At 47.0% G+C, this 288358-nt stretch overlaps 1 protein-coding gene across 2 annotated transcripts; it reads left to right on the top strand.

Annotated features, from left to right (window-relative positions):
- Positions 1–96505: 96505 nt before the first annotated feature.
- On the top strand, positions 96506–281925 carry RPE (ribulose-5-phosphate-3-epimerase). Of its 2 annotated transcripts, XM_085648597.1 has the most exons (7): positions 96506–96729; positions 96851–97085; positions 147568–147647; positions 169424–169563; positions 188862–188996; positions 213088–213174; positions 281451–281925. In XM_085648597.1, the coding sequence occupies exons 2-7, from the start codon at positions 96964–96966 to the stop codon at positions 281571–281573; spliced, it is 687 nt and encodes a 228-aa protein (XP_085504723.1). In that variant the 5' UTR covers positions 96506–96729; positions 96851–96963; the 3' UTR covers positions 281574–281925. The 2 variants fall into 2 exon arrangements, with proteins under 2 accessions (XP_085504723.1, XP_085504722.1); XM_085648596.1 differs by having other exon boundaries at positions 96527–97085.
- Positions 281926–288358: the final 6433 nt, after the last annotated feature.

Here is a 288358-nt window from a genome sequence, read left to right as displayed (position 1 = left end):
CCGACACGTCCCCGGACAGTTTTACGTACGAGTCGGGAAACTGAAGTCCGAGCGCGCAAGTATGATCTGTCCTGTCCGTCCTCCGAATGCACAACCGTATGGAAAAAACACCGTACGGTGCGAACTCCCATAGCAACCATGGAGACGTCCAAACATGTGCCGGCATACGCGCCGTACCCCAGCCCACCCCCGTAGGTACACGCAGTACCCCCAGCCCACCCCCCCATGTACGCGCCGTACCCCCAGCCCACCCCCGTAGGTACACGCCATACCTCCAGCCCACCCCCGTAGGTACGCGCCGTACCCCCAGCCCACCGTAGCGCTGGGGGTCCGCACCGTACCTACGGGGGTGGGGGTCCGCACTGTACCTACGGGGGTGGGGGTCCGCACCGTACCTATGGGGGTGGGGTCCGCACCGTACCTATGTGGGTGGGGGTCCGCACCGTACCTACGGGGGTGGGGGTCCGCACCGTACCTACGGGGGTGGGGGTCCGCACCGTACTTACGGGGTAGGGGGTCCGCACCGTACCTACGGGGGTGGGGTCCGCACCGTACCTATGGGGGTGGGGGTCCGCACTGTACCTACGGGGGTGGGGGTCCGCATCGTACCTATGGGGGTGGGCTGGGGGTACGGCGCGTACATGGGGGGTGGGCTGGGGGTTTGGCGTGTACCTACGGGGGTGGGCTGGGGGTACTCTCCAGACGTACGGGGGGCTGGGGGTACGGTGCGGACGTGTAGGGATGGGGGTACGGTGCATACCGGGCCCCCTTTTCGTCGTGCATCGCGGCGTACTTAGCTTTTCCGGCACTTTTTGGGTCCCGTAAAAATGTTGCCGTGCTGTGGGTACGAATCGTACTTGCTGATCCGTAAAACGCTGCCTGACTCCGTGCGAATGTCGCGTACGCGGTGTCCTGGATCCGATTGGTATGTATTTTTTTGCCGGTCGGTGTTTTTTACAATTCGTACAGAAATGGTGTTTCCGTACGAATCGTACTTGCATGTTTGTAAGGTATTTTTCCCGGGTACGAGTCGGACGGAGAAAACGCTCCGTCTGACGATTCGTACCCGGTTTTTCCAAGATCGCAATCGGCCCCTTTCTGTTCACCTTCAGCCAAATGATTCAACAAGGCAATCGAATCAGTAACACAGTCATCGCTTGTTTTAGATGCGACTAGTAAGTCGTCAATATACTGCCCCAGGACTGACTCCCTAGGCAGCACTAAAGTTTCAAGAAAGTTTTTCAAAATTTGATTAAAAATTGAAGGACTTTCAGTATATCCTTGAGGAACACGATTCCAAACGAAAATACGATCCTCAAATTTAAAGGAAAACAAATATTGGCTATCAGGATGCAATGGAATAGAAAAGAAAGCGTGACATAAATCAATTACAGTAAACCATCCTGTCTTCCATGGTATCTGGTACAGAATTACTGCTGGGTTAGGTACTACAGGGCAGCACGGTACAACAATCTTGTTGATTTTGTGTAAATCCTGAACCACCCTATATTTCCCATTGGGTTTCTTAATGCCAATCATAGGTGAATTGCATGGACTGCTCATTATTTCTTTCGATCAATTTCTGATGCTGCACCAGCTTTAACTTCGGGACTCATTTTTATATTGTAAAGTGTTAGGCTAGACTGCACCTTCCTTCACGGTTACTTTTACATTTGCCAAAATTCCTACGTCTTTTCCTGTAAAATCCCATACATCTGGATTTTTCTGTCAATTTGACTTCATCTTATGTCATCAAGGAATACATCTCGTCAACCCCTGTGCCTTGTTTAGCTAGCATAATTTTATAGACTCTGGTGCCGATCACGATCCGGCAAAAAATTCCCCCGTGCGACTCGTATCGGGTCTTTTTACCGTACGAATCGTACAAATGCCGTACGAACTGGCAATCACGATTCGCATGGTAAAAAGTCCATACGACCCGCACCGGGAATCATTCCCCACACGTCCTCGGGTCGGAAAATGTGTCCGACACGTCCTCGGACGATTTACCTTACAAACGTAAAAATCCAAGTCCGACCGAGGAATCACGATCCATCCCGTGCGTCCGAGCCTACAACCGTATGGAAAAAACACTGTCCGCACCGAACACCAATAGCAACCATGGAGACATGTGCCCGCATACGCGCCCAACACTCCCCCCAGCCCCCGTACGTCCGACACGTACCCCCCGTATATGTATACCCCCACCCGTCTATGTACACCCCAGTACGTTCCAGTCGTACCCCCACCCCAGTACGTGTCGTACCACCGTCAATGTAAACCCCCCCACCCCTGTACGTGTCGTACCACCGTCTATGTACACCCCAGTACGTTCCAGTTGCACCCCCACCCCAGTACGTGTCGTACCCCCCGTGTACCTACACCCCAGTACGTTCGAGCCACACCCCCACCCCAGTACGTGTCACAGCCCCGTCTACCTACACCCCAGTACGTTCCAGTCGTACCCCCACCCCAGTACGTGTCGTACCACCGTCAATGTAAACCCCCCCACCCCTGTACGTGTCGTACCACCGTCTATGTACACCCCAGTACGTTCCAGTTGCACCCCCACCCCAGTACGTGTCGTACCCCCCGTGTACCTACACCCCAGTACGTTCGAGCCACACCCCCACCCCAGTACGTGTCACAGCCCCGTCTACCTACACCCCAGTACGTTCCAGTCGTACCCCCACCCCAGTACGTGTCGTACCACCGTCAATGTAAACCCCCCCACCCCTGTACGTGTCGTACCACCGTCTATGTACACCCCAGTACGTTCCAGTTGCACCCCCACCCCAGTACGTGTCGTACCACCGTCAATGTACACCCCCCCACCCCTGTACGTGTCGTACCACCGTCAATGTACACCCCCCCACCCCTGTACGTGTCGTACCACCGTCCATGTACACCCCAGTACGTTCCAGTCGTACCCCCACCCCAGTACGTGTCGTACCACCGTCAATGTACACCCCCCACCCCTGTACGTGTCGTACCACCGTCCATGTAAACCCCCCCACCCCTGTACGTGTCGTACCACCGTCAATGTAAACCCCCCCACCCCTGTACATGTCGTACCACCGTCAATGTACACCCCCCCACCCCTGTACGTGTCGTACCACCGTCAATGTACACCCCCCCACCCCTGTACGTGTCGTACCACCGTCAATGTACACCCCCCCACCCCTGTACGTGTCGTACCACCGTCCATGGACACCCCAGTACGTTCCAGTCGTACCCCCACCCCAGTACGTGTCGTACCACCGTCAATGTACACCCCCCCACCCCTGTACGTGTCGTACCACCGTCAATGTACACCCCCCCACCCCTGTACGTGTCGTACCACCGTCAATGTACACCCCCCCACCCCTGTACGTGTCGTACCACCGTCAATGTAAACCCCCCCACCCCTGTACGTGTCGTACCACCGTCTATGTAAACCCCCCCACCCCTGTATGTGTCGTACCACCGTCAATGTACACCCCCCCACCCCTGTACGTGTCGTACCACCGTCAATGTACACCCCCCACCCCTGTACGTGTCGTACCACCGTCAATGTACACCCCCCCACCCCTGTACGTGTCGTACCACCGTCAATGTACACCCCCCCACCCCTGTACGTGTCGTACCACCGTCCATGTACACCCCAGTACGTTCCAGTCGTACCCCCACCCCAGTACGTGCCGTACCACCGTCAATGTACACCCCCCCACCCCTGTACGTGTCGTACCACCGTCAATGTACACCCCCCCACCCCTGTACGTGTCGTACCACCGTCAATGTACACCCCCCCACCCCTGTACGTGTCGTACCACCGTCCATGTACACCCCAGTACGTTCCAGTCGTACCCCCACCCCAGTACGTGTCGTACCACCGTCAATGTACACCCCCCCACCCCTGTACGTGTCGTACCACCGTCAATGTACACCCCCCACCCCTGTACGTGTCGTACCACCGTCCATGTAAACCCCCCCACCCCTGTACGTGTCGTACCACCGTCAATGTAAACCCCCCCACCCCTGTACATGTCGTACCACCGTCAATGTACACCCCCCCACCCCTGTACGTGTCGTACCACCGTCAATGTACACCCCCCCACCCCTGTACGTGTCGTACCACCGTCCATGTACACCCCAGTACGTTCCAGTCGTACCCCCACCCCAGTACGTGTCGTACCACCGTCAATGTACACCCCCCCACCCCTGTACGTGTCGTACCACCGTCAATGTACACCCCCCACCCCTGTACGTGTCGTACCACCGTCCATGTAAACCCCCCCACCCCTGTACGTGTCGTACCACCGTCAATGTAAACCCCCCCACCCCTGTACATGTCGTACCACCGTCAATGTACACCCCCCCACCCCTGTACGTGTCGTACCACCGTCAATGTACACCCCCCCACCCCTGTACGTGTCGTACCACCGTCAATGTACACCCCCCCACCCCTGTACGTGTCGTACCACCGTCAATGTAAACCCCCCCACCCCTGTACGTGTCGTACCACCGTCTATGTAAACCCCCCCACCCCTGTATGTGTCGTAGCACCGTCAATGTACACCCCCCCACCCCTGTACGTGTCGTACCACCGTCAATGTACACCCCCCCACCCCTGTACGTGTCGTACCACCGTCCATGTACACCCCAGTACGTTCCAGTCGTACCCCCACCCCAGTACGTGTCGTACCACCGTCAATGTACACCCCCCACCCCTGTACGTGTCGTACCACCGTCTATGTACACCCCCCCACCCCTGTACGTGTCGTACCACCGTCCATGTACACCCCAGTACGTTCCAGTCGTACCCCCACCCCAGTACGTTCCTGGCGCACCCCCAACACAACCTCCTAAGTACGGAGCGCACCCCATGCCCCAACATCACAACCGCATGTACGAGTCGTGCAAAGCCACACACAAGGACCAAATCGTACAACCAAATGGCCCATGTACACACCGTACACACGCTCAAAACGCACGTACACAACAAGGACAAAACAAAACAACTCAACAATACACCATTCGAAAGGCACACAGCCACTAAACATGGCCAACAACCACTAAAATAACACAATCACTGACCTGCAACTGTCAAAAACAAACAGAGGCCCAATACACCACCACTCCTTATAACACACCCACCCAAAATTCAAACACTGCCACACCCACCCATGGACCAATAAAAAGGGCCCACACACACAAACCATGAGCCTTTGCAACAGACCCACTGCTGCCAGACACCACAGAACCAGACTACAAGCGACACCACATCTTACACTTGCACACCTTCACACGACCACCCTCACAAACACCCTCTCATCACATTCACACACACACACAACCATCCACACCCCCCCCCAACATCCACACACCCCCACACCCACACCATCCCCACCCACACCCCTCACCATGCCCACTACCAAGAATCCAAAGTTCAGTCACCGAGAGTTGGAGGTCCTTGTTGATCAAATCCTCAGAGTCGAGCCACAGATCTTTGGAACATTGGTCAGAAGCACCAGCCAGGCAGCCAAAACAGCCATGTGGCAGACCATCGTCGATGCTGTGAATGCTGTTGCGGACACCAGGAGGACCAAGCAGGATTGCCAGAACAGGTGGTACGATCTGCGGAGGAGGGTCAGAGCCAAGAGACAGGAGGAACACGACCAGGCCAACGCCACCGGAGGAGGGCCCTCCCGCAGACCCGTACAGTACCATCCCTGGGAGGAGAGGGTGATGGCCATACTGCCGGTGGAGGCAGTTGAAGGAGTAGAAGGACTCCGAGACCCGGGTGAGTACACAAACAACGCACCTCACATGTGGGGAACTGCAACCACAAACAAAATTACTAACAGGCACGCAACCACCACAAGCCATCGCATTACTCAACCACACTCCATGAGCAGGCACATGCCACTGCTGCCACCATGCCCCATGCACCCAGCTGGACAATGTCAAGTCACAGGCCACAGAAGACAACAACACATGACACGGTAACCCGGATGGCGGGAGTGTGGGCACCAAGAATCACATAGTGCGACTCCAAAGCAGACAACAATGCCCTCTGCCCATATGGCCTAGGTCACAGCCAGACAAACACTGTGTCCCAACACAGGAATGACTTGCCAGCAAATGGCGGATGCCTTGCATCAACACATGGGGGTGAAGGCACTGTTTTGCACATGCCAGCAGCTAATGAACAGCCAACAGTGTGAAAGAGTGGCAGCACACACCACCACAGCAGCAGCGCACAGACACACAGCAGACAAAATGGGTGCCTGGAGATCAGAAACAAACTCACATCAACAGGCCAAGGGCCACTCAAAGATCTGCTAACAGTGTGTGCCCAGGAAGCTGGGCCAAGGTGACAGAGGGTGACACACGGAGGGAGGGAGAGGGGGACACAGAGGGAGGGAGAGGGGGACTGAGAGGGAGGGAGACACAGGAAGATGGACAGAGGGAGGAGGCTGACACACAGAGGGAGGGAGAGGGGGACACAGAGGGAGGGAGAGGGGGACTGAGAGGGAGGGAGACACAGGAAGATGGACAGAGGGAGGAGGCTGACACACAGAGGGAGGGAGAGGGGGACACAGAGGGAGGGAGACACAGGAAGATGGACAGAGGGAGGAGGCTGACACACAGAGGGAGGGAGAGGGGGACACAGAGGGAGGGAGACACAGGAAGATGGACAGAGGGAGGAGGCTGACACACAGAGGGAGGGAGAGGGGGACACAGAGGGAGGGAGAGGGGGACACAGAGGGAGGGAGAGGGGGACACAGAGGGAGGGAGAGGGGGACAGAGAGGGAGGGAGAGGGGGACAGAGAAGGAGGGAGACACAGGGAGAGCAAATCAGTCCTTTGGTGTGTGGGAATGTCTGCTCGTCAGCAGGTGGACTGCGTGCATGTAGACAAGGGTGCCCAGTGCCAGAACCCCCCCTCTTCATCATGGCAAAACGCAGGGCCATGTTACAACCTGTACACGAGCACAAGGACAGCCACCTGCATCATATGAGTGTGTGGATCCACTCCATGTGCACATGTACAGTGCTACAAGGAAGGCGCAAACGCATAGCTCGGCACACATGCACACTCCACTGCTGACTGCAGTCACACTTGACGCAGCAAGTAAGACTGTGCCACACATAGTTAAAGGGGCCAAATTGGTGCCCAAGGGACACACACATGCACAAGTGCACTGTGAGTGGAATGCAAGACAGATCCTAATTCCAAGAGGAAATGTGCCAACTTTGTAACGGATGCAACATGGATGTTGCATGGATCAAAAGTAACATTGTCTCTCTCACACACAGGTCAACGTCGTGCTGCACCCCCCAACACTGGGGGGGAACACTCACAGGACCCGGATCTGCAGGAGACCGATCCCACCGGCAGCGACCACTCTCACCACTCTGCGGACGACCCCGACCGACCTGGCCCCTCTGGTGTCCAACCACCTGCAGCACCTGCGTCAGGTACAACCGTGCCAACCACCACCCCCACTCCTGCCACATCCCAGGAGACACCCAGGATCCCTGCCCCAACACCACAATGCAGCCAGGCTCGCCAGGAGGGACACGGTGTCCCGGGCACCCAGGAGGAGGCAGGCGACAACGCCAATGCCACCCCTCAGGGGTCCCGGAGACCCCATGTGCCCACAAGTGCAGGCCAGACGCAAGTGGGCAGGGGTGGTGGGAGTGGAGAGCGGCGGAGGCGCGAGCCTGACCAGTTGGCTGGGGATCCGGTATTTTCCCATGTCCGTAACATCCTGGACTCATACCGGCAGGACACCACGGGCATGGCCCAGGTTGTGTCCGTCCTCGAGGGGATCAAGGTCCAGCAGGCCCAGCAACATGCGGAGCTAATAGCCTGTCTACAGCTACACCAACGGAGGATGGAGGACAGACAGGCTGAGCAAGTGACGGCGTCCCAGGGGATTCACGCTGAACTCCGTCGGATGGCCGACACCATGGCCGACCCTCCCTGTGCCAGAAGGCGGAGAACATCACCACCCACAGGGAGGGATCATGAGGAGGAGGAGGAAACATCCGACGGAGCATCCCAGACGTCGTCACGGCCTGCTGCTGAGGTTCCCCGCAGGAAGCCGGGTCGTCCACGGAAAGGACCGTGAGGGTGGCTGCCACATCACCATCTCCCAGGACACCTGGCCTGGCACCTGGCCCACTGGAGCAACAGCATCACAGCATCAAGAGACATTCTCTGCCACATGGCCCTGCTGGTCACTGGCTGACCAATGTTGACAAAGACTGTGGCATGGACTCTGAGGATTTCCAATGGCAAGGACACCAACTCCCCTACTGAACTTTGGATTCCCTAATCCCGGAAAGGCCCTCACTTGGCCCCCCCCCCCCAATAATAAATCACACTATTAAGAGTAGATGCCTGCTGGTAGCATTATTACCTAACATGTGTCTTGTACAGTCTAAACATGCCTGAGTCATCTGTTCACTTCAACCATCCACACCCTGGGGCCTGAGTCTGGCACAGGACACATGGGTCACAGTTTTCTAGGCAAGACAGACATGGAGCACCATACACACCCGTGATGGTCAGAACCAGCTGAGGGGGTGGCCGAACAACCGTGCTGACAGACACATTGAGTACAGCAACAGTCATGCGCAGAGGTCAGGGATCCTGGCCCGTGTCCTGGGGGGCACCCAGGTACGTGTAGACAGGTGGCAGAACCATGTCCTGCAAGCTTGAGTCCGGTGGATGCAGAGAATGGGGTCATGGACAACGTTGGATGCATGGGGATGGCACATGTCACAATACCCACACAGTCATGGACATCATGCCCATTACACAGTCTCAGCACACACACACAGCTTGCATCTTGCCACTCGACACATTGACACATAGCCACAATCAGGGAATACCATGCCAGACATGCAGGATGCACCGTGCCAACACACCAGCATTGACTGAGAAGAGGCAGCTTGGAGGCATAGGGACACCTTTAATAGTCATGTGTTTAGGATTGCAGAGGCAACTTGAAGTACACATGAACACATCATGTGGAGTAACATGTGGCTCCAACACTGGCACCCCCCTTCTGCAGCACAAATGCGTGATAGCCATGGAACTGGCACACAAGTGTCGGATAATAGCTAAATACCCACAGCTGCTCACGGAGAGCCTGCCATACACCATACATCCGCTGATGTGGAAGTCCCACGCCATGTCAAGACAATGTTAACCGTATGTGTCCGAGGGCAGTGTCACACACATTGATGCCTTCATCACAATCCACCATCCCATCACTGATGACTGACAACCAGGCAGGCCATCTATTCAGGTGTACCCAGCTGCATGTCGTGTCCCATGGGGATGCCACATGTCTGCAGAGGACCCAAACCCCGACCGGGGCAGTGTGCACACATCGTGAACAACTGCCACACCCAATACACCCCAGATGCATCCCTTACCCCATGGAGACTTCCAAACGTGTCCGTGCCTGTAACGCTGAGTCAGCCCACGATGCCATGTCCATGAGGAATAGCAGTGCCACAACAATGCAACCAGCAAACGGCATGCGCAGGTACCTGGGGAAGAGAGACACACAAGAAGTCAGCCACAAGAAGCACAGCCACTTGCATGTGCATGTACTCGACACATGTATGTATGACAACATGCTAGGTCACAATTATGTCTGGGGAAATACTACCATCACTGCCACCATCACTCCAGTGACACACCCACACACACCTCTGACCCACGTGCCATACATGCAGGTGGAGACACACATCACAACGCATGCCACACGGGGACCAATGCGTGCACACTCAGACCCTGGTACTCACCACTAAGCAAAGAAGTCGCGTATGAGCCGAGTCCGGATGTCCTCTTGCGGCTCCACATCCTCCACATCACTAGCCCCATTGCCAAGCCCTTCGTCCTCCACGGGTGGATGGTCCTCGTCATCTTGATCCAGGATGAGGGGCACAGCTCTTTCAACTGCCATGTTGTGCAGCATGCAGCAGACCATGAAGATCTTGCAGACCTTCGCCGGGGCATATGGGAGTGCGCCGCCGGTCTTGTGGAGGCACCGGAATCGGCTCTTCAGCATGCCAAACGTCCTCTCTATCACTCGCCTTGTCCGGCCATGGGCGGTGTTGTAGCGGAGCTGGGCCGGCGTGATGGGGTTGCGGAGAGGTGTCAGCAGCCAAGGCATGTTGGGATAGCCAGCGTCCCCTAAATGGAAAGCACATGGATATCGTTAGAACAGGCGAAGCGGTAGTGCTGCTCGGCCAAACAGAATACAGGACAGACAGACTGTACCCACCAACAACACATGCACGTTCGTTGCGCAGCTGCATCATCATATCAGGCATCCCGCTACGCCTCATGATGTAGGCATCGTGTGCTGATCCTGGAAAACGAGCACAGACATGTGAAATCACCATGTTGGACAGACACACCACAAGGGCATTGATGGAGTGGTAGTGCTTCCGATTGCGGTACGCCACCTCCCGTGCGTGTGGTGGTACCAAACCTACATGTGTCCCATCTATGGACCCAATGACATGGGGCATCCCTCCCAGGGCATAGAATCCACGCTTGACCTCAGTCATCTGTTCAGGGGTTGGGAACTTGATGAAGTCATCCAGGTGAATCAACATGGCCTCCAAGAAATCATGCAGCACACCGCTGAACATGCTCTGGGACATGCCACCAACATGAGCTATGGTATATTGGAAGGTACCCGTGGCAAGGAAATGTAGGGCAGCCATTACCTTCAGCTGGGGTGTCAGTGCCGTAGGATACCTGTGCTGCGGTTGCAGGTGTGGTGCCAGTCTCGCCGTCAGCTCCAGAATCAACGGTTGGGTGAAGCGGTAGAGCCGGATCCTGTCATTCTCCTGCATGGTGGCCAAGTCTGGAATTCTTCGGGCAACAGGAGGCGCTCTGCAGTAATTTGGAAGTGACAAGGAAGAGTGAGTGCACTACGAGAACAACGCATGTCTACTGAGCACATGTAAATCTGCCAATACACACATGCCACATAGGGAGTCAGGCATGTGCTACATGCCCAGGACACGTATGGATGCAAGGTGACACTCCTTCCAAGACCCAGCCACACACGGTGATTGAGAACCTCCCCATGCCACGCCATGGGAATAGCTGTGTCCCAGTGCAAGTGAACAGCCCGACGCAAGACAGAAGTGACATACACCCACACATCAGCAGAAGTAGGATGCCGATTGTAGAGACTGGTAGCGGAACACCGGAGCCACAGGTCACATGACATTACACTAGGCCTGCCCACACACCTTGCCATGAAGGTGCACATGTCATGACTCACCACACATTCCTTGTGAGGATGCTGACATGGCCTTGTCACGCTACTCCGTGTCCCATGCATACATGTGCACCTCACATCAGATACCACATGTGGCATGGTGTGCGGAACAGTGTGCAATGATAATCTACACACAGACACATGTTGGTTGCTGCAACGGCTGCAGCTTTTGAGGGTGCTACAACATCAACCTGATGTAAATCCCGGACACATAAATGACATAGTCACATTGTGCACTGTGGGTAGTGACAAGTCAGGTTTCATGACCCCTGTACCGGCCATCATGGGACACTTCCGTGTGTTGGTGTCCGTGCCATGCCAGTGACGCTCACCCCAAGTGCGCAGTAAGACATGCACAGATGTCAAAGGAGTCAAGGGCATGCCTGGCACACATTGCACCCTCACACAGTACACCTGTACACATCTCATCATACATCTGGTGCCTTCTCCACTCAGGAGGCATGTTCCACATCACAGCCTGTCACACCTGTGCCCCACACATGTAGTAATGCACAGACGATGCCTTGATGTCCATTCCTGGACAAGTATGTCCATCCATGGACAAGTATGTCCGCCCTATTCCTACCTGTGTGTCGACTATCACCACAGTGATGTGTACAAACCGGCGTACTGCTGCTAAGAGGGCCTGTGTATGTTCCCCAATCACTGTGGGAGTGCTGCCGTATGTGTACCCATCGTGATGGCGAGTGTACAGGCATTTGTACGGTCCGTACCACAACGAGTACGCATACGCGTGCAGACCCATAGTGATAGTGAGCGTACATGCGAGTGTACGGCCCTCTCACTATGGGTCTGCACGCGTATGCGTACTCGTTGTGGTACGGACCGTACAAATGCCTGTACGCTCACTATCACTATGGGTCTGCACGCGTATGCGTACACGTAGTGGTACGGACCGTACACTCGCATGTACGCTCACTATCACTACGGGTACACAGACCCATAGTGATAGTGAGTGTACAGGCATTTGTACGGTCCGTACCACAACGAGTACGCATACGCGTGCAGAACCATAGTGATAGTGAGCGTACATGCGAGTGTACGGCCCTCTCACTATGGGTCTGCACGCGTATGCGTACTCGTTGTGGTACGGACCGTACACTCGCATCTACGCTCACTATCACTATGGTTCTGCACGCGTATGCGTACACGTAGTGGTACGGACCGTACACTCGCATCTACGCTCACTATCACTATGGGTCTGCACGCGTATGCGTACACGTAGTGGTACGGACCGTACACTCGCATGTACGCTCACTATCACTACGGGTACACAGACCCATAGTGATAGTGAGCGTACATGCGTGTGTACGGTCCGTACCACTACGTGTACGCATACGCGTGCAGACCCATAGTGATTTTGAACGTAGGCATGCATGTACGGGCCGTTGCCATGCTTTTGGGGTGCCCTAGGGCCCGGAAACGCACCGTACCTGTGTGTGATTCTCCTAATTACATAGGGGACAAGTATTAAGGCCTACATGCATGCTGGTTGTCATGGCGACCAGGTTCAAATTTCGATTTTGTTCTGGAAGGTGCACAGCAGAAGTCAGTTGGAATTCTTCTACTTTGTTGCAATGTGTTTGTGGGGCTGACATCATGCAGGAGAATGAAACCGATAGAGAACCCACAGACTGCTAGGTTTGAAGGGATTGGTGGAAACATAGGATGCAAATGTGAGTGACCAATCACTCTGTACTCCTGTGCATGAGACTGGGCAGAAGGCCACATATAAGGCAGCCAGGTCCCATGAGGGATTACTTGCCTGCACATCTTTGCATTTGTCGACCAAGCTGCTGCTACTGATTCCCTGGAAACATGTCAAGGGCTGTGGAGAGGACACAGCCATTCACCCTGGAGGAGAACATGGCTCTGCTGGATGTGATCCTCCCACAGTACCCCATGCTGTATGGGCGACCAGGGTATCAGGTGAGTGCATAGGCCACTGCCACAGACTGTCCCTATGTTGTGACTGTGTCTTCAGGCATTGTGACCCGGTGTGACACACATGCCATGTACTGTCGGGGGGGTACCAGGGGGGGGGTGCCTGATGTCTCCCAGCAGTGCCCTGAGACAGGAGGGGTGTGTGCAGAGTCCTCCCAGCAGTGCCCTGAGAAAGGAGGTGTGTGTGCAGAGTCCACCCAGCAGTGCCCTGAGACAGGAGGGGTGGGGGCCTATGACTCACAGCAGTGCCCTGAGACAGGAGGGGTGGGTGTGATGCACAGTGTGAGCCTTGATCATTGATTGTGACATTGCCATCATTCCACCTGAGTACCCACTATGGCACGTACTGCCTTTTCCCTCACCAGAGGATGATGTCCCTATGACAGAGGTGCAATGCGTTGGCTGCATTACATGCCATGTAGTAACCAGCTATTATGTTCACATATGTCTCTCTGTGACATGTGGCTGGTGTATTGATGTGGTGTCACTTGTACTTCCTCACAGGTAGGCGCCTCTGCCAAGGAGCAGATCTGGCTGACCGCCGTCAGTGCCGTGAGGCGTGTGGATGGTCGGAGGCGGAGCCTGTCCCAGGTGAGGAAACGCTGGCAGGATATCCGGTGCTGGACGCGGAGGATTGCACGGCTCCTGCTGGGGGACTCACCTGAGAGCCACAAGAACCGCGGCCGCCGCCGTCTGACCCACCTCCACAGGCATGTGCTGCCGGTGGTCTTTCCAGACCTGGAGAGGCGCTTACAGGCGATGCAGCAGGCGGAAGGGGGTAGGTACATGTGCGTTTGTTGTGTGTCACCGGCATTTGTAAGGGCACAGTGGCATTAATTCACTGGCAGGGTTTAAAGGTGCTGTGCCCATCCAGTTTGCCCAAGTGTAGCGCTGCGCCCCTGCCACCCTTCCCCTCCTTGCAATGTGTTCCCTGGTCTGTGTGTAGTCACTCCTTCACAAGGTAATGTAGGCTGGCGCTTTGTCCACGAGAACAATGACTGTAGCATCATGGGTGGTAGTGGTGGGTAACAGGTTGTGGGACCTTGCCTGTGAACTGTCAAGTTCACTGCATGTGGGTTCCATGTCAGTTGGCACTGATGCTGGCTCCAGACATGGGAGTTGGTCTCTCATGTGTCATGCCTTACAGCGCGCATGTCCTATGTAGTGGCCTGTGACATGATGTGCATGAGTGTGCGCTACGCATAGTGCAGGGATGGTGACGTGTGTAGCAGTCATTCCCATTCAGCCATTCAGTAGCATGTAGTTGCGTGCCCAATACTGTCCCCTGGGGCACCTTATCCTCAGTGTTGTTTGTGTCATCATCAACGTGGACACTCTCACTGTCTACAGCGTAGGTTGTGCTCTGTGCCATTGTCCCCTGTCACCATGTATATAGACGTGCTATTATGTACAGGTGTCCACTGTGCAGCCTGACCTGATTGTCCCTCTTCATACTCACAGTTGCCAGTGCCTGTGTGTCTTGTTATACTCATCTGAGGATGGGCACTGGTACCTCATTATTTGTACAGGCGCACCTTTGCTGATTTGCGTCCAATCTTGCCTTTTGCCTGCCACTGTGTTTATCACCCAGACTATGAGATGTTGGTGCCACCTGGGTCTCAGCAATTAGCATCGTGTGGGGGTTGCTTGGGGCGGGCAATGCCTATGTGTCAAATCCTGATTCCTAATTGCTGGGTCTGGACAGTGTGTGATGTTACTGGACACACACGCAAGGTGCAGTGACCGAGTTATGTTGGGCATGTTTGCAGCATTACCTATGCAGCATGTGTCTCAAGTTCATGGATATTGTCCCTGGTCATAGGTATTTTCACAAACGCTGTGTGGTGCAGAGGCAGTGCAGGATTGTCCCCAGGGCCTGGGTGCTATGTCAGACTCCGTTTCCTGTCATCAGCTATTGTCTCATGCTCTCCATGGTATTTCAGTGGCATGGTGGCTCAACCAACTGTGTTTCATGCCCTACATCGGTACCTTGTTTTGCAGATGTTAGGGATCTGCCTCTTCAGGCTATGCAATGTTGACTATGTAGATTGGACTCATGTGACAGATGTGTACAGGTGTCTGATTAATTTCTGTCTCTCCACCCTGCCCACAGCATCGTCGGGGGACACAGAGGGAGACATGGACACGGACCAGGCGGAGGGACCGAGCACCAGTGGCAGCCGTGACATCGGGGCTGGCACATCGAGTGGGACAGAGGCGGAGGATAGTGTGGCCGAGGACCTGTCGACTGGCACATCAGACTACGAAGCTGACAGGTCCGAGGAGGATGTCTCAGGGTTGGCGGAGGCTGCACCAGCAGCTGACAGTGGAACAACACCTGCCACCGCCCCCTCAGTTCCCACCAACCGCCTCCCACTTGCTCGTGTCCCTTCCCAGCGTGCCCGGTCACCGCATGTCTCCTTCCTGCCAGGCACCGCACCCCCTGCCCCTGTCTCCACTGCTGCCGCCAATGCTGAGTCTATGGACATCCAGCGGCAAATGCAGGTTGGTCAGGCTGCGATCCTGAATGTCCTCCATTCCCACGGGAAAACCCTCACCAACATCGAGGCATTCTTGGAGGGCATTCATTCTTTGCAGGCTGACCAACGCAACTTGCTGAGGTCCCTAGACTCCACACTGACTGCAGCAGTGGGTCTCCTGCAGCGCGACCTCCCCCCACCTACCCCTGCCCCATCCACACTTCCCACTTCCATGCCTGTCCCACGTACACCCAGACGTCGGCATGCACCCACCACAACAGACACAGGCACCACACCAGCAGGGAAGGTCCACCGCACTCCTCCTGACACGCACACACAGGGTGAGATAGGCACACCCACTGGGTCGGGGGGCAAACGTGTGACACGCAGCCAGAGTGGGAGTCCGCATTCCACACAATCCACTCCCTCCAAATCCCCTCCCCTCAGCTCTCCTGGCCACATCTCCCCCAAGGACTCCTTCATGGCCGCTCTGTCCCTGAGCCCCACAGTTACGCCACCACGCAAGCGGTCAAGGAAGTCCTCGGTCAGGGTGGTTGAGTCTCCCCCCCTGTCTCCACCCTCCCCCGGTGGCGCTGCAACCCATCCCTCTGAACCCCCCCCCTCCTTGGGGCCTGAGGTCACTTCGGGTGCAGGGGACTCCCTGGAGGACCTTGCTAAGGTGTGTAGTGCCATCCTGGCCTCCGCCTTTGGCCATGACACACCCCCTGTGGTTGAGTCCTCCATCCCTGCACCCACAACGCCGCCCCTTTGCCCTGATGTCCCTGCGGTGCCTGTTGCTTCCCCCCCCCCTGATGCCCTCACCAGTATGGAAGACGATGGCATTTGACTGTGCAGGCAAGGTAGGGGACACACATCCCACTGTGTCCCCCATGCAGCTGGGAATAATTGACTGCCCTATGGCCTTTGTTGACTTTGAACTGCCGTTGATCCACGGACATTGTGCTCATGCTGATTAAAGCTTTATTTTTTTTTTCATTATCACACTCCTGCTATGGTGGTATTGGTGTTGGTGGGGCTGCTACATTGTTTTGGGTGGTGTTTAAGGCTTTGGGTGTGTGGGATTTGTAGTAGTGTTCTGCTCTTTGGGGCCACCCTAGGATCTGTGTGCCATCACAAGGTGTTGGCTAACTTCCTTAGGTCATGTCAGCAGTTACTGCATGGTTCAATTGTCCCAGGGTGTATTCCTTCCTCTGTGTACCCAGTTTCTTCCCTGCAGGGTGTTCCCAATGTTTAGCGCAGAGCTGTGTGTACATGAGCTGTGTGTGTGACGGAGCCCTTCTACTTTGGCCATGCATGCATGGCCATGTCTCCACCTGCAACAATCGTGGCATCCTTGGTGATCACTGTACTTGTGTGTGGAGTCAGTTGACATGAGTTCATGGGGACATGTTCCCTTGTAGGCAGTATGGATGTGGGTAATTGTGGCATCACACACATGTGTTACACCCCTCCTGGGTGTGGACACTGCTGGGAGGACTCTGCACCCACCCCTCCTGGGTCTGGACACTGCTGGGAGGACTCTGCACCCACCCCTCCTGTGTCAGGGCACTGCTGGGAGGACTCTGCACCCACCCCTCCTGTCTCAGGGCACTGCTGGGAGGACTCCACACCCACCCCTCCTGTCTCAGGGCACTGCTGGGAGGACTCTGCACACACCCCTCCTGTCTCTGGGCACTGCTGGGAGTGATGGGCACCCACCCCTCCTGTCTCAGGGCACTGCTGGGTGGAGTCTGCACACACACCTCCGATTTCTGGATATGTGCGCTTGGCACATACACGGTGGGGTTACGCACACTGCATTAGAGGTGAGGGTACGAGTCTACTGACACTGGTGTGGTGGGGGTACGCTCCGTACGTCCGCGGGTGGGGGTACGGGTCGTACTTACACTGTTGGGCTGGGGGTACGCTCCGTGCGTCCGCGGGTGGGGGTACGGGTCGTACTTACACTGTTGGGCTGGGGGTACGCTCCGTACGTCCGCGGGTGGGGGTACGGGTCGTACTTACACTGTTGGGCTGGGGGTACGCTCCGTGCGTCCGCGGGTGGGGGTACGGGTCGTACTTACACTGTTGGGCTGGGGGTACGCTCCGTGCGTCCGCGGGTGGGGGTACGGGTCGTACTTACACTGTTGGGCTGGGGGTACGCTCCGTACGTCCGCGGGTGGGGGTACGGGTCGTACTTACACTGTTGGGCTGGGGGTACGGGTCGTACTTACACTGTTGGGCTGGGGGTACGCTCCGTGCGTCCGCGGGTGGGGGTACGGGTCGTACTTACACTGTTGGGCTGGGGGTACGCTCCGTGCGTCCGCGGGTGGGGGTACGGGTCGTACTTACACTGTTGGGCTGGGGGTACGCTCCGTGCGTCCGCGGGTGGGGGTACGGGTCGTACTTACACTGTTGGGCTGGGGGTACGCTCCGTACGTCCGCGGGTGGGGGTACGGGTCGTACTTACACTGTTGGGCTGGGGGTACGCTCCGTGCGTCCGCGGGTGGGGGTACGGGTCGTACTTACACTGTTGGGCTGGGGGTACGCTCCGTGCGTCCGCGGGTGGGGGTACGGGTCGTACTTACACTGTTGGGCTGGGGGTACGCTCCGTACGTCCGCGGGTGGGGGTACGGGTCGTACTTACACTGTTGGGCTGGGGGTACGCTCCGTGCGTCCGCGGGTGGGGGTACGGGTCGTACTTACACTGTTGGGCTGGGGGTACGCTCCGTGCGTCCGCGGGTGGGGGTACGGGTCGTACTTGCACTGTTGGGCTGGGGGGTACGCTCCTTGCATACGGGGTGGGGGTAGGGTCCGTACATATCCGTCCCCATGCTATGTGATGTTTGTGCGGCCCGTACCCAGGCCTTTGCCACGTGGGTGCGATCCGTCCCGCCATTGTTGGGGTGACGTGTGTGGGCGTGGTCCGACTCGTACCCACGCTCTTCAGGCGTGGGTACGGGACGTACCTGTCTGGTTGTGTTGCCGGTTCGCGTGGTGACGGACTTCCGTTGTGGCGGTCGCTGGCTTATCAGGACACGCCCCCACCCCCTCGTGGTGACCAGGGCATGGGAGTCAGGTATGTCCAGGCCATGTGTAGTGTGTCACTCATGTGGTTGTTTTGTGGCCTGCCCTGGTCGTGCCACCCCCACCCCACCCCACTTTCCCCCCTCCCTTAGTTATTCTGACCTTCTGCGGCGTCTGCGTCGTAACCTGTAGAGGAGGTGTACTGCTATGAGGGCAGGGATGACTCGTAGGTTCGGGTCCATGTCTGTCCGTCGCGTACTGGTACTCCTTGCTCGCGTCGTCCTGTCGCGTACGGGTCCTCCTTGATCGCGTCGTCCTGTCGCGTACGGGTCCTCCTTGGTGGCGTCGTCCTGTGTGTCCGTCACGTACTGGTCCTCCTTGTTCGCGTCGCCGTCTGTCCGTCGCGTACTGGTGGTCCTTGTTCGCGTCGTCCTGATTTCCCGGCAGTTTTTGGCTGCCGCAAAATATTCACCGTGCGGGGTGACGTCGGTGCGAATCGTGATTCCTGGGTCGTGAATGGCTGGCTGCGTGCGTCCCGACGTCAGGTCGGCGCTTTCCCGGATCGCATTGGTAGGTGTTTTTTGTTCGGTCGGTCTTTTTTACGATTCGTACGGTAATGGTGTACCCGTGCGAATCGTAATTCCATGTTTGTATATTTTGACGTCCAGGTACGCGTCGGACGGAGAATATGCTCCGTCCGACGGTTCGTACCCGGTTTTTGCCGGATCGTGATCGGCACCTCTGTCTTCATCTGGGGTTTGAATTGCAACACCGTCCGGGGTGCAAAATATTGCGCAATTCATCTTGCATAGTAGATCTCTTCCTAATAAATTTACAGTACTGGAGTCGCACACTACAAATGTGTGCATTTCCTTAAAATTGCCAATGCGTACCTCCATGGGTTCTGTAATAGGGGTTCCAATCTGCTTATTGGAAACACCCACTACTTGGATTGAATCTCCCGAGAGGGGTAGGTTTGGAATGTCTGCTGTTCTCACAGTAGAACGGGTAGCACCAGTGTCCAACAAAAAGGTAATATCTTTTCCTCCTACTTTACTATCAATATATGGACCTGACTGATCTACCGGTAAGGATGCGGCAAGTACGCACTCCTCTTCCTCTCCCCTCAGGCACCGTCATTGATCGCCATCACTGAAATAATTATCCTTTAAAAGAAATAGTGATGTTACAGAATTTTTCTTACTACTTCCTCCTTGAAATCCGGTGTCTGCACTGTACTTGGCTTGGTTCACAAAATTTGGCATAGGGGCAGGTGGCAACTGATTAACAACCTGCTGCGGTTGTCTCATTATCACCTCATTTTGCATCTGTGGATTTAAATTTAGATTTGGGCCATTATTATTCTGTATGCTTTTACACTTGTTTTTCCAATGCCCCATATTTCCGCACCCGTGACAGGGAAACTTTTTCTTAGCCTCCTCTCTACTCATTCTTGGCTTTATTTTCCCCCCGTTATTTTCACCTTGACCTTGCCCTTTTCCTTGATTTCCTGTCTATTTAATCCGAGTTCCTGCTGTTCTGCTAGTTTTACTTGGGCCCACATCACTTTTTCTTCGAACTTTTTCAGTTTATTGTCAATTTAATCTCTGCAGTACTTTGCGTACTTGAGTATATCATCTATTGGCCTTGATTGCCAACACAACATGTGTTGGAGAATCATGTCTCCAATTTCTGGGTTTAATCCTGTCACAAATCAGTATACAAAATGTCCCATATGTTCATCTCCGATATTCTCAAATCCGCTATATTGCTTAAACACTTGCAGCAGTCGTTCATAATAAGTATGTACCTGCTCATTTCTATCCTGGGTTGTTCTGTCTGTTTTTACCCAATCTGTTTCTTTCGGAGGAATTTTCCCTTTCAAGAAAGTGATCACCTGGTGATATTTCTTCATTACCTCTTCTGAAGGAGCTCCTGTTCTCTCATCTCTAGGGTATTCATCACTAGGCCAATCAACGGCAATTTTACATTCTGTCCATAAATCTGCAGGTACTACTATATCAAACAGACCATCCAAATCTTGTAGCAAAACCTTTGAAACCTTCACCATTCTCTCAACTTGCCTGTACCATTCAACTGGTTTTTCTCTTAGCTTCGGGAAATCATTAGTGAGTGACAAAATATCCTGTCTTGTCCATGGAACATGTACATATCCTCCTCCTGGTACCTCTCTCATGGGACATAGTCTTTCAACCTTTCCCGTTTCTTTCAACAGATAGTCAGAGGTAGTTCTATTTGCCTGTGCTTCTTCCTGTTTCCTCATCCATCTAGCTTTCCACTTGTCTAGATCACCCCACTTTTGAAGAATGTTAATTAATTCTTTAACCTGTAATTTTCTTCCGGACACATTAATATTTTCTAAGTCTTTATCACTGAATTCTGCTCTGTATGGTTTCTGTAATACCTTGGATTACCCTATTTCAATTCCCATTTCATGGGCTAAATCTGTTAACTTCTCATGGAATACTTTTGTATTTCTGGTGATACTCCTACAAATAAACAGTAATTCTTTGTCACTGTAAGTATTTAGTCTGTCTAGTCCCACATTTCCAGCTATCATTTCTTTCAATTCTACTTTTAATTTGTAAATATCTTAAATTTTCAGTGGCGGTTTTGGCTTGTCTATTCCCTGTGCCCACATTTCTATTTCTTCTGATGATACTATTGTGGCATTTTTGACTCCTGTGGAAGTCTCTATCTGTACTTCCCTTGAACTACTAGGTGTAATTCTTCTTAGAGTTTCATTTATCTGTCCTCTTATTGGTAAATCCATTAATGATATCACTGACTCACATTCACTGCCTTGGTCATCAACTATTACTTTCTCCTTTCTTTGTTCAATTACAGGTGTGGACATTACTGGAGGTTTGGGGCCGATGATTTTATCTCCACACAGTGGAACACAGGACCTATAGTCACTGGTATGGTTAATGCTTCGGGATGGGTATTCATTTGGCTCATTTTCTGTATTAATTCTTCTCTGTTCTTATTCATTGCCTCACATTCTTTTTCCTGAAGTGCCTTTCCATTCGTTGGATCATGTATAACTTGTGGAACCAATGGTATTCCCAAACCGGGGGCACTAGGAATAGTTCTACTGGTTTCATCATAATATGGTGGAGGGTTTTTCATTAAAATATCCTCCATAAAATCATCTTCTGATTCTCCACTACCTGTCATCATTAGATGTTTTGTTTTCTCTGTGCACTTGCCTCCTGACTGTTCCTCTGCCATCAGTACAGGATATAATCCTTCAGCTACCATCGTTGTCTCCATTGTTTCATCTGACTATCTCGAGTTTCACGCTTTAGTCTTGGATAAAATCCACTAAGGTTTCTGCTACTTCTAGATCTATCGCGCTCAAATGCTTCAGTTTCCCATTCTTCTAATGCCTCATACTGGGTTAATCTAGATCTGGACTCTAATTCATTCATTCTCAATCTTAGATTATGTAAAATTCGTCCATTAAACGTGCCATGTTCTGGGAAAGCTAACACTCCATCACTTTTTGTATATTCTATCCAATTTTCTAACTATACACAGGTATGATAGCCTCTTTCCATCATCATGTATGATGCAGGCGTTTTTGGGGGAGGAATAAGAATTTCCTCTCTAGTCTTAAGGGGTTTATCCTTTTTAAAATAATTTTTAATTTTCTGCATAAATGTCATCTTCCTCTTTTCTGCGTACATTTTTGTCAGCGATCCTTTTATATATTGGTCTCTAGCAAATCCTAAATACCTTCTGTCTAGGCGATTCCCTAATAAAGTTGGATAGTGTTTCTACATGCAAAACCCACTATCAATTATTATTATGGCTTATTTTTTCAAACTAATCAAATGTTCACTTTTACTCTAATAATTGACCAATACCAGCACAGCTTCTATTCTTTTGACCAATCAAATTCTGTCTCACGCTATGTGTTTAGCCAATGCTAGCGCATCTTTTCTGTGACGTCAGTATCACTTCTTACTACTGGCCCCTCCTTTAGAAATTTCGCGTCAGTCACACGCCCGCTGTTCCAACCAATCCCAGCGCGGCCCTCTGCGACGTCAGTGCAGCACTCGAAAATGACCCCTCCTTTACAAGGCAACACGAATGACTTCTTTTCTTATAATTTTCATGCAAAATTCATTAAATTACAACATAAAAAGGGTGCACAGTCTAAATATCGAGTTTAAATATCGACCTACAATTATATCGAGTCAACAATATCGTAGGGACAGAATATCGAAGTTAAGAATATCGTTGACCAGAATATCGACCTTACGGTACGTAATATCGTTTATTAAAATATTGAAGTTAGTAATATCGAAGTAAGTAATATCGTAAGCAAAACATTTGTTGTTAATAAATTCGATATTTATATTAGTGTTATGTATTTTAGTATGTATTTTATATGTATGTTTGACATTTTTTGCAATATATTTTAATTATTTCTAAATATATGTAGTAAATGTTTAGATATTCGTAATTTTTTTAAAGTAAATTTTGCGTTTTAGTATCACAGCGGGTTGTGGGTTTATAGGGGAATAGGGTGGGAAGTAATTTAATTCTAAGTAATTAATTAATTAATATTTTTTGTGTTTTAGTATCAGAGCGGGTTGTGGGTTTATAGGGGAATAGGGTTAATTATTTCTTAATTGGTCATTAAATTTAATTAATTGATTAATTGATCATTATAATAATTATAAATAATTTATTGTTTAATATAGTTGTTAATTTATTTATTGTTAATTAATAATTGCTAATTCATTTTTATTAATTGATTAATTGATAATTACATTATTTATGTTAATTGTTATGTGTTGCGGTTTGTGGGTTTATAGGGGAATACAGTGGGAAGTTCAAATAATTATAAATTAATTAATATTTGATAGTTTATTGTCATTGATAAATAATTTATTGTTAATAATTGGTAGGTAATTTTTATTAATTGAACAATTTATATATATTAATTATAATTAATGTATTTATTATTTGTTTTAATTGTTAATTAATTTATTATTTATTGTTAATTAATTTTTATTAATAGATTAATGGCAAATTAAATTAATTGTGTTATTTTTTATATGTAGTGGGATGTGTGTTTATGGGGGAATAGGGTGGGAAGTATTTGAATTTTATTTAAGTAATTATTAATTTTATTTTATTGGTATATATTATTAATTTATTAGGTAATTAATTTTAATGTGTGATTTATTCTACAAAAAGAATTTAATAAGTATGTTAATTTAACCCCTACGCTAGCCAACACTTTTTCTACTGTTGCACTCACTGGAGTGGTAATAGTAATTTTTACCCCTCCGCTATCTAACACTTTCCCTATTGTTGCACTCTCTGGAGTGGGAATAGTAATTGTAACCCCTACGCTATTCAACACTTTCCCTACTGTTGCACTCACTGGAGTGGGAATAGTAAATGTTACCCCTACGCTATGCAACACTTTCCCTACTGTTGCACTCTGGGGAATGGGAATAGTAATTTTAACCCCTACGCTATCCAACACTTTCCCTACTGTTGCACTCACTGGAGTGGGAATAGTAATTTTTACCCCTATGTTATCCAACACTTTCCCTACTGTTGCACTCTCTGGAGTGGGAATAGTAATTTGAACCCCTACGCTATCCAGCACTTTCCCTACTGTTGCACACACTGGAGTGGGAATAGTAATTATTAATCCTATGTTATCCAACACTTTCCCTACTGTTGCACTCTCTGGAGTGGGAATAGTAAATTGTACCCCAACGCTATGCAACACATTCCCTACTGTTGCACTCACTGGAGTGGGAATAGTAATTTTTACCCCTATGCTAACCAACACTTTCCCTACTGTTGCACTCTCCGGAGTGGGAATAGTAAATTTTACCCCTACGCTATGCAACACTTTCCCTACTGTTGCACTCTGGGGAATGGGAATAGTAATTTTAACCCCTACGCTATCCAACACTTTCCCTACTGTTGCACTCACTGGAGTGGGAATAGTAATTTTTACCCCTATGTTATCCAACACTTTCCCTACTGTTGCACTCTCTGGAGTGGGAATATTAATTTTAACCCCTACGCTATCCAACACTTTCCCTAATGTTGCACTAGCTGGGCTGGGAATAGAAATGTTTATCTATATGCTATCCAACATTTTCCTTAGTGTTGCACTGTTTTTAGATGGAATGGTAATTTTATTACCTCTGCTATCCAATAGTTTTTATATTATTTTGTTAATGTAGTATATAATTAATATTAAAAAGAGTCATTTTTGTATTTTTTCCAATTTGTTATATATTTATTTAATTTCTATTTATATTATTGTTTATTGTGTAGATGTTTTTGATATATATATTTAAAAAAAATGTATGTAATTAAAATAATTATTAAAAATTATTAGTAAGTATATATTATAAATTATATGTATATGTTTAATTTAATTTTACATTATATATATATCGTTTAGAACTTTTAAACATTTTTTAACTGTTTATTTTAACTATATGTATTATTTACTTTATTTTACATTATTTTTTACTTAAACAACAAACGATATTTTTAACAACGATATTTTTGACATCGATATTTTTTTTCTATATTTTTGTACTTACCATAATGTAGCTAGGATGTCGATATTCTGGATCTCGATATTTCGCCTCTGATATTTTTGACGTCGATATTGTTGTAGTCGATATTCTGTCAGTGATTCCATAAAAACATTCGCTATTCTCTTTGCTTCTGCTAAAAATCAGAAAATCGGTTTACATTTACTACAAGGAAACTTTTTAGCTTACTCTTCACACACTATGAGTAAAACCTTCCGCTTACTCTTCACTCAGGCATCGATGAACCTGCTACTCCTTCGGAATTACCCTTTCTAGGTGATATAAGACCAAAGTTTCATCAGCGAACTCTTTGCTGTCAATCACTCTCACTTTTATACAAATTAATCCCTAACTCAACACTGTCAGCCCAGCATAGCTTTTCAGTGATACCTTAAGCAAACGAGTAACCTCACTGCAGTGTGGCTTCCAGTTACCACCCGCTATTCACTATTCCCGGGAATTTCCAGACAACACATAACAAGATACAAAAATGGGTGAGTTGATACATTATATTCAAATCTCAATACATACACCTAACTTAACTAAAACTAACCATCCTCTGCTACCAGAAAAACTGATGGAGCGGAACGGTTACCAGCAAGAGACACACACAATCCACATACTCACCTGGGCCCATAAACATTCATACAATGCTAGTAAGCTTCGCTCAGATCAATTTAGTGTGATGATACCTGCGAGGTATATTTACCTCCCAAATTCCTACCAACCCTTAGTCCGTATATAATTTCTTCTGATCAATGGATCTAGTTGTAAGAAGTATAGGTGTAATACCATCCAAATATATACTTTAAATGACCACTGACTCAAGAGAGTTTTAAATGTTTATAGTAAATTTCATGTGAACCAAAGAATGTAAAGTACAGTTTGAACACCGTTTTCTCAAGGAAGGAAAATCAATTTAAGTTAGAGATTTCAGACTAAATTATAATAATGACAGTACCTGGAAAGGGAGAAAAACAGAGAAAGCAGTACAATTACATACTACAACATAATTATATTTACCTAGAATGGTGTGGAAACCAACCCCTTGACCAAGGAATTGGAAATGGTCCCATGGGACAGATCAGGTGACAAAGGCTCAGGACAGGATTCAGGACAAGATAGATGACTTCTTCTAGATACGACGCCTGTGTCGCACCCCTCTCCGACACTATTTTCCTCCTCGATTCTTCCGCGATGTTCTTCTATTATGCGCCTCCTCGATTCTTCTGTGATGTTCTTCTAATTAATTGGCTCAAAAGTTCTAAGTCTAAAATTGGATCTTCTTCAGTATTTTCTTAATTCTCGGACAGCATCTCTGTCTCTCAGCATTCTCCATGTGTTAACTAATCTAACTAAAACTACCTCTATTATACCTTTATAATGACATGTACCACCCCTAAATGTTTCAAATTTATGAAACTCCTAACTCTGATTGGACAGGGAAAGGGAAGATGATCATCACACCATGCTAAGTTTAATACTTTCTTTAAGCTCATTGTTCTATGTTCCCGCCCCTTAATTTACTTTCCCATGCTTTATTTCCCACCTGTATTCACAAATTAACCAATACAATGTATGCGATTTTATATAAAATCCTTTCCGTTCACAGGACATCATGCTGGTTCCCAGGGTATGTTGCTGTTTTCTTTTGGATGGCATTTAAGGCTTTGCATCGTGGTTCCTGGTTTGTCTCTACTGCGCATGTGAACTAGTCACATGATACACGAGCTTCAGTCCCTCTTGGAGGCCCAAATACGAACTAATAGAGAGGTCAAATAAAAGAATTTAAAAATAAAAAATGAATGATTTCACTGTATACCACCTATCTCTACTCTACTCCCATTTACCTATAAATCTTTCGCATCAGCATTTTAGTAAACTTACATAGTTTAGTTTTAGCAATGCATGTGCATTATCATGTGGGTTTCAAGCGGCCATTTTAAGAGCAACTGTGCATCTGCAAAGATTTCCCTCCAAGCGATAGTACATCATACTACGTTGATGCAGTAGACGCATGCGCATGCGCAATGCAGAATCCTACGTTTAGCAGCCATTTTAGAGACACACGGGTTACTAGTTAGTAATACACATAGGCAAGCTTCCCCTAGATTCAAATGTACAAATTCTGGTGCAGATTAGTACTTACAAACACATTTATTTAGTTATGAGTCATTTGAGGGAATTAATTCCGAGCAAGTCTCCTCTTATATGAGTCCTTGCTCCATCACCTCTGACCTGCAAAAATAAAGATAAGGGTGTGGACGGGATTGGAGGAAGGACTGGTCACCTCTATGCCCTCCACACGAGCAGAAGCAGAGTACGAGGGGGAGCAGCACAAGCGTCAACATAGCGGAAAAGTGCCCCCCCGTCACAGAGAGGAATCCATAGGGCTGAACAGCATCCTCAGGGTGCCACCGTGAGGGAATAGGAAATAGGAGGTAGCAGAGATCCGATCCAGAATCCAAAAGAGAGAAACAAGGGCAAGACCAGCCCGCAACCAAAGTAGGGACCTGCTCCGTAAGAAAGAAGAAAAAAGCTAGGGATAGGGGGTGGACTAAAGGAGCGAGGCTTCCCATAAATACATAGGAAAGTGGTACGAAAAAGTCCCCATACTCGGCCCTCACCCTTAGCAAGATCGCTCCTACTGCATTGCGATTCCACTGTGCGGAGGAGCCGTAGCCCGTGACCAGGAGGGCAAGAAAATAGAGGTGTCTACTGCCTGTACTGGTAGTGGGATGGGCAGAACAGACGGCAAGCAGTCTAAGCTCTCCTTCGAATCCTGCAAACTGGCACAATCCCACTCCAGGGACACGGAGGGGGGATGTTGGAGAGGCCACCAGTCACATCAAACAATGCGGAGGAGGACATGAAGACCCTTCTCTTAACAATGAAACAGAGCCTGACGTCCATCGAAACTAAGATGGACTCAGTATGTACGCAGGTTGAGCTCCTAGCACAAACGCTCCAGAAACATGATAATAGGATACGGGAGGAAGAATATAGAATATCGGAACTGAAGGACACATCTGACAGGAGGAACGAACAATTGTGGCAAATGGAGCGACTCCTCAAGGTTATTGCAGCTAAAAACAAGGAATGCTGACAACCCTGTTTGGCGCCGCAGCTGTTTCCACGCGGTTGGTGGTCGAAGGGGTGCACCGCACACTGGGACCCCGCCCTCCCGGGTGACCCACCAAGGCCGATTGTGGCCCGTATTTTGAACTACCGGGATGTGGCCCTATGTCTATCCAGAGAAATGCAACAACTTAACTTCAAAGGGAACTACCCTGATTTTACAATAGCGGTGCAGAAGGTTAGAAAAAAGTTCTTGCCCTGCGTGCCTCTGGATCACTCACCAAAGGAAGCAACTTTTCTGCACTAACCCGTAGCAAGCGGAGGACTTCCTGAAACTATCTAGTCAAGCAGCAAAAGAGACTGAAGCTAGATGATCTCAGAGACGCTCCCGATTGGTCGGAGAAGGACTAGGACCCCGTCCCATGGTGGTACACTGGAACAAATCCTGGAATCCGGGCATAGTGTATAGGGGGAAAGAATGTGAAAAAAGTATCCCCTTACATGCTCCACTCTGGGCTGGTTCCTGCGGAAGCGGAATGAAACACGCAAAGCCTACTCACACCATAGACTGATGTGATCTCCCGCTCACTCTGGCCCCCCTTTCTTTCCACCTTAAACCATTGGGTTGAAATGGGACAGAATAGTGGCATCACTCGGGCACCCCCCCTTCCAGCAATGCAGAAGGTGGATGGCTGGGATGCCCCCTGGAGACAGCTACCCCGGAAGGAGACCCCTACTGGATTGGTCTGAACATTTCTCTTTATTTTCACTTTTTCACTGTCTTTTGGGAGGTATTCTCATGGACTCAAGCATGTTAGCACTAGAACAACTAGTTTCTGGGGAGGGTGGGTATCTTTTCTCCGACAAGTTAGGGAAGTCGTTGTGGATGGGGAAGGGAAGGGGGTTCCATTCTTCTTACTGCCATTCAGTGGCACTAGTTTGTGGAGGGGAAGTCTGTTATCCGACCAGTTGGGGACGTTGGTGAGGGCAGGGGGAGGAGGTGATAGTACATCTTTAACCTTGTACAGTACGAGACACTGGATGGAGACACACACAAAGCGGCTCAGCGGTAGCCCCTGGGGAAGGCACCCATTGCAAGGCAACAGGGATAGTCAAATACACTACCTAGCAGGGAATGAAGGGCGTCAACCTATTAACGTGGAACATCAGAGGGCTGGGGAACCTGCAAAAACAAAGACAAATCCTTGCTTATTTATAGAGGCACAACACCCACATCGCTATGCTACAAGAGACAGATTTTGGAGCGGGAGATGGGATGAGGTAGGCCTCTCAATGGGCGGAACATAGATGCCGTTGTGGCAAGACACAAGGTGACGATACAGCATTATGTGGGGGAGGCTGGCCATGTACTCGTCCCTTTGGTGTGCTGCTTCGGCCCAAATGTGGACGACCCCTGTTTTATCAATATCCTATGAGGTAAGGTGCTTGACATAGGCTCCACATATATAATCTGGGGGGAGACTTCAATACTACACTGGATTCTCGTAAGGATAGATCCTACCCTCAACCTCACCACAATACAGCTACACAGCGACAGCTGCACAATGTAGTCAATGACCACAAGCTGATAGATGCATGGAGGCATATACATCCCCGGTCAGAGGAAGATACTTATTTGTCCGCAATACATTCATCGTGGGCCCGGCTGGACTATTGGTTGGTCTCTAGAGGGATGGGCCCGTGGTTGGTACAGGCCCAACACCTAAAACGCACCTTTTCAGATCACTCCCTGGTGCGCATAACACTTGTTCCGCTTGTAGACTGCATGCCATGGGCTGCTTTGCGACTCCACCGAACAATGTTACTAGACACTCCCTTTAGAGAGGAGGTTGGGCAAGAAATTCTGGATTCTTTCCATAGAAATACCCGGTCGGTCCCCCGCATGACAACAGTATGGGAGGCCTTCAAGGTCACCATACATAGCACATGCATGGTGAAGGGAGGAGTGTGTTGAGGGAAATACAGAAAGCCCTCACCCATCTAGAGACAGCTAAAACTACTAGAGGAAGAACTCTCACACTTCCCGTCTGGAGAGACCAAAAAGAATATCAGGGATAAATTGACTGAATAGGGAGAGACGGCAGAGAGAGAATCCCGGTTTTGCAGGAAGTACTTCAGGGCCCATAGATACGGAGAAGGAGAGAGGCCAGGAAAGGCACTAGCGGAGGAGATCCTACAGCCCCGCTTCTCTAACTATGTACTGGAGGTACAAGAGGCAAGGGACACCATTGATAAGGACACCAAAGACATCTTACATGTGTTTACCACATACTATATCGACGTCTACACAACCAAAGACACACAACCCATCCTGTTAGAAACATATCTGGAAGAGGTAGCGCTGGGATGGCTTGGGGACGCACAGAGGGAGTTTCTCTTCGTCAATCTCGGAGGATGAAATTAGAGCTGCGGTGATGCAGCTATGCTCTGGCAAAGCACCCAGGTCAGACCGCCTCCCTGCCGACTTTTATAAGACCTACGTAGACATCTTGACCCCGATACACAAACTGGTGTATGAAGAAGCTAAGGAAGAGTTTATCCTCCCTGTTATGATGAGAGAGGTGACAATCGTATCACTATTTAAACCAGGGAAGCCCGGGAATAAATGCGAGTCATACAGACTACTCCCCATGATTAATTGCGATATTAAAATATTAGCTAAGGTGCTTGCTAACAGGCTGACCCTGTTGATGAATGTTTTGGTGCTTCCTGATCAGGCAGGGTTAATTCCCGGGAGATCAACTTCTCGCAACCTGAGAGCTCTCTTCTCGCTGATGCAGGATGTGGACCCAGAGTTGGAGGCGGTAGTGTTTTTTTTAGTCGCCACTAAGGCATTCAACTCGGTGAAATGGGGGCACCTTTTGAGAGTATTAGAGCGCATGGGATTGCTGCCCAGTTTTCTCTTGTGGGTAAGGTTGCTGTACCAATGGCCCAAGCGAAGGTTCTGATCAACGGGATATGCTCGGACCCTTTTACGGTGTCGCGAGGAACAAGACAGGGGTGTCCGCTTTCACCCCAGCTATTCGCATTAGCAGTGGAACCAGTGGCCGCTAAGCTGAGCCAGCTTCATCGGGACCATACAATACGATACACCAGCAGACATATTCTAGTATCCCTAAATGCAAACAATATAACTCTCTATGTGCGTGACCCACATACCAGTTTAAACCCCATATTGCGCAAAAACACTGCGTTTGGAGGAATCTCAGGTATCAAGATTAATTGGGGCAAAACGCAGATATTCCCCCTAACGGAGGCGACTCAGGAATATACCCTGGATTACCCCATCATTTGGTGCCAGGAAGAGGTCAAATATTTGGGGATAATGGGCCCCAGAGACAGGATGGAGCTACTGCAGGCCAATTATGGGAAAGTCTTAACTTCCCTCACGGACATGATAACAAGATGGATTGCCATGCCCCTCTCGATGGCAGGTAGGATTTCATAAATAAAAATGGTGATACTTCTTAAACGTCTATATTTATTCCTTAACATACCGTATAATCCAGGCCGACACTTCTTTAAAACGCTCCAAATGCAATTGATCAGACTGTCATGGGGAGGGAAATCACCCAGACTTAATTGGGAAACCCTGGTGCAGCCCTTCTTCCAGGGAGGATTTGAAGCCCCGGACATGAAACTGTACTACTTGTGCACACAGGCACACTACACCATATATTGGTTCCACTCCCCCTGCATGCCGCACCTAGCTATTGAGCTGGGATACATGGATTCCATCCCATTAACGGGCTTTATAGCACACAAGCCCAAAGATAGGGACCCAGATCCCACTACAGTGAACTGCACCAAGGCGGCCTAGAGGGGAATCGCTCATAGAATAGGGATGCCTATGCTCCATTCACCTAGGCTACCTCTCTCACAATATCCAGACCTCAAGGTAACACAAGAGCTAGGATGCCGCAGAATGTTGAAGAGGGTAAAAGTACACACCTGGGGAGATCTTTATGATAATGGGACTTTCAAAAGTAGGGTGCCATTCTTCCATGGGGGCGGACCCACGACACTGGAACTCTTCCTATTCGTGAGGCTTTGTCAGAGTGTTCAACATAACACACCCACATTCCCCCAGGAACCGCTCACGCTCACCCCGCTACACGCCACATTACAGAGTACCCGGCTCACCGAGTATCTCTTCTATACCACCTTGTGGAAATGTGCACACCGGTGCAGGGGTCACCCTTCTCTGTCCACGGGTCCATAGACCAACAAAATAGAGATTGGCACTGGAGCTGGAATTCAAATAACAAGTTTATTAATCACTCATGAGTGGGACCACGTCCACACAGCACTCTCAAGTGCTGCCTGAGGTAGTACATTGAAGTCACCGAACACAGGTCTTATACACAGAGTTTGTTGCAGAGTAAGCATGTAGTTACAAATAGAAGGTACAGGCCTACACAGGAATAGTTACCGACAAACATGGGCAGATGGGAAATCACTTAGTTAGCAAAGTGGGAGGGGGAACAGAACTGCTTACAGTTGCAAGACACAGTTGAAAGTTATGTCTTTAGTCAGGTGCATTCTATCAGCTACAGGCCTTTTCTCAGCACATATACATTACCTGAGCTTAGAATAGAAGGAGTTAACTAAAGCTGATGACTCAAGCAGAATAGAAAAGCAAGCAACAGTGAAGACGGAAGAGTCACAAGGCTAACAAAATGGATGCTGTAAACAACATGGCTTCAGCTCATGCTAACAGCAATTATTTTCGATTCCCACAGACGACCTTTTTAGCATTGGCTGAAGACATCTCTACGACATAGAAGGGGCACAGAAGATATCCTGTACATCTATTCTCATGAGTTCATTAATTTCCTGGTCCATTGCTAGGCGGGCATTTACATTCTTGACATTTTGTTTAGCTGGTATGCATGAGGTACAGGTAGAAATACAAAGGGAACAGAGCATCGGGCCACATTGGATACATAGGCAACAGGTGAAAAGAATCGCAAAAAATATACATAGGGCTGACAATATTTTGATGCCCCATACAGTAAACATAGTCCATAGCCATCCAGTCAAAGTCCATATCCCTGAATTCTGATGGATTTCAGCGGCTATTTTGTGCATTTTAGAAATTCTTTAAAAAACTGAAGCGGCGTGGTCAGGGATGTACACACAACAGCTGCTCCCAATGATGCGGCATGCTTCACCACGGTCGGCTAGGATCACATCGAGCCCCGTCCTATTTTGGAGCGCCACAATTCTCGCAATTTGTAGTTCTTCTGTGATATTTCCAAGCACCATTGCTGTCTGATTGGTTACAGCCTCTACAACACGTGTTAAGCGCCTCATCTTTCTGCTGTTTAATGCCGCACCAACAAAGAAGAACAGTCTCAAATTAAAGTCAATATACTGCTGTAGTGCAGTATCAGTTTGATCCTCCTCATCATAATTTATTGTACGCTTGAATCGGCTCTTAGAAATGTCATTATACAGCTTATAGTCTTTATGGTAGGATGCAGGTGCCAAAAACACAAGTGGAAGCAAAAAGGACACAAAGCAGCTTCCAGACCACCCAATAGGTAGGTGGTAATAACCTTTATTTCCGCAAATGAAATAGGTGTTATGTGAGGACAAAAAACTGCTATTGTTCATTCCAGTAATGTTCAACACTAAGGTACATATTACCAATATGAGAAGCCCACAATAGTGCAAATCAGGCTCTGCAGGAGCCATTATGTGAAAACGGCAACGGAATAAAAGGCGTTCCTCCCTTTTTCTGATGAGCTAGCATCATTCCACAGACCCAACAGTTGGTAATGTTCGTAGCATTGTGGATGTGATGCATCATTTGAATGAACGTATTGTAGAGATAGGACATTCTGTGCTTCCGCTCATGATAAGGAAGAGAAAAATAGTGGTGTTCAATGGGGACAGGAGTAGTAGCAGTCAGTAGATTTCGAGCAGGAGCTACTCCCTCTACAACCCATGTTACTGTAACAACAATCGAAGTGAGTCCAATAATGAGCATACTCTTTCGATCACAAACTCTTGCAGCAGCTTGCTTCTTTTCCTTAGGCATGTTCATCTCGTCATTGAAAAACATATGGTGCCCTAAGGTCCTGGGCAGACATTGGTTTCTTCATTGAGATTGAGACGAGTAGTCACTAAAAGGTTACCCCCCTTTGTAACTCAGGCTTTCACTACGCAGGACAGTGGCTCAAACAGTCTTTTTCAGCAACGAAGTGCCTTTCTTCTTGGGTCGCAGCTGATATTGAGATGTACCAGGGATCGTGTGGTCCGTGAAGACTTCCTCCGGTCCTTCAGGTGTCGTAGATTGTCCTTTCTCGGTATCCAGGATATCGCGGTGATCTGCCAACGCAGCTCTGCTCACTAGGTCTTGCAACACTTTCCGGCAATGTGTCGCATGAACCCAGTTCTTCCAGTTGGTCACTCGAACTGCAGTCCTGGTAGCCAAAAGCACCTGCTCAGGGCCACGCCAACAAGGCTAAGAGGAGCTGGTCCGCTGAAAGGACTTCTTCAGAACGAAGTCACCAGGCCGTAGATCATGGCCCTCACCCTGCGACCTGTCTGGAAGAGTCTCCCGAAGCTGTTGATAAATAGAAGACAAACTGTCAGTCAACTGAAACAAATAGTCACTCATCAATACACACGGTACATCATGTATAGGGTGTGGCTTAGGAATCCCCCAAATATTCATTGGCCTTCCAAAAACCACCTCATAAGGTGTGAAGCTAGATCGTGTATGTGGTATTGATCTAATAGATAGCAATGCTAAGGGTAGTGCATCAGGCCATTTCAAAGATGTGGAAGCCTGTATTTTGGCCAATTTTAATTTTAGGGTGGAGTTGTAACGTTCCACTAGCCCTGCTGATTCTGGGTGAAAAGCAGCATGAAACTTCTGCTTAGTTCCCAACCCTTTCATGAGGTAATCAACAACTTGCCCAATAAAATGAGGTCCATTGTCACTCCACAAAACTTGGCAAATGCCGAAACGGGGAAAAAACTAAAGGAGCACCTTTGCTGTAGTAAAAAAGCTGTTTTATCTTTCGTAGAGTATGCCCCCACCCATTTACTAAAGGCACAAACCACTACCAAGATATATTATAGGTTGTTACAGCGCTCAAGCTGGATGTAATCCATTTGCAGGACCTCAAAAGGTGCAGTAGGTAATGCAAACCCCCCTGTTGGAGTTCCTGTTCCTTTTCCAGGATTATACTGGATACAGATCAGACAGGACTGGACTAATCTCTGGATGATCCCAAACTTGCATAAGTTGCTTTGCTATTGAGGATGCTCCAACATTTGCCGGCCCGTGTGCCACGTGAATCATAGGATGTAAATAGGCTGTGGGTAACTTTCATTTTGTCATTTCTTTATTCCTCCAACAGCCCTCATCATCCAATGCTCCCTCCTTAGACCATTGGTCTAATTCTTCAACAGAAGCAGATTGTTGTATGTCCAGCACTTCTTGCCTGGCATCATGCCAACGTTCAGCCTGTGATTTGACTACATACATAGATGTGGTACTTCGCTGCATTGCGGTCTCTCGAGCTGTGTGATCCGCAAAGGCATTGCCTGCCCCTATTTTATCGGTCACTTCTTGTGTGCGCTACATTAAACAATTGCTACTTTCTTAGAATAGGTCAAGGCAGTAAGGAGAATATGTACTAATTCCCCATGCACTATTTGTGTCCCATGTGAAGTGACAAAGCCTCTTTCTTTCCAGATTTGCCCGAAGTTATGAGCCACGCCAAAGGCATATTGGTTATCACTGTAAATATCTGGAAGTCCGGCAGTCGGCTCCGCGCCGCTCAAGTTCTGGGTCCCGTGGGAGGTCGAGGGACCGGTTGCGGAGCCGTCATCATCATTCTTCTGGATCTAAGTCTTCGCACTCAGGGTCAGGTAAGTCGAAGCATTCCAAAAAGAAGTCGAAGCGTCGTCGCTCCTCGACCTCCCCACAAATGGTGCGCGACGCGGCTGAGGGTGCGGGTGGCGCCACCCCTGCGGCCCCGGCAGAGCCTGCGACGTCGCCGCCAGTCTACCCGCCCTTCCCGGGTCCGTCGGCGACGTCTGCCCAGGTGCAAGAGTTTCTTACTGCCATGGCCCGACTCTTTGGGCCAACTGTCACCGTGGGTGCGCCTACGGGCCCCGCGGGCCCAACTGGGGGTCCTGTACTTCCATCGCTGGTGGCTCCGGCCCCGGCATCGCCGGTGGCTCTGGCACCGCAGGACCCCCTGGGATCCGGCATCAGACCCCGGTCGACCTTGTAATGCCTTCACCGACATCGACCCCACCTGCACCACCTCCGACGTCGCCCACTCCTCGGGACGTCGTCGTCCCCAGTTGCAGCCCTGAACAGGACACGGTGCCGGATCGGCGCAGCTCGGCGCCGATTCCGACGCCGATGGGGCCATTTTTTCCCTATGTCCATCCTCTGTATTTTCAACCTTTTCTACAGACTTCTGAGGAAGGGGAGTACTGGGAGGGGTCTGAGGACCCTCTTGCACAAGACTGTGCTTATGACCCGGACTGGGCAGAGGATTTGGGGGATGCCAGTGGTCTTGACACCTCACTTGACCTTGGCATGCTGTCTCCTCCTACTGTGGCCACGGAGGAGGGAGCCAGTTACGCAGTGGTGTTGTGTAGGGCGGCCGAGGCCCTCCACCTCGAACTCCCTACAGTGGCCATCAGGACTAACCTCCTGAAAGAAGTTCTCCAGCCGGCGGCGACCTCTTCGAAGCCCTTGCTGCCCTTTAATGAAGCACTGTCTGACGTTCTTATGGGCACCTGGTCCAGGCCCAACACGGGTTACTGTGGACAGGAACGTGGCCCGACGCCATCGCCCGACTCCGGGCGACCCCCTCTTCCTCTCCCAACACTTAACTCCCGAGAGCTTGGTTGTTCAAGCCTCTGCGTCCCAGAGTGCGTTCCCTTCCGCACCTCCCGATAGGGAATTCAAGAAGCTGGAGCAGCTTGGCAAGAAGCTGTTTTCATCTGCCAGCTTAGGGCTGCGGTCCGTGAACACCGCATGCCTCTTGGGCCGTAATTCCCACTCTGTGTGGGACACGGATGCGCGGGTGCTGCCTAGCTGTCCGGAGGAGGCCCAGACAGTACTCGCTCAAACTATTGCTGCTGGGAGAGACGCAGCTAAGTTCACCATCCGTTTTGGGCTTGACACTGCTGACTCGCTGGGCAGGGCGATTTCCACGACGGTGGTGCTTAGGCACCACGCCTGGCTGAGAACAACTGGCTTCTCGGGGGATGTCAAGAACACTCTGATGGACATGCCCTTTGATGGCATTCGCCTTTTTGGCAATAAGGCACATAGTGCGTTGGAGCGCTTTAAGGACTCACGGGCTACGGCCAAGTCCTCTGCCTTCTGCCTTTCTCTCCTTTTGTGGCCACGGAAGGGGTGCCCCACTGCGTTCGCAGGGCCACAGGCCGGCGCAGCAACATTCTCAGCGCGGCCACGGATGTGGGAACGTCGAGGCGGTTCAGGGGGCCAGCGGGCGGGTCAGTCCACCTCCACCCCGCAGCATCCACTACAAAGCCTTCCTAGTCGACCTTTCAGGCCCATCAAACGCCAGTGGGTAGCAGAATCCGCCATCATTTCCCCCACTGGCGCAACATCACTTCAGACAAGTGGCTGCTGCAAATTTTCTGAAGGGGCTACTCCCTCCCCTTCAAGACTTTCCCTCCAGCCATGCCACCTCAATACCACCGCATGTCGGGGGACCATCTTGCGCTTCTTCAGCAGGAAGTCATGGCCCTCTTCACCAAGGGGACCATCGAGCGCGTTCCTGGGCCAGAAGTAGGTCGTGGTTGTTATTCCCACTACTTTCTGGTCCCCAAGGACAAGGGTCTGCATCCTATCTTAGACCTTCGGAACATCAATCGCTTCCTCCGGAAGGAGAAGTTCAAGATGCTAACACTTGCTCAGGTCTTGTCTGCCCTCGACCCGCAAGATTGGATGATAGCGTTGGACTTGCAGGACGCTTACTTCCATATTCCCGTCCTGCGGGCCCACTGGCGTTACCTGAGGTTCACGATAGGCCACGAGCAGTTTCAATTCACCGTGCTCTCTTTTGACCATACCAGCGCCCCTTGGGTGTTCACGAAAGTGATGGCGGTGGTCGCAGCTCATCTGCGCAGATCAGGGGTCTCAGTCTTCCCCTATCTCGACGACTGGTTGTTGAAGGAGGCTCGCCCCAGGCAGTCGTCTCCCACTTCCAGACTACGGACGACCTCCTGTATTTGCTGGGGTTCCCCATCAACGTGCCGAAGTCGCACCTGATTTTCTCTCAGAAGCTCTTCATCAGAGTGGTTCTGGTTTATCCTCTCGAGCAGCGAGTCCGGGATATTCAGGCTATGATTCCGATCTTTCAGCCTTCATCCCGGTTTTCGGTCAGGATGACCCTCCGGCTACTGGACCTGAAGTTCCAGTGGGCACAACATCAGGGCAACCTGTCCGATCATGTCCAGATCTCGGGGGGCACTGCACAACAATTGCAGTGGTGGCTCACAAATCGCGATTGGGTCAATGGCAGATCCCTCTCCCTTTCCCAACCGTAACACACAGTGGTGATGGACGCGTCCCTTCTGGAATAGGGCGGCCACATGGGAGAGGCGGAGATCAGAGGACTCTGGTCTCCGGCGGAGTCCCGGCTCCATATCAACCGTCTGGAGCTTCGGGCGATCTGGCTTGCACTGAAAGCAGTCCTTCCTTCTGTCAAGGGGAGAGTAGTGCAGGTGTTCACGGACAACACCACCGCCATGTGGTACTGCAACAAACAGGGCGGGTGGGGTCGTGGACCCTATGTCAGGAGGCTTTGCGTCTCTGGACATGGTTGGAACATCAGGGCATTTTCCTGGTGGTTCAACACCTGGCAGGTTCTCTGAACACCAGGGCAGACAAACTCAGCCGTCGGTGCATGATGGATCACAAATTGCGTCTGCACTCGGACGTGGCGCAAGGTCTCTTTCAGCAGTGGGGAGAGCCTTGGTTAGATCTATTCGCCACCGAAGAGAACGCGCAATGTCATCATTTCTGCGCGTTGGAATTTCCAAGGCGGCACTAGCTAGGCAACGCTTTTCGTCACGAGTGGAGTTGCGGTCTACTATATGCCTTTCCGCCTGTACCACTTCTACCCAGAGTGCTGAAGAAGATCAAGCGCAACCGGGCCCAAGTCATTCTTGTGGCTCCGGACTGGGCTCGAAGAGTATGGTATCCCGAGCTACTCAGCATGGCTATCGATCCCCCAATCCGACTGCCTCTTTGGGAGGATCTTCTGTCGCAGCAACAGGGGACGGTCTTCCACCCGAACCTGTCCAGCCTCCACCTCCTTGCGTGGAGATAGAGCGGCAGCAGTTGACGTCTTTTGACGTGCCTCCCGAAGTTTGTGAGGTAATCTTGGCAGCCAGGCATCCCTCCACTAAGATGGTATACGCCTATAGGTGGAATAAGTTTGTGGCATGGTGCACAGCAAAGGCTGTGGATCCCCTTTCTGCCCCTCTTTCAGAGGTCGTTGAACAAGTTACTTACCTTCGGTAACGATGTATCTGTAAGAAACATTAGTTAGTCCGTCGTCGGCGTCGTGCGCCGGAATGACGTCGTCGGAGTACTTAGACGCCGCCCTCGCGCGCTGACGTCAGTTCTTGTACATAGCCTTCCGCGCCAGGAACGCAGAACCATGCAAGATACCGACACTGGTGCCAAAAAATTCTAGGGCCCTGAAAGGGATAGCCTTAACCCTAGATGTCAGTTCGCAGAACGGGGAGGATGGGTGGGTCGGTGAGGAATCTAACTAACTAATGTTTCTTACAGATACATCGTTACCGAAGGTAAGTAACTGGTTCATCTGAAAGAAACACGTTAGTTAGATTCCTCACCTTAGAATAGATACCCAAGCAATACCATCCACGGTGGTGGGTTTGCGAACCAAGATCACACCAGAAAGTCCTGGAGGACAGAACGGCCAAAGAAGCCATCCCTCCGGACTTGGCTGTCTAGGCAATAATGCCTGGCAAACGTGTGTAGCGAAGCCCACGTAGCCGCCTGACAGATGTCCTGCAACGGGACTCCCCGTCCCAAAGCAGTAGTAGCCGCTGTAGCCCGAGTGGAATGGGCGCGCAGCCCAACAGGAGGGTCCTTTTTCGCCAAGGAGTAACAGATTTTGATGCACAAAACGACCCACCGGGAGATGGTCCGTTTGTGCACAGCTTTTCCCTTCTTAGCACCCACGTATCCAACGAAAAGTTGGTTGTCCACCCGGAACTGTTTTGTGCGGTCCAAATAAAAAGAGAGCGCACGCTTTGGGTCCAGACGGTGGAGCCTCTCTTCCTCTTTGGAAGGATGCGGAGGCGGAAAGAAGGTGGGCAAGGTGACAGACTGCCCATGATGAAAGGGAGTCACCACTTTCGGTAGAAAAGAAGGACGAGGCCGAAGGACAACCTTGTCCGGATGAACAGAGAGAAAAGGAGGCTTGGACGATAGAGCCTGGAGCTCACTCACCCGTCTAGCCGAGGTGATGGCTACCAGGAAAGCAGTCTTAAGCGTCAGAAGACGAAGAGGACAATTGTGAAGAGGCTCAAAGGGAGCGCACATCAGAAATGTGAGAACAAGATTCAAGTCCCACTGAGGCATTACGAAAGGAACAGGAGGGAACGTATGAGTAATGCCTTTAAGAAAGCGTTGAACCACAGGGGACTTGAAAAGAGAAGGCTGATCAGGAAGCCGTAAGAAGGCAGAGAGGGCAGCAAGATAACCTTTCAAGGTGCCCAGGGCAGAGCCCTGCCGGGCCAAAGAAAGAAGAAAGAGGAGAACCTCAGAAAGAGGGGCAGAAAGGGGATCCACAGCCTTTGCTGTGCACCATGCCACAAATCTGTTCCACCGGCAGGCGTATACCGTCTTTGTGGGGGGACGCCTGGCTGCCAGAATTATATCACAGACTTCAGGAGGCAAGTCAAATGGCATCAACTGCCGCCGCTCAATCTCCACGCATGGAGGTGGAGGCTGGACAGGTTCGGGTGGAGGACCGTCCCCTGCTGCTGCGACAGAAGATCCTCCCGAAGGGGCAGACGTATCGGAGGATCGGTCAACATACTGAGTAGCTCGGGATACCAGTACCTTCGTGCCCAATCCGGAGCCACCAAGATGACTTGGGCCCGGTCGTGCCTGATCTTCTTCAGCACTCTGGGCAGAAGTGGTATAGGCGGAAAGGCGTACAACAGACCGCAACTCCACTCGTGACGAAAAGCGTCGCCGAGCGAGTGCCGCCTTGGAAATTCCAACGCGCAGAACTGCTGACATTGCGCATTCTCTTCGGTGGCGAATAGATCTAACCAAGGCTCTCCCCACAGCTGAAAGAGACCTTGCGCCACTTCGGAGTTCAGACGCCATTCGTGATCCATCATGCACCGGCGGCTGAGTTCGTCTGCTCTGGCGTTCAGAGAGCCCGCCAGATGTTGAACCACTAGGGTGACGCCCTGGTGTTCCAGCCACGTCCAGAGGTGCAGAGCCTCCTGACAAAGGGTCCACGACCCCACCCCGCCCTGTTTGTTGCAATACCACATGGCGGTGGTGTTGTCCGTGAACACCTGCACGACACTTCCCCTGACAGAGGGAAGGAAGGCTTTCAGTGCAAGTCGGATCGCTCTCAACTCCAACAGGTTGATGTGGAGGCGAGACTCCGCCGGAGACCAGAGGCCTCTGATCTCCGCCTCTCCCATATGGCCACCCCATCCCAGGAGGGACGCATCCGTCACTACGACATGCTCCGGTTGGGGAAGGGAGAGGCTCGTGACCCAATCGCGGTCCGTGAGCCACCACTGCAACTGCTGTGCGGTGCCCTCCGAGATCAAGACATGGTCGGACAGGTTGCCGTGAGGCTGGGCCCACTGAAACTTCAGATCCCAATGCAGAGCCCGCATGCGCCGCCTGGCGTGATGCACTAGTAGGATGCAGGAGGCCATCAGCCCCAGAAGCCGCAACACTAGCCTGACCGAAACCCAGGATAGAGGCCGAAAGATGGGAATCAGGGCCTGAATATCCCAGACCCGCTGTTCCGGCGGATAGACCCGGAACTGCGCCGAATTGAGAACCGCTCCGATGAAGAGGAGCTTCTGAGAGGGACTCAGGTGTGACTTCGGCACGTTGATGGAAAACCCCAGCAAATGCAGGAGATCCGCCGTAGTCTGGTGGTGGGAGACGACTGCCTGGGGCGAGCCCGCCATCAACAACCAGTCGTCGAGATAGGGGAAGACTGGAACCCCTCATCTGCGCAGATGAGCTGCGACCACCGCCATCACTTTCGTGAACACCCGAGGGGCACTGGTGAGGCCGAAGGGGAGCACGGTGAACTGAAAATGCTCCTGGCCCACCGTGAACCGCAGGTAACGCCGGTGGGCCGGCAGGACGGGGATGTGGAAATATGCGTCCTGCAAGTCCAACGCTACCATCCAGTCTCCAGGGTCGAGGGCAGCTAGAACCTGAGCCAAAGTCAACATTTTGAACCGTTCCTGAGGTCCAAGATAGGGCGTAGGCCCCCTTTGCTCTTCTTGGGAACCAGAAAGTAGTGGGAATAACAACCACGACCTACTTCTGGGCTCGGAACGCGCTCGACGGCCTCTTTGGCCAAGAGGGCCGAAACTTCCTCTCGCAGAAGATTCAAATGATCCTCCGAGATACGGTGGTGCTGCGGTGGCATGGCTGGAGGGGTTGTCTCGAAGGGGAGGGAGTAGCCCCTTCGGACGATTTGCAGCACCCACCTGTCCGAAGTGATGGTACGCCAGTGGAGCAGGTGATGGCGAACTCTGCCGCCCACTGGCGAGAAATGGGCCGGAAAGCTCGGACTAGGAAGGCTTGGAGGCGGATGCTACCGGGGTAGATGTGGGCTGACCGCGTCGTCCTCCAGAACCGCCTCGGCGGAAACCACGTCCGCGACCGCGCGCAGGTTGGTTCTGCGGCTGGTGGCTAGGCGGACGTGAGGAGGCACCCCTTCCTTGGCCACGAAAGGCGGAAGTTTGCGACCGCGGGGCCGAGAGGCCCAAGGACTTGGCCGTAGCCCGGGAGTCCTTAAAGCGATTCAACGCACTGTCCGCTTTCTCACCAAAAAGGCGAGTGCCATCAAAGGGCATGTCCATGAGAGTGCTCTGGATATCCCCCGAAAAGGACGTGGACTGCAGCCAGGCGTGACGTCTAAGCGCCACCGTGGTAGAAATCGCCCTACCCAGCGAGTCCGTAGTGTCAAGCCCACATCGGATTGCATGTCGTGCTGCATCCCTCCCATCGGCCAGAGCCTGGGTAAGTCGTGTCTGGGCCTCCTCCGGGCACAGGGGCAGCACGTCCTCCACCGTATCCCACAGAGAGTGGGAATAACGGTCCAAAAGACAGGCGGTGTTCAAGGACCGCAGACCCAAACTAAGGGAGGAGAACAGCTTTTTGCCAAACTGTTCCAGTCTCTTGGAATCCCGGTCCGGCGGAGCGGTCGGGAAGGAGGATTGGGAGGTAGAAGCCTGGATAACCAGGCTCTCGGGGGTGGGGTGTTGGGACAGAAAACTGGGGTCGCCCGGAGCAGGGCGGTGGCGCCTGGCGACGTTCCTGTCCACAGGAGGAACTGTGGAGGGCTTGGACCAGGTGCCCTGCAGAACGTCAATGAGGGCCTCATTGAATTGCAGCAGAGGCTCAGTGGAGCTTGCTGCAGACTGAAGCACCTCAGTGAGGACGTTAGTCCTCACAGCCACGGCAGGCAGCTCGAGCCCAAGGGCTGCAGCCGCCTTGCGCAGCACCACAGAGAAAGCAGCACCCTCCTCCGAAGCCACAGTCGGAGGAGAGATGAATCTAGTGTCTGGCGAGGTATCCAGACCACTGGCCTCCCCCAGTTCATCTGCCCAGTCCTGTGACAGCTGAGCCTGAACGGCCATAGGATCCTCGGACCCCTCCCAGTCGCCCCCGTCATCCGATTCCTGGTAAACAGGAGGAAGGATCGGAGCCGGACGATAGACATAATGTGTCTCCAACGGCGCAATACGCGGCGTCCATCGACGCCGTAACGGCGCCGGATCCGGAGCGGGGCTGAACTGGGGCTCGACGCCGAGCGGAGCCGGCGTCGGAGTTGGAACCTGTGTCGACGCCGGCGGAGGAGGCGTGACGAGGTCAACCGGCGTCGGCGGGGACTCGGGGACGAGTCCCTCGGGAACCTGCGGCGTCGGGGCCAGAGCCGGCGACGGCGCCGGGGCCGGAGCCGCCGGCATGCAAGGTTGCCCAGTCGGGTCCGCGGGGCCCGAAGGCGCGCCAGCGGGCGTCGACGGCGGAGCCAGGCTCCTCATGGCCGAGAGGAAGGCACTGACTTCCGCCGGCGTCGCGTCAGTCCCAGGGACCGGCGGGTATGGGGACTTGCGCGGCGTCTGCGGCTCCGCCGGAGCCACGTGGGTGGAACCACCCTGACCCTTGGCCGAGTCGCGCGACCGGCGAGGGGAGTCCGAAGAGCGGTGTCGCCTCTTAGACTTCTTGGAGTGCTTCGACTTACCCGAAGACTTGGAGCCAGACGAGCGATGATGACGTCGGCTGCGGCTCCGCGACCGATCCTTGGACCTCCTCCTGGACCGGGATCGAGAGGGGCGCGGAGCCGAGTGGCGAAGCTCGAGGAGCTTACGGGACCGCTCCCGTCTAGCCTTCGAGGTCAGGGCCTTGCAGTTCGAACACGACTCCGTGTCGTGGTCGAGGCCCAAACAGTAAAGGCACCGGCGGTCATGATCCGTAACCGACATCAAGCGGTTGCAGTCAGCACAGGCTTTGAAACCAGGCATCCTACCGGCACCGGAGTCGAGACAAGATCTAAAAGGATCAAAAAACTTAGTCAAAAAAGACTAAAAGGGGTAGCTCTCCCAGATCTGCGCTTACTGGCGCGGAAAAAAGAAGAACTGACGTCAGCGCGCGAGGGCGGCGTCTAAGTACTCCGACGACGTCATTCCGGCGCACGACGCCGACGACGGACGCGGAGCAGTAGACGACGCCTAGCGACGCGCAAGGGGTATTGCTGACGAAAAATCTTCCGGATCCAGTCTGACGCCTAGGGATATTCTAAGGTGAGGAATCTAACTAACGTGTTTCTTTCAGATCTACTCCTTCTTTCTTTGGCCCAGCAGGGCTCTGCTCTAGGCACTATCAAGGGCTATCTGGCAGCAATTTCAGCCTTTTTACGGCTTCCAGATCAGCCTTCCATTTTCAAGTCCCCTGTAGTAAATAGATTCTTAAAAGGCATTACTCATTTTTTTTTTTTTTTTTTGAGAAAACTACAAAAAAAACTGGTGGTCACAAGAATTAGTGCAAGGGAGAAAAAGAACCTAAATCTTGACGTCCAAAGATAACTACCTTTATTGTAACATACACTTAGAGACTGAGAAAAAGACAAATGATAGGATTTCCATCAACTGCCAAGAGAGGCCAGTGTCATCACTTGGTCATCCTTTAATCTTGCTACTACTCCTCTGAGCCTAGAGGTGAACCAAGTAGCAAAGATTACAACTGGACAATAGGGATAGAACCAGAAGAAAAAGCATTCAGAGAAGATATCTGACCTACATGGTCCTATTTAATAAATCAACTCTTGTGCAGTGGAAATTCTAGTGCAGTGCATATAAGTGAAGATTAAAAAAGGAGTTGGAAGAGAGAGAAAACACTTTAATATACATCTCTCTAGCAATCCTGTTAAAAACATGCAAAGACAACTTTCAGCAAATAGGTTGCCTTACAGATTGGTCGACTAGTTTCAGCCTGAAGGGATTATGCTCCCGGCTTTCTTCAGGACCCACAGATTGAATAGCTACTGCAAAACGTGTGTAAAATATAAAGTGAGAAATAAGAAAAAAGTGCTTTCAAAGTTGTCGAACAGTACAACCTGATATGGTGAGATCTCTAAACAAGCAGGGTACTCTTCACTCCTGTAAGAGATCAAAATACAAACAGGTATATTCTTGGTATATAGGCTACATCAAGGTTCTGTCATTCTCTGCATATTACTTGTCTCTAATTATCACGTTAGGATGTAACATGGCAATATCAAGTAATGAGGATTAGATGAACTCACCTGTCTTGTGTGAGATTCAAACCTCACCTCACCTGGTAAAAAACTCAGGTATTGGAAACTCCGCCCTACAAACAAACTGATTAATTGTAGTGGATCAAATGAGAGAAGTAAGAATCCTCCTGTATTTCTTACATCTAACTCTAACATCTATGTCTTCTAATTGAAGACAAACACTTTAAAAATAGACAATACAAAGACACCTTTTTGGTTGGGAAACGATAAAATAAGGAGTTAACATTGCTTGTTAATGGCTGGGTGGAAAAGAGAACTATCAAAGTGCTCTGCTCTCTAAAGACCAAATTAAAAAGATAACAAAGTCCTGGTGCAGATGTATTCGTCCAGAGAACCCATACTCAAATTTTGGAGTTCTAAATTAAGTCTGTTCAGGCAGAATTAGAATAAGCCTATAGACATACAGAACCTTGATTGCTTATATTGAGAGCAAAACCAAATGCGTTCATGTATATGGTTAGGTTCGAATAACATCTATTGTTCAAATCCATTCTTATTTTTGAAAATTGTTATCAAGTGTATAACCCCAACTTAGAATATATCTAGTGTGGTATGTGGATGTTTACCAAGATGCTATAAACTGTAGCGTGCAAGTCAAAGCCGCTCACCCTGTAGGAGTGAATGGAGCGGAACTGGCCCGTATATTAGAGTAACGTCCTAAAGAGGGATATCGACCTATAAGAGCAGCAGGTAAATTTCTGGCTAGCAGTAAGTTGTATTACAACGCCAAACAGAATCAAAACGGAAAGGAAAAGGCATCCATGCCGCCGCCGCTTACCTATCCGTCGGTGCCTCGGTCTCTCCTAAGTTTATGGGAGGTGCTGTGGCTTCGACTCTCATTGGTTTTAAAACTTGTAGACGTGCTCTAGAGGCGCCATCACGTGTGGTCACGTAGAACTACAAAAAGACGTCATCAATATAGGAAGCGGTAGTTTTTATGTACATTCGCTACCTACATTTAAAAAAACTTTATTCGCACTTCTAAGCTGTAATGGACGGACAGTAGTGCCACACTAGATTGGTAACAAGGTAAAAGAATTCACCAAGACCGTACACTGCAAGAGTTGTCACATAGGGGAAATGGTCACTAGAATTGGAGAAAGTCAGGATGGCATCTTATTATATTAGAGTCGATACTGTCAAGATATAGAATACCTATTTAATAAGCATTCATAATGTCCAGATATCATCCACTCATCGTGGACTACTCAGTTTTTTAGCAAACCCTTCCTCTTGGTTTAGGTAATGGTGAAGATTCAGTCTGGGGAAGGGGATACTCGCTAGTATTATCATGTATGATCTGACAGAACTCATAAACAAGTGCTCTAGTAGAGTTTGTTATAAGGGCGACCAGGGAATCGAATCATTTAAGCCCTTCCTGTCACTCTGCAGTTTAAAGACCCATCGTTGCTCTTTATTAAATAAAAATCTCGCTTTGTCACTGATGTGGGTAGGTATAAATGGTCTCTCTAGAACTGTCCAAGTGAAGTCATCTGCTTGTTGGTTCTTTTCAGCAAAATATCTTGTTAGTCTAATGTTCGTTTTTTTCACATCTGAAAGTACTCTTGTGTTCGAGCATTCTCAATTTGACTTTCCGGGTTGTCATGCCTACATATTGATATTGGCACGGGCATTGGAGTAAATAGATCAAGTTATCACTATTGCAATTTGAAAAGGTCTTCTGGATCCATGGTCTATTCATGCCTAGATCGATTGTTTTAGATTGTTTTGTTTGTGGGCAAATAGCACATGTCCCACAGGGGAAATGTCCTTGTACACGCGGTAGATCCCACTGAGTGCCTAATTTCTTTGGTTCTTGCTCTCTTGTACGTGTATGAACCAATTTGTCTCGCAAATTAGGACCTTGTTTGAGGGCAAAGAGAGGCATTGGGATCTTTTGGTTGCAAGTGTTCAGAATCCGCCAATTTTTTCGAATGCATTTCTGAATGCCATTCGTGAGTGTGCTGAAGGTATTAACAAAGGTCAAGCTCCCCACAGGTATTTTCTCTCTTTTCTTTTCTAATAGCGCATCCCTATGATTGTTACTAGCACGTTTGCATGCATTCTTGATAATTTTCTTGGGATATAATTTCGCTGTAAGTTGGTTAGATAGATCACTGGCATGACGTTTTTATAGATCCAAGGTAGAGCAGTTTTGTCTCAAACGCAAAAATTGACCAAACGGCAGATTGTCACGTAAGGCCTTCGGATGTTGACTGTCATACCTGAGCAAAGAGTTGCTGGCCATCGGTATACGGTAAAGTTCACTAGCTAGCCCTGCATCTGTTACGAAAATAGAAAGGTCTAAGAAGGCTATCTTCGTTTTGTGTGCCTCCAGGGTGAACATCAAAAAATTGTTGCGCGTGTTCAGACAACTCTGGAATAGAACAACCGATTCTAAGTCACCTCGCCAGATCACTAAGATATCGTCAATGTATCTCTTCCATAGTCTAATTGACTCATGGAAGGGGTTCTGTTCATGAAGGATGTGTTCTTGTTCAAATCTATGGACATAAAGATTAGCCAGACTCGGCGCAAAAACACTTCCCATGCTCGTATCTGAGATTTGCAAATAGATCTTGTCTTCATATCTAAAGAAATTTTCCTTCATAGCCAATTGTGCTAGAGTCATAATGAAATGAACTCATTTTTTCCCTCCTGTTCCTTTCATAATGCCTTGGGACTTGAACCTGGTTCTGACATATCTGATGTGTGCTCCCTTTGAGCCACTTCACAACTGTCCTCTTTGTCTTCTCACTTTAAATACAGCTTTCCTGGTGGCCATCACCTCTTCCAGAAGAGTGAGTGAGCTCCAGGCTCTTTCTTCTAAACCTCCTTTTCTCGCTGTCCATCCGGACAAAGTGGTTCTAAGGACCCGTCCATCTTTTCTGCTGAAGGTTGTCACTGCCTTTCACATCGGGCAGACCATCACTTTGCCTACCTTCTTTCCACCTCCGCATCCCTTGAAAGAGGAAGAGAGGCTCCACCGTCTGGACCCAAAACGTGCACTCTCATTCTACCTAAACCACACACAACAGTTCCGGGTGGATGACCAGCTCTTTGTTGGCTACGTGGGCGCCAAGAAAGGTCGGGCCGTGCACAAGCAGACCATCTCTCGGTGGGTCGTTCTGTGCATAAAGGCTTGTTATTCTTTGGCTAAAAAAGGGCCTCCGGTGGGGCTGCGTGCCCATTCTACCAGGGTGACAGTAGCCACTACTGCTTTGGGACGGGGAGTTCCCTTGCATGACATCTGTCAGGCAGCTACGTGGACCTCGCTGCACACGTTTACCAAGCACTAGTGCCTGGCCAGCCAAGTCCAGAGAGATGGCTTCTTTGGCCGTTCTGTTCTCCAGGACTTTCTGGTGTGATCTTGGTTTGCAGACCCACCACCGGGGTTGGTATTGCTGGAGTATCTATTCTAAGGTAAGGAATCTATCACTACATGTTTTTTTCAGATGCACAAGTTACTTACCTTCGGTAACGATATATCTGTAAGAAACATTAGTAGTGATAGTACCCTTACCGCCCCACCCACCCTCCCCGTTCTGCTAACTGATTTCTAGGGTTAAGGTCATCCCTTTCAGGGCCCTAGTTTCATGGCACCAGTGGTCAGTTTCTTGCAAGGCTCTGCATTCCTGGCGCTGAAAGTCGTGTACAGAACTAACGTCAGCTCGCGTGGGCGCATCTAAGTAGCTCCAGCGATGTCATCCCGGCGCCAACAATGCACGTGGAGCCGCACGAACCAAATGCGTTCATGACGCCTACCGACGCGCAGGGGTACTGCTGATGAAAACTTTCCGGATCCAGTCTGACACCTGGAGGTAATTATAAGGTAAGGAATCTATCACTACTAATGTTTCTTACAGATATATCGTTACCGAAGGTAAGTAACTTGTGCATTAACAAGCAACTCTGTACTAAGCTCACATGCTCTTGTCAGTGCTATGAACTCAGCTGCTTGAGCTGACTTCTGTGGGATATGAGCTGTCTCAACTACTGTCTGAAGTGTTGTAATTGCATAAGCAGCGGATGTAGTGCCATCAGGCAATTTCAGGCAGGATCCATCAACCCAAAATTCCCCATCAACACTAGAAAGAGGTGTATCTTGTAGGTCAACACAACCCTTTGTGTGTTCTTCTGCAAGGGATATACAGTCATGTAGCTCCTGTGGGTGAGACTGGGTAGCTGGAAGTGGCAATAATGTAGCACGATTCAGAGTCAACCATCTTTTCAACGTGATATGAGGGGCCAAAAATTTCAATTCATATCCTGTCAAGCAAGCACTAGTCAGATGCTGTGTCTTTGTTTAATTTAGCAAAGCATTGACTGAATGAGGTACTAACACAAAAAATCTATGTGACAAGACTATTCCCTCACTCTGATGTATGGACACAGCCGCTGCTGCTACCGCTCGGAAACAACCAGGCAGCGCGCAAGCAACTGGATCAAGGACAGCTGAGAAATATGCACAAGGATGTTGTTTATCGCCATGTGTCTGTGTTAAAACCGAGAGGGCACAAACTTCCCTCTTGTGTACATAGAGTGCGAAAGTCTTAGTGTAGTCTGGAGTTCCTAATACTGGTGCAGAATAAAGAGCTTGACGTAGCTGTTGGAAGCCATTCTGGCATTCAGTAGTTCATGGGAGAGGCATCAAAGTGCCTTTAGTCAAAAGGGCCAACAAGGGTTTAATAATGAATGAAAAGCTAGGGATCCACTGGCTACAGAAAGAAGTAAGGCCAATCAATGCACGGACGTCCTTCTGAGTACGGGGCACAGGTGTGTCTAAAATGGTCTGAATGCGTTCTGGTGTGAGTGCACGTCCCTCCTTAGACAGGAGGTGACCTAAATAGGTAACCTGCTGTCTACAAAATTGCAATTTCTTCCGGGAGACTTTGTGATGATGAGAGGCAAGGATTGAGAATAGTGACAGTGTTCTTTCTTTACACTGTTCAGGGGTATCGGCAGCCAACAAGATGTCATCAACAAATTGAATAAGAGCCACCCCTTTCGGTATAGGAAAATAATCAAGCTGCCTTTTCAATGCCTGACTATAAATGCTAGGACTCTCTGTATAACCTTTTGGAGCTCTATAGAATCTGTTTGATCTATTATTCAAAGTGAAGCCGAACAAATAACGGCTATCAGGGTGAATAGGTATTGAAAAAAATGCATTCTTTAAATCAATGACACTAAGGGGCCGATTCCGATCCTGTATTTTTTTTTCCCGTCCGACTCGTATCGGTAAATTTTTCCATACAAATCGTACACGTCCCGTCCGACCCGTGAAGTACGATTCGTACGGGAAAAATACAACTTTTCCCGATCCGATTTGTGTGGATCGGCCCGATCCTTACAAATCGGATCGGGAAAAGTTGTACCAGACGGACCCGGACCCTTTTCCGTACAAATTGTAAAAATGCAGTCCAACCGTACTAGTACGATCTGGACCGGCTTTCCGATTTACGATTTGTACGGAAAACGTCCCGTACACGGGGAATGCCATTACCCGCTACGAAGCGAACCTTGTACGACTCGTATCCCGAGAAAAGTTGTTCCCGGGGTGCGAGTCGTACAGGTGTACGAGTCGTACAGGCATTCACCCACGTGCGTTGTGTATGTACGGTGCGTACCCCAACATCACGTATGTACTGTGCGTACCCCCAACATCACGTACCCCAACATCGCGTACCCCAACATCGCGTACCCCACCATCGCATACTCCAACATCGCGTACCCCAATATCGCGTATGTACGGTGCGTACATACGCGATGTTGGGGTATGCGATGTTGGGGTACGCGATGTTGGGGTACGCGATGTTGGGGGTACACACAGTACATACATGATGTTAGGGGTACGCACAGTACATACGCGATGTTGGGGTAGGCACAGTACATACGCGATGATGGGGTACGCACCGTACATACACAACGCACGGGGGTGTATGCCTGTACGACTCGTACCCCTGGGGACTCTGCTTTTACAGCTGTGTTTGGCTCCCGTAAGAAAAGAGCCGTACGGAGTGCCGTAGGGACGAATCAGACTTGCTGGGCTGGAAACCGCTGCTTAAATACATACAGACGTCACGTGCAAGCTGTTCCGGATCAGAATCGTTGGTTTATTTTAGCTGTATGGTCTTTTGTACGATTTGTATGGAAATAGGCTTTCTGTACGAATCGTACTTCCTAGGTTGTAAGAAAAGTTTACCGGGTACGAGTTGTACGGGAAAAACGCTCCATACAACGATTTGTACAGCCTTTTTCCAGGATTGGAATCGGCCCCTAAATGTAGTGGCAGTAGGAGGAACCATAGTAAGTAGTGTTGTGATGTCAGAGACTACCGGGTATTGGGGCAGCACAATTTTTTAACCTCTCGTAAATCAATAATGAATCTGTAAATTTTAGTGTCAGTGAATCTTTTCAAAATAGGAAGGATGGGGCTATTACAAATGTTATAAGGGACTTCTTAACCCCCACTTTAATCAAATCCTGAACAATGTGCGTCAATGCTTCTTCGCCTTCCCAAGATATTTTATATTGGGGCAATGAAGCACCTTCCTTCACTTGAATATGCACTGGTGGAATAACCATTTGTCCCACATCGGTATCTGATGTAGCCCATAAAGTACTAAGTAAAGATGCCAGGGCAATTTCTTCTTTAATGAGACAAGACCTCTCAACCATTGGATAGTTATCATTTAAGATAACATGCACACCTTCTGGGGAACAACGTATTGCAGCATGAAAATGTTTGAGCATATCGATACCCACAATGTTACCCGGCGTGGTAGGGGAAAGCAAAAATGGACATGCTGCAGTGAATTTATCATGACTAAATGCAAGTGGCTGTGACAGTAGGCTAGATGTAAGTGTCCCATCAAATCCTATTGATCATTGCGCCAAACAGGGGAGCCCTAGGAACCAATTTTTTAGACAGAGCACTACGAGTAGCTCCTGTATCAACCAGAAACCGATCAGTAGAGCCCAAAATATTTGCATCAACAGAAGGACCTTTCTGATCTACTGGGACCTCAACCGGTTCCTTACCCCATCCTAGGCATTCCTATGCATAATCAGAATCCCTAAGTCCATCAGCCGAATAATCTGACATTTGATATTGATTTTGTCTATCAAAAGTATTAGAATAATTTGGCCCATTTTCAACTGCCTCAAACCTGGGACGAGTTCCTATTCCTCCCATATGTCCTGAAATCCCTGGGCGTCCTCTCATACTTCCTCGACCCCGTTGAAACTGCTGACCTCGCAAAAGGGGGCACTCAGAACGCCAATGTCCAATCTCTGTACAATAAGCACACTGATCAGAAGACAAAGTTGATCGAGAGAAAGGGGGTACACCAGGGGTATATACCTCACGTCCACCTCTACCACCACCTCTGAATGGTGGACCATATACTTGAGCCAACATAACTTTAGTTTTTAACTCCTTTACCCTCTTATCCTCTTTGCCTTTTGCTTCCAATTCCTGACGCTCATAATACTGGGCCAGAGTCAAAAGGGAAACTGGGGAAGACATAGTCCACGAAATCTCACTGGCCTTAAGGCGACTAGCTATTACTGGCAACATGTTAGCGACAAATTTGTCTGAAAACAGATGCTTACCCGTGTCATCTGTCAATGACTGCCCACTAAAGTCATGGAATGTCTCTTCAAATCGTGTAAAGAAATCAGAAACGGACTCATCCACTTTCTGTTTACAAGATGCTTATGTTGTCCAATCTATTTTCTTAGGGGGTATAAGAGTTTTCAACTTAGTCACAATAGTTTTGGGAAGATCTGATATCTCCTGTTGTGGTTTCTGCGCAGGCTCTCTAGCCGCAACTATTTCTTCTAAATGCACCCAAATATCACCATATGCTGCATTATCATCTATTTTGCGAATTGTTCTCCACATATCATGGGTCAAAATAAGTCCAAAAAACATATCAATATCTGGCAAGGTCATAGTGCAGGAGCTAATGGCTCCTTCCACTTCCTCATAGAAAGCAACCAGATTTTTTCACGAGTCAGGCAAAGCAGCCTTAAGAGCCATAACATCTGCTCTACTCCAAGGAGTATAGACCCAATTATAAACAAAATATCCCTTTGCATCATCTGAAGTTTTATTGTCATTTGTTCCCGCACCCTTCGGAGGAACATACAAAGGCCCAGCTTCACGGATTGGTTTCCCAGTAACCACAGTATCACAAGGGTCATTATCTGTCCCTGTTCTTCTTTTTGCACTGGGGTCTGAACTGTTTGTGCAGTTTTTACTTTACTAGCTGATTTTTGCTCAGCTTTTAAACATAGTGTATCATGTCTTAATTTAACTACTCGCCTAATTGGATCAGGTATATTTGACAAAAGGAAAGTTACATCACTTAGGTGCCGATTCCGATCTGGGTCGGGAAGCACTCAGACCAAGCCGGATCCGGAGTGTTTTCCGACCGAACCGGAGGCATGTAGTCCGACTGAGCGAGTACGACGCGGCCGTATGCTGCCGGACTCGGTTTGGTCGGACTCCCATAGGAGTCAATGGGAGCCGGTCGTACGACGCGTACATGGGCTCCCATTGACTGAATGGGTGCATTGCGGACAAGTGCGCCTCCTACAGTGGGTACGCGTTGGTGCCATCCGCACCGTACATGCCTGTGTTGGGGAGACCCATGGGTCTCCCCCTGTGTCCGAGTCGTAGGGCTGCGGATGTCAGGGGGTCTGACGCAGACCCCCAAAGGCAACCACCCGGACGTTTTGCGAGCCGGACACTCCGGCTCGCACAGGCTGTCCGACGCGTGCATCGTACTGGCTCGGTCATAAATCGCATCCATTGCACACCACGGTTAGCTTACGACCGAGACGTAAGGAGCGGTCCGGACCCAGAAACGACTCGGTCGGTGAATTTCACGTAGTTCGTATCGTACTTGCTCGCTCGTACAGCTGTATGAGTCGGCCGGAAAATACGAGTACGGCTTGTAGTTTTTCCGGCCGGATCGCGTTTGTTGCTCTTCCGACCCGGATCGGAATCGGCCCCTTAATTGTTTATATTCAGAATTGATATCAGTGGGCTTTAAGTTTTTAGAAACGTTTCTAAAACCATGTATTACCTCCCAGGTAAACTTCTCTGCAGAATATAATTGCTCTAAATGCTTCCACTGCTGAACCAGCGCTACAAGGTCTGGAGCAGAAGTAGTCCGAGGAGCTTCTTTGCGAGCAGTGGATCTGATAGTGGCTTTTTCATCAACAAAGTAGAGCGAGTCTTCCGCCCATCTTGCTTATCTAAGTCTTTATAGTCTGAGGAAAAATGTCTTCTTCAGAAAGATCATTCTCAGGGGCAGAGGGAAATTTATACGGGGGTGGAGGTCGATCTAACAAGATGGAATCATCCTGAGGTTTATTAAGTATGGGATAAATGGGGCGCGTAAAAGGGTACTGGCCAGTTACCTCTAAATGACACTCCCTGCCTTCTTTTTCTTTTCTTACCTTCATCTCCTTATTTTTTCATTCTAACGTTTTTTGATATATCGTTTTTCCCTGTTCTTTTTCTGCTATAGCTTCTTCTTTCCTCACTCTCTCTTGCACTTCTTTCTCCCACATTCGTACACAATCAAACGTATCTTGTAGACTTTTTCTCTTGAATAAACACTGCTCTACATATTGAATATTTTTAAAGTCAATTGACCCATTTACAGGCCATCATAAATCAGGATCCTTTTTCGTATATTTGTTCCACAGTGTACTATACATTATGGAAGAAATACAATTTTCAACATACATATGTCTATTAGGTGTCCCCTCTGGGGGTGCCGGCTGACTTCTTTCTAAATCCGTATTGGTACCACCATGACAGCAACACAACCTATGGAGTGTGCTGGAAACAGGCATGCTACCAAGTTTTTGTAAAATATTACTTTTCCAAAATATTAAAAAGTAGAGAAAAATCTCCACATTACCTGCCTTTATTTTTTGCTAATAATAAATCAAACAAACAAAACCAGAATCTTGGCCAAGCAAACAAGAGTGCCACTTCAGCGACCTTACCAAACAAGAGTCTCCAACTTCCAACTGCCAATCTCTTGATCGATCTAATAGTCACTGCAAAAATAACGCCAAAGGATACCTCAGTCGTGACCGGCCAACACCTGGAGAGTCAAATCGAGAAAACCGGAAAAATCACTTTGGCTGCAAAGACAAGGGTCTCCTCATGCAGGACGTCTCCTCAGCAATATTCCACTCTTCCGTCAAGACCACTCTTTTGGATGGCCGCGTCTCCGATGAGGACCCACGGGTCGGGCGCCAACGGTGGAAATGTGCTTTTTAATGAGCACACCGGTGCAGGGGTCACCCTTCTCTGTCCACGGGTCCATAGCCCAACAAAATAGAGATTGACACTGAAGCTGGAATTCAAATAACAAATGTATTAATCACTCATGAGTGGGACCACGTCCACACAGCACTCTCAAGTGCTGCCTGAGGTAGTACATTGAAGTCACAGAACACAGGCCTTATATACAGAGTTTGTTGCAGAGTAAGCATGTAGTTACAAATAGAAGGTACAGGCCTACACAGGAATAGTTACCGACAAACATGGGCAGATGGGAAATCACTTAGTTAGCAAAGTGGGAGGCGGAACAGAACTGCTTACAGTTGCAAGACACAGGTGACAGTTATGTCTTTAGTCAGGTGCATTCTAGCAGCTACAGGCCTTTTCTCAGCACATATACATTGTTTGAGCTTAGAATTGAAGGAGTTAACTAAAGCTGATGATTCAAGCAGAATAGAAAAGCAAGCAACAGTGAAGACGGAAGAGTCACAAGGCTAACAAAATGGATGCTGCAAACAAGATGGCTTCAGCTCATGCTAACAGCAATTATTTTTGATTCCCACAACCTGAAACAGAACTCCTTGACAGAGGTTCCCACTAATACACTACAAAGATGGGAGACAGATTTGGGCACACCCCTCACAGACTACCAATGGAGGTACTGCTGTGACCAGACAGGGAATATATTGGCCAATAGCCGCCTTCGCATTATACACTATAAATTCCTCCACCGCATATATTATATACCGGCTAAACTGCAAAGATTCAACTTACGAGAAGATAGGGCATGTGATAGATGAGAACAGACAGATGCAGATTTCTTACCCCTAGCTTGGGACTGTGAATCAGTAAAGTCATACTGGCAATAGGTTATGGGGACATTGGGAGAAATGATAGGAACTCCCATTCCAGCATCACCGGCCAGAGCACTGCTAGGCAACACCTCGCAAATTAAAGCGGCCTATAAGAAATTCATAGCACTGGGACTTTTGCTAGCTAAAAGAAGGGTTGCCCGTAGATGCGGACGAGGCGGAGCACTTACATTTAAGGTCTGGCTACAAGACCTAATAATATGGCAGGAGCAAACCGTGGCATATGCAGAACTTCTCCGTCCTACCTCTAGACCTAAGGATATATGGGACCCCTGGAAAGCATATTTGTTAATGCACCCACCGTGGCCCCACTGCTGGGAGGACATAAGGTTCAACGTCGGAGAGAGCAGGAAAGGCCCTAGAGGGACACCAAGAACACATATGTACAGGAAGGTATGAGTTGAGGACAGGGGAGGAGCTTTAATACTGATTGTGACATATATAGATGAACGGGAGACGACGTGAGGGAGGGTCAAATCCGATGGAGGAACCGAGGGGGCAACTCCGCCCAGATTGAAGACTATGTACTGTATAACAATGGAGAAATGCAAGATGCTAAAGATGTACCTTTTTTGTGTTGCATTGTACTACAAAAACCCAATAAATAAATTTAAAGAAAAACAAAAATGGTGGACAAGTTCATTGAGGATCTCCTGCCCAGAGCAGTGTCTGACGAGACGCGCCGGCAGTTGGAGCTCCCCCTCTCGGAGGAGGAACTGGGTAAGGCCCTGGGTGAGCTCAATTCTGGGAAGGCACCGGGACCCAACAGGTTCCCCAGCGAGTTCCATCGTCGATATAATCTACAACTAGCGTCTTATTATCGGGCGGCGGTGGAAGAGGCCAGGGAGGTCGGTTGGCTCCCACCGGACAGGCGGCACGCAGAAGTGGTGGTGTTCTATAAGCCTGGTCGGCCCCCAGAACAGCATGCTTCATACCGCCCTATCTCCCTCCTCAATGTTGAGGCCAAGGTTCTGGCCAAGGCCCTGGCTAATCGCCTCCTGCCTCACATTTCGGCATTGGTTCACCCGGACCAGGCCGGGTTCATGCCTCAGTGGGCGACGTGGCACAACATACGGCGGGCACACGTGGCACTGGCTGCCAGTCCAGCAGATGGGGGAGCCAGCTGCGCTCCTACTGGCGGACATGGACAAGGCATTTGATTCCCTGAGCTGGGTTTATCTGTTCTCCTCCTTCGTCGGCTTAACCTCGGTCCTCGGTTCCTGTCGTATGTGATGCTCTTGTATACCGATTTGACAGCTTCGGTCCGCGTGGCGGGCGCGGTCTCGTCCAGCTTTCCTATTCGACGTGGTACCTGACAGGGTTGCCCCCTGTTGCCCTATCTCTTCGCCCTCGCCATGGAGCCGTTGGAGGCCTGGGTGCGTATAGATGAACAGCTGAGGGGATTTGAGTGGGCCCCGGGCCTTTCGGACAGGATCGCATTATATGCGGATGATGTCCTATTCTTCTTAACGGCATTGGACAGGTCAGGGCCACGCATACTGGAGATAATGCAGATTTTTGGGGAAACATTCGGGCTGTATATGAACCCCCGCAAGTCCACACTGTGGGTCTTGGGACCTCGGGTGAAAGTGGGCACGTGGGCGTCGGCACTACAGGTGGCAGAGGGAGGACTTAAGTATCTGAGAGTCTTCCTATCGGAGGTGCCGATGCTATCATGGGAGCGGAACTTGGTACCGGTGTGGGAGCGCGTACGTGCAGATCTTACGACTTGGTCCCGTATGCCGCTGACTATCTATGGTAGATCGGCGATCTTTAAGATGGCTGCGCTCCCCCGCTTGCTCTATCAATTACAGAATCACCCGTACCCGATCGCGCCTCGCTGTTTCCGACTGGTGAATTCGGCGCTGAGCCGGTTCCTGTGGGGGCAGGGGGCCATGCGTGTGGCGTTGCGCACATGCTTTCTCTCCACTTACTGTGGAGGCCTGGCGGCCTCAGATATCCTTTCATACTATCAGGCCTCACACCTGTTAGTCCTCAATGAGTGGTGGTATGGGGACAGGGGGACCCGGTTTATGCGCTGGAGCGGCACCTCATGGGGCGGTATACTCTACACACAATCCTTTATTCGGCGAAGTTGCGGGGTGCGCTGCCGCCGGTGACAGGGGTAGTCTTCCAGGTCTGGCGGCAATCTCTAAGAAGAATGGGGTGGTGGAATACACTAACGGGGGAAACTCCTCTGTGGCAAAATGGACGCCTGCCTGACCTGGCGGCCCTGCAAGGTTTTAGCGGATGGGATGCTATCGGCATTTCCACCCTGGGTGATGTAGTGCGGAATGGGTCCGTTAAATCGTTCCGGGATCTGCAGGAAGAATTTTGTATGCCTCGGACACAGTTTTACCGGTACCTCCAGCTGCGACAAGCGCTTTCCCCCAGTCTGGAGGGCCTCGCTTCCATCCCCGAGTTTGGCCCGTTGGAGTCGAAGGTTTTCATGGGTGACCTTGCAAACAAAAAATATTGCGGATATATCAGTCCCTGGTCACCCGCAGTGTGCCTTCCTTGGATAAGCTGCGGAAGGTGTGGGAGGAGGACATGGGTACACTGGAGTAAGAAGATTGGAGGGAGGCCCTGGCCTCCCCTCGGGGAGCGGCTTAGCGATGCGCCTCCGCCTTATCCAATTCAAGTACCTCCACCGGGTTTATTATACTCGGGTTCGGCTGTATCGGGCGGGCCTGGTTGCCTCCCCGGAATGTCTCTGGTGTGGTGGGATGGAGGGCACATTCCTGCATACGGTCTGGCAATGCTCATCGCTGGATCGTTTCTGGAAGGGAGTCTTTTCTTGTCTGTTTGAGGTCCTGGGGTGGATGCTCCCACGCACGCCATAGCTAGCTCTGCTACATGTAATGGATGGTATCGGGGGCAATATTTATAAACGGCATCTTATGCAGCTGGGCCTCACTTTGGCGAAACGTGATATTGCTAAACTGTGGAAGGATACGTGGGCTCCCTCGGTGGCTGCCTGGAAAAACGGCCTGGACTTCTGCATGGGGCTGGAGCAGCCCATCTTTGTGGCTCGGGGCTGTCCGCGTAAGCATTATAAAATATGGAAGCGGTGGGCGGACTATAGAGGCCTGTGGCTGGAGCCTCCGACTGCAACAGAGGATGTCCCAGTGGAATGAGGGTAGAGATGGGGTGTCTGGGTCTGATGCCTGGGGGGAGGGGGGTGCCTGGGGGGTGTGTGCTAGACTGGAATGGTCTTTCCTCGGAGCGGGTAGTATGTCTGTTTCTTTCCTCTTTGGTCCTCGGTTATGCGGGTGGGCAGTCATCAGTGAAAATTGAGCAACTCGGGGGGGGGGGGGGAGTTGGGGTGTTTGAAGTGGGTATCCGGAATGGCATTTTACATCCAAGATTGTGTTTGTTTTTCTTATATTAAAAAAAAACAGTCATTTGCGGTCATGCCACTGTATAACTTGATGCTGCAGCGGCCTCTGGGGTGCAGAGCCCTGCGCTTATTGTGCAACTGACAATAAAAATCTGTTTAAAAAAAAAGGTTTTGGGTTCATCATTAAATGAGGACTGGACACAGTCAATTCAGGGGCCCGGATGATGGGCACCTCTATTTCCATTTGAAGACATGGCTAGCTCTGGACATCAAGCTTTTCAGAACGGTTATTTGAAGGAGCACCTCTTTCTGGTGATAAAGCTGATTCTGCATTGGAGTGTTTTAAGATCAGTAGAGCTACTGCTTTCTCCCAGCCTGGGAGGCCATTACTTCGGACCATTGGGTCCTCCAAATTGTGGAAAGGGGTTACACAATTCTCTTCCTTCAGGGTCCAGCCCCTATCCCTGCCCCGCCTTGGTTACCCCTTCAGACTACATTGCCATACTGTAACAGAAGGTGGCAGCATGCCTTCGGAAAGGAGCAGTGGAGTTAGTGTCAGAGCAGGAAAAGGGCCAAGGATGTTACACACGTTAATTTCTGGGGCCTAAGAAGGATGCGGTTTACAACTGATCCTGGATCTCTGGAAACTTAATTTCTTCCTCAAAAAGCAAAAGGTCACAATGCTGACCGCTGCTCAAATACTACTGGCGTTGGAACATGGCGATTGGATGTCAGTCGACCTGCAGGATGCGCACTTCCACATCCCTATCCTGCAGTCACATAGGAAGTACTTGTACACCTTGCAGTACACTCGCAGTAAAACCCTTTGGCTTGACATTGGTGCCTCGGGTCACCACAAAGGGGATGGCCACTGAAAGGGTGCGGTGACAGGCATCACAGGGTTTAAAACCTATCTTCCTCAATGACATCCTCGATACAACAGTAGGAAACCTCATAAAAAACAACAAAACATCTAAAAAATCCCATAAAAAATGGACAGAGGGGCAGCTATGCTCAGATCAGTGCTGGCTGGCATGGAGAGAAAAGAACGGATGTTGGTGCAGCAAGGTGGTGCCTATAAAGGTAACAAAAGCAAAAGGAACAAATGATGGCTGGAATGCTGAACAATGCAAACATTCACCCCAGTCACAAAGATCTGGGTCTAATCCATCATTCATTTGCTCACCCCGCCACCCCAGTTTGGACCCAGCCATATGCAAAACAGTCTTGACCCTGCCCCTCATGGAAATAGTCCAGCCCGAACTGCGTAGGCAGGTCCTTCCTGGACAGGAAACAAGCATCTCATCAGCTAGCTTGAATCCAGTGGCGCAGTGAGCACGGGACACACGTCTGGGCATCATCTGCTTGTGTTTGGTTTGTTCGCCCTAAGTTGGCAGGGTATGCCCAAACGTGGGGCCCTTGTTCACTTTGCCACTGGATTCAAGCTAGCCTGGTTGATGAGGGGTGTTACCCCGAAAGAGGTCCCAGGATGCTTGTTTCCGGTCCAGGGAAGACCTGCCTTGGCAGTTCGGGCTGGGCTGTTCCCATGATGCACAGGGTCAAGAATGATTTACATATGACTTGGTCTGATTAACTGGGGTGGTGAAGTGAGCTAAAGAACGATGATTGATTCAACCCAGATCTAGTAGTGACTGGGGGGTATCTAAAAGGTTTCAGTGCTCCGTCCATCATCTGCTTGTGTCTACTTTATAAAGGTGACACGGATATCACTTCTGGCATGGATGGAGCCATGTGGAGCCGACGACGCCACCACCCAGCGCACAATATCCAGACCTACTACTCTCAAAAACAATTCTGGATCAAGCCTGATGCCTGGGGAATTTCAAAGGTAAGGAATCTGCAGCTAGATATTGTCTCTACCAGATAAGGCGTTACCGAAGGAAAGTAACTTTTTCATCTGATAGAGACTTCCAGCTGCAGATTCCTGGCCTTAGAATTATCCCCAGGTGTCAGACTGGATCTGGAATTTTTGGGGGAGCAATACCCTTGCATGCCAGTAGGTGGCATCATTTTGCTACGCATGTCATCCCAAAGTGAAATACGAGGTGCCTATAGAGGTGCCACCACAGCGCCCCAATGTCAGTTCTTTTCTTACCTTGCCAGTGGGTGCAGATCTAGAGAGAGCTACCCTTAGTCATTTTATGACTGACCTTTTTTTACTTTTTGTCGAAGATCTTTTAGATTTTTCTCCTGGTGTGGCAGGAATGTCCATTAGAAAGGCTGGGTTCATGCCCTGCAGCACCTGTCACCAACATATCAGTGACGGACCTGCACCTTATCTGCCTGTGGTGTCCTGAGCGCAGCCACAACACGAAGACCTGTGTCGACTGCCACACTATACATACCAAGGCCTTTGAGGGAGTGGTCCCTCAATATCCTTGCTGCACGACAAGTGACACTGTAATGCTCTTGATCCTGGTTGAGAGGGAGGTCCCAGGATTTGTCGCAGAGCCATCGATCTTCGTCGCATTCAAAGTCATCCGGGCAACTCCCACAAAAGGAAGAAGAGTAAGAATGTCGAAGAGGTCTTTGACTTCACCCCATTCTACTAAGTCATCCGAAGAGATGAGGGCGCATCATCCTTCAAGTCCTGGCTCTGCATTTGAAGTTGCACCTGAGCCATCTCCGCATGGAGCGGGAGCAACCACTACCCTCTTCCACAAATTCTGAGCCCATGCATCTCATATTTGGGTGGCCCTTCTTTTCTGACGTACCTTAAAACCCCACTGGTTTGGGAGGCCCCCACTGGTTCCACGCAGACAAGTCCTCTCTCAGCTCCAGTCGGGCCCCTTGGATCCACAAATGGATTCAGTCTGGTGATGGTGGTACCACCTCAACCTTCTCCGACACCGATCCTGATGTCAATGCTATGGCGCCATCACCCATTCTCATCCCCGACTTTGACACGGACCAAAGGGACATACCCGACGCCGACTCCGGTGCCGACTGTAGTCATACCCTCTAGAGCAGAGCCTGAGCCCTATTCCTATGGGTTAGGACTTGGGGTGAATTTGGAGGGGCCACTTCACCCTGAAGAATAACAACACCTAGACGGTGACATGGACTGGTGTGAGGAATTAAGGGATTACAGTGGAATGAACACCTCTCCAGATACTGGCTTGGTCTCTCCTCTTACTGTGGCCAAAGAGGAATGTGCAATATTCAGCTGTTTTTGGTGGCTGTGAAGAAGGTGCTTCTGGTGGGAGTCACCCCTTCGGAACTGCTTCTCCCATTTAACAAAGCCCTCTTGGATGTCGTGTTTGGGACCAGGCTTAAGCCCAGCACAAGGGCTCCTGTGAACAGGACAATTGACTGCCGCCACCACCCTGCCCCAGGGGACCCCTCTTTCATCACCCACCACATAATTCAAGAGAGCTTCGTGGTCCAAACCTCCACCTCCCGAGTAAATCCTGGTGCATTCCCTACCACTCCACTAGATAGGGAATCCAAGAGGCTTGACACCATATGCAACAAAATGTATTTTTCTGCCAGCCTGCCATTGCGGTCTGTGAACACTGCATGCCTTTTGGGCAGTTACTTCCATTCCCTGTGGGATTCGGCTGCGCAGGTGCTCGGAGGAGGCTCTGGCCATACTCTCGCAAGCTATGGTTGATAGGAGAGAAGCAGCTAAGTTCACAATCAGATGTGAATTGGACATGACTGACTGGCTATGCAGATCAGTTTCTTCGTCGGTGGCCCTAAAGCACCACGCCTGGCTGAGGACAACTGGCTTTTCAGGGGATGTCCAAGCTTTGCTTATGGACATACCCTTTGATGACTTCCGTCTCTTCAAAGACAAGGCGGGCTTTGCGCTGGAGTGCTTTAAGGACATCAGGACTTTCCATGGGCCCAATCAACCTCAGTCTGCCTTCCACTCCTTTTGTGGCCACAAAAGGGGCCTCCAGCCGCTCCCCTACCCGCCGAGCCACCACAGCCCACAAGCTTCCCAGCCTCTGCACAGCCAAGGGTGCAACACTCACATACCTCGTGGGACATGCAGCCAGATGTCGGCCCAGTCCACCACTCCCCCTGGCAGCCACAGCCTCCAAACCCCTTTAGTTACTTCAGACCCTCATGGGCAACCACTGGGTGGCAAAATAGCCATCATCTGCTCAACTGGAGGTCAACTCAAGTTTATTGGATCAGCTTTACAAGAAACCCATACAATGAAAACGTACAATATTAAATGCAAATAAAAAAACCCTTGGATTTGTTAAGTCACTTTAGTTCATTCCCCGATAATATAGAGAGCTGTAAGTAAGAAACACTGCCAGGCACAAACATAAAAATAATGAAAAATCAATACTATTATATGCTTTCATAAACCAGATAAATGGTATAAAATCTAAATAAGGTCCTAGATACAATTGCCAAAGGACAACTAGAACTATTAGTCTAACAAACTTGGGAATACAGTACCCTCAAGATGTAGCTAGCAGGGGCAGAGTGTTTTAAACATCTTTTGAAGCCAGATAAATTGCTGTGTGCTGGGGGTCTTCAAACTGTTCTGACGGGCTACTCCGTCCCTCTTCATGACTGACCTTCAACCCATGCCACACTCTTACAATAGGCTGATTTTTTTTTGTATTTATTGATGGAGGACCATCTCTCCTTTCTCTGCCAGGAAGTAGCAGCTGTCATGGCCAAGGAAGCCATAGATAGGGTGTCAGCATCAGAAGACGATCATGGTTGCTATTCCTGCTAATTTCTGGTACCCAAGAAGGATGGAGGCCTTTGTCCTATTCTAGGATTGCGCCCTCTCAATTTCTTCCTGAAAAATACTCACACTTGCTAAAGTCCTGTTTGTCCTGGACCTGGGAGACTGGATGGTAGCATTGACCTTGCAGGATGCATGCTTCTACATCCCCATCCTGCCAGACCACAGATGTTACCTGTGGTTCACGGTGGACCAAGAGCCCTTTCCGTTCACCATGCTTCCCATTGCTCTTACCAGCACCCCTCGGGTGTTCCCCAAGGTGATAGCAGTAGTTGCAGGTCATCTGCGTAGATAAAGGTGCCAGTTCTCCTCTAGCTTGATGACTAGCTGTTGGAGGCAGGCTCGTCCCAGGCAGTCGCCTCCCACCTCCAGACTCTGGCAAACCTCCTGAATTTGCTGGGGTTTACCATTAATGTGCCTGACCCTTTCTTAAACGTTCCCTTTCATCCTAGCTGTTCTGGACACAATGCACTTTCGGGCTTATCCTCCTGAATGGCAAGTCCAGGATATGCAGGCTATGATACTGATGTTTCAGCCTCTATCCTGGGTTTTGGTGAGACTGACTCTGAAGCTGCTGGGACTCATGGCCTCCTGCATTCTGCTTGTGAAACATGCCCGCTGGCATATGCGTGCCCTGCAGTAGTGTAGGAAGCTGGCTTTTTATGTAGTGGGCCAATGTAAAGACACACCATGCAAAAAGTCCAGACGGCCCTTATTGGTTTACAGGGCTTACTTTAATAATCCCAAGTGCTCTATTTGTGGTAGTGTGGTCGAGCAGTTTAGGCTTATCAGATGGTAGTGTTAAGCATGTGTTGCACACAGAGTCAATAAATGGTACACAAACTCGAAGAAATCCTAGCCTAACTTACAAAAAGAACACAGATTTTTATATATTTTAGAAAACCAAAATCAGCAAAATCAGGTAAGTACTTTCGGAGTTAGGAATTTTACAAGAAAATAGTAAAATACTCAAATAACTTTTTTGAGGTATGACTATGGGGCATATGTATCAAACTCCCCTTTAGCGAATCTCAATTTGCGAGATTTTGCGATTCGCAAAAACAGATTCGCTAAACGGGATGTATAAAATAAATCGCTAATCATTGGCGATTCCTTAAAAATCGCAAATAATTCGCAGAATCCCGTATTGCGATTTCTTAATAGCGAAATTCGCTAAATAAGAAATCGCAAAAACGGGAATCTGCAAGCCTGGTGCAGGCTGATGACATCACAAACAGGAAACTGTAGTGATTGCCTGCACCTGCTCACCTGAGCCACACCCAGAGGCTGCTTGTGGAGTGTGAGGAGGCTTTCCTGGAGACAGCAACCAGCAATGGATCCCAAACAAAACCAGCAGGGCAAAGATGCAGAAAAAAGAAAGAGAAAACACAAGTTTTCAGAAAAGGAGCAGGAGGTCCTCATTGAGGAGATGGTCTGCAGCCATGAGCTCCTGTTTGGGAAGAAGGCACTCAAAGTCCCAGAGGCCAGGAAGAGGAAAATCTGGCTGGAAATACAGAGCAAGGTGAATGCTGTTGGAGTCACCACACGCACCATCGAGGAGCTGCGCAAGCGGTGGTATGATATGCGCCAGAGGTCCAAGGAGAGGGTGGCAGCCAGACTCAAGGATGCCACTCAGACTGGAGGAGGACCATCCACTGCAGAGCAGCCAACCCCCCATGAGGAGCTCGTGGAGTCAACCCTCCTGCCTGAGAGCGTTGGTGGTGTGGCTGCAATCGACAGCTCCGACCCCTCATCCAGCAGACAAGGTAAGATGCATGCCAAATCACCCTGCACTCCTCCCCATCCCTTGCACACTCCCCCAAATGCGCATAGTTAACTCCCAACATGCCAATCCAGCCCAGGTCTTACAGCACACCCAGCAATGCATCATGGTACTCGTAGTACTGTGTCTGACTGTGTGTCCATGACACCATCACAAGTAAATGCAACATATGTGTTTTGGGGATCATTGAATAGAAATGTGTCAGAGGTTAGCCGTCAAAGATTTGTAACTTTATTGAGTGCCACATGCAGACAGTAACACAAACTCATATAGTCCCCTTTACATCCACAGCACACGCCATGCCACAAGAAGACAGCGCTGAGGGAGAGGAGCCTGCAGACCCTGCGGACTCCAGCGATGAGACAGAGCAGCAGCCAATTCAGCGCAGGAAGCGCGCACATGTGCCCCCACTGCCTCCATTTGAGGATGAAGTCCCAGCAACAGGCGATGACACCGACAGGAGAGAGGGGAGTCAGGGTGTGACAGACATGCCCCGTCATGACGCACCAACACCAAGGCAAAGGGAACAGGCCATTTCCAGGTCAAGGCCCAGGAGCAGCACTGCAACAGAAGGAGAAGGCACCGTGTTCTCCGGCTTGGAACAGTGCATGTTGCAGGAACAGCGCCTGCAAAGCAAGGCAATGCGGTCAATGAATCGCCAGCTAGGCCGCCTACATCAGGACAATCGCAACATGGTAGCGGCAATACGAGAGCTCTGTGCCACTTTGAGGGACACCCAAGCTGCCAATGACAGGGCTGGACGACGTGCCAATGCACGGCTACACAATTATACCAAGGCAGTCAACCGCCTCTGCACCACCACCAGCGCACTCACACGCAGAAGCGTAACCATGCAGGTGGACATGGCACATTGCTGCCAGGACATAGCGCGAGGGCTGGCGCAGGTGACCACTGCTGTGGAACAGCTGCAGACAGCCAATGCAGGTGGCAGCGCACTAATGGCCTCTGCTGAGAGTGAGGACACATCGAGTCGCAGCAGCATCACTCCAACCTTGCCAGGTGAAAGACGCAGCAGTGGCAGACAGGTAGCAGGCCAAGGGCGCACCATGGGGGTCAACCACCCTGGACGGCACCGACGGAGGTGATCATCTGCGGGGACACTGACTGCAACACGGGTGCATTAACCCGCAAAAGGCTGTTTGCCCTATTTCTTGTGCCTTCTCTGCACTGTGTGTACAACATGTGCTGGGGACAATTGCAATTTCTTTCATGTTAAGTGTGATTAAACACTTGACACATCATCAGGCTTTTTAGTCTCATTTCCTCAATACTCACCTAAAAGTAGTTTTGTGTGATCTCAGTCCGTCTCTGGCGTCCAGCAGCTGCCCCAACTCCTGGTGCTGGTCTGGCAGGGGGAGCAGGGCGCTCGTCATCCGATGTGTCTGTATCGGTCACATCAATTGTGGTGCCTTTCCTCATTGCCATGTTATGTAGCATTGCACAGCTTGCCACGATTTTACAGCAGGTCTCAGGGCTGTATTGCAGTGCGCCTCCACTTTTATGCAGGCACCTGAAGCGGCTCTTCAGGATTCCGAAGGTTCGCTCAATGACACAGCGTGTAGATCTGTGTGCCCTGTTGTAGCTCCTCTCACTTGCATTTGCAGGATCCAGGTATGGGGTCAGGATGAAGTCGCGCACTGCAAAGGCACTGTCACCTGCATGGAAAAAAACACAATAGGTGAGTCAATGTCCCCCCCCTCAACTGATGTAGTGGATGTATTGATGTGTGCAATGTATTTACCGAGCAGGTACCCCTCCCCAAACTCTCCAGCACTCAGACGTCTGTGTATTCCACTGTGTCGGAAGATGAAGGAGTCATGTGTACTGCCGGGGTATTTGGCTACGATGTCGGTGATGTGATACTTAGCGTTGCACACAATCTGTATGTTGAGGGAATGGTAGCATTTCCGATTCCTGTAGACATATTCAGTTTCTGCTGGGGGTGTGATGGCCACATGGGTCCCGTCAATGCAGCCGATGACGTGGGGGAAACGTGCAATCTGGTAGAAGTCCAGTATCGTTTGTTGTAATGCCTGTTGGGTGGTGGGGAAGTAAATGTGATGTGGGAGCCTCAGTAGCATTGCATCTAGGAAGGCATGGAAGAAGCGCGAAAGTGCACTCTGTGACACCCCACCAACCTCCGCTATGACCCGTTGAAAACTCCCTGACGCGAGGAGGTGCAGGGAGCACAGGACCTGCACATGTGTGGGAATTGTTTGTGTCCTGCGAGTAGGGTGCTCCAAGTGGGGTTTCAGCTCCTCAATCAGGTCCATTATGGTCTGTGGGTGCAGTCTGTACTTGTCATAGATCTCCTCTTCAGTGTTCTGTAACAGGGTGATGCGCAGCCTGAAGATACGTTCCTGTCTCATTCTCCTGTGTGCAAGGGCCCGAATACGCAGCCTCCTGGCTATCACGTACATTGCAGCCATTGTGGGTGTGTTTGTTGCATTGTGGGCTGGTTTTTGTACCTTGCACCAGTTTACCACCTGCAAGCAATTGGTGTTAATAGCAATTTCTTAATTAGCGAATTTCGTGAAATCGCAATTTGCGATTTTTTCATACATGTGTTTGCGATTTCTTAGCTAGCGATTTCTTGTTAGCGATATTCGCAACGCTAAGGAATCGCAAATTAGGTATTCGCTAGGAAATTCGCAGTTTTCTTGTTTCGCAGCCTAAGAAATCGCTAATTTAGCGATTTCTTATTTTTCAGTTTGGAAGTGTGTCATACATATGAAATAGCGAAAAATCAGTCGCAAACGCTGTTTTTTGCGAATCGCAGCGTTTGCGACTAATTTTTGCTTTCATACATATGCCCCTAAGAGCTTAGAACGCAGTAATGGGAGGAAATACATATAATGCAAACAGATTCTTGTAGTCGAAGTTCGGGGGTGCCCCTTGGAACTTTATGTGCTAGGAGGCCCAGGTCCAAAGAACCACCAGCAGTTTTAGTTTACCTATCCTGGCATGTCTGAGTGCAAAGGTACTGGACGGGTTGGCAGCCATGAACACTACACCAAAGAAGTCAATGGGCAACTAGAAACAGATGATGCAAGGGAGGACTTGGGGACAAGTGCAGGAGAAACCAAAGGGGGGCACGGCTCGTGAAGGTCTTTGGAGCAAGGGGGCACAGTCGGTTGTTTTAAACCCAGGCTGTGGTGCTTGAGTGCAGAGGTGTTTATCCAGCTGGCCACTTGCGTTGGAGGCTCTCATGGTTCTTGGACGGGAGAAAAACAAGACTGCAGGGCAACTTTCGGTGTCAGCCTTGTCGGTCTTGAAGTCCCTCATTGTGCAGGTCGCTTTGACAGTGGTGGTGTCCAACCTGGACACTCACAATCCTTGGTTGCTGCAAGTGCTACTGTACGTAGGGTATTGGGACTGCGGGGCTCCTGGAGGGGATAGCGTCTCGAAACTCGGTGGAGAGATGGGGGTGACCTGTTGGAACCACGAAAACCTCTTCCTGTCACGATCTTTGTTTGGTGGGCCAAATGGTCAGCAAAAAGGTTTGCGAGTGTGGTCGGTGCCTGCAGATGCAGGGAGATGGCATTTCCAACCCAAGGGAGATGCTAAGTAGTTATTGAAGCACAGGACAATCATCCATAATCCTGACCCAGAGTTCCTAGTTTCACCAAAACCAAGATGGTAAAACCCTTATTTGACTGTTTACTTCACGTGTGCCTGGCCTTTAAATGTGACAAGCCTTCTGAGTATCTAATTTCTCACCTGCTCTGGTGCCAAATGTGCCTCAGAGCAGGGAGTGCCATTCCCCAGGTCTGTGGGAAGATGGGTTGTATTTTAAAGGCAGTAGAGGCTCTGCAGCCTCTGGCCTTGAGATGCTAATCTGCTAGCCATCCTACTGGAGGAGGTGAGAACGCCTTCTGCCAGAGCAGGCATTGTTTCTGATCTCTGAGAGCCGGGGCTCTCCCTTGCAGGGTGTTAGAAACTCATCTGTGGTGGCAGGCTGGAAGATACCAGTCAGCCAGAACACTATGTGACTAGAATGGTTTCAGGGGACACCTCTAAGGTGCCCTTTGGTTGCATGTCTTCATAAATCCGATACTAGCATCAGTACGGATTTATTAAGCCAAGATGTTTGATACCAAACATCAGTATTTTCAGTGACGCAATTATGTAGCCGGGTAACTCGTAATGACCAGTGCCCAGTACATACCTTAAGATGGTTTCCTGGTCACTTGCAATGTCTAGCAATGGAATTAGACATTACAGGGACTCATCTGCTCATTCAGATATGCCCTCGAATTTAACATAATGCACCCTGCCTTAGGGCTCTAAGGCCAGCTGTAGGGGTGGAATATAGTGCATGCCTTGTATGGAGCTTGGCACATAGCGAGTGTTCATTGTCGTGTTTTCAGAATGGTTTGCATCACTTACAGGGGTGCTAATGTCCTTGCCAATTGGGTTACAATTGAACATTTGTCTTGTTTTTAGGGAAAGAGAACTGGTAATGAGGCCTGGTTAGCAGAGACCTAGTGCACTGCCAATCAACATCTGCAAAAAGTGGGGGCGACTATGTCAACAAGCATTTGCAATGCAATCGTTCTCACCTTTGGAACCCAATAAGTATTTAGTGATGCAGCATATTATCGCACAATTATAGCACATTAGTGCAAGGTAGATCTCCGTGGCTATAAATGTATCACTGTGTAAGTGCTCGTCAAATACTTTGAACTCTCTAAATGTGCCGTAAAAGCATATTTCATGAAAACAGAATACACCACTTACTGTCAGATTTACATCATTTTCCCCAACCCTTGTCCATTTTGTGAAGGAGCTGAAGACACATCTGACTGTATCCTTGCCTTTGACCCTCTATAGCGCACACCTACCTTTTGGCTACGTATGTGCTTTACAAATACCTGATCCATACACACCCTTAACATATTACCCTATATCTCGTTTATCCTTTAATTTAAAGCGATCCGGTACTCCCACGGGTCATGTTCGCACTATAGAAAAAGTAATAAATAAAATAAAAAGAATAGACGAGGTTTAAGATGACAAGAATGAGAGTGCTAGCCATGAGCACAAGAACTAACTGGTGTGTAAATATTCAAGACCCACCGTATGCAGTAATTTAGTTTTCCATTTTCTTGCCACCCTTCTGCCAAGTGACCTCATAGAACGATCACTGCCATCCTCGCTTCTTAGCCAACAGCTGTAAAATCTGTAAATTCAAACATATCCTACAAAAGATGTTACCTTCAAACCCAAGACTGGTTAAAGGTTTCACTTATGAGATGGCTGTAATTCATTTTACATGAGTATTACAAACTATCGATCCAGATAGTATTTGACCAATCTCATTCACGCATTGTCCCCATACAATTAAATTCCTAAACCTTTGCCTGCAATTTGCTGTAACAGAATGATATACAGGTCCATTGGACTGAAGACATAGCTGAACTTCAATGTCTCGTAAGCGGTTGCTACCAGCAGGAACTTCCCATGCGCAGTCTGGTCGGTATCTCCAGGCTGGCGGCAGTTGTGATCTGGGTGGTAATGTTATGCCAGGTGGCGGTAGGCACGAGCGATTTCCTGCTTACTGGCCATGCGCCCCATGCCATGTACCTCATAGGAGTTGCGCGCCCCACAGTAGAGACACTCGAGCAGATCGTGCAACGGTCCCACTGCCGCCAAGAGCAGCACCAGGACAGCAAGCGGCCCGCTGGCTCCCGCCACCATGTCCAGCCAGCATGCCCAGTGAGTTTCTGTAAATGGAATGCAGGGGACGGGGCGGGAGCCCGGCGCATCAGCATTCAAAGAAGGTAAGAGACGTAGAAAAGGATAAATAGACATAGAAGGGGGACTAGGGGCCACCGGTTGCAGTGCAGTTCCTGAATAGTAAGATGGCCATGTTGAAACCTCTGCAGTTCAAATATAACAGTAGAGGGGTCACAGGCTTTCATTGCTTGTTCGATTATTCGAAATAATTTAAATAACTAGACACACTCTGTATAAATTCAAATATCTTTTGTATGTAAAAAGATACTGATATAGTAAAATGTTCTAAAACGTTTACACAATATCGGGAATATGTTTATTAAAAATAATTTTGCTAGTAAGTGCATACATATATGCATAAAAAGTACCTAATAAACTAGGAGGACTGATCTGTAATTGTTAGACATCTAAATGCATTATAAAGACAAGCGCCATGATTGTCCAGGCTGCTTAGAAAGTGAAAGCGCGCTTGGCCCGCTGAATCTAAGCAGAGCATGTCATGCCGGAAGAGAAACTCAATCAAGAGAATAGTGCTAACAAGACTAAATAAGAAGTGCTGCTTAAGAACCGAAGTAAAGGGGCCAGTGAGAGGTTAAAAATGAAAACAAGGCAGTACTAAGGAGGGACTAACAAGCCTATTAACCAATCAGAAGCCAGAATTTACGAAGGACAAAGACACAAGCCAATGAAAAATATGGGCAGAGAGTGGGCGGGGCTTCTCTACCATACTCTACTACATCAGATCGCCAAAGCAGCGCATGCGCGCTGACTCAGGCTCAACCTAACAAGGGGCACTTTCCTACACAACGCTCTTCCCCCCAAATAAAAGAGAATGAGACTAACCTTTCCCAAGAGAGTCTTCATTGTCTAAGTGGAAGAAGCTATAAAGTCCATTCCCTGCAGGGAGATGTGCCACATCAACAGTTTGGGGTTTTCACCTTTCATTTGCATTAGCCATCTGAGAGGTCTGTGGGCGGGCGGTTTGAATAAGGAAGTAAGAAACAAACAGGTATGGTCTCAGTTTCTTCAGGGACCAAACCACAGCAAAGGCTTCCCTCTCAATGGCACTCCAACGCTGTTCTCTGAGAAGTAACCTTCTGTTAATAAAATCAACAGGTTGGACCTGGTCATCATCGCTGATCTGTGATAGGCATGTTCCTATCCCATGCCCATTGGCATCAGTTTGCATAATGGATTGCTTTGAATAATCTGGAGCTTTTAGAATGGATGCTGAGCACATTGCTTCCTTCAGAATGTCAATCGCCTTTTCACATCTCAATGTCCAGCTTATTTTCTTTGCTTTTTGGAGGTCAGTTCTGTGAGGGGTGCCACAATAGTACCATACCCCTTCACAAACCTCTTTTAGTATTAAATCAAGCCAAGGAACGCACTGACTTGGGTCTGGATTGTTGAAGCCTCCCAGTCCAAAATAGTCCAGATATTAGGCTGTAAGGGTTGAACTTGTCTTCCACATACAAGGTGGCCCACGTATACAACTGATCCCTGTCCAATCTGGCACTCGCTGGCCTTGATAGTGAAACGTGCTTTCTGGAGAGCTTCAAGTACCTTGCCAAGGTGGATCAGGTGATCCTGCCAAGTGGATCTATAGATTTAATTTAATTTAATTTAAAAACATTTCTATAGCGCACTTTTACCAAGCGGTTTCTTGGCGCTGTTGGATTGTGAGAAGCAGGCAGGAGCAAAGGGCAATTTAAACATTGTAAGCGCGAGAAAAGAGAAAAGTTTTAAGACCCTTCCGGAACTCAATGTAGGAAGATGACATGCGGAGTTCCGGAGGGAGGGAGTTCCAAAATGCAGGAGCGAGCACTGCGAATTTCGTACCGCCAGTCTTTTTCTTGCTGAAGCGGGGGATGGTTAACAAAGCCTGATGAGTAGACCTAAGCTCTCGTCCGGGTATGTAGGGGGTGATGGCAGAACAGATATATTCCGGGGCAGTGCCTGTTTTAGCCTGGAAAGTAGTACAGCCAAGCTTGAACAGAGCACGCTCTTTCACCGGCAGCCAGTGCAAGGCCTGCAGTAGGGGAGTAGCTCGATGGTGTTTGGGCAGGCCGTGGATCAGGCGGGCAGCCTGATTCTGCACTAGCTGCAAACGGTGAGTGGCGTAGGCTGGAGCGCCATTATAGATGATGTTCCCGTAGTCGAGGCGCGAGAGCACCATGGCCATCACTATAATTTTTAGGGCAGGTAAAGAAAAAAAACGAGAAATCTTCCTAATGATTCGAAGGGAAAAAAAACAGGAAGAAACAACTGAATTGACCTGAGAGTGAACAGAAAGTGAGGGATCCAGGAGGATGCCAAGGGTCTTGACCTTAGGAACTGGGAGCGGGGGAACACCAAGTGAGGGGGGCCAGTGGGAGGGGGACCAGGGACTGCAACCACCTCTGGTCAGGACTAATTCCGTCTTGTCCGGATTGAGTTTGAGGTGGTTGCAGTTCATCCAATCCTGGATGAACAGCATGACGGATTGGACAGCAATATCATCAAGATATGCTGCACTAAAAGACTCCAGCCCAGCCAGGACTTTGTTCACCAGCTTCTGGTTGCAGAGTCATTCTTTTGACCAAATGACATCACAATAAACTGGCAATGCCCATCTGGGGTTGAGAATGTTGATTTGTCTTTGGCTCCTGGGGTAAGACCAATCTGCCAGCACCTTGATGTTACATCAAAGGTACTGAGAAACTTGTCTGCACCCAACATGTTAATCAGTTTATCAGGTCTTGGAATAGGGCATGTGTAGGAAGCAGGCTTTTCATGTAGTATACCAAAACAAGGTATACTAGGTAGAAAGTCCAGACGACCCTCATTGGCGTACAGGGCTAAAATTAATAATCTCAAATGCTCTCTTTTTTGGTAGTATGGGCGAGCACTTTAGGCTTATCAGAAGGTAGTGTTAATCCATTGATTGAACACACAGTCAATAAATGAGGCACATGCTCAAGAACAAAACTCTAGACGAATTTAGAAAAAGAACAAGTATTTTATATTCATTTTTAACACCAAGAGCTTTGTTATGGGGTACGTGCTTTTTAGTTTATCAATTTTGCAGGTAAATAAAAATGTTCACTCACATGCATTTTTACGCAGCAATGGATAAAGGGGTATATAGGGCACACGGGTATTTGCAAACTATTCTCAGGAGTCCTATTAAGAACTTAAAGTGCTAGGAGGCCAAGTACCACAAGCAGTTCAAGTTTACCGGCCCTGGAGTGCAGAGGTGCTGGACAGGTTGGTAGCCTTTCGTGCTACACCATAGGCAAATACGAGGGCCACCTAGAAACAGCCTGCAGAGGGGGACTTGGGGACACTCCCTGTGTGCCCCTCCCATACACACTGCATATACTATATGTAATTCACCGCTACAGCAAGCCTTAGAGCCCTAAGGCAGGGTGCATTATATTATATGTGAGGACATATCTGCAGGAGCGGATAGGCCCCTGTGATGTGTGGCTCCATTGCCACAATGTTGCAAGTGATCAGGAAGACATCTTAAGCATGTGTACTGGGCACTGGTCATTATGAGTTACCCAGCTACATAATGGCTTCACTGAAAATAATGGTGTTTGGTATTAAACACCTTGTCTTAATAAATCCACACTGATACCAGTGTCAGATTAATTATGACATGCACCCAGAGGGCACCCTGCATGTTGGGTGCATTTTCTTTTTCCTGGCTCATACCGCTTTTCTTTTAATATTCACTGATCTCTTCTCGTGTTGTCATTGGATACCTGCATTTCTGTTCAGCTGATCTTCAGCCTTGGCGATTTTCCTAATGAGCTTTCTATCAAACACAATTACGATGTATATAGCTTGAAGCAAGACCTTTGATATTTACTGTAATCATTGATGTTTTAGATCCCCTGATGAAGGGCACAGTTTTGCCCGAAATGCATTGGGAAAGGGAAAACCTGTTTTTCATCTGATTTGCTATGCTGAGTCAAGCATCACCGCGCTTCTTTTGAAAACTTTCTGCTATGGACTAAATAAAAGCAGATTCTGATACTTGACAACTTCTATGTTTGATGTTTTTGGTAGCTTTTTTATACAGTTTGATGAATGTCAAGTCATACATTGATTATATAGATTAAGATTGTTTCACCAATATATTCATATTGTTATACATTACTTAATGTACACTTAGGACTAAGTGACATGACAGTAGTGCACCTAGAGTTCTTGGATACTCATCCAGGCTGTTGTTGTCTACTTTTAGAAAGTTTGCATTTTTTTACTTTAGACACTTTGTGCCTGCTGCCTGTCTATGATCACATGTCTGGGCTGGGTTACAGCTGGACTTTGTGTATTCTCCCTAGACATCCACCCACAATGGGAGCTTAGGTGTGACCTGTCGGGTCATCCTGGAAGAATGTGAGAGAGGAGCTAGACCCAGGCACATTTATACCCGAATAGTGTGTGTCCTGTCCCCAAACAAAGGGCAATATACCCCCACTGTAGTGAGTCTGGAGCCGGTACAGGAAGGGAGGGCCTCTGTGCTCTTCAAAGGTATGTCTTTGAAGTCTCCGCAACTTCAAAGGCAATACTGGGTATAAGTACAGGACTTCTGGCACCACCACTTCAGTACACCCCTGGACCTGTGGATACTCGGCCAGGAAGAATGACTGCTATGCTGCTGAAAGGACTGCCACTCTGAAGTAGCTGCTGCCTTGCTGTGCTGACCTGCTGCCCTCTTGCCTGGAGAGAAGAAACTGGACCTGGAACCCATCTTGAAACTGGGACCCCAAAGGGACCTGAAAAGGGCTAGTCTAATTTGCCTACTGATCTGAGCCTCAGGGACATAACAGGTTCCCCACAGTTCCTGGACCCTGATTTAACGACCTTCTGACCACCTCCCCCCCCCCCCCCCCCCAAAGAGGCGTGTCTCAGGTCCTGGACCCTTGAAAGGGTTTTAAGCTCTTAAAGTCATGTTTTTGGGCTCTTTGTGAACTTGACTGACCCATTCGCTCGGAAACCACACCGGTTGCACAGAGAGTCAGAGCGATCCGCTGCAAGATAGTCTCTTCGCACAGCAAGCATTGTCTGCTGCATGGATCATCACTGTGAGGTTCCAGCCCACCCGTCCGTATCGCCAAGCTTGCTCTTCACGCCACGCCGACCATTGCCAGCGACGCTCTCCTTGTGCCTGGTGAACTTCTCCCCCGCGAACGGGTCTCTTGCCATAAAACTTGAGAAAGTAAAACTTCAGCACGCCTAACCTACGACTGAATACGACCCACGCTCCATCACGGTCAGCCTAAACTTTTGGATTTGACCCGGTCCAGCACAATCCAATGTCCCTGGTTGGCGCTTAATGCTTCTAAGTTCTATTTTACAGTTTATTCTTCAAAAAGTCATACCTCAGGTTCTACTTATTGGATTTTTGTCATTTTGGTCTTGTTTTATTTATAAAATTAGGCTCTATTTGTCTAACCTGGTGTGGAATCTATTGTGGTGTTTTCACTGTTTTCACTGTTTTACTGTTTGAAGTGTTGCACAAATACTTTACACATTGTTTCTAACGTTAATCCTGATTGCTCTGTGCTTAGCTATTAGAGGTTGAGCACAGGTTAATTTAGGGTTGCTTGTGCCTTACCCTGACTAGAATTGTGGCTACTGCTTGAACAGGGTTTATACCCCAACCAGCAACCCTATTTCTAACAGCTCATAGGCAACAAAAACACCTAAAGAAACAAGCATGCTTACGAATCTGTGGCACAATCAGTGTGGAAAGTGACTAATGCTTGAAAGTTGCACCGCAGTGAAATCCTGATAGGTCATACTAAATGCAATGTAATGATGAAACTACAGTTACAAAACAACCTATAAGAGCACAGCTGTGTTATGTGACCGAACTAATCCATTGCTTTCAAAGTGTACAAGTCACAAAAGCTTTGTGTACTATCTGAAAGTGACCAGTCGTATGGCTGTCTCCGGTGCATAATATATAGATTCCACAATTTATAGTGACAAAACTGTAGAGCTGTAAACGCGTGTGTGTTCCATAAAGGTAAACAATCTCGTATGAAGTGAATCTTACCAGACTTAAAACGATGTGTCAGAACCCGAAGCGTGATCCAGGCAAGTGAATGGAGTTTAGCAAAGGAGAAGGCATTCTCCCTCTGTACACCGACACAACCACAAGTTAATCAAATTTTCCTGGCTCAGCAGCCATCTTTAAAAGATAAAAGTAATCTAGAGACGTGCAGCAGCCATGATTAAATGCTGAGATTGTGTGATATTCTGAGTGCATAATCCGAAATGTAAAAGACCCTAGTACAAAATGGAAGTAATCAAACTATACAAAGCACTATAGAGACATAAATCAGGTGTGAGTGAAAACGGAAAGAAAAAGAAAGAATAAAGAAAAAACGTACATATTTTCTTTATAACACACATTTTTGCAAAGAGAAAATTCAGCTATCTTTGAACAATCTTACAAAAGAGAATGCCCATCATGTTGTGAAGCCTATTATCATGAACTAGATCTAATAACTTTACAAAAGTGGTTTAAAAACAAAAACAACTCAAGAAACTTTCGTATACAGGCAGTCAAAGTCACTGTATAACAATATCCGAACTGTCCAGTGTTGTCAGTTGAGACAATTATCCAATTAAGAGGACATTTCAATGCAGTCATTAAGACCTTTGTGTTGTAGTGCATCCAATCATTTGATCCAATACAATTCTCTTTGGAGAAGTCTCTTCCTGGTGTTAAATTCTGGGTTAGACTTTATTTTTCCAACGATTTGAAACTTGAGCTGAGAAATATTGTGTTTGAATGTATTAACATGTTTAGCTATTGAAGATTTTCTGAATGAGGACATATATTGCTTTTGTGTTCAGCAATACACAATTTTATCTTTCAGCCATTCCAATGTACAATATCTCACCGGGGCACTTCAGAGTGTAAATACAATTATTTGTGTAACAATAGCTGCTTTGCTTCAATTTGATTGAGGTACCCTTGTGAGAATGGAAAAGAAATGGGGAGTGATGACAATATTTCAATGTAGCCAATTGTGGCATTGCACGTTAACAGGTTTTTTGACAGTTCTACTTTCCACTTTTTTTTAGTAACTAGCTGTTTGAGATTTGTTGCCCTTTAATAAGCAAACAAAGGAAAATCTTCTAACAAAGATTCAAAATCTGATTCAACTCACAGGAAGTCCCAACTGTTATGTATGATGTGTTTTTTGGCTGGGCTTTTGGTTGAATAAGTGGATACAAAAGTCATCCTGTTTGTTGATGGTTTAAATTGTTTCTGTAATATTTAATCTCTTGTGAATTGATGTACTCTTGTTAATGATTCTTGAAGAATTGGCTGAGTGTAACATCTTTGTGAGAACATTAGTTGTTCATCCATTGCAGTCTCTAAGGCATAATGATCAAAGACTATTCTTTTTACATAAGCTAATTGAGAACATGGTAAATGCTGTTTGAGAGGTTCTGGATGAAAGCTTGTATAGTGAGGAAGATTACTCTTGTCTGTTGTTTTCCTTTATATATTCGTGCTAATACTCTGGATCTGCAAGCGTATGAGCATGTCTAGATATGAAATGTGCTCATTGCTGATGTTGCGACTAAACATTATTTGTTCACACTTGGAATTGAGCTCTTGAATGTTGTTGTCAAGAATATCTGTGGCACCGTGCCAAATACAAGAAAGTGTTATTTATGCATTTTGTGTACATTATTAGGTCAGCTGTCAAGATTTATCTTTGTATAAATATGTCTTCTCAAATTGTGCCATGAATGCATTAGCGTAACTAGGTGCTTTGGAGAAACCCACAGAAGTACTGGTGATTTGTAGGTAAAATCTGTCTTGCCATTTGAACTAACTATGATACCAGGCAAAGTGTATTTGTTGTAAAATTAACAGTTTGATAGCTTGTATATCATCTGCATTGAGCAGCAACCATTCTACTGCTTACAAACCCATGGTGTGGGGAATCGAAGTATATAATGAGCTTACATCGATAGTACATAAGAATAATTCAGTGTTCGATTGTAGTGACAGATTGCATTATTTGTTTATGAAATTGGTAGTATCTCTGACATAAGAAGGAATTTGTTGTGTCAGAGGCTGTAGAAATGTATCATTGTATTTGCTGATGGGTTCATGAATAGAATCACAACTGGAAACAATTGGACGAAAAGGACGATCTTGTAAAATCTTGTGAATTTTGGGTACCATATGAACTTTAGGTTGACATGTAAAAGTGGTGATTGAGAATTTCTATGGGACAGGTTGTCCAAAATGCATTGGGAGTTACAATGTATTAATGGAATCTAAACAAATACTGTACTAAGGAGCTATACAATGATCGAACTGAATAGAAATTACATAATACATTTTTTTATTACATTTTCTAATTGAGACTTTAAACTGATTTAAGGGTTGTTCACCCATGATTAGAGTGTGGCTTGGGACTATAATTGGTCTTAATTTTAGCATTTATAACAGTTACATTGACCTCTGGACAGAGGGTCAATTAAACCATCATGTCAGAACTGTACAAGTTGCTCAACATTACGGAATTTTGTTAATTGCCTTAATTTGATTGTCACTTATGTAATGTGCATGCCATTCGAGCCTATGCATAGTTGCCCATTATGTCTTTTGATCACCAAGACAGCGTACCTTGTTGCAATAATCTGCGCCAGGCAAGGACATGAACTGCGAGCTTTGTGCGTTCTAAAACATTGCACTTAATTTTTTCAGAGACAAGCTGGTCCTCCAGACAAAAGCAGCATTTCTTCAGAAGGTGGGCACGCCCTTCAACATAGGGCAATCTATTCCTTGTGTAGGATCTGCTTTAATGGTTACCCCCCCTCTTTTTGCTGGTGTCACTATGTTTTTCTGACTAGTCTAACTGGGATCCTGCTAATCAGGACACCAGTCACTGTGCTCTCTTCTTAAACTGGACTATGGTAAGTACTTTGTTACTTTCCTAATTGGCTACTGGTGTACCCTTCTAAGTCCCTAGTATATGGTACTAAGGTACCCAGGGCATAGGTACAACAGGGGTCTCCCATGGGATGCAGCATGTATTAGCCACCCATGAGAGACCACAAAAACCTGTGACTACTGACCTGCGTTGGCAGCCTGTGTGAGCTTGTGCTAGCACCACTCACAACAAATATAAGTTTCCTTATATATGTAGTCACTGCACGTAAAACCTTTAAGTCACCTCTAAGCTGGGCATTTCAATCCTGAAGGCAGGGTGCTTGGTTATAAGTGTGAGGGTGTCCTGATGAGCAGTACACCCCCTACAAACCCAGGAATTGATTCTCCAGGCTTTGTAAGTGCAGTCACACATTTAATACATATAGTGGACATCAAGTCAATTACGAGATGTTGAACTATATACCAGCTGCAACAAAACCAATCATGATTACTATCAAACATGTTGGAATCCTACCTCAACACCGATTCCAGTATTGGATGTAGGATTCCATGTACTGGGGGGCTTCCCTAAAGAGCCCCTCTGTATTCCTGGTACGAGCCTTTCAGGGCATAACAGCAAGCTAGTGCTGCTGCTGACCATAGACATGATTGATTCTGCCCTCCTGCTGCTGAGCCAGGCTCGAGCAGGGGAAGGTAGAACAATAGGTTTCCTGTCAAAGGGAGGTGTAACCACCTTCCAGACATGACTTGGTGTATTGGGCTGGGTAGGGGCACTTGCCAACACCACCAGACTGCTTTGACGGGCACATTTGGTGCCCTCCTTGCATACTCCAGTTGGAATCATTTCAGGGAGCCGTTGGCTACGCTCTGGCGCAAAACTGTATGAAGGACATGGAAGTATCCTCCCCTCTGTCCTGCCCTTCCTCTGGGTGGGACCCCTGAATTGTCCCAGCACTTTCCTTAGGGTGCTTAAGAGCTTACCTGTGGGTGGCTCTTCAGATTCGTCATGGGACAAGATTCAGATCCGAAACCACTTCATCTTCACCCGTCTAGTCACTTTGGACTTCGTTGGACTTCGCTTTGGGAACCGAGACTGCATCTGGAAGAATCCGGCTGCTCCTGGTCTCGTTGTCCTGTTAGTCTTCTGCATCGTCTGTGTCTGTGCTTCATCCAGGTTCTTCTCCAGGCATGTGGGCATCAAAGACACCCAAAGAAATCTCCCTTGGAGTGAAGGAGTCACTTAACTGCATCTGCAGGCACAGCAACTAAGCTGACCGGTCTGCTTCTCCTGACGCCCTCCGGACTTTGAAAGGCCCAGCAACACAGGTGGTGGTTCTACAACTCCCTCGAAGCCTGCACTGTAACCTTACTGAGTTTGAGGCCAGTATCCCTCGTCGGAACTGCTGGAACAGCACCCCTGTGCACAGCGTTGACTTGCCGTTGCCAAGGCTTGTTGACTCTCTTCTCCAGAGATCTTCAGGCTTAAAGAAGCTCTAGCCTCTAGCATATTTTCCTGCCAAGATCTTTGTCCTTACCATATCCTCTGCACTGTGGGCCTCCATCTTTGGTGAGCTGCTCGAGGTCCTCTTGCGATTATAAGGTAAAACAAGCTGCTTTACATTCCTCTGAGACTTAGCCTAAAGGCTGCTCTCCACAGCTACCACTAGGATAGCTTTCTTTAAAAGGTTGTCTTAAACCTATCTACCATAAGAGTCGAATTGGACTGGTGCAAGGTGGCCACTACAACTAGTGACCAGCATATGCCAGGCCAACTCCTCACATTGGTGGGCAGCATGTGGGATTACAGCTTGCCATTGTTTTACCAGAAAATCTCTATTTGAATTACTAACTGAAAACCACAAAAGGTACTCAAGGTACATATAAAAGTCAAGCTTAGTATCAATAAGTTCTACTGAACTTAAAGTTGTTTGTGAAGGGATAGCACACCCTTGCTACAGCTCAAGGTAGATCAGTAGGCCACACACTAGTGTAGGTAGTGCAACACTGCATAACATTATAATGTCCTCAAGGGATGGAGCCAGTGGGTCCACCCAACCCCAGTATAAGGACATGACCTTCTTTGACTTGAAGGCCATGTGTGTTGCAAGACACCTGGGATTAGGACAGAGTCCCTCCACACAACACCAGATAAATCTACTTATAGCAGATGATCTTAGGCTAGCTCTAGGAGCTAGTGGATCTGGATCAGGGGGTGGGTCAGCCATAGTCTCTGGGTCAGATGATGAAAATCAAATTAAGATGACCTGGAGTCTGTGATTGAAGGGCCAGACCCACAAAGGTCTGAACAGGACAGAGAAATTCTCCCCAAGAGAACTGACAGAGTGGAAGAGAGGCCTAGGTCCCCCTCAAGGGAGTCTAACCACTCATATCACCCTGACAGAGATTCTGTCCATCAGAGGAACTCATACTCTAATCATAGAGAGACCTCCTCTGAAAGAAGGTACAAGATGCTCCAATATGAGAAAGCTAGGCTTGCCCACAGAACCAAGCAATTGGCCTTAGATAGAGAAGCCTTTGAGCTCCAGAGAGCTTCTGGAAAAGAGGGGTTAGAAACCCCGGTGGCAGCAACAGTGTCCCTAGAGGCTGAGATTACATTCCAGACCATAGGAACCTGTCCAAGGTTGTTCCTCCCTACCAGTGTGGGGATGATATCCACAAATGGATAACTGCCATGGAGAGGGCCTGTAAAGTTCAACAGGTGCCCCCAGAAACAGTGGGCAGCAATCTTGTGGCTCTCCTTTTCTGATAAAGGTAGAGATAAGCTCCTCACTGTTAGAGAAGAGGATGCTGATGATTATGATGTCCTGAAGAGTGCATTAATAGATGGGTTTGTCTTAACCACTGAACAGTACAGGTTGAAGTTCAGAGATACCCAGAAAGCACAGACTCAGGATTGGACTGACTTTGTTGATTGTGCAACCAAGGCTCTGGAGGGTTGGCTGGTTGGTAGTAGAGTTACTGATTTTAAGGGATTGTATAAACTTAGCATGAGAGAACAGATCCTTAATAATTGCCAAAACCAGTTGTTGCATCAGTACCTGGTGGACTCTGATCTGACCTCTCCCCAAGAATTGGGAAAGAAGGCAGACAAATGGGTCAGAACCAGGGTGAGGCAGAAAACCCAGAACCAAGGGGGTGACACTAAGAAGCAGGATCCTATAGGCTCAGATAAAGGTGGGGATAAGTCAAAAGACCAGAAGTCTTCACAAGGGCCCCAAAAAGCTGCATCTGGTGGGGATTCACAGTCTACAAAGGGAAAAGGCCAAAAGAAGCCCTGGTGCAAATTCTGTAAACAGAAAGGGCACTGGACTTCTGATCGTACCAAGTCCAAAGACCAAACCACCACCACTCAGGTCCCTAAGGCCACTGTTCCCCCTAGTACAGCTACTGGTGGAGGTGGTAATCAGAATAAGGGTGTAGTAGGGTTGACCCTGGGTTCTGATAGGGACTCTGGCCTAGTCGGAGTACCCACACAGGAATTGCTGGTTTGTGAGGGAGACCATGATATGTCCTTCCTAGTGAGCCCCAGTAGTCTGGGCAAATACAAACAGCAGCCTATAATTAATGGCAAACAGGCTTTGGCATTCAGGGACACAGGTGCTAGTGTCACCATGGTGGCAGAGGATCTAGTGGACCCTGCACAGATCATCCTGGGTGAAATGTACCAGGTTACCAATGCAAGTAATGTCAGGACCAACCATAGTCTGGCAGTTGTGAATTTCTCCTGGGGAGGGGTAACTGGCTTCATGAAGGTAGTAGTCAGTGCAGACCTCCCTGTCGAATGTCTATTGGGCAATGATCTGGAAACTTCAGCCTGGTCTGAAGTGGAGTTATGGACTCATGCTGCGATGTTGGGCATACCTGCAGAGGTATTTGCTGTGACCAGGTCACAGGCCAAAATGCATAAAGCTGAACCAGCTCTGGATCCTGAAACTATGGACCAGATGCTACCCAAGAGGAGGAGCAGTAGGGTTAAGGCAGTGCCTTCCCCTCTGTCTCAGATCACAGATTCCCCTCCTGAGGGAGGAGAAGCAGAGCCTGAAGAAGGAACTTCCCCAGAGGACCTTGAGCCTGGTCAGGCTGAGTTCTTGAGGGCAGGGGGACCTTCCAGGGAATATCTGAGTAAGGAGCAACAGTGCTGCCCCTCTCTTGAACCCCTCAGACAGCAAGCTGCTGCTGAGGCTGCTGGGAGTGCTAGTGGGTCCCATAAAGTTTATTGGGATGAGGGACTCCTATATTCTGAGGCTAGAGATCCTACCCCTGGAGCCACCAGGAGGTTGGTAATACCTCAGAAGTTTAGGGGGTTCCTCTTGACCCTAGCACACGACATCCCATTGGCAGGACACTTGGGCCAAAACAGACAGGCTTGTCCCTCATTTTCATTGGCCACACATGTCAGAGGACACCAAGGAGTTTTGTCGCTCCTGTGTCACTTGCCAAGCCAGTGGCAAGTCAGGTGGCACAACAAAGGCCCCCCTGATACCACTACCTGTGGTGGGGGTTCCCTTTGAAAGGGTAGGGATCGACATTGTTGGTCCCCTTGACCCTCCAACAGCATCTGGGCACAGGTTTATCTTGGTGGTAGTGGATCATGCCACCAGGTACCCAGAAGCAATACCCCTCAGGACCACCATAGCCCCTGTGATGGCAAGAGCCCTCATTTGAGTTTTCTCCAGAGTGGGTTTCCCTAAGGAGGTTATATCTGACAGAGGTACAAACTTCATGTCAGGGTATCTAAAAGCAATGTGGAAGGAGTGTGTTGTAAACTACAAGTTCACTACTCCCTATCACCCACAATGCAATGGGTTAGTTGAAAGGATCAAGAAAACCCTAAAGGGAATGATTAAAGGCCTCCCAGAAAAGCTTAGGTGAAAATGGGACCTTTTACTTCCCTGCCTTCTGTTTGCATACAGAGAGGTTCCACAGAAAGGGGGGGTTGGCTACAGCCCTTTTGAACTTCTGTTTGGACACCCTGTCAGGGGTCCATTATGTTTGGTGAAGGAGGGATGGGAGTTACCTCTCAAACGTCCCAAACAGGATGTGATGGACTATGTACTTGGTCTCCGCTCCCGGATGGCCGAATACATGAAGAAGGCAACCAAAAACCTTGAGGCTAGCCAAGAATTACAAAAAGCTTGGCATGACCAAAAGGCTGTCCTGGCTGTTTATCAGCGAGGTCAGAAAGTGTGGGTATTGGAGCCTGTGGCCCCAGCAGCTCTCCAAGACAAGTGGAGTGACCCCCATACAATTGTTGAGGAAAAGGGAGAGGTCACCTACTTAGTGGATCTTGGAACTCCCAGGAGCCCCCTTAGGGTGCTCCATGTCAACAGATTAAAGCCATATGTGGACAGGGCTGACATGTGCTTGCTCATGGCAACTGATGAGGAACAGGAGGAGGAGAGTGACCCTCTCCCTGACCTGCTCTCACAGAACTCTGATGATGGGTCAGTTGATGGTGTTGCCTTGTCAAGCAGCCTCACTGACCATCAGCAAACTGAATGCAGACAGGTTCTGCAACAGTTCAGACATATGTTTAGCCTGACCCCAAGTCAGACTTCCTGGTGCACCCATGAGGTGGACACTGGAGACAGTCTGCCTGTCAAGAGTAAAATCTACAGGCAACTTGACCATGTCAGGGATTGTATCAGGACTGAAGTCCAGAAAATGTTGGAACTAGGTGTAATTGAGCCTTCAGATAGCCCTTGGGCTAGTCCAGTAGTCCCTGTGCCTAAACCTCATACCCAGGGCAGTAAGAAAGAAATTAGGTTTTGTGTTGACTACAGAGGCCTCAATGCAGGACTGATGCCTATCCAATTCCCAGGACAGATGAACTGATAGATACTTTGGCCTCATCCAAGTATCTTAGTACATTTGACCTAACAGTTGGCTACTGGCAAATCAAGTTAGCTGATGATGCCAAAGCCAAAACAGCATTTTCAACCCCTGGTGGGCACTATCACTTTGTGGTAATGCCCTTTGGTTTGAAAAATGCATCTGCCACTTTTCAGAGGTTGGTGAATAAAGTGCCAAACTTATTGCTGAGCTTATCTTGATGATATTGCTGTCTTTAGTTCCACCTGGCAGGATCATCTGGTCCACCTCAGAAATGTTTTGGAGGCCCTGCAAAAAGCAGGCCTCACTATCAAGGCCACCAAGTGCCAGATAGGGCAGAGTCAGGTTGTGTACCTGGGCCACCTTGTAGGTGGAGGCCAGGTTCAACCATTGCAGAGCAAAATCCAAACCATAATGGAATGGGTAGCTCCAACAACCCCGACACAGGTTAGAGCCTTTTTAGGCCTGACTGGGTACTATAGGAGGTTTGTTAAGGGATATGGATCTATAGTGACCCCCTTAAATGATCTGACCTCGAAGAAAATGCCAAAAAAGGTTTAGTGGACAGCTAGCTGTCAAAAGGCATTTGAAGACCTTAAGCAGGCCATGTGCACTGCCCCCATCTTACAGAATCCAGACTACTCCAGGACGTTTATTGTCCAAACAGATGCTTCAGAGCTGGGTGTAGGAGCTGTACTGTCTCAACTTAATGATGAAGGTCAAGACCAGCCAGTAGCTTTTATAAGCAGAAGGCTGACCCCTAGAGAGAAACGTTGGTCAGCTATAGAGAGGGAGGCCTTTGCTGTGGTGTGGGCCCTGAAGAAGCTGAGGCCACACTTGTTTGGCACTCACTTCATAGTTCAGACTGACCACAAGTCCCTCCTATGGCTCAAACAGATGAAAGGTGAAACTCCTAAACTGCTCAGGTGGTCCATTTCCCTACAGGGGATGGACTATACAGTGGAACATAGAGCTGGGACCCAACATGCCAATGCAGATGGACTCTCAAGGTATTTCCACTTAGAACACGAAGACTCAACTGGTCAAGGTTAGTTTAGTGTTCCTGCGTTTGGAGGGGGGTTGTGTAGGAGATTAGGATCTGCACTTATGTTGCCCTCACTTTTTTTCTGATGTATACACTGGTTTCTGGCTGTAGTCTGGCTGGGTCCCTGCTAATCAGGGCCCCAGTCTCTCTGATCTTTCTAAACGACTTGGTGTGCATATTAGATGCACTAGTGATTGGATACTGTGGTACCTTATGAGCCCCTAGTATATGGTACCCTAGGTACCAAGGGCATAGGTACTTCACAGGCCTACCAGGGGCTGAAGCATGTATTTGCCACCCCTGGGAAGCAGACTCAATCTGACACCACAGGCCTGCTACTGCAGCCTGGGTGAGGTAGTGTCAGCACTCCTCACTGAGGTATAGGTTCCTATATCTCACCACACACACACATATAAACCTATCAGTCACCCCTAAGGCAGGCCCTATCAATCCTGAGGGCAGGGTGCTTGGTTTACAATGTGAGGGGGTGCCTCTGCATGAGCAGGACCCCTCTGCAGCTGGCAGAGTCTATTCGCTGTGGCTGTTTGTGGATGTGGTTAAACCATATACTCTTAAGTGCATTATAACCTACCGGTAAATGCTAACTTTGGAATGACTGCATCAAAACATGTTGTGTTTGGTGTCAAACAACTTGGAATCATACCCCCACACCAGTAACTGGTGTGGGAGTATTATCCCACCCTTCTAGAGGGGACGACATGTACCTACAGTGGTAACACTGTAGAAATCTGAAAGAACCCTGGCATCACAAAATGGATGCCACCAGCACAGACACTGGGCTGCCCTCCTGCTGCTGACTGAAACTCGCAGTGGAGGAGGCCCAACAATAGGCATCCTGTCACAGGGAGGTGTCACTACCTTCCAGACAGGATTTAGTGTATTGGAGCTGGGTGGGTGTACTCCTAGAGTGCTTTGAAGTCCTGCACTGGGGGAGCAGTAGGCTCCTCTGTGCATATGCCAGCTCAAACCGGTTCAGGGGCTACCTGTCCCTGCTCTGGCGTGAAACTGGACAAAGGGAAGTAGGTGTAACCACCCCCTACCCTTACCCTCCCAGAGGAGTGGTCCTAGAGCTAGTCCCTCCCCTACCTTTAGTATAAGATAGGAAACCTTGCCATTGCAAAACAGATAACCCTGGACGACACTCTACAAGAAGAATCCTGGCCCTTTGACGTTCCACTACCTTTGGAAGACAGAAGAATCTCCCTTGGAGTCAAGGAGTGACTCCCCTGCTTGGCAGGCATCAGAAACTCTAATCAAAGGTCGCAAACGTTCCAGCTCCCGCCGGAGTTCGTAGTCCCTGCAGCCCCGGAAGTGGATTTCCTGACTTCTCGATGGCCATTGAGAGTCCCTAGTAGAGCTGAGGCGAGTGGACCCCACGAGTGACGAGGAACAGCAATACCCGTGTACCGTGCACTATTGTCGAGTGCAACCCCTTCACTTTTTTTTTTTTTTTGTCAAACCATTTTTATTGCAGGACCAAGTACAACGTACAGCAACTAGGATGCATGCCAATAATGCAGGTTTCCCGTCCTCCCCTTAACCGTTAGTCCGTGCAGGATACACAGCCGTACTGCCCACATCCCGGAGGCCGGGCGGCGTCACATAGTCCCATGGCACATTAATACAAAACTGTCAGGAGCATACTTCCGGAGGGGAGCCCCGCTGCCCGCTTTTGATCACTGTCCCGCTGCTTCCCCAGATACGCTCAGAACTTACACTCTACTCCCAGAAACCGTAAACTTATAAACTCCCCCTCCACCCACCCCTCCCTAGTGCCCTCCCCATTGCGCCTAGTCAGGAACAAATAGCATGTGTGGTGGGTAGCAGGAAAAATGCAGTAATCCCTAATCGTGTGTGTTTGGCAGGGGGGCCAGTGGCACAACTTCGTCCGCTGCGTCCTCAGAATTCTCACCCTCCTCCCCACTGGCTGGACTATCCCGCAGGGCCTGTACCATCACTTCCCATACCATTGCCGCCGCCTGAGCCCGGTCGTCCGGTTTTCGGTGAGCTAGTTGGTATCTGAGTGTGCTCTCGCTAGCCGCCCATTTGAGAAATTCATTCAGCCATCTCCGGTGTGTAGGCCCCGCCCTCGACTTCCACCCTTTCGTCACCTCTCTCTTTGCTAGGAGGAGGCCCATGTCAATGAACTTGCTGGACATTTTATTCTTGGGCGTATGCGGGAACCAGTGGAGTATACAAACGGCCGCGTCGTATTGTAGGTCTCTATCTGCCACGTCATTCAACGTGTCGCCGACCCCCTCCTGGACCTGCCCAAACCTGCAGGTTTGGGCAGGTCCTCAGCATGTGGACCAGGTCCGCTCCCACTCTGTTGCATCTAGGGCACGCTGCCTCCGCAGCGCCAAAGTATTTCCTTAATTTTGTCTGGGGTAAGGTATGCCCTATGGAGCACATAAAAATGTATCAATTGGAAGCGCGCATTCCTTGTGCTTTTACTGGCTCTGCGCACCAGCTGCGTCCAAGTAGTGTCAGGGATGTCCACCTGCAGGTCCAGCTCCCATTTGTTTTTTAACGCGGTCAGGGGCTGGATGGTGAGTGCAACCCCTTCACGACGTTCTACGAACTTGTGCATTGGACCATTTGTGGCCCAAGCCTCCAGCAGGTTTTGCGGCGAAAATCAGAGGCCTACCCCGTCCCCAGTGACCATGGGCTCCTGTGAAGCATTTCCTCACAAGGCGTCTTCGCGATCCCTTGCCCGTGGCTTGTGGGTCCCCCGAAGACTTTCTGATTGAACCAAAGGGCTTCCCTGGTTGCTCCAGGCCTGCCCTCACTCACCCTCGCTGGGTGAGTTCCTCAGACCTTGCTGGTCTGCACCGCTGACTTTATTCACTTTCCACCAAACTTGCTGTTGCCAAGCCTTGTTGGCTCCAATCCGGTTGCCGACACCTCAGTAAGCTGCAGATGTTGTGGGACACTCCGAATCCAGCTGCTGGTAATCGTCGATCCTTCCTGGACCTCGTGAGCAAAGAGTCAAAATACCCTTGATCACCTGAAATCACCCGACTTCCGTGGGTATCCATCTTCCTGGCCCCGGGTCACTGGCAAGTGACTGTGAACACTGTCCCTTCTGCTTTCAGGTCATCTTCATCCGGAATCCACCCTTGGATTCCACCGAACACTTCTTCAGTCTCCGCAAGCAGCAAATCTTCTTTGGTCTCCATAGAAAACAGCGAGGCGACCCGACATCAAAAGACACCTATGCACACGGCTTCCCTGGGTGAGGTAACTCGTGCACTCCGGTGCCCTAGTGTATGTTGGCCCCTCTAATTACTTACCTTGTAAGTGGCTTGCTTGTAGACTTCCTCGAAGTACCCTTAAACTTTAAAAATCAAATCGCGACTTGCTCCATTGAAATCAATAGGGAACCAGTGGCTGTGTTCTCACACTGCACGCGCCTCCCGTGGGTCGTTTACTTACCTGCTTTTACTGCATTAGTGAAGCCCCAGCGATTCTACAGGCCCTAGGCCTTGTCATTCTGCAAGTCGACTTTCCTAAGCCTCTTTTTTAGTATATGGTCTGGTACGCCCCTAGGGCCCCAGCCATATTTGTGCTTAACTTATTGGGAAACGTTGATATTTGAATGTGTTCCTGACTTCTAATCTCATAAAGAGATTAGTAGAGTGTGTCTAGAAATAAATACATATATATTTGATATATATACCTGTGTGGAGTCCTTTCATTTAGTAATTCAAGAGATTATAAGGTAAAACAAGCTGCTTTACATTCCTCTGAGACTTAGCCTGAAGGCTGCTCTCCACAGCTACCACTAGGATAGCTTTCTTTAAAAGGTTGTCTTAAACCTATCTACCATAAGAGTCGAATTGGACTAGTGCAAGGTAGCCACTATAACTAGTGACCAGCATATGCCAGGCCAACTTCTCACAGGACAGTAGTGCAAAAGAGAGTCTGCTCCTGATGTATTGTATTACGCATTAAGATCAGCTATGGGCTAACCAAGAAGCAGCCCCCGGAATGCTTGTGTGCATGTTCCACCACAGCAAATGCTGCTCCCACTGAGCTGGGGAGTGATGTGTCACTCACGGACATTTGCCAGGCTGGTACGTGTGTCCCGCTACACATTCACCAAACATTATTGCATGCACAGCCAGATCTGACAGATCTGACAGGATGGGCACTTCACTAGATCTGGCTTGCAGGATTTCCTGGTTTGACCCATTCCACAGACAAACCACCTGAGGAGGTGTACTGATTTGGTATCTGCTCACAAGGTGAGGAAGCTGCAGTTGGCAGTCTCTATCAGAAGAACAACATACCTACCTTCAGTAACGCCCTTTCTGGTAGAGACTGTGTCTAACTGCAGATTCCTCACCGACTCACCCTCCTCCCTGTTCTGTGGAATGGACGTGGATGGTCCATTAATAAGGTTCCAGTATATAAAGACTGCACACTGCCATATTCTGAATTCTAAAGCTCTGCGGCCGTCGGCCAAAGATCAGAAAAAAACTGATGTCAGAGCAGAAGTGTCACACACAAATAAGGACCCCCTACATCACATTCGGGCAGGATGGATCTGATGCAGAGCTTCATGACGCCACTTATTGATGAGCAAGGGGTTTGCTATGAAAGTTTCCGTATCCAGTCTGAGGCCTGGGGAAATTCACAAGGGGAGGAACCTGTAGTTAGATAGAGTCTACCAGAAAAGGCATTACCGAAGGTAAGCAACTTGTTCATTAATACCAATGCATCCACCATCCCAAAAACGTGCAAGCATTATTCCTTAAAAAAATCTTAATCCCACATGGAATACTGTTTAGGGATGGACACTTACTCATAATCTGGATCAGAGCCTTCCGCTGTTCAAGATTAGGGAGACTTTTTTCAGAAGTCACAATGGCACCATGCTGGAATATGTGGTAGGCAAGTGCCCTCCAGGAGCTGCCACCTTCTGTGGAGAAAAAGACTAAAGCGTAAAAAAAACCTCCTTACTGGATGAAGACTTCAAAGAATTGAAGACAGCAGGAATCATAAACTGAACAGTGGAATTCTACTGGGCCAAAGAATCAGGATCAGCCATTACAGGAAGTGAAGAAACAAGCAAAAAACATTGCTTTGTTGGAACGCACTCTCCAACCAAACTGAAGAGCTTATATATAAAAAGAGAGAACTAAAACCTGAACTGGACTAATTGTAGAGCAGATGAAAAAAGGCAACTGCAAATCCACAGGCAGATGATTCCCATTTGTTGTTGGGAGGAGCAGGGAGCAGCAGTCTGTTTTTGAGCCCCAGGAACCGTCTGATCACGCAAGGTACCGTGGTTCTCGGGCAGACAGGTGGTAGAAACACTGAAGACATGACAGTCCCTAGTCCAAACTCCTAGCCTTCAAGTAACAAACAAATTGTAAAAACACAAATAAGGAAAAAAAATAGTGGTGCCTCATCTCCCTCAAACAAAAAATATTTTTCAAAGACCTGTATTGAACTTACTTGCTTTTTCCCATAAAAGTAAAGATTCCAAGGGTGTGACAGCAAGCAGAGATTGCAGACAAAAATAGATGGATGCTTTTCTTTCAAAATCCAAATCCAAAATGACCAGGAGCTGAACAAAGCGAAGGGAAGAGTCTTCAGGACGGAAGGATGACGTTTCTACTGTATGTACAGTAGCCTCCTAGTCTATACGGCACTTCCTCCTGTAAAAAAAAAGATAAATGTGTTTCGCGAAAAACAATTACCTGAACAGTTTGTTTGGTTGAGAAGAAATGTAACAAAAAAATGTATATTTGAGTTGATTTGTGGTTGCCCACATTAAAGAACTGCTGCTCACGGTCAGAACTTCAGTTTCGTGATAAAGAAATTACCCAAACGGTCCAGTCTGGTAAAGAGTCAACCCGAGATATTTATCATGGGTGATTTTCATCACCCACGTTAAATGCTGCTACCTGTGATCGGAAAATGCACCCCGTGTTTGTGCTGAAACTGCTGACGGCGTTGTTTCCTTGCTCTTGTGTTACGATTTTTCCCCTCAAACAGAATATAGCCTTATAGCCCGCCATAGCGGGCTATACCACCCATTAAATTCCCGTTCCAGCATTAAAAGCTTGAGCCGAAGGCGAGGGCTTTAACAAGGGAGCGGGACTTTAATGCCAGTGTAGCCCAGGCACAAAGGGCTATAAGGCTACTAGAACATTCTGCCACTAGAGGGCAGAATGTTCTATCAAATAAGACAAAGGCCCCTGGAGCCTGAGGGGATTGAAATCCCTTTGGGCCCCGTGAGGCCTTTGTTCAGAGTAATAGCTGTAAAGGGCAACATTGGAATGTTGGAGCTCTTGGCTTCTACCAACTATTAGAGGCTTGGAATACTCCATGGTTTTCAATGAGTGTGCTAATGTAACGTAACTGGTGCTATGTAAAGCGCTCCGATACCTGATTGGATTCGGGTCAAGTTCGCGCTATATAAAACTCTGCCAAAAAAAAAAAAATGAAGCTCCCAACATTCTAATGCTCTAATTCTTGTTATGCAATGTGGCGTGATGCTGTGATCTTGGGCATTACGCGTAATTTTGTTACATCAATTGCCCGAAATTATGCCAAATTGGACTGCCATAAAGACAATTATGCCCACCCCTAGTATTTATGTGGTATAGTAATAATCTCGTCAGTTCTCTTCCCTCAGAGTGAGGGCTAATATGTGGAATAGACGGGTACCGCTCCAGTAACCATATGGATTTCATTTTGTTCCGAGACTTTTCTCCAGATAGACTTTACTGGATTTTTACTGCTGAAATCTGTCATAGGAAATGTGTGCAGTGTGACAATTGATACACAACTCAGAATTCCAATCCACGTGCAAATTTCCACTGATTGGAGCAATAATGGCATTTCTTAAGAAAACGAACAGCTCGCAAGAGTTATTGGGGATTATCACGTGTTTCTCATCATCCCTTGGTCCAGATGCAAGTTAGTTGTTTTCCCTAGGGCCAATGCAAGTCATTTTTACCTTTAAGTGAGAAAAGAAGGCTGCCACAACTTCAGTTATTTCTTTATAACAATGAGGCTTTAAAAAGTAAAATTTCTCCATATTACGAAATTAAAAAAAAGGACAATGGAAAAAAGACCCTTTTTCAGCTCTCAGTTCCTGTATACGACCTGTGTTACGCAAGTACACCCACCCCAAATATCTTTCTCTGGTGAATGCCGAGAAATGTAGTTTTGAAAACGTGTTTCCAATTATATACGAAAGGTGCGTTTAACACTAATGACTACACTTCCCAGAAGCCTACATGATGACGACTGGGGAGGGCTTACATGAGAACGCAGTTGCCATGTTTGAGCGGTATCGCTCTGATGGGTACAATGATCTAACGTTTGCAGTGATTGGAGAGTCCAATCGTTATCTGTAAAGATTTCAATCGACAGTTAGTTTAAATAACTCGTCAGTAAGCTTTCCTAGGGTATAATGGAGCCTAGTCACCGCTTATGGAAACTCCGTCTGGTATGGTAGTTTATGTGTTCACTGGAATTTAAGGTAATCTCAGCGCCAAGATACCCGTGGGGTGATAGTTGCGCTCTATAAATCCGTTTTTACATTACAACAGTCAGTAACCCTCTCCCCCTTCCTCTTTCCTCTTCTTCTACTTCGATATCAGTGGTGACGTAGGTGACAGGCGGAGCGCGGGGCCAACCACGCTGCTGCTGCTGCTCTGTACCTCCACCACGGGACTTGGTTCTTTCAATCTTTCTTACTCTCAGTAGCTGTAGCATGGCTTCAACTACTCGCATAGGACCGTCCATCCTTGGCAGCGACTTGTCACGGCTGGCGTCGGAATGTGAGCGTATGATGGAGAGCGGAGCCGATTACCTGCACCTGGACGTGATGGACGGGTAAGTTTACGACCTCGACTACCTTGCTCTATTCATATTTTTTGCGGTTTTATATAGCGCGTACTGTCTAGGCATTAAAGCGCTTTACATGAAGACCAGGTTACGCTGGACAAAGTCAGATTTTTTTTTAGGCACAGAAAGGTTACGTGATTTGCCCAAAATCATACAATGTTGAACAGAAGGCGGATTCGGACCTGGTTCCTCAGTTTCAGAGTGGGCTGCTTCGTTCCTCATGTCACATCTCATAGAAAGACTATCTAGACGAGTGAGGCTCCTCTCTAGCCCACATTCCCATCTACAATACTGGGACATCATTTTGGTTCCAACCACTTACATACTTCAATAAGGGTGTGTTCAATACATATATTTAGTGTTGCAATTTAGGTCCTTAACTAACGTGCTGGGTCAATTTGAAGTTTCCATTAGCAATGCTGCAAAATAGTCACGTCTCGGAATATTACTCCAGGCAGACCTCCCTTCTAAGTCAGCACGATGTATTCTTGGGCATGTAAGCAGATCGATTTGAAAGCCTTTATTGCATTTGATTACAAAAAAGTAAATGCATTCATATTGAAAATACAGAAGTTGGCTACAAAATACAATGTTGATCAAAAAACACAAATACGTTTGGGCCTGAAATGCAGAAACTGTAATCATGATTAAATTAACGATATGCTAGTTTACGATATCCAATCCTTTGACTTGATCCTGACCGTTATTAATTCTGATCTACTTGTGCAAGAATAAGTCTAGAAATGTTGTGATCCTTGCACACTCATTGTTTATATTGCCTTTTAAACCATGTCAAATAAGCAGACATCAATTCAACAATATTATGTTTAACATTTTTCCTTAGGTAGATCACTCTGAGGCTAAATAGGGCTGGGCATGTATATAAGAGGTGGATCATTATTTGCTTCTTCATCCTCAAACTGCAGTTCCAAGGAGAAGGATGTAAACTGTTCATTGTTATTAACATAGTGACAGAGTCATTTCCTTTTGACTTTAGGATTCATACTATCAGTTAGATACTTAGGAATACGCATCTCGCAAACAATGCAATGGACCTCCCACTTATCCAAAATGCTTCTAAACCATAAGAGGGTCACAGGGGCTCTACTAAAGGAACAGCGTCTCTGCACAATAAGACCGATAGCCCCGATTGTAGACATCTATAAAGCAAGAGGAGTTAGTTCAGCTCTATATGGAGCAGGCCTATGGGGTACCCAAAACATAGATGAACTTTCCAAATCGGAAAACAAATTTTGTAGGTCATTGATGTTGCTCCCTCAGGGTACGCCAACTTTACCGTTGATGTTTGATTTAGGCTGTCGTTCTATAGCAGATCTTGCAAAACTCCGGCCATTGCTCTTATGGGCCCGGTTGTGGCGAGTCCCAGAACTCGCCAAATACGCTAAAGGACTGTCCGAAATAATGGCATCATCAGGATGGCACAAAATAAAGTGGCTGAGAGATGTAAAAGCTTTACTTATCGCTCTTGGACTAAGTGAAGCATGGGACAATAGATCATCTCCACCAAAGGCAACTCTAAAGTCTATACTGGAATTGGGTTATGTCCCGAACATATGTTGATCAGTCTTTGGGAAAACTAACGGAGGACTTCCTGAAGTTTAAGGACTCACCCATTCGGGAACTGTATCTGGACATTATTGAAAAACCGTTCGATAGAGCTCTCTATTTCAAGTTTAGAGTTGGGACTCTCCCACTAAGAGCATTTACAGCACGGTGGAAAATTCCGGCACAGACAACTGCCTTTTGCCCTTTTTGTACAACTTGCGCCGAGACCCTAGCGCATTTCTTGTTCCAATGCCCGGAATATGTAAAACCCAGGAAAAAGTGGCTCAAAGCACTGTGTCGGCTTTTAGGCACTAGGTCACACATTGAGGCCCTGCGTATCCTAACGTCAGACTCACGTCCACTTTATGTCTGTGGTCTATCTAAATTTTTATCATGGGCCTGGTATTTACGTAGCAAAAGGCTTAAAATTAATGTTTAATTCTTTTTTATTGTTAAATTGCTAATTGCTTTTAACTTGTACAGAATGTATTTATCTCTTTGTTGAAAATTGATGAAATCTAGTGATTCTTGTAAATGTTTTTTAAAAATGGAAAATCTATTTATATTCAGCTTTTATGATATGTTTTTATCGAAATAAAGCCTTTTTGACTTTTTGACTATCAGTTAGATATCATAGCGGCTTCAAGTCTGTAAAATACATAGTAGTACAAAGCTAACTTTGGACTGAAATGCTTTTTAGGGCTCGCCTAGCGACGCAGCGCATGCGCTACTCGCTTTGCGCTACTCGCTTTGCGATATCTATTGTCCTCGATTTCTCTCCCGAAGCGGGGGTGGAAGCATCACCCATGATTCCAATTGGTGCGCGTCGAAAATGCGTGCTTTTAATAGGAAGGGAGGCATGTTTTGTTCCCTCCCTGTCTCCTGCTCGTCATGCTTGGCCAGGACAGGAGACTTGCATGGCACTGCGTCTTTAAGTGTACATGTCGCTTTCACAAATCTTGTCTGCTGCGCGCCCCCACAGGACCTGTAGGGTGGTGCGCGCAAAGTCCCTTCAGTGGGGTAACTCCTGGGATCCGCTGCGGCCAGGCCAGTGGCGTCTCCAGGCTCTGTCGATCTACATCCAAGGAAAGTCTGTAAAGTTTATAGTCTCGGAAAAGGGGATTACCTTTCAGTCCAGTCTATGGGACTGCTTCCAGAAGGTGATGGAGCAACACAGCAGAAGTCCTCGCGTATTCCCGAGGCTCTGTCCCGAACGTTGGGGCATATCATCAACGAGGCGATTAAAAAATTATCGCCCATTTTGCGTCCGTTTTTGGACAAAAAGCGCCGATAATGTCAACGCCCTATTAGCAAAGACACGCTAACGCGTGAATCCATGCTTCTTCCCCCTAGCGCCCAGCTTTGCATCTCTAATGAGATGCCAAGTGGGCGTTCCTCCCCAGAATAACGGGAGAAATGTCGCTAAGCGACATTTCTCCTATTATTAAGCCTCACGCTAAGAAGCATAGCGGCAAGAAAAGTAGCGATAACCTCTGTTATCGCTACTTTCCTTACTCCTGCTTTGAAACTGACTTAGCCATGATATCATATGGAAGGTGGATATCATGGCTAAGTATGCCTTTCCCTATCAGCAAGCTATCGCCAAACCCTATGCGATTATCGCTGTATTTCCAGCGATAATCGCACAGTTGGCAGCTTGCGCTCTGAATTTTATCGTTTTGAAGATAAGCGTTGCTGATAGCACGCTATCTCCGCGATAAAATTCAGAGTTGGCCAGCGATAATTATCCTCGCACTAAGAGCGCTGAGCGATAATTATCGCCTGGCCTGGATAATATGCCCCTAAGAGAGGTCTGGCGGACGGGTCTGCGGTCCGACTCGGGGTCCCCAGACTCTGCTCGATCCATGGGAGGAGTGGCGAGGTTGGTGAGACTTGGTTGGGGATAGTACAATGGGCCTGTCTGACACTAAATGGGCGTTAGTTTGCGAACTCCACCGCCAAAGAAATTAATTGACAAAATGTCAGCCACCGGTTTTAATAACACATTTCCCTGTTGTCAGAGGTACACCCCTAAAGACAGACGGCTCAGTGGGTTGAGGCACCGGCTGCACGCACACCTGTGTATCCGGCAAAGCTCCAGGCTTCATACTGGTACCATGGTTTTGGTGGTCCGTGCAGGTATCTGTGTGTGTGAGATCTCTCATCGTAGACTTGAATCGTCGTGAAATCGATGAAGGGGGTGGAAGGGTTGCTGAGCGCTCGCTGAGAGGCATACAGTGCAACTCGCATATCTCCATTCCAGTGATGTAGTGAATGTCACGGAGATCGCTGTGTAACCTGCAGGTTCTCGCGTTCAGTTACTGGTGAAATATCTCATTAGGGGGCATATCAACAACAACCGGCGATAATTATCTCTAAGCGCATTTAGCGCTAGGATAATTATCGCCGGCTAGCGTGAATTTTATATCGCTGAGATAGCGTGCTATTAGCAACGCTTATCTCATTAGCGATAAAAATCCTCACGCTAACAGGCTAACGTGAGATTATCGCTGGAAAGCCAGCGATAATCTCACGTTACCTTGTTGATCGGGACAGGCAAACTTAGCCATGATATCCTCCTTCCATAGGATATCATGGCTAAGTCAGAAAAATACCAGACGTAAAAAAGCAGCGTTAACCGCGGTTAGCGCTGCTTTTTTTGTTTCTAACCGGGTTAGCGACATTCTTGATAATAGGAGAAATGTCGCTTAGCGACATTTCTCCTATTATTTTACTCTGGAACGCCCCCTTCGCATCTCATTAGAGATGCAAGGGGAAGCGTAGAGTAAAAGGGTGCCAACATGCAAATTTGCATGTTAGCACCCTGTTGTTCATAGGCCGCTAGTTTTATCTCTCCTTTTTTGGCTTTTAAAGCCAAAAAAGCAGAGATAAAGCCCCTGTTGTTATGCCCCTTAATCCCTGCAGGCAACCTATGCGCCTCCAGCCGCCCATGGAAAACCTCCCAAGCTTTGCCTCATTACTCCGTTGTTCTGTGGTTAAGATGCGTGCATTTGAATCCAGTTTGTATTGTGGTGTTGTGTAGCAGGGACATGGCAGATTTGGTTGGTGTAGATGGTACCCGGTTTGAGTCTCGGCGTTCACTCAACCTTCTGGTGTTCTGGGCAAATCACTTCATCTCCCCGTGCCTACCAAAAATAAATGTTTCTGTGTAATGTATTTGCTCCTCGTGTAAAGCGCTCCAATACCTTCGAGTCGAGTTCGCCTATATAAAACTGAAGAAAAAAAACTCCCTGGCATTCATTAACTAACACTCTCAAAGAGCGCGCGCAGTTCTGAGTCACTTTCTTGCTCTTTCGGTGATGCTAGGACATACATGAAAACATTTTAAAACTAGGAAAAGGGACATTTTGGAGAAAAAAATCAAGACCAATAAATCATTTTTTGTTTACTGTAATGGACATCATTCGAGGACTACAGAAAGAGAGCCGGTAAGAACAAGATCTAACCTGTTTGGAGGGTTGCCGGAGACAATTTTGATAATGAAGGGACATATCACTAACAAAAAATTCTCAGTGCTGTGTTTCACAGTCTGTATCTGTATTTTCATTCCTAAAGCGTGTTTGGGTTGTGAAAATGGCAAGAAAGCGCCACACTTCAACCAACACCAAGCGCTGCCCAGAATCGTTCTCCTTTGGAAAGAACTGGCGTTGAAAGACTAACTTCTTTCTGTCTCTAGCCTCCCTTTCGCCATTTCGTATCAAACAGTCCGACTATAGATGTACTAAAATCATCTTTGGCTTGGTGCATTCTTGCATTGTGGAGATCGTACATATGTTATTTTTGTTGTTAATTTTTTTTAATTTATACCCGCGAAGTTTCACAGGCCCATGCGTGATTTACTGCTCCAATCCTTTTTTTTTTTTTCTTCCTTTGAATTATGAGACATCTAGACCTGCTTTATTATGGATTAAACAAGACATGAATTCCCAGATTTCAAAGGGAACCAGCATTTGCAATGCAATATGTCTCGCATTTACGCGAGTTTGAGCTATTAGCATTGTAAATAATAATGCCTTTTATTTATGTTTTGGCTTTTAAAACCTAAATAAAAGGCATTGTCATTTACAATGTTAATAGCTTAAACTCTCACAAATGCGAGACCTATTGCATTGCAAATGCTTATTTTAAAAGTCATCAACAAAACGAGCTTGCTTTTCTGCAGAATAATCAAATCTTCCTCCCGTACTGCCTCTAAATTTTCTTTTATGGCTAAATTATGTTTTAGGGACAATGCACATTGGCCCTTTTCATCCTGACATATTTCATCCAATAACAATTGGTCATTAGACCACTCAGCTTTGCAAGCTACAAATTATAAGAGAAGCATTGGCAAAGCCAATATGCCTTGCCTGGGTGAGAGCTATTGGCTTTGTCAGTGTTTTTTGTTAGCCATGTTCTCTGTGCAACACGGCTGAAAGTAAAAACAAAACAACCCAAACAGCGCTATGACACAGTCAGCGCTGGCCACGTCATAGCTTATTTAGGTTTTCTTTCAGCCATGCTGCACTGCTCTATAACATGGCAAAAAAAAAAGAGAAAACCAATAGCTCTCACGTAGGTGAGACCTATTGGCTTTACTGGTGCTTTTTATTGACTATTTTAATACCACAACAGCAAGTTGTGTGTAGTAGGAGTCATGGTATGCACACTGCAGTGTTCTGTTCAACTTCCACAATCTGCAGTATCCTTCTCTCCTTGAAGCGCAGCTGCTGACCAGGCCTTACTGAAAAGCCATCAGGAGATAGATTTTTGGTTTGTTGGCTCACTCTTTTTTAGGTCTCGCCTGACCCAGCGCATGCGCTGGTCTGGCGAGACTTATTGAGAAGGCTCCAAAAAGTGCTACCAGGCCAGCCTAGAGCTACAGTGCGCGGGCACGCGCGCCGCGCTTGACCGCGATTACTTTAACTTTCGCGGCCGCACGACCGCTTTGATGTTTGATCGCGATCTTGCGATCACTTTCATTTTCACTGCCGTTTGGCATAGCCAATAGGTCTCGCTTTAGGGACCTTATAAGTATTTAGTTATACAAATGTTGCATGGCTAAACACTTATAAGGTCCCAAAGGCAAGACCTATTGGCTATGCCAATGCTTGTTTTCTTTGTTTACCCAATCCTGTAGTTCATGAAGGGCTTGTGCCTCGTGCCCGAGCACTTTGTCTGCTTCACCCCTCCCACCACGTTATTTGTATTGATTGTTTATTTCTCGACAGCTCTGTATATTGCACCACATTTTTCAAGGTGTGCAGCATGCGCTTCTCCCCCTTCAGGAAGTACTCTGAAGGCAGTGCGTGGTGAGCGCTTTGTCTGCCTCATCCCTCTTGCCACCTATTTCATTTTTTCCTTTCGTATTTGGATATTGCTTATGTTTATTTCTCGGCAGCTCTGTATGTTGCAACACATTTCACAAGCAACTAGCGCATTGCCAGAACTTGATGTCCCTTTATATTCAGCATGTGTTGGGCACTTCCCTTGTGGCACGAACGTTTGGAGTGCTTCCTTCATTTTGGCAGAGGCGTGCAGCGTGTTCAAAGCACTCGCCCCCCCCTCCTTTCAAAAAGGAGAACTGCGAAGGCAGTGAGTGGTTAATGCTGTGCCCGCTTCAGACTGGCCCGATTCCAAAGCACGCACTCCCTACTTTTTTTTTATACTGATAAGCATTTAAGATGGCTGGCATTTCTTTGGAGTTCACAATTATTATGTGTTCCAAAGCAGCTTCAGCACTCCGTCCATCATCTCCTTGTGTTTGCTTTGCTCGCCCTAAGTTGGCAGGGTATGCCCAGACGTGGTCCCTTTCTCACTTTGCCACTGGATTCAAGCTAGCCTGGCTGAAGAGGGGTATTACCTCGAAACCGGTCCCAGGATGCTTGTTTCTGGTCCAGGGAAGACTTTGCTTGGCAGTTTGGGCTGGACTGTTCCCATGAGGCACAGGGCCAAGACTGATTTGTCTATAGCTGTGTCTGAACTGGGGTGGCGAAGAGAGCTTAAGAATGATGATGGATTCAACCCAGATCTGTGACTGGGGTGAGTGTCTGAAAACTATCGGCGTCCCGTCCATCATCTCCTTGTGTTTGCTTTGCTCGCCGTAAGTTGGCAGGGTGTGCCCAAACGTGGGTCCCTTGCTCACTTTGCCACTGGATTCAAGCTAGCCTGACTGAAGAGGAGTGTTACAGTCCAGGATGCTTGTTTCTGGCCCAGGCGAGACATTGCTTGGCGGTTCGGGATGGACTGTTCCCATGCTCTTTTGGTCCATCGTTTGAAAACCATAGGGATAGGAGGAAAGGCCCTCTCTCTTTTAACCTCGTTCTTAGCAGATAGATCCCAAACGGTACACCTAGGTGAGCTTAAGTCATCGCCCTTCATCTTGCCTTGTGGCGTCCTCTTTGAGCCGACACTTTTCAACATATATGTCTCTGAACTTGCCCCGCTGATTATGTTTTAATTTGACTCCCACCTCATATGCTGATGGTACCCAGCGGGTAATTTCAACAGTTGATAAGGATGTTAATCACTCCCTCAAATTACATGACTGTATGATTGCATTTAACAGCTGGATGAACAGGCATTGCTTGAAGCTGAATTCAAGCAAAACTGAAGTAGTACTGTTTGGTAACCTGTTCCGACCTTGGTCTTTGGCTTGGTGGCCAGGCAACCTGGGTCCTCCTCCCACACCAGCAGTTAAAGTCAAGAACCTTGGTCTTATTATAGATAAAAAACTTAACTTTGAGGCCCAGGTTTCCAAGGTTGTGTCCTCTTCTTATCTTACCATCAAACGTTTGAGAAAAATCATTCCCTTCATTCCAAAAAACACCAGAAAGACAGTTGTGACCTCGCTAGTTTTGTCCGAATTAGATTATTGCAATGGTCTATATATAAACCTCCAAGCCAGACTACTTAGGAGGCTGCAGGCGGTACAGAACGCCGCCGCCAGGTTAGTCCTGGACCTTCCTAAATATCAGTCTTTTAGGGCAGATATCCAGGACCTGCATTGGCTTCCTGTCGGCCAGCGTCTTAAACTTAAGGCACACTGAATTGCCCTCAAGGCTCTGCATAGAGAAGGTCCAACATTTCTCTGGAATATCTTCAGCTGTTACTCTCCTAATAGACCCCTGCGATCCGCTAATGCCAGTGTGATGACCACTTCTAGAATTAAAAAGACAATCAGGGGTGGCAGGAGCTTTAGCTATAATACCATCAAGCAGTGGAACTCACTCCCATTACATCTCCGGACGATTCCCACCGTTCTTGATTTTAGAAAACAACTTAGACATGTTTTTTTTAGATACTAGCTTCTTTGGCATAGTATGTTGAACCGGAAAGCGAGCGCCAAGACACCCACGGGTACAAGAGAGCTATATAAGTTGAAATAACATAACATGAGGCACAGGGCCCAGACTGATTTGCATATAGCTGTGTCTGAACTGGGGTGGCAAAGTGAGCTAAAGAATGATGATGGATTCAAGCCATATCTGTGACTGGGGGCGAGTGTGAAAAAGTTTCAGCGCTCCGTCCATCATCTCCTTGTGTTTCCAAAGCAGCACCGGCCATTTTTTTTGCTTCGGGGCATTTCAACTAAATGTTCGCATTCATGCTGCGGACCACACCACCGGTCATACTAAGGAGGGTGGGACGCTCTGCTCAAAAAAGGTGACACCGCGATGAAAATGTGAGTAGCAGTTTTTCTGTATTTTGATAATGTTACTATGGGAGTGTTTAAAGCACCAGAACTTGCTCATTAGATGTTGTGCTTTTGGGAGAAGTCAATACATCTAGTGTGATCAGTTCATTATTTAAAATAACACTATTAGTTCCATCCTGTACCTTAATTAATATTAGATCTGCTAGCATGATTAGTTTATCATCAGTTACTGGTCAAAGTTGTGAAAATAGTTTTGAGTTTTTAAATTGAGGTCATGTGGAGTTCATGCACAAAGTACCTCCCAGTTCTTAGACATCAGTAAATGTCTGCCCCACTGCGACTGGTTTAAGGACCGTTCTGCTTCTTAGCTTGTTGATCTGACGCTGGTATAAGTTTCTGTGAGCAAATTGGAATATGCAGGGACAACGTCTGCCAGTCCTTAATTGTCCAGCCTAACAGCCTTTACCCAGCACTTGTCGCAGTTTGCATGATCTGCCAACAGTTAGTATGGAAGGGCTGGTTTCAGTGAGGAGCACCTTTCAGTATTGCACCTGATCTACATAACTGAGGCCTGCAGGTTAGGTCATTGGCAATCTTGAAATGTTCTTGAGTGTCCACTTCTTCTTCTGCTGCTGCCCTAAGTGCTAGAGCAATGTGTTGAAAGTTCCAATTTCTGTACAGGCTCAAAACTTTCACTACACAAAATACTACTGGAAAAAGGGTGGCATATTCCTAACTCCCTTTATCTAAGAGTGGTTTGTTTTCTTTAATCTTACATGCTAAATTGAGGAATTGCAGGTGCTCCATTGAACTAAGACTGGTTCACCCAATGATCTCTGCTTGGTTACTGTTTTGTAGTTTCGCTGTGGCAATCATTCCCAAACAAACTGAGAACCTCAGTCTCTTTCTTGAATCATTCTGTTCCAACGGACAGAAAAATGGAAATTGTAACCCTGCAGCTTACAAAGAATCTCTAGATAGTAGTTATCGACATTTATCACCAATTACATCCTCTCTGTTCTGGGTAGGATAGCTTGAACCATTTTAGGTAGCAGTAGTGTGCTTACCTGTAGGTTTTCAACATCCTGGATCGTTGGCAACTAGGATTTCGTTTGGGCAGGTGAAATTAAACTGCTTTGGCACGGATTGTGGAAAAAGTAGTGTTATGGGGGAATAACAGAAATACTGCGATCACAAGCTTGGTATATCTGTTCATTATGTTTGATACTGTGGACTATTTTATCCTCTTCCTCCATACTGGACGTTGGAAATTGGAGTTGGGCGCACTGTTACTGTCTGGCTCTTATCCTTCCCAAGGGCTGCACACAATCCTTAATTGTAGAGTGTACAATGGAAGGTTCAAAAGGTCCCAACCTGAGTCCTAATGCCTTTATTCAGATAATGAGGAGGCTTTTCTCGAGGTATTGAACCTTTGTTACCTCATTATTCGCATGTTACTCTAGTGTGAGACAGAGGAATGTGATCAAAGCAATCCACTCTTTTTGATGGTAATCAAATGCATTAACAGTTTGTTTCTCTCAAACAGCCGACACGTGTTTCGCCCTTCAATGCCAGTCAGACTTGGGCTTTTTCAAGGCTGAAAGGAAGGATCAGATCGAATATTCGCAATGTTTTTTTTCTTTTTAAATGAAGTAAAGAGAAAAATAAAAAAGAGCAAAAAAGGGTAAAAGGAAAGCAGAAAAATCTAAATAGAAAACAAAGAAAGGAGGCAAGAAAAGAAGAACCCTTGTCAGAGTTATACCGTAGTGTAATAAATTAATCAAGTGAAAAGGTGGGGCATGCCTTTGCTTTAACAAGTCTGTAAGCTATGGTGAAATAGTGAAATATTTTAAAAAAATATTCATGAAGTGTGAATAAATCATTTATCTTATAATTAAATTAGATATTTATTCGCTTAGAGGTGCTGACTTAAAGCGGTCAGTCTGGGTTAGTATCATGCATTTTCCAGATATTACTTTTTAAAGGAATCACCTTTAAGTGTGACATGGAAAGTAGAGGGTGAATCAGATTCCATGAATCCCAATAAACTTCGAGTTTTAACATTCCTGGTGTCCTATTAATCAAGTCACTTTGGTCCATATTCAAAGAGCTTCAGCAATGAAAATCTATAACATGAAGATTTATAATTGACACAACATTTCTAGACTCAATAGAGAAATTCATCGTCCTATAATCATTCTACAATCAGAATGCGTTTTTTTAAACTTCACTGAATAAGTCATTATATTGTTTATAAAGCGATGGCAGAGAGAGGCTGTATTTAGACCTCATTAAATGGGTCCTTTTGTTACAAGAAGGACCGTGGTAAGGAGACAGCTGACCATATTTGTTACACTCGCCTAGTGTTTTTTTAAATTTCAGGTGATTAAAACTCAATTTTTGACAGTATGTTTACTTGTAAGGCACGAGTGTAAACAGCCTTCGATGACTTGTTTGAACGGTAAAAATGCCTACAGTAGTGGTCATGTACGGAGACATTTACGAAGAACCGTGACACTCATATGTAGCTTAATCATGTTAAATATCGGTTTATGAAAAGACAGTCTCTCGTATAGAGAAACAGATTATTATGATGAAATATCAAATAGGAGATAGGAGCACTTACTTCTCTGCGGTCTGTTCAAAGTCTACATCAGTCTGTCCACGAGCGGTGTTTCCGCGTTCTACGTGGGTGCCATATTTGTATTGGTCTTGCTACGTAGCGTGACTAAGGTTCCCTAACGTCGATATGTAACCGCCATCATGTAGTGTTATGCAATTCCGTTTCGATAAAAACTTGTGCCAATATTTACATGTACAAGGTATTAAATATATTTCTGTAAAAAAGACAGTCTCTTTTATAAGGTGAAGTTTTCAAGTTAAATATGAGTTCTCTTACATATCTACTATCTGTTTTTTTGTTTTTTTTTTCTCGTCCCTATGGCGTTAGACTATCATCGTGTTTGCGTAGTCTACGTGGGCGCCATATTCGTTAAGGTTTTGCTACGTTACGTAGCTTCAGTTCCCTTAATACCGGGCTATTCCGCCTTCTTATAGTGGTATGATGCCCCATTATGATAGGACATATATGTTGGTATTTGCAAGTACTTGACATTAGAGTAATATTACGTTCTTTTTTATAGTCAATAGTTCAAGTGCCCGGTTTAATAGAGTCCACGAAGTACACTAGGGGGTAATGTCTAGACCAAGTCTCTATTATGTGATCGGTTTGATTTATCTTATGAGGTAGACGTTTGGCTAAAGTAGTTAAAAGCGTGTTATAGAGATACCAATTAATTAGGGCAATTTGCCTATAGAGTAAATACACTTGCTTTTTTAGGAACAATATTAAGATGACTCCTTCTTGCATCTCAGTTTACATATATATGAATCAAAGTATGCATTTCGAAGATCACTCTTTACCAGTTATCTAGTAGGTTAAAAATTCATTTTGATACATATAGGGCTACACAAGCAATATTTGATCAGATGACTTTAGCATTGTCCAAATTATCACCCAAGTAAACACAACAGTGTTACCAATCTTAATTCCAAAATGTCCATAGGTTACAGCCAAGAGTGCCATTTCGGCTCTCTATTGAAGCCATTGATAATTGTATTGTAATGAATGATAAGGGAACTTTCCTGTCGACGTAGCTTCTGCTCTGTATTGCTTCCTCTTGGATGATTTTTCATTTTCATCAAGCCGCAGAAGCTGAATGTACATTGACAATCATTGGATGGACTTTTGGGTGTCTACTATTTTTGGACATTGGTATTAGGTGGTGCAATCCACAGTGGGTAGCAGTTTTGTGGATCAGTGGATTCGCCCCTTGGGAACAGCAGGGGCAGTGGAAGTGCACACTGTAGAGTTAATAACTCGCACATCAATCTAAATTGAGGAGGGCAGACGGGTAACGTCTGGAGAAAGGTGCGTCACGCACACCTGGTTATGAGTGTAGGGTTGTGTTCCTTTTGTTTTGTAAAATGTATTCAAGGCATGATGTTGTACTCCCTTGTAACTCCTAGGCTGGTAAAGTCTTGCAGTGTAGATGATGCTTCAGTCCCTGGGTGAGATAATCCTCGCCTCAGTGTTTTAGAACTGAAACTTTTCTTCACTTTAGCTTGAAATGTACTTAATTATGTATCAAGACCAGAGATACAGATTATACTGGTTCAAAACTTGCTCATGACCTGAATTTCACATTCCCAGGTGGCTTTTAGTAAAAATGTTTATATGTAGACTCTGATGACCACTCCAGCGCCCTAAAATCTTCCAGGCGAGCGCCCAAGACAATTGCTCTTCTGGCAAAATGAGTTTCAAATAAAGAAACATCAATACCTGTTTCCTGCATAATCCAAGTTAACCATCTTGCAATAGCTAGGGATGAGACGGGCAAGAAAGTTTTCTTCAATGCAAACAGGAGTTGTTGTACCCCCATAGGTATAAACTCCTCTGTCATAGCCTTGTACATTGTTCCACAAACAACTTGAGTGAGTCCTTGAACTCGGGGAAGATTATAATCTTGGTATCACCCTACGTATGCATATTGATGGTGAATGTAACCTCATGAGGCATTAACTTACTACTCTTAATACCAAGGGCTCCTACATCGAAACATGTTTGCAAGATATGAAACACAGGAGCATGACATACCTAGCTGACAGCTCCTTCCTAGAGAGGAACTGATTGTGTTGCTAGGAAAGATACAAGTTCAAGACCACATTCACATCCCATAGTCCTGAATACCTGGTAGCTAATGTAAATGAGAATCTCACTCCTTTCAGGAGCCTACTCATAAGCGGGTGTTTCCCATGGCCACTCCATCCACCAGTCGATGGCAGATGGATATATCTGATCTAAAGAAACCAACCTCTCAACTCATCCCTCTGATATCTCCGATCAAACAAAAATTTAGAATGTGGACAGTTTATCGCCCTCGGATCCAAACCCCGTTCCACACACTGAGATGCCCATCTTTGTCAAGCTAATCTGTCATGTCTAGCAGTACTGTCTGCCCATGCCTTTCTGACAAGAGATTCAGCTTGTTTCGAAAGGCCTGGGCCTCCAACTGAAGTTGCAAGGAAGTTGGTGCTCCAAGTGAGATGTGAACAAATCCATGTGAAAAGTTTCCCAATGTTTCATTATCAACTGAAAGACCACAGGTAGAACGTTTTCAGACATTGGCATCTTGGAAGTTCCTGGATTGCCAATTCGCCATTGCATTCTTGCTCTGCCTCTATACTGATTGATCCATGATGAGGATGTTGTTGAGATAGACAATGAGTCTCTTGCCCCATGCTCTAAGGAATTCCATTATATTATATTAGGATCAAAATGCACCAGGATGCTGAAGAATGACCAATATGGAAGCTACTTGAACTCGTAAACCTGATCCGTTAACAGGAACTGCAAGAATCTGCAGTTCGGCGGAAAGATGGGGACTGTCTACTAAGTGTCCTAGAGATCGAAGCACACCATCCACTCCAGTGGTCTGAGGATGTCTCTGAGGTTTATTACACAACGACGACTGTCCTTCTTTTACCATTAGGAAGCTATTGTTCAGGTATTGCATGAGTTATAGCCCCTGTGCAGAGCACTATATTTACCTCCTGATTTATCAACTCCGAGTCCCTTCCTTAGAAGGTAATCGGCCTCTGTCTCCACCTCTGCTTCTGTGATCCGTAGAACTATTTCTGGAACTTCTTGACTGTATGGAAAGTTCCCTCCACTTGTGAATGAACTGAGCCGGTCTCCTCCCTATCCGTACCTTTTGAAGGATGGATCAGAACTTGCCGCATATCTTCCTGTGGAGTTTTGGCCACCTCTGAAAGACTCCCTGACTCCGTGGTGTCAGTTGGCTTCGTGGGCGGGGAAGAAACTGCTGAAAATGTTGGTGTCTTGAAACTGGCCTCTCCTAGATGCTTGGCGTCATTGAGGGCCCATTATTGTGAAATCGACTAGGTGAGCGTTCTCTTCCTCACCCAGCCCCTCCAAAAATCTTTTGGCCAAAGAGCTTTTCGATCCAGGCATGAGCTTTATCGAGTGATGTGGAGACGTATTTTCTGAGTTCCTTAAGGAACGGATGCCCAAACAGACCTCCTTGGGCTAGTGAACCTGCCTCCAAAGTGACCAAGACTGCTGCCTTTCGGTTGAGATCGTACAGTTATAGCGTCCTAGCAGTATAATTGCTCTCCGACCCTGCATGAAAGTACTTCTGGTGGATTTAGGGCACCTGAGACCTTTTTATCCTCCACCATGTTTAAAGTTTTTATGAGAATTCCCACAATGTCCAGTAGTTTATCCTGGCAGGCACACTAAGACCTATTGATCCCTGTCTTTTGACTCTTTCAGAAATTTGCCCAGGAAGGTGGCCATTCTACTGCCTATCTCGGAGGTAGTGGTCACTTTGTCTTCCAGAGTTGGTCTTGCGGACCTCCTTGTTGAGGTTTTTATAAGTTGTGCAGCAACTTACTGCACCACCTTGTCAGCAGATGTTTACTCAGAGGATCTAGTGCGAAAACTGTCCTTCTGGTCCAACATGTCAGAGTCTTGTCTGGCCCTGAACGTTCGACTTTGGGCACTTCCAAACGGGAACTAGCCGACAAAGCTTCCTAGCATCATAGCATTCATCTGTTTCCTAGTTTTGCGAATCATTCCTGTCTGATCAATCATCTGTGACGGGTAGTAGGGGTTATTGATCAGGTTTGTGTATTGCTCTGGAACCTATGCCTATGTGGTTGGGGTCTCCAGATGTCCTTTCCCCTCACAGGTAGCTTTTGACCATGTGAGAAAAGCTTCTCATAGTATATCGAAGTCACTTGCCTGCTGAGCTTCTGCCTTTTCCTTTTGACTTTTCCATTTGTGTTACTGTGGCCCTCCTGCCTTCGAGGTTCTGGGGTTCCTCCAGGGGATCCAAGGCTTTCCCACCAAGAGAGGGATCTAGCACTTGCCAGCGGCCAGTAAAATAAGTTGCTTTATGAAAGGCTCTAGGACACCAGTGACACCTCTGAAATTAGGCATTTACCTACTCACTTAAATTATCCTCTCAAGGGATAATCTCCTCCACCTCCTCTTTGTAGATCCCAGAGGCTCTCTACATGATATAAGCCTATGCTTGAGGTACTGCAATATTGTCTAATTTTAAGATGGGGTCATGCACCTTTATAGCAGTAAAATTATTAGGAGGAGGAGGATACACGCAGATATGTTATCTTGGGTAGCTGAGCCCACAAGTATCTGATATAGCTCTCCCTAAAGAGGAAGTTCGACCAGTCAGGCATCCGATGCAATTCCAAATTTGCTTAAATGGGTGCAAAGCTCATTCAGGTGAGCTGCGGAGAAAGTAAACCAGGCCGCGCACCTGTCAGATGCTCACAGAGAATTCCATTGTGGTAATTGCTGGGAAATCCCACCCTCCATCACCACAACCTAAGGGGACATATACAAAAAGGACCAACTACAGCCTTACGAGGCATTATGGAGACCTATGAAACCCCCTTCCCAGCATATGGTAGACTAATGGGCACAATACACTGCTTATGTGGCCCAATGGCAATTGCTGAACCTTCCACTAGCCCCAGGATGACCACACTACTAACATTTGGAAATGGGCGAAAAGCAGTTAGCTTCCTTTCATAGGGCCCCTACATGAGGACCTCAATGGGACCTCCAAACCCATTTAAATAAATGGTTCCAGGACATAGGGCACATGATCAGTGGAAAGCAATGCGCCTCCGTGGAAAGCAATGCGCCTCAGCATTAGAATATCTCACTTAGTTACTATACTCCGCTAAATTCGACTTCTGTATTTCCCACCATATTGTGGGATGTTAGGATGCAGAGTTGGAGGGTGAAGGGGGTTAGGTAATTAGGAGATTTATTTGATAGGGGGGTATTAGCTGCTTTTTCAGATTTAGTTGATAGATATGGACTTCGCCAAAATGAATTCTTCAAGTATTTACAGATCCGGGACTTTCTGGTTAAACATCACTTGGTGGAGGGAATAACTAAGATTTCGTTAGTAGAGGCAATTAGGCGAAGGGCATGCATCTGTGTGTTGTATCAAATTTAATGGAGACTCAGCAGGATGATATGGATGCACAAGATAGAAAATGGTGTGATAGGTTGGGACAGGAAGGTATGTACATGCCGCAATCAACGAGATTCTCATGTCTGCCAATTTGAAATCCCAACACTTAAAGTCAATATTTAATCTGTATCATACACCAAAGCAGATTATGAAGTGGGGAGGCTCTAATGATGGGAAGTGTTTTAGATGTAGTGTAGAGCAGGCAGACATTGTACATATATTCTTTGATTGCACTTCTCTCTCGCAATTAAAACAGCAAATGAACCTGTTCCCATCTAGTATCACAGGTACGCAAATTTATATATCAAGGGATGTAATGTTATTAGGAGTGGGGGATAGTGTTAGTATAGGACAACAGGCATTTAAGTTTAGATATATCAGTTTTATTGCATCAGCGGTAGCACGCCTATGTGTAACCTCTGTTTGGCTACAGCAATAAGCCCCTTCTTTTTTTGGAAAGTGGTGGGGTAAATTCTACAACATTTTTATATTATTTAGAAAACAGTCTCTGCTCAATTAAATCAATGAGATGGACAAAATTGGCTACTCAGATATGGGCCCCTATGATTCAACATTTGAATTAACTGTATAATTTGGCTATATTTATGTGTTGATTATCTATTGCTGTCTTTCTTTTTATATATGGAATGTTATTATTATTGTGATTTAAACACCTAAGCAACAAAATATGTTTGCAATATGATCTGCTATGGATTGAATAATAAAGATATATTTAAAATATATATATATATATATATATATATATATATATCACTTTAGTCTCTAGAAACACCAGATTCCACCTCCAACAATTCTGTTTCTTACATAGAGCTTACCTCACTTCCAGGAGACTAGGCCTAATTCACAATCACACTAACAGTGCATGCTCTAGATGTGGCACTGAAGACACAGGTTTCCACCACATGGGTTTCACATGCTGCAAGACATTCAACTTGTGCGCAGTAGTAACATCTACCTTTGAAGACAGTACAGGTTGCACTAATTTACTAGACCCGCAGAGTTTCAGACTAGGACAATTCTCTCACTCCAAAAAGGGACAGATAGGATACTGCTTTATTGGCTGATCCTCACACTAGTGATGAGGAACATAGCCCCTGAATGGAAATCTCCCAGGGGACACAGCATACCACACTGGCAAGGCCTAGTGAAATATTGGTCACATATAGAATTTGATTCTCTTCACAAAGATAACTACAAAGGAAACACGAAAATACACAGAGCTAGGAAGACTACCTTAATTCCTTCTGAAACTCCACGAACTCAGGTGATGGGCCCAATTCAACCCCAGCAGCACCACTACAGAGTCCCAACCGGGGATGCCCCCAAGTTGGCCCAGGTCCCATGGAATCTATTCCTAAAACTTTACTCCTGCTTATGTTTATCGTTGCCCATCATGCAGCAAAGGAGCGATTTAAAATTGTAACTACATATCTCCCTTCATGAATGATACATATAATGCCAACGGCCGAGATCTCCACGCCCCTCCCCCACTCCCTTTTATCTTTTCCTAATTCCAAATTACTTGACTGATGTATGCACCACCGACCCTGCCACTGTTAGTGGATCCCCATGTCCTGTCAAAGCCGGAACCAAAGACTCAGTATTTATTTGCTGGGGCACTACCCCAAATGATTATGGGATGCTTATTGATGTATGTATATACTTAAAGCTCAATACAAACAATTTTTTTTTTAAAAAGCCATGCTTGAAGCTGATCTAATTATCTTCTCCTTTCAAGATCTCAAATGGGATGCGTGCATCTCCACCCACTAATCGAGGATAAAAAAAATTCTAGCTGACACGACAAGAATTTTAGATTCTATTAAGGACACTGAAGCGAGGATTATGCTTCACTTTACTGGTAAAACAGCAGCCAATGAAAACTTTAAACGCAGCATGACCCGGAAGGACAACCCACTACTTTATATGCACCAATCATATATCCCACAATGCTATAAATGTCTCTGTAGTAATAGTAATTTCCTCTTTCTTTGTGAAGAACCTTTCAACACAGTCCTTAAACTTGACCGTCGAACACTGGACTCTGCCGATTCCATCATCGACTCAAATCTGACTTCAACCACAGGAACTTCTTCTGTCGTGCCCGACAAAGATGATAAACGACTCCTCAAGTTGGTTTACTCAGTTCTACTGAAAGAGAATGAAATGTCGTAATATACCATCCACCGACTGGATGTCCAAACAGAAATGGGCGGGAAGAAACCCAATAAGAAATACACATTACCATTTCCACATAATCATCAATATGATCCAATACAATTTCATAATATAAAATACTGCTTCACTGGTGGGATAATCCTCGCCTCCGTGTCCTTAGTAGAATTGAAAATTCTTGTTGCGTCAGCTAGAAATGTTTTTATTCTATCTCAGTCTACGGAGGCTCAGATTATGCTAGTTTAAAGTTGTCCCACCACATTAGTAGCAACATCTACAATTGGTTTATGATAAAAATGTTTTGAAAGTAAAATCCGAAGACCAATCCGCCGCGGTCATGATATCCTCCAAACGAGACCCTGTAGCCAAAGCTTTAGAGGCCATAGCTCCTCTAACCGAGTGAGCGCCAAAAGCTGAAGTAACGATACCTTCCAAATGCAACAACCAAGTGACCCACCTAATGTTGCGGCAGTGACCGGGCGAAAAGTTTCCTGCAAAGAAATCAACAATTGACCTGCTACATCGGATCTCAATTCCCGTGTGCAGTCCTCATAACATTTCAAGCATTGAACAACACACAACTTACTGTGATGCGGAAAAGCAGGATAAGAAATACATCTAGAGTTAGTCTTAGTCCTTTTAGAAATAGTAAACGACACCCCCCGAGGGAGTGAAAACTCTACCTGCCATGTCCAAAGCACGCACATTAGACACACGTCTGCATGAAATTAAGCACAACAAAAGTGTCAACTTGGCCGATAATTGCTTACGAGACCCACATTAGCCGACCAGCTCCGGAGAATACGAAGCACATTTACATCCCACAAATTTGAGTATCGGGGTTTGAGGGGATTTACCAACCTGATACCTCGTACCACCTTACAGACCAAGGGATGTTCCCCTACTGGTTTCCCATTCTCGTGGGGATGACCAGCCAAGATCGCTGATCTGAAGTTGTTGATAGTCCTATAGGCTAAACCCGTACTTGCCATCTCAGACAGAAAATTAACTATCAAATGGATACCGGATCCCAAGGGATCCCCTTGCCGTGCAGCACACCAACTAACTCACTTATGCTAAGCTGACTCATATCACTTGTGTAGCTGGGGCACAGGATTGGGGACAAGGAAAACATAGCGTCCTCTGAAACTCCCGGCATCTGCCACAGTCTCCGGAAAGTCTCCATGCTATAAGAGACAACTGACCATGTAGTACCAGCGGATGAGGTTGACCCAGAGGATCCATCAAAACCTCTGGAAATGACAGCAGACGTACTGGGGCCGCACAAGAGGGCCAGCGCCGCTGGGAACCACGCTTGTGCTCCCCAGCACGGGGATATCAATATCACCTCTGCCTTATGCCTGCGGATCTCTGCCAACATCCTCTGAATCATGACGATTGGAGGAAATGCATACAGCATACCCGTCGTCCAAGACTGAAGAAATGCGTCCGAGTTGCTCGCCAGAGGATCCGGCCGCCTACTGTAAAACTGAGGCAGTTGTGTATTGAGCCTGGATGCAAAGAGATCTATCGTACAAGGGCCCCACTTGGCGTCTGGCTGACGGTATAGCCTGGGATGAAGACACCAGTCGCTGGAATCCCGAAGGAAGCGAGTGTTCCAATCCCCTACCACACTGGAGGTAACGGGGATGAACTACCTGACGGGAGAGAGCTGTCGTAACCATGGTCATTCATGACATTCGCTGCCATCCGGGCAAAGAATTCTGCTGAGGAGTGATGGGATGGAGCCCCCATTGCAGCCTTAAATTTACGTTTGCCATAATTTTGCAGAGGCTGCGTGAATGGGTGGAGGGCCTTTATTAATGGCCGGTTCACAGAACCCTGAATGTGGGAATCCAGGGCTTAAACTAGTTGTTCCTCCATCTGGTGCTCGTAAGGCACCTCTTCAGAGTCTGCATAGTCGCTGTAATCTGCCCACTGGCCAACCTCCTCGGTGTAGTACGCCATCGTAAGCTACAAGAGGTGTGGAGGAACTTGAGGGGGGGGAACCCAGGGGTGTCACTGAAGTCCAAAATAAAAATATATAGGGTTGAAATATAAATTCCCCCAAGTGCCCTAACTAACCTATCCCTAATATGAGGAAAGGAGACACTCACCCTGACACTAACTGAACTTCAAGCCAGGACTCCGTTTCAGAAGAATTGTAAGTGGAGGGAGCCACCCCTAAATTCCCTCTAAGGGAAAGCCTGAATACGTTTTTGCGCACCGTCGGGCGTTCAAAGGGACTGAGGGTGGAGGCAGTAATGGTCCGGAATGCGCGAAAACCCGATCGGCAATGAAATTTCCAATGCGGGCGCTCGCGCGGACCTCGTGGCAATGAAAAGTCGACAGCCCCCTCAAGTGCGCAGTGCGCGTCTGTCCCGCACACCCGAAGCGGAGATGCCACACCGAGCACCTTTAAATAAACAAAGGACCGCACGAACACATGCGCGGCTAAACAATAGCGTTATCGGCCATCAGAATGACAGGTATTTCAATAAATCACACATCCATAAATCATGAAATATAGGAAAACACTTAACTCGCTGCTGCAGCAGCAAAGAAAGAGGAAGTTGCTATTACTACAGAGACATTTATAGCATTGTGTGATATATGAATGGTGCATACTAAGGAGGGGGTTGTCCTTCCGTGTTATGCTGTGTTTAAAGTTTTCATTGGCTGCTGTTTTGCCATTAAAGTAAAGAGGAGCATAATCTGAGCCTCCGTGGACTGACATAGAATTACTGCGATGCTCAGAGAAATGAAGCTCTATCATGTGAGCGCGCCTGCACCCTCACATGGTCGGAGGACAGCGGTGCACTAAGCGTTGGCAGGCATTATATTGCTAGATGTGAGTTAAGCACCCAGTAAGCGGCAATTGCAAGCAGTGTCGCCCCCACGCAAATGCACATCACTAATATCATGAAATACTCGAAGCCATTCATCAAACTATTTCACTATGCATTACAGGAAGTTTGGGAACATCAAAAAGTGGTCTGGACTGGCTGCCAGAGCAACAAAAAAGGAGGGGAAATGTGGAACTGGCAGCTTTATAGACTGTCTGCATTGTGTTTGGGAATTGTTGGAGTTCTCATGGGAAATAAGTTTATTTTGATGTTTTGTCGGTGAAATAGCTGCTGTTGGAGAATAAAGCGAAGACAGTAAGTACAGCATAATTTGGGCCTCTGGTCTTGGCATAGAATTGGCCCAGCTAAATAGATCATTTGGCTGAGAAACTATGACTTCTGTTGATGACACTCAGCTGACCCTACACTGGGAACAGTGTTCTCTTTGTTCATCCTCCGTTTTGCATGACTTCTTTTTGCTGGGTATCCAACAGTGGATGAGCTGCAATTTTTTTATTTAAGTAACGGAAAAAAACCTTTTGTTAGTTGGGAAGCAAGGTTAGCAGTCCCATGAAGGCCTCTGTGGCCCTTTACTGTACGAGCTCCATCCTTCCACGCTGAAGGTCATTTCCGTAGTAATTTTGTTGAAAGCAAAGTACTCTTCACTCTTTTTAAAACATAATTGAACATGGTTTCCTTCTGGGTGTTTTAATGTGTTTTACCTATTAGAAAACATTCTCCCAGTTTTGCATTGGAGGATTGCTTGCTTTATGTGCTGTCACAGTCTGACTATTGGAATCATCTCTAGGCCTTCCAGAGAGCTCCCCAAATTGACTGCGGCGAATCCAAAACTTCATATTTAGGAAAGTCACAAACCCGAAAAGGTAGGATTGTTTCTCTCCATCATGCAAAGTCCTCCACTGACAGCCAGTAACACAAAGGACCAGTTTTAAGGTCATTTTTCTAATGCGTAAGATCTGTTATCGGCCTTATCACCTTTTTGTTTTTTGAATGAGTGTTTTCGTCTACGCTGGAGTACTTTATCATTACGAACAAGTTCTCATTACTTCAAGTGCCTCATATCAAACCTTACTGCACTGGCGGGCCACTGGCCAGCCTATAAGTTATCTTGCCCCTAAGTAATGGTGATCTTCGTATTTTGACACCTGGCTTTTTGGACATTCTTTGTTCTGCTGATTTGTTTTTTGGGGTTTGTATTTTTTCGGTGCTCTTTTACGAAGCCTCTTATTGCAGTTCAGAACACAACAACCAAATAGATCGTATAAATAGTTAAGATGAAAGGGGTACAATGACACGTGAATGAGGGTACCCTTGCAAGCTGCAAGTCTAAAGACGCTTCCAGAAATCTGAAGGAGGAGCGAGGTTTCCGAGCTCATCACAAGCGCTGTTGGGTTCCAGACGTTTGACCCTTTAGACAACGCAATGGAGAAAGTAAGGGTACTAGCAATAGGAACCTGAAGCAGGGTTGCCTGGACAGAGATCGCGTTACTTGCCTCACTTTAACTCCTCTTTGTCATTATCTGTTTTAGCCATGTTTGATTTAGCAGCAAGATGTCCCCTGGGGTGAATGTTGAGTTATGTGAATATTAAATCAAATCTTGTACAGCATAGTGTTTTAAATTGATGCGAGAGGGGTAAAAGAGTTGGAGTAATGGACAGAGCAGGTTAAGAGGGTGGAACGAAGTGTAAGCGGGAGCGATGAAGGCAAAAAAAGCCTTGGTCAGAGACATTGTTGTGCATTACGGCTCATTTATGGTTCACTTGGTGGTAAAATTGGATGCAAATGCAATTTTTGTTTATTTTATCACTTATGCTATATTCACTTTAGGGTTGACATAGTATTTGCTTGTGCAAGCCAATCGTCCTCCATGCAGTATCCCGATGTGCTACAAAATTAAAACAAATATAAAACAAGCATTGACAAAGCCAATGGGTTTTGTCTTTGTGACCTTTTGGTTTTAAGCTGCGCTACACAGAATCCGCAATTCTGTACAACATGGCTAAAGTTTAAAAAACGAAAAGCCATTAAGCCTTTGACATGGCCACTAGTGTACTTTTATAGTCCTGCCAACCGTGCATGTAGGCGCCTGCAAAATGATGCAGGCGCTTTTTTTTCCTACTGATCCTAGTTTGGTTGGTAACTAAAAAGAAAAAATGTACAAATGCATGTTTTTTTAAGTAGGTGGAGGGGTAATCGACACCAGGGAGGGTGGGGTAACGGCAAAGCAACGCAGTAGAGTGTGGGGGAATGCTGTAGCAGCATGGGAGGGGTTGCAAAATCAACAGTGGCAGAGGATTGGAGGGGACGCAAAAGCAGGGTAAGGGTAGGAGCTAAAGCAACACTGGGTTGCAGAAAGCAACATGGAGGGCTCGGTGGGGTATGCAATGGGGAGAAGCATACAAGCAAGAGGGAGGGGGTAGGGAGTTCCGGTCGGGCAATAGAGAGCAATATGGATTGCGGGGGCAGAGTCCTACACGGAGACAGCCCAAAAAATTCACACACACTGTAATGGAGTGCATCACACACACTCCAATGGAGTGCATCACACAAAATAAAGTAGTGCTTGAAAAGCAATCGGTGGAAGCAGCAATGCCAGCCAATCAAATAGATTGTAAAGAGGTAATGCTCCATTGGAGGGACACAAGATTGGCAAGCTAGGACACGAATAAAAAGCAGGCAAAAAGTGACCAGGAAAGCCAACCACTGGTAAGTAATGGGTGGATTTTAAGCCCATCTGTGTTCTTGACAAGCAACATTATGTCTTGCAACAGACACCACATGCGCTGTCTAGTAGGCTCGAACCAAAAACTGAAATAACATGATGCAGGATTCTTCATGGGACGGTTAGTGTGAAGAATGAACAAGCAATATAGGATCAGGCTTCAAGTGGCTCTTGCTTACAATGGGTGGGATTTCAAGACACTTGCATGGTTTGTCTTTGTATGTTTAAGCAGTCATTTAGTACGACGAATATAATGGGGGGGGGGGGTGGCACTGCTGTTCAAGGCCTTATATTGTCTAGACTGTAGTAATGTGTGCTAAAGATCAAAATGTAAATATAGATTGAACTGTCAACTAGAAAAATTATGTTGGTTTAAAGGCCAGTATTGGGTGAAGGTGACAAACGTACACAAAAATTGAGCTATCTGGTGGCTGTAGATCTTCCAGAAGCTCGAGCACTTCATTGCTAAAACCACAGAAATTCTGTAAAAAATAAACTTAGAATTGAGCTTTCTTGGGTATTGCCCAGAGAAGGTGGAACTCCCTGCCCCCTGTAATCGAACTGAACCCCTCACCTGTACCGTTTAAAAAGGAAGTCAATGCGCTACTAATGAGCAAGTTCTTGCTCTAAGGCTCATGCACCTCAGTAGCCTGCAACTTTTGCCTATATTTTCAATACCCATATACAGTTTTGGACTCTATGATCTTGTCTATTTTGTGCCCTCATGCCTTTTTTGGGACCCACCACATCTTGGTAAGCTCTCAATTTTTTGTTGTGTGTTTTACTGTTTCCTCCTTTCTGACATATTGTAAAGCGCTCCTAGTCTCTCTTGGGTCATTTTGGCGCTATAAAACGTTATAAGTAAATAAATAAAAAAATAAGTGATGATTTCAGTCCTGATTTTATTCTCTGTATTCTTGCATCTGTATTGTTTCTCATTACAATTTATAGGTGACTGTATGTCCTTGAATGCAAAGAATCAAACCATAGTATATCATCTACTCGTGTCACGGAAATATTTGAGATTACTGCAGACAATTCTATTTCTTTTTTTTTTTTTTTAAACGAAAAACTTTTTACATGATTTTACCCTTACTTGAAGCAAAAATTTGTACTGCAGAGCCAAGTATGAATCAAAATATATTCTCCTCCCCTTACTCCCTCTCAACAAAACTAGGCCAATATCTCACCTAAGTACTCATCTAGAAAACTTTGCCTCCCTCCATGATCATACTGCATTTAGACTGGACGCTTTCCCAGTAACAAACCAGCAGAGATGATGTATGAAAGTTACACATCTGCTAATAAGTCCGACCTCGAATCTTGAACATCAGATCCCAAAAAGGTTTATGTAGTTTATTGCACTTAAAATTCAATTGAAATGTTGAAGTTTGCGAGGACTTGTACTTTGATTTGAATGGCTAAAGCCTCCCCGCCGCCATGAAGTCACTAGCTCTCTCCCATTCAAGGCATCGCCTGTCACACTCATTTTTCGGTCTTGCCTAGGGCCTTTAGCCATCGGTCTTCACTTTTCAAGCGCTGCACTCGTGCTTGAGGCGGCATCCACCTTGCGGGAGCGAGCAGCGGCGCGCCACAAGCACAGTGCTTAAAGTGAAGACTGCTCTCCCAAGCACGCGCACCACTCGCCAGCCCGGTGAAGTAATGGCTGGACTAGCCACTTTCACTCTATTCGCTTCATTGCTTTTTCAATCAAGACTGGTTACGATTTCTAGACAAGTGCCAGGTCTTCCCGTACACCTCGCTGTAGGAGAGTAGGGTCTGCTTTCTATGTTCATCCCCACTTTTTGCTTTTGCTTCACTGATTTTCGACTTAGATGTGGCTGTGGGCCTGCTAATCAGACCCACAACCCAGCTGTTCTCTCTCTAAATTCATACTATGTACTTTAGGTACATAACCCAATTAGTAAGGATCACCTTCTAGGCCCTGTACAGTGTACCTTAGGTACCCAGGGCATAGGTGTACCCTAGGCCTACCAGGGGCTGCAGCATGTATTCTGCCACCCCTGGCTGGCCTTCCATTATGACACAACTGGCTGATCACTCAGCTGGGGCAAGGTCGTGTATTCACCCCTTGCTTAGGTGTAGTATTCCTATACCTACCTTAGATATAGACACATGGGTAACCTATCAGTCACTCCTATGGCAGGCCTTAACAATCCTGAAGGCAGAGTGCTTGGTAACATGTGAGATGGTGCTCTAGCATGAGCTGAGCCTGTCTGCAGCTTTCGCAACCATGTCCTTATAGCTGTTCTATGATATCGCCTACCATATACTCTTAAAGTGCCTTATAATCCTCGCGGTTATGGTAACTATGGTTTGGCTTTATCAAAACCTGTCGTGTAAGGTGTCTAACACTTTGGAATACTACCCCCACACCATTTCTGGCGATGAGGATAGTATTCCCCCCCCCTTCTAGAGGGAGAAGACATGTTTAAGACCTACTACCCGGTTAAAGTTAACCAGAGCACCAGCATCACAAAATGGATGCTGCTGCCACAGACACAAGTCTGACCTCCTGCTGCTGGGAGTCCTTCCAGCGAGGGAGGCTTGGACAATAGGTTTCCTGCCTTGGGTGGTGCTAGCACCACCCTAGACAGGACTTAGTGTATTGGGGCAGGGAGGGATGAATGAAACGAGACACTGCCTGGGGCACACAAGGTGTCCCATGCATAGTCCGGTTCAAACCGATGCTGGGGCACTCCAGCCCTAGTCCTGGTGTGAAACTGGACAAAGGGAAGGGGGTGTAACCACCCCCCTCCCTGGTCCCATCCATAGAAGGGACCTAGCAGGTAACCCAGCCCCCCAGATTAGTATAAGAGTGGGAGCGGAGTCCCTAGGACTTTAGATTATCCTGAAAAACTGCAACTTGAACAGAAACTCTGGACCTTCGACATTCGACTACGGAAGAAGACCGAAGAATCTCCCTTGTGGCCAAGGAGTGACCACCCTGTGCAAACAGGCACCATCAAGCGACCTGCCGTTTGCTTTGCCCAAGTTCTACGAGGAACCGACTGCAGAGCCCGACCAGCGCCTTGACTTCCAGACTTCTCCGACCCTGATCCACATCCACAGCAAAGCTGAGATCCGTGGAGGCGACGAGAGACGCGGGACCGGCTACCTGGGAAAATTGACTACTAGCTTCCAGTGCAGCTTCTGAGGCATCCTAGAAGTTGTGCTCTGGGGATTGAAAAGCCCCAACCCCGAGCACCATCTTCACCGAAGATCAGCCCTCCACACTCCACGAGTTCTGCGTGGGGCCCTTCTGCATTTTCCTGCTCGACGCGTCTGTCCGGTTACTTGCCCGTTGGCTAGTATCCTCTGTGACGACGAACCCTAAACTTTCCACCGCTGGTTTGACTCCTCCAGACTGGCCCTTGCTTCCCTGTGAAAGAGAAGCACTTCAGGCCTTCCTGGTCTGCAACAGAAGCGAATCCTTCATCCTGCGTGGGTTGCGCTTGCCAAGGCTTGTTGGGTCCGAACTCGACATCGCCGCCGCCAACAGCAAGAGCCTTTGTGGGGCAGCTCGGCTCCTGGTTCTGGTCGTCCTCGACGCCTCCTGGTACCCGTGGCTGCTGCGACAAGCTTCACCTCTTCACCTGCATCGCCACGACATCGCCTGGTTCCTTCCCGGCTCCTGGCTGGTGACCTAGACTCTGTCCCCTCTGCTTGAAGGTATCCTCCGTCTTGATTCCATCCTTGGAATCCACCGGACACTCTTCACTGACTGCCTGTCAGCATCTTTTCTTCAGGCATCCATAGGAGTAGACGATGAAACCCGACGCAAGTTCACACCTATGCACCTGCAGCCCGTGGGCTAGGTAACTTGAGTACTCCGGTGCTCACAAGGGTATTGACTATCCTAGGGTCTAGTTTCCAATTCTCTAGCTCCTTCCGAAGTCTCCTAAAACTCTTTAATTCTAAACACTACTATTTCTATTGACTTTAACGCATTACGTGTGAGTGTTTCCACTCTGCACCTGAAGCCCGTGGGCCTCCCACTTCCTAGCAATTGGTAGTATAGTGTAGCCCCAGCGATGGCCTAGGCCTAACCTGTGTTCGTGACAGTGGTCCTTATACCACTTACTTAGTATATGGTTTGCGTGGCCCCTAGGGCCTAACTGTATTACTTACCTGTGTGACTTATGTATGCTTAAATAAGACTGTGTTGTACTTACCTCGAATCTCATAAAGAGTGCTGAGGGTATTTTGACTAGAATAAATACATTCTATTTTTATATATATATGTTGTGGGGTCCTTTCATTTGGTATTCAAGGGATTGCAAATGGTATAACAGCTGGCTTCACATGCAATACAGAGTTTAGCCTAAGACTGCTCTTGTCCATGCTACCACTAGGATAGCTGCTCTATAAGGTTGACTTTACAACCAATCACCATAAGGGTTCTTTGGACTGATATAAGGTGTACACAAGAACTAGTGACATCATATATCAGGCCAACTTCTCACACTCGCGTCATTATTTAACGTTTGAAACCTGTGAATGTTACAGCTTAATATGCTCAGCGTTCAAATACATTGTTAAAAACAAACCTGCACATTTTTCTTTACGTTGTAAGCATTGGTAGTAGTATTTACACTGCACCAACCAGCGTCTAGGAAGCGATGACAGCGTTTCAAGCACTTAGACAGTTTCATCTGCACTGCTGAAGTATGGCGGCCATGCATGCTAAATTATTTCCATTTGTGCACATAAATCTGCCCCAGCAATGACTGAGAGCAAATACCCAGACAGTAAGAATCAGTTAGATATTAATTTTTCCCCCCTGAGCAAGAATGCAGTGTTAGCGCGTTTGCCTTCCTTTGTAATTTCCAGGAAAGAAGCGTCGCTCCTTTCACAGGGGGACCCCTCCTTCCAGTTGTTTTACTCGTAAAATTAATCCCGACCCCAATCCGGCGCTCAGAGCGAAAACAAACACGGCTATATGTATACGCCTTCAGCGTTGCCCGGCCGACACCGCCACTCTGTTCTACGCCATACATTTTCATTACGGGCCCATTCCATTCCTAGTCTTGTAAAATGATTACAGTGACCTCGGCAGTGGCGTTGTTCTCATTGCTAAGACGGTCGTTCGCGTCTAAAGTACCCACTTAGGAGCTTCATTCACACTAATGGAAGCCTTTTCTCAATGCCTACTAAACAGTTTGCATACTAACCATTATTTACAGCCGCGAGCTTTGGCAGCTCGCGATAGCGGTGTGAGGTTCACTCCGTCACAGCATCATACGTCCAAGTGTCCTTATGTGCTGAACATGTTTGAAGGATGATGAAGACAAGCTCATGAAAACAATGTTGAAGACTGCCCACAGGCTGAGCAAACAGTGGAGGGACTCATTCTGATATGCAAATCACAAATGACGACACAGGAAGTGAGGTCACAAGAAGTGACGCCTTGTCTTTTTAATAATCCTTACTTACTAGGTCAAGGGCCCATTTTACAGAAACCGCAAAGTAACCAGCAAAAAGAAATATGTAAATAGCACATTTTTTATTTTCCATATATCAAAGGTGTTACTGAGCTCTGATTTGACTAAAAAGAAAATATATTTAAAGCAGCCATGTGAAGCATGTACACTTCATTCTTAAACTGCTTCTAGGGAGTAATCAAAACGTGCTAGGTATATTTTTAACATTAAACTTGTTGTTAAAGTATGTCTGTTTCTTGCTGGTGTTCTTTATTTACCTCAAAAAGCACTTAACTTCACATCTGCAGTTCCTTAAACAATAGCAGGGTTAATGGCGCCTAGGTTTCTTCATTTATGACCACTTAAGGTAGAAAAGCATACTGGAGCCTCTGCAGCTGGCTGCGTGTGGGTGTGGTGTGGAAGGTGCTGACCTACTGCAGTTGATACATTAGCCTTTGCAGATGCAAATATCCCTGGCTCTGGCTGTTCTCTTCATTTACGTTATAGCTCATGTTATACACGATGCATGCATTTAATCTGATAAAATATTGTTGGAGATTTAATTAGCTACTTTATGCCAATTTCTGTAAAAAGACATTTTCATATAATTTTCCCCACGTTCGATTCTTATTTTTTTTAAGCCGATTTAAGGGTATAAAAGAGCATTTTGGGAAACTGTTCGGAATGATGAATAGGTGGTTAAAAAAGGTACAGTTTTTGTAAGGGTTTAGTTCTTTTTTTTATTATCTTGGGTTTACGGGTTACACACTTCCTTTCAGGCAAGCGTGTGATGGCGAAATTGTGAGTGGGTTGCAGCATTCGGCCGAGGACAGTCCACTGTCTTGCCTCCAGCCTTATCATTGCAGTTAGGTAATTCAAATCGGAGCTCTTCCTTGGCTAACCCTCCCTTCCTCTCTACGTCTCAATGTCCACAGCATTCTTTCGAAACCGCCTGTGGGAAGGGACATGGCAAGTTAGTCATGGCTTTCAGGCATCTGCCGGAATAGAGAGCCCTAAAACGTGTCTGGAGGTAGTACAAATCCGTCATAACCCCTAAAGATGTTGAATGAAGAACAGGAAGTACAGTTCGTGGAGACCGTGTCCCAGAGCTGAACCTGGTCTCTTGCCTAGTTGTTTTCCTGCGTAGAAGTTCTTGTATTCGGCTCACTGAAAACTCCTGCTGCTTGGGTGTAATTTATCTTCCTGAGCTTTGTATTGCCACCAGGCCATACCGAGCTCTTTATAAATCCTAAACAAACCCCATTTGAACATTCGTGTAGACACTGGCCACCACGCAAAATATTATTCACATAGGAATAACAATGAACCTTTTGACATATATTAAAGAGGAAGCTGACGTTTGCAACAGCCACATAAGGGGTGTGGTATTTTTGAGGAATGCATGTGAATTGGGTAATTGAAAAAGTATGTTTTAGATGGAGGATTTCTCAGTCGTAAGAGCCCAATCTATTAGCAGATGATTTTCCAACTTTTCTACTAGCAGAAGAAGGTCCTGCTTATGGTAGATGCAGTTGAACATTATTTTGGAATGCCACAATGATGAATACGCTGGTGAAGAAGTGAATGAAGTCTGAGATCGTTGTTGTGAACCTCACCGTCTTCATAGCCAGATGCATCATATACAAGGCATTGTGCCTATCTGTCTGACAAGCTCACCAACTCTGGTGGCTGTCTGCACACCTAAAGCCAGGACATCATCAGACTGGAGGTAAACATCATAGGCTAGTTAGTGGTGGTCATATCACATGTTTTTCTAACTAAGTAATCTGAAATAGGCTGCTCAAAGAGAATCATAGAGTGCATCATAAAGCTTTCAACCTCAAGGGAGTACTCAAACAAAATGAGTACATGCAGTGAATACGGAATAGAGTAAAATCAATCGGTATACTACTGGAGTATCAAAGCTGTGCACACCAGCACTCCTCTATTTGGGAAAGAGCTGAAGACGCAACTATTGAAAGAACACTACTTCATGAAGAAGTAACAATCCACCTATACTCTCAAACCCCTCCAGTCACTCTTTGACTGTATCCTTGCCTTTGACCTTGTCGCTTATGTAGGTTTGTGTCCTAAAAGTACCTCACCCATATATACACCTACTTAAGACTGAGCAGAAAACTTCATAAGATGGGAGATCGTCAAGTGAGTCTTTACATAATTGCTACAAAGTGCGTGTAGGAATCTGGCTCTGTATATACTATACCAAAGTAAGGTATAGTGTGCAGAGTCCATGGAGTCCCCAGAGGTGCACCAGAGGCTTAATTAGACAAGTACTAACTACTCTCTTTGTGGAAGTGTGGGCGAGCAGTTAGGCTTATCGAGAGGGTGTTAAGCATTTATTGTATTCACTCAATCAAGGCAGATGGCACACACTCAGTGACTGAATCCAGACCAATTAGGTAAGTATAAAAAGGTATACTTGTATTTTGTCAAACCAAGCAAGACTTGGCAAGTAAGAAATACTTTCAAATGCAAGGCTGCACACAGGAATGCAATTGTGGATTGTAGTGGAGTTGATTACAGGTTTGTATTACATTTAAAACAGTTAAAAATGCAGTAAGATTACTTTTGATTACTCTTGGATTACTTTTCAGTTACTTTAAGTACAAGAGCTAATATGCCGAGATATCATACACTGGAGGTTGTCACTTGGAGGTAAGTACGACAATTCTTAAGTTAAAGCACAGTTACTTTCTGTTCATACAAAACAGTAGGTCAACCGACGTTTTTCAGGAACAAAACTCGTACCATTGGTTCCTTTTGGAAAAGTGTTAACCATTTACAGGTAAGTAAACAAGTTACGAGTATGGCTTTTTAGGGTTAGGACTAAGGTTCCCCAAGGTTCAGTTAGGCACTCAAATTGCCCCACCAGCGGCACTAGGGCGGCCTCGTGCAGAGTGCAGGAGCCCAGTGTTAGCCAAGGGGGCCTATGGTCAGGGACTGCTTTCGAGCAGGCCACTTGACTGTGGGAACAAAGCTCTTGGGTTTAGTATCAGCACTGTACGGGCCAACAATCAGCACAGAAGCTGCAGCACCAGGGCAGCCGAATGCAGAGTGCCAGGGAGAGGTCGGGGACCCTGTTGATTTCAACGAAGATCTCTGATTTGTAAAAGAGGCTGCAGGTTTGGTCAGGAAGGCGTCTGGATGGCGACCACCAGCTGGAGAGGTAAGTTGGGTTCTTGGGGAAGGCCTGGACACCGTCGGTTGGGCCACCCAAGGTCATGGGGCGTTGGGTCTTCTTATCAGCTCCAGTCGGGGGGGGCCTTCAGGTTGAGGCTGCAAGCGCCTGCTTGAAGCTTGAGGGAGGTCTGGGATCACCAGATCCCAGGTCAGGGTTGCCCGGGAGGCCTCGTGGTGTTGGGCCACTCAAACTCGGGCTGTGAATGTCGGATGCATAGTGGTGCAAAATCGTGGGCCGCCTGGATCTGAATTCTGTGGGTGAGTCTTTGTTGAGCAAATCCACCGCTCACTGGAGAAAGAGTCCTTAAAATGGGTGCAGGGCAGGTACTCCGGGGTTGGGGTGGGTTGGAGGTGTGGAGAGGGCTGCTCGACATGCCGGGGTTGCGCTGTAGGCGCGTCCGTGTTGGGACAGGCAGGTAGGGTTGGGGCCAAAGCAGCTGATGTCCTCTTTTTCCTGTGTTAGCACTGCTCTTCGGTCCTTCTTTCTTTCTTCCTTTCTTGAATCTGAGGCGGCAAGGTTCAGGGTCACCCCTAAATACAAAATTTAGGGGTGTGCAGGTCTGGACCAATGGGTCCCTTCCTTGGGGTGAGTACACCCCCTAATATGCCACCCTCCAGTGGGAGGGAAGCATGAGCCTCTTCCTCATTGGCTGGGTCCCCTCATCTTTAAGATGGAAGGGACTGAGATGTGTGCTTCATTTCTCCTTCTCCACCTGAGGGGTGGGGTTGGCAAAGGTGGGCACACCTCTCCTCTTAATTCGGTTCTCCCACCTTTTCACCCACCCAGAGTGGGGGGTCAGAACTGGTGGGAGGCAGTTGCTGAGGGCAGTAAAAGGCAGGGATAGCTTACAAAGGCTGCAGGCCTTTGAAGCTTTACCTTTGTGGACCCAGCCCATCCTCGGGAGAAGGCATGATTCCTCTGCCCAGGATAGGCTTTTGTTTCTGGACCCAGAAAGCAGAGGCTCTCTATCCAAGGGTCCAGAAACCTGTCTGGTGGTGGCAAATGGCAGGTAGCTATTCAAGAACCAACCACATAAGGGTCACAGTGCGCTTGGTGCCCATGGTACCTTTTTTACAAGGGGATTACCTGTGGTCAGAGATATGCCAATTGTGAGTACAAAGGTACAGTTTTGGGAAAGACAGCCCTGTGAACCTGATTTGCAGGGACCGAGGGCACAACAAGTCTAGTTGCATCTGATGTCAGGCAAAAAGTGTGGGGGGGCATGCAAAAAGGGGCACTTTCCTACAGTGCAGACATTTGTTCAACATGCTCTATATAAAAACAGCTTTATCGTAAACTGGTTGTACCAGTACAAAATCTTCATGGCTCTTTCACACACCGGTCCCTGTGTTAGTCCATTGTCCTGTCTTCAACTCACGTTTGTGGATTTCTAAACCTAGAATCTAGATCCCATTAAGGCAGATATCCGGTTCTGATGGGTTAGGCTATAATTCCACATCTATCCCTGTGCAGAGGAGTAGATGGATCAGCAGGACTGCTCCATGTCATGCATGCAAGGCTGGGAGGAAGGGGACTCTGGAAGGCAATGGTCTCCACCTTCACCAGTCTTGCTTTTTAGTCAACACTTCTCATGTTGGTGTTTTTAAGGTAATACTTTAAGGAACATCTACAATTGCCACAATGCAGTATGATTGTGGCTAAAAATTAATATCTGGCTTTAGCTTCCAAACATAACATGGAGATCCTCTTCAGGTGGGCCAATGGTAGAACTTGAGATCGCTTTATTAGACTTCGCAATTAGATCATTAGTTATTGTTGCACCTAAAATAAGCCAGACTGTTTTGGCTTGGTCAGTGTATGTTGTAGGCTGCCTGTGATCTCTTGATTTCAACCTCCAGAATTGATATGGATATCCTACTTTGACTTATTTTAATATGATCCACTACTAGTCAACTGAGTTGTAATGTGCAGTCTGGATGACATATTGGCACTAAAGAGCATTTTGCTTTATGAATCCCATGCATTGTATGTGAAATGTAATCTGTTTTAATACATTTAAGTAATTGCTGCACAAGCTTGATGTGTGGGTCTCAAACTCTGTCAACTATGTTTAGGGTTTTCACGTAAATACTTAACCACACAAAAGGGAATTGGTTCCCATTTTTTTTGGCCATCACGGTTCTATCTGGGAACTTCAAATTGCTAATTCTTAAAAATCTGTTCTCATAATTTCATACGAATTAAATAATGAATTAGATTGTTTTCTCCCATACAGCACGCCAACTTCAAAAATTTTAAAGATGACCATTAGCTGGGTCTGTTCTGTATATATATTTGAAAATGAATCCATGATAGCTCTAAGTGTTAGCTATTGTGCAATTGTCATATTAACAGCGTAGTTCAAAATTAAAAGAAAACTGACAGGTGTCCTCTAGGCAGCGTCAGCGGTAGTTGACATCGCATTGAACACTGGCCTTGGTAAAGGGCACTTGGACCTCTGTGCATGTTTTCTTATGGTACATATGAATGGAATACACTACATAGATTAGAGTAGTTAGTTTTCTCAAACATTATTTAGGTAATCTACTCTGAATCACCACTCTAATATGACGGGCCGTATCAGCTGCTCTCTCACTGTAGTCCGTTTACCAGCTTGATGACATACAGTCATATACATAATAGTGCCCGGTTACACTCGGATACCACACTGACCACAAGCCACGGGATACCATTCTCCAGGTAAACTAATTTATATTTAACTCTGCCAACTAATTGTTGAAAAGTATAATGTATAGATTTTAGTATAGTTGTCATATGACATATGTCTGTCTGGGATGATTTGCTGTTATGCACAGCTTTGAAACTCCAATAGTGTACTGATTGATTTTACTCTAGTCAGTATTCGCTGCATGTATTCATTTTGTTTAATCACTCCTTTGAGGTTGATAGCTTCATGATGCACTTCGCGCAATAAGAACAACCACACCATTATTTGCACTTAGCAGAAAAGGTCACTTTATTAGGCCAGGCAACAGAAATTAGCATCTTGTTACAATAACAATTATTGGTACAAAAAATACCCAATTGTCATTACTCTTTGCAACTTTTTTGATATGCAACCAAATATTCCCCACAAAACTTCTCATCAAAAATACCCATGGAATGTACAATCCCAATCAACCTTTCCAAACCCCCCTCCCCCACCCCAAAGGGAAGGATAAGCCCGCTCCAGACTATCCAACCCCCCAAGAAAAAACGCCACCCAGGAAAACCAAACCGTTTTCCTGGCCCCCCCAAAAACAGAAGATGTTGCTGCCTTGAGAATTAAATAAAATTAAAACGAACACCAAAGATTTTCGCACCAAAAATCGGCCAATAGAGCCCTCAACTCCATTAAATAGTACGCCTGGCCCATTTGTGACAAGTGTACCCCATCTGCCCTGAAAAGATGATATTCCGCACCTGTGATATTATCATGAGCTAATAACTTTATACCCATTGCAGAACAAAAAAGATTTTCATTTCCCGATTGAGTTTCCTGCGAGCCCTTTCCATTGCCGTGTGGTTACGAGCTCCCCTCCAATGGTGTCTGTAAGTATATTCAGTCCAAACCAGAGTTGTACCTACCCAGTTATTCTTGATCACCGCCAAGTCCAATTTCATTTTCTTCAAAATGATAAACCAGACAATGAAGCAAGATCATTTTCCCCTAAATGAATAATTAATAAATCTGGGAAACCTCTAGACCGCTCAGAGAGCATGGGAAATAAAGAATCCCACCTCATACCCCCTTTTCCCTGCCACAAAACTTCATGTCCCTTGCTAGGCAAACCAAGGGCTCGGCCATAAATTTGCTGGTGGGCGAAGCTGGCTGTCAATTTAACAAAAGAATGGCCCACTATCCATGTCTGCCTCTTTGATGATATTGAACTTTTAAAACCACCTAGGCGGGAAAAAACAAATTAGTCTACATATTAATTAAAAACCTCTCATAACGTGTACAGCAATCAGATTTCCATCTCCCAATCATTTTAATGTTGTCCCTTCCCCAACCCAATCTGGATACTTCAGTCGCTGCCCCTATACGAAAAGAGTCAGTCCCAATTAGTGAGGGTTTTTTCCCAACAATGTCAAAGCTTTACGTAAAACTGCCAATAGTTGTCCACTAGTAATTTTGCTCCCATTACTATGCATGAATATGTCCCCCTGTTGAAAACCTAATGAAGCATAAAATGACTCCCATTCCCTTAACGAACAACAATCCTGAACTCCGCTACTATTCAAATAAATACCAGTGCCTTTACTCAGTTGGTCAGTTTTTGACTTCCTCAATCCTAAGCTGACCTCCTTGCACCTGAATATCCTCCACTTGCATACCTTTCGAATCCCACAAACCTAACAACTCAAACTCTAAAAGCGCCGAAAAACAACCAAATCATACAAAGTCTAAAACATGAAACCTCCCACAAATCATAACAGCAAACTGTTTGCTGCCTTAGAATTTGTTACAAAGGTTGGAAAGTGATTGTCTCACGTAACTGTGAAGAAAACGAACGCTCCCTCCCCAGACACTTCAACACACGCCTTAATAAAACATCCCCCGTCAAATCCTGTCCCCACCACAACTGACTATAAAAAGCAATGCCAGCCAGTTTTCCTGAAATTGTTGTATGAGATAAACCCAAATTGACCAAATACAAAACAAACATTAACATGACCTTTCTGATACACTCTGTAGAAAGAGCAATTTTGTGTAACTTAACATAACTTAAAAACTCCGTCCAGGCCTGACGATAACTCCACCAGATCAATGATTCTCATTCGCCCAGCTCCCAGATGTCTTTCGGGATCGAGGTTTTGCAGCTGTCCGCCCCCAGCGCCAAACTGCAGAATTTCTGCCAACTGAATCGAGACAGAGCATCCGCAATTGAATTATTAACTCCTGGAATGTGCCTCGCTCGAAACACAATATTTAATCGAAGAGTCTGCAGCATAAAAAATCGCAACAGGTGTAATACACGCACATCCTTTGCCTTCTGCTTGTTAATTAGCTCCACAACGGCCATGTGCTCCAGCAGCGTCTGAAAAAATGTGAAAATGCCAGATGGTAACATCCTCCACAAAATATAGAGAGACTCCATTAAAATCCTTCAAAAACTGCAGCCAAATTAGTAAATCTTCCTTAATCTGCTTGGTGAGCCTAATCCTGTGATGAGGAAGAAATGCCCCAGACATCGCCATCCCCAAACGGCTACAAAATGGCCTGCCAGCACGCACCACGCGGCAAGCGAAATTCAAGTAGCCCAACAAACGCTGAACCTGCCTGAGCTGAATTTTGTCCTTGTCGATGATCTCCAATAAAAAGGACCTAATCTCAATCACCATAGCCGCTGGCAATCTAGCCATCATGAGCTCTGTATCAATTTCAATACCTAAGCATGTAAGTTTGGTGTCTGGACCATCAGTTTTTTCTGGAGCCAGCGGAACGCCAAACTCCTCAGCCAAATCCTGGAAAATGTGTAAGCATCTGTGGCACTGACCTGACAGGGCCTCGCCAATAAACAAGAAATCATCTAAATAGTGACTTACTTGTTTGTGACTTTTTTCTGAGAAACACCACTGAAGAAAAGTACTGAACATTTCAAACCGTGCACATGACACTGAACAACCCATTGGGAGGACTCTGTCTATGTAAAAAGAATCATTGAAAAACATGCCCAGCAGCTCAAAGTCCGACGGGTGAATCTGCAGTAAACGAAAAGCCGACTGGATATCCCATTTAGCAAGCCCCGCACCACACCCAGCCATGCGTACCATCCTCCATGCATCATCAACAGATGTGTAGGTTACATTAGAGTCTGACGGGGAAACGAAATCCTTAATAGACTGGCCCTCTGGCCATGATAAATGATGGATTAATCTAACTACACCTGCAGTTTTTTTTTTTGTTTAGGAACCAAACCCAAAGGGGATATCATCAAAGTCTTCAAAGGACAGTGCTTAAAGGGGCCAAGGGGCCTGCTATCCTGCCCTCCTGTATTTCCAAATTCAGTTTCTTCTGAACCACTTGAGGCAATTCCTTAGCCGATTTTAAATTGTCAGACCATCTATTGTAATGTGGACCCTGATAACCTATGTTAAAACACTCTTTAAAACCCCAAAAGAGTTTTGAAGCGGATTTCGCATCAGTATAACCTTCCAACCACTGTGTCATGGCCGATAGCTTAATTGGCGTATGAGCCCTTTGAAATAATCTGTGGAAATGGTCCGCTACCTCTTGGTGATTTCCCTTGATCCCCGAACCTTTAGTTGGCAAAACATTGTATGATGGCATGTCTCCCACCGCACTGCGAACATTCGTGCTTAAACCTGCAAAATTGCCTGATGCATGAACCTCGATTAAAGTTCCAACAGGCTCCCGTAACTTGCAGTTGTCCTCTACCCAACCCACCCGCCCCAAATTGGGGAAGGCAAGGCAGAAAGGGCCGATAAGTAATTGGGAGCCTGCTTGCAGTATGAGTTGATGCGGGCGGTTGAGTCGGACATCCACTGGAGCCACAGTTCCTGATCAACCTCCCCCTAAGGCTTATCATGAAAAAGACTTAAACATGGCCACAGCCCTGTCCCGATTTTGTTCACAATAGACGCTTGCATAAATTAAAAATGCCGCCGTCCAATTTTCAATATTTTTTGGAGCCCTGGGACGCCTCGAAAGCTCCCACTCCTCCTCTTTGAACCCCTCCTTTGCTTGAATGTCCCTATGAAGGAGCTTGAAAACGTCAACAAACTTGATTCTCTTCTTTGTTTTTTCAGCTAAATGTGTCCCCAGGGGCATGGACAGACCCATGTAAGGCAATTTTTTATGTATGGGGGGAATGGCACACGAAACTTGCCCGGATGAAGAGTTTCACCCATCCAAAACCTGTTTATCAGTAATTGTCACAGTACTCGATTCCACAGCACCAGTACCCACTCAACTATCCTGAAGACTTTTCCCCAGTCTCACCCGCTCCCAAACCCCCAACTTCATGTACTGAGCCATCGCCCACCCCCACGGAACGTACCCTGTTTTTTCCCGCCAAAGGTTGCGGCCACGAAGACCACCACTGAGGCCTACCTGATGTCAACTGAGTAGCCCGCCTCTGACATTTCTTCGGAGCCTCTTGCCGTTGCTGACCATGAAGCCGTTCCTGCTCCGCTGTCTTGTCCGCTCGTGACCTCTGTAAAATACTACCAACAAAATTTGACCCCGACCCCTTTTGTGACCTCACTTGTTCTTGATCCATGGCTCTTGAATCCAAATCCACCTTATCAAACAGAAAACCTTCATTTATATAATCAGCCACCAGCCCATGGCCAGCATCTTCAAAAGGTACAACCAAATCCGTATTACTACCACTCGGCATTTCCCCGTCTCCCACCCCACCATCATAACAATCCCAATTGGGCACAGCAAAATCCGCATATGATCCGCTCTGTGTATAAACCCCCTTACCAGAAGCCACACCCTGCTTCGCCGACTTGAAATTGGAAGCACACACCGCCATCCGCTGGACCTGTTGTGATGAAGACTTCCAGCCGCTCGTGCCAAAAGACGCTACCAACTTACCACCTTCCCGGACTTGCGTTGAACTGCCCACTGCAGAAGATGGAGTGGCATGATCCACCCCAACCCATTGCCCTCGCCGAGGCCCTAATGCAGAGTCAAAAAAAAACTGTGAGAAACAAGGAGGAGAACGAGATTCTGGAAAAATGGCCTGAAAGCCTGAACAATAACCAGCCGGTTCTAAACGTGAAGGAGGGTATAAGTTGTGAGACAGTAAAACGTCATCCAAATCCTGATCCTCCTCACCCACTGCTGACTCTGTGAAATCAAACGAAGAACTGGTCATACTGTCTTGTAAATATACATGAGCATTTGTACCAGGCGGGCCCCTAGGAACCGGAGACAAAAACACCTCTGAAGCAGCTCCTTCCCCTGCCGGACCCAGCACCTGAGCATCGTTAACGTTCGGGAGATTGTGAAATCCATCCGATAAAAATTGTGTCCCATCACTGTCCTCGCCACTGTCACTGGAGTAATCCACCAATACAGCAGTGCGTCCCTCAATAGACACAGGAGGCGCAATATTAATGGAAGACGTTCATTCAAAATTAGTATTGTGTTAAAGCACCTTGTCCTTGATGTGCCCTCTCTTGGCTGCCAAAGGAGAGGCCGGCAAAACAAAATTGTCATTTAATCCTAGTGGCATCACCAAACCCCCTCCCCCTGCTTGACAAGGAACTTGCTGAAGTAAGGCTCCTAGAGGAAATACCACCCCTGCCCATTGCTCTCCTCCTAGAGCGTCCCACACGATGAGGAGCTGCTGCCCCCAACTGACCTGAATTCCTGTCAGGGAGCAAGTGACATCTGGGAGCCTGCAACCTGCTGCCTCCGCTTCGATGCGCCGCATGACTTCTGTGTTGCAGCAGCGTGGGCACCACCTCAGCGCAACCTTCCAGCACTTGTGACCGGCTCTTCGCAGGCAAACAGGCTGCCACCGCCTCAAACTCCGTGGGCTGCCACACGCTTCGGGCGTCTCCCTGCCGCTGCTAAAACCGTTGAGACGCTAGGCTTCAATAAATCCTCACAGCCCGCATCATAAATAATGCGGAGCGCCTCCTTAACTACCTCTGAATCTGCCATCCTGAAGATTACTACAAAAACTAAATAGAAATAAATGAGAACTGGAAAGGCTTGTCACAAAAACGACCGCCTTCCAATCTCCACAAGAAATCCCCGTTTGTCTCAAACCGCCGCCCGCTAACCTCGCGCTATTAAGCCCCGCCCACCACCTGCCTAGAGCCCTAACGCGCTGTGTGGACTGTTCCACAGCGCAAAACTACCCAGGGGGACAACGGCTCGAGCCGCAATCCCCCTGGAACACCATTGAGCAGCCTACGTCTGATTATAAGTTAGCAAAAAAGTGTGATATAGCCACTACTAACTGGCCTAAGATGCATACCCCACGTTACAAGGTAAAAATACAGTTATTGATTTACTGAACTGTGGGATTTATACGTTGCTACAACACTACAGCCTGTGAGAGGAGATGGTTACATCCATGCACAATCTTGTTTCTATGTGTTCTTGAGTAGCCTTCATGGTTCAAATTTGTTTTACTGTTTCGGAGCTCAAAACTAGTATAAACAGACAGTGTGCAATGAAAAGCCGAATCCCACAGGTGGACAGGCCAATGTAGTGGCATAATTGAAAGTGCCTACAGCAGTCAAAACATTTTCCCGTCTAGCATCCCCCCCCCCCCCCCCCCCGCCCCACCCCACCCCACCCCACCCCACCCTACCCTCCACTCATACTCACTCCTGGATGATGTTCTCGGTCTACGTAAACCCAACCCAAGTCTTGTCACTTCCTTTTGACTTCCGACCCCCTTCAGACTGCCATCATATGTAGCAGTTAATCTCAGAAGGTGCAAGTATTTAGGACATGTCAGTTCGTTAAACTTTGCAGAGAGTAACGCTATGCATGGTTCCCATTGGTCCCGGTATGTATCTAGGTTGTGTGATCGCCATGGTCAATCTTGCCATACCCAGGGTGAGCTATATCTGTGTAGCCAGGTTGTATATGTCAGGAGCTTCTCTGTACCACAGTGGGAGTGGATTGCCTAGAGCGCCGCTCTAAATGCTAGACTAATGTGCAAATCCCTCCTAGATCTAAGGGGAAAGGTCACAGGGTTGGGGAGCCCTAAGAAAATGTAGGCTGGGAAACCAGGAAGCTGCTTTTCAAAGTGTGCGTCGATGTCCTTTAGGATTGTGTTCCAATATCGTCTGAGTTATGGATGCAGCAATGTACCTGTCGCACCCCAGTCTCTCCAGCAGTGCTTGCTGCAGATGGGGTTCTTCTTGCATAGTCTAGCAGGTGTCAAATACCAATATGTGGCTATTTTAGTGGCTGTTTCTATGCTTCCTGTGTTGCGTGCTATATGGCATGACCTGTGATATATTTCCATCATTCTTTGAGTGTCAGAAATCACCCGAATGTGTGTTCCCAGCGTTTCGGTCCCACTGTTTTCTCCTCCGTGTGGGATTGCAGAAGGCGGTTGTACAATTTGATGATAATGCGCCTATTTCTGTCTTTCGTCAAGAGACATTTTTTAAAGGGTGTAAGGTGCCATTGTGGCCCGGACAAATGTGAGGGTGGGTGAACCAGTTTCACGCTTGTAGGTAACTGAGGGGTTCATCCTCTGGAAGGCCTGATTCAGTTTTCAGTCGCTCAACAGGAGGGGCCCGTTGGGACCAAACATATGATTGATGTATCTGCAACTGACTCCTTGCCAGGCAGCGAAGACTGTGGGATAAAGGCTTGGGTAAATTCAGAGTTTTCCAAAACGGTGAGGGGATTGATGTCGAGCCTTTCCGAGTGGCCACCCTGTCTTGCTATTGCTCGGTCCATAAAGCACCAGTGCTTTTCAGACTCTTGCGGTTCCACTCCACCAGGAAGCAGAGCTGTGTAGCCTGGTAGTAGTGCAGAAGGTTGGGGACCCCCAGATCCACCTCTGTAGCCGGGTGGTGGATCTGCACACGGTTCATGTGGGGCCGGCTTTCCTCCCAGACAAATGGGTTGATTTCAGTCTGAAAAGACTGGAGTATGCCAGTGGGGCACGTCAAGGGAAGGGCCCTCTGTAGACTGGTAATTTTCAGGGCCTCTGTCCTTCCAAAGTCAAGAAAGATGGTAGAGCCTCCATTGAGCCACGTCTGGTTGAATCTGCCCGAGTAGGACGTGACCACTGTATAGTAGTGTGTTAGCGATCTGTATGATAAGTTATGACACTGAAGAAACAGCCCATGCCAGAGGGTATCCGGCAGTAAACTGCTTCTGTGTGGGTAGAGTGATGGTGAGTTTAAGGGCTTGTGATTTCTGGAGATTGATGCAAAAGTTAAATGCCCTGCCAAACTGGTCCATCTCCTCTAAGAAGGCCAACAAGAAATGAAGGGGGTCGTCCTATGGTACCAGAACATCATCTGTGTACAATCTTATGGTGTGTTTGTCTCCCCTGAACTGCACCCCAGTAATACCCTGGTCATCTTTAACTCTTTGCGCCATAGGTTCCATATATAGAGCAAACAGGAGATACAACTGACATCCCTTTATTGTTCCGCCGCGCATCAGAAAGGGGGTTGACAGTACCCCATTTACCTGCACTTCTGCCCTAGGTGTGCTGTAACTGCCGAAGATACAGGCACGGAATCCTTAAGCAGCCTTTAGACTTAGTAATTACTTGTATATGACTGACCATCAACAATGAGCATAACTTTATCAGTTGCCCAGTCGTATGGGGTAGATGGAAAACCATTAACTGTCTGTGTATTGTGACACACCAGGTTTCTATTAATGGCAAAAGAATTGTTTATGCTTTACGTCTCATCAGGTTGTCATTTAGACTTTTGATCACGAAGTGGAGATTTTAGAATACTGATATGTTTACTGAACACTTTTTAAGGACGTTTTCCATGCGTTGAGCAAGTATTGCTCTGGGTGATTTCAGGATGGCTATGGAGACGAGATTTGGGTGTCTGCCATTACTTATAACTGTTACACTTGACCGAAGGTATGTTAGGATAACTAGGAGGGTGTATGTACTAGTGTTTTCCTCTATTTGACCAATTGGTCTTACTTGTCGATTTACTCTTTTCGTTCTTATTTTTTTAATACTTTTGTTATGGCTACGAAGTATATTGAAATAATGCTTTTTCACTCTTTTGCATGCAGTAACATTTATACTCTATTACAGACTCATTTTGGGTTCTCTTCTGATTTAGTTGTATTTCTCTTCTGGTTTGGTTGTATGGCACACACTATCTTTTGCAGTACAGGTAATAATTGGATTGGCTCATATCACATGTGATGCAGGGGTCATTTGTAAGACTTAAAGGAATAATTAGTTTCTTCTTTGAATTTGCAGCCCTGAGGAAGTCAACAGTGGTATATTTACTGTGAAGAAATGTGTGGTGTGGGCAATCTGTGATTTATAAATTAGCCTGAGGTTGTTCCTATAATTGGTAGGTGTGGATGTGGCCACCTTCGCTACCCTCCTCCCACCCCACTTGCTGTGCACTCAGTGCTTGTGAGAAGTTGGCCTGATGTATGATGTCACTAGTTCTAGTGTACACCTTATATCAGTCCAAACAACCCTTATGGTGATTGGTTGTAAAGTCAACCTTATAGACCAGCTATCCTAGTGGTAGCATGGACAAGAGCAGTCTTAGGCTAAACTCTGAATGGCATGTGAAGCCAGCTGTGATACCATATATAATCCCTTGAATACCAAATGAAAGGACACCACAACAGATATATATATAAAATAAAGTGTATTTATTCTAGTCAAACCCTCAACACTCTTTGAGATTAGAGGTAAGTACAACACAGTCTTATTCACGCATACATTAAGTCACACAGGTAAGTAATACAGTTAGGCCCTAGGGGCCACGCAAACCATATACTAAAGAAGTGGTATAAGGACCACTGTCACGGAGATAGGATAGGCCTAGGCCTAGGGAATCGCTGGGGCTACCCTACACTAGCAACAGTTAGGAAGTGGGAGGCCCACGGGATTCAGGTGCAGAGTGGAAACACTCATGCGTAAAAGTCGATTGAATTACTAGCAGTTAGAAATTAACAGTTTAAGGACACTTCTGAAGCAGCTAGAGAGTCGAGACTCGGAAACTAGACCCTAGGATAGTCACTACCCTTGTGAGCACCGAAGTACCCAAGTTACCTAGCCCACGGGCTGCGGGTGCATAGGTGTGAACTTGCGTCGGGTTTCGTCGTGGACTTCTATGGATGCCTGAAGGAAAGTTGCTGACAGGCAGTCAGTGAAGAGTGTCCGGTGGATCCCAAGGCTGGGATCAAGAAGAGAGGATACCTGCAAGCAGAAGGGACAGAGTCAAGGTCACTAGCCAGTGACCACGTGGAACCAGGAAGGAACCAGGCGATGTCGTGAAGATTGCGGGTGAAAGGTGAAGCTTGTTGCTGCAGCCACGGGTACCAGGAGACGTCGAGGATGACCAGGACCAGGAGGCGAGCTGTCCCACGAAGGCTCTTGCTGTCGGCGGCGTCTAAGTCGAACTAGGACTCACCAAGCCTTGGCAAGCGGAACCCACGAAGAACGGAGGACTTGCTACTGGTGCAGACCAGGAAGGTCTGGGGTGCTTCTCTTTTACAAGGAAGCGGGAGCCAGTCTGGAGGAGCCAAACCAGCAGTGAAGATTTCAAGGTGTGTCGTCACAAAGGCCGCTAGCCAACGGGCAAGCAACCGGACAGACGCGGCAAGCAGGAAAATGCAGAAGGGCCCCATGCAGGACTCGTGGAGTGTGGGGGGGCTGATCTTCGGTGCAGATGGTGCTTGGGGTTGGGGCTTCTCAATCCCCGGTGCACAACTTCGAGGGTGCCTCAGAAGCTGCGCTGGAAGATACTCGCCACTTTTCCCAGGTAGCCGGTCCCACGTCTCTCGTCGCCTCCACGGATCTCAGCTCGGCTGTGGATGTGGATAAGGGTCGGAGAAGTCTGGAAGTCAAGGCTCTGGTCGGGCTCTGCAGTTGGTCCCTCGTAGAACTTCAGCAAAGCAAAGGGTAGTCTCTTGATGGTGCCTGTTTTCACAGGGTAGCCACTCCTTGGCCACAAGGGAGATTCTTCAGTCTTCTTCTTTTGTCGAATGTCGAAGGTCCAGAGTTTCTGTTCAAGTTGCAGGTTCAGGATAATCTAATCTCCTGGGGCCCAGCTACCACTCTTATACTAATCTGGGGGCTGGGTTGCCTGCTAGGTCACGCCTTATGGGTGGGTCCTGGGAGGGGGGTGGTTACACCCCCTTCCCTTTGTCCAGTTTCGCGCCAGGACTGGGGCTGGAGTGCCCCAGCACCGGTTTGAACTGGACTATGCACGGGACACCTTGTGTGCCCCAGGCATGTCTCATTCTTTTCATCCCTCCCTGCCCCAATACACTAAGGCCTGTCTGGGGTGGTGCTCGCACCTCCCAAGGCAGGAAACCTATTGTCCAAGCCTCCCTTGCCGGGATCACTCCCAGCAGCAGGAGGTCAGACTTGTGTCTGTGGCAGCAGCATCCATTTTGTGATGCTGGGGCTCTGGTTAACTTTAACCGGGTAAGTAGGTTACAACATGTCTTCTCTCTCTCTAGAAGGGAGGGATAATATCCTCATCCCCAGAAATGGGATGGGGTTATTATTCCAAAGTGTTAGACACCTTACACGACATGTTTTGATAAAGCCAAACCATAGTTACCATAACCGTTTAAGATTATAAGGCACTTTAAGAGTATAAGGTAGGCTATATCATAGAACAGCTATAAGGACATGGTTCCGAAAGCTGCAGACAGGCTCAGCTCATGCTAGAGCACCATCTCACATGTTACCAAGCACTCTGCCTCCAGGATTGTTAAGGCCTGCCATAGGAGTGGCTGATAGGTACACATGTGTCTATATGTAAGTTAGGTATAGGAATAGTACACCTAGGCAAGGAGGGATTACACGACCTTGCCCCAGCTGAGTGATCAGCCAGTTGTGTCATAATGGAAGGCCAGGCCAGGGGTGGCATAGTACATGCTGCAGCCCCTGGTAGACCTAGGGTACACCTATGCCCTGGGTACCTAAGGTACACTGTACAGGGGCCAATAAGGTGATCCTATCCAAATGGGTTATGCACCTAAAGTACATAGTATCAATTTAGAGAGAGAACAGCAGGGCTGTGGGTCTGATTAGCAGGCCCACAGCCACATCTAAGTCGAAAACCAGTAAAGCAAAAGCAAAAAGTGGGGGTGAACATAGAAAGCAGACCCTACTCTCCTACAGTGCTTAAAATACTTTTTGTAAAAAACTTACAACATAATCTAAAGGCTACAGTTTCTAACCATTCCACTCTTGATAGACCCCTATTTTTATTTTTTTATTTCAGTTTTCAAATAAACAGCTCTACATTACCAAACAGAGAGAAGCATGTGTGCATGGTCAGTGACATTGTTACCAACATATATACCAATCATAAATAGAAGAAAAAGGATACAGATGGGATGGAGTCAAGGCTGACATTCGGACTCAGCAGTGTTGCTCTGGCACAGAGTTGTGGGTATGGAGGCATGACCCCAGATAGTAAATCAGCGGTCCCCCACCACATCCCCTCATAGTCATCTAGCAAACGGGCAAATGTCACTCACTCATCCAGGTCCTCGCCAATTTGTGCAACCGAAGGCCGTTGGCATCTATTCTGGGGCAGGACACCAATATCGCATCCTAGGCAGGTAAAATCGGAACCCTATGCACTCCCCTAGCATCCTTTCTCCGAAGTGCCTATCGCTCACAATCCACCTATCTAGCCAGCTCCTGCCTCCCTCGGGCCTCCACACAAGAATGGGCCATTGGCAGATTTCCAGCTCATCGTCATTTGGCCTCGGGCAAGTACAAGCGCCATATCTGCAAACCTGTCTATCACCTTCTGGACTGTTCTTTGCCTTTTGGAGGCCCAGCAAGCACAGCTGTGGGCAGCAGTCAAAGTGTCTGTCTGTGGCCAGACAGATAACTTGCAATATAGCGGCCCATAATGGGGCAAGCAATGGGCAAGTCCACACCATATGATGGAACCCCACATCAGCTGCGTGTCAATGGGGGCACGCTGAGGATTCCCCAGGGAACATAGTGTGAATGCGTCAAGGAGTGAGGTAGGCCCAGTGTATGAAGTAAAACTAAATGAGTTTAAATCTAGCATTTCGGGACACCTTGGGGGCGAACACCAGAGTTTTCTTCCCAGCGGAGTCATCGAACACGTTTTCTTAAATCGGATGCCCAGTGTTGGTGTAGCTGAGACCGGTCCACCTGCGCATCTTTTCACAGAGCAGTATAGAGCAACATGACGGTCTTCCTTGTCCTCTTGATAAGGTACAGATAGCGAAGGTACTCATGTTCCCGAGGATCTGCGGAACCCGTCCTCCACCACTCACAGATCCTAGCCAACAGAGCCCCATGCAACCAGAAGTGCTGTCCGGAATGTCCTACGTCTCCCGCAAGTACAGGAAGGAGCTAGCTTCACCCCTGCAAATATGTCACCCAGTGTAGTAAACCCTGCCTCGGGCCACAGCTCCGCCTCCCGGATGCTGCCAGTACTGAGCAATCATCATGTATATAGGATCCTAGACACGTCCTCTGTAATGCCCATCTCCACACATACAATGCCGTTCTAACTAGGACATTCCCATCACGCACCATAGAGGCAGGGACAGGTCATAACAGGATCAGAGTTAAAAGAGCTCTGGAAGGTGTCCCACGTTTCAGGTGGCCTGCAACATCCCAGAGCACCAACCGCCACCGAGCTACCCACTGCAACTGGGCAGCTAAACAGTAAAGTAAAAAATAGAAGTGGTTTTCTAGATAAACCTTAAGAGCTGCAAGCTAATTTAGGGACTCCCAACCAGATGAAACTTCAAGTAAGTTGACCTATTAAAATTCACTTTTGGGGCTACTCATAAGTTAACCCTGGGTCAGAAGTCCATTTGCATGAATTCTGTATGATGGGAAATGGTTTGCTTTAAGGATTTTTTCCTAATTAGTACATTTTTCCAAGGGCCTCTTTGGATGGCTTTCTTTGTATGTGCATCTTCAAAAAATATGCTTTGTCTGGGCACACGCCAAATTTTCTTGTGATTGTCATAAAATAATTTCAGAATCCACCACCAGGAATGCTCTTTCTGTCCTTACACAGGCATTTTGTTCCAAATATCACCTTTGGCCATCCAGTAGTGGAGTGCTTGAGAAAGAACCTGGGACAAGATCCTTTCTTTGGTAAGAAGCCTGCACTTTTTAAAAATCTTTTATTGTTTGCACATGATTCTTTTGCAAACTGAGCTAGGTTTCATGCAGAGCTTAGATGTTTTGTGCTGTTCTAAAATAATTGATTAACTCCATTACAATATTTTGAAAAATGTCTACATAGAAGTGCTTCAAACAGTTGAAAAATTAAGTGGTTTCTTTAAATTCTTTAGATTTAGATTTACCAAAACTTTTTTCCAATTGCATGTTGAAAAATCGTGTAAGTTATGTTCTGCATTAGCTATCATTGCTCAACAACAGAACACACAATTGTATTTTTGATGCATGATTTGCCTATGGCATTGTTTTCATGTGTCCGATTTGGCAGAGAAGGCACTTTTGACCTCAATGTGGTGTTCACCTACCTTCTTACCCTTTACCTGTCTTGTCCTTTTTTATATCAACACTTGTGTCTCTTTTCCTGTACATGTAATAAGAAATAGATTTAATATGTAATAATTGTTCTCCAAAATGAGTGTGACCTTGATTGATTTAATTTTTTAAAACATGAACTTCATCACTCTATTACAAAGAATAAAGCTGTTGTAAATGAAGGAACTCCTAGTGTTTTATGCATCAAAAACCAGGCCTCCTCGGTAGGTCTCTGCGGGTCGATATTCTTATGTGATCTCAGGGTTTCAGCCCGTTGTACTTTTGCAGCTCTCACGATTGACCACCCACCCTAAAGGGAGTCCCTTGAGATAGCTTACCTCAGGTCTTGAAAAATGTACTCGCCCACTCACTAAGGCGAGTCAGATTTGATCAGGGCTAGCTATTTTTTAGGGCCTACTGTCCCGTTCAGGCCGCTCTGACAAATAATGGGTATTTTGGTCTCTCTCAAAGTGAATGAGCAGTAAAGATGTCTTTAAATCTTGTTTTTATCTGGTCACATTTGCTCTGAGATCAGAGACAAAGGGCAAAAGTCAGTTTGTCTTCATTCAATTATTGTTGGAGTCAGGGAAAGAAAAGAAGTGGATTTTGTACAGTGAATTCTCTGAAAATCGTGCTGTACAAAGAGTGAAATGAAAGGCTGTAGGATGTCATTTTTTTCCCCAACACTCCATATTTGAATATCCAATAAGTGAACTAGGTATGAAAGCACATCGTGTGTAATGTGGTGATGAAAAGCAAGATTTTAATAGCATGAAAAGAATTCTGAACACTTTACTTGATGATGTGCAAATGATGATCATTTTTGCTGAAATCCAATTCTATAGATTGTTTATACACTATATAGTTTCATCAGTAAAACTGCATGTGAGTGCGGAAGTTTGTGGCCATTTCAATAAAAAATGTGCTGTCTGTTAATGACAGTGCACTGCCACATCATGATTTAGTAATATATTTTTTTAAGTGAGTTTTTACTTATGAACTGAGAAACATTCTTTCCCCCTCCCTGATGGCTGTGCTATTAGTGAACTAAGAGGCAGGTCAGGGGTCATGTGTGCCCTGTAGGTAAGCTAGATTTTTATTATATATGGAGCAAACATCTAGGGCCATGTTTATGCAAATGCAGTGCAGCAAATCACCTTGCTGCGCTGTGTTCCAGGGAAGGGGCAGGAATGCACTGTATTTATTACAATATGGCACATTCCTGTCCTTTTGCCCAGCGTTTGTGCACAATGGGCTGCCTAGCGCCAACGCAGACACCCTTGGTGCATGGTGCAAGGGGGCCTGCGTTGCATGCGGGCCTGTTTTTGTGCAGGGAGGGGCACCTTCCTGCACAGAAACAATGCTCTGAGGCATATTCCTCTGTGTGCGCTGCTGAAGGCAGCACACAGAGAAAGAGGTAGTAACAAGGAGAAATTAAGATATTTCACCTAGTTACGCCTCACTTGGGAAGGTGTAGCATTTTGCCGCATTGCCAGGTTTACCAGCATTAGTAAATCTGGGGAAGTGTCAAAATCCACAGGAGTAGTGTGGAAACAACCTCGCAACTCCCATGGAATGCCTTTTCAGGGCAGAGCAATGCAGCACACCGATTTGCGCTGCGTTGCGTTACTCCTGATTTTGTCAAGTCACTCAGGGCCACGCAAAGTGGCCTAGCGTGGCTTGATAAATCTTATTTTAGGGTTTGTGTCGCTAATGCACCCTGTTGCGTTGTGCAAACTCAACGCAAACACCCTTGATACATATGCCCCTTAGTCAATTAAATCAAACAAAAGAGGGTTTTTTGTACATCAGTAATGCTGAACACAAATATTTGAAGGTGCTCTTGCGATTATGAAGAAAAAGGCAGTTCTGTAAAAATAAAAGTTTTGCCTTAGATCACACAATTTGAGACAACTTTACGGGTTAAGTACATTGCAATTAGGTTGAGTAGATTATTCAAGTAACTAGACCTACAGGTCTAGTAAAATTTTGGGGATTTTTCGAGGTTTGGCAAAGTTAACTATCAGCTTCATTTTGTTGAATTTATGATACATTGCCATGCCTGAAACTTGTGGAGGGCAGCGGCAAAGTAGATTACTCTGGGAAGGATAACCATTCTGGACAACTGTTACAAATCTTTCTTTTGTTAAAATTGAATCCTCCAAAATTTAAAATACTGTAACATGGAGTGCAGAGCTGCTAGAAATATTTAGGAAGTGGAGAGTGAAGGCTAAATCCCTCCCTATATAATCAGATTTCTGAGTGATATTTTGGTCTACTGTTGCATCACTTAAGTCCATAATGTCTGCAACAAATACAAATAGATTTTCAAGTAGCTGCTTTTCAGACAACTGTAAGATAATGGTATTGACTGCAGCGGTGCCAGCAAATAATACACCCAGTTAAAATAATTTTCTGGAGGGACACCGTTTTTCATCTTAAAATGATCTGTTTTTATATAGGCAGGAAAAAAAATGATACAAAGAATAAAAATGTATAGGAAAAACAGCAAAATACCTATACCAGAGAAAGAGAGATGAATAATAGGAGTAAATGTGTAAAATAAATTACAGCAACCCGAGGTTCTTTGCCCAAATAAAAGGAGATGGCATGCAATATAGTTTGATTGCAATTCAATTAGTAGAACCAGCAATACATTCTTCCATTTAATCTTATCCATTCAGCACATGTTACAACACTCATTGTCTCTAGATGTCAGAATCCATTCTAAATAATGTAAAATATACCATGTTTTCAGTGCAAAAACCAGAACCCTTGAAGAAAAAAAAACGTCATGGGGAAGCTGAAACCTAAGTACTTTCTGAATAGTAATGTGTGAGGATCCTCCCTGAGGCTTAGTGTTATTTTTCATAATATATCTGGGCAGTGAATTCCTGATGCTTGAGCTAACTACAGAGAATCTGCAGTCTCCTTTTCTCTGGATTTTGGTTTTTGGAATGTGGATGGTACATTATGTAAATTGCCTGAAGGAAGATATATGGAGGAGGAAGGAAGACTTCCAGCGTTGTTCAATATTCATTTGTCTACTTGTGATAACTGTTGTGGCAAGCGGAGAAGTAGTCTTTTCATCAGCACTTGGGCCAAGAACAAATATCCTATTAGTTATATTTCAACCTCCTCACAATAGGTTATAGTCAATTAAGGTAGCATCCCAAAAATGCGGCCTATATATTCCAGGCACAGAGATGAGCATCAGTGCTACAGTTTCAATCAATAACAAATAAGGAGTATAATATATTGAATTTGGAAATGTAGAATTTAGTAGCAGATTGTTTTATATATTCATGTAAGAGCAGGTTGGAAGTAAACAGTTGCTATGCCATCTACAAAACTTGCCATAAATATTAGATATAGAAATGTTTTCATTTAAACAATTACATATTTTAGGTTCTATGGATTCAAGAGCCAATATTTTACATTAAGATAGTAAAGCTTTCACAATTCCCCCAAAAAACAGTGCAGATTTTTATTTGGGTGACTGAGGCATCAGTGGGTAGAAGTAGGATTAATCTAAAATGTCCAACCCTTGAAAGAGTTACAAGCCAAAACATCCACGGGCTTTGTCCTTTGCATGTGAGGACTTTTCCAAATTCTTGCTAATTTAATAGAAAAGTATACTCAAATGTCCTTAGTTGCTCAATATGACATTCCCCTTACCTGAGACTCAAGACACATAGTTTGCTATTATTTTCAGTAGCGGGAAAAATAAATTACTGTGTTTTCGTATTGATCGAATAAAGAATTTATTAAGTAGTTAGATCTTATGTTTGATATTTCTGTGAACTGCCTGTCGCATCTGCTATTTGCTTGTCCACACAACACACTTGTTTTCTCTGACCAGCAAATGTCTTCCTACTCATCCCATTTCTTCAAGCCCTGAGCCACCATCAACCGGATGCGAAAGTTTTGCCGTCTCCACTGTTCTTTTAAGTTTAAATCTTGTATTACAAGACACACAATATGGAGTACAATGGATAATCACTACATAACTACTCACTTCTGACCAGCAGGAAGCTTGGAGGAAAGATCCAACAATTATTAAATAAACCTTTCGCAGCAGTAACACCGTGCATAAATCTCTGTGACCCAAAGGGCATTAAAGGATTGCCGCAGCAGAAAGTGGAGGATCAACAGAATGATTTCAGAGACAATGGGGGGAGAAAAAATAACCACGGTTAAGCTCCCCCACTCTCTGCTACTCCCAGAGGTTGAGCCCTAGCTGCAAAAGCTGGGCAAAACACTGTTTTCCAGAGCCAGTGGGCCATCCTGCTAGAAACACCTTTGCAGGCTCCTCCTGTGTGATAAATTAATGCTTTCCACCACCTGCCACTCTTAGCTTTACTGGAAACTTTTCAAATGTAAGAAGGCCCTAGGCCACTATCTCTCTTCCTTTACTGTTAACATCTCTAACTGTCCTTGTAAAGACTTGGAATGTTAGTGAGGAAATAACAACAAGCTCTTGCCAAATATCACTGACTTATCCCCCCCACCACTGCTCCTTTCCATCCAGCAGAAAGTCAGCAAGTAGCAGCAGAGACAGCCCCAGCACCTGAAGTATTGCTCCCCTCCGTAGCTTCAGGCAATGTCCACTGCACAGGCTTTGGAATTCACCAAATCTGCAATCACTGGTTGATCGTTCAGACTCCACTGTAGTCACCCTGTTTTCTGTAACCTCTAGGCCTTGCCACACAATTTTCACTTCCTCAGAGGACTTCCTTGAGCACTGTCCACCGCAACTCTTTACTCTAAAAATGTTTGTGGTGTTCTTGCCCAGCCCAACTACAGAAATGGGAGTCCAAGCAGAATCTCTACCATCCACACAATGCTGCAGGCCAAAAAATGAGGAGTGGGGCGGTGGCGTGGATCTATCACATTGTTACAAGGGTTCATCTGGAACTCCCATTGTTACCTGTGACTCAATGGTCCTAGCCCCTCTGCTCTCCTCCGGTGAGTACCAAGTCACCCTGTTCATGACAACAGGAAGGCGAAATGGAAACCAACCAGAGCTCTAAGACTATGCAGTCATGTTGGGCTACATGAGACCACATACTCCTACTTGTTTTAAAAAGCAATGGTCATATTGCCAATTCGAGCCTTAATTGACTTGTGTTTGAGAAATGGTGGTAAAGATCCTATGTCTAGTTTAACAGCAGGAGTTTGAGCAAGTTTTTGTTGTGGCACCTTCGAACAAGATCATTGAACTATATGCAGGTTCCTCATCCTAGGTGGGATGTGCATGATTTGTTTCTTTCAGGGCCCTCTTGGAAAGAACCCCCTTAAAATTATGTTCCTAGATGTTAACTGAGTAAGTCCTTGTTTAAATTGAGAACATCTGGAGGTGAGTATAGGATACTAGGAAGGTATAGGGTGCCTTATGTGCTAATTGGGTGTTTTCCTGGTCTCTAAAACAGGTGTCATTTTCTTTAAGGTAGAAACATGTTTTCTGCGGGGAAGGCACTAGTTTTTTGTCCACCACTCAACCTTTGTCATAGTCTTTATCCTTTGAGGACATTGAGAAGATTTCTCTGTTTATTGTGAAGTTGTTGGTGCAATACTTCTTTCTTGTTGAGTATCCAATTGGGTACTTCTTATTTTATTTCTTTAAGGAGCCAGTGATCAATGTCGATTTAGATGTGGCAATCTCACTATATGGCAACACAAGTTGGTGTCCTCCACGAATTAGGAAATGAGCAGTTGGAATGACACCATTTTAATGTTTGCAGTGTTTTGGTCTAATATTGAACATGTAGCACTATGTCACAGTGTATGAATGCGTTTGCAAGAAATTGCTGAACTGAGACTGTGCCTCAACACAGATCCTGAAGTCACTCTGCTTCATCCCATGTGATAGGGTGTCCCTACCCTTGTAGATTCTGGCGTCTTTGGGAAGCAGGAACACAATTTAGAAAATTAGGTGCTTGACGAAAAGAAAACCTAAACATTCTTACCAGTACACTTCTTTGTTTAAGATGGAATGTTGTTACAGTGTCTTTGTTTTTTATTCTCCGCACTCTTCATTAAACTGAGCATCAAACTGCAGCCCCAAGAAAGGGCTGGTCTATAACACTTTGTTGGACCTCTGGCCTTAGCCCCAGTAGCCTAAGCCATTGCGTTGCCATAGTGATGCCTTCAACACACCTCAGCATTCCTGGCATTAGAGGGAATAAATACTGCCAGTCAATAGTAAGTAAAGGTCCCTCTAGAGGGGTATTGTCCGGACTGACTAACTGAAAACTGCATTTGTGGCCTTCATGCACAACCACGCTAGGGGAAGATGACTCTTATTCGCAGCCCTGTGTATTTTGGTAGCAGGTAGATCAGTTAGTATTCATTGGCTGCAGGTGATAGGGCTACCCATGTCTATGTGGCTAAGGGATGGCAATAAGTGGACAGTAGCAGAGGAGTGCCACATGCGTAGAACTCAAACAGACCATAAGGTTGTTGAAGATATGAGCGGAGGAAAAGTAATGGCCGCCCAAATACTACCTAATTAGTCCTACGGCCTGGCTCCATGGCGTGGTAAAGAAGTGCACTTACTGAACACACTGCAGACAAAGATCTATAAAGCAGTTTTTGACCTGCCTAAATCAGTCACGCCCTCGCAGGTCAGACTGGAACTTGGCCTCCAGCACCAGAAATTTCGAGTAATGAGCAGTTTTATTAAACTGTGCCGCATGCTCCGCTCTTCTGATATGAACTCTTTAAATAGCTTATGCTGTGAAGAAATTAAGCTCCAGGGGGATCATGTAACATCCAACTCCTGGGGAAGCTTTCTGAGAGAGTCCCTGGCTGAGATGGCCCTACAAACAGCATGGGCCAAAAGACTGGATCGAGGAAGCTTTGGCAAAATAGTAAATAGCGCAGCCAAAAAGAAATCCCTATGGGCAGACAAACAAGAGTTCTCCAAGCGGCGGCATGGGTGGACAGTTATTAATACATATAGATTCTTGAGGCCACAACCGTATCTATCCAGCCATTTCAGCTCGCAATTAAAAACTATTTTTTTTAATTTCCGAATGGGTGTGCATGAGGCTAAGGATTTATACCCCCCAGTGGAAAACGCCATTCAAAACGGAGTCCTGCAGACTATGTGGCTTTAAAAAAGAAACATTAATCCATCTAACATGCGCATGTACAGCCACTTTAGACCAAAGGAGAAAGTACTTGAAACCAATTTTTATTGAGCTGAACATTCGCTCTAGCAGGCAAGCGGTGATTTGCTGGCTAGAGGGTACCTCGTCGATACTAGCTTGCCGTGGAACTAAATGCATGAAGCTAGTCTGCAGACTTTTACGGCAATTTGAGGGAGAGCTTAATTAACTTGAGTCTAATGAGATCACCAGTACCCCCTTGGGTTCTTATTTCTCTGTCGTTCCAACCGAAAGCTATTAATGTAGTTGTTTTTAACTTGAATCCTACTGATAAGTGATGTGGATTTTACTCTGGACAATAAGGTTTGAGTTCAATTTGGTATTTATTTGGGGGGGGGGTTGTTTTGTGTTGTTTTTGTAATGATTTTAAGTAATCAAACAAACTTAAACTGAACTGAGTCGAGGAAATTAGTATGTGAACTGTTGTACCCCTGAGATGTGCTTTTACCACCATAGATCTGATGCACCCCCTTGAACAGTAATTGATGGGTGTGTAAATTGACACCACTTGCGAATCTTTGATAAACGGAAGCACTAATGGTTTTGAACGCCGATATATTTAGTTTGCTGTATGCAAATTAAAAAGCTTTTAAAAATGACTATTCGGAACAGTTAGATATCTAGAATGATCTTTGTCAGGACAGTAACTTCGCTCATCCTGTCTGCTCCCCAAATCCAATGATTCTGTCTGTGTGGATCTTGGAAGGGTTAAAAAAATCCTTAGTTTGACCTGTGGCCTGACCTGTGACTCAAGTTGGATCACCTTGAGGAACGGTGCATTAATGCAACTGGCACAGGAGGTCATGCAACTCAACTTTGACTGTCTAGAAACTATACTCCTCATTTACAACCTGGGTGACTAGTTCTTCAAAGTCTGCCACCTGCTTAATGTAAAGGAAATTCTAGCGAGATGGCACTGAGGAATAGGATAAAGCTCTGTGGGTGCAGAATGGCCATGACCGTATTTCACAAGCATAGTTGTGAGCAAAGCGAAGTTAAACTCCCTAAAACGGTCTTAAGAAATGCTTGACTTGCAGGTTTAATTTTTAACTCCGAAACCCTTCTGTGTGCTAATCTTCACCCCAAAAGTAGAAAAATAGACTGTAGTAAAGCTGTCCCAGTGTGGCAGGAAGCTGAGCACCTATCATTATGATGCTCTTGCTTGAGGTTCACAGTGTTTGGACATATGTTTTCTGTGCAGTGTTATAGTGCAGAGGGCTAGCAGAGCCTGGCCCCCGCAAGAACTTCAGGACAGCCACTGCTTTAAATGATTAATTGAAATATAATTCACATACGCATTTATCTTCTATGGATATCCAGAACATCTGGCATGTATCTGTCTTTCCTGGATGCATGCTGAACACCCCTGTTTTACTGTCCTAAAGCATTCACAATCGAACTGCTGATTTGAATGTGCTGTTCTATAGTCCTCTAATGCTAGCTTTACAGATCAATGTAAAAATGCCTTTGTAAGCATAATGTGCCTAGGAAACGAACAAAATAACTGTGACTAAAGTAACAAAGCAACTTATTAACAAAAACGATTTTAATTATAGTTTGGGAAGTAAGCAATTAAACGTTAAGTTAAACACACCCTTCATCGTGCCTGGGAATATTTCACTACTGGCCCCAACTGCATAATATGGTAATCTGAACTGTCTCTACCCCTGTGATGAAAGTCTGTTATCTGGCACCCACACTATCTTTTTTTAAATATATTTTTGCAGGGAACATCCTCCAAAATCTAACCTAAAAAAGTTCCAAACTGTAAGAGTTGTTTGTCAATGCATTAATCTTTTTAAACAATTTTTTTAAGGTTATCACCATCTGTTCTGTTGCCTTGTCTACCCACTTAATCTAAAACATGCTTAGTTGAATAGGAACAATTGGGAGTGCCTTCACAGTTGGGATTCTCTCCTTCCTCTTAAAATGATACTGCTGTTGTAATCTTTTGGGGAAGGTTTTATTCCATTACCTAAATGATACTACCTTTTTTATGTTAACTAGTCAGGCATTCTCCCAGTAATCTTGAAATTATCCCATGCTGAAGAAATCTCTTGGTTTCTTATCCGATTTAATTTATCTTTGTCTGTGTATGTACAAAGCTCTCTTGTTATTGGTTGCTCGCTTTAAAATCTGCGTGCCACTGCCCCACGCTGCAGGTGCTGCATTACAGTACTATTCTGTGCCCTAGTGTTTTTTATGGTCTGCCTTAACAGTGCGGCTGTCGCAAGACAGCTATGTGAGAATCACCAGGAGCGGGGCTTTGGCTCAGCCCAAGTACCTGTTTTGACTGGGCAGAAGTTGTATGCTTCCACAAAAAAGTTGAGGGGGCCTCCTGGCAAGGTACATGGAGGGGCCCCGTTCTGAATTTTTCAGTCCAGAGTACTGTGCTGAGGGGCCCCTCTGCAGCTCGGGCACCACCACACACCAGGGGGGTTGTGGGGGCCTGTGTTACTCCACTGGGACAGGGGTCTTCAACACCAAAATGACGATCATAGATGTATATATATATGTATATATATATATATATATACAATTATTTTTGTTGACTTCTTTCAATCGAAAGTCACTCCTTGAAAGAGCCGCAATGGAGCACAATTTAGACTTTTTCTTAATGCCTGGAAGCTGAATTTACCAATGCAATTTTGACTGAATGAATTCAGCACTATACTACATGTTATGTTATCTTATATTGTTTTGTATTGCACACTAATCACCCGAAAGGGTACCCAGGTACCTCGGACAGGCGTGTAAGGTTGTGGTCCCAAGGTGCTAATACAAAGAGATGGGTCTTCAGCTTCTTGCAGAACTCAATAAGTGAGGAGAAGGCTTTAATGTTTTTAGGGAGGTTGTTCCATGTCTTGGTTGTGATGTAGGAGAATGACCGACGTCCAGTTTTGTTTTTGCGGATGCTGGGCATGTGTGTGAATGAGAGAGGAGTAGAGCGTAGGTGTCTGGTGAAAGTCTATGCGGCTGTTCAGGTATTCTGGTCCTGTGTTGTGTAGGGCTTTGTATGTGTGCGTGAGAATTTTGAATTGGCTGCGCTTGTGAATGGGAAGTCAGTGAAGTTTCCTTGGGTGTGATGTGGGTGCGGTGTGGGAGGTCAAGTATGAGACTTGCGCTGTGTTCTGGACGGGCTAGATTCTGTCTTGGAGTTGTTTGGAGATTCCAACGTAGAGAGTGTCACTCTAGTCAAGCCTGCTTGTGACGAGTGATTGTATTACTGACTGTCCATCCGGTGTTCTGACGCAACCATTTGAAGATCTTTTGCAGAATGCTTAGAATGGATGTGAGTTGCTTGTTAATGGCCTTCTGAATCACTTTGGCTGGATAGGGGAGAAGGGAGATCGGTCAGAAGTTACTTATCTGATTCGGGTTGGCTGTAGGCTTCTTCGAAGGGCTTTGATTTCTGCAAGTTTCCATTCATCTGGGAAAGTGGCAGACCTGAGGGGAAATGTTGAGGATGTTGGTTAAAGTGGTGCCCATTGGTGCTGTTCCTAGATTGTAGATGTGATGGGGTATGGGGTCTGTTAGGGCCCCTGAGTGGATGGCCTGCATGATTGCCACTGTGTCGTTTTTGGTGAGGGTTGTCCATTCAGTCAGATAGCTGTCTTGGTTGGTGATTGGTAGGTTAGTGAGGAGTTCTCTGGGGTTGAGTTGGTGTGCAAAGTTGATGTAGATGTTTGCGATTTTGCTGTGGATGAAGTTTGATAGGTTTTCAGAGTTGTTGGAATGCAGCAATGTTGACAGCGGCTGTGGGCGAGGTGAAATCCTTGATGATCAAGATGATCTTCTTGCAGCTGTTGGAGCTTCCTTCGATGTGGTCCACTGGTGCATCTTTCTTAGTGTCTGATAGGTAGTTCTGATGTGGCTGGCTTTCCATTTACTTTCTAGCTATTTACGGTGTGGTTTGGTGTCTCAGAGGTCTTCTGTGTACCATCTGGCATGCTTGTTTCATCTACTATCCTTGTTGGGTTTGATGGGTGCGAGGGTATCCGCATAGTTCTTGATCCAGTTGTTGATGTCCTTGTTGAGGCTGTCTTTGTGGCTATGCTAATCCGTGCTGAGGGCACTGGGACAGTCTGCTGCTGTGAGTGCTGAAACTGGTAGTGGTGTTGACTTGGTGTGTTGATTTGGAAGTAGATAATGGAGTGGTTGATCTTTGTGAGCTGTGTGGTGGGGTTGTATTTGATGCTGTCAGTTGTGGTGAAGAAGGGGTTCAGTGTGTGTCCTGTGGTGTGTGTTGGTTCTGTGATGTGCTGGTTGAGGTTGATGTAACTCAAGTTTCGTGGACTGCTGTGGAACAGGGGTTGTTTTGGTCTTTCAGGTGAAAGTTGAAGTCACCGGGGAGAATCTAGGCTCTACACTCGATGGTGAGCAGGGTAATAAGGTTGGTAAATTTGGCTTGGGGTCCATGTGGTCAGTAGGCAAATGTTCCATTCAGGGTGAGATTTGCAGCTTGAAGTGCAGGTGTTTCCATGAATGGGGTGGCGTTCTCTGTGAATGTTGTGCATTTGATGGTTTCCATGTAGATGATAGAGAGTCGTCCTCCTGGCTTGTGAATGCGGTCCTGTCGAGCGATTGTCGCCCGCTGGGGTTTACCGTAGCAATGTCGGGAGCTGATGAGGTGTTGCGTCTGGTCTCTGTGATGAAGAGGATGTTGGGTGTGTCGCTGCTCAGAAGGTTCCATATTTTAATTGTGTTTTTGCTGAGTGATTGTGTGTTGTTAAGCATGTTTGCGTGTGGGAGTTGACGTCCGTGTTTGCTGTGGCGTGTGGTGTAGGCGTGGGTGCTTGTGTGGTGTGTGTTGGGATGGGATTTTGAGGGACTTGTTAGTATTTGTGTGGGGGTGTGGCTGTGTGGCTTCTTGAGAATTGGCAGTGGGTACAGGTCAAAGCTCCTACCGTGGCGCAGGCGGTGATCTGAGCAGGGTTCCTGGCACTGGGCATGTCTGTCGTAAAGTAGGTCCTGGGAAGGGGAAGGAGTCTGGGGCGCCATAATGGCATATCCTGTGATGGGAAATAAGTCCACTTGCTTGTTGTCTTCTTTTAAACACGGTTTTGGCAGGAAAACCAGTAATGCTACTTCCTATCCAGATGGACAGGAAGTAGGTGCTATTCAGTGATGTCACTTCCTGTACCGGTGGATGATGGATGATCCAGTCATGTCACTTCCTGTGCTGATGGGACATCAGAACATTATTTTGTTGATGCTCAGTTCTGCATGCGAGTAAAGTGAAATTAGTTTAGGCTTCGCTTGGAGCATCTCCCTTTCATAAAGTGAACCTCAACGAAGGCATGTTATGTGATAACCAATTGCGTGGCCAGAAACATTATCATATCAAATCGGGGGGAGGGGGGTCAAGAGTAGGAAGAAGCTGCGATCTATTCTGCTTCCTTTCGGTAATCTCTTATCAATGGGGAATGGAGCACACTTGTACCTGGGTTTCTTTTTGATATGCTATCCTTCACCCGGAGCAAGACCTGCTGGTTTAATCAGTAGTGATAAAAAAGGGGAGTGCTCAAGTGAGGTGAGTTAAAAATACCTACATTGCCTGAACTGTAGCTTTATTCAGTTCGGAATGGAGGGAAGTTAAAGCAGTGTGGTGCGTAAGAAGACAAGTTACTGGTCTAACGCACTCATTCGTCCATGTGAGTGGTCGACATGTTTTAGCCCCATTCAATTGCCCAGACGGGTTGGGGAGTCTTCTTCAGTACCTAAGGTAGTGGAGGCTGAGTAGTGTCTTAGCCTTGGTGAGTATGTCATTCACTCACCATGTTCATGTAAGTCATTGGTCAGTAAGTACCTATAACTGTTTGAAAAGAAACAGAGAGAAAGAGAGAAGATTTCATCATTGTTCCATTAGGCATCGTATAATGTGACATTCATGATGATGTGACTCTCATAGTGATGCGTGCTGTCTTGCTACAAATGTGTTTTGAATATAGAAATACAACAAATGTGGATATAAATAGTGAAAAAATCTAAAAGTTTTTGATTACTGGGTACACATATTACTATAGTCATAGGTGCACTTCTTTTTGGAATGCTGACAACAAAAGTGATAAGCAATACAGAAAATGGCAAGTCTCTACCCCCGTTGATACTGGTTTTGTGCATGGGGTGTTACGGAGTTAACATCCCTGCAAATATTTCAAACTAAATCGGAAGGCCATATTCGTACACACTGGGTATTGCTAGAGGAATAGCCCTGCATAGGAGCGCAATGTCGTGGACATGATGGTCGATGTGTTTACTGCGGTTTGCACAATGAAAAAGATATGTGTAATGTCGTTAAACCGAGTGCTGCGCTCCGTGTGGTGCCAGTGCTTCAACGTATTGAGGCAGACCCACAGCGATTCTAAGGCAAAGTTGCTTCGATGCATGCCATGTTTATTAAAATAATAGGTGTGTTAGTCGCTGTTCAATCTGTGGCTGGAAATTACAAGCGCGTGGTGGTTATAAATAACATGGTAAGCGTGTGGTGAATATGCATTGCGAATACCTTCGTATCCCTAATTGCTGGGTTCTTCAGGGTGCCGGTGGGCAAATTAACCTGTTAGGATTCAAAAGAAGGGAATCACAATCAAGAAGTAAAGATAAGTAAAGTAATACGATACGTAGCAGCCGGTGTCTGTAGTGACCGTCTGTCTCTGTAGGGATACCTAGCGTGGCAGGTTGACGCGACTTGTGCTCTCTACCTTTGCGGTGCCCCGGGTGACGCGGGCACATTTGGAGTGGTCGTTTTATATTCTATCCACGAAAGACCTAGTGAACAGACAGTGGCGTTGAGATGTTGATGGTATTGTTCTCCCCCCCCCCCCCCCCCCCCCCCAACATTTTTGGCAAGAATAATTTAAGGTGAGGTGGTTTTGAGAAAAAAAGATGAACTCATGGAATTCTATTCACAGTTCCGATCAAATCTGGAGTCGTTGTTATCTATTCTGGTACTGTGGTCATAGTAGACAGACTATAACGTGGGTATGGTATTGTTCATTAGATATTTTCAAAGAACATCTAAGAAATATATACATATTTTCTAAACCGATTTTAGCGGACATTCCCTGATCTTTACAGCGTCATTGTGCTCTAACACTGTTGCCATTATCAGATGGGTCATGTCATGATACCTGGTCAATAACTCCACAAGGGCACTTTGCTAAAAGATCAGAATGGTTGTTAGAGATTCCTGTTAATGTTTGGGCAGTGTGGACCAAGGTCTTGTATTTTATTGAGGTTATATAGTAGTCATCTCAATATCCGGGGATTCCAAATTCGGGTGTTGGAGCAGTTTTGCTTATCGTATCCTTTGAAGATAATATCCAATGAGGTTATCAGGGTTATACGTCATCTCTTGGTTAATGGTATCGCTAATTTGTAATTCTCTGTAGTGTTGATTCATATGGGGGGATGCATATTGGTCATTTTGGAGAAAGTGTCAGCAGCTAGTAGTTATTCCAAGACCAATAGAGTATCTTTTGTCTAGATCCTGTATTATGTTAGGCTTAGCCAAGGTATATTATCATTCAATACTGTGATGTTCGAAACCTTATCATCCACTTTAAAAGCAAATTTAAGGGCAAGAGCACATCTATTAGATAAGCCTGAATTCAAGGCTTCTCTGGTAGTAGCAATCTGTACCTCCAACGGCCCTGTGGCATTGTGTAGCCATTGTATCCAACTGTAACCTCCAAACATGAAAAGGATTAAGAAATTTGAGTCCTTCCCCATTGTGTATGTCTCTTCCAGTCACTGCTAATGCTCTACTAGTGTCCTTCCAACACAGCACCTACTCATTAAAACTCTCTTAACAATCCCTCTAAAGACTATATTACAATGGACACACTGAGGGTGTGGTACTTTGGCTGAGTCTGCAGGGGGTGGGCATAGAGGTAGTTAGTTTTTTGGAAAAAGAAACGTAATCGCCAGGGATTGTTATGTTACTTGTATAATATGAAGCAGCTCACAAAGGTTCTGTATATGAGCCCTGCTTTGCTATCAGACTGCACCGTTCTTCCTCTGAACGTTTATATGATGACATGTATGCGTACAAGATAATATCTTCTGGTTTCATCTTTGATATGCAAAATCAATAAAGTATGTTATTTTAAAAAAACGATGCCTCCAAAGTGTGGTGGAAAGAAGTATTCATATGCACTTGTAGCCTACTTTTAAATCTGATGAACTTAGCCAACTTCTAGGAGTTTAAAATTCTTTGGGCTGGTTGCATTCAACCTCTACGGTGAGATTTGCCCTTTCCCCCACATGGTCCTCCCAGTTGTAACAATGTGCCAGGGGACAATGTTATGTAGTCCAGGGCAGTGCTTTCCTAACTTTTTAGAGCCAAGCCCCATCATTTTAGAGAGATGGACTTTCACGACCAACCTAGCTGTAACGGACATGAGGCCGGGGCTTCTAAAAATGTATTTGATTTAATAGTAGACATGCTTTCAAAACGTTGTGAATTACCAGAATAACATACTCTTTACAGTGTTCTGCGTTCCTCTCTAGCAGCAATTATTTGTAAATGTCACAATTTTGACCATGTTCTTTGATATGTCTATCAGTCTGTGGCGAAGATAGTGAGTTGCCCAAAAAAGAGGAACTGCTTTATGGCTGGAACACTTCTCAAAGTGGGTTGCTGCCTGTAGCATTTGTTCACTAAATCACCAACCTTCTGATAAAAATCTTAGGGTTGATACCAATGATTTTAGAACATTTGAAAAACCCCTTCTCTTCTGCAACGGAGTAATGTGTAAGGCCTCTTATCCATTTTTGTTTTAAAACGAGGTCCAGGGGTACATTTTTGTACATACATACATATCCAAAAGTTAAAGTGACATTAGGTAAAAATGTCACGTTTTAGACTTAACCCCCTCCTCCTCTCAACATTTGCCAAGGCCCAGAAGGTCAGGGTACCCCTACCCTACACCCTTATACTTTTTATTTGTTTTATTTTCAGGACATGGTGGCTGCAACGTTTTCTCTTCATGTTGCGGCTAGACAATGGGAGCGCGAGTTCCTGTGGGACTCGCAGGCACTTTTTGCTTCTGCCAGAGTGAGATGGCCATGGGAAAAGATGCCCTCTCGGGCAGTCAGATAACTACATTATTTGAAATTGTGTGATGATGGCAGTTGAGCGAGATCCCGCAAAACCAAACGTCCAGATATACAAATAATTTCTAGAAAACTACATACTAAATTTACACCAAATAATACGCTTTCTGGCTGAAGATCTAACTCTCAGCCAAATTTGGCGTTCTTCTATTCAGCCATTTAGGCTGTAGAGTTGTTTGAAAATTCCTATGGAAATTTCATGTGCAAATTGTGTTTTGGGAGCCCCCTTTGTTCTCGCCCCACCTCACACCGCACCGCACCCGACCCTTGATGGATCACCCTGAAACCTTCAAGGAAGGAAGGCGCTGAGGTGGATTAACTTTTTTTTTAGAAAGTTTTGCCAAGATTCACTAAAGTTATTAGCAAACGAAAAAGGGCTGCTTTTTATGGTAACTAGGTCCTAACTATAACTACGCACTGTGATGGGGGCGTGGCTAAGCAAGCCACGATGACGGCTGTGCATCGCTGAGGCTCTGCGATCGGGCGCCTCTCTGCTGTGCTACAGAGCGTCATAGCAGGTGTTCGGCGGCTCAAAACACGCCGGACAGTACCTGGACTGTGGCGAGATGCGGCGGGAGGGTTGCTGATCACCTGAGCCTCAGGAATGGGGATCTCTCCGGAAGGACTGGACGCCGCCGTAGCCCGGGACCCAAAATGGTGCCGAGACTCCCGTGAGTGAGACGGGGAAGGCGCAGGGGAGACGCTGGGGATAGCGGAGCACCGCGCTGTCCCTACATCGCTACCTGCCCGGGAGAGGCCGTGAGCGGACCGGGGGCCGCCGAGGCGGGCCGCCTCAGGTGGGGGGGACTTCGCCGCCCCGGGCGGACCCGCCATTCCAAGAAAGGAGAGCCTGCCTCGCACCGGAGGTAGATCTGGACACCACCGGCGACTGCCCCAGGTACACCCGCTCCTGGGGGGGCCGTGCTGCGGCGCTGGGACCCGGCGAGCACAACACGACCTGGGGGTGCTCTGGCCTTCCCACATGTGGCCTGCCTGACCTTAAAATGGCTGCCAAGTAGACACCGGGCCCTTCCCCACACCACCGGCGAGGCCTCTACACCTAGGGCAGCGACAGAGACGACCTCCTTGGCGGCGTCCGGGGGGGTTGAAGCGCTTCGGCCTGTCCCGCTCGCGGACTATCTGCAAGGAACTGACAAAGGGCTCCATGGTGCCCCCGGGAGGCCGTAGTGATTGAAGAGTGCCAGAATGAAGGGTCACATCGGCGCGAGGTGATAACACACCCCTCACTCTGAAGGGGACACCCCGGACACCAGACGCGGGGGACACACAGCGGCCTATCGGGAGACGTGACGCACATCAGCGCTTCCCCACCACACACGACCAGGCCTAGTCTTCTACACCCCGAGGAGCTGTGGGGGTCTTGCCTCTGTCGGGAGCCCCTGGAGGGCACCGGACACCTTGCATAAGACGCACATTGCCTTTTCTACATGCCCACTAACTGTGTGACCTCGCACTTGCACGCCGTCACCCCCTATCACATAGAGCAGTTCTCCCCCCTTGTGTTACGGGAGGAAGTTTGGACACACCGTTTCCTAAACGATAAGTCCTATGTATTGGGACAGTTTCCCGCATCCCCCTGCATTGTTACTACCCCGGTTAGAACTTGTCCCACCCAGCCATGGGGCCTTATGCCACCGACTGACCGCTTGGACAGTCCCCCTGCCTAATTACTCCTCTCGGGCGCGGCGCATACCTAGGAGATCACTCGAAACCCTGCTCAGTGGACACCTGACCCGACCCTTCCACAGACCATACTACTCATGGCACAGGTGACAAATAACACAAACATCCACATACTCACGCTCAATACCCGCGGCCTACACACCCCACGTAAGCGCTATGCGATATATGCTTATGCGAAGCGACAGAAAGCGTCCATTCTTTGCCTACAGGAAACCCACCTTAACTCAGCCGAAGTGGGCAAGCTGCAAGCAAAGTGGCGCGGACTCCTCTGCGCCACAACATACTCCTCGTTTGCCCGGGGGACACTGATATGGATCCGCCCGGGTACCCCTTTCCGGGAACTTAGTCGGGTGGTGGACAAAGACGGCAGATTCGCTCTACTGGAGGGAATCTTGGACGGGAGGGCAGTCCTCTTGGGAAGTATATATGCCCCGAATGTCGATCGGGATAAATTCTGGGACCGACTCATGAACGCTCTGGGCCAATTCACGCATGTGCCCTGGATACTAGGCGGGCACTATAACTGTATCCTAGATCCACTACTAGATCGGTCGCATCCCCTGCTCCCGCACTCCTCCGCCTTCAGACACATCGAGCGCTTTAAAGTCTGGGTCGCACATTGGTCGCTCACAGACGCATGGAGATTACACCATCCTCAGGCCCGCATTTACTCTTTTCACTCCATCCCGCACGACCTGCGAGTTCGACTCGACCGATTCCTCTGCACTGCAACGCTCCTCCCGCAAATATGCCACTCGGATTACTTGGGTAGAGTCGTCTCGGATCATGATGCGCATCTGCTTAGTCTCCAATGCAGACCTCCGCGACCCCCGGTCCCCACATGGCGATTAGCACGGGAATTGTTTTCCTAGCCCACCTACTGGCAAAACGCTGTATAGCCATGCCCTGGCGGGCCCCCTCAGGTCCCCCGATCGCGGCATGGGTGGGGGCGGTTCTCAAATGGGCGGCGGCCGAGGAAGACTCAATCAGGGAGGAGGAAGCCAAAGGTATGCGTAAGGTCCCAATTTCCCTAGAATGGGCGCTCCTGCTGCACCAATTTAGGCAGTCCCAGACTCCAGAGACCCCAGTTATTGACTTACATGCCCCCAGCACCACACAACCTCGCACCGCACAGGCTCCCGAGATAGGAGACTCCCCTCCACAAACCTCCGCGGTCCCCTTGGATGCATCGGGTCTAGCTCCCCCCAGTGGGAACGCTCCACAGCAATCCATATCAGCTCGCATACACACTCCCTCCTAGGCGACTAGTAGCTGCATGATGGAGTAGGCAATAACGGACTCATAGTATACGCCTCACCCCAACGCTAAGCACCCCATAGCACTCCCCAGTTCAGTTCTCCCCCCTAGTTTTTCTTTCACTGGCACAGACCTGCTATACCGCAGACCACACTCACACCAACCACGATGTAAATGTAATCTTGAAATCAATGATGGTCTACCCCGCTGCGTGTATGTTGCAGCCATTTATGTGAAACGTGATAAATGTACGTTTATATAACTAAATGCCAATAAAAAGAATTTTCCAAAAAAAACTACGCACTGTGATATATTAGTAAACACTGCCCAGTGGCATTAGAGTGTGTTTACATGAGCACCAGATTAAATTACAGAAAATCAGGGGCATTTTATTTTTAAGCACAGGAGATTACGTGAAATGCCCAGAGCCAACACCAGGACTCCAACCTAATTCCCCAGATCCAAAGTCGGCAACTTTGGCCATATCATATTTCTCAGTTTAATTGTGGAAGTCATTCACAGGTAGGATGATTGTGTATGGCCACGTGTGATGAGCACATTGTTGAAATGGCTTGGTAAATAAAAAAGCAGCATCAACAAATACTTGAAGTTTCAAAAGGAGTCTTGCTTGGGAATACTTGCAATAGTTTTTGTTTGTTTGTTTTAAAATAGTACTAAGGGACACAGTTCAGCACCTTTGCACTAGTAGCCCTGGAACAATTTTCAAAGTGGGGGTGCTGACATCAGCATTACATCACTGAAGCCATAGGAATTGTAAAAACTCCTAGTTGTGCACGATGTCACAAATTAATTCAGCAGGTGATTGGTAAGGGTGTAGTATATAGCTGGTGTAGCATTTTGGAGCACGCCATTGCAAATAAGACTAAAGCATTGTGCAGCAACCTACTATCATTTACAGACAGCACATTTTCCTTTGAAATGGCCATTAAATTTGAACACACAAAAATGTACTACTAAAACTATATGGCACACAAATGATACCCCATTGCTGGGGTAGCTGTTGCGCTTTACCAAATCTAGAAAATAGAAAATAGAAATAATGTGTGAAAATCGTGTTTCAGTGAATATTATTTGCGGATCATCAAGTAAGTGTCTTGATTTCTTTTGATTCTTTTAAAATCTTTGTGTCCATTGCACTTCGTTTTTGCTTTCCAAACAGCTAATATTTTCTGAAATGTGAGCAGTTCATTTACAGGTATTTACATTTTTTGTGTTACATAAAAATGATATCCTAGAGCCTTTCCTTCCACACTCCCTGTAGCCAAGCAAGATTGTTACATAGTTCACTTTAAAAAAAACCTCTCACTTTGCAGTCAGAGAAAGAAAACTAAACAGCAATCCCCATGTTAAAAGAGTAAGCAGCAATCCGTCAGAAGACGGAGCTTGACATTTGACCTGTGTCTGAAGCACAGCAAATGCGACAAGATAAATAGAAAATGTAAAGGCCTCTTTATTCATTACTCAGTCAAGACCCAACAGGAATTGAATGACAATTCACCAGTGGTTTGCACCACACAATTTAGAGAACACTGCTCGAGAGTAAACCATGCAAAAAGAGTCTTTCTTAACATCAAATGAGAAAAAAAAAACAAAGCATGCTTTTTGTTGCAGTGCTGTCGATATGTTTTGGCTATTCCAAAGCAAATTAAGATTGTGCTCTTAACATTTCCAGACACGTAACAATCGTGATAAACAGGCTTGCATTTGGTAGTTTTGTGACCTATATCCTATCGCTGCACTTTGCCACGTTTTTGGAAACTTTGCACATTGCTTTAGCACTTCTGTTTGCCACTTTTTTGGACATGGTGTATATCGCTCTGGTGCTCCTGTTCAAAGTGTGTCTGCCACCAATATGAACTCTTCCTTAATAATGTAAATTCCTTTCAGCACTACCAGCACCGTCTTAGTTGAATACATTGATCAAAGTAACCAGTAACTCCGCATTTTTGAAAGCGCAAATGCTTTTGATTTTTTTTTTTCTAAGGGTTTCATGATGATTCGCATGGTTAATTCCCAAGCACTGGTTGCCCTTTGAGTCCACGTGTTTGAATTCATTGCATGGGCATATGGGGGTTGAACACTTACCTCCCTATCTCTTTTCAGATATGCACATGATGGTGGCCAACCCAGAGCAGTGGGTGAAACCAATGGCTGCTGCTGGTGGCAGTCAGTACACTTTCCACCTGGAAGCCACTAACAACCCTGGGGCTTTGATTAAAGAAATTCGAGAGAGCGGGATGAAGGTGAGTGATACAAGGATTGGAACCTGGGACTGAAGAGCAATAAATAAACCAGTTTTCTCGCTATTCCGGTGACTTCTGTCGCACATGCATTTTCACCTACCAACAACTGTTTCCGTTTAAAACTATGTGACTAGATGTGCATTTGTCTGTTCTTTGTATTTTCGTTAGTGGAGGCAAGACATCTGGAATTACTCTGGGTGAGAATGGTTGATTACTCTCCAGACATGTAAGGAGTAAAGCTAACCCAGTCTAGGTTATGCAGAGCTAAGGTGATTTTATAGTAGATTAGGTGTACTGTAAGTATTCAGCAGGTACTACTGTGTGCCTTTTTTTGGCATTGTGGATAGTGTATATGCTTGGCTTTGCCATGATGAAATGCATGCCCACAGTTGGTGCTTTTACAATAAAATATGCTACAACTGTATATCTGGCATGGTAAGCAATATAGGCACAATGTTTTTTAGATTATTTTTACACATAGGTGACATACAGACTACAGTTCTGCCATTTCTCAATACTGGTTGTCGTTTTTTTTACTCCATCATTAGTAATGTAAATTTTGCGATGAGATAAGTGATTCTAAGGTATGTAGTTGGTGATTTATATACGTGTTTTAAGGTGACTCGTTTGGCATTCTTTTGCAGTCTCGGCTCTTCTTGGCATTCTTTTGCCATCTCTGCTTCTCCACAATTTAATAAATCCTATTTAATAAATGTTGTACTTGTAAGAAAAATGTGTGTGTTATGTCCAGAGATCCTTGATTTGTTCATCTTGGCAATGAAAGCTTGGCACTAGTGATTCTATTCCATCTTTGGAACTGGAGCTGAAAATATTCTTAATGTCCTACTTGTTCTCCACAGAGAGGAGAAGTTGCCTATTTCAGACGGATCTCCGCTGCACAGGGTGCTCTGGAAGAAGCAGCCTCATAGGCCCTGTAGGATGCACACAACGAAGGCTCATGGGTCTCCTGCCTTGTTTGGCTTTACTGGTTAATGGTATAGATAGTTCCAAATGTCTAGTTTGGATATATTCAAAGTGAAGCACCTGGAGCACGGCATGACCAGGCATGGAGCAGGACTAAAACTATACATATTTTAAGCCTCAATTTACATGCTCTCAATATGTCCGCTAAGAGAGGGGCCATCCTGCTTTTGTTAAGGGACAGTCTTTTGCAGGTGACAATTCTACTCCGAAATGGAACGGGTAACTCTCCCAGTGGTTCCTACAGCAATACCTGACCACAGACAGATGAAAAAGGTGGTGTAGCAGCCTTATGTATGAGTAGGTTGTGTGCCTAAGACAGATACTAAAGTTTGGTACATAATGTAGAGTGTGCCTACTGTAGAGTGTGCCTATTAAGCTCTGTGCTGTTTTATGATATGTGCCAGAAATGCTACAGTAGCAGTTTTACTGACTGAATTTCAGGTGTACTGAAGGCGCGTAAGTGGAGCTAATCCTGCGTTGCGACCTAAGCATAGTGATGGACAGGGCCAGAGACAGGACCCAGGCGAGGAGTTTTGGGGGGTGGGGTAAATCATTGATGTCAGTCAGAAAAGGATTGGCTGTGATCTATAGGTCTAGTTGACGTCTGAAAGGAAAAGAGCATGGACTGTATATACTACTCAGCAGCACCTTAGTCATATACATGATAGGCCAATTACTGGTTAACAGCTTTTTAGCAAGGTGCAGGAGTCCTCTAGCTAAATCTACATGAAGATTGCTGGAGACACCGAATTGTGGTTTAAAGCATTGGTGATTGAATTCCAATATCCTGAAGGATAAGGTAACAACGGTAGTGGTAGGGAAGGATTAAAAACATCTGTATCGAAAATGAAATGGAGGGTGTGAGTCCATTTACTCAGTGGGACGTCATGAAGGCGGTCATCTGATAGCAGCACATAGAAGAAGAGGCCTGACTAAACAGAATGAGAGCTCTGGTGAAACAAGTGCTTGGAGGAGAATAACAAATGTCCTAGATAAAGTAAAGGAAAGTTTCAATACTTTTAAGGACTGAGGCGAGGATTAGGCTTTACAAAACGCAATACAACAATCCAGGAACTTCATTTCTTTTAAACCTAGGAAAACATGAAGATAACGTTTGTCATCCAATGGGAAACCTGGAACTGTTCTCATCCACTTTAGTCCCCTCTCTTTTTCTTCCTCCCACTAATGCTGGACTTGGAAGATGTTATTCCTGTTTAGAAGACTCCAAGCCTGCAATAAGCAACAGGTCTAGATGTGATCTACAGGCGCACCGCAAGGCGGTAGCAATACCAAGAACATAGTTACATTGCAACGAAATAAAGGGCTTCTTGTCCCCAATCAGAAGATAAAACACATACAATTTTGTACATCTCCAACTGCAAATAACTTACTTGCATCACTTAAACAGATCCACCATTTTGGTGTGGGCAATAATGTAATATTAGGTGGGCTAATCTTCACCTCAGAGTCCTTAAAAGAATTGAAACTTTCTTTTACTTTAGCTAGGAAGTTTTTATTCTATGTCCGGACCCGAAGGCAAGGATTAGGCTAGTTTAAAGCTTAATTACCACCAGTGTCGCAATGGAGGAAATTAGCTTGAAATAGTATCTTTTAAAGGTCGAATCCGAAGAACAGTCTGTCGCATTTAAAATGTCCTCCAAGCGAGCTCCAAAAGGGACGGCCTTTGATGCCATAGCCCCTCTATTCGAGTGTGCACCAAATAATTTTGTGTTGATGCTTGTCTTTTGTATGATCCATCAAACCCATTGTGCAGTGGTGGGGGAAGAGACCACCTTAAATGGTTTCCGAACAGCAATGTGTTATTGTCACACCATGGGGGAAAAACCTCCATCAAGGCCTCGTACACCTTGACACAGTGCACCACACACAGTTCTGGGGAATCCGGGAAAGCTGGAAATGTAATCCGATGTCAGTTGCGCTTTGTTTGTCTGGAGACATGAAAGGTGACCCCTTTCAGGGTAAAAGTACTCCCCTTGATGAAATCTAAGGCCTGGACATCTGAGAACCTCCTGCATGGGATAAGGCATCAAAGAGTGGCCAACTTGGCTGACAGTTGTTTACGTGAGAGGTATTTGTTGCTAGGCCAGGAAGTAAAAAGGTTCAAGACCTTATTGACATCACGAAGGACCGAGTAGTGGGATTCTGGAGGAAGGGACTAGCGGATGCCCCTGAGCAATTTCCAGACCAGAGGATGCTTCTTTACGAGGAGACCTGCCACCAAGGCATGTCCTGCTGAAATTGCTGACTGAAAAGAATTGACCAATCTGTGGGCCATTTCCTCTGAGGCCAGAGAGGCCAAAAAATGTAGGATATGGACAACATCTAAACCCAGTGGATCCAAATCCTATTGCTGTCACCAGCGCATCCCTCGAGACCAAGCTGATGGGTAGTGCTTGACCGTACTGTCCACCCAGCCTCGAGAGAGAGGAGGTCTACAGAGCTTCTGAAATAAAGTCCTGGAACTTGTCATCGAGATCTGTAATCCTCCATGCAATAAGCAGGAGGATACTGTTCATCAGCCAGGTCTGGTGGCTCAGTGGACTAAAGCAGCCACTGCAGGGGCCTGTGTTCGACCTCATGGTCACAGGTTCAAATCCCGGCAGATCCACTCAGCCTTTCATCCATCTGAGGTCGATAAAATGAGTACCATTGAGTTGGGTAACAATAAACATCTGTTATTCAGCGCCAGGACACCTACGGGTAATCGTGCGCTTTACAAATACACCTGTTATGTTATGTTATTGTACGAAGCTGGCTCTTTATATACTATACCAAAGTGAGGTATTGTGTGCACAGAATCCAGTGGAACCCCAAAGGTAGGCAGAGGTAAAGTTAGATAGCACCTTACTCTTTATTTGTGGTAGTGTGGTCGAGCAGTAAGGCTTTATCAGAAGACCGTGTTGAGCATTTGTTGTCCACGCTCAATCAGCAAATGATTTCAAAGACTGAACTTCAGACCAATTGTTTTTGTATAAAAACATTATTTTAGTTATTTTATTTTCTAGAACCAAGCAAGCCTGGCACAGGTAAGCAATAAATACTTTACAGTAGTAATGCAGTTTGTAAATAGTTTGAATTGCAATGGTACACGCACTTTGTTTTGACTTGCAGTATTGTTTCAGAAAAATGCAATGCTTTGTAAATACAGTACATAGACTTGAATGGGCTTTTCAGTAAAATACCAGGTAAGTAACTTTTTTGATTACTTTTCTTACACAGTCTAGTATGCCTGGATACTACACTGGGACATTTCTTGGAAACAGGTGAGTTAAAAGCATTTTTGTTAAATAGTACAATTTTTAAGAATTTCTTTAGGTTTTCAAACTCCACACTTAGAAACTTTTCCAAGAAAAACAGTCAATGTGATCCTATAGAGGAAAATAGTGTTATCGATTTTAGGGTAAGTATTCGGTAGTGGGAATGCACTCTCATTACACCCTCAGTGGCACTAGGGCGGCCGAGTGCAGAGTGCTGAGGCCCATTGTTATCCAAAGGGGGATAGGGGGCCTCTGGTTGGTGGCTGCTGACGAGCAGGCCACTTGGTTGTGGGAGCAAAGCTCCTGGACTTTAGCTCAGGGTAAATGAGGAAGCAAAGTAGCACCAAAGTTGCACCCTCAGCGGCACTAGGGCGGCCGGGTGCAGGGGACTGTTTCGACATCGGATGACCTGTTTGCAGTGGGGAGCCTCCGGTTTGCAAAGGCACTACAGGCTCGGGACGAAAGTCTTCAGGGTGCGACCACCACTTTATGAGGTAAGTTGGGATGCTGGGGGGTTGGTTAGGCACCGTCTGTTGGGCCACCCAAGGCCGTGGGGCGTCAGGTGCAGGGGTGCCTTTTAGGGTTCGAACTTCTTACCAGCTCCTGGTTGCAGTTGGGGGGACCTTCCGGATTTAGGCTGCAGGCGTCGGCTGGAGGCTTGAGGTCGGTCAGGGATCACTGGATCTCGGGTCAGGATTGCCGGGGAGACCTCCTCGTGGTGTTTGCCCACTCAAGCTCGGGCCGTGGATGGTGGTTGCAGAGTGGGGTGGATTCGCGGTTTCCGGCTGGGGCCAGAGGTTGGAGATTAACACATCCGGTGATCACGGGAGACCCAGTCTTTGTGGTTGAAGGCAGGCAGGTCCTCCGGGGTTTTTGAGGTTGCTGGCTGCAGGACACACCGGGATTTCGCAGGAGCAGGTTCGAGGTGGAGACAGGCCAGTACGGCTGGGGCCAAGTCAGTGGGCGTCTTCCTCTTGTTATCTTCGACATGGCTGTTGGGTCCTTCTTCTTTTCTTGAAGTTTCTTCTGGTCTGAGGAAGCAAGGTTCAGGGGTGCCTCTAAATACTAGATTTAGGGACGTTCCAGGTAATTAAAAGGTTTGGACCAATGGGTCCCTTCCCTGGGGTGGGTACACCCCCTATTATGCCACCCTCCAGTGGGAGGGGGGCATAAGTCTTTCCCTGGTTGGCTGAGTCCCCCCTCCATCTGCAAGATGGCAGGCACTGAGAGTTGTGCTTCACCTCTCCTCCCCCACCTGAGGGGTGGAGTTGGCAGAGGTGGACACATCTCTCTTCCTCACTTGATTTTCCCGCTGGTTCTCCCACCGAAAGTGAGGGTCAGAACAAGTGGGGACCAGTTGCTGAAAGCAGCAAGTGGCCTGGGGAAGCTTACAAAGGCGGCAAGCCTTTGAAGCTTCTCCTAAGTGGCCCTTGCCCATCCTGGGGGAGGAGGCTTGGCACCTCGTCCCAGGATGTGCATTGTTTCAGGCCCCCGAGAGCAGCAGGCTCTCGACCCAGGGGTCCAGAAACATGTCTGGTGGTGGCAGCTGAAAGCAGCTAGTCAGCCTCGCCACTAGTGGTAGGTTAGTTTTCAGGGGGCATCTCTAAGATGCCCTCTGTGTGCATTTTTCCTTAAATTCCACACTGGCATCAGTGTGGGTTTAATGTGCTGAGAAGTTTGATACCAAACTTCTCTGTTTTCAGTGTAACCATTATGGTGCTGTGGAGTTCGCAATGACACACTCCCAGCACCATATACTCTTAATGGCAGTACTGCACTTACAATGTCTAAGAATGGACTTCGAAACTAAAGGGGTACAGAGCTCATGCACCTGTACCCTCACCACTGGTATAGTGCACCCAGCTAGAGGGGTGACTGATCTATGCCATGGCAGTGGGTTATAGGCATGGCACACAGGGATGTGTGCATTTCGACTCTTCACTTTGTTCTGCACCAAAACACGCAGCCTGCAAAGGCAGTGCGTGCGTGTGAAGGTACAGGACTTCTAAGGGTGGTACAATAAGTGCTGCACCCCTTAGAGGCCTTCTCTGGTCACAGTGCCCTGCGTACCTGCGGTACCATTTACTAGGAGCTCACCTGTGGCCAGACATGCTAAATGAGTTTAGGCTTCAATGCAGGATTTACGGAAAGAACATAGGCCCTGGGTACCTGGTTAGCAGGAGCCCAGGGCACACGCGGTCAAAGCACATCAGCAATTCAGCTAAAAGTGGGGGAAACCATACAGAAAGAGCACTTTCTCACAATCATCAGATGATGGGGATTCCCGAAGGGATCGCTGCGGAGAGACGGATCTAGGGGTAGACGGATTGGAAAGTTCCATCAGACCTGGAAACCATACTTGCGACTTCCACATCAGGGTCAACACCACTAGATCTGCTCCCTGCCTGCATGCTTGTGCCGCAAGTCTCATTATCATGGTGATGGGTGGAAGGGCATAGCCCTTCTCCACTGACCAATTCTGGTGGAAAGTGTTGGTCGTCACTGCACTGGGATCCAGTCTCCTGCTGAAGTACCGTGGTAGTTGGTGGTCGAGCTGGGTCTTAAAGAGGTCAATCGTAAATGGGCCCACAGGTCTGAGAGAGCTAGGAACATGGATGGAAGCAACTTCTACAGGCTTGTGTCCCGTACATGACGTGATTGTCAATCCGCAACATGGTTGGTCGACCCTAGGAGATGCTTCGCCATGACAGAGGCTTGATGTGTGCAGCAATACTCCCGAAAATCCTTGGCCAGATCTGAAAGTGCTTTGGACCGAGTGCCGCTCCGGTGATTGATGTAGCAGGCTGCTGCTACATTGTCCATCTTTAGAAAAACGCAACATTGTGCTCGTTCTTTGGTCCAACACCACCGCGTATTAACCTTCCATCAATTCCAGGCAATTGATATGGAGGGATTGTTCGCCGGTCGACCATTCGCCGCATGTGCTAATTCCCCGCAACGAGTGCCCCAGCCAGTGCCGCTGGCATCTGATTTGATCACCAGATCCGACTGAGAGATGAAAATGGCATGTTTGTTCCAGGCCTCCATGTGTGTGAGCCGCCTGCGTAGTTCCTCTTTGCCCTCTTGTGAAAGAGGGACGAATTGAGAGCTTGTGAGACCACGGCGCAAATGAGAGGCCTCCAGCCGTTGGAGGGCACGGAAAAGAAGAGGGCCCTGGAAGATGGCCTGGATGGAAGATGAAAGAAGACGACCACTCTGGCAATCTTTCAGAGGGAGGTTGTCGACTTGGAGAAGGTCCTGTGTACTTTGTGTCGAATCTTGGCCAACTTCCATGAAAACCAATCCTGTGTCATCTCCACCGAGTTGATCACTAAGCCTAGGAATGTGAGACTTTGAGAAGGAACCAGGACAGCTTGTTTGCTGTTGATTATGAATCCCAGGGATTGGGGAGGCATTTTCAGGCTTGCATTGCATATACACCATGTTGCGCGGTGCAAACTCAACTTAAACCCTTGATAATTATGCTCCTTAGTCCATTAAATCTAACAAAAGAGGTTTCTTTGTACAGCAGAAATGCTTAAATGACATATTTGAAGATGCTCTTGTGATAATGAAGAAAAAGGCAGTTCTGTAACATAAAATATTTGCCTAGGATCACACAGTTTGAGACCAGTTTATAGGTAAAGTACATTACAGTTAGGTCGAGTAGATTATTCAGATTACTAGAACTGCAGGTCTAATAACAAGGTTATAATTTTCGAGGTCTGTTACCTCTCCAACCCACATAGGTCGTCGACTTGTCTCAGGCCTCAAACGCCTTGGTTGGTCCTAACAGGGGGTGGGGGGCAGGGGGGCGTGAAGGGTACACTGTACATATAATGTTTGCGAGATTTTCTTTCAATTAAATATCTCTCCAACCGTTTCGCTGGGTAGTCTATTGGTGTGTGGCTTCATTCGTTTACCACCTCCAGCTGGGGGGCTCAGTAGTGACCTCTGATGTCTGGTAGCGCAATGCCACCATTATACACCGACCTCTATAGGGTGCAGAGCAGCGTCTGGGGTGGAAAGGGTATCGCTGTCCCAGAGAAGGGAGAGCACTATATCCTCCACCCTGTTGAGGTCTCTGGCACTGACCATGAGAAATTTTGGAGCGCATATCAATTTTTAGTCAATAAGATGATTTTTAAAAAGATGACTGCCCATGAACGAAAGAGGGAAACCTCTCCAGCAGTCAATGTCTTCACAGAACCTCCACTGGGCCACCTACAGGTTTCACTCCAGAAACTGAACAGGGCATCTGGTAATTTCGATCCCCATGTATGGAAAACCCTCTGTTGTGACCACTACTTCCAGGGGGATCACAGCTGTAGGGGGGCCTAACACCCATTTTGTACAGGATGAAACTGTCCTCATTAATTTTGTAGCCCACGTAACATTTGAAGGCATGGAACACCGACAAAACCTCTGGAAAGGAGGTTATCGGCTCTGCCAGGTACAGTAGGATATCATCGGCGTAGAGACACTTTTTCTGGTTCACCAGTTACTTCCCGGAAACTCACTATGTCTGTGCTGAGTCTCAGCCAGCTTGCCAACAGTTCCAGACATAGTGTGAACAGCAGCTGCAACACCGGGAAATCTTGCCCCCACCCCCCCCAGCTCCTCCCCACCACCCCTGTACCACCCAAGCTAGGACTCCCTCGAGACCACACGATTCACCCTCGCTGTCGGGTGGCAATAAAGCAGTTGTACCCAGCAATTGTTTTTTGGGTGGTGGGGGGGCTAAATCCCAGTCTCTTTGGGACCTGGAAAATGTATTGCTACTGATTGAGTCAAAGGCTTTCTCTACGTTCAATTCTAACAGGGTCAGGGGCTTCTGTGTGTTGCAGAGATAGTCTAGCCAGTTCTGAAGCTGTCTCAGGTTTTGCCAGCTAGCACTGCCTGGCTTAAAGTCCTTGTGGTCCTGGTGCTCCAGGGTTTGGATGACTTTCACTAGGCAGAGCATCAATATTTGTGTAAGGAACTTAACTTCAGTGTTTAGGAGGGAGATTGGTCTACATGCTGCACACAGAATAGGCAGCTACCCTGGTTTGCTTAAGATTATGATAGTTGCATGATGTAGCTTTGGTGGGAGCTCATCGACACTCTATGCCTCCATCAACAGTATGCAGGGTGCACTACAACAGTACGTTTGTAAAACTCCACCAGTAAACTTTTTGAGCCTAGCGCCTCCCCTGACTGCATTAGACATACCAACTCTAATAGTTCCTTGATTGAGAGGTCCTGTTCCATGTGGGTCTTATCATCCTCCTGTAGGCATGTGAGGGGTAGGTCTGCTAGGAAGGCTACGTTGTCCTCCTCTGTGGTGGAGCGTCTCTCGCTGTATAAGTCTTCATAGTGTTGGGCAAATCTCTCCATGATCCTCCCATCTGTGGCAGTGCGTGTTCAGTTGGGCTCTTCCAGCTCCCCCACCCATCTACCCATCACCTCTGCTAAGCTGCACCAGAAGGCAACCCGCCTTATCTTCTACTTCATACAGCTTCCATTTGATTACCAGGAAGTGTTGTTTCTCCAAGTCATGTGGGAGGGCATGGAATTCTTTACAGGCAATCCAATGTACATTTTTAGGTGGTCTTCTGCAGCATGAATTTCTTTTTCAAGTGCTGTGAGACACTCTTCTTTAAGTGGTTTCTTGTGTGATATATTTTTGGCTGTCTCCCAAAGCACTGTTTTGTAGGCTTCCCGTACCATGCGAGGTGATTCTATTGTACCAACATTTTCATCAAAGTAGAGGGATCATTCTCTGTGGAGTTTCAACACTGCCTCCTTATAGACGCATAGAGCCCAAAATGACCCACACTGGTGTATGATCATGGATGCCCCTGGGCAAATATTTGGCTTGACGGATGGTATTAGGATGAAGTCAATGCGAGAAAACAACTTGTGGACCCCAGAGAAGGAGTACTTTGTGACTTGGGGGGGGGGGGGGGGGGAGGGAGGGGAATCTAGCTCTCCACACATCCATAAGTCCCAAGGCAGACCTATATTGTGACAGAGGGGATGAGAAATTGTTGTGTTTAGATTTAGATTCCGTATATAGGTTTCCCGATTTATGCCCTTTTATAGGTACAATTCATATTGCCCTTATTTAGGCATAGAAAATCCAGCCCATATTTAGTCATTGTCCATGCTAACCAAATACAGGCATGGTCTCCTACATCCGTCAATCCACGTCACGAATTCTTGGAAAACCATACTCTTGAGCCTTTAGGAATTTCCCTTGCTTGGATATTGATTTCTCCAAGAATTCATTTATTATGCATGAACATCTATTCCTTAGGGGTTCATTCATGACGTTCCGATGCCCGACTTTTACGTCAATACAGGCATTCCTAAACACCTTCAAGGTATAAATATACCTACACTTGCCCTGGCAAACCACGGTTCCGGTACGATCCAGTGCGACTGCCTACTTGCGGTTCGCCACGACAATTTCAGAAGGATATAGAGTTCCCCGCCTGATGCACTGACCAGACACTGTCATCCTCCTCGCAGAGGATCCAGCTCCAGTGTTTCTGACTCCCCTCGCGGGGTGTTGGATATCGAGTCCCGGAAAGAGATTTCCACCTCACACATTCTAAGGTATGGAGCAGACTAGAACTTAGAGAAACTTTTGGCCAATCTTGGCAACTATAGCTAAACTAGACTATAGACAAACAGCACATACTTCTTACCTCGTACTACACTTAGGTTAGGTACACTGGGGTAGAACTATTTAGAAGCATCAGATGAGTATTCACATTTTAGCCTGTTATTTATGTATGTATTGTATGAATATACGTCATAGCTACAAACCATGCTATTGCAGTATTATTTTATCTTACTGCTAACCCTGTATGTATTGGACTTCGCATCCTGTCTTACGATTGTAGCAGTTCATATCTCTTGCATGAGAAATAAGACTGTTCAATAAACCTTTTTATTGAAACGCCCGTCTCTCTATTTCTGTGCAACTCTGTAGAAACAAAGCATGCACGATTGACTGAGTGAAACTGTTATCTATTGTTTCCACGGATCTGAGATTGTTCTGACCCTAAGAGAAACAAAGTTGTCATGTTTATGCGGTTGTCAGAAACGAATCCCTTCTTCTATATTCGAGAAGTTTCTAGTGACCTCTGAGTTGGCTGGCACACATAAGTAATTAAGTTTAATGTACTCGATAGAGACATACTTACTTCAGTCCTATGTCAAAACTATAGTGCATATTATTCCAATGCGCAGAGCCTATCAGGGATATAGGAACTACACTACAATATGACGGTCCCAAGACCGACCTTTCAAGTGTTGTGTCCATGACGACATTGAAGTCCCTCCTATGATATGTAATCCGCTGTTGTTTCTAGTAGGATGCATCTCAGTGCCTCAAAGACAGGTTGGAGGAGACTGGGTGGGGCGTACACGCTTGGTATAAGCAGTGATTTCCTACTTCAGGAGCACATCGCTCCCACTAATCTGGCCCCCGATCCTGCCAGGTCATTACTACTTGGAAGGGGGAGATTTTTTTGCCCAAAATCATCTCTCCTCGCAACCCCTTGGTGTAGCCCGCATTTGTGTGAGCACAGTATATTGACCTCTGTTCAAGCAGAGGCAGTGGTGTCCTGCCAGGTTTGTCTCCTGAAGCAGCACAAAATCTGGTGCATGCCTCCAAGCATACTGTGTGACCACCCTTCTTTTGATCTTGTTCAATAGAGAGTTAACATTCTAGGATAACAGTGTAAGTTAGTCTGTGTCACCCAACATACGTTGTGCAATGAATTACCATATGTTGCAGTTCACCCGGTCCAGTCCGGAAGAGTCACCAGGCTGAGGAGCAACAGGGCTCTCCCACCGCTCCCCTTTGCCTCTCATGTCTCATCTCTGCGGTATGTCCCTGGGCCCTGATGGTACAGGGATTCTACTCGCACCTCCTCTCCAAATGTCACTAAAACAGCACCTTTTGGTGTTGTTAAAACAGGGAAAAATAATGAACACCTCCAACTGCTTAGCCCCATACATTTCCCACTAAGTAACTTTCTCCAACCCATACTTCTAGAATGGAAGTATCTGTCGCCAAGAAACACAAAGCTCCCCAATATCTTTCAAATACAAAACAGTAATACTGGGGTGGGCCACTGAACAGTCTGACTACTATGGTAATAGCCTCCGTGCAGCCCCCAAAAATGTTTTGTATTTTGGGCATCTCGGTTGCCACCTCAGTGTTTTGTATTTGTTCCGGCCCATAGATTTCTACCTCTGCCTCCACTCCACAGCCGGGACCATGATGAGGGTGGTGTGGGGGTGTTCACACTCCGAGGTCCGAGTCTCAAAGGCCCCTGGTATTCCTCATCCCCACTCGAGATTGGGCCTCTGGCTTCGGGTGGTCCTCCCGAGGCAAAAAGGACTCCCTGTTTAGCCTAGTTGATTACAAAACATAATTTTTTATGGAGGATTTCTCCATCACCCAGCTCTATGCCTCTAACTGATCGTCAAAAAGAAGAGCTTTCCCCTGAAAGATGACCTTAAGTTTTGTGGGGTACATTAGCATGTATCCAATTTGCATCGGTCTGAGCTTGAGTTTCACTGTGGCGAAAGTTCTCCTTTGTTGCTGTACTCTTTGTGTATAGTCCAAGAAGATCACTACTTTATTGGACTCCAACTGTACGGTTTGTTGGTTGCAGGCCGCTACCAAGATGGCATTTTTGTCTGCATAGTTAAGGAATCAAAGAATCACCGGTCTAGGTGGGGTGCCTGGCGGCCGATGCTGCATAGGCAGCCCGTGAGCCCGCTGAATGACAAAGCAGGATGACAACCAGTCCTCGGTGAACGAGGCATAGAACCATCTGGAGAAGAATTGTTCCAAGTGAGTGCCATCCAAGTCCTCCAGAATTTCCAGAAAGTGCAGGTTACTTCACTGAGATTTACACTCCACACCTTAAGCACGTTTTACCAGTTGGAGGGCTAACTCCTGGAGTTTAACAAAATCCACTTCAAGGGCTCGTAAGTTCGTCTTCGGAGGAGACCCTAGTCTTGACCACTGTCAAGCGATCTGTCATCTTCTGCAAATCATGGGAGGTGAGGGACACCTACCTCTGCTCCACCTCTTCTATCTGACCCTCCAGGGCCTGTCTGGATTCATGTATAGCTTGAAGTATAGTAGGCATGGACAGCGTCTCACCCTGCTGGTGTGGGTTCCCAACTGTGCCTCTAGATAAGGGTTTCTCCTCGATTAGGACAGGCTTGGCGTACTTGTTGGGCCTTTGAGGCTTCCCACTTTGCCATCTTGTTTTGTGTGTGTGGGGCGTGTATGAGATTCCCTATTTGGCCTCCCAGTGCCTGAGGACGCAGAGGCCACATGTGTTGTCGTAGCTCAGAAGAGTGGTGTTCGGATGAAGGGAAGGGGGTCCGGGTCCCTCCTTGTGTCATCTGAACTTAGCCCCTCAGAGCAGTGAGAACATTGTGTATGTCATAATACTACCTTCACATCGAACTTTGTGTGTCATTAGCAGTGTCATAGGAAGGTTTATGAAGGGTTGTTAAAACTGTGCCAGTTGCCCTCAAGATCTGTGTTATGGGTGAGATCTTGTATGTGGAATAAACCTAGATCTTCAAAAACGACTAACGTATCCTGTGAAGTGATTATTTTAGATACCACACTGGCGTAGTTTTGGCAGGATTTCCACTAGATCTAGAGCTAGAGTTCAGCAGACGTTGTTAGCCTTTCGGCGGTGATCTTTGCATTCAGACTTTCTACCTCATGAGATCTTACCTATCAGGAGAGACTGATTCATGTACTTGGGGAGGGACTGTTTTTTTTTTTCCTCTTGTGTTTTTTATGGTCGTGTGTGAACCTTGGTAAACTTTCTTGGGAAGGCGGTTACGTTTGCTCGCACGCGTAGACCCTGGTCTCGAATGTGGGGGTTAGACATTCCAGCTGAGAGAGATTGCCCGCTCTGACTGTGAGCGCACCTGATAAAGCTGTTGCATGTGTTTTTATATCTGCTCACATCCTCTCTCTTCGGTCTTGAAACTTTGTACTCGATTTTGCTAAAAAATAAGTGCGCTTTGTTTCCGCTCATCAGACTTTGCGCATTCTCTTAGGTCTGAGACTAATTTTAATTCATTTACACAAGATCCACCATGACGCAAAGCACAAAAGAAGGACTTACTTGTTATTACCAGTATCTTGGATTTCGTGGCTGGTCTGCGTGAGGATCTGCTTGTCTTGCGGGGAGCTGCTTTGTTTTTGCTACTCGAGACGCGTCTTTGCTTGATGTATCGATACTACCCGATCCGTAGCCTCACTTGGGCTTGAGGGCATGGTTCTATAGGAACAGGCAGACCTCTAGTCTAACCTGCGTTCTGGAGAGTGTTTTCTATTTTCAGTGACACATACACTTTGGTGCTCTTGGGTGTTGTGTGCAGTCGCAAGCACCTTAAGGTTACTGTTATATCATGTGTGTCATGTTATGTTGAAAACATTGACACAAACATCAACTCTAATGGTGACACATCCTGCATAATTTGCTGTGACTCACTCGGCTACTACTAGTGTATTCTTTGCACCAGCAACCCTAACTTTTCACTTCTTCCTTTCAGCACCATACATTATTTTTTTGCTATTCATAATTGTTACCTCGTCAGACATGCAGAATATTACTGCACCACCTTTCTGCATGTCCAGTCCAGGCACACCTTCCATGGAATGGAAAAAAAGTATTTGATAGATGTGCAAAGGTATGTGGAACCACTTTAAGTGTAGAGAGGAAGACCTCATTACGACTTCACTTTCTGAGTTCTGAGGGCCTAGAAATATTTGATTATCTTCCTGATCTCCCTGCTTGGAATCTGAAGATCTGAATGAATATGAAAAATACCTTAAAATATTGGACATACACTTTCTACCGAAAGTTAGCACCATCTTAGAAAGATACCATTTTGCCAAAAGAACACAGAGGGATGAGGAGTCTGTTGAAAGTTATGTTACAAACTTGCATCTTTGTGCAAATTTGATTGACAAACGCATATGTGATCAATTTATGTTTGGGTGTAACATAGAGAAGGCGATTCACAAACTAGAGAGGAGTCCAAAGTAATAAGCGGGAAAAAGAATTTTGACAAAAGAAAATCAGTGAAGAATACGAAGGTCATGGTTGGGGACTTAGTTATGATAAAAACGTCCCATGATGTGTTGGAGTGGTTCTAAGTATTCCAAGCCTATATGTGTGATTAAGATCTTTCAAAATAATATTTTGAAAATATGATTAATATCTTTAATAATAATGTTAAAGCTCAAGACCACCATATTTCGAATCCTAACAGAGTTGGTTTTCGAAAGAGAAACAGATTCTCCTGATGTATGGGGCAAGTCGGGTGATGTGTCTAGAGAATTGGGGAAAAACGTTGTAACGCAGAAATCTGTTCATAATATGGGAAAGGATGTTGTAACAAGGAAATCTGAAAGAACTGTGAGACAGCCTGCTTATCTTAATGATTATATTTAATTGTACTTTCATGTTGTGTAAATAGTTTTGCTGTATTCATTTGATGGAATGGAGGTGTGTGGTATCTGAGCTTACCTCCTTAGAGCTCTGAGAACAATGTATGCATTATCCTGCTTCCTTCACAGTTCTATGTGTGAAGGGTGAGATCTTTTATTTGAAATAAACCTAGATCTTCAAAAACGACTTGCCTATCCTGTGAAGTGATTATTTTGGATACTACACTCCTTAACTGTACGATTCCTCGAGGGTCTCTCCACTCGCCCCAAGCAGCACATGGCCAGCCTCATCTCCCATGCCGAGGACTGGCACAAGCAGCTTTAGAGGTTCTCAGTTTCAGGTGTAGGGTGCCCTTCTTCCATCATTTGCCACTCTCCAGGCCTCCTGCTCACAGGTTGGAGCACAGCAGGGGTGGGGAGGTGGAAGTTTCCTCTTTGTGACCTTGTGGTTTCGAGGCTGACTAGCCATGCCAGGCCTTGGCACCTACAGCCCCATACCGTTCTCTCTCTCCCACACAGGTGGGGGAGGCAACTACCTTCCCCCAGTGGCCAGGGTCCTTCCAACAACTCTTGCCGGTCACACCTCCTCCACAGGACGGGCTCATTGTTCATATGGCTGCAGCTCCGCTCGCCCCTACGGTCGGTTGCCTCCTGTGTTGACTGTTTCAGGCGCTCCCTCTGCACGTCCGGCTGGCCCATCCCACTCCCCTCTTAGGGATGGGCCTGCGCTTACGAGGCCTCACCGAGGGCACTACGCCAGTTGCCGCACTCACTCCCCCTTAATCCCCCTGTCCGCCCGCAATCTTGCGGACCCTTGGCGAAGTCGGGTTATGCTGCGGTCATATGCCGAGGTTTGTCGCCGTAACAGATGAGACCCCACAATGGTCTCTTGGCTCTGGCAGGCACACAGAGTGGCCCGGTTGTATCCAGTGGGGTGCTGCACAATAGATTATTGTGGAATAAAGGGATGACTCCAACATCTTTGGTTGCAGGCCACGACTGCCAGTCCGTGTTTATTTTTAAAACGCTCTAGTCACCTGCAAGGACATAATGGCTTTGCCAATGCTTCCTATAAATCACTGTACTCCATGGAATTTCTTCAGCTGTAGCACTTCCATATATGACCTGTCCAAAACCAAGATATTAAGCCATTTTTTTTTTTTACCCCACCCTTGATTTTCTTTTAGCACTCATTTCAAAGGTGGTTTACTTCAGTCTAAAATAGGTAGACATACGTCATGTCTCTGTGCGACATGAACATCATACTTGGGCATTCATTCATAGCAATCGGGTTCTGATAGTTTGGTTTTTTTTCATCTTTGTTCCAAGATAGCGGTGGAATGCTGCAGATGACTCTCATACTCCTGAATGCCGCCACCAGTCATTTATCAGCTTCGTCTCAATTGGAACCAGATTCCAAGGTTGTCATCTCGGAAAATCAGATGTGGTGCGTGGTACAGAGCACTGATTAACTACCATATACGGTTGTATGCTATTTTTCGTTCTCAGCCCTTCGGCCCCTTTCTACTAATCCTCAAATCCTTGCTCGCCTGATAGAATTGGAATCAATCCATCAGAGCATGCAATACTGCTTTTGTGATTTCCTTTTCAAGATCTCTTCTTGAATTTAATTTGAATTAAGATTCACTTAGTGACCTCTTTCAATATGTACAACAGGTTACAAATTGTTTTACATTGCCAAACTGTGGTGACACATATTTTGCTCCAGGAAGCCTCTTTCTTGAGGTTTGGTTGTGAAATGTCTGTTTGGACGTTGCCTTGCTTTCTTTGTAAACATTCCAAACAGAAGTACAAGGATTTTCCGGGACCTGGGATATTACATTTTTTCTTGTATCATGGGAGCGCAAAGGATCTTTATATTTGTGCTCATGGTAATTACACAGTGTTGCCTTTAACTGCTGGGACCTCTTGCCACTTCCTCCCCACCCAATATCCTTTTTGTGTCAGGGAGGCCCCTGCTTTTCTTTTCACTGTGCAGCTATTGAAAGTTTTGCGGAACCTTTATTTCACTCCTACTCTACCCAAGTGCTGGTTCATTGGCTCCTTAAATACAGAAGGTACAAAGTAAGCGAACAACTCGGACTGAAACACAGCATTGGGTGCATGGCAGACTGCAGACAAACACTATGCTAACAGAAGCCAGTTTTGACTGCCCAGGAGATAGTGATAGGGATATAAAGTCTTCGGTTCCCCACCCCAAGGCCAGCCAGACAGCCGTTTGGACCATTCGCCGGGCAACCGTACCACTCGAAGCATTTTGCCACTGTAATACATTGCAAAAGTTGCTTGAAAGCAGTTCTGTTTTATATTTGATGTGGAAGGAACCATTAAAATGCAATTTATAATCTATGTTAAACAAAACCTGGCGTCCGAGAAGCATTCCACTGGAGGGTGGCTAGAAGGATTGAACTTTTTAATTTTAACTTCAAGTTGGCTATTCATGGTTAAAATGGCAGTACTCCAGAGTATGTTTGCGTTTATCAATATCCCCTTCATATGGATTACAGCTTTCTTCAACAGATCTGAAACTCTGAGGATGAAAATTGGTGTGGGCGAATAAACATCTGGTGATTGGACCCATTTAAAAATGAGGTTTAGCAGTTTTGGATTAATATTGATGTTTTGCCATGGCACAGCAGATGTAAACTCGGTTATCCGAATAGAGATGCTGCGGGTTCAAGTCCTTGTTATTGGTACATAAGTGGCTTATCTGAGCATGTGGTGCAAGGCTTAAGGCTGGGACCGGAGATACTAACCCGGGGAAACCCTCCCTTGAAGACGGAGCGTATGGTTGATCCCTCATAGGCCCTGAGGATTCTGAAACTGTATTTCGAGCTGTAAAGAGGCTAGGTTTTGCAATTTAGGCTTTGGTACTTCATGTGAGTAGAGCTGCTTATGCGGCTTGTAGGTTGCCTCTGTGATGATAGTATTTAGATATGAGGAAGTTTAGGCAATATTCCCCTCCCTTCCCTGGTCGGGTAAAATTCCTAAAGCAGCTTAGTTTAGTGCAGTGTTAGATTAAGTACTGGAGGATGTAGGCTTCTTCATCAGTTGCTTCAGTAGAGGCAGTGTCAGGAATCCAGTCATGTCACAGATCAATGGGCAAAAGATCTGGGCTGTATGGCAAAAGAGAACAGTTGGAATCGCTACTTCCTAGGCTTGTAATTTCTAAGATAAAAGCTGATCCATTATAGGAAATTAACAAGAACAATTGAATAATAAAGAGCTGAGGTGTGATGCAGGCATCGTTTATCTGTTTATCTGCGCCCACTTAAATCTGCTGGCAGAATAAACAGTACAATAGTGATAACACTATCTGTGGCGCTCTCAATCCTCCAACATTCTGCGCAGAAGTTTAATTTAAGAGGTTTCACTCTGCACTCCTACCCTCCACGTGCAATGTGAATTGACACAAGTTCCTTTAGTATCCTCATAGCTTCTTTATGCTGGCTGAGCTGAATGTGAGATTTAATTTTATTTCCGGTTACTGCTCTGATGTCTCTGAATGTGTTCATTTGCAGGTGGGCCTTGGCATAAAGCCAGGTACGACAGTAGAGTACCTAGCCCCATGGGCCAGTCAGGTTGATATGGCTTTGGTTATGACTGTTGAACCGGGCTTTGGAGGCCAAAAGTTCATGGAAGACATGATGCCAAAGGTATGTTTGAAAATTATATTTTTAACGTGTGTTCTCTCTGACCGGTCTCAGTTGCCATCCTTTTTCATTTATAAACAATGTGACTTTGCAGCTGAATTTGTAGTGATTTCCCTTCTGGGCCCACTTTGGTTCTCCTTTAGTTTGCGTTTTACACATTTTAGGCTGCCTCTGCTCGCTCTGCATAGCTACATATAACACATTTATTTTTGTGACTGTATTTTCAGAATACGCTGTACATATTGTTTGTTTTTTAGGGACTTTTCTTGCAATTTTGTTTACACATTTTGTACAAGGTTGCTGGGAATACATAACATAGTGTAGTGTTTTCTTTGCTCGTTCGGCAACAGTCCCTGATGTTTACACATACACGGCCGCACAGCTGCATCTCCAGCACAGTATCATATAAACTGTGTCCTGTCCTCCTGGGGGCCAGAGAGGAGAATTCCGCTGGAGACGGCTGTTCTGGAATGACAGCAGTGCCGGACCTGCAGCCCTGCATAAATTAAGTTCACACTCATGATGCATACACCAGGTATGAGGTCCTATGCCAATACCAGAGATTGTGCAAATATTTCCCTATGCTCGCATAGTAAGGGTAGACCCTAGACCAATAAATAAATTGCCATGATTGGGAAGTTTGTCCTTTACGGTCTGTTAGTAATGCTAATTACTTTGTTTAGTTGTATCTGCCTAATGATTGCAACACATTTGCTTCATAATTGACTACAATAGTTTCAGTACATATATGGTCAACTTTCTTTGCGTCTTTCTTATGATTATTACGGACATGCACGAGTGAGTAACGAAAGGGAAGGATGTTTCCAAGGTTTCCTTGGAGATTAGAGGGTCTTGAGTTTGGCGAAAGCACCTGTTGCTCTGGGAAGGTTTGCAGTTCAGGTGAGGCACTGTGAGCTAGCCAGGTGTTGTAATGGATAAAAAGTCCATGTAGTCGTAGAATAGGTTTGGAGAAGATGAATTTATTATACATTAAGGTAAGTTCCAGTTAAGTTGGTAAGTTAGTAGATGACAGTAATTAGCCCTACCAGGAGCAGCCTCCCTGCTGCTCAGCCTGCACACTCCAACGGACACTCCGCACATCACCAGGCACCCATGCATTCTGTGACATCACCAAGCATTCAACATTCTACTTATCACCAAGCACTCCAACTGTCACACTGGCTGAGCAGTAGGGAAGGTGAGCTAAGGAAAAGGTATGGCAACACTTAAGTCCCAATACCAGGATTGGGCCAACAGGCGCTGATGTTGTAGAGAGACTCCGTCCCAACACTCTGACGTCCTATTGTCTAAACACACCGTTTTGCTTACCAGCATTATCCATGCAACAGATTCCATGCAGTCGATGTCACTATTTCTGTTGCATATACAAGTGGAATGAGCATTGATAAAAAAGGACTTTTATACTGGACAGTATTTTAACTAGCATGAGAATGAACAATCGATCTGGGATATGAATAACTCCACTTCCCAGTCATCATATTGTGAGTAATTTCCCTACTCTAGCAATTGAAGGACTTGATTTAATCCAGTAATTTAGGGTTTCAATGTTTAATCGTATGTTCTTTAATTGATGGCTATAAGACTGCCTACATTTGAAAAGCTGATTTCCATCTGTTACAAAATCCATACAGCACTTATGGGTCAGTATGATTCCAGCTAGGGAATCATCAGTTCTGAAGACCCATCAGGTAGGCATCGGCATTATGATCATGTTGAAATTCTTCAATCTCCTTTACACTTTTGGCTAGAACTTAACAGGAGTGGAAGTAGTCAAGCGGATGAAAACATCGAGGCTTGTTACTCCGTCTTGGAACCCTCAGAACCTAGGTAAAAAATGAAATGCAAAACAAATTAACCTATTCTCCACATCTGCATGTCAACCAGAGGTCATACAGAGCACAAGGTACCACAGCAAGTAGACAAAGCATCAAGGAAACAAATGGGAACATACCCACAGTAATAAACCATCCCTAAAGATATATACTTATTCCATACGTTGGTGAAGAGAAAAGCCTTGACAAAACTTTTGCCCCTTTACAATTCGGGAGGGGAAAGGTCTCGTAGAGCCTCGGGCGGGAATAATACTCGCTCCGCATCCTTAATAGAATTGAAACTTTCCGTCATGATTACTAGGACATTTTTCATCCTATGTCAGGACTGGAGGTGAGGCTTATGCTTGTTCTAAGCTTATCAACCACCAATGACGCCATATTCACGACTGGTTTAAAATTGAATCTTTTAAACATAGAATCCGAAGACCAGTCTGTCACTTTTAAAATATCTTCCAATCTGGTGCCCAGTGAAAAAGCTTTAGAAGCCATTGCACCTCTCACTGAATGAGCGTCAAATTGCGAGGTATTTATACCCGCTTCTTGCATCACCCATCTAGTCCAACGGGCTATGGTTGGTGGCGAGACCGCTTTGAAAGGCTTCCGTAAGGAAATCAACAACTGATGCTCCCCAGGAGTACGAGTCTCTCCTGTCATACTTTCGTATTCTTTAAGACCGCGAACTATGCACAGCTTTGGGGATTTATCGAACTCCGGATTGGACACTATTCTAGAATCTGACTTTGTCTGGTGCATAATGTGAAAAGTGACACATTCGGGGGTAAAACGCTGTCTAAAATGTACAGCGCTCTGACATCAGACACTCGACGGCAAGATATCTAGCATAAAAGCATAGCTAGCTTAGCCGAAAGCTCCTTGCGTGATACACCTTTTCCAATCTTGGCAACCCAATAGAAATGTAACACCCTATTAACATCCTAAAGTGAGGAGTACCAAGGCTCCGGAGGAAGTGAAAGACTAATCCCCCGCAACAATTTGCAAACCAGGGGGTGTTTTCCCAACGGGGGCTCCCGAAACCGGGAGGTGTCCGGCTGAAATTGCTGATCTGTAGGAGTTGATAGTCCGGTATGCTAGTCCCTGCGACGCCAGGGAGGCTAAGAAATTCATAATGGCTACCACTTCGCACCCCACGGGATCCTGGTCGTTCCGAAGACACCAACCGACCCATCTGGCCCATGCTGATTTATAGCGCTTGTTAGTGCTATCAGCCCAAGCCGCTCCCAGTAGTGTTTGAGCATCTGCCGATAGGCCAGAGACTCTCCAGCGATGCCCAAAATCCGTTAGGCTACTAAGGGCATCTGTCCTTGCTGGATTAGAGGGTGTGGTCACCCTGAGGATCTCTCAGGAGAAAAGGATCTCGGGGTAGAAGGATTGGAGAATCCCAGGAAAGTTCCTGTAGAACTTGAAACCACACTTGAGACCTCCAATACGGGGTGATCAAGACCACCCTCGCCCGTTGTCTGCGGACTTGAGTCGTGAGCCTCATGATCATGGCGAGCGGGGAGAAAAGCATACCCCATGTCCTTGGACCAATACTAAAGGAAAGCGCCTGTTGCCGCCCCCAGAGGACCCGGCTTCCAACTGAAAAACCGCAGAAGTTGGTGATCCAGCCTCGATGCAAAGAGGTCCACTGAGAACGGACCTCACTTGTTGTGGAGTTTCTAAAACAGTGGCGTATGTAGCTGCCAAAGGCTCATGTCCTTCCAACTCCTAGAGCACTAGTCCGCTATTACATTGGAGGCTCCCGGGAGGTATTCCGCCGTCACTGAGATGTTGTGGGATAAACAGAATGTCCAGAAATCTTTGGCTAGGTCCGCTAAGGCCTTGGACTTCGTTCCTCTTAGATGGTTGATGTATCGGACCGTTCGACACATTGTCCATCTTTAGTAGTACGGTGCTAGAGGCTTTCTCTTTCGTCCAACATTGGATCGCGAAGGATCCCGCCATCAGCTCTAGGCAGTTGATGTGGAGTTGACTTTCGTCGGCTGACCACTTTTGTCCAGTAAAAGAGTCCCTGCACCAGGCACCCCAGCCTGACTTGCTGGCGTCAGACTCTATCACCAAGTCTGATTTGCAACCAAATATAGCTCTGCCGTTCCAGGCATTCATATCGTCCAGCCACCATCAGATTTCCATGTGCACTTCCTTCGTCGGGGGAACTTGATCGGAGTTCTGTAGACCCCTGCGGAGGTGTGTGGCCCTCAGGCATTGTAACACTCTGTAATGGAGCGGACCTGGGAAAATCGCCTGAATCGAGGAGGCTAGGAGTCCCACCAGACGGGCAACCTGCCGCAGTGAGGTTGAGGAACGGTCTAAGACTCGTCTCCACTCCCTGCGGATCTTGGTAATTTTCCACGTGGGAAGACTCAAAGTGCGAGAGACAGAGTCCACGGTGAAACCCAGGAAGATCATCTGCTCGGAGGGCGTCAGGACTGATATTTTGGGATTGATTATGAAACCCAGGGTCTGGAGGAGGTCTACTGTCTCCTACAATTGATGTGATAGACGATGAGGGCATTGTTCCAACAGGCGAATGTCGTCCAGATATATAATGAGGCGAACGCCTTTTGCCCTTAACGTTTCCACCACCGGCTTGAGTACCAGGGTGCCGAGGACAGCGCGAAGGGGAGCGAGGCGAACTCGAACACCTGATCTTTCCACAGAAACTTTCGGAAGCGACAAGGAGGTGGGAAGATGGGGACCACCAAGTGCGCATCTTTTAGGTCCAATCTGACCATCCAATCGTCTGGTTGAAGGAGGTCCCGGAGCGGATGTATGCCCTCTATTTTGAAATGGCGATAGATCAGCCATTGGTTGAGTTCCTTTAAATTTATGACTGGACATTGTTCCCCGTCCGTCTTGTCGACCAGGAAGACATTGCTGAGGAATCCTCTGGGATGAAGGTGTGCGCAACCACCGCTCCCTTTTGCAGCGGATCCGCTACCTCCTGATCTATGAGGTCTGCCTGATCCTGTGCAAAAACCAGCGGTCGAGAGCAAGCCTCTTGCATAGGGGTACCGTAGAACTCTTATGTGAAAACCCTGTATGGTTTGAAGCACCCATGCGTCTGAGGTAATGGCCCTCCAATTGTGTTTGAAAGCTGCCAACCTGCCGCCCACCGTGTGGTGTGGAAGAGGAGAAAAGCTCACCTGAAGTAGGTCCGGATTAGCCTCTGGATGCTCCTCTGCCACCGTGGCCCCTGTAGACCCGACGGGACTGGAAAAAGTATTGGCGGCCGTGATCCTGGGTCTTCTTGCCGGTGCCTCATTGAGGGCGTTGTGTGTAGAAGCGGCCGGTCAAACGCCCTCTACCGCGACCGGCCCCGACAAAAACTCTCGGGTGGAAGACCTTTTTTATAGAGGATTGTGCCTGGTCTAATGACACCAAAAAGACCACCCTGCTCCATGGCACCTGCCTTGGACGGGGAGAGGTCTTCCAACTTGGGGTCAACCTTCAAAAGGGAGGAGCGCCTCCTTTCCGCAGAAAGGGCGCAGTTAGCGTTGCCTAAGAAAACAACCGCTCGCTGGGCCCAGTTCAAAACTCTTTCTGGGGAAAGTGGGGTACCTGCTGACTTAGCCTCTTCCGCCAACTCCAGGACTTTAGTGAGAGGGCCCGCTATGTCTAGGAGCTTGTTCTGACATAATTTCCAGGACCTATCAATCCCTTTCTTTGGGTCATGGATGTACTGTTGGAGGAAGTTTGCCATTCTGGGGTCAACCTCCGGGGTCATTGCTACTTTGCCCGGTAAGGCAGGGCACGTGCACTCTGCCCTGAGGCAAGTCCGTACCTCCTTGTCAAGGGGCTTGCGCAAGTGTCCGGCTACAAACGTCGCAACCTTAGGTGAGGGGGTCTACTCTGCAGACCGGGGGTGGATCAGGTCCTCAGGGACCAACATGCCCGAGTCATCGTCCTTGGCTGTATCAGGACTATGGGACTCAACGGGGCACCACGGTCTAGATGGGCCTGCCTCATCCGAGGCTCTGGGACCTCGGGGAGAGTATTTTGGAAACCCCCATCTGGCCAGAAACGCTCTTTTAAGGCGCTTAAACACACCAAGGTACATGCCTGATAAGCTTTTGTGCTTTTGGGTACGCTGAGCCTGGCACGCGTATGCGAATTGCATGATGCGGTGCTCGAAAGGTCCTATGGCGCGCGGGAGAGAGATTTTTTATTTTATTTAAACGCTCTAAGCGTTAGTGATAATACACTATTTAGCTAATAGAAAACCCCCCCCAAACGCTCTAAGCGTTATTGATAATACACTAGGTTTTGGGCACCCCTGCAGTCTGCTAGCTATGTGGCCTGAAGGGGTGACTCACCCTGTTGTCAGAACGGGTATCAAATTCTCTGGGCCCGCCCCTGTGTAGCGCTCCCCACCGCTAACACAAACTCCAAATGAGGGAGGAAACTTGCCTTACAGCGTTAGATACTGACCCTCTGATTACGGGCGTAAGGGGAGACCTGCACATTACAGATCTGCGGGAGCAGGCGTCAGGGCTTCCAAGGGAGTGAGGTGGCGGGGTGGATATGCGTGTTTCGATGGTTCCGCCGCTCAGGAATGCGACGTGAACCAACGAGACACGCGTGCCCCTAGCGATGCAGTTACGCACCGCGCCTTCACCTCAAGCGGGCCGCGAGTGGAGCGAAAAGGCTCCCACGGTCCCGAAATGGCATAACCACACTAAAAAGCAAGGGGAATAGAAACCAGATATTTCATAATTTTAAGCACTACGCAGGAAGGGCAAGACCAACACCTGACGAAAATTAAACAATGTTAAAGAAGCAAGCGCACTCGCGCACATACATCGTTTATCAAAGCGCAACGTTCATTAACAACAAATCCTACATTAGGGGTTAATAATAGCAAAATATCCCTCGCCCTGACAAGCGAGAGGAACGAGACTTCTCTCTGCCGGAGAGCAGGTAGGAATGGGGTTGGCAGCAGCAGCACGCCCTCGTAGCCCATAGGAACTGCTGATTGGTAGATTGTGTGACCCTTGAACTGAAGGGATTATGGGACTTGAAGTTTTTTGTTAAGTTGAAGCTGCTTGAGTATGGATAATAAAGTTGAGCATAATTCTTGCCTCCGCGTCCTTAATAGAATTGAAACTTTCCGTCATGATTACTAGGACATTTTTCATTCTATTGCAAACACTGGACTTTATGTACTGTAACGCTGTTCTCCAACAAATTGTATACTGATCTATACCTTACCCTGTAGTGTGCATATATTTTCTACTTTGTGTCGCTCCTTTTGTTTTTCCTTACCTATACTTTTGAAAATAAAAACTGCTTGAACACAAAAGAGTCTTGGCCCTGTCTATGTTCAAATTCTGTAAACAGAAGTGAGTTTTTGAATATTTTTTTGGGACGTTTCATCTGCTTGACGCCTTCCACTCCTGTTAAGTTCTAGCCAAAAGTGTAAAGGAGACTGAAGAATTTCAACATGATCATAATGCCGATGCCTACCTAATGGGCCTTCAGATCTGATGATTCCCTAGCTGGAATCATACTGACCCATAAGTCCTGTATGGATTTTGTAACCGATGGAAATAAGCTTTTCAAATATAGGTAGTCTTATAGCTATCAATTAAAGAACATACGATTAAACATTAAAACCATAAATTACTTGATTAAATCAAGTCCTTCAATTGCTAGTGTAGGGAATTTACTCTCAATATGATGACCGGGAAGTGGAGTTATTCATATCCCAGATCGATTGTTCATTCTCATGCTAGTTAAAATACTGTCCAGGATAAAAGTCCTTTTTTCTCCGTGCTCATTCCAATTATATATGCAACAGAAATAGTGACATCGACTGCATGCAATCTGTTGCATGGATTTTGCTGGTAAGCAAATGGTGTGTTTAGACAATAGGACGTCCGAGTGCAGGGACGGAGCCTCTCTACATCAGCGCCTGTCGGCCCAAACCTGGTATTGTGACTTAAGTGTTGCCATACCTTTTCCTTCATTTTCTCGTAGGGTCTGAGGGTTCCAAGACGGAGTAACAAGCCTCGATGTTTTCAAGGTCAGAGTCAAGAAAGAGGAATGGGGCAGCACGCCCTCGTAGCCCATAGGAACTGCTGATTGGTGGATTATGTGTGACCCTTGAACTTGAAGTTTTTAGTTAAGTTGAAGCTGCTGGAGTAAGTTGAGCATAATCCTCTCCTCCGGTCCTGACATGGAAATGAGATTTATGCCTTTTTTGGTTGTTTGTAATGGAAAATAATAAATATTTTGGTGCAAAAAACAAACAAACAAACATTGTGTCCCTGTTTAGTCACAATTACATAAGGAATGGCGTCTTACCCTAAACCATGGGAGATCTGGATTCCAGATTGGAAAGATTATCGCAGTGAAGAAGATTGCAAGATCTGACAAGTTCTGAAGCACATATTTTTTCCGAACACTGACAATCTGGTGCACAAATCGTAACACACTTACATGCCATACCATCTTGTCACTCACATAGAAGCGGGTTTATGCTAGAGTTCTACCTGCCTGCAGGGACCACTGGGCAGTCAGTGAGTTCGCAGTGGAGATGGAACTTCTGGCGGCGCCACAACCCCCCACCACTTCAGAGCAACATGGTACAGTTACAGCACAGCAACTTGATAAGATGCTCGCTGTTTTAAATGAGGCTCTGGGACCTAACCAGGTGGGCCTTGAGCACTATAGAAAACCACAACAAAAAACAGCCTGCAATGGCGCCCGTTACTGGTGCCTGCCTGCCTACGTACAAAGCCAACCAAAGCACTAAAAGATAAATACCTACTTAAAGATTGAAGGGCCTGATGTACCAAAGTGTATTTTAATTTCTGTGTAAATGGGGGAAAAAAACATTCAGTCCATTTTTTTTTTCTGCAGCACTCTGGTATCTATAACCTAATTGAACCATGGGGTTGGAGCTGACACGCAAACCTTTGCAGAAGGCAAGTGAACATTGCTAGATTTCAACACTACGCAACCGAGTTGAATATATTTTGTTAAAGTCCAAATGGGTTTCTACGCACAGGCAAGGTTACTGCAAATTGGCACCTCACTTTCCTATGCGCCTAGCTTAAAGTTTGGACATTGCTTGACGCAAAGTGGTACCCTTGGACCTGCACAATAATAATGTGCCTGTCTGCATTGTTAATGCAGGTGGGTGTGGATGCAACCAAATGGGTGATCTATAAGGGCCTGTTAAGAGAATGTGAAGCTCAAAGCCTCTAAGGGTTAGGTTAGTATCACGGTTAGGTTAGGGCTTCTTAATTCCTTCTGAGGACAAGCAGCTGGAGACTTATGGTGGTTAGAGAGCTGGATGAGGTCAGCTGTCAAAAGGCAGATTTCCATTCTAGGATTGTCTGCGTATTGGCTGGAGGTGTCTCAGGACTAACTCATGGCTGGCACAGTTATAGGCCAGATTCCTAAAGGGTGGCTGAGATAATGAGGGAGCTAGATAAGACCGTCCCTGCAAGATGGTCTATGATGGTGAGCTGAAGATGACTGGGTGCAGGCTGAGGGAGACTCTCGGGCCAGCAGACAACTACACAGCATGACTGCGTGCTCAGGAGGGGTGACAGAAGATCTGAGGATGACAGAGAACCAATGTACTAGCCTCTGCCCTCACCCTGCCACCTGCACATTTTGCTGGAGGCAAGAAGACAAGGAGTATATGCACCCGGAGGGGAGGAATGGCTCCATAGAGGCCAATTTGCCCAATATGCTTGCTAACAATGTTGGGGTTGACTTCAGGGATACAGGCGAGCTTGAGGTACTGCTCTCTAGACTAGATTATTTGTCACACTTTACATCTAATATGTAGAAAGCAGTGCTGTGCGCAGGTTTGAACTGCCCTCTGAATTTAGCCATGAAAAAAACAACCACAAATTCTAAAGCTCTCTGCTGGTTATGTTTGTCAAAGTGGAAGGGGCATTTGAAAATGTGAAATCCATTGGTGTAGGGTGTATGGAAGGGGTACTGGTGTGGTCTCCTATTTGTTGTATGGGGAAAATATACTCCTTGCAGCTTATCTATGGAACACCCAATTGGTATATGGAGACTCGATAACAAAATATTTGGGAAGGGCAGCGTTTGCACAGTGCATGTGCAAAAGTGGATAGAGCGGGTACAGTGTTCTTTGGACCACTAAGTGGAAGGTTGAGAGTAGGCATATATTGATTTCCATATTTGGAAAGGGGCTCTATCTGTAGCGCAGAGGGAGCATGTGGACTGACCAAAGAGTGCCAAAGCGTATGTCACGATTAAGGGGATCAGAAGGGCAATGTAGTGAAGGAAAGTGTCTGGACAGCCGTAGACCAAAACGGGTGGATGTTTGATAGTCTTTCCAGGGGTTTTTATAGCGTCTCTAGGCGGAGTGTCTCCAGCAGTTGTCTGAATGATCATGCGCTGGGAGGCTTCGGGTTATGTAAGTTATCAGGCATGGGTTGCAGAGCATAATTGCAGGGTGGGAGTGTGGGGTGACATACTACCATTGTGAAAGAGCTAACTCAATCCCTTTCATGCCAAGGGATCTCTTTTGTGATGCATGCAGTGCGGAAACGTACACCCCCCACCCCAACTCAAGACTGTTTTTATTAAGACTCCCAGTTTTCCATTTTTACACATGGATCTGTCTGCTTTTATCTTTAAAAGTGGAAAAATACTTAAAACCGGATGGAATTTTGTAAAATATTGGCCTGTATTAACATACATTTCTAGTATGTGCGTGTGAAGGTATGATATATTTGGCTGCTTAGTTTGCTAATACACAACAATTATCAGGGTATGAGTGCACGTTTATCAGTTAAATAAATGTGGATATGTCCAATTGTATAACCTCATTTGTTCACAAAACGAAAGTGGAAAAAATACCAATAAGACTGCCAAAAAATAAATACGGATAAATACAGACTGAAATGTTTAAAAAAAAAAAATAATACTATAAACCCGGGAGTCCTATTCAAGATGCATAATTAGAGTGGCATTGTGTGGAATTCTCGTTTTTTTTAGATTCTCCCACAGCAACCACTCGATTTCAAAAAGGAGCTAATATTTAGTTTTCAAATTTCTACTGAAGACACAGTACAGTTATTACTCTTGCACTGTTGAATATGCATTATAAGGTCAGAATGCATTCTTTAGGTCACTGGTGTGACACATTTTCTGATGGGTTTCAATAAAGGAAGGGAATCAGCTATATTATGACTTGTTATTTAAAAAAAAAAAGAAACCTCGATTCCAGGGGCTGGGGGATTGTTTAACTATTATAAAAGTGTGTTTTATATCAAGTCTTTATCCAACGTACTTTATATAGACTATACGTGTTTGAGCTCATTAACATGGTGATTGCACTAAATGAAAAGCAAAGTTTACCAAGCCAGATCTGGCCTAAGCAGTACCTAAGTAGTTAAGCTCTAGTACAGGCCCACAATCAAAGCTAAAATCCAAAAGATGAGATGGGGGGGGGGGGAGAGAAATCCGTTGTGTAAGGTGACCAGACGTCCATAATTAGCCTGGACAGTCTATTTTTCATGGACTGCCGTTGTCCAGACAAATTTTGCAAAAATAAATACATACTCCGGTTTAAAGAGAGGTGGGTGAGCAGCCACACTTTAATAGTGCTATGCAGGCTCATGTTACACTAGCCCTCCCATTACAAAGAAAGAGCTTATTTGATAAGGGTCTCCTGCTGTACTGTCTGGTCTCATTTACTGCAGCAGAGCAGGATTTAATGAGGGGCGAATTAACGTCCACAGAAGCGTTCTGCAGTCCATACAGTCAGAGTATGTGACTTCTATAAGGTGTACACTGCGAGTACCGATTTCTAGAAGAATGAAACCAGTTTTCAATGAATGGTACGAGGGTGGCGCCATTATGGAGCGAGTGTTGGCAGTGCACTGCGTGCCCTTGTGAATTTTACAGCCTGCACAAATCGCGGCAGTATGGGGCAAGAGCAGTCCTGCTGGTGTCAGTGCACTTGATGCCTTAAGGATGATGACATCTGCCATTTACTGCTGTTGGGATGCTGGTAGTCTGCAGCTTGTCTTTTCGGGATGGTAGCAGTCAGTACTATCCTGTTGAACAATCTAAGAAGAGGCGTAACCTTACTGCTGAGCAGGGTCCCCGCCAAGCCTGCACTGCCTTAGTCCCAACCCCGGCCCAGCTGAATTGCAAAGAGGCAAACCTCCCCCGCCCCCCGGGTTGCACGCCATTACCTGCTGTAGATTCCTTCCGTGATTTGGCTTCGTTTCAAAGGCCTCCGGAGTTTGCTGCAGTCCACTTTCCGCTGCTTCACCCTCCAACCCGGGGCTGCCCTCGCGCGCTGCCTGCACCGGGTTGGAGTCACATGGACCGAAAAGGAGATTTTATTTACTGTTTGAAACAAATAAATCAATATATAGGACCCTCGCTCATTCTCTAGTGCAGCCTCTACATGCTACGCGTAAACCCCAGCCAACATTATGATTGATCGCCGGCAAGACCACTAATCAGCAGCCACGGAGGAAAGGAGCACAACAAATGAAAGCATGGCTATCCAACTGGTGTAGAAACCTAGATGCAAATCATCTCAAGAAGGGGAATGAAAAGTGAAACGTACAAGTAGAAGAAAAACCAGATCTGCAATTCCTTCAGAAGCCTTAGATTCACAGACATAGACAAGCATTGGCAATGCAATAGGACTCGCATTTCCGCAAGACCTATTGCATTGAAGATGGGAGTGCGGGCGGGCACAAGCACGACTGGGAGTGTGTGGGAGGGGGGCGGAGGGTCCCAAGAAGTCACGAACTGCGGTAGGGAGGAACGGGAAGAAAGTAGTCTGTGCAGTAAAGGGGCCTGTAACCATGGAAGGATACAAATGACTGTCATGGTCAGGGACTAACACGCTTAAAACCAATCAAAAGGCAGCATTTATAACCTAAGCCAATGAAGAAGATGGGCCGGAGAGTGGGCAGAGCTTCCACAAAGCTTCCACATTATAGTGTATACTGCATGCCTCTCAAAGCGATGGCGGCGCATTCTTGCTGCAACGCTAGGCGAGACCTAAAAAGATGGATGCAAGAGAAATGCGGCAGAGCCAGTTATACAATGAGACCTGCACTCAAGGATAACTGATAATAGGAATTGGAGAAAATAACTGGAACCTCTTACGGGGCTTCGGAGAAGGACACTGACAGGGCAGGCAAAGGCAGTGGAAGACAGAACGAGCCCTGGGATGACTCAGATTGTCGCCTCACTGCCCAGGTATGCATTACTCGGACTTAAAAGAGCAAACACCAGGTCCAGAAAGTGGGTATCCTTGAGGGGAGCTTACAGCTAGCAACCCCATCGCAGGGACAGTCAGTGATAACAAAAGAAAGAATCATGTTAACACAGAGATGAATGCCCTGTGATATTCCTTATATATACAGAGCATGAAATTGGCTTGCATGAATATGCACAGAATTTTAATACTACCTCTGCAGTAACTACGACTGATGGCGTCGCCTATGATACATGTATGACAAAGAATGTGGTATTGGAATACAGGGGCTACTCCATGCACGCTCCCTTGCATGTTCAGTAATGCGCGTCCATGCTGCCGGTCTCCTTATCTTTGTGAGGCACAAGAATAAGTGCGGTTGTAGCAGGGTAGTGCTGTGGCGCTCTGCTAATGCAGAAACTCACAGTATAAACGATAAAGCAAGAGAGGCTACTGGCATAAAGGGGCACAGTGAAAATATTACATGCATAGATGTTGCCGATGTATGTAACACATTTTCTGCAGTTTGCGAATAACATACTTAGCTGTGTGGAGAACTACTGCATACCCAGGTGAGCAAAATAGACAAAACGCCATCAAGGTTGACATTTGATTCCAGAAATCTGATCCAAGGCAAGGAGGAGGAGACTGTTTTGGAGCATGTTGCCAATATGCCTTAAACGTGATATGTGTTTTTATAAAGCGCGCAACTGCTCAAGGGCATCTTGGCGCTAGCACTGTCAAGGTGAGACGTCCTGGAGAATTATAGATTGGAAAACAACCAGGTTTTGAATGCCTTCATGAATTGTAACAAATTGGTCTGAGGACCATCAGAAGGAGACGTAGATGGTAATCTAGGCACTTTAACCTACAGGATGGATAGAATGTCCGATTGGACAAGAATGCAAAAAGAGTAGTTATGATTGAAACAAGGATAACTGAGGTCGATGATGAGAATGTAACAAGGACGGCCCTATCTAAGTTGGAAAAGGCTTGCTGCAGTACAGGTCAAGAATGAATATGTAGAAGCAAACACACTGCACAATAACATAAGAATCATGGGGTGGCAGAAACGACAAAGGAAGGAAGCATGATTGTCTTACTGTGGCGCAAAACATTCTCTGAGATCTTTATAGCGGAGTGCGCTCATCAGTCCCTGCTCTGCGGCTGTTTTCTGGAGCCAGAATGCGCCCGATTATAGCCAGAATACTTAATTGCAGAAATCAAAACAAGTCTCTTAGGGAAGCACGTACATTAAAAACTCTTGCCTATTAATGCTCTGAGAACCCATTGCTCCCTGATTTCATGCAGCTAGTTCGGGAGGCCAGAACTTTTATGCCTGCTAAAAAGAAATCGTAAGCAATTGACATCAAATACAGTATGCTATACTCGGCCCGTCTAAGGGTTATACTGGAGGGCAGACCTCGCATCTTTAATGATTTCCAATCAGTGATGACCACCCTCAAAAATCAAGCTGCCACACGAAAATCGTATTATGATCCAGAGGAACCAAGATCTGAGAAATAGAGCCTCAACAAGCATGACTAAACCAGGCCAAACTAGATTTATGGTTCTTGTCTGATGGCAAATTTGTGAACAGACTATGATACATTATAATCCTTATATGGTGAGCATATAAGCATAAAAGGTTTTTGAAAATATACATATGTAGTGGTTTATCAGTAGATTGTGTGAAGGCGCTCACTGTATGGCCTAATCTAATATCAATATTGCACAAAACATCGCTGTAACTGCATAGCACACATGTTCAGAGCTCTACCTTAGAATTTGATGAAGATCGTGGCCCCTCTCAAGTAGGGTAGATAAGAATATTTAAACCGGAGCTGAGCCGCCAGACACCAGTATGAAATGCAGCCACCACTACCAATTGCAGTGGGTATGGGCCATACACAAACTGCTCTGAGTGTGCTTCACAATGTTAGACTTTTTTAGTTTGAGGGGGAAGATTTGGAGGGGGTGAGAGGGAAAGCTTACATTCACTGTTAGATGGGGATTGCGGTGTGGGAAGAGGCAGAAGGAGTCTTTGTTTACAAAGCTGATGAGAGAATTATACTGTGTGTGTGTGTATTTACATAACTGTGCTGAACTATTATGAACAGAGAATGATGCATATTGTTTAATTGTGGTGCTGAACCGTCGGAACTCATTAATGTTTAAGGCGATTTTTTTTTCTCTCTATTGTAAGTTGAAAGGGGCTGATCTTCCGGTTCTGTGCACTATTTTAAGAGATTAATACCTTTTCCCACAGAGGTGATAGGTGCAGTAGTATATTGCCTCAGCCGCTTTCTGTATAAAAATGACTCCTGGTTGATGCCTGGCGACGCAGAAACTGTTAGTTACTTACTAAAGATATAGTGCCATATGAGCAAATGTATGCACATTTGGTGCATACTTAACCATTCTCTGGTCATATTAGATCTAACAGTAAGTACCACATACTCAATCCAGGGATTTCTCTTGGCAGTTTCTATCAGACTCATTGTTAGACACTGTTTTAAGCACTGAACAACAGTGGCTGTTAATGAATATTTCTAGAAGAATGTGGGCTTAGGAGAATGGTTTTGAGCAGTGTGGGAGGCCTTTAAGGTCTTTATATGAGGAATGAGTATTTCCAAGCATGCAGGTGTACTGAGCAACAGACTGACCTGATTGGAGGAAGAAATAGCAAAACTCAGCTGAACATGTGTACTCCAAAAAAACAAAATTATCCTAGGGGAAATAATGGCTAAACTGGGAGAATGTCAAGGCTTGGCAAATAGGGAGGTCAAGCATACGGGAAAATATGCATTGGTAAGTGTATACGGGGAAGGGGAAATGCCGGTGTAGGAAGCTGGCTCTTTGTGCACACTATACCTTACTTTGGTATAGTATATAGATTCCACTGAATCCCCAAAGTCTTACAGAGTCTCAAGTAGATGATACTAAAAGCACCATTTGTGGTAGTGTGATCGAGCAGTTAGGCTTATCAGACGGCTTTATTAAGCATTTATTGTACACACTTGGGCAACAAATGATTGCGTTCGCACTCAAAGACTGAATCCAGACCAATTGTTTTGTATAAAAAGTTATTATTTGGGTATTTTATTTTCTAGAACCAAGAAATACTCAGTTGCCGGTAAGTTATACTTTTCAAAGTTGTAATACTTTCCAAAATGAAGTATGAATTGTTTTGCAAGGCAGAAGGAATGCTTTACAGACTTAGAATTACTTTTGTATTTGTCAATCTGAAATGGTAACACTGACAATGTCAAAGATAGACAGTTGTATGCTAGAATACAATGCAATCCTGTGAGATGAAAACAGTGTTATGAATTAACAGGTAAGTACTTGATTTACAATCTGTCTCTGGGGTTTTGGACTGACACTGGGCAAGGTTCAGTTTGAGTTAGGTACTGCACCATCAGCGGCACTGCAGCGGCTGGGTGCAGAGGTTACTGGCACCAATGTAAATCAATGGAGACTGAGGGGCACTTTGAAGAGCCACAGTTTTCAGGTAAATATTTGCGGTTTCATGGTACAGGCCCAGGGGTTAAGATCAGCACAGGGCTACAAGGCTCCATCAAAGCTACACCACCAGCTGCACAGGGGCAGCTGGGTGCGTGGTGCAAAATGAGTGTCCGCCAAACAATGCGTTTTAATGGGTAATCTCGGTTGCACAGAGACTGTAGACTCGGCCTAGGAGGCTGGCTGAAGGTGACCACCAGCTGGGCAAGTAAGTTGGAGGGCTGGAGGAGGTCAAGGCACCGTCAGTTGGGCTCCCCAAGGCCGGAGGGCTGAGGATGCAGGGGTACCTTTTGGTGTCGGATCTTCTTGGTCGGAGCCGGTCGCGGTCAGGAGAACCCTCAGTGTAGTCTGCAGGCGACTTCGGGGGAGACGAGTTAAGGATTGCTGGGGAGACTTCATAGGTAAGCCACTCGGGTCGGGGGCAGAGTGGGTAGGGGTCTTGGATCTACCTGTATCCGGAATCCTTGGTGTAGTTTCTTTTGGACAGGGCTGCTGTCCTCTGGAGATCTGGTCTTGGCTGAAGAGTGGCAGTCTCCCTGGGGTTCTTGGAAGTCGCTGGCTACGGGACAGGCGTCCTCTTCTTCGCAGGGTCTTTCAGCAGGAGAGAGGCCGGTAGGGCTGGGGCCAAATCAGTAGTTGTCTTCCTCACTACTGCACGGCGTCTTCTTCATCCTTCTCTTCTTGGGTCAGAGGAATCTGAGGATCAAGGGTGAATTTAGGGGTGTTACAGGTACTGGCAGATGGTAGCCAATGGCCTACTTGCATTTAGGGTGACTACACCCTTAGAATGTCCCCTCCCTCTGGGGAGGGGGCATCCCCCTAACCTGATTGGGTCAAATCCTTCCATTCAAGATGGAGGATTTCCTAAGGAGGGGGTCACCTCGGTCCAGGGCACCTTAGGGGTGGTCCTGGTGGAGAGGGGACACACCTCTCCTGACTACTAATTTTCCCACCCACCTTGCCACCAAATGTGCATCTTAGTCAAGCGGGTGGGCTTCTCCACTAGCTGGAGAGGCCCTGGCGAGCATATCAAAGGGCAGGAAGCCTTTGAGGCTCACCGCCCTGAATGCTTTTCCTGCTTGGTGATAGGTTTGAAGCACCTCCACCCCAAGCAGCCTTAGTCCCTGGTCCCTGACCCACAAGAGCACAAGGGCTCCCACCTCAGGGGGTCAGAAACATGTGGCAGGGTGGTGCAGGCCAGTCAGCTGGACACAAGGAAGTTGGTCATTTTTCAGGGGGCATCTCTAAGAGGCCCTCCGAGTGCATTTTGTAATAAATCCAACAATTACATGAGTGTGGGTTTAATATGCTGAGGAGATACCAAACTCCTAGCCCATGTACTCCAATATGGCTCCCCTGCACTTACAATGTCTGTGAATGGCACAGAAACTGTAGGGGCACATTGCTCGTGCAACTGTGCCCTCAACTGTGGATAGTGCACCCTGCCTTAGGGCTGGGACGCCTACTAGAGGGGGGGACTTACCTATACCACAGGCAGTGGTTGGTGGGCATGGCACACAGGGATGTGTGCTATGCCAACTCTGGTGTTTTGTTTACACCAGGGTTCTGCAACTGGTCGATCGCGAGCTACCGGTAGCTCACCGACCCTCTGGGAGTAGCTTGCGCCTGCTATCTAATTATTAAGATTTAATTCCGAGCATTTATTTTTTATCTGTTCATTGCCTTTTATGACTATCAGCCCTTGCCCACCCTCACCCAAACCAGCTGCCCAGATTAGCTAAACTGAGCTTAGCTGGGGCGGGGTAGGCCAAAAACATGACGTTCTTCTTGAAGTCACGCGCCACCTGCCTTTTCCATGCTGGCACGACGCATCATATTTGCCATTTTATCGTCCAAAAAAGCTGCGTAGGCCTGGTAAACGGGCCCCTGGCCTAGCAGCAGCATAGTCTGAAAAGCGGCTTAGTGCATGCAAGGTTTTTTGATTTTAATGTCGGCTGCCACTGCGCTTACATCTGCCTTAAGTATTAAAGCACGATGGCAGCTAACGTTAAGATCCAATGTCCTTGCAGATAGTGAGCTGCTAAAGCGGTTGCAGCTGATGTTAAAATGTAAAGCCCTTGCCAGCACTGATCTGATTTCACGGACTAAACCATGCTTTATATTTGCCTTTACCTAGTAGACCGTGAAAACTGTTCAGTGCATGCAAGGCCCTGTGATTCTAACATCGGCTGCCACTGTGCTTTACATCTTCCTTCAACAGTAAAGCACTGTGGCAGCTGATGTTGAAATCGAAGCGCCTTACATGCACTGACTGATTTCCCCCCCCCCCCCCCCCCCTCCCCCCCCAAACAGGCTCCTCACCTCTCTGTCCGGTCACTCCGTGTCTCGGTCTCCCACTCTTCCTTTATGCCTAGTCTCTAATTTGCTATAGCCGCTACAAAACAATTGGATTTGTTGGTTTATTTGATTGGAGGAACATTCACTGTTGTATCCCACATAGGACAGTGTGCAAGTGCTGTAGTCTTTTATTTTTTAGGAAGAGCTATTCTTCTCCTCTAAGCCCTACCTCACAAAACTGGGCCTTTAATAGGTAAAGCACACCTGTTCCTGAGGCTCCAATCACATGGTCATGGTTAGACCTTGTTATCTTAATTTTACTCTTATGAGCCTTTAATTTTCTGGTAAATAGTCAACTGGGTTGCGTGACCCTTCCTAGTGCAGGGCCAGGGATTACATCATTAGCCATAATAAGCAATGCACATTCTTTGTTCCTTGTGTAAAATATGTCAAGGGCTTGCTTGCTGCAGAAATTGTGTGTCCCACAGATAAGAATTCCTGCAGTATCACTTCATCTTTTCAACCTTTGATAAACAAAATGTGTACATTTCAACAAGATAATCACAGCTCACTTACACAAAGTGGACTCTAGGATTCTGAATATTTAAAATGCTACTCCGACTCCACACCAAAAATGGAAGAAGACAAGTAAAATAAATTCAAATATGCACTGGCAGCCCTCAACATTTTGAACAGGTGAAGCATCCTGGCTGGGACTGTGCACAGACCGATTCATGCACACGCATTCAGAACCTTTTTGAAGAGGTTGACACCTGTGAGCCGTAGGGGTATGTAGCGATTGTGTAGAGTGGGCAGGTGTACTGTTAGTGAATGGCTGTTGAGAAACTGGGGATGTAGTTAGCATAGGTCAGGATGCTGGCATCCTAAATCTGTGCAGTGCAGCACAAAGTGTGAGAACATAATTGAGTTAAATGAAAACTAGACTGCAAAGTAAGCCCTTGTAAAGTAATCTACAAACTAGGGTTTTGAGGGTAAAAAAGAGTGGAGTTTGATTATTACTGGAAGTAGAAGACTGGGCAGCGAGTGCAAGGCTTAGCAGACAGTATTTTGCTAAACAGTGAAGAACTATGCATTTTCTGAAAATGGACTTTGCAGAGTTGAAGCATGTGTTCTAGAACTGAGTGAAGTGCTTTATAGTGAAACTAGGGTCGCCACCTTCCCAAATACCGGCCATTTGGTGTTTTAATACTCTGCAAAGGCCCGGGCTTGAAAGAAAATCACATGCATTCATTTGTAACACAACTTTTCTCCCAAGTATTTTGTTCGAACCACAGTATGGGCTCTGAAGAAATTAGGCTTAAAGTCAATGAGGCAGGGCGTGGGTGGTGTCTCAGAAAAATGCGTGAGTTGCTTGGCCTTTAGTAGCTCAAGATGATTTTCACTGATTAGAATTAGCTCTCACCACAGAAAAGGTTGGAGACCCCTGAGCTGGAGTGAACATTTTGAACTTCTCCTTCTTGAGGAAAAAGTTGAGAGAGTGCAGGTCTAGGATGGAACAAAGGCTTCCGTGCTTCTTGAGCACCAGAAAGTAGTGGCAATAACAACCCCTAGCCACTTCTGCACTCTTCTATGGCTCCTTTGGCCAAAAGAGCTGTCTTTCCACCAGAGAAGAGATATGTTGTTCTTCATTAGCCTGTTGTAAGTAGGTGGCATGGAAGTAGGGGTAATCTCGAAAGGACAATCTGCAAAACGTATCTGTCTGATGTTACGGACTGCCAGTGGACAAGATGATCGAGAATCATGCCACCCACTGGGCACATGTGATGCAAAATGCATGGACTAGGAAGGTTTGGAGGCTGCGGCTGCTGGAGTGGTGGTGAACTGACTCGACCGCTGACCTCCCGACCCACTGGCGGTAGGAGCCTCATCCACGCTCATGCAGAAGCTGGTAAGCTTGGGTGCTGCGGTGGCTGGGCGGGTAAGGACACAGCTGCATACCCCTTCCTGTAGCCACGAAAGGCAGATTGAGAGCGACAAGGAGCCATGGAAAGGCCCAAGGACCTGGCTATTGCCCTGCTCTCCTTAAAGTACTTCAGCGCCAAATCCGCCTGGTCTCCAAAGAGACGGAAGCCATCAAAGGGCATGTCCATGAATGATGTCTATACATCCCCAGAAAAGCGAGTAGTCCTCAACCGGGAGTGGCATCACAGGGCCACTGTTAATTAAACCGCTCTGCCTAGTAAGTCAGTGGTGTCCAGTCCACATCAAATGTTGAACTTAACTGCGTCCCACCCATCGGTAACAGCCTGGGAGAGCACTGCCCGGGCCTCCTCTGGGTCTGTTGGCAGCAGCTGGGCAACCGTATCCCACAGAGTGTGAGAATAGTGGCCCAAAAGGCATGCAGTGTTCACCAACCACAATGACAGGCCAGTGGGAAAAAAACAGTTTGTGCTTAAAATGTCCAGCCTCTTGGATTCCTGATCCAGCAGCGCTGTTTGCAATGTGCCAGGATTTCATTGGAATGGGGAGGCATGGATCACCAAGCGCTCCAGAGTGGGGTGTTGGGTGAGAAAGTTTGGGTTCCCTGGAGTGGGGCAGTGGTGACCCGCAATCGCCTTGTTCACAGAAGCCCCTGTGCTGGGCTTTGAACCAAACTCAAGCAGACATCATTAAGTGTCTCATTGAAAGGAAGAAGTGGTTCTGATGGGGACACTACCGGGTGAAGCACTTCCATCGAGATATTAGTCTTGGCTGTCACCTAGGGCAAAATAAGTTCCAGGAAATCAGCTAACCTCCACACCACCATTGCAAACTAAGCTCCCTCCTCTGTAGCCAAAGTAGCCATTGTAGCTAGTATCTGAAGAAGTGTCCAGTCCACTGGCTTCACCCAGATCCTCACACCAGTCCATTTTTTCTTCTTAAGGCTGGTATTCCCCAGGGTCCAGCGACCACACCCATTCTTCCCTGAGTCCTAGCCTATGAGAAAAGTGCTCCGGCTTCAAGCTGGACGGCACAACTCCAGTCAACGCCGCGCCTCTGAGTCAGGGATGAGGATGTTGCCTCTGGGAGCGTCTGCCCCAGGATTGGTGCCAGAGAAGATAAAGGTTGAACGACCGGCACCGATCCTGATCCATCAGTGGATCCCTGGGAACCGATTGGTGCTGGAGCCACTGGCGTGAATCTAGGGCTCCCTCCTGAACCCACAGGTCTCCCAGGCGTACCAGAGAGAACGGGCCACCCAAATTTGAGGAGCATGGCCTCATAAAATTCTTTGTTTTTCAGGGTGGAGTCAGCCTAGGAGCTGGCTCAACCACGGAGTCAGGCTTAGAGAGGTGACACGCATCAACTTTTCCTTCTTTTGGGAGCAGGACTTACCCGAGTGGCTCGATGACTTGGAGTTTGACGACCTGCGGCTCTGCAACTGCTCCAGGTATCTTCCTCTCGACCAGGACCTAGAATGTTGCGGCTTCACACATTGAGCCGCAAGAAGCTTGAGGGTACACTCCCTCAAGACCTTCGAGTGCATTGCGCAGCTGTCAGAACAGACCTTCGGGTCATGGTCCTGTTGAAGGCACCAGAGGCAAAGAAGATGTGAGTCCGTCACCGACATCTGTCGGTGACTGGCTCCGCAGGGCTTGAAGCTGGCCTTTTTTAATGACATTCCTACCACACCTGGAGGTAAGACCTCAAAAGAGTTTGACAAAACATCAAAAAAAGCATTGTCAGAAAATGACTAAGGGGTAGCTCTTCCAGATCTGTGCTGAAAGGTGCGAAAATAAATGAACTGCGTGCCTGCGTGGCACCTATATAGGCGAATGACTCCACCTACTGGCGTGCAGGGGTTCTGCCCACGAACAAATTTCCGTATCCAGTCTGATGCCTGGTAGTAATTCAAAGGTAAGTAATCTGCGGCTAGAAGTCTCTATCAGATTAGCAGCCGCACTGGTGTATACCATGGCTAAAATACAATGCCTATAGCTCTTGCATAGGCAAAACATATTGGCTTTGTCAATGCTTTCCTCCTAAAGCGGGGGGAAAAAAAACAAATGACCCAGATACACGGTGAGTTTTGTTCCTGCACTTGGAACCCACTGAATTTTCCCTGCCTGTGGCAAATGCAAGCAGAGAAAATAAGTGAGGGTCACCCGACTTCATAAGGTGAGATGACTGTCACTGTGACTTCGGACCCTTGGAAGACACTGTCTGGTCAAAGTTTTATTTGGTGGGGTGACTAGCAGAGACTCTGCTGGGGTAAACACAGCACTTCCCTCACTAAAAACAGAGCCTATAAGCCACAATTTTAGAGGGGCAGGGTGGAATAAATGCCGGTTTACGGCAGTGTCCCCACTGTACCAAACTCACTATAAGGTCCTGCGTCCTTAAGGTGCACGAAAAGTAGCTTTCATTAAATTATATGAGATAATTTGCTAGGGATTGATTTAATAGCTGTAATAATGGTTTTCCTTACTAAGGGCCTGATTATGATGGCGGACAGACTTCTGTTTTCCTTCATTATCCCGGGGATGGGAACCGCCCGCCTATAAGGTGGTGGTCCCACATTTGACATTACAATGGCAGCTGCAAGTGCCATGTTTTCTATTGCGGCAGGTGCCACAATGGAAAAACTTAAAGTTTTGCATGTCCCTGCACCACGTGGCCGGCACCACGTGGTGCCTGCCACATGGTGCAGGGAAATGTAGGGCCATATGTGCCCCCCAAGTGCAAAATCGTACTGCCCCTGCTCAAGGGGGGCCTGCAAAGGGACCCCAAACTCCATCCCCGCCAGCCTTTCCATGGCTGGTGAGCCATCATGGAAAGACTGGTGTGGATCCAGCATCGTAATCCGACCGGCGGTGCTCGCTAGGCACCGCCACCATTCTGCGGATGCAGGCGGTCCTACAGGCAATTGGAAGGGTTGCTACTGTCGGACCCGTGGCGGTCGGGCTTTCCTGCCACCAGCACACTGCCCACCATCAAAATCTGGCGGGCGTAAAATGGCCTCACGATGGCTGTGACCCCGCCACCGACAGCCTGTCTATGGCGTGTTCACCGCCATCGTAATCGGCCCCAAAGTACTGTTCGACTTGGCTGTTGGCTATTAGAAGTTGTACTTTTGATGTGCTCTTAAATCGGTTTGAGTTGATATTTGGAGACAGGCATGTTTGTTTATACAGCACTTTGAGAACTTACTCATGGTTTCCCTGGTGCTACCTAGGTTCAGTGGCTGAGGACGCAGTTCCCGTCTTTGGATATTGAGGTGGACGGCGGCGTGGGACCTGATAACATTCACAAGTGTGCAGAGGTAAGAAATGGGCTTAATCCTTTCCTAAATAAAACTTCATAGCTTGGTGATGAAAAAAGGGAATAATGTAGTATCAGTCGTTCTGAAGCAAGTGCTGCTTTATGCAGAATAGCAGCACCTTCCTCACATAAAAGGAGGGGGTGAAATGAGCACTAGCTGGGTAAGAGAACATAGCAAGTTGCATGCTACGAAAGGCTGAAAACGGAGCATCAAGCGTGGGATGTTCTTTAATAAAACTCATGGAAAACTAAGTGATTGAATAAGTAATATTTGTATTATTTCCTTTACATCAAATTAAAGTCCAAAGTCAATAAAAACGATCCGAGATGTTCTCAATTTGCTTTACATTGCAGACCCAGATATTGCTCTAGTTTGGTCCTTCATCTCTGCATTACTCTCCAACTCCTAAAGAAAATAAAATCCGAGTTTGTTGCAAATTGGTGTCAGTGTTAAAAAAGATGGTTGTATCTACTCAAGGTGTATTTGCACATAACTCCACTTTAATGGCAAATGTTTGTCGTTCTTTTTATGTTTTTTACCTCCTTACTAAAGTGGTCAGCTTATTTAGGTCTCTGAAGGAAAGGCATTCGTGGTCATAGCATCCCAATGCTTGCAGCTGTTGCAGCAGGATGATCAAATGGTTTGCTGAGTGTAAAATTCCTTAAATCCTTCAAAAATATTTACAAGGTTTCTTTCTTCTCTGCCAGAAGCGCAGTTGTTCACAGGTAAGCACCTTGTTCAGGTCAAATTTAGTTTACGATGCGGAGGTGTGCATCAAATCTATTTCTTCCTTTAAAGGGCGACTGGTGCCATCCCCTAAGAAGTAGAAAAGCATATGAGCAGTCAGTGATCTTAGCCAATGCTTTAAATATAAAGTCCATAAGCACCAAATATCTGAAATAGAGCACTAAATGATGCACCCACCAGTCTTCTCAGTATAATTTTGTGTGGGTAGAAAGATGCATGAGTGCAGGTACATGTTTGGAAGGGTGGATGAACCTCTGGCTGGAAGAATAAAAACATAAGTACATTATTAGTATGACTAGAAGGATGGTTGATAGATGGTTGAGCAGAATAAGTGTTTGAAATTACAGTGATATACTAATGGATATAAGTATTTTATGAACAAGAATATCTTATCTACTTACTACATGATCCATTTCAGACTCACTCATTGTGAACTACCTATGCAGACTCAGTCATACCTTGTGCACCTGCACCATTCCCACTATCCACAGACTATAGTTATGTTTTGAAAAGCAATTACATGGTTTACAAGTGAGACACCACTTTGAAGTTTATAAAGGATTTTCAGTGTGGATTTACTTTCTTCAGATAGGTAGTGACTCTGGAAATTAAAAAAGCATCTGCATAAAGCCTTCTGGGGCGATTGTGCCTCACCCCCTCCAAAAGGTGGCACCCCACTTTGTCCTGGATTCTTGAGGTACCTTTCAGGCTGATCATTGTTCAAGGGAAGCCCTCCAGGAGCACCCCCAACCACCACGATTATACTGTCATTGACAACAGGGGATATGATTTTCAGAGCAATATGGTGACTCCCCTAGAACCCCAGGGGGGTGAGGTGTGGGTGCAGAATGATGCACACTTGTGTCTCCGTAGTAGACCCAAAAGCTGCACTTCGTACCTATGAAGTGTGTCTCCAGCAAGAGGAGGAGGTCTGTGGCATTCTTCTTGGCATACAGGAGAACTGCTCCTCTCCTTATCTTGTTATTTAAACCATTTACATTCCAGGACATGATATGGTATTGATCTGCGGCTTTCATACATGTCTGGGCCTGTTTCATGTATATTTGTGGCGGGTTCGACCACTCCTGCTATGTTGGGAGCCTGTGTTGTGTAACCCCTTGCAATGTTCGAACATCTGTGAGGGCTCTAAGCACCAGCAACATCCAGGGAGTTATTTTGGACTGCCCATCACCTCTAAGAACCAGAAACAAAATTACTGTCAAAAACCACCCACCCTATACTTCCACCTGGGAAGCAACTGTTGCCCTCAGTCAACTTATTAAATTTAATCTCTACCACTAACAATTTCGAGCTGGATTGTATGTCGGGTCTTTCTAACTACCAATTCAAATTAATTTCTTCAGGTCTAATGTACCTGTGATGCATAAATAAGCCAGCCATTTTAACTGCGTCTAAACTGTTGTCAAGGCCTCCCGCAGGTCCCACTAACTCTCTAATGCTCTGGGGAGGCCATTGTTCCTAATTAAATGTATGTGTGTGTGTGTGTCTAGAACTCTTGGGCAGTCTGCTCTCAGATCTGGTTCTGTGGAGTCACTTGCCTCGCCATTGTGAGTGCTACACTGGAGCATGCACCGTTTAGGATTGTAGGAGGCTGGTTTTGTATATGGTGCACATTTATTTAAGCGATGTACCTTGCACTAATCTCGTAAGGTGATTTTAGTGGTCTTTGATAGCCGTAGAAGGTTCTCAAAGTGGGAGCTGTGGAGAGCAGCCTCCAGGCTCACTTCAAAGGAGTGTAAAGCAGCTTGTTTTACCAGTTTAATCTGTAGTGTAGGCTAGGTGAAAAGAAACCACACTGCATGTATAGAAAAATACTTCTATTTATTACACAACACTCACAGGCACATAGGTATATCTCCTACCCGGAGATAACAGCACAATATACAAGAATACTTAAAAAGCAATCGGGTAAGTAGCACAAAATACAGTGGTCTCCGGGATGAGACCAAACCATAGACATGAAAGTGGAATGCAAACTGCAATGGAGGACGGGATTTGGACCAGAAGACCCAGCGGAGCCGAGGACAGAAAGAACTACCCAAGGTAAGTACCCAGGAACCCCACTGCGGCTGTATGCAGAACGGAAACACAGCAGCGTGCCCAGTGGAAGTCAATGGAGAATTCACGGTTGCAGTTTTGGAGAAGAATGACCCTTCCCAGAGGACCCCGAAGAATTCCCCTTGGGGGGGTGGAAGGTTGGAGAGCCAGCCCACCTGTGGATGCCCCGTGAACCAGGTTTCCTACACCAGAGAATCCAGATGCATAGGGGTGAAGAAACATCGGAAACCTCCGTAGACGACAATGGAAGACTTGGAAGAAAATGCCTCTGACAAAGAATGTGAACACGTCCGGTGGAATCCAAGGGTGGATTCTGGAAGTGAAGAACCTGCAAGCTGAAGGGACAGAGTCTATTCCACTAGGAAGTGACCAGAAGGCACGAAGACACAATGCCCACTGATGTCAGGAGGTTCAGAAGAGTCAACCGTGATCTTGTCGCTGCAACTATGAAGATCAGGCGACGCCGAGGAAGACCAGGAGCCGTGCACAAGTTGTCACACGTCTGATATCTATGACTATTGGTCGGTGTCTGGAGGGAGCACCAACAAGTCTTGGTAGCTACAACTGGCGTAGAGAATGAAGAAGGAGCAACATTGGAACCAGCAAGGTCCAAAAGGCTCACCAACAGCAGGAGAGTCCGAGCAGGCCCCGAGCAAGCAGGGGAGCCCACTGAAGCTGTAGAAGACCTCAGGGAATCCATAGGCCAAAGGCACAGGAGTCGCAAGAGGACCTTGAGCAGATCATCAAAGATGAAAGCCCATGGTGCAGAGTATGCTGTGAGGACACTGATCTTGGAGGGAAGAGATGCTGAACGCTGGAGCTTCTTGTAGCCCAAAGATCTCTGGAGTGCAGAGCAAACAAGCCTTGTCAAGTCGGCGTGGTGCACAGAGGTTCTGTCCCAGCGTTTCTGACTAGGGATAGTTGCCTCAAAATTTCAGAGCGGACTGGTCAAGCCCCTAGAGATTTGCAGAACCACCACCTTTGTTGCTGAGCCTTGGGAAGTACGTCAGACGACCGGAGCAGCAGACCGGTCAACTTTGTTGCGGTGCCTGCAGATGCAGGGGAGTGACTCCTTGACTCCATGGGAGATTTCTTCGGGTGTCCCTGATGCCCACAGTCTGTTGAAGAACCTGGAAGAAGCACAGACACAGACGATGAAAAGTTGAAGAACAGCGAGACCAGGGGCAGCAGAATTCTTCCTTGGTGCAGTCTTGGTTCCAGTTGAAGTCCAAGTCTCCAGACGGTTGAAGAGTGGCATGTTTCAGACTTGAGTCTTGTCCCACGACAAATCTAAAGACCCACCCACAGGTAAGTCCTTAAGTACCCTAAGGAAAGGGTTGAAACAGCTCAGGGGTCCCTCCCAGAAGAGGGGCTGTACAGAGGAGAGTATACTCTCATGTCCTTTGTCCAGGTTCGTACCAGAGTGGGAGCCAAGGGCTCACTGAACTGGCTCAAACTGGAGTAAGCAAGGAGGGAACCAAATGTGCCCTTCAAAGCAGTCTGGTGTTGCTGGCAAGTGCCCCACCCCGGCCCAATACACTAAGTCCTGTCTGGGAGGTGGTCACATCTCCCTGTGACAGGAAACCTATTATTCTACCTTCCCCCTGCTCGAGCTCAGCTCAGCAGCAGGAGCGCAGAATCGTGTCTGGGGTCGGCAGCACCACTAGCTTGCTGCAGACCCTGAAAGGCTTTTACCGGGAGTACAGGGGGTGTACCCTAGGGACCCCCTGTACATGGGATCATACTTTCCAAACTGGAATCAGTGTTTGGGTATGATTCCAACATTTTTTATACCAAACATGACCGGGTTCGGTTCAGCCACCATATAGTTAGACATCTCGTAATGACTGAAGTCCACTATATGTATTAAAATGGCAGACCGCACTTACAAAGCCTGGAGAATCGACTCTGGGGTTTATAGGGGTGTCCTGCTCATGCAGGGGCACCCTCACACATATAACCAAGCACCCTGCCCACAGGACTGAAGAGCCTGCCATAGGGATGACTTATAGGTTTTAAGTGTAGTGACCTCAGATATAAGGAAACTTTATCTGTTGAGAGAGGTGCAAGCACCAACCCACACAGGCTGCAATGGCAGGCCTGTAATCACATATTGTGTGGACTTCCATGGGTGGAACAATAAATGCTGCAGCCCATGGGAGACCCCTGGTGTGCCTATGCCCTGGGTACCTTAGTTCCATATACTCGAGACTTCAAAGGGTACACCAGTAATCAGTTGTGGCTGTACAAAATTACTTTTCATGGTCAATTTAGGGAGAAAGCACAGTTACTGGGGTCCTGATTAGCAGGATCCCAGCCATACTAGGTCAAAATCATACTGACACCAGGCAAAAAGTGGGGTTTACCATGAAAGCAGATCGTACTTTCCTACAAGAATCCTTCTGTTGTCTCCAAGATTGTCTCCTCTATGGTCCTTGCCAGCTTCTGCATGGTTGGTAAAGTTTTGGACTGTTTCCCTTTTCTGTGGATGACGTTTTTCTCCGGTAACCTATCCTGTTTTTGAAACTGACTCTTAGCATGGGTTGGAACATTAAAGCATAGTTTAGCTACATGGTCTTTAATTTTTGTTTCAACTCTACAAAGAATTAGCACTGCTGCTGCACCAATTTAGTATAGTCAGGGAACAGCATAACCTAATGGTCACATAAAGCACTGAGAAAGTCATGCGTGCTGCTCTCAGAATGGAATCCCTATTGTGATCGTTGAGGAGCTGGCTATGATGCGCTTTGGGCTTAGACTGTAGGGACCCGTGCACCTTTTCAATAATAAAGCATTGGGAAGGGATGTCCTACGGCACCCATGTCTTCAACCTGGTTGTGAAGAAATGCTCAAAGGATTGTCCCTCTGGGATACCCACAAGTAGCCCTGATTATGTATTTTACCACAAAGTACTCCCCTCCACCAGCTCGCTAATTATTGGTTGGATCTATTTGAACAATCCTACAGTTCTGATGGTGTAGAGAACCCTATGTGAAGTCACTACAGGACACCACTATTGAGTGGGGAAGGAGGCAACTCCTTTTGTTTTATATCCGAGGACGCCAGTCTTCTACACAATGCCAAAAATTCACAAAGGGAAAATTCCACCACCAGGGAGACCTATTGTATCCGGGATTGGTTCCCTCCTAGAACCTTTATCAAAATACACTGACTGGTTCCTCCGTCCTTTGGTTACACGCATCAAGTCTTACATACAAGACACCAAACATTTATTGAATGTCCTACAGGATGTTGCATACGATCCAGAATACAATATTTTTGTATGTCTGGATGTAGAAGCATTGTACACCAGCATTCCACAAGAGGAAAGTATTAGAGTGATTGAAACACTCTTACATCTGGAGGAATGGACCCGGGACGCTCCAATCAGTTGGGTTGTCACACTAATGAGCCTAGCATTAAAAGAGAACTTCTTCAGGTTCGAGGATCAGCTGTACCTGCAGGTACACGGTACATCGATGGGCAGCACATTCACGCCTAGCATAGCGTGTTTGTACGTGGGGCAACTAGAAAAAGGACATGTGTGGACCTCGAACCCTTACACTGAAAACATCAGAATACAAAGCAGAAGCAGAAAATCTGGCAAAGAAACTAGACGAAAGGTCTTATCCCAAGAAGATTATTGAAAAAGCTAAAAAACGGTCCCGTAATACACCTAGAGAGGCCCTACTGGAAAAACATCAGAAAGAAGAGCAGGACACTCTTATGTGTAACAACTTTTAATGCAGCATCAAACGCAATTAAGAAAATCATCAATAAGAAGTGGACAGTCTTAACCTCGAATCAATTGAAATTTGAAAAACCTATGTTCTCTTTCAAACGGAACCGGAGTTTGAAGGACTCCCTTATACATACAGATTTCAAGAAGACTAAAATGTACTCAACACACCAATCGACACTATGGAACTTACCAAGGGTCACGGGCCACTAGCCGTGTGGCTCATGTGTGGTATGCCCTCTAACAGAACACACAAAAGAAATAGACCTGGGCATGCAATATGCATGGGAACAACGGTCACACACAAACTGTAACACCGAAAAGGTGATTTACCTCATCAAATGCCCATGCCAACTCATGTATGTGGGGATGACGGGGAGAAAAGTTTAAGTCCGTATCAGTGAGCACAGAAGCACAATTAGAAGGGCGATCTCCTCAACGAAATTGACTGCTCACTATATAGAGCACAAACACACAGATACAGACTTGTGGTGGACAATTATCGAGCAGGTGAATGGTGATGGTGACATGTCCAAAACCCTACTCGAACGTGAACAGCGGTGGGTGTATAGACTCAAAACCCACCTTGTTGGACTGAATGATTCAATACCGTGGAATCAACTCAATAAAAGGTAGATCTTTTGTGGAAATCCAGTGCCTTTAAGTAACTTTACCACCCCAAAAAATCACTATCTCATCAATCCTTTCCCAATAAAACGTTTTGTTCGAGGCATATGAGCTGCAGATCACACACTGAGGATAAGATCGCCATCTGGTGTTGGGCTCGGATGATTGCAGGTTGTTGTTGTCTTCGGAAGAAGCCTTTGGTCACGAGGTTGGTGACTCCTCCCCTGGACAACAGTGCGCATGGGCATCCACTCCATCGGCAGATTGTTTTTTTCCGCCATTGGGTTCGGATGAACTTTTTTCCGCTCCAGCAGAAAACTTCTAGCAATCATTTTAAATACTTAATCTTCATTCCATCGACGTCGAACTCAACTCGGACCGGTTCCGCAAGCGGCTGATGGACAGGACACCCTTCAAAAAATGCCCCCAGTGTGGAGCGAAGTTCCCCCACAGTGACCACCACGAGGTTTGTAACCTCTGCCTGTCGCCGGAACACAACGAGTCCACCTGTCCAGCTTGTTCCGCTTTCCGTTCGAAGAAGACCCTCCGGGACCGAAGAGCTCGACGCCATATTATGGCCAAACTAGCTCCAGAACCGGAGGACATCTTTGCTCAAGATGTTCCCGAAGACGACACCGAAGATCTCGAGATCGTGTCCGAGGCCGACGATTCCGATGACCTCATCACTCCAGGGCAGCGTGTGAGTACCACCCCCCCTGCCCCTGCCCCATCCAAAAAAGCATTGGTCAAGACTCCGCCAGCTGGGCCCAGTCGCGACCGGAAATCCTCTTCAGAAGCCCCGCCCTCGGGCCCGGCTCCGAAGACATCTAAGCCTGTGGGTGGCTCGGGCTCGAGCAAACCTCACCTGATTGTGCCTTTAACACCCTCGGCACCCAAAAACCCACTGTTGGCACCGAAACAGGCTCCAAGACCGAAATCTCCTTCGGCACAGAAACGTTCCTCGGCACCGAAGTCTCCACCGGCACCGAGACGTTCTTCAACCTCGATGCCTGAAAGTCCATCGGCACCGAAAACCCAGTCGGCACCGAAAACCCAGTCGGCACCGAAAACCCAGTCGGCACCGAAAACCCAGTCGGCACCGAAAACCCAGTCGGCACCGAAAACCCAGTCGGCACCGAAAACCCAGTCGGCACCGAAAACCCAGTCGGCACCGAAAACCCAGTCGGCACCGAAAACCCAGTCGGCACCGAAAACCCAGTCGGCACCGAAAACCCAGTCGGCACCGAAAACCCAGTCGGCACCGAAAACCCAGTCGGCACCGAAAACCCAGTCGGCACCGAAAACCCAGTCGGCACCGAAAACCCAGTCGGCACCGAAAACCCAGTCGGCACCGAAAACCCAGTCGGCACCGAAAACCCAGTCGGCACCGAAAACCCAGTCGGCACCGAAAACCCAGTCGGCACCGAAAACCCAGTCGGCACCGAAAACCCAGTCGGCACCGAAAACCCAGTCGGCACCGAAAACCCAGTCGGCACCGAAAACCCAGTCGGCACCGAAAACCCAGTCGGCACCGAAAACCCAGTCGGCACCGAAAACCCAGTCGGCACCGAAAACCCAGTCGGCACCGAAAACCCAGTCGGCACCGAAAACCCAGTCGGCACCGAAAACCCAGTCGGCACCGAAAACCCAGTCGGCACCGAAAACCCAGTCGGCACCGAAAACCCAGTCGGCACCGAAAACCCAGTCGGCACCGAAAACCCAGTCGGCACCGAAAACCCAGTCGGCACCGAAAACCCAGTCGGCACCGAAAACCCAGTCGGCACCGAAAACCCAGTCGGCACCGAAAACCCAGTCGGCACCGAAAACCCAGTCGGCACCGAAAACCCAGTCGGCACCGAAAACCCAGTCGGCACCGAAAACCCAGTCGGCACCGAAAACCCAGTCGGCACCGAAAACCCAGTCGGCACCGAAAACCCAGTCGGCACCGAAAACCCAGTCGGCACCGAAAACCCAGTCGGCACCGAAAACCCAGTCGGCACCGAAAACCCAGTCGGCACCGAAAACCCAGTCGGCACCGAAAACCCAGTCGGCACCGAAAACCCAGTCGGCACCGAAAACCCAGTCGGCACCGAAAACCCAGTCGGCACCGAAAACCCAGTCGGCACCGAAAACCCAGTCGGCACCGAAAACCCAGTCGGCACCGAAAACCCAGTCGGCACCGAAAACCCAGTCGGCACCGAAAACCCAGTCGGCACCGAAAACCCAGTCGGCACCGAAAACTCAGTCGGCACCGAAAACTCAGTCGGCACCGAAAACTCAGTCGGCACCGAAAACTCAGTCGGCACCGAAAACTCAGTCGGCACCGAAAACTCAGTCGGCACCGAAAACTCAGTCGGCACCGAAAACTCAGTCGGCACCGAAAACTCAGCCGGCACCGAAAACTCAGTCGGCACCGAAAACTCAGTCGGCACCGAAAACTCAGTCGGCACCGAAAACTCAGTCGGCACCGAAAACTCAGCCGGCTCCGAAAACTCAGCCGGCTCCGAAAACTCAGCCGGCTCCGAAAAATCCGTCGGACCCGAAAAAATCATCGGCGCCAAAAACTGCGTCCCCGCCGAAAAAAGCTCATAAAGACCCGAAGCGGACATCGCAGACACCACCCTCGGAGCCAGATGAACTTTTTCGACCAGATCCTTCTCAAAAGCGGATCTACATCAATCCTAACACGGGACATGTGACTGCCATCCCATATAAAAAGCGGAAGCTGGACACTACACCTCCCCCAGCTCCCATACGGAAAAAGGACTGTGCTACTTCACCACTTCGTCCTTCCTCTCCTGTTTTACCTCCTAACCCGTCCCCCCCTCCTCCTCCTGATTCTCCTTTACCTTTACCATCTCCCTATCATTCACCTCCTCCACAGGATGATAATGATGACTTAGGGGGAGGGGCGGACCCTGATTTATTTAATGATCCTGTTGATCCAAACGACCCTTTTACGTTCCCAGACCCAGCACCCATGGATGACTGGTCTTATCCTATACCTGACATGCCTGACCCCACTACCTACCTCTCCAAGCCCTCCCCTCCTGATGACCACCTAGGGTTCGGCCAACTTATAAATAGGGCAGCAACATTCCACGGCGTCACAATGCACACAGACGCCCTTGAAGAGGACTTTCTCCTTGATACCTTTGAGCAGTCACAAAAGACTGTGCACATACTGCCCATGATCAAAGGGGTTATAAAGCATGCTACTGAAGTCTTTAAGGACCCTGTTCGAGCTAGGGTTCTCAACTCACGCATCGAAAAAAAGTACCGACCAGCCCCGCAAGACCCTGCATACATTAAGGCCCAGCTCCCTTTAGACTCCTTAGTCGTATCAAATGCCAGGAAGCGCGCTAACTCACAGACAACTGGAGAAACGCCTCCCCCAGACAAAGAGTCTAAGCTTTTAGAAGCCTCAGGCAAACGGGTCGCCGCGCAGGCGGCTAACCATTGGCGTATTGCGAATACCCAGGCCCTGTTAGCCAGGTATGATAGAGCGCATTATGACCAACTTGAGGACCTTATGCAACATCTGCCTGAACCCTTTAAGTCCCAGGCCTCTGACCTCATCCAAGAAGGCAAATTAATATCTAATGCCTCCATTAAATGCGCCTTAGATGCAGCAGACACTGCTTCTAGAGCGGTCAATACTAGCGTCTTACTCAGACGACATGCCTGGCTCCGAATTTCCGGTTTTAAACCGGAGGTTCAAACCGCAATTCTAGCTCAACCTTTCAACCAAGAGCAGCTATTTGGCCCTGCAGTGGATACTGCATTAGAAAAAATGAAAAAGGATAATGAAACTGCCAAGTCTATGGGAGCACTGCAGTCTCCTCAAAACCGGGGTTCCTTTCGTCGCTCCTTTTATAGAGGAGGCTCCAAAAACACATCAACTGAGACCACGTCCACCTTTAAAAATTCTGGACAAACATCCCCTAACAGAGGTTATTTCCGGGGAGGTTATAGGGGAAACAATAACAAAGGTCGAGGACGGGGCAACAACAACAACACCCGCACCTCACCAGCCACCAAACAGTGACTTGCCACCACTCCCCCCAGACCATTCCACTCCGGTCGGGGGGCGACTCCAACAATTCCTACCTGTCTGGACTTCCATCACCACAGACAGGTGGGTAAGACAAATTATCCAGTCTGGCTACTGCCTCGAACTCATACAATCCCCCCCCAAACATACCGCCCAAACAACGTCCAATGTCCTCGCATCATCTCTCTCTCCTCAAACAAGAAGTTCAATCCCTGTTACAAAAACATGCGATAGAACCAGTCCCCCTTCAACATCAGGGAAAAGGGGTATATTCTCTAGTTCGAGGCATGTGGGCTGCTGAATTCATATCTGTGCATAGATCGCCGCCTAGTGTTGGGTCCGGATGTTTGCACGTTGTTGTCCTGGAAGAGTCTTCGAAGTATCCTTGGATAGGTGACTCCTCCCCTGGACTACAGTGCGCATGGGCATCCTCTCCATCCTCAGATTGTTTTTTTCCGCCATTGGGTTCGGATGTGCTATCTTAGCTCAAGTTAGGAAAAAATTTTGTCGAGGCCACAAGGCCTTTAGTTCGCGTCGGTACTGTTTATCGATCGGTTTTCGATACTCTGTTAGTTTACTAACTTTCAGCACCGACTTTGTTCGCATTTACCTGTCCATCAACTACTTCGACGATGGAATCGAGGACGCCGTTCAAAAGGTGTCCGGTATGTAATGCGAAGTACCCACACATCGACGTCCATCCGGTGTGCAACAAATGCCTTTCGCCGGACCACGACGAGTCGACATGTATGGCCTGTGCCCGGTTCCGTTCAAAGAAGACTCTGCGGAATCGTCGAGCGGCGAGGCTCGAAGCGCAGCACGCGGCACCGGCCCCAGCTGACATCTTCGACGACGCGGACGACGTCGAAGAAGTAGAAGTCTTACCCTCCAGTCCCGTTTCCGACCAAGAACCCGGATCGGACGAGGCCGACGAGTCACTCTTCCACAGAGGTGAAGACGACACCGAGGTAGGAGACGACGAGGAGGCCTTAGGGGCCGAAGAGAGTAGCTCCGATGATGAACAAGGCCTACCTGTTCAAACCGAGAATTCACTAGTGCCACAGACTATGGCTCCGGTCGAGGGATCGCCTTCGGGCCTTACCCGAGACCTATCACGCAGTCCTTCGGCCCCGCCCTCGGGCCCGGCCTCGGACGTTCAGCGGCAGCCATTACCGCTTAAACCAGCTGGTTTCCCTTCCACGAAACCGAAACCGAAAGCTGCTCAGGTTCCTACGAAACCGAAACTGAAAGTGGCGCTAGTCGGATCGAGGCCTTCAACACCTTCGACGCCGGCGCACCGTGTCGGCACCGACCGCACCAAGGGGGACTTCGGTGCCGAACTCGAGACGGGCGACATGGGAGTCGACAAACGGAAGAAGGCCATCGGCGCCGAAAGACCTGCTCGGTTACCGGCGTCGACGCCACCGACACCGAGGGCCGTCCCGCCTGCTACGCCTCGCAGCACTCCCTCGACGACACCGAAACCTCACGTGTCGAAGAAGTCGACGGTGATCTCCGCACCTCGGCTCGATGCACCACGGGCGCAGAAGATATCTGCAGCCGCCTCGACAACCCTGGCGGGGGCCACGACCTCTAAGGCGCCCCGAGTACGGCCTGGCGCAATGCCAGGCTGCAAAACCAAGGCTGCCCTCCAGGACCAGTCGGGTTCGATCGATCCAGCGGTTTCGTCGGTGCCGACCAGCATTACCTTCGGCTTGCCTCCATCCACAATCCCGAAGGCGTTTCAACTCAGGACACAGGCCACCAAAACTGCGGTTACGCCTGTCGAGCCGTCTCCGTCGCGCGTCATCGACGCCGACACTGGCAGGATGATTCTCCACGACCGAAGGATAACTTCGGAACCGCCATTGGAACCTTTCAGGATCCCGCTAAAGAGGAAGCTGCCTGTGGACACAGAACCTCTCCTGTATGAACCCTTTCATTCACCCTACCAGGATCCACACCGGGCCTCCCCCACACGCTCCGACAAGGATGCATTGGAGGACTACATGGGTGAACAAGTCCCCTACCATGTGGACACGGACCCTGATGACCAGCAGGACCCTGACCAAACTTGGGGCGACCCTGCAGACCCCAGTGCACCTCTTGATGCACAGGACCCACAACTATATGGGGCAAAAACGTCACCCACAGAGGATACTGCGGCGTTCAACGCTCTGATTGAACGGGCGGCGAACAACCATGATGTACAGCTTCACTCTGATATCATCGAAGATGACTTTCTAATGGACACCTTTGCATCCTCAGAAAGACATGTAAAGACTCTGCCAATGTTGAAGGGGGTCCTTAAGCCAGCCACTGACATTTTCAGGGAACCCACCAGGGCACGAGTGATAAACCCCAGGATCGATAAGAAATACAGATCAGCACCTGGGGATCCTACTTACATCAGAGGACAATTACCACTCGACTCCATCGTTGTGGCGAATGCCCGCAAGAGGGCACACTCGCAGACAACGGGTGACGCTCCTCCCCCGGACAAGGAGTCCAAGGTGCTGGAGACCTCCGGCAAGCGAGTTGCCGCACAAGCTGCAAGCATATGGCGCATAGCTAACACTCAAGCGCTCCTCGCTCGCTACGATAGGGCGCACTATGACACAATGGAGCAACTCCTTCAACACCTCCCTGACCCCTACAAAGAAGGTGCAGAAATCCTTATCAGAGAGGGACAGCTACTCACAAATGCTGCCATCAAATGTGCACTAGACGCTGCTGACACGGCTGCCAGGGCCATCAACACTAGCGTCATCCTACGACGTCACGCCTGGCTACGTATCTCAGGATTCAAGCCTGAGGTACAAAACAATATACTTAATCAGCCCGTCAACCCCGACTTTTTGTTCGGGCCTGAGGTTGACGCCACCCTCGAGAAGATAAAAAAGGACACGGACACTGCAAAGTCCATGGGCGCCCTACAAACTCAGTCCTTTCGGAGCGGCTCCTTTCGTCGCCCCGGAAACAAGGGACCAGGCAGAGGACAGGGGTCACAACAAACATATAACAAGGGTAATACGCAGACCACCTACGATAAGAACACCCGAGGTGGCTATCGTGGCTCCAGTACCAAGGGCAGAGGACGTGGCTACGGCAACACCAGGTCCTCCCCCAAGAACAAGCAGTGACGCCCTCTCCCTTCCTCCCGACCACATAACACCTGTCGGGGGAAGGCTACAACGGTTCCTGTCCACGTGGAACTCCATCACCACGGACAGGTGGGTCAAAGATATTATAAAATACGGTTACTGTCTGGAGTTAACTTCCACTCCACCCACAATACCACCAAGAAACCGTCCTATGTCCTCAGAGCACTTGACGCTCTTACAGCAAGAGGTAGAAAGTATGCTTCTAAAAGGCGCTATCGAGGTCGTACCCGTCCACGAGCGGGGCACGGGGGTTTACTCCCTCTACTTCTTAATTCCAAAAAAGGACGGGTCGCTCAGGCCTATATTAGACCTGAGACCCCTGAACCAGTACATTCTTTCGGAGCACTTTCACATGCTCACTCTACAGCAAGTCCTTCCGCTTCTCCAGCAGGGAGACTTCCTAGCATCACTGGACCTCAAGGATGCGTATTTTCACATACCCATCCACCCCTCACACAAAAAATACCTCAGGTTCACTGTTCAGGGGCAGCACTATCAGTTCAAAGTCCTTCCCTTCGGCGTGACAACAGCGCCCAGGGTTTTCACAAAGTGCCTAGCTACGGTGGCGGCACATTTACGGAGACAGCACATACACGTCTACCCCTACCTAGACGACTGGCTCGTTCAAGCGAGATCAGCCCAGCAATGTGCAAGCCACGTGTCCCGTACCATTCACCTTCTTCACAGTCTGGGATTCTCACTAAATTACCCAAAGTCTCATCTCCAGCCCGCACACGTACAACAGTACCTAGGTGCGACTATAGACACTCTGGCGGCCACAGCTCAGCCAAATTTAGTGAGGATCAACGGCATACAAACGCTGATCTCCAAGTTCAGACCCAACCACTCGCTTCCAGCGCGAGTGTTTATGCAGTTGATAGGCATGATGGCCTCCTGCATCTTCATAGTCCCGCACGCGAGATTACATATGCGCCCACTTCAGGAGTGCCTAGCACGTCAGTGGAATCGGGCTCAAGGACAGTTGAAAGACCTAGTGTTGGTGAGCGGTCGGGCATACAACTCTCTGCATTGGTGGAATCCACAAAACCTTTGCAAGGGCCGACCGTTCCAAGAGCCTGTTCCACAAATAGTACTGACAGCGGACGCGTCTCTCCAGGGATGGGGAGCTCATGTACTCCACTACACAGTGCAGGGACTATGGACGACACAACAGAAGAAGATGCACATCAACCTTCTGGAACTGATGGCAATCTTCATGGCCATGAAGGCTTTCAAAGTACATCTGTGCAACAAGGTCGTGTTAATCCGGACGGACAACATGACCGCAATGTACTACATACAGAAGCAGGGAGGGACACACTCTCCACAGTTGTCTCATCTGGCTCAGAGCATGTGGAAGTGGGCCATTCAGAGGAACATGTTCCTCATGGCGGAACACCTCCCCGGCAAGGACAACCAGATGGCGGATCTGCTCAGCAGACACAGCCACCAGATGCACGAGTGGGAGTTACACCCATCGGTACTCCAACCGTACTTCCAGCAGTGGGGTCACCCAGAAATAGACCTATTCGCGACAAGCGAAAACGCAAAATGCCAAAGCTTCGCCGCCAGATTCCCACACCCGCAGTCGCAGGGCAATGCGATATGGATGATCTGGTCCGGCAAATTTGCGTACGCTTTTCCCCCAGCACCGTTGATACCGCTGGTGGCTCGCAAACTCCGACAACACTCCCTGACACTCGTCCTAGTTGCTCCCACGTGGGCACGCCAGCCGTGGTACACCACCTTCCTCGAACTTTCCGTGGTACCGCATCAAAGACTGCGGATCAAACCCGCGCATTTGACGCAGAACCATGGAGAGGTTCAGCACCCAGATCCGCAACAGCTGAACCTGGCGATCTGGCTCCTGAAGTCCTAGAGTTTGGCTATCTCAATCTGCCACCTGACTGTATGGACATCATCAAGGAGGCCAGGAGACCCACTACAAGAGCTTGCTATGCAGCCAAATGGAAACGGTTCGTCATTTATTGCGGTAATAATGACATTAACCCGCTGGACGCATCCATCCACAACATCATATGTTACCTCTTACACCTATACCGATGCAATCTGGCGTACACCTCTATACGTGTCCATTTGACCGCAATATCAGCCTATCTGCAAACCAGGCAGCACCTCTCTCTCTTCAGAGTGCCTGCCATCAAAGCATTCTTGGAAGGACTCAAACGAGTCATTCCACCTAGTCGCCCACCGGCTCCAATGTGGAACCTCAACTTGGTCCTCACACGCCTGATGGGTCCACCCTTTGAACCTCTACACTCATGCGAGATTCAATTCCTTACCTGGAAAGTAGCCTTCCTGGTAGCGATCACTTCCCTAAGAAGAGTTAGTGAACTCCAGGCACTAACCGTTCAAGAGCCATTTATTCAGGTTCACGCCAACAGGGTCGTACTACGTACCAACCCCAAATTCATGCCCAAGGTAATATCGCAGTTCCACATGAACCAGACTATTGAACTGCCCGTTTTCTTCCAAAACCCACAAACTGTTGCAGAGAGGGCATTACATACACTAGATGTACGGAGGGCCCTCATGTACTACATCGACAGGACTAAACCCTTCAGGAAGACAAAACAACTATTCGTTGCCTTTGCCCCACACCACAAAGGTAACGCCATCTCCAAAGCAGGGATAGCCAGATGGATAGTTAAGTGTATTCAAATCTGTTATCAAAAGGCAAAACGCACATTAACTATTCCACCACGAGCCCACTCAACACGCAAGTTGGGGGCTTCCATGGCCTTCCTAGGAAATATTCCCCTGCATGATATATGCAGAGCAGCCACATGGTCCACTACACACACATTTACAAAACACTATTGCGTAGATGTGCAGTCAAAACAGCAGGCAGCTGTAGGACAGGCTGTTCTCAAAACACTTTTTCAGACCGCTGCAGCTGGCACGGGTAGCCGCCGCCAATAGAGGGCACTGCTATGTATTCTATGCACAGATATGAATTCAGCAGCCCACATGCCTCGAACTGAATATGCTACTTACCAGTATGCATCTGTTCTTGGCATGTAGGGCTGCTGACATTCATATCGCCCTCCCTCCTCCCCGGCGCCTGTCGCAGCTGCAGCTCTCAGAATTATTGCAAGCATGGTCATCACTTTCTGTATCTACTCCATCACTGCCACAATGGCGAAAAACAATCTGAGGATGGAGAGGATGCCCATGCGCACTGTAGTCCAGGGGAGGAGTCACCTATCCAAGGATACTTCGAAGACTCTTCCAGGACAACAACGTGCAAACATCCGGACCCAACACTAGGCGGCGATCTATGCACAGATATGAATGTCAGCAGCCCTACATGCCAAGAACAGATGCATACTGGTAAGTAGCATATTCATACTTCCTCATTCCCAAAAAGGACAAAACACTAAGGCCCATACTGGATCTCAGACTACTAAACCAGTATATACATTCGGACCATTTTCACATGACCACTCTCCAACAAGTCCTCCCACTTTTACAACAGGGAGACTTCCTCGCCACATTGGACCTCAAGGACGCATACTTTCACATCCCTATGCATCCCGCTCACAGAAAATATCTACGATTTGTGGTAGATGGGCAACACTATCAATTTACAGTTCTCCCATTCGGAGTGACAACAGCACCCAGAGTGTTCACCAAGTGCCTAGCAGTCGTGGCAGCGCATCTCAGAAGACAACAGATCCATGTCTTCCCCTATCTGGACGATTGGCTCATAAAAGCCAATACATACCAAAAATGCGTTCTCCACACTCATCGCACGATTCAAACTCTCCACGATTTGGGATTCACTATCAACTACCCCAAATCCCACCTACAACCTTCCCACTTACATCAGTATCTAGGAGCAACCATAGATACATCCAAAGCCATTGCCTATCCCAGCACTGCCAGGATAGCCAGTATACAAAATCTCATCTATCAATTTCAAACTCATCCATCTCTTCCAGCAAGAGTGTTCATGCAGCTCCTAGGCATGATGGCGTCATGCATCTCCATAGTCCCACACGCACGACTTCAAATGCGTCCCTTACAGGAATGCTTAGCACAACAGTGGAACCAAGCTCACGGACAACTTACCGATCTGGTGTTGGTGGACAGTCGCTCACTGAAATGGTGGAACACCATCAACCTGTCCAAAGGGAGACCGTTCTTAGAGCCTCTTCCACAAGTTGTGCTAACTACAGACGCATCTCTCACGGGGTGGGGAGCCCACCTCCTTCACCATACCACTCAGGGCAGATGGACCAGTCAACAAAAACTGCTCCACATCAACCACCTGGAACTCTTAGCAGTGTTCCTAGCACTAAAATCCTTTCAAATTCACCTAAAGAACAAAACTGTCCTCATACGCACAGACAACATGACGACAATGTATTATATACAGAAACAGGGAGGGACACACTCTCTCCAACTGTCCCAACTGGCACAGCAAATCTGGAGATGGGCAATTCCCCAAAACATCTACCTGTTAGCAGAACATCTCCCAGGGATCCACAATCAAGTGGCCGACCTCCTAAGTCGCCACACACAACAGATCCACGAATGGGAACTACACCCCAAGGTTCTACTCCCCTTCTTCCAAAAGTGGGGACAACCAGACATAGACCTGTTCGCCACTCCCGAAAACACAAAATGCCCAACCTTCGCCGCCAGGTTTCCACACCCACAGTCGAAAGGCAATGCCCTATGGATGAACTGGTCAGGCAGATTTGCGTACGCCTTTCCGCCTCTCCCACTAGTTCCATTTGTGGTACGCAAACTGAAACAACAGTCACTAACACTAATACTAGTGGCTCCCACTTGGGCACGTCAACCGTGGTTCACCACACTTCTGGAACTATCTTTAGTTCCACATCAAAAGCTACGCCTCTCCCCGGATCTGTTAACCCAGAACCATGGAGAAATCAGACACCCAGATCCTCAAACACTGAATCTAGCGATATGGCTCCTGAGGTCCTAGAGTTCGGTTACCTCAATCTCCCTCCAGACTGTATGAATATCATAAAAGAAGCCAGACGCCCTACTACTAGAGCGTGTTATGCCGCTAAATGGAAACGATTTGCCATCTACTGCGCTAATAATGACATACATCCATTGGATGCTTCCATCCAAAACATCATTTGCTATCTACTACACTTGCAAAGATGCAATCTAGCGTATTCCTCTATACGTTTACACCTAGCAGCCTTGGCAGCCTACTTGCAAAATAGGCAACACCTGTCCCTTTTTAAGGTACCAGCCATCAAAGCGTTTATGGAAGGTCTCAAAAGAATTCTTCCCCCAATATTGCCACCTGCACCAGTGTGGAATCTCAATGTGGTTCTAACAAGACTCATGGGTCCCCCATTTGAACCTATGCACAAATGTGAATTGCAATTCCTAACATGGAAGGTAGCCTTCCTTATCGCAATCACTTCCCTGCGCAGAGTAAGTGAAATACAAGCCCTTACACTTGAGGAACCTTTCTTACAACTACACCGTAACAAAGTGGTTCTTAGGACAAACCCTAAATTTCTTCCAAAAGTGATTTCCCCTTTCCACCTTAACCAATCAGTAGAACTACCGGTCTTTTTTCCAAATCCAGACTCGGTAGCTGAAAGGGCCCTACATACCTTAGATGTCAAAAGAGCCTTGCTTTATTACATCGACAGGACAAAACCTTTTCGAAAGACAAAACAACTCTTTGTTGCTTTCGCGCCACCACACAAAGGCAACCCGATCTCCAAATCAGGAATAGCCCGGTGGATAGTTAAATGCATCCAAATATGCTACCTCAAGGCTAAACGTACACTTACAGTTCCCCCTAGGGCGCACTCCACGCGTAAAATAGGGGCTTCTATGGCCTTCTTAGGCAATATTCCCTTAGAAGACATTTGCAAGGCAGCCACATGGTCTACCACGCATACCTTCACTAAACACTATTGTGTTGACGTGCAGGCCAAACAACAGGCCTCCGTGGGCCAGGCTGTCCTTAAAACTTTATTTCAAGCTGCTGCAACGGATACAGGCGACCACCGCTAAGGGGAGCACTGCTGTATAATCTATCCTCAGTGTGTGATCTGCAGCTCATATGCCTCGAACGGAATATGCTACTTACCAGTATGCATCTGTTCTTGGCATGTAGAGCTGCAGAGTCACACACGCCCGCCCGCCTCCCCGGGACCTGTATCTGTTCCAGCATCCGTCTTACTTAGACATTACACATGGACATCCTTTCTTTCTTTTCTATATACTCCATCTTTTCCCATCATGGCGAAAAACAATCTGCCGATGGAGTGGATGCCCATGCGCACTGTTGTCCAGGGGAGGAGTCACCAACCTCGTGACCAAAGGCTTCTTCCGAAGACAACAACAACCTGCAATCATCCGAGCCCAACACCAGATGGCGATCTTATCCTCAGTGTGTGACTCTGCAGCTCTACATGCCAAGAACAGATGCATACTGGTAAGTAGCATATTCCTTAGGACAAACCCATAACATATTGCTTCCAAAAATGAGATGAATGAAATGATCTAATTTTGTCACGACTGAGGCTGAGAAGGTGTAATTGAAAAATACAAATCTTAAGTTTAATGCTTTTGTATTTAGATTTATTACCTTATTTCCCCCTCCCCTGAGATCTTGGTGGTCACAGGCAGGATCGTATTAATTCAGATACTAAAACTAGGATGCGATTATATACAGGTCCATGCGTTTTTAATCTAGTACTGAGGCTTTAATTGAATAACATCGTCATATTCACCATGGCAATACTTGCATTACCAGTGCAGGGATAATACAAAGTCATATAACACGAGTGAGTAGTCCGGCCGCACAGTCTGACATATCACTGGGAGCAGATGAAACTACTATCCCACAATAATAACTTAATACTTATAGCAAAATCGGAGCAGTCCCATTTAAGAAATATAACACCTTATATTCATACTAGAGTCACGTCGACATACGTAGCAAGACCATGATGTGGTGGGACACCTCTAGGGTTACGTGGTAATTCTTTCCCTTTCCTAAAAAAATGTTTTAAAAAGCGGCGTGTTACTAGTATAGAACCACATTTCCTACCAGAGGCACGTTGACGTCCATTACGTAAGCCGGAAATGGGCGTGACCACATCCAAGGGACATCGATACATTTATAGTGGAACAACGACGCGACTCGGAACCCCAAGCAGTGGAACCACCTCCAAATAGGATGCGACGAGGGGCAGGACCCTTGATGGATGTTTGACTACAGGGCTACCCCGAAGAAAGTTGGCTCTCCACTAGGAGTTGATACCCCTTCCAAAACGGGGTAAGGATGAATGAGAGAGAGTGAAGTGTATAAGTACGAATGAGCGTGAAGTGAGAGCATGCAAATACGTTGTCACGCGTTTTAAAGATATGGCGGTTTTAAAGCTACAGTGATGATCATGAGGGAATTACACGGGTGTAGAATCAATATCGACTACGCACACCTAAGAGTGAGAGATGATAGGATGTGGCGTAATGCCGCCACTACAATGGGCATAATACAGACATGAGCGCGTGATAAACTAAGTGTGTTTTCACTCGCCACCTCTGCGTGTTCAGTGAACACAAACGCATGTAGACCTGAACAATCTTGAACTCTATGTACAACTATGTGTGGTATTTTTCTTTTTTTCCTTTTCTCTTCCTAGATGGAGTGATTACGTGAGACTATTTTGTCTATAGAAACCAATAAGGAGCGCTAGCTTCCCTTATAATAAGTAGTATAGGGAAATTCTCTGTATCACCCATACCAGGGGGCACACTACCCTGCCCTGAAGAAAGTCCAGCACCCTTTATGGGGCTTATTAGGACTGAAACATGTTGGCTATAGGGTCTTAGGACCATAATATCCCTACTGACCCATAATTTGTATTTTATATTCACCCCCAACAGATCCAAGAATAAAAGGGAAACTGGGATCTGTTGTCGGGCTTTTAATCTTTATCCCCCTGGCCAAAAACATCTTCCTAAGAGCTCCCTGAAAGACGGTTGAGCCCACCCCGACTTCTAGGCGTCTGGGTGTCCCTATGATGAAGCATGACACCACTAGGGTGTGTGAGGGAATATAAAACAAAAGGAGTTGCCTCCTTCCCCACTCAATAGTGGTGTCCTGTAGTGACTTCACATAGGGTTCTCTACACTATCAGAACTCTAGGATTGTTCAAATAGATCCAACCACTCCTTAGCGAGCTGGTGGTGGGGAGTACTTTGTGGTAAAATAGTGTTAAAACACGGGAGGGTGCACTTCCCTCATTTGTTCCTCTCGGCCCCCCCGTAAGTTTGGAAACCTCTCCTACTTACATTGTGTATTATGCCCTGATTATGTAGTCTGCATGTTCTGGGCCTGATCCTCCACTGTTAATATGTGTGTGTCTGCCTCTTTCTCTATTTCCGCTGTATTATGGAAGTCTTGTGTCAACATAATCCTATCCACTCAAATTTACTCCATCTTCCCTTTCAGGGCAGATCTAGTGTTTTTAATGGCCTGCAGTACCATATCTGTAGAGAAGGATGAATTATTCTCTGGCTCCCAAGGAGTGGGGGGTGGGAGATTGTCACTCTGCTTCATGGTTGCCTCCCTTGTTCAGGCCTACGACCAATTGGCCTCAATACTATTATTGCACTGCTACAGGCCTTTATGCCCTCCCTCTGGTGGTCTGCCAGATTGGTGCTTAGCGCAGGCCTAAGCTGGACTCGATCACCCCTGTCCATTTATCATTGGGGCTGGGAGTGTTGCGGGTGGGGCGGGGGTAAGGGAGGGGTGGAAGGGTGTCCGATGCAAAATGAATCTGTCCCTACCTGCACCATAGCGTAGGTGCTTGCAGCCACAGCCTGCCTATGGTGGGCCTTTCTGCACCTATGTTGAGTTGCAGGGCTGCTTCCTCCCTCTTTCCTCAGCCCCCCGCCGGTCAGAAGATACCCCAGTAAGGTCCAGGTCCGCTAGCTAACCGTTCTTGATATCCTTCCTTCACCAAAGACCCAGGGCCGCACTCCCTCTTCAACATCCAAGAATGTGGGTCCTCGAACAGTGATGTAACGGATGCCCTTCCAGAACTACCTGGTGCCATGCTAAGTGCCTTTGCTCAGACCATCATGAGGTTTGTAACCCCTGCGTCTCCCATGACTACAACAACCACTCTTGTGAAGAACTCGAATAAGACCTTACAGTACCAAAAGAAGAGCTGCTGCGTGCACTAGAAGATGCACCAGCAGTTAAACTGTCAATACCCCCAGCATCCTTGGTGAACAGTGCCCTTTCAGGGCTGAGAACGGTGAATTCTTCTGTGCCAAGCAGACCCAGCCCAGAGGCCATCTTTTTAAAAAAAAAAAAAAAAAAAAAATATTTAAAACCACATATTTTATTGATTGTACATAACCATCAATGCCAGGAAACTGTGGCTAGTGCCACTTACATGACAGCATAGGAGTTCCCATGGGGAAGTTATCAACATCATTAATCAACATGGGCACTAAAATGTAACCATGTCTCCACACTTATTGTCCGTCAATGTTCAGTATGTACTTGTTTCAACTGAACATGCAATTGGATGTATCTGATAATAATAATACTTCCTGGTAACCTTTCCTCAGCTCGGAGGCCATCTTATGTAGCACCTCCGACCCTGACAAAAAGGAAGATCTACCAACCCCAGCAATCCTCAAATGATGACCATGCCCATGGTCGCAAATACAGTCAGCCCTGACACTCGCTCAAAGCCTCGTAAGAGGCCTCAAGCCGTGACACAGAATCGCTCTCCAGGGAGTCAAGTGTCAATCCCTATGCACAAGAAACTGCCACATCCATGGCCTCTGCTCCTTCAAGCTCTGGTCGGTACCAGGTGAAGGCTTTGGATCAGAAAAAGGGCCTGTCCAAGGGCATATGCCCTTTTTGCCGTCGAACCGCATGCAGTCCAAGGCCACCAACAATCCAATCAAGGTCCGTGCGGAAAGCCCAGGCACCCAGGCCTTTGTTAACTCCAAAGACAACGTTGATGCTGAGGGCACCACCATAACCAACTCTGAAGAATCGGAACAGCCCTTCTTGCAAAGGATCCAAGAAGAGCTTGATGCAAGCCTGAAGTGCCTTTTCATTCATTGTGTCACCGGAAAAATTTCAGCCGAAGCCAGCAGAGACACTGCATCTCAATGGGGTTCCCTTGTGGAAGAAACCAGCATCAGAATCCCCCCCCCCCCCCCCCAAATCTGATGCCAAAGAGGCAGGGGGCAGTAGCCCTCCTCCCTTTGTTCTGCCATTGCCAAGCTCCTGCACACCACCTACCACTACCTTTGCTAGAGTCATCTGACTCTGCCCCCCCCAAAACGACTCCACTGCATATCATGACCTGGCTGCCTTCTACAAGGTGGGCATGCATGTCCTCCTCGAGGTAGAAGAGTTCCTCATACGGGCACTCTTTAAATCAGCGTGTACGGTGCAGTTTCTGCCAAAGGGCAGGTGGATGCTTATATCGGCCCCATTGAAAATACAGGAAGCCCATGAAGGCAAGGGTAGTAAGACTAGGGTGGAGAAGTTCAAGCCCTCCCCCAGTGGCCCTGTCTACATCGGAGGCCATCCAAGTCCCTCCAACTACCTAGTTATTCATGCTGCCCGCAAAAAGGCCTCTGCTCAGACCACAGATAGAGAGATCAAGGATCTTGATATAGTAGGCAAGAGGGTGGCCATAGGGGTAGTTACCTACTGGTACATGGATAGGAACTCTTTTGGGCTCCTCTTTTGTTATGACTGGTCCCAGTGAAAGGCGATGAAGGAGCTGGTTTAACATCTCCCTGCGGAGTTCTGGAAGAGGGGAGAGAAGAGTGTCCAAGTGCAAGATGATCTCCAGTGGCAACATCTGTTATGCCCCTGATGCCTCGGACAGAGCCTTCTGGGATGTTAATACCAACATCCTTCTGAGACACCATGTATGGCAGTGGGTCTAAGCCAGAGGTCCAACAGCGTTTCCTCAGCCTCCCATTCAATGTGTAACACCTATTTGGGTCACAGGTTGACTAAATGTTGGAGAAAATAAAGAAATACACAGATATTGCAAAGTCAATGGGTGTCCTCCAAACTCCAGCTGATAGGAGCTCCCTTTGGAAGCAGCTATCTAGAGGGTGCTAAGGCCACTTCCCCATACCAGCCGTGCTCCTTTTAGGGGCAACAGAAGTCCTTCTTCCAGCATTCGGGCAGGGCTTATCCCAGAGCCTAAAGGGGCAATCACAACAAGGGTAGGGGTAGAGAAGATTCTGGTAAAGGGGCCTCCATCTCCAGACTCTGGCCTTCCCACCCTCTCTCCTACCACTATCCTCTACCCCCTTTTAGGGTGGGGACTACACAATTTCCTCTTCCGCTGGGAGGAAATTGCCTCACCAGTGGGTACTGATGGTGTTCTATCCCAGCAACTGCCAAGAAACGTCTTATAAACCCTCTCCCCAACATTCCACCCTTCACACATACCCTAAGCAGAGAACGTCCTGGTGTTCTCTAGGAAGAGGTACAGGTACTCCTCCACAAGTGGCAATAGAGTGTGCCCCTTTATCAGTGGAACGTGGATGTTTCCAAGGAGGAGAGCTCCTTTAGGCCAATCTTGGACCGAAGGACCCTCCATGAATACATCCTATTAGACAATATTCATATGACAACTCTGCAGGACGTCATTCCTCTGTTCCAATAAGGCTGACTACATGACGATGTTACACCTCAAGGTCGCCTACTTTCACATACCCGTGTACTCTGTAAACTGTTGCAACCTCCGCTTTCTGGTAAGTGGACAGCAGTATCAATTCAAAGTACTGCTCATCTACTAAGGTGCAACACTAATGTGCTCTCCTACCTCGACTGCAGCAATGCCTTGCCGACACTTAAGTTGTAATTCCCCCACTTAACAGCCTGGGATTCACCACAAATGCCACCAAGTCCCATTTTCAACCCTTGCAGGACCAGCCCTTTATGGGCACCGTCTTTTTTTTGTAAACACATTTTATTGAGATTTTACATTCATGAAACACAATTGCAGTCAAACAGCATGTTTGAGATATGGTTCTTGGGTCATTAACAATTTAGGTTTGTGTTTAGTTCCCGCATAGTAAGAAACAGTCCTGCTCCTCCCCTACCCCCATGAGTCAATACAGATTCATGCCTGCAGTTTGTGTGTGGTATGGCGGAGTGCTCCGAGGCAGGGTGCCGCGGAACAGGTGGGTCATGTCTGTTTGCTAGACCAATCAAATGGTGATGTGCCACGCACTCCGAATTTTATCACTGATGCTGTGGTGATATTGAACGTTCGTGGGAGTGCTGGGAGGAGTCGTCCTCTAAACCAAGGCGTGAAGTCAATCAATGTAGTTGCACTATTCTGTGTGGATAGTGTCCCTCCTTAAGCACAGCCTGAGATGTGCGAATTCATCGCAATTCAAAATGTAAAAGTAAATCAAAATTCAAGGATATTTCCAACCGAAAATGTATTCCTGGTAATTCGTCAATGTGTTACTCATTATATTCATGAGTTAATCCAAAATCAAAAGTTCAGAAATGTTGCATATATCTGAAGGAAGAACCCCAATGCATTTCGGGTATGATGGCTACCCTTCATCAGGGAGAATGTTCCTAAAAGCATGAAGATAGGAGAGATTCAAGCGACCGTTTGGAAAAGCTAATGTTAGCTCATGCATGTGCTTTATCTGCGAAAGCGTCTCCTGTGCGTTAAAGTTGTGAAAACAGTAAGGATCAAATGAAAAAGTGAGTAACCACCAGAGGATAGCCCCAACCGATCGTATCGTAACGCGCTGAAAGATAATATAACAGTATCATGGTGTGGGAGAATATGAAAAGTAACGCCCAATGTGCCCGGTTATTTGGATGGCATTAATTCACTTCAACAAAACAGGACCATTTATAGAATAAAAGACGAATAAATAACGTTGGTAAACGTGACCAAAACCAAATAATAACACAAGGGTGAAATGCGTGTCGCCGCATTAAAGAAGGAGTTAGTGAGTGTATCGAAAAACGAATTGTGAATCGGGAGTAAAAAACATGCATAAAGAAATAGTCGCCACGTTTCATTAAGCTGCCGAAAGGCCAATACGACAGCCACGATTGTAAACCCCATGTAACCGGTATTGCGAGTCAGTCCAAAATTACTAAACGTGCTCATACCTCCGTATTAGTCAGGTGAATGTCCTGCATGCTCCCGAGGTCGGACAAAACTCCATAGCGGCCATCGCTATGCCCACAGTTATAGATAGTCGAAAGCGAGACAGGGTGTGTCAACACAGATTGAAAACGTGACGGACATTTTGGAATGGGAACTTGTGTATGTATGACGCTTCTGTGGTGTAGGGTACAGGAGCAAAACATGAAAAACGGTCACAGGCTAATAAGAGTGACAGTGAAGATGAAAATAGCAAAAAATAAAAGCGTGTGAACAAATAAGCGTAACATAAACAATGTCAAAAATAAGAAAAAAGCACTATAGAGTGTATCAAAACAATTCAACTAAGTAAGTTAATACCATGAGAAACAATGAAAATGTGAATTGTGAGTAGAAAATCATACAGGATAAACATAACTTAAGGTGAAAAATATGAGAATAAAGGAATAAAAAGTTAAAGACAAGTCTGAAAGAAAGATGAATTGGAATCAAGAAAACAGTACAAAGTCAATGTTGTTGTTTACAAAAAACAACTGAATTCAATGCGGTCATTAAGTCCGTGTGGCACCAGTGAGTTCATTCTGTTAATCCAAAAAGTCTCTCTCTGAAGCAGAAATTTGCGGTTGTCCCTTCCTTCTTTAATGGGCACTGTTTCACGTATTAGAAATCTTAATTGACTTACGTTGTGATTGAGGTTAGTGGAATGTGCCGCCACTGTTGATTTCATGTTCTTAGTGCGAATATTGCTTTTATGCTCGTTGAGTCTGGTTTTAATCTTCCTTTCAGTTTTGCCTATATATGCCAGGCCACATGGGGATTTGAGCATATATACGAGATTCTTGGAATCGCATGTGGCTGTTACATACAATTTGATGTTGTAACCTTGTGTAGGATGTCGTGTGTAATTGCCCTTAATGATGATGTTACAGTTGCCACAATTGTGGCAAGGCATGGTTCCTTTGTATGTCGTGATTACGTCGTTCTTTGTATGCGGTTTGAGTAATTCCATAAGGTTCTTACACCTCTCGTAGGCGAACAATGGTCTTTCAAAGAAAATGTTCTTGCAGTCTGGTTCAACCTGTAGCATGGGCCAATGTTTCAAGATGATTTTTTTGAAGTTAAAACTTTCAGTGGAAAACTTGGTAACCATGACCACTCTGGATGTGGTTTTAGCACGTTTTTTGGTGTTCAGAAGCTGAGATCTAGATGTTAGTGATACTCTATTTGACGCTTTGGTGAAAATTTCTTGGGAATATCCTCTGTTTAGAAACCGATGCCCCATCATTGACATATTGTGTGAAAGTTGTTTCAGGTTCTGAAATGATTCTTTTGATCCTAAGAAGTTGAGAATAAGGTAGATGTCTCTTGAGTGCTGGTTGATGGAAACTGGTGAAGTGCAACCGGTTGTTCCTGTCTGTCTTTTCTGTATAGAGTAGTTTCAATATTATTGTCTTTGATGTACACCAGAACATCCAGGTAATTAATTTGAGACTTGTGAATGTTGTATGTGAATTTGTCTTTCATCAACTTTGAGTTGGTCAATGGCATTGATTAAGGCTATTTTAGGACCGCTCCAAATAAGAAAAATGTTGTCAATATAAGGGAGAAAAAGTACAATATGAGACTTCCATATTTCATTGTCAATGATGTTGTCCAGTTCAAATTTGTGCAAGGAGCTGCGCAATTTCCCATAGATGTGCCATTGAGTTGTATTAAGAATTGATTGTTGTAGGAAAAATAACTATGGTATAGGGTGAAATGAAGTAGTTCCAGTTTTCACAACTTCCAGTTTTCACAACTTTTAACGCACAGGAGCGACGCTTTCGCAGATAAAGCACAAGCATGAGCTAACATTAGCTTTTCCAAACAGGCTGCTTGAATCTCTCCTATCTTCATGCTTTTAGGAACATTCTCCCTGACAAAGGGTAGCCATCATACCCGAAATGCATTGGGGTTCATCCTTCAGATATATGCAAGATTTCTGAACTTTTGGTTTTGGATTAACTCCTGAATATTATGAGTCTAACACATTGGTGAATTACCAGGAATACATTTTCGGTTGGAAATTGCCTTTAATTTGATTTACTTTTACACTTTGAATTGGGATGAATTCGCACATCTCAGGCTGTGCTTAAGGAGGGACACAATCCACACAGAATAGTGCAACTACATTGTTTGCTAGACTAGCCAGATCCCCCTCAGTACTCTAGGTTTGTCAGAGATACTCCCATCGGCAAGAAAGGTCTCAATGTGAACCTAATATCAATGGTCCCACAGGTGAGATTATGGGAGCGCTTGATTCGGAAGATGTGAAGTTATCCATCAGTGTTTCCCAGGCTCTGGCCATATCCAATATGTCCACTCCGTGTCTGGCTTCCCTCTGAAGCAGCCACCCTTCGCAACCCGCCCACTTCTCCACCTCCCTTCTCCACATTGCTTTTCGGGGTCCTCCTAAGTGCCTTCCGAAACCTTGGATTTCTCACTTGGCCTTGATGAATGCCAAATATTGGACCTTATTTGTGGCCTTGGTTTTAGATGTGTGTGAAAACCATCCCAGTAGACAATGGCTTGGGGAATCGGGAACCTCTCTCTCTCTGTTGTGACAGTGGTTCTAATTTCCTCCCAAAAAGCCCTAACCGAGGGGCATGACCAGAACATATGCAAAATTTGGATGCCCAGTTCTCCACATCTAGGGCAAGCCACATCGGCCAAGTTGAAGTATCTCATGATGCGCTCTGGGTTTTAGTATGACCTGTGAAGGACATAATAATTAATGAGCTTAAAACGTGCATTCCTTGATATTTTCTCTCTAGAAAGTGTCCCAGGTTTTAACCTCAATCAGAGTTCCTAGGTTCTTCTCCCATTGTAAGTGCAGGTGTTCCAGCAGTCGCTGTAGGTCCTCCCGTATTGCCTTATACAAACACGAGGCCACTTTAAGAGTGCCTGCAGAGAGGGGCCATGTAGTGGTAGCTCCGAAGCGCATTTTGTTTCCGCCGCACCATCATGAGTGCCCTGTGTAAAAGGAAGTGACCTTACAGTAATTCGAATTTCGCGCAAAACTCTTTAAACGGGAGGAGTGCAGAGTCCCGAAACGGGTCTCCCATCTTTGTCGCCCAGTCTTCCACCCAGGACTCCTAATATTGGTTGCAGTATTATGCTCATGTATAAATCCTGCCTGGTCCGGGTGTATTAATTTAGTCTGTCGCTAGTATCCAACTGAGCATCTTCTAATCAATGTTTAGCATTGAGAGCGGTCTATATGCTGTGCGAACACACGCTGGTTTTCCCAGCTTCAGAATGGGGCCAATAAGTGCTTTACAGGTGGAGTCTAGTAAGTGCCCGGTGCCTTTGTCCGCAGCATAGAGGGTCACGAGTCTAAGTGTTAATTATGCAGAGTGGGGAGCATAGAACTCTGCTGGAAATCCGTCTGTTCCTAGAGTTTTATTCTGCTCCATGGTTTTAATGGTACTCTTTGTCTCTGCGGAGTTATTTCGCCGCCCAGCTCCTCTGCTTCATCCTGCTCGAAGCGCGGAAGATATCAATCTCCCAAATAGGTGTGTATCGCTACGCTATCATGTGTTATCATACTTTTGTAGAGGTTCGAGTAATATTTGGCAAAGTGGCTATGAATACCCTCCTGAGAATATATCCTGCCTCCTTCACCCGTTTCCATTATGGGCAAGCCACCTTTGGTCGGGTTAGCCAGGCAGACCAATAGGGACACCCAGTCTTATCACACTCTGCATGTGTTCTGTCAATATATTGTCGAAAATCCAAAGCACCAGAGTCGTTCTCTCTTTTTTTTTTTTTTTTCCTCCACAGCCACCCTAGCATTTATAAGGCCAGGCTGTAACTCCGGATGCCCGACCTGTGTTCTTCAATATCTCTCAGGTGTGCCTCCGCTTTCGGATATCCTACAGCAGAGTGTCCCTTACTCCCTTTAATTCATCTATATTATGGCCACACAACTGTTTTAAAGGCGTACCACTCCACTTGAGGAGAAGATGCCGTGTTCGTATTATCCTCCAAATATTGAGTTTGTTTATCTCTAATCGTTTCTCGGAATACCTGGTCCTCTAGCGACTCAGGTTTTAGTCGCCAAGTGGGAATGGAAGAGCGAGCTTGGGACCATTGGAGATGCATTAGCGTTGGGTTATGGTCTGATATTGTGCTGGTTAGGTATTCAACTAGACGTACTGAACTATAGACTTCATGAGTACAAAGGAACGCATCAAGTCGGACATGAACTTCGTGGAGCCTAAAGAAAGAAGAGTAGTACTGCCTCTGCAGGTGCATCTGTCTCCAGTAGTCTACATCTTCCCCCACAATGGCTGAGTTGGTCAGGTGTGATGCCAACGGTCTTTATAAGCCTGTAAGAAAGACACTCTGATCCATGTTTGGGGCATAAACATTTAATATTGTGATGTCCCGACTCTCAGGGCGACCCAAGTCACCATGTATCTACCCTCGCAATATATCGGAGTGCCATGGTACTGAAATGGTACACCCGCCTGAATCCATATTAGGACCCCCCTCGCATAGGCAGAGTATGTGGTGTAATATACTTGGCCGCTCCAGCAGTGCTGGAGCACTCTTCCCTCCTTAGCTGTGAGGTACGTCTCCTGTAGTAGTGCGATTTGAATACCTCTCCTGTGAAAATAAGAAAGCACTTTATAGCTCTTAAACATAGTGTGCATTTCATAGATGTTCCTGGAAATGCAGTTAAAAGTTAGTGGGGTCGCTATCTGCAATATAGGTCGGGTGTATTAGGTTGTGCGTTGACATTCCATCTCCCCCGCCACCCCTCATGTATAGTACAGACATTCTAGACCGCATAGTACGATTCAAGAATCCCCAACAGTTTATCCAAGAACAACATTCCCAGCACCCACACTCCAGGACAAGTGGGTTGCTACCCCCATCCAAACAAATAATCAGTGAACACTAAAGCATGGGAGGTCTCCCGCGGTTGCCTAGTAGGGGGCTGGCCGAGAGATCCCGGCAGCGGTCCCTCTGTCCAGCTCTGATTTTGCAATTTGTATCCCCAGCCCAGGGGAAGAACATAAATGGCCTATTTAAGATCCCCCCCCCCCAGCATGTCTGCCGGTCTGCATTAACCAACCCCCAGTCTGTCCCTAGGCACTATATCATGTCATGTGGCGATCTCTGGGTTACTTTGGGTAACACGAGACTCAAGGCTGCAGACATGGCGGAACTTTGGTCAGAGTCAGCACCTTCCTCTTCAGTTGTCCAAGTCCGGCACCTCCTCCACTCAGTAACGCCAATACTTCCATTGCTTGTTGTCTCTAAAGTTGCACCTCTGGCTGCAAGGAGCCAGCAGAGCTGCAAGCGACTTCCTCTGCCTGGACTAGGATCTGTGAATGCCCTGTGGCCTTGGGCTCTGATTGGGTCCCTGCTGCCGTTGATGGTCCAACCAGTTCCAGATCTCTTGCGGGGAGTGAAAGAATTTTGCACCATAGGGTGCTGCCACACTCAGTTGGGCCGGAAACAGCATCACACAAGCGAGGACCAGCTGCCACAGTCACTTTTTTGTGTTTTGGACTGAGGCTGTCCTCCTTCTCAAAGCTTGGGAAAAACTGTATCACTGCATTTTCATCACGTAGTTCTCCCTTGCACCGGGCTTGCGTTAGGATATGATCTCAATCTTTGAAATAGAGTAACCAGGCCCCCTGTGGGGGAGCCCGGAGTAGTGGTGGCTTGGCTGGTACTCGATGGGCTCGCTCGAGCGCCAATAAGGCAGAAAGACCCTCTGGCGCCTCCTCCTCTCTCAACCATTATTCCATATAATCTAACATACTGGAGCCTTCAAGTTTTTCTGGCAAGCCCACCACCCTGATGTTATGGCTGGAGCGATTGTCAGCATCCTCTGCTTACAGTTCACGTGTACGAATTTTAGCCTCCATTTTAGTCGTCCTCTCAGTGGTCGAGGTGAGTGCTAGCGGTACTTGCACTAGTGTGTGCTCATTTGCTGTGACTCACTCAGCAAAGCATCTGTGGTCGTCACGTAAGAGGCCCAAATCTGATCTCAGGGTGTCTATTTTAGTTTCTAATGCCTCCCTGGAGGAGGTAATAGCCAGTATTACATCTTGCAGTGTGAGACTCTCAGCTGTTTCAAGCTCCTGCGATCATTCAGGAATCCCTTTGTGATTCCATGGTCATTGTCCCTTCTGTGGGTACTTTTGCCCGTGGTAGGCGCAGGTTGGAATGGGCCAAGCAGGTCGCGGCACAGTGCACCGTTAACACTACAGTGGGGTTTTTGTTGACAGTTCAGGGTGTGGGCCAGCGACCGGTCACGCTTACTAATCAGATTAGATAGATCCAGGAGTCGCAGTGAAGCACTGTCGCTTCAGATCACAGTGAGCCCCAGTTTTGGCTAATGCTCACATATTGGGCCGTCTCCTTGTCCCGCCACAGAGCAGAGTCCAAGCAGGGCGCTCTCGCTGCTTGTCTCTTAGCGCCTCTCGCGATTCTCACCAGGGGGGAAAACAGATAGGGCGGGGGTTCCCTTTGGGTGAGGTGGAGCAGCAGGGTGGCAGAGGTGCTCTCAGAATGACTCCTCTCCGATACACAAGCCACTAGGCTCTGGCTCCAAGCCCTCCCTGGCCATGCCTTCCCCCAAAGCGGTGACAAGTGAAGGGTGAGCCCAATATACCCTTGAGGGCTTAGGCGGATAAATTGATACAGTAAGGTTGCCAACAAGGGATTTTGTTTGTGATAACTCAGTTCTATTTCTTAGTGATTCATTTCAAGGGTGAATTTTGAACTAATTAAACACCAACAATAAATGTTGTCAACAGGCAATTTTTGAATAAAACGTTCACACACGGGAATTCTTTTTTTGTGAATGAAACACAAATCTTTTTATATAAATCAGGGTAAGAAAGGAGTACAAAAGAACCATTGGTTACAAGCAATAGAACATGAAAGGCGGGTTAAATCAGATCCACATTTCATCAAAAAACATCTATTTCCAATTAGTGCGACAGAGAATAATCTCATTGATGAGAGAAAATCAACTGTATCTGTCTAATGTTGTGGAATTAGATGATGGAGTCGACGTTTCGGTCTTGGATGGCAGAAGTCCGTCAGACCATCTTCATGACAGTTAATTATTGCATGATTAGACCCCTATATAAACATAATGAATACAATTACAATAATGACAACATGATTTTTTTAGATTGTATCTAATACACATTAATTATGGACAACCCGTGTGTGAAGAGTAGTCTCTCTATTGTGATTTGTCAAACATATCTTAATACTACTTTAAAGAAAATTAAAAAATTAAACATTGGTCGTTGCCACGTTCAAAAAAGATGAAGACCCATACAAAAATAGCCATTCTAGTCATCGAACAATTATAATTATGATTAAAAAGTCTTGTAGAACTCATTATTACTTCATCTTACATAGATAGTGCAATCTAAAATAAACATTTGTCTCGTGAAGATGAGAAAGAGTTGCTTACTTCGTGAGTTCAAGGGATCCCAGGTAACTTATTTTTGTTTGTTTTGTCGTTGTCAGGGTGTTTTAGTTGATATTGTAGCCTAGATTCAAAGTACACTGCATTTAGTATACATTATAGGCAATTCTTGATTAAAGAAGAGGTGCTTAAAACAAATCATACCTAGCAATTTCCGAACTTTCTCATACCGGGAGATTAAACGGGGGAAGTTCTTGCTCGTTCTTTTTTTCTTTTTCAAGAGCTTTGTTCTAAAGGTAGAAAATATGAGCACCATCAGCTCAATGTTAAATTCTAGTTTAACTTGCTAAAAGAGATATCAGATGTTGCTAGAAATAAATCCCATACTGAGGTAAACGATCTAATGCTCGGTGTTTTATAGATTCACGTACATAGTTAATCATACGGCTACTTCAATAAGTTCTGTTTAAATGTAACAACAGCGCTGATCTTAGTCTAGGTGTTTCATTCTTAAACAGAGAATTTTACCGCTATAGCACCCTGTTTATCATAGAGATCTGGACTAATGAATCTGGAGCATCGTGAGAGTCTCTTTTTTATGTCTATTCTGCGCTATAGAAAGCCATAATGTCAAAGAAAAATCATATATAGTGAAGTAAATCGGCCTCCGTATCTGATTATCATTCAAAAGCACTGAGGTAAATCGATATTATGGACAACTGATTACACTAGCAGTGGTTAGATGTATATTTAACCTGCCAGTAGCGGCGCAGACATCGTGCTGAATACAGCCGACAGCATGTCAGTTTCGTAAAAACGGCAGCCATCTTTGAATATCCAGATCCTACGAGTACACACTACCGCATGAAGATGATCATGCAGGCAGTGAGTAGCTTCAGCCTAGATTGTGCAGATATCGCCCCTTGTTTGTCATTGTTTTTCAAATAGTATAACAATTAATCTTAGACTAATGAAAACAATATATTGCGAAAAACTCGTCTATATGTCTGTTAAAGTTTACTAGGTGCGAAAGGACTCAAAGTCAAAGAGAGACCAAATGTATTAGAAATGGTCTACTTACATTTCTGGTTATCGTTCAAGCGCGAAAAAAGATCTGCCGAGGTCAGGAACGCCTAATTTAACTGGCAGTGGTTGGATGTTTTTAAAGCCTGTCAGTTGGGGGCGGACCTAATTCTAATTGAAAACGGAAGTGTCATGGGTTCGTAAAGGTGGCGGCCATCTTTAACTACCAAAATTCTACGGAAACCTACTGATTCAGGACCCTGTTCCCGTTTATGTTACCCAGAGGTTCCACACAACTATAGAGATTGTTATTTATTTATTTAAGTGGTAGATACGGTTTCAATTAAAAGAAAAAATAGACATAGGCACTATAGTAGATCATAGTGTGACTGCTTGATCAATAGTGCAGCAAATCGGCCATTTAAAACTAACCTAGTTACAAAAGTTTGTAATCTAGCAGCCACAAGTATATATTGTGGTCGAAAAATTTTGTGAATGTCTGTATCGTTAAAAATACCTAATAAATCAGTCGCTATTTGAAAACCGGCTTTTTGAGTGGACAAAACAAATTGACAAGCCATCTTGAAGAGGAGTGATCAATTGCGGTGGCCATTTGATGCATATACATATGTCAATCAGATAACATTTCGGTGTTATACACAAATATAGCTGTATTAAACACACCTTAAATCAATTAAGTATTGTACAAAGATGTATTTATGTCTACCAAAAATTATACCTATTCACATTTATATGTTCTGTGTATAAACAAGTATTGATCGCCAGAACAACATGCATATTCAGTATCTGTATTGCCAAGTGGATTAACTGAGAAGCATATTTGTATTGAACACAAATTAATACAGTTTATATTTTCATGTCCTATACATAATTGAATATTGTTATTATTGACCAGAAGGACATGTATAATAACCATTCATATCGACAGGTGGACTTAGAAATACACATTTAGGTTAAAAAACTGATCAAGGATGTGATTCATATTAACAGTCAGAGTGTTTCTAGTCGAGAAAATGTTTCAATTGCTGAACAACTACATGGACATTAGACCTGTGTGTTATACAAGACAGGCTAATGAATGCCATTCTGTGGCTGAGTTCAGACCCTGTTTGATATGGTCAGTACGACAAATCCAGCGGTTCTCTCTCATTGTGAGAATACAGTCAACATTTGATTGTCTAATTGTGGGTTTCACCACCTCAATGACCCACCAGAGCATCTCTTTTTCAGTGTGTTTCATTCTGATATAGTGGTCCACCAATGGTGCATTTTCGACCTTGCATCGAATTCTTGACTGATGTTGCAAGATTCGCTTTTTCACCATTTGTGTAGTTTTGCCTATGTATTTTAAGCCACATGGGCATTGAATACAATAGACCACACTTTCATGTTCTATTGCTTGTAACCAATGGTTCTTTTGTACTCCTTTCTTACCCTGATTTATATAAAAAGATTTGTGTTTCATTCACAAAAAAAGAATTCCCGTGTGTGTACGTTTTATTCAAAAATTGCCTGTTGACAACATTTATTGTTGGTGTTTAATTAGTTCAAAATTCACCCTTGAAATGAATCACTAAGAAATAGAACTGAGTTATCACAAACAAAATCCCTTGTTGGCAACCTTACTGTATCAATTCCCCCAAAGCGAGCAGACAGGAAAGCAGGGCCACCAGCGGCCCCCAGGCCCACTCATGGGTCGCTCCAATCCAGACCCAGACGTGTGGTGCTCCCTACAGATCCCGACCAAGGGTCCTTTAACTTCAGGGCCTGGGGTAGAGCCGGGCTCAAGTCGCTCCAATCATAATCAAGGCAGTTCTGGAGGGTCAAGTCACCGGGCCACAGTGGAGGGCGTAGGCCGCCTGTCCCTGTAGCAGAGTGGGGGGTGGGGGGGGATGCCCAGGGCAATTGGTAAACTCACCACTTCCTGCTCTCCAATCGCCCTCATCTGGACCAGATTTACATAGGACTGTGCAGGCCAGTGCCACCCGGCATAGCAGATCAAGGGCGCCCGCCAAAATACGGGTCGATGGGCCCAGTCTTTCGGTCCTCTCCTGCTGGACTCTTCACAAGACGCAGTGTTTGGGCCTCCCCAGTCACTTACTTGGACTGTTTCAACGCGTGGACAGAGGCGCCCGGCTTCACCATGCCCCCGCTTGTGCCAGCAGATCATGACCTCTGGTGCAGTAGATAGGGGTTAGTGGGGTGTACTGCAACAGCACTTTTCCTCGAGGCTCAGGCAACACTCCTCTCAGCCTCCGAAGGTGGCTCCCAAGATACCACCTCTTCACCAGCAGGGTCCGTGCCATTCAGGGGCCATTGTACACCCTCTGGTCCGGGCAAGTAGTCCCCGCGCTCTAGCCCTGGCGTTACCAGGCAGGACCGCAACCGGTTCAGCGGTTGTGAAAGTCAAGGGGTCCTGGCAGTCTCATGGTCCGCAGTCTTAGTGCTTTTGCCTCATGCCCACAGTCAATCAGGGGTGTGGTCCTCGATCTGTGGCTGAAGGGCTGTCACTGCCATCTTGGGTCCCTGCCTCGGGACTCTGGCACTTAAAGTCAGGAATCAGGCAAAGCCATCCTTAGCAATGCCAGTGGTGGGTCCCCCAGCAAATGGACATAGGGTGGGAGGTTTCTGGAGTCCCTGCCCTGGGTTTGCAGTGGCAGGATGGTACTGGATGAGGATCAGCCATCTGGAGCTCCGAGCAAAGCTGCTCACTCCATCGGCATCAGACCACACCCCTCCTCCCCTCTTAATGGGGTCTGTCCTTAACATCATTACAGGCAAAGCCTACCCCAACCAATAGATGGTTTCTGCATTTTACCTGCTGCCATTTGTTTTTCAGCCCTATCAGCTTCTGGTCAGAACCGTATTGTGCCTCCTAGGTATGATGACCTCATGCATCGTCACAGTCCCCCACACCAGGCTTCACATGTGCCTGTTGGAGGAGTACCTTTCGGTGCAGTTGCCACCACTCGAGGGTCATTGGGAAGATATTGTTTAAGGCCAACACTCTTTGCTCTCTGCAGGTATGTAACATCAACAACTTGTTGTGGGGCAGGCCTTTCTCAGACTCTGTTCCAAAGGTGACCATTAACGCAGATTACCCCAGTATTGGAACTTTCATAGATTCTCATGCTTTGTATCATTCCCCGTCGTCGGAATGGGAGCCTCGGTAAACAACAAATATATCATAACCATAGAAACAAAAGAGAAAATAGGCTTAGACCTCATCTCATTTTGTAGTATATCACCCTCTTTGTGTAAAAGAGCCCACACTTTTGCCAGGACCAATCAGCACAGCCTCACCCTTTGGAACCTTCCTGAGAGAGCTCAGAACCTCAGATTTTTCTACCGCACGTTGTGCTAGGGAGTCTCCACTGAGCTCTGCTCAGTTTTCACAGATTTTTCTTTTAGAAATCTACATTTTACCATCTATAGTGACATTATGTCAGAAAAGGAAAAGAAAGCCTTATTCAGACCCTGTGCTTCTTGTGGAAAGAAGAGACTTTTCATTGAGGATAAGCATGAGAGTTGTATTTACTGCTTATACCCGGAACACAAGGCCACAGACTGCAAGATTTGTCGGACCTTATCTACCAAGACTTTGCGGGACAGAGAAGGTCGGTTGCTGACATGGCTGCAAAAGCTGAAGACCAGGAAGGAGGTTCTCTCTTCAGATGAGGAGGATTCGATTTCTGGCACCTCCTCCGGGAGATCAAAGAAGAGGGGTAGGTCATCTCCCTCCATCTCTGCGGAACCCCCTGTCAAAGCCCCTCACGGGATCTCTGAAAGGTCTGAGGAGGCTGGTCCCATGAAATCTCCTCACGGAAGTGAAAAGGAGAGGCAGGAACAGGCTGCTGGTGTGGACACAGCCTCTAGGGACAAAAAGGAGGTTTCCATATCTTCTCCTCCGTCCCAAACCAAAAGGAAAAGCCTGCGAAGAAACACTCTGCAGGAACTCCACAGATGGCTCCTGTGAAGAAACAGCGTCCGTCGACGCTGACTAAAGCAGGTACGTCGACGACGGTTTCCATAGTAAAGACTGTTTCCTTGGTGTCGTCGACGGGACCGTCGACGATGTCTGCTTCATCGTCTACGACCGCTTCATTCTCGTCTTCGGCGGTGTCGACGAAGACCACGACGACGATGACAACGACTGCGACGTCGATGCTGATGACGACGAGTTCGTCGACGAGACCATCGACGGTTGTCCCGTCGACGATGAAGAAAGCTCCGTCGACGAGCTTGCCGTCGACGAAGAAGAAGGCTCCGTCGACGACGATTCAGGCATCGTCGACTACCTCATTGTCGACGACGATTCACACTCCGTCGACGAAGACTACCGTGCCGTCGACTATTTCATCGTCTATTTCGACGACGCTTGGGATTCCTTCGACGACGACTCCGTCGACGGCGAATAATTCAGGATTTTCAATACAGAGGTTGAAAATTACACCGGACATGACTTCACCTAGGCGGGTTACGCCTTTACCACCATCTATGCTTCTAGAGGAGTCGGAGGACGAGGATGAGGGTGAGCAGTATGGGGATGCCTACAGTCCCTCAGATCTGCATGTAAAGCAGCAAGAGACTGATACTGAGGAGTATTATGGTCAAGAGGAGCAACAATATGTTCAACAGGAGGTACATCCTCGCACTTTGAGGCAGGACATGATAGCTTTACCAGTTGCTCTGGTTACGGACTTGCAGATGATGTTGCAGGACTACAGAGCTCGCTTTCCATCACACCCTGACGTTCCACCAGTGCACCCATCTACATCAGTGGTTCCGCGAGGGCCGGCAGTGGACTTGCCACCTCTTCCTAAAGACATACCCCGTACCTCACCAATGGTGGTACCGGTAGTGGTTCCTTAGACTTCGTATCCGGAACCTACCAATGAGGATACACAGGATGTGGATACGGATGACTACGATGTGGGGCACGTGGTCCCACTAACTGATCCAGGGGATCCGGATGTGGACCCTGATGACACTGGAATGCAAGATCCGGATGCTGCAGGGCGGGAGAGGAACGTGTCGCCTCCGGCAGATATTGGGGGGGTTCCATAATCTTATGGAACGTGCATCCAAGAGGTTTGGTCTGCCTCAGTGGAACAGTCGGACTGTTTTCTGTATGACTTTAAGGCGCAGTATAAAAAGTCTGTCAGATCAATTCCCATCATTGAGCATGTGTGGGATGAGGGAATTAAGATTATGCAGAGCCCAGCTACAGTCATCCCGGTTCTTCCCCGGCTGGAGAAGAAATACAAGGCCCCTGAGGGCAGTCCTGCATGTCTTCTAGGACAACGAAAGCCTGACTCTATAATATCTCAGAGAGAGAACAGGCCCCACTGTCTACACTAAACCGATATCGTTAAGCCCAAGATTGGCTCACATTTGATAGAAAAGAGCCCCGGGCCAGGGCAGGCTCAAAGAAATCAAAAGAACAAGGAAAATAGAAGAAACATATTTTATTTAAACAACAATATTGCGATGATAATCTTTGCCAGAGGGATAAACAATATAACAAACAGTTTATTTTAGCTATAAATGCACAGTCCCACACAGAAACACGAACATACACACTCTCATTCAAACAACACGTTCATATTTATGACAAAACTGATGCAAATAAAACACATAGTACATGTAATTATTATCAGCACATTAAAAATCGCATCAGTAGAGTAAAGCTTCAGGGAAGTAACAGTTCAAATAGGCTCGTGCATTCCCATTTTGTGGGGATAGATAAGTTCCTTCAATGAGCCCAAAAGGGCAGAAGCCGACGCACGTTTCGGTGTAAGCTACACCTTCATCAGGGCAACGACGATGTAAGGTGTGTGGGACAACACAGAGAGGGCCTATTGTGGAATCATAAACAAGGATGAAAAAAGAAAACACATCAGCAAATTACTGGTTATACTATTTTAACAATAAAACATTCTAATCAATAGGTTAATATACGACAAAACATATATATGTATATTTTTTTCCCTTTCTTTACACAATTAGAGTCCAAAAACAGCCCGAGGTTAAGGTGATGTATAGGTGACAAAGAGTCGAACTAATAGGTGGCTTAAAAATAGAGGAGAGCGAGGTGCACCCTGCGAGATAGTCTAGTCATAGTCAAGAAGTCAAGAAGTAGATACACACCCATAGTGAAAAATAAAGTAGGATAAAGAGCGTGCAAATGTAGTAAACCAATCACCACCCGGTAAGACAGAGAATGAAAGCGGGAAAAACCGCGAAGGATTAATTTATTATTGTTCTATGTAGATAGAGATCAGAAAAAAATATATAAGTGATTTTCAGAAAGAAGCAATACCTTTCAATCCAAAGTACTATTTACAGATCAGCTCTTCACGGGGATATAGAAGAGGCAATAGCTAGGCGACAAGGGGGACACATACGTTCTATGAAAAGAAGAAAAGAGCATCAAAAAAAGAGATGTGCAGTGATGAAACCTGCCCTTGAGATCAATGGAAACGATGTAGGCAGACGTAAAGTATACAGAAATTAGGGTTCGCAAGTAACAAACAGTATGCAGTATGAAGGAGGCTTACCAAGGGTGTAGTTAAATCAACTATGCTCCAGAATCAGAGGACGGTTATAGAACTAGAGTTAGTAGGGCCAACCGCAATCGGCATGTCAGTTGTATGGGCCCCAAACTATTGAAATCAAGCCCAGAGGGTATTTCTGAGAGAGAGAAAAAGAAACAATGAAATGAAATGAAGTCAGCTAAGAGGGAGACAGGCAAGTTATACATGAAGGTAAGGTTTAAGGATACTGCGCTTGTCCCACCTATAGCAAGCCATCCAGTCGGGCGGTACATTAAGAAACCGCAGACAGATTCTTGAGAACGCGACAGATCGGGGGAGGGTGCAGCAGATATCAGGTTCGTCTATGGGATGAATGATCTGAAAAGAGAAACGAACAATCTGTTTCCAAAATTCCATACAGGCAGATGCCAAATTTGGAACTGCCGGGATATCCCAACTGGCGTCCAAAAGACACAGAAAAGCCCCCAGTGGGGTGTGTCAAAGATAGGAGGAATCGACAGTTATGTGACAAGCCCAAACAAAGATAAAACTACAAAATAATTAAACGGGAACAGAGAGGGAGGGATGAATGGGTCCAAGGAACTGCCAGTAAACTCGGGACCGCAGTTGAACAGACTGGGAGAGGACAGTGAAGAATCTTACCGTTAACGAACACGGAGCTTAGACGGGAAACGGATCCGGCAAGATAATCGCAGCAGTAGCTTGTCCTGATGGCGCAAGTGATATGGGCCAACCAGTCCAGTATTTAAATAACACCCAACCAATTCCAAAGCCGGTGTAAAATTAGTCTCGCGGGAATGCCAGGAGTTAAGAAATAGAAAAGGGGCTACGGGAGCAGGACTAGGAGGGCCGATAAAAGAGGCGGCCATGTTGGAACAGGATGGAATAACAGCAGTATAGCGGACTAAACTAGATCTGGGAATCAACTCTAGTACTGCAAATAAACCTAAACGTACTGACAAAAGGATACTCAATAGTGAATAAATAGAGCTATATAGGCCAGCTCCATTTAGGGTAGAGTATCAGGGTTAAGATATATACCGGGAGGCGGAGGAAGGGGGGAAGGGAGAATCTCTTTCAAAGAAGGTGGTCCAAACAAAACAGAACAAAAAGTATACCTAAATCACAGTAGGGTAAGAGATAAATTTTTTTTTTAGGGTAAACAGAAACAAGCAGCCGGGCAGACAGAGTATCCCGGAGTGCTGGCTCAAGTAATGGCATTTTCCCAAGGACAGGTCTCGTTGAGGCCCTGGGCAACAGAATCCAGATAATATATCCAAAAAACCTTCCTCTTCTTTCTAAGAGTGGTGGGGTCCTTGCCTGCTAGGGTACGTATTTTTTCCAAAATGACCCATTTAAGATCTAGTTCTAAGTGGCCCGAGCTAGTCCAGTGGGATACTAGAGGAGCCCCTGATTTTTTCAGGCGAATATTAGACTTGTGTTCACCAATCCTCAGGCGGCATTCCCTGCCGGTTTCTCCAACATAGGTAAGGTCGCAAGGGCAGAGAATCGCATAAACCACATTAGCGGTTCGACAGTTTGTCATATCCGTCAGTTTGATGGTTCGTTTGTTGATGTTGAGAATTTGTCTGACCAAGGCGTTGGGACATGCTTGACAGGATCCACATCTATGGTTACCCGTAATAGGGGGTAGGCCAGTGATGGATATTTGGCGAAGAGGACAAGAGAGTTCAGGTAGTTTACCACGAACAAGGTGGTTCCTAAGATTTTTGTTCCTTCTGAATGCAAAGAGTGGTTTGGATATTCGAATGTTATCGTCCATGTTAAGGAGGTACCAGAGGGAATTAATGGTCTGACGGATTTTATGGTTGATGTTAGAATGCCGGGTAACGCAAACCAGTTGATCTGTGACCTTGTCTTCTTTTTGTTGGAACATAGTGTCACGGTTATAATACCTGGCTCTCTTAAAGGAGTTCTTCACCAATCTCGGGGGATAACCCCTATTCAAAAGTTTCATTTTCAGGATGTCAGCCTGGTAGAGGAAATCCTTGGTCTCAGTACAATTTCTTCGAAGTCGGAGAAATTGGCTGAATGGAATACCCTCTCTTTGGCAGCGAGGATGGTAGCTGTCAAATTGGAGCAACGTATTCCTAGCGGTGGGCTTGGTGTATAGGGAGACAAGTAGGTGATTATCTTTATGCTCTACCCAAACATCAAGAAATTCAATCCTGTTACTGCTAGAGTGAACAGTGAATTTCAGATTTTCATCAGCTAGGTTAATCCATTGAACAAATTCATCAAGGGAAGTCTGGTCACCCTTCCAGACGAAGAAAATATCGTCTATGAAGCGTGACCAAGCATGGATATTTTCGAAAAAGGGGGCGATCTCGTTGTAGATGTTGGTTCTTTCAAACATCCCCATGTATAGACATGCCAGGCACATGCTGCCCCCATGCTGACTCCCTGAGTTTGTTGATAGAATTCGTTGTTAAATTCAAAGTAATTTTCACCCAGTATAATTTTCAGACATTGAAGAATGAAGGGGGTGTTGGTAATGTCAGGTTCTGAGTTTAAAATTTCTTGAATGGCAGATAAAGCTCCTTCTTGCGGGATATTCGTGTATAAGGATTCGACATCCATAGTAACCAGAATCTCCCTGTCGCTGTGGTAGTCCAAGTTCTCAATTTTGGCGATGAAATGGCCTGTGTCCTTTACATAGGATTCCAGGTTGGCGACCAACGGTTTTAAAAACTGGTCGACATATTTGGAGAGGGGCTCGGTAGCCGCCCCAATGGTGGAGACTATAGGTCTTAGGGGGGGGTCAGACACGTTTTTGTGGGTCTTGGGCACCCCATAAATGATAGGCAACCGGGTGTAAAGGGGGGTAAGTAACTCGGCTTCCTTAGTACACAAATACCCATCATCAACAGCCCTACGTACGATAGTCAAAATGCGTTGTTTAAGAGCTGGTTCAGGATTGGTGGTGATATGTTTGTAGTGTTGGGTAACTGACAAAAGGTTATTCATTTTATCAATGTAGGTGGAGGTGTAAAAAATGACAATTCCACCGCCCTTGTCACAAGGTTTGATGGTCAGTTGTTTGTCGTCCCTCAATTTAAGGAGGGCCTCATTCTCTTCTTTGAAGAGATTGGGGGATGGTTTGGGAACATATCTTAAGATCTGTTGGATCTTAGTCAAAACTGCCTTCTCAAAAATATGGACTTCTGGACCCAGAGAATCCAGAGATGGAGTGAATTCCGAGGGGGGTCGAAGTCCAGATAGATTGTCAATGGGGGGCTTGTTCTGAAAATACTTTTTAAGTCTTATTTTCCGAAAAAAGGAATGGAGATCCTTGATGAATTCAAATTTGTTGAAGTTGCCATCAGGACAAGCTACTGCTGCGATTATCTTGCCGGATCCGTTTCCCGTCTAAGCTCCGTGTTCGTTAACGGTAAGATTCTTCACTGTCTGATATCTCAGGCCGCACAAAGCAAGTCCAAGAATCCGTCAACACCTTTGACTACGCCTCCGGATAAGGATGGCAGGCGGCTGGACAATGTAGGGAAGAGATTTTCCACCATGGCCAGTTTGTTGGTTCGAGCGGCAAATTCATTAGCCATTCTAGGCAGGTACGACCGCCAGATGTGGTGCGACTTGGAGCCGTTTATGGATCTACTACCAGATTCGAGTCAGGAGGAGGCCAAGCAGGTTCTCATGGAAGGAGAGAGATGTTCTTCTGAAGTCATTGACTGTGCTATGCACATAGCCTCTACTGCTTTCAGGGCTTTGGCAGGATCAGCGGTTTTGCGCCGTCAAGGCTGGTTAAAAGCAACCTGGTTCCGTCAGGAGGTCCAAAATAAGATCCTGGACCTTCCTTTTGACGGAGAAATGCTTTTTGGGAAGCATGTCGATGAGGCCCTGCAAAGCATAAAGAAGGACACGGACACAGCAAAGTCCTTAGGATCCTTAAATTATTGCAAGGTTCCATTCAGAGGAGCACGTGGACGAGGATTCTCAACTTATAGAGGAAACCAACGTCAGTATTCCACACAGGACAGTCATATAAGAATCAGTACTCCAACCAACGCCAAGGTCAATCGGCGTCTTTCTCTCGTCAGTCCCAGAGAGGACGTCAGAATCGTCAGGGACGAGACAATGCCAAGAGGCAATAGCGGCCTCCTGCCTCTGACTACTGTTCCTCCCCTACCAAGGACACCGGTTGGGGGCAGGATCTCCTATTGTCTGGACAGCTGGGTCCTTATAACATCGGACCGGTGGGTTTTGAATATTGTTCAGAGTGGCCATACGTTGGAATTCCAAGATCTTCCTCCAACGAGAGCTCCGGACGCCCGTCCCTCAAAACATCTCCGACTGTTACATCTCGAAGCCCACCAACTATTCATCAAGGTGGCGATAGAACCGGTACCTCTTTCGCAGAGGGTTAGTTAGTTAGTTAATGACATTTGTTAAGCGCTTGGTTGCACAGAGAACAGTGCGTCCCCGCGCTGACAATCCTACCAACATCTCTTCAGCTTAGCTCACAGAGGGTGAGCACTAGGGCCAGGGACATACTATGCTGAATTTGTCTTGGGGAAAAGATGGGTTTTCAGCCTCTGTCTGAACCTGGTTTCAGACGGCTCCATCCTCAATTCGATGGGTAGGTCCTTCCAATCTTTGCTGGCATGGTGTCTAAAGGAACGTCGTCCCATCCTTGCTCTGTGTATCCGTGGCACCACTAATAGCATGCTGCCCATCGACCTCAGAGGGCGTGAGGGGCGATAGACTGGAAGCAAGTCCTGGAGATATGGAGGTGCTTTTTTGTGAGCTATACGGTGGGTGATGCACATAGTTTTAAATTTGATTCGTTCCTTTATTGGGAGCCAGTGCAGGGAACGTAATGCATGTTTCCCAGAGGCTCTCCTAGGGAGGTTAAGGACCAGTCTGGCAGCTGCGTTCTGGACGCGTTGTAGCTGTGTTAGGCCTTTTTTGCTGAGTCCACATAGGAGGGAGTTCCCATAGTCTAAATGGGAGGTGACCAAGGCATGTACCATAGTTTTTCTGGAGCTGGGGGGCAATAGGTCCAGGATTTTCCTCGGGACCTTCAAGAGGCCATAGCATTTTCCGGCAACCTTACCAACATGATTGGTAAAGGCTAGATTAGAGTCCAGAAGAAAGCCAAGGTTTTTAACTGTGTCTACCGGGGCCGGGACAGGGCCCAGTTCAATGGGCCACCAGGCAGAAGTCCAGATGGAAGGACAGGGACCTACGATAAGAACTTCCGTCTTATTACCATTAAGGCGGAGATAGTTCTGTTTCATCCAGCCGTCAAGTGCCACCAAGCAGGCCGAGAAATTCTCAGCATCCACAACTGGATCACGGGACAGATTGATCACCAGTTGTGTATCGTCTGCATAGGAGACTATTGCAACACCATATGACTCCACCAATTTGGCAAGGGGTTCCATGTACAGGTTAAATAATGTGGGGCTCAAAATCGAGCCCTGTGGAACCCCTTGCCTGAGACATCTTACACTGGATTTACATGGTGGACAATGCACTTGAAATCTCCTGTTCTTAAGGAAGGAAACCAACCACTCATGTGCAGGTCCGGTTATTCCCTTTTCATTCAGGCGGTCCAGTAATACGGGGTGTGATACGGTGTCAAACGCCGCACTTAAGTCCAGTAGGACCAGTGCGGCCGTGTGACCCTCATCCGCCTTACCCCGCAGCAGTTCTGTCGATAGGAGGAGGGCGGTCTCTGTCGAGTGTTTGGCTCTGAATCCCGACTGAGACGTGTGGAGGAGCTTGTTTTCCTCCACAAAGCTCACCAGCTGTCGGTTAACCAATTTTTCTACTACCTTCGCACAGTAGGGAAGGAGGGAGATTGGTCTCTGGTTGTCTAATTGCGTTATGCTTATGTGGGCTTATGAGGGGCAAGGGTTTCTATTCCAGGTTCTTCCTGGTTCGGAAGACGGAAGATACGTGGCGTCCTATACTAGACCTAAGGGAGCTCAACACCTATCTCATCAAGCTCTCCTTCTGGATGGTCACTCTCCAGGATATTCTCCGTCTACTGAATCCGGGCGATTTTTTGGCGTCCCTGTATTTAGAGGATGCGTACTTCCACGTTCCAATCCACCCAGCTCACAGGCAATATCTACGCTTCACAGTAGGAAAGAGCCATTTCCAGTTCAAGGTGCTTCCGTTTGGCCTTCGGTCTGCACCTCGGATATTCACGAAGATGCCGGCACCAGTCGCTGCTTTTCTCAGAAAGCAATCCTTAGAAGTGTTCCCATACTTGGACGACTGGCTCGTCAAGGCTCCATCGCTCAAGACAACTTCTCAAGCCGTGTCAACTTGCATTCAATTGTTCGCCCACTTGGGTCTTCAGCTCAACAGATCCAAGTCGGTGCTGATACCCTCCAGGTCCCAAAGGTTCCTTGGAGCTATTCTGGACACGACACTATGCACCGCTCGTCCGTCGGAGGAGCGTCAACGCAAGCTGATCACCTCCGCTCGTCAAGTGCTGCAGAGGAAAAATGTGTTGGTTCGCCGGTACAAGTCCTTACTCAGATCGATATCATCCTGCATACCATTAATACCGCATTGCAGGCTTCATATGCGTCCTCTGCAGGAGGAGTTAGACAAACAATGGCGCCAGGCAGAAGGGTCGTTCAACGACACGGTGTGGATAACACCAGGTATGCGCAAGGCCTGCGAGTGGTGGCTGGTAAAGGAGAACATCGCAGTAGGATTAACATTCCGGACTCCTCCTTCTCCTATGGTGGTGACCACAGATGCCTCCTTAGAAAGCTGGGGAGCGGTACTCCAGGAGCTTCAAATCAGCGGTCACTGGAGTCCAGCGCAGAGCCTACACCACATCAACCTATTGGAGCTGATGGCTATTCGCTTGGCCTTGCTGGCGTTCCTTCCCAGACTTCAGAATCGTGCAGTGCTGGTCCGGACAGACAACACGACGGCCTTGCACTATATCAACAAACAAGGGGGAACAAGATCGCGGACTCTGTCCAAGGAAGCTCAGACGATCTAGGATTTTGCGATTTCTCACAACATCACCCTACAAGCCGAGCACCTAGCAGGTTGCCTCAACATCACGGCGGATGCTCTGAGTCGTCAGACGGAAGTGACTCACGAGTGGGAATTAGACCAAGCCACGCTGGAGGGAGTGTTCGAGAGATGGGGTACTCCGACCATAGACCTCTTTGCGTCCCCGGAGAACGCCAAATGTCGGTTTTACGCAAGCAAGGTTCCCCATCGAGGGTCGCTGGGGAATGCCCTTTCGATTGCTTGGGTCGGCGCATTTTGCTACGCTTTTCCTCCCATTCCTCTCATTCCTCGAGTTCTCAGGAAGGTCAGGGCGGAACCGTGCAAGATGATTCTCATTGCTCCAGCGTGGGCCCGGCAGTTCTGGTTCACGGAACTCCTGCTTCTCTCCCAGGATCGCCCAATTCGCTTGCTGCTGATTCCATCTCTGTTGTCGCGGGATCAGGGACAGGTGCTCCATCCGGATCCGAAGTCACTACACTTGACAGCGTGGCTCCTGAATACAGAGAATTCAGTCATCTGAATCTCTCCAGGGAGTGCAGGGATGTTTTGTCTCAGGCGCGGGCGCCAAGCACTAATAAGACATACAGGGCAAAATGGAAGAGATTTTGTCTGCGGTGCCAGAGGAATAAACTCCATCCTTATAAATCCCTGCCACATCAGGTTTTGCCTTACATCCTGTTACTGGCTAAATCAGGTTTGGCGCACTCTTCTGTCAAGGTACATCTGGCTGCCATATCCCGTTTTCGACGGAAGACATCGGGGCCATCTCTATGGTCCGCAAGGATTGTAAAACAGTTCCTCAAAGGGTTGTTTCGGATGTATCCTCCGGTCCGAGCACCTCCACCGATCCAACAGCTCAACTTAGTACTGGCTCAGCTCATGAAAGCTCCTTTTGAGCCGATCCACAGGGCGGACTTGAAGTTCCTATCTTGGAAACTAGCCCTCCTCTTAGCATTGACTTCGGCTAGGAGGGTTAGTGAACTCCAGGCTCTGTCCATAGTGGAGCCTTTTCTGCAGTTCAAAAAGGATGTGCTAATTTTGAGAACCAACCCAAAATTCATCCCGAAGGTGCCTTCGGATTTTCATCTGAATGAACCCTTGATTTTGAATTCCTTTTTTCCACGTCCTTCGACCCAGGCGGAACGAACATTGCATTCTTTGGATGTCCAGAGATGTGTGAAATTCTATCTCGAACGCACACGATCTTTCAGGAAGTCTACACAGCTATTTATTGCCTACAGTGCAGCACGGAAGGGGTTGCCTCTCGCTAAGAGTGGCATTTCCCACTGGATCTCCAGTGCAATTCAATTCTGTCATCAGGCTGCGGGCAAACCTTTGGACAGAAGGGCCCGTGCTCATTCTACACGAGCGATGGCATCTTCGGTGGCTCTTTTTGCTGGAGTTGCTATCCAGGACATTTGCAGGGCAGCAACGTGGAGCAGTGTACACACCTTCACGAAACACTACTGCCTGGAGTCGGTGGGACGAGATGACGCTGCTGTTGGTCAAGCAGTCCTCGAATCTTTTTCATTGAGAGGTGAGCTTTCCCTACAATCCCTCCATCCTGGTAAGCACATTTGGTTCAGTAATGTTGTTTTTTCTTGGTTACCATGTACTAGTTGTAACTGTAAACTGAGATGGTTATGTAAGTCCAAGTGTCTACCAAAATGTGCTTTTGTGATTTACTGCTAGCTATTCTGATACAAAGCATGAGAATCTATGAAAGTTCCAATACTGGGGTAAGAAAACAAGTTACTTACCTGTAACTTTGGTTCCCCAGTATTGGTAACTTTCATAGATTCTCATGCGCCCACCCACCTCCCCTGGGAAAGCTCTGCCGGTTTACTGAGGTAGTGGCTGTTTGCACAACGGCTACGAAAATCTGAGGTTCTGAGCTCTCTCAGGAAGGTTCCAAAGGGTGAGGCTGTGCTGATTGGTCCTGGCAAAAGTTTGGGCTCTTTTACACAAAGAGGGTGATATACTACAAAATGAGATGAGGCCTAAGCCTATTTTCTCTTTTGTTTCTATGGTTATGATATATTTGTTGTTTACCGAGGCTCCCATTCCGACGACGGGGAATGATACAAAGCATGAGAATCTATGAAAGTTACCAATACTGGGGAACCAAAGTTACAGGTAAGTAACTTGTTTTCTTCCTCTCTCGCTCAGGCTGTGTGGGACGCATCTAGATGATATGAACATATAACCATGCAGACTGTGAGGCCCCCTCAATACCAGGAGCGACATATCAACTATCTTGTGCTGCTGTACATACTCCTACATGTCAAAACCTTTGTTGAGGTCATTCAAGGCAAAGTAGTCCTCATCAAGAATGACAACATGACCATCCTGTATCACCTCCAGAAGCAAGGTGGTACACATTTATGCTGGCTGTCCGCATGAGCGCAGCAGTTCTGGCTTTCGGCCTTCCGCTACGCCATACACCACTGGCTGAGTACCTTTGGGGGGTAGTCAACGACTTTGCCGACCTGCTCAGCAGGACGCATCAACAAGTCCATGAGAGGGAACTCCACCCACAAGTTCTACTCACTTCTTTCCACCATTGGGGCGCCCCACAGATAGACCTGTTCTCCAGACACGACAAAGCAAAATTCTCAATATTTGCCTCCAGGTGTCCACTGTCCATGGGTAATATTATATGGATGAACTGTTTGTGGTGTATTTGCCTATGCTTTTCCTCCCCTCCTACTGCTTCTGTACTTGGTACTCAATGCTCCTCGAGATGTCCATCAGTTTCCACGAGAAGCTCCTTAATAGGCCAGACCTTCTCTCACAGAACAAAGGCTGAATCAGGCACCCACACCCCAGACAGCTAAACCTAGTCATTTGACTCTTGAAGTCTTGGAGTTTAGCTATCGGAGTCTCCCTCAGGTGTGCATGACTATCCAGTGCGAAGCCCGCAGACCTACTATCTGTGCATGTTATTCTGCAAAGTGGAAAAGGTTTGTCTGCTACTACAAGCACCTGGACCGGCTAAACCCTACTGTAAGGGCATCATTTGTTAGCACTTACACCTACAAAAGTCGAGACTCGCCAACATCTGGCAGTTATTGTGGCCAATGAGCAAATCAGAGACCATTCTTATTTAGAGACCCTGTCACCAATGCGTTCATGGAGGGCGCTCAAAATGATCATAGCTATAACTTCCCTCAGGCACAGCTGTGAGCTGCAGACACATGCCCTGCAAGAGCCTTTCATTCAGGTTCACAGCAACAGGGTTATGCTCAGAACTAATCCTTTGTTCCTCCCCAAGTTATGCCCTTTCCACCTTAGTTGGACTTTAGACTCCCCAGACTATTTTGTGCAGCCATACTCTGTGCTGAAGAGAGCCTTTCATACTCTAGAGATTGAATGGGTTCTCAAGTACTATATTGATGGGACTAAGCTAGGCTTTCGTGTTTTCAGTTTCTATTTTTGGTAAAGTCTAGTGGGGTTTTTTCAGTGTTTTAAGTGATTTCAATACCTTGAAAAAACAGTGGTTACACATTTTCCTGCCATAAAAAAACAAACAGTTTATCTCGGTGTTTATGGAAAGTTTTGCTTTTATTATTGCTTGCTTTCTGCACTGATTCAGGATGGTATATAGACAATGTACGTACAGTGTATATGAGGTCCAAATACATTTTTGCAAATCAAACTTATTGCAGTACACCATACAATACTTCTTCCGTGAGTCTTTTTTTCATGTTCGCTCGCTCTTTCCTTCACATGTAAACCTTTTTCTGTGAAAAGCCCCTCTCAACATTGGCACTTGAGACGGGCAATGCCAAAACAGCCAGTACACAATTTGCTAACTCTGGCCACTGACCTAGCTTTCCATGCCAATACTGGTGCACTTGAAGATTGCGATTCTCTTGGCAGGTTCTGCAACATTTGCATTGAACTGGGCCCTCAGTTATTTAAGCAGTCAAAAATGAAGCAGCACTTTTGAAACTACGGAAAAAATTCCCCTTTATGGAAGGGATCTATAACTTGTAAGAGTACCACAGTGAGGTTTCATTGACTTCGAATGCCATGGTTGGTGAAGGGACATTTCTATGCATCATTGCAAGCCATTTCTCATACATGGTAAAATAAAAGTTCCTGAATTGCTCTACAACATTGTTTTGCATGCAGTTCCAAAGTCACGAAAGGTGTTGCCTAGCCCACTCTCAAGGAGATGTTTCGCATATATACCAATTCTGCTGAACACTTGACAGACAAGGGTGTTTTCAGACTCTAGTTTTTTTATTGTGTCCACTACAGCAGTTATATTTTCCTGTAAAAATCTAAGAATGCAGTACAGTGTACTTTTTTTCACATCACTATCAATATGAGACCAAAGATCCTCACATTTCTTGACTTTGACATCATCACTCAGCAAAAATTCTGTTATCGGTTGCCACATGGATAATATTGCATTCACAGACCCTTGGACTGAGAACCATCAGCTAAGTTTCACAGTTGGGATTACTTTTTCTTTGATGCCACACAAAGCACAAAATGAGAAATATTTGCGTTTTAGTACACGTGCATAACAAAACAGTGCACCAGAATGGACTAAAAAGTTAATAGAATTCTTCATTAACTCTGAAGATTGTAAAGATGCTTTCAGCATACAATCTAACAAGTGGCAAGGATCTCTTACAGGGAAGCACTTCAACTCCGGTATCTATTTTGTCAGGTCATCGCACAACTTTTTCATATATGTAGCTGAATCACTGCAAATACAAACAAAGGGGCATATGCATCAAATACTGTTATTGCGCATCTCAAATAGCAATTTTTAGAGAATCGCTATTAGAGAATCGCAAAACGGGATGTAATAAAAAAAAATGTGCTAATATTTTGCGATTCCTTGGCATTCTTTAATTGCGATTAGCAAATTGCGAATCGCAATTAAGGAATACCTTCCCATTCATTCCTATGGACTAGGAGGCCCATAGGAATGAATGGGAAGATTTGCGATTCGCAATTACAGAATCGCAAAATGAGAATGCAATTTCAAGGGTGCCAGGGTGTCAAAAGGACACCCTGTTGCACCCCTGAAATATGTATGTGGGCACATGAGGCGCACATAGATGCCCTAAGGGCATGTATGTGCGCCACATGGCACTTTGAAAAATGCAAAAAAGTGAATTTTTCAAAGAAATCGCAAATTACCACCAGTTTGAAGTTGGTGGTAATTTGCGATTCCTTAAGGGCAAATCGCAAAAAAGAGAATCACAAGTTTTGCGATTCTCTAATTTGCGATGCCCTTTTGGGATGGTACATCCCAAAAGGCCTTGTCCCGTTCGCAAACAGGCCGATTCTGAGAATCAGCCCGTTTGTGAACGGGAAAAGGGCTTGATACATATGCCCCAAAATCACTCCGATCTTTGTTGAAATTGGAAAGAACCTTATAGCAGCAGCATTCCATGTGACACTGCGTTCCATGTTTTCCATAGGTCTGGTGTCATGTTTTCACCACTGTTAGACCGGGCATCCTTGGCGTTGTTACCCCAGACTTTTTGCCTCTACCTCCTGTAATTTTGACACTGTGCTGGATTTTGTTTTTGCTGGTTTAGATGCTTTGGGCACTTTGCCACTGCTGATCAGTGCCAAAGTGCAAGTGCTCCCTGTGTAAATTGTTATTGTGATTGGTTATCCATGATTGGCATATTTGTTTTACTAGTAAAGTACACTAAGCGGCAAGAGCTGGTAATGCAAATGCTACTAGTGGGCTTGTGTTGGACCTGGCACCATTGGCGTGAGTCTCCCTTCCATTTTTTTGCTGTGCCTCCTCTGTTTTTTCTGGTGATAGATGCTTTGGGCTCTGCGCCACTGTCATTCAGTGCTGCAGCGCGGATGCTCCCTGTGTAAAGATGATATATGATTTGACGTATCCCTGATTGGCTTATTTGGTCTACCTGTTAGTCCCTAGTAATGTGGCCTGTGTGTGCCCAGGGCTGGTAAACCAAATGCTGCTGGTGGGCCTGCAGCGCTGGTTTGTGCCACCCACAGAAGCAGCTTGTAAAGTGTGTCTCAGACCTGCCACTGCAGTGTCTGTGTGCAGTCTAGAACTGCCATCTTGGCTGTGAAGTGCACCCGCTTCCCAGCCCCTGAACCTTCCCTTGGCATCTTGTAAGCCACCCCTATGGTAGGGGGCATTGTATGTGTAAGGTAGGACATGCTCTGATGTGTGTAGCATGTCCTGGAAGCAAATTACACCCAATTTCATTTTTCACTACTGTAAGGCTACCTGTTCTCCATAGGCCAGAATGGGAGGTTTGGCTATTACATTCTATAGTCCTAACTGACCCATAGAACATGGTAGAAAAACGAATTTAGTATGCCTGAGCTCAGAATATTAAAATACATCTTTTAGTGAAGTTTATTTTTATATTCTGTGTTTGAAAATACCACTTTTAGAAAGCAGGTATTTTCTTGCCTAAGCCTTCCAGTGTGCTCTGCTGTTATGTGTATTGGCTGTCTGGTTTTGGAGGGACAGGGCAGGCTGAGTCAGACCTGGGTTGAATAGAGAGAGCTGCATTGGAGTATGGGGAGGGGTAGCTCCTGGACCTGAATAGGGCTGTGCCTGGCAAGGTGAAGGCTGGCTCCACCTCCCACTGTGCGTCTGATGGCCCCTGGATCTCAAGACAAACCTCTGTCCGTGGAAGTGAAGGAAACTGCAGGAGAGGACTGTCCTTGTGTTGTGTGCTGTTCCCTGGATTGGCCTGCAGTAGTTGTCATTGGACTGGAAAGAAGAGGGAAAAGGAGCTGTAAGAGAACTTTTTAATCTTGAACCTGCAATCACCCAAGGGCTAGAGAGAACTAGCCTCCTGACTGAAGTCTCAGGCCCAGTAGACTTCATTTTGTCGCTAAAGCCTGTTAGCGAGCCGCCGCAGCCGAGGAGTGTCAAGAAATCCGTCGCACGGCTGCCGCTGAGTGCTCGCTGATCAAATCATCGCACCTCACGCTTACACATCGCCATCTTGTCGCTAACACCCGTTAGCGAGCTGCCGCGGCCGAAGAGCGCTCGGAAATCCATTGCCCTGCTGCCGCTGAGTGCTTGCTGACCTGATCATCGCCAGCATGTTTGCGGGCCTCCATCATCGCTGTCGCCCGTTTGCGAGCCACCGCAGCCGAAGAGCGCTCAGAAATCCATTGCGCTGCTGCCGCTGAGTGCTCGCTAACCTGATCATCGCCCCGCACGTTTGCGGGCCTCGAAACCATTGCTAAGGTCAGATTGCGAGCCGCCGCGACCAAGAGCGTGAGGAAAAACATCGCTATCACGCCGTAGCGGCATTTTGTGGATAATTGACACCAACATCCAGGAACTGTGAGTAAAAGGGTCACAGAGACCACTGCCCTGCACTGAACTTTGCCTTCCCCATTTGAACTATTTTTGCAGCATCAAGAGTATTATTTTTGTACAGTATTGTGGTTTCCTTGTTATTTGGTCTTGTGATAAGCCTATATAAAGATAACTATTTTTGATAACTACCTGTGTTGTGTCCCTTTGTAGTGTTCCTCACTGTATTACTTTGAATGGCCATAGATGCTTAACACACTGCCTCTGAGATTAGCCATACTGCTCGTGCTACGTTACCACAGGGTGGAGCAGGGGTTGTCAAAGGGGTGCAGCCCTTCACTCTGACTTAGAGAGAAGGGTCCCTGCTTGGACAGTGGCCATCCACTGCCAACCAGAGACCCCCATTTCTAACAGCTTGCAACATTGATTGTGCCACCCACATAAGTAGCCCTGAAAAGAGGTCTCCGGCCTGCCACCGCAGTGCCTGTGTGCAGTTTAACTGCCATGTCGACCTAGCTAGTGTACCCATTTTCCAGGCCTTACCCTTCCGTTTTCTTACACCTAGGAAACCCCTATGGTAGGCCTAATGTACCCCCCTGGGCAGGGTACAGTGTATGTGAAAGGTATGACATGTACTAGTGTGTGTAATATTTCCTGATAGTGAAATACTGCCAATTTCGTTTTTCACTGTTGAAAGGCTATCTTGCCCATACGACAGAAAGGGGAATGCTGTGTATCATGTTTACCTGCATATCTTTCCATAGGAGTGAGATAGAAAATTGGAGTCTGGTATCCTTGAACTCAGAATTTAATAACACATCTTTTAGTAAAGATGTTTTTTAAATCCTGTGTTTGAAAATATCACTTTTAGAAAGTGGCTATTTTCTTGTTCAACCTTTCTGTGTGCCTCAGCCTGTTTGTAGATTGACTGTGTGGTTTGAGAGTGACCGGGGCTGGGGTGGCTCCAGGAGTCTGGGTGAGTCAGCACTTGGTTGAATACGCCGATCTGCATTTGGAGCGGTGGGAAGAGTAGCACCTGGGCCTGAATAGTGCTGTGCCTGCCTTCCAAAATGCTGGCTCCACCTCCTGCGGTGCGTCTGACGACCCTGGCACACACTGATTAAGGAAGAAGTTGTGCACTGGCAGAGTGCACCCAGAACTGCTTTGGACTGGGTCCAGGACCCCTCACACATAGGGCCTCATGTAGGTAAATAAATTTTACCGGTTCTTAAATACCGAGCCGTACCGAATCGGTAAATTAGAATCGGTAAGTTACATGTAGGTAAAAATTCGGTAACAGTTACCGATTCGGTAACAGTCGGTAAATACGAATCGGAATTCACCGATTCGGTAAATACCGAGGTGATAATTACCGAATCGGAAAATACCGAGGTGGTATCTACCGATTCGGAATATACCGAGGTGGTATCTACCGAATCGGAAAATACCGAATCGGTACGTACGGATTCGGTAAATAACATCACATGACTTGACGAAACAGCTAATCCTGTGCAACGACAGCCCACCCAACCAGGAACTGCCCACACCCAGGCAGGTGTACACAATTAGCCGAAGTGGCCACACCCAGGCAGGTGTACATAATTAGCCGACCCTGGAGAGGCTCGGAGTGCAGAGGAGAGGCAGGGAGCAGTTGCATGTGCGAGCGGGAAACTAACAGCATGTCCAGCCAGAGCACACAGAAAGACGGAGGGGAAAGGAGGAGGAAGCTCAAATTCAGCCCCAAGGAGCTCCAGGTGCTGGTGGAGGAGGTGGTGAAGCAGCACCAGAAGCTGTTTGGGAGGCAATCCCTGCAAGTGCCTGAGGCCGAAAAGCGCAACATATGGCTGGCCATCCAGGCGCAGGTCAATGCTGTGGGAGTGACCCACAGGGAAATTGAGGTCCTCAAAAAGCGCTGGTATGACCTGAGGGTTGTGACCAAGAGGAAGATGGGCGACATCCAGAAGGAGGCCAGCCAGACCGGAGGTGGAACCAACAGGGCACCTGCCCTCACCGAACTGGAGGAGCTGGTGGCGGCCACACTCGAGCAAGAGAGCGTCGTGGGTCTTGGGGACGCCGACAGCTCTGCCAGAGCCGCAACACACCAAGGTAAGACGAAAGCACAGCAATGTAGCCGCCCCTACCCCTATCCCACATCCCCCATTGTGACACGAGAATCACACTGCAGTCCACACGTGTCAGTGCAGACAGGCAATGCATTCCGGGAGATGTAGTCAGGGCAACACTAACCATGACGTAAATGTCACAGGGCAACAAGGCATGTCACGCACTCGAGGCACAAGGAGACAGAGGACAGATTGGAAAGTGAAATGATTTATTGTGACGCTTGCAATGCAGCCCTTCGGGGACACTGAGCCAATGTTGTTTTTCTGTCCACAGATGTGACATCATGCAGTACAGGGCATGCTGCAGGGGAGACGGCACACCGGCCACAAAAATCACCTCTAGCCAGCACGAGTGCAGACCAGGGAGCAGGCCCACTTGCAGCCGCACCACCTACGCAGCCAGCCTCGCCGCACACAGAGCCAGCATCACCTCACCGAGAGCCAGCATCACCACCACCAGAGCCAGCATCGCCACTCATGTTCGATTCACCGGCCACATCTCCGCTTGCAGGTGTGAGAATGAGGAGGCGTCCAGCAGCCAGGCTACGAGCCTTAGACACCTCGTCAGACGACAGCATGGGCCCAGAAGACCGCACCGGGCCCCAGGAAGGGAGCCATCCCACTGTGCCCCAAACATCACAGGCAGCACAGACGGGAGCAAGAGGGCGCCGCAGGTCGCGTGTCCAGAGTCCACCAGCACCCACTGACGGCCATGGTGTCTTCTTGGGGCTCGAGGGCCAAATGTTGAAGCAACAGCGCCTGCAATCAAAGGCAGTAATGTCAGTCCAGAGGCACATGCGGGTGATGAGGACAAGCTTAGTCAACATGGACACAAACATTGGCGGCATGGCTGCGGGCATTCGGGACATGTCCCAGTCAATCCAGCAGTTGTGCAGCAAATTAGATGCTGACATCGAAGCACGGCGCCGGGAACGCCAGAGAAGGGACACTACCAGCAGGGCACTCAACCGTCTGGCAACTGCGACTTCCCTACTTTGCCGGCGCTCTGTGACGATGCAGGAGGGCCTAACACAGTGCTGCAGCGACCTGTCACGGGGGATGGTGCAGGTGACAAGTGCACTAGGGGTGCTATTGACAAGTCAGGCGTCGACAACTGCTGCAGGGGATGCTGCGGAGAGCATCGACACCAGCAGCAGCATCACACCCCCCGTCCCCGAAGCACGCAGGAGCAGCAGGCGGCTTGGGGTTGGCTCTAGTGAGGATGCACAGGCCGTGCAATCCACCACTGCAGCGCGTATGCGCAAACATTGATGTGGCCCTGCTTATCCACTTGCCATTGGGTGACGTAACCCTGGACATACTCATTGTATAGATGGCATATTGCCAGATTGGCCTGTTCATGTGTTCATGGCGTGGTGCCACATTAAACTACGTCATGACTTCTCACGACTCGCTGTGTCCCCTCACTTACTCAGAAATAGTTGCATGTGATCTCTGCCCGTCTCTCTCTCCCATCGATTGCAGTTGGCACTCTAGCTGCGCTGCCCTCTGGCTGGCCTGACTCATCCTCGTTGTCCTCAAAATATGTTAGTTCCACATCTGTACCTTTTTTCGTGGCAAGGTTGTGCAGCATTGCACAAGTGGCAATTATCTTGCAGCAGGTGATGGGTTTGTACTGGCGTGCGCCTCCGCTCTTGTGGAGGCAGCGGAACCTGCTCTTCAGCAGTCCAAACGTGCGCTCCACCACATTGCGTGTAGATTTGTGGGCCACGTTGTATCGTCTCTCACTCTGGGTTGCTGGGTGTAGGTAGGGAGTGAGGATGAATGAACGGCATGCATATGCACTGTCGCCTGGATGAGTAAAAGGGAACCATCAGTTACATGCCTCTATACACTCTGATTTGCAGGTTTCAAGGGGCGTCACTGTTACTTACCCAGCAGGTAACCCTCTCCGAATTCTCCGGCTCTCAGTCGTGTGTAGATCCCACTATTCTGGAAGATGTAAGAGTCGTGGGTGCTCCCAGGAAACTTTGCAACAATATCTGTGATGATGTTCCCTGCATCACAGATCACCTGCACATTGATGGAGTGGGTGGACTTCCTGTTCCTGTAGATGTGCTCTGTGTCAGCTGGAGGACAGATTGGGATGTGTGTACCATCAATACAGCCGATGACATGGGGGAACTGTGCCATGTGATAAAAGTCTGTTTTTGTTTTCTGCAGTGCAGCCTGTGTGTTTGGGAAGCTGATGTAGTGGTGCATTCTCTGCATCATGGCATCCAGGAACTTCCTGAAGAAACGTGACAGGCAACTCTGGGATACCCCACCCACCGCAGCTATCACCACCTGATAACTGCCGGATGCCAACAGATGTAGGCTGCAGAGCACCTGCACATGTGGGGGTATGGCGTGCGCCCTTCTTATTGGCTGGTCCAGGAGTGGGTGAAGGTCCCTGATTAAGTCCATGATGGTTTCGGGGTGTAGCCTGTACCTCTCATGTATCTCTGCATCAGTCAGCTGGAATAGTGTGATGCGCTGTCTGTAGATTTGTTCCTCCCGTCGCCACACCCTCAGTCCTGCTGCCTGTAGACGTAGGCGCCTTGCAATGACGTACATGGCGGCCATGTTGTCCACGCTGTTGCATTTTGGGATTGCTTATATGCATTGTTGATGGTTACCACCTGCTTTCCATCCGTGTTAATTACCGACTCTTATTTACCGATTTTCCTGGATTTCTTAATTACCGACTGCTCCTACATGTCATTTTCAATTTTTACCACTTCATATTTACCACTTCATATTTACCGATTCGTTAATAATGTATTCGGTAAATATGAATCGGTATTTTAGAATTAGGTAAATATGAATCGGTATTTACCGCCTCATATTTACCGAAAAGTGGTTTTTGGACTCCTACATCTCACTTGTCTGAATACCGGTCGGTAACGGCATATTTACCGAAAATCGGCCGTTACCGACCGGTATTTGGCTACCTACATGAGGCCCATAGTGAACAAAAACATTTGGTGTATAAATATGAGAGCTGAAACCCCTGAACTTTAGACTACTTCATGATCAAGAGGAATCCCTGCCAAAGAAGATCAGCTGAAGAGACTGAGGAGAAGTACTGCCCTTGCTGTGTGTCTGGGGTTGGCCTGCAGTTTGCTGTTTCTACTGAGGAGAGGACCAACGGACTTTGCTGTGTGCTGTGTCCCCTGCTTGAAGAAGGACTTTGCTGTGTGCTGTGTCCATCTGAAGGAAGGTCTCCAAGGGCCTGAGAAGAGCTGGCCTCCTGCTTCTGAAGTCCCAGGACCAAAAGGACTTTACCCCCAGCTTCCCTGAACTTCCTTGCTGGGAGTTCTAATCTACCAGGAGGGCCTGTAACTCTGTGTGAGGCCTTTTTGCTGTTGGAAGCGCGAGAAGCGTGTCGCCGCCTCAGCAGCGCTGTCGCATTGCTGAGGAAGCGTGCCGCCGCTGTTCGCCACCACAGCACCAGAGAAGCGTATCGCAGGGCTGTCACATCGCTGAGGAAGCGTGTCGCTGTGATTGCCGCCTCATCACCGGAAAAGCGTGTCACAGGGCTTTTCGTGGCTCAGGAAACCACCAATTTTGTCGCACTACTGTCTGGCATGCATGCATCGCCTCCACGTTGTCGCATCTCATCAAAGACGCCAGCTTGTCGCATTGCACCGGATCGTCGCGGCGCCATCTTGACGCATCAGAACCGGAGCGCAGGAAGAATCGACGCATCGCCTTCCCTGCGACCCTTTTTTATTTTTTTGTGTTACGCTTCCCAGGTACTTTGAGACTAAGTGTCACATTTATCATCTACAAGTTTTTTTTTTTTTTGCAACAACCTTTTTAAAGACATTCTACTGAGTTTCTGTATGTTGGATTTTTGTCGTTTTGGTCTTAAGTTTAGATAAAGATATTTTATTTTTCTAAACTGGTGTGGTGTCCATTTGTGGTGTTTTCACTGTTACTGTGAGTGTTATGACAAATACTTTACACATTGCCTTTGGGATTAGCCTGTCTGCTTGTGCCAAGCTACTGTGCCGGAGGCTGAGTTTTAGATGACATTCATTGCTATGTTAGCATAGGCGTCTTAGATGTTAGAAACGCCATCTTGACACTTTTGCTGCTTTTACACACGACACTGCAGATAGATGTTATTATTTGAAAGCTGCTTGCTTGCCTTTTCTTCACATGAGAACTGTCTGTTGTTCACATCCCTAGACGTGCACTGCGACCTTGGTCTGAACATTGTGTGCAGAAACAGTCTGAGCCACCAAACAATGTATGTTTTTGAGTTCAGGTTGATCGGCCCACGCTCTAGCCATAAACGCACACAGCTGCAAATATCTGAAAGTCGAGCGCCTTTAATATTGCAGTTTGCATGCACTAGACACACATTCTGGAGAAGAACTTTTCCAGGCGCAGAGCAAAGCTGTTCCTGTGATGTGATTCACCTAAGCTGATCTTTACGGTATGGGGTTCCCCATTCAAATCTAGAGACCTTCTATTAGTATAATACTAGCTTACTAGCGTAGGGAGGGTCGTTGTATTCCACTGTCATTTGTAATATGATTTCTCCCTTCCTTTTCTATGGTATTGTAACAATGCTGATGGTTTTAATTTTAATCATTTGTCTGCTTATGTTAGCCAAAGTACTGCATCTTCGGACACGTAGTTTATAAAATAAACATTTTAAACTTTACTGTGTCTCTGAATACTCTTGTTGTGGACTGATATGAGAATAAGAACGAGCAGATATTTGATACCCACCATTCCTGAGAGTACTCTAAAGTCGCATGTTCTGGGTGTTCTAATCATTGGTAGCTTCTATATGGTATGAAGAGCGAACGAGACACTGATGCTGGTCGGATAGGGGTTCTGGGTACTGAGGTGAGTTTTTGGTACACCACAATTCACTGAGGTCCTGGTTTCCTGCGCATAGTTCTGTGCATGAGCAGAATCCCTGCAACACTACCAAGGGGGTGAGCAGGGGTTATCTAAAGTGTGTATCCCCCTTACCCTGACTAGAAGCAAGGGTCCCTATTTAGTCAAAGGTACCTACCTCTGCCAACTAGAGACCCCCATTTTTAACAACCACTATCTCATATGTTTGGTGATAGCACAATTTTCACCTATACTTGTCACTATACCTTGTATTGAATGTTTAAAGCCTGAGGTGTTGGCAGTTCATCTACTAGCAATACTGACTCACTATAAACTGGGGGCTGATGTATCAAGGGTTTTTACCCATTTTCTGTTGGTAAATGTGATGGCACGTATTGGGAAAGATTCTTATGGAACCAGCCATTTTACCTATCCGTGAAAGACTCAAAATCAGCCAAAATATCAAATATGATTTTGATATTCCCTGATTCTCTACAGTTTGTAAAATAATTGAACAAGACCTAAAACATGCTTCTTTAGACCAAAGACCACAAAACTGAAAAAAGCAAAAGGAAGAAGAAACAATGTTTTAGTGACATCCCTAAACAACAAAACTTAAGCAGAATAATGTTAGCCCAGTCTTTCTTGCTGCTAGCTTGTATAACAAATGTATATTGTATTGGCCCCTTCAGGAAGAAAAAATTACTCTTTCACTCTTCTTTTCCTTTCTTTGAATGGCATTTATTTTGTGATTTTGCAGGTGTTTTTTTAGTGTTTATATGTTTACACTGGTGAGGGCTATTTCCCTTTCGGTGGGGTTTTTATCAGTTGTTATAGATTTAAACCTAAAACCGGACAGCCTAGACTAAGCCCATCGCAAATCTGACAAGCCTGTTGTTGCCGTTGCCAAACCCAGGCAAGGCCTTCCCATCCAAAACGTTGACATAGCTAGGTGGTGTAGGAAACTGGCTCTGCATATGCTATACCAAAGTAAGGTATAGTGTGCACAGACTCCAGTGGATCCCCAGAGGCTTTACAGAGGCTAAAGTAGATAATACTAATGCTTTCTTTTGTGGTAGTGTGGGCAAGCATTTAGGCTTATCAGAGGGCAGTGCTAAGCATTTGTTGTACACACACAGGCAAGAAATGATTACACAGGCAATGACAACATTTGAGACCAGTGGTTTGTAAACATATTACTTTTAGTACATTTATTTGTATATAACTAAAGAAACTTTGTTGCAGTAAAATACGTTTTGCAATATCACTGTTTTTCAGTGTAACAAGTGGACACTGTGCATTTTTCGATCAGTACAATGTTATCCTATGGGAGGAAACACAATCAGCAATATGCAGGTAAATAAACAATTTACTATATTGAGCTTTTGGATGAAGAATCAGTACCAGGCAAGGTTCAGGTAAGTAACCTCACTGCACCACCAGTGGCACTGGAACATCCCGTTGCAGAGGTCAAACTCGAGATCTGGTGCCAATGTTATTCAATGGAAAAAGTGAAAAAAGGGGCTAATCGAAGTGGTACTACTTACTTGTAAGTAGAACGGTTTGGTAACCCAGTCTCCTGGAGTTAAGGTAAGTACAGGGGGGCCACAAGGCAGCACCAAACTTACACCCTCAGCGGCACAGGGGCAGCCGGACGCTGAGTGTCAACACAGCTTTGGGCTCCCAGTGCAAACAAATGGAGAACTTGAAGTCAGAAAAAGGCTGCATGCTCAGGCCAGGAGGCTGGACTAAAGAAACATACAAATGCACAGGTAAGTTGGGATGTACTGGAGCTTCGGGACACAGTCTGTAGATCTCCTCAAGGCCCAGGGGCTCTGGGGGAGGAGTGTAATTTGACGTCGGAAGTCCGCTTACTTGTGCATGTCACGGTTGGCGGGGGGGGGGGGGGGTGTTGTTGTGCAGAGGCTGCCTGCATCGACGTGGAGTCTGGTAAGGGTCAACCCACCAGGGACTCTCTGGGGAACCTTTTCTGAACCGGTGGGCCATTTGGGTCGGTTTCGCGGTTCCACAGGAAGAGCACTTTGTCGTCAAGTTGTTTTCCTGCTATGCAGGTCTGCTGTCCATGGGCGATTGAGTCTTTTTAGAAGCCAGGCAGTCCTCTCAGGGTTCTGGAGGTCCCTGGGTTGCGGACAAGTCGCTGTTCTTTAGCAGGGCCTTTGAGGGCTGCAGACAGGCCGCGAGGGCTGGGGCCAAGTCAGTTGGTATCTTCAGTCTTCGCTGCTGCACCGCTCTTCTTTGTAAGTCGTAGGTAATCTGAGGATTAAGGTTCAGGGGTGCCTATAAATACTCAATTTAGGGGTGTTAAAGGGGTTAGAAGGTAGTAGCTAATGGGCTACTGACAGGATGCCTTCACCCTTGGTATGTCCACTCCTTCTAGGGAGGGGGCACACCACTAACCCAATTGGCTAAATCCTCTAAAACAATATGAAGGATTTTAAAAGGAGGGGGTCACTTCAGCTCTGGGCACCTTGGGGTTGGCCCTGGCTGAGAGGGTACACACCTCTCCTGCTTACTAATTTTCTCTCTGCCATTGCTGCCAAAAGTGGGGCCTTGTCACGGGAGCAGGCATCTCCACTAGCTGGAGATGCCCTGGCCAGCATGACAAAGGACATGAAGCTTTTGAGGCTTACTACCTTTCAATGCTGTTCCTGCTTGGGGGTACGCGTGGAGCACCTCCACCCAGAGCAGGCTTTGTTTCTGACTCACAAGAGCAAAGGCACACCTTAGGAGGTCAGAAACATGTCTAGAGGTGGCAGGCTGGTGTGAGCCAGTCAGGCACACACTAGTGGGTTGGTAGATTTTCAGGGGGCACTTCTGGGGTGCCCTCTGAGTGCATTTATTAATTAATCCAACACTGGCATCAGTGTGGGCTGATTAATGTGAGATGTTTGGTACCAGACATCTTTGAATTCCGTAAAGCCATAATGGAGCTGTGTGGAGCTCATAGTGACAAGCTCCTAGACCTTGTATTCAATATGGCTTCACTGTGCACTTATAATGTCTAAGAATGGACTTGGACACTAATGGGGCATATCTGCTCATGCACTTATGCCCTCACAGAGGTATAGTGCACCCTGCCTTAGGGCTGTAAGGCCTGCTGTAGGCCTGGCATGCAGGGATGTGTGCCAGGTCAACTCTTTACTTTTATCTGCACCAAAACATGCAGGCTACAGTGGGCTTATGATTTTGTTTGGTGAGGGGTCTCTTAGGGTGGCACAATACACACTGCAGCCCTTAGAGACACTCTCTGGTCACAGGGCCCTTGGTACCACTGGTATCTTTTACAAGGGACTTGTATGTGAGCCAGAGGTGTGCCAGTTGCGGAAACAAAGGTACAGTTTTGGGAAAGAACACAGGCATTGGGAACCTGGTAAGCGGGAACCCAGTGCACACTCAAAGATGCATCAGTCAGGCAAAATGTGGGGGGTTACCTTTCCAAAAGGGGTACTTTTCTACAGGTGGATAATCAAGTGCATCCAGAACTGCTATCCCAAATCAGAAAGAACTGTACCTCTCCCCACACAAGGTACACTCACTTTGGAAAAAAGGCGCAACTATGGCATTTTTGGGCAATATCTGCTAGCTAACATATGCAAATAGGTCTCACGGCCAACCTCACACACATTTACCAACCACTGTTACGATGGGTTTATCCTAGCTCGTCAACAGGATATGGTAAGCCAGACAGTACTAAGAACTTCGTTCTAATCATCTGCATCATCCACGAGCTTCCACTGCTTATAGAGGATGCTAATTTATAGTCTATGGAGATCATGTATATCTACAGCCACACATGTTCAGAACGGGAAAAGTTACATATCCTGTAAGTATCTATTTGTAGTGCTTAGTACTGTTGATTCACATGCACACACCCTCCTCCACTGAGCCTGTGTCTGCTGCAGTTCTCGTTTTTCTTGTCACCTTTTCCACACCCACAGTACGCATAGTACACTGCGCTGTATTCACTCAACACTCGATACATACACTTATCAGCTGTGTTTAACATGGAGTCTGTGCCCATGTGCATTGCCCACTAAGGGAGGAGTCACAGACCATTCCGTGATTCGAAATACTTCTTTGAAGAAAAACAACTTGCCAATGTCTGAGCCCAATGGTAAATGGCAAGAATATGTGAAGCATTTGAATCTACAGAACAACATGCTGTGAAGAGCTGCTTACAGGATAAATAACATTTTACTTACTGTTTTCAACCATTTTGTTTCTCATTTTTGTCACTTGGTGCCTCCTTGACAGTCAAGAGATTGCCACTGTTGTTCTGTGCATTTGACTGATTCCAATATACTCTTTTGTTTCAGGCGGGAGCTAACATGATTGTGTCTGGTAATGCCATCATGAAGAGCGAGGACCCCAGATCCGTCATTAACTTACTACGAAACGTATGTGCTGAAGCCGCTCAGAAGCGTTCCCTAGACCGGTGAAATAAAAGACTTCAGTCAGGTCATTTTATGATGTGGTTGATGCAGGAGGTCATTCCATTACACCCTACCTACTGCTGCTAAGCCAGAATTGAACTGCTGGAAAGTTAATCCACTGTCAGTGTAAACAATGCTGATATGCCTAGTCTTACCAGAAGTCACTCTTGGCATTGCTAGAGATTACACATTTTGGAGTGAATGGCAGATACTGTATTCATTTCCTGGAATCTTTGAAGTTGAATTTTTTAGCTAAAAATAATGCATTTCTGATTCTTTCAATCACATGTACAATGAAATGTTGAAGGCATTCCTACAAAGAAATCTTTTCTCAGTCAATAAAGTAAAATTATCATTATTTCTTGCCCGAAGTCTCATAATAAGTGTTTCTTTGTAAGTCGTCCATCTTTTTTATACTTTCCCATAGAGGGAACAAGATAATAAGCTAGGAGGGTTTTTGCGAATTCGTCTGGAGTTGGGCCTTGGATTGTGTATGCAGTTGGGCCTGCAGGTCTGGCTGCCAGTTGCAGGTCTAGGTGCCCCACCTGGGCCTTTGTGGCGAGGACAGTAGAGGCCAGAGTGAGATGGGTTGGTAGGTGATCCAGATAGGTGGTAATATGTTAACAAAGGACAATTAGCCCCTAGCTTCCCTTATGTACCATGTCTGTCCTCTTTTGCAGTTTTGCGTGTCCACATATTACCAGAAGAAGACCTGTGGCTGTTTCACTGTGCTATGGAGATGTGCCCCTGTAGCTGTTTCACTGTGCTATGGAGATGTGCCCCTCAGTCTGTCACTCTGCCACACCTCAACGATTTGGTGCTCTGTCCGTTGAGTGTGCCTTTATATAGCTAGACTGGCTCTTATTCGAGTTTGCTGAGCCCCTCCCCTGCCATGGAGCAGCAGTGGCTTTCAGGCCTCCTTATGTTGCAGTTAAGAATACTCTCTGTGGTGCCATCCTTCCGCATTTATTGAAGTTATGGTAGCTGTACCTTGCTGGTGTTGGGGTCTGGTGGCTTTGGTGGCTTAGGTTGGCCTCTTCGGCATCCACCAGTTCCGGGATAGAAGAGAGCTGAGGGTGCCTAACTGCTGGGTGGAGACCACTTGAGTAGAAATCCTCCTGAGTAGCCATTGGATGAATAGGTAGGATGGCTGCATGTATGGGAGCCGGTGAGGAGAGACAACGAGATCCTGACTGGTGAGCCACTGGCCTGAAATCTCCAGGGGCAGGCATTGGTTAATGGGGTAGAGAGACGCCTATGGAGTGCTAAGGTTGTCTGGGTAACAGGCCTAGAAGAGTGCCCACAGGCTCTGTATAATTTTGGAGAGGGCTCTTGGAAGGAGGAGATCCCATGAGGAAATAGGGAAAGGCATTGTTTTAAAAAACATTTTTTTTTTTTTTAGGTGATTTGAGATGAGAACCATGGTCCCGCAAAATTGCTCCCCCTATTTTCAATTCCCGCCCCCTCCAAAACAGAAAAACAGGAATTGGTTTGACAGATGGGGTGCAAGCGTAGGTTGTCTCGGCATCAGAAGTTGGAAGCCTTCTAAGGGGAGTGAAGAGGTTTGGCCTAAGTGTTTGTGCTTTATGTATGGTATGTTCTACTTTTGTGACCGAAAAAGTTGGAATCTCTCAGTTGGCAAAGTCCCTAGTTTACATAAGATCTCCAGTTTACATAGTTATAACCTCATTGGATATCATATTTAAGAGTTTTGACAAGATGCTGATGTCTTAGATGACCACTTTGCATGATTACATGAAAAAAATGAGTTTGAGTTGGGTACAAAGTCCTACTTTAACTCAATTTTTTTGTATACCTTGTAGATATACAGATTGTAGCGATCCTATAAATCACCGGACTAGAATCTAATATTTAGCAATTATTCACCTTCCATTTTATTCAAATTCTGATGCCAAGTGAAACCAGGTGCAAGTAAGGGGTCAATTGGCATATTGCCTGATACACCAGCACTAAAGCGCACATCTAACAATCTGACCCCTCTCCGTTTCTTTACACTTTAGAATGTGTACTAGATGGTGTACCTAAAATATACAAATCCTTCATTAGACAATGCTCGCTCTTTAAAAAAAAAAAAAGAAAAAATTTAAATTCGGTTTATTGCAGTAAAAAGATAAAGTACAACAATGACCGCAACCATCAGTAAATATGGCAGTACAAAAAAACGACGACAAAGCATCTTTTAGATGTTAAATGTCTCGGGCAATACCCCCTGCTTGCTATCTTCTCAGCAGGGCTATCCCTTTCGCTTCCGCTGCTATACAGCCTCCTAGTCCTCTCTTCCCACTGGCATGCACCGCACTCCCCTTTTCTCATTCCATCAACCCCACACTCGACGATTTATATGGACGTCCTCTCCCTTCATAGACCACTTTCTCTGCTTGTATACACCAATCTGTGTCACATTCCCTGCTGGCTCTCTTGTGCTTTATTGCAAGGCTAAGCATCACATGGTGCAGGCCTTTTTAGCAGTCACTGAGCTTAAGACATTCTTTCGGTATCTGGCACTAAGATTTTTGCTGTAATTTTGTGCCCTGATAATTGTAAAATATTCAGTGTGCTTTACTGCTTGCATTACCATGCTTCTCCCCCCCACAGGCCAACAGAACGCTTTGTGCTACATTACGCACCAGATGCATGCAGCGCATTTTTGGTTGATAGCTATCGCTGATGCATACACTGCCTAAGTCAAGACATCACTCAACTACACAGTCAAGTACACAGTAGACCGGGAGCGGAGCTTAGCCGTGCTGCGCGTTGTCCGTTCTTTAGAGAAGCTCCGCTGGTCGAGCACATTAGCAGATATCCGCTCCTGTGGCATAAAACTTAATGCTGTGGTGCACCTTCGGTCTTAATTTGCTCGCGGCTGCGGACTTCTGTGGACCATGGCAGGCTGGAGAAAGTGTTTGCTTGTTGACGGTGTGGCGTGGCCAACACCGTGTGGCTGAGTCCCGGCCTTGCGTGACCACCGGGTGGGGGCTGATTGCCCTGACTAGCTCTTACCACATCTGTGTCCCCTGCTGCCCAGCTCTCCCCTGGGGTAACGATTGGGGGTTGGGGCGAGGTGGGATACTTTCCTAGCTTACTGAGCCTACAGTTGGAAGTGGTGTGCCGTGAAGGGGGAGGCGGCCCGAGTCGGTGGAGCGGCATACTGGAGAAGAGCACTAGGGAGCCGGCGCTGCCTAGTGACAGCATTGCGGAGGGTGACTGACTGCAGGCGCGGGAGCGTTGTCCAGGCTGCATAGCTGGCAAGGTAGAATGGTTGTGTGACATTTTTTTCATTTCAGTGTCATTTTGAGTGACATTCAACAACTATGAGTGACACTTTTTCAGAAGCAAAATTAATCCACACTCTGCTCCCCAGTCAATCATACGTCTCTTTGCTCAGTTGCAAGGTCGTCCATTTGAGTTCCTGGCGAGAAACACTGCGCCTGTCACCACTCCTTACATCTCTGACACGAACAGGCAGCCTTCCTAATCTGATGCGGGATCAATGGGATCCTGAGCACCAATCTGATGCCCACGCCGGGGGGACGATAAGATAGCGCTCTACTCAGCCTCTGGTCCATCTACCAGGCTCAGAGGGCTCACTATCCCTTTACCTCATCCTCAACATAGTCCAGGCCGGGTGCTTTACCGCCTTTCATCACAAGCGTACAATTTTACAGTGCTGCAGCCGACCACAGTGTTTCATCTCTCCTGGTGCCTGACTCGCAGCCCACAGGGTGGCGGGATTTCAGCCAGCGGCCAGCTAAGAGGAAGAAGAGGGATGACTCACCTCCCACTCTCCAGCAGCGCCACTTTAAAACAGACCCCTGCTCTGAGGCCATTTTATCGATATGTTCTCCCGTCGCGTCTCTGCTGCAGAGCTGGCTGGAGGCGGCAGATGAGCATTGGTGCTCTGTGCCTGGGAGTCATTTTGTGTGACCACTCGATGGTGGGAGCAACTGCTTTAGCCGAGGTGGTCCTGCCTATCACTGCTCTGTGGGGGTGATCGACTGGAGCACTGCGCAGGTAGGTCCTGTGCTATTGTTAGCTGAGCGTGTAGGCCCTAAGATTAGAGGTGGCAGAGTGTGGTGAGAGCGAGGACATCCTCTTGCCTGTCTGTGCTGCTGCTTGGCCTCCCGGCCACAAGAGATTGCGGTGCCCCCTGTCTGGGGCTGGAGGTGATGGTTTTGCTGCTGATCTCCCCTGGCTGGTTGTGTGGACCATTGCTTGACCGGTGTTGGGGGAAAGGGGTGGGGGGTTAGGGTGCTACTCCCCCTCCCAGGTTGTGGATGACTGGACTGGCCCCAGGAGCACCCCAACTGAATGTGTGAAACCCCCCACCACTCTTCACCTTCGTCCTTGTGGCAAGGTGGCCAACAAGTAATATACGTGACAGTACTCTCCTGTGGAAAGGACCTACCAGGTGTCGCCAAGGGTGCCTCAAGCCATGTGTGTTCTCTGCAACATGCCTGAGATCCGGGTCTGCTCATGCCCCCCTTCTGGAAGAGTGAGCTGGGGCGTGGCAGGGCCCTGGGCACTCTGCTGTTGACAACGGGTGACTGTACTGCCCCAGTCAACCTACCTGTTGCTGTAGTCCTGTAGTGTCACCCTCTGGTGCCAACTAGGCACCTGGATAGCACTTACCATGGGTAAACCCAATGCCTATCAATTGAAGCCCCAATTTGAGAGCCAACGCCTCCCCACCAGACAAGTGGACCAGAAGAAGAGATCTGAGCCTTCCCCGGAGCAGTCCGAAAAGGATAGTCAGCAAGACCTAGACATCAAGGAACTCCTGGTGGATGTAAAGAAGAGCTTAAAGACAAGAGACTCGAAACTAGCTATCCTAACTAGCCGCTTGGACCAAGTTAAACAAGGAGTAGACAAACACTAGGATCGACTGGATCACCTGGAGACACATATCCAACTCGGACGATGCACAAGGGGACTCCAAAGAACAACTTTTGAGAATGGACAAGGTGCTCCAATCTCATTAAGGCCAAAAACGAAGACCTTGAAGCGAGATCCCGGCGAAATAACCTTTAAATCACCGGAGTCACAGTCAACAGACATCTCAAATGGAAGACTACGTGGAAAAAATGCTATGCAAATTTTTTGGTTATGGTCTGTTCATAGACTTCATTGTTGAAAGGGCACATCGTTCATTGGCGCCATTGCTGCCACCGGGATGTAGTCCTGTGACTTGCCCGATAGCAAGGCTCTATTCAATAACAAGGAAACAGCCTGTCCTTTTATCCAGATTTCACAATGGCGGTACAATATTCCCGCAGAGTTCCTGCTGGTCAACTGGATCCTTCAAAAAGTGAAAATTCCCTATGCCCTAATTTACCCAGCCAAACTACGTATCAACTGGGAGGGAAAACAGCACTTTTTCCCACATACTAAATCTGCCTTAAAATTTGCTAAACAGGCCACCAGGGGCCTGCACTTGTCCCGAGACTCACCAAATGAAGTCGACAAAAATCCTTTGAGTGATAATGATTAATAACTTGCAATTTGCCTATACTTGTCTGCATCAGCTTATTGGTTTCGATACAGTTATTCAAGTTTTAATTGAGATATTACCTACTACACAGACCGATTTAGGTGTGCCCTCACAAATAGATAGTAGCTATGCTATACTTGATGGGATTTTCTTGTTACCTAATTGAATAATAGGGCCATGTGCTGTTGCATGCTTGGCCACCCAAACGTACCTGGTCGGGGTGTTCGCCTGGATACTCTGCCCCTAGGGATGATTCACATTTACGTCACTAAATTTTAAGGTGAATATGGGGGGGGGGTTCAGGATTCTCATCCAAGTTCCTGGGTTGGAGTGGATGCGAGGGGGGAGTTCAGGCTCCATGTTTGTCTTTATGTTCTGCTGTTTTTTGATGGACTCGGACAGAATCCACCAATCACATATCTCCTGTATGCACACTACACAACCTGCCACAGAAGGCCCTACAGCCTCCAGATTGCACCCCAGAGACACCATGACCACTACCACATTTGTCATATGAACGTATGCAGCCTTGATGACCACAGGAAGGCACGTTTAATCCATGCTTACTGAAACGAGCATAAAGTAGATATTTGCTTCGTACAAGAGACCCATTTAGCAAGCCTGGCAGCCTTGGGACTACGTTCCAGATGGTGTGCGCGAAACGTACACGTCATCATATTCGTACAGTGGCAGAGGAGTGTCTGTCTTAGTTCACAGGGGGCTCTATTGGCAACTAACACAAGCCCTTATTGACAGTGAAGGGTAATAGGTCATTCTTGTTGGAATATTATGCCAGCAACTAGTAACCATTGCTGCCATTAATGGCCCCAACACAGACGATCTGGAGTTTTTTTGCCGGGATATGGCGATTAATTGTGAATCTTGGCCCCCGGGCATTACAATGGGGAGGTGATTTCAACGTTGCCCTTGATGACTGGCTCAATTGAACCGGATCGTCCAGGCGACACACCCAAACACAGCGCACACATTCAATACACTGAGTCAGGATCGCTACTTACAGGACGTCTGTAGGCATTCCCACCACCACACCGCTGAAGGCACCTGTGTACCTATGCACTCCAATGCATGGTCTAGGATAGACTGCAGGTTCACTTCCAGGGATGTCCAGATATGGACAACTGAGGTGGTGCACCACCCTCACACCCTACCGAATCATGCCCCAGCCTTGTTAAAGCTGCAATTTACCCAGGAGCCATCACAAGCTTTCACTTGGTGATTGCCTCCTGATGCTTTACACGATGCTGTTTTTCAGGAAGAAATT

This window comes from Triturus cristatus, chromosome 3_2 (genome assembly GCF_964204655.1).
Source record: "Triturus cristatus chromosome 3_2, aTriCri1.1, whole genome shotgun sequence".
In the NCBI taxonomy this organism is placed as follows: Eukaryota; Metazoa; Chordata; class Amphibia; order Caudata; family Salamandridae; genus Triturus; species Triturus cristatus.
This window is presented reverse-complemented; position numbering and strand designations above follow the sequence as displayed.

Excerpts from the sequence above, each read along its gene's own strand:
- RPE (XM_085648597.1), top strand. The coding sequence starts at position 96,964 with ATGGCTTCAACTACTCGCATAGGACCGTCCATCCTTGGCAGCGACTTG. Across the intron at positions 97,086-147,567 it reads CACCTGGACGTGATGGACGG|GCATTTTGTTCCAAATATCA; the intron begins GTAAGTTTACGA and ends GTCCTTACACAG. Across the intron at positions 169,564-188,861 it reads TTCGAGAGAGCGGGATGAAG|GTGGGCCTTGGCATAAAGCC; the intron begins GTGAGTGATACA and ends GTTCATTTGCAG.